Source organism: Diabrotica virgifera, chromosome 3, assembly GCF_917563875.1.
Source record: "Diabrotica virgifera virgifera chromosome 3, PGI_DIABVI_V3a".
Lineage (NCBI taxonomy): Eukaryota > Metazoa > Arthropoda > Insecta > Coleoptera > Chrysomelidae > Diabrotica > Diabrotica virgifera.
The window spans coordinates 89554-297993 of record NC_065445.1 but is presented as its reverse complement, the minus strand read 5'-3'; the positions used below and the strand labels follow the sequence as shown (position 1 = coordinate 297993).

Sequence of the window (208440 nt, the reverse complement as noted above, 5' to 3'; positions counted from 1 at the left end):
CTATCTCTCTTATTGTCAGTTTTTCTTTAAGCGCCTTCTCCCAATTGAAGGTTGGATATCATCATCACTATCTTTACTCTATCTATCGCTACTCTAAAGACTTTCTATGGAACTGCATTAAAATCAGTTTCTTAAAATCAACCTCTTCCCACACTTCTTCGCTGTATTATCATTATCACTCTGTATTTCATATCGCTGTTCCCTTAATACGTATCCCAGATAGTGTATCTTATTTTTATTGTATTTATTATTTATTATTGGCTATTCTTTGCCAATTTCTCTCAATCTGTGTTTATTTTCTTCTGTGTCCGCCCTATTCTAACACCACATTTTAAATAACTAGCTTATTTTTATTTATGTCTTGCTTCAGTCTTACTACTTATTCGGGCTCGTCTGTGCTGGGTGGCCGGGAGCCTTGCGTGACTTAGGGCTAAAATATTCTCGTTTAGTTTGTGTTCGTTTCTCATAACACGGCCAAGATATAAATTTGCACCCTTTGATTGTGTTAAATATAGTAGGTACCTATGTCGCATTCCATGACCTTTTTATCTCCAAGAAGTTGTGGTTAGGATGATATCGCTAGTGATTTACCTAATGAAATTATATCTGCACTATGAATATAAGAATGTTCCTTTATGGTCCATATAACATTTTTTTATACATAACTATTTGTGTATTAAGATTAAGGTAGCTAATAATAAATATATTGTAACAATTTTTACTTTTTTAAATCATACTTTTTGAGACATTAATAATACCCCACTAAACAGGAATAAGAACTCACAGGTCAGAACAAAATACATATATACAAATAGCATCGTTGATAGACACGTGTTGAGATAAAATTGAGCTGAGTCTTATTTTTAATCACATAGAATGTAAAGAAATGAAAAAATTTAATTCTGGGACTGAGGCCATTTGCCTATCTTAACCCTTAACTACCGAGATCCGGTATTTTTTACCGGCGGGCATTTCCAAAATGTGGATTTCATGGTAACCTAATTAACGACTTACAAGTTCATGTGTCTCTGTACCTCTCGGGTAGTTTGTATAACAATGCTAGTCAAAGCGTGTAGTGTGTATTGTCAATATTTTCTTTTCTAGTACACATCAAAAATCTTAACCGGTAAAAATTACCGGATGTCTGTGTTAAGTAAGTATTTTTATATGAGTACTATATTTGTAAATCTGAAATGTTTATATTATTTTTTTATGTATTTAGAAAAAAAGTAAAGAAATGGACTGCGGAAGTCATCCTGGACCTTCAATGAAGGTTAAATTTGACGATAAAAATTTTGAGGCCACTTTGCAAAAATGGAATTGCCATTTAATTCTGTGATAATTTTACCCCTTGCAGATTTTTTCTCATGGATGTAAAAATTTTTTTAAATACTATTTTATGTTTCCTTTGTGATTCTATGTTACGTTTATTTGTTAAAAAAAGTCTAAATTTTTGTTCAAAGCATTTATGGCCGTTTGTTTCAATAGACCAAAAATGTTACCAAAATTCTGGTTTAATAGATTATTCTTCAAAAATCTTGTATTATATTATTAAAATCACTCATTTTACCATTTTTTCCCATATCTAGAGACTCCAGAAAATCTCATAATGCAATTTTTTTGTTTTTTATTATTAACTTTATATTTTGACTCTATTTTATAATGACCGGTAAAAAATAGCGGGGATCTGTAATTACGTGCTAATATTGGGATGTCTGTAGTTAAGGGTTAACTGGTACCCTTTGTATAATCTTGTATGAAAGGGCGTCATATTTTGTTTTCCCGGGCGCTCAAAACCCTAGAGCCTAGAACCGGCCCTGGATCGATGGGAAACAAAACAAAAACCTAACCTCACACTTTGTTTTTGTTTTTAGTGATGTCACAGCATAGAAAACGTTTCGTTTATTATTATGCTGTGGTGATGTGATGGGCGAATATACCAACGGAATATACACGTATAGTTTGAGTAGTATATAATATATTCTTTATCTATGCATATAGTATAGTAGACTATACACTACAAGACTTAGGGTGAGGGCAGGGTGACTCAGGCCTCAGTTGAACAGTCCAACTCCAAGAAATTTGAGTGCAATTTGAGTTTTACAGCAGAAGCGTCATGTCTTTAAATACACTTAAAAAGTGCACCCAGAAGGAAGGAATGCAAAGAATGAATTATTTGTATCAGGTAAATTACTATTACTTTAAATTAGGGGAACCAAACGTGCTGTAAAAACCGGATTGTCCCGTTTTTAAGCTTCAAAATTGTTTTATTTATTATACGCCCCACGTTTTAAATTAAACTACATACATATTCATAGGTAAATTGAAAAAGGTTTATGTCTCAAATCAGCTAAAAAGAGAATGTTTCAATGATTATGTCTCGATGGAGGCCCCTGAAGAGTATCGCCCCCAAACCGTCTTTGGATGTGTCCCGTTTTTTCAAGTTTATGATTTGGTCACCCTACTTTAAATGCATTGTTGCTACTACTTCACATAACCTTACAAGTAAGTATCATAAAGATTTAACATTCTTTTATTACATTCACATTCCTTTAAAGTTACCCTACCTTAGCTTGTTTATGTTTGTGGCTTAGCCTGTTGCAGGTGTAAGGCTACGGCCAGACAAGCAACAATTTACGGCGCCGTAAGAGCAGTAAAATGAAGCGCAAAACTGGGTCCCACTGTGAGTGTAGTGGATGGCCAGACTGAGCTGTAAAATATGGCACAGCAACATCGAATGAGCCCATCTTTGGCATTATGATGATCCAAGGGGACCAACACAGTTTTTTTAAATTGGTTTCATAAATAAACATCCATTTGTACATTGTACATAACTGAAAAATGTTCTTATTATACGGGATAACCCCATTAACAGTTAAAAATTACAATATAAGTTAGGATTTAAAACATAAATGATTACTAAGGAACGGATTTATATGCGATCATTTTTATTTTTTTTTTTTTTTTTTTTTTTTTTTTTTTTTTTTTTTTTTTATTTATTATTCATTTACGGACCGAAGTCCATTAGTACATGATACAATTAAAATTTTTTACAATTAAAATGTCACACAAATTAGAAAAATAAGATCTAGTAGATACAAAATTGGTAAATACATAACAAACAATAATAAAGAATAAACTTACTTGCTCTCATTCAACAATTGAGAGCTAGAACATTTTGAAATTGACAAATACAACTTATCCTAGAACAAAGACAATAACAGTAGTTGACAAATCAGTCTTGAAATTAGAACATTAAGTTAAGTATAAATATAATTGTGTGGAAAACGCAGTAAAGTCGTTCACAAAGAAATCAATTTGCGGAGATAATGTGTTTGCTAATTTAAGAGTTTTAGAGAGATAGGAACTTGAACTATAATTTGTGCGGTTAATGACCTCGTGGAAGGTGGTCACAGAACGGGTGGTTCTTGAAGGTACATGTAGACCAATTTTATTTAAAAGTGGGATACAGAATTTATGACCATGAATTAAGTTATATAAGAAGCAAAGATCTTTATGTTGACGACGACTCTGTAATGAGTCAAGTCGAATAATTTGCAGTAAAGACTCATAACTTTGACCAGTGAGATGCATCTTATAAGCATAATAACGTAAGAATTTACGCTGAACTTGTTCGATTTTATTAATATGACAGTTATATTGAGGTGACCAAACACATGATGCATAATCTAAATGTGGTCTAACCAAAGAACAATAAAGAAATTTTAAAGAACGACCAGTCGTAAAGTCATAGCTGCATCTTTTAACAAAGCCAAGCATCTTTAATGACTTAGAAACCATGCTATTAATGTGTAGGTTGAAATTTAAGTTAGTATCAAGAATAACACCCAGATCTATAACTGAGTCAACTAATTGTAACCTAGTGTCCCGTATAAAGTAAGAATTATTCTCAAAGTGTCTTAGTCGAGTAAAAGTTATAGCATGGCATTTGTTTGCATTTAAGTCCATACCATTAAGTGAGCACCATTCCACAAGACCATTAAGATCTGATTGCAAATTGTAGTGATCCAAATCAGAGGTAATTATGTGAAATAATTTAAGGTCATCAGCAAATAGAAGAAATTGAGCAAAATTGAAGCTTTTATTTATGTCATTTATAAATAAATTAAAAAGGATAGGTCCTAAGTGGGAGCCTTGAGGTACACCCGATGTAACTATAATTTCATTAGAGAAATAATTCTTAATACGAACTATCTGCCTTCTATCTAATAGATAATTTCGAATCCAACTAAGCAGAGGATCAGAGAAACCCAACTGTTCGATCTTATGTAACAATAACGTATGGTTGACTCTATCGAATGCCTTGGAAAAATCTGTATAAATCGCATCTACCTGTTGTTTACTTTCCAATGCTTCATTTAAGAAGGAGGTATAATTTAACAAGTTCATTTCAGTTGATCTCCCCATAACAAAACCATACTGTTGTTCAATGATTACATTTTGTATAGTAGGCTTAATTTTGTCACATATTAAACTCTCGAATAGTTTAGGTATAGTATTAAGGATACTAATAGGTCTGTAGCTCTGTACCCCGCTTCTATCTCCATTCTTGAATATCGGTGATATAAAACTAACTTTCCAAACGGGAGGGAATTCACTCGTTTGTAATGATTTTTGAAAAATAAAGAATAAGGGACGAGCAAGATTAAAACTACAGTATTTCAGTAACTTGGGTGGGATTCCATCAGGCCCTGGACCCTTATGTATGTTTAGCTGGGATAATTTGGTATATACCTCTGAAATAGATAAGTCACAACCAGTAATGTTGAAACTAGTGTTAGCCCTTGCACTATTTGGAATAGGACATTCGTCCTCACTATATACTGCAGCAAAGTACTGAGCAAACATCTTGGCTATGGTAGGACCATCGGAACTGGTTTGGCCATTATGGTTTAAAGTGTTCGGAATGCTATTATTGTTCCTTTTAGAATTTACGAACCTCCAGAAGCTTTTAATGTTACTAGGAAGTGTATGTTCAACGTTTGCTACAAACTGATTGTATGCTTGACCTGATAAGGACTTGCATATCGACCTCAATCTAGAAAATTCATTATAGTCTTGAGGTAACCTGGTCACTTTAAATTTCTTATGAGCTTTCTTTTTAGCAATGATGCAGTTTCTTAACTCTCGGGTATACCATTTAGGAAAATTGCCGGTATAAAACTTTTTCATTGGTACATAAACATCGATAGCGCCATATAAGACATCATAAAGTATATTGACCATATCATCTAAACTTTTGTCTCTGAAAATTTCATCCCAGTATATTGTGTCTAAGTAATCAGAAATACCTTGAAAATTTGCTGATTTAAAGTCGTAGAAAAAGCCTTCAGCTTTCATTTCATCAGTTAAAACATCTCCGCGGTTTAAATTAAAGCATAAAGGAGGGTGGAAACTATCGGGGTCAACTAATCCCTCATCAGCTTCTGCGACAATGCAATTTTCATCATGAACCAAAACTAGATCAAGTAATGAGTTTACATTATTATAAATGTTATTGCGTTGGAAAAGATTTTGATAGGAACATATATGATTCATAATATTTATAGCATCTTCTTCGATTAAAGGAATGTCTGGAGCAGAAATTGCCGTAGAACAAAAATTATCATGAGACCAAGTACAGTGTAGGTTGAAGTCCCCTGCAATACAGAAATGAGAGGTGGGAAATGTATTTGAAAGATTATCGATGCTGTTATTGAAAGAGATATATTTTTCTAAAGCAGACTTAGGAGGAAAATAAAGCGCTCCCACAATAAGCGGACAATTAGTACTGCCAACAGCCACATATATTTGTTCTATACCTGGAAAAGATTCCAGCAGTCTACTAGGGATAGATGAGCGCACTGCAATTAGAACTCCCCCCCCTCTGCTCGCAGTACTAGTGAGGTGAGAACGGTCCTTTCTATATATTACATAATCAGTAAGATCAAGTTCTGAGTCAAATATTTGGTCATTTAACCAAGTTTCAGTAAATATAATTATATCATAACAAACTCCCTGCGAATTGTTTCTAATAACACGAAGTTTAGTGCGCAATCCACGACAATTTTGATAAAAGATAGAAAAAGGAGACTTATGAAGATGGTTAAAACTTAGTTTTTTGTAACAATTTGAGGTACACCACGAATATACTTAATTATTAAATTTTGTTCGCCCTTGGAAGTCCGGTCTTGTAGTTGCGTCTTCATATTTTTCTCATAAGCTTGCTGTTTTGGAGTTAGATCAGGAGTTATGAATACATGCGAACCTTTTAATGCTGAACGGCCTTTTAATATAGTTTGGACATCATAATTACTGGGTAAGACAACTTTAAGGCTTCTGTTACCAGACTTATTCTTCTTTCCTACTCTAACAGCCTTTTGAATAGGTATGGGCTCATTGGTAATTTTCATAAAAACTGACTTTACTGCTTCCATATCGTTGTTGGATTCAGGCATATTAAAGATCATCAAATTATTTGAGCGTTGTTGACGTTCATAAATTTCTGCAAGAGTATTTTCATCCGACGAACTATTCCCTTTTAAATTGCTTTTTAATATTTCAAGTTCATTTTTTAGTTCCTTGGTTTCCTTATCTTTTTCTTTCCTCAACTGCTTAATATCATTTTTGATGGTATTCACTTCTATGTTTAGTTTGTCAATCTGTTGCAATAAAACAGGTATTTTCTTAAATGCCGATCGACATTCAAGACAAAAATATACTAGAGTCTTTTTCTGGATAACTACAGCTCTCAATTCTGATGCACATAGACCAGTGCAATTATCGGTGGCATGCATTGTTAAATGACAGCTATCGCAAGTAGCGGTTTTGTCTTCATCCTCCAAAGAATTTTTACAAGTTGAACATTTACTGACCATAAATTATGTTATTAAAGTTATTAAACATGTTAAAGTTGGTACATTTAAATACAAGCGGTACAATATTAGTAATTTATTAATTTTCTTCTGTCACCTTGGTAACACTGTTTTGACACATGATCCAATATGTCTGACTTGACTGATCTTTTTAATATAATAATGGTTGTCATTTTTGTTAAGCTTTGTTTAATTTAATGTATAATAAATATCTTTCATACTAATAAAGTTGTACGCTAAAATATACTGTGTATAAGAAGAATATTTGGAATCCTCTGATTTAACATGGTAGAAGAGTGTAGGTTGTAAAGTGATAAACCTAATTTTTGTCATTCAGTTCCTACAAGCACACAGATATTTTTTATTAACTTGTTTTTGTTAATCAATATGACAACTCCAAGTAATTCAAATAATTCCACAACAATGGTAACTTCAGTTTCTTCAAACGTACCAAACATTGATAAACTTGAAGGACAGGTAAACTATGGTAGCTGGAAATTTGCCATGAGAATGAGTTTAATCTTGGAAGATATTTATGGGTATGCTGATGGTTCATTACCAATTGTATCAGATATTGACAAAGCAAGAGATCAAAGAGCATTAGCAAAAATATGTCTTTGCATCCAACCAAGTTGTTATGTTCATGTTCACAATGCTAAATGTAGCAAAGAAGCATGGGATAATCTTAAAAAAGCCTTTGAAGGTAATAGTATGGCGACGAAATATGAACTCACACGAAAATTCTTCAATATGCGCCAAAATTCATGTTCCTCAATGGAAGAATATTTAAACAATATTTTAGTAACAGTACAAAAGTTGGCAGACATAGGTGAGGCCATAGAAGATAAATGGATATCTTTTGTTATGAGGAACGGAGTGTCTGAGGAGTTCGAAAGTTTTATTGCTGCACTAAATCAGCAATTAAGTGACAAATCAACATCTGAAGATGTGAAAAATGCTTTACTTGGTGAAAGTGAGAGACGAAGAGTTAAGGAAGAATTACCACAAACGACAGCTCTTCTATTGCAAAATAAAACTTTTAAGAAGAAATATAATAAGCATAAAGTAACCAAGAAATTTGCATGTTATGAGTGTGGTGACCCTAATCATATAAAATCTGATTGCCCAAAATTGTGTCAAGGTTCTACTTCAAATTTTTACCAAAAGAAGAAGGAAGAAAATAAAGACAGTTCAAACAAAAGTGTAAAGACTACTACTCTTTTAACTAGAGCAATGATGACATCAGTTTCCCCTTCATCTTGGATAATTGACAGTGGTGCTACTTCCCATATGGCCTGTGATGAGACTGTTTTCCATAATTTGAATTCCAGTACAACTACTTCTATTTGTGTTGCTGATAATTCTGAAGTCAAGTCAAAAGGTATTGGTGAGGCTGTCATTCAGTTTGAACAAGGTAACAATTTAATTAAAACCGCTACTAATGTTTTATATGTACCTAACTTGTCAGCTAACTTGTTGTCTGTTGGAAGAATGACAGAAAAAGGTTATGCTGTTGTTTTTGATAAAGATGCATGCACAGTATATGCTAGTTCTGATTTTTCAGTTAGGGGTGAAGTAGAATTTTCATGTAATAAAAAAGACGGTTTGTATGGTATTCATAATTTGAAACAAGAATCAATGATGGTAGTAAAAGAGGGATTTTTATCAGACCAAGAATTATGGCATAAAAGACTTGGTCACTTGAATCGTAAAGGGTTAAGATTGCTAAAAAATACAGCAGGTGGGATTAATTTTGTTGACGAACCAAACCAGGTATGTGTTACTTGTCTTGAAGGCAAGCAAACTGTGAAACCTTTTCCGAAAAGGGGTAAACGGGCAAAGGATCTTTTAGGTATCGTTCACAGTGACCTGCAAGGACCTTTTGAAGTGTTATCATGGGGAGGTGCTGCATATTGTCTTATATTTGTTGATGATTATTCTAGGAAGGTTTTTGGGTACATGCTAAAATATAAGAGTGAAGTTTTTTCAACATTTCGCTTATTTAAAAGTATGGTGGAAAATCAAACCGGGAAAACTATAAAATATCTTAGGACAGATGGTGGTGGTGAGTATACTTCTAGGGAAATGGAAAATTTTCTTAAGGAAAATGGCATTATTCACCAGTTAACAGTATCCTATACACCTCAACAAAATGGGGTGGCAGAAAGGACTAATAGAACTATAACTGAAAAGACACGTTGTCTATTATTTGATTCTAATTTAGATAAGCGCTTTTGGGCGGAAGCTATGAATACAGCGATTTATCTCAAAAATCATTCACCAACAGCAGCTTTGCAGGGAGGTATTCCTGAAGAAGTATGGCGGAAAGAAAAAATAGATCTGTCGCATTTACGTATTTTTGGTTGCAAAGCACAGATACATGTTCCTGATGTAAAAAGACATAAACTTGATAAAAAATCCTCTACAATGATTTTTGTAGGCTATAGTGAAGAAACAAAAGGGTATAGGTTTGTATCTGAAAGCAATCCAAAACATGTAACTATTGCACGCAATGTAGTATTTCTTGAAAATGAAATTAAAAGTAACTTTTCTCCAAAATTATTAAATATTGATAGTAAAAATATTAATATTCATGAAAGTTGTAAAGATAATCCACATCGATCTGAAACTTTGGACCATTCAGATGGCCAAGGTTGTATATTATCTGAAATAAGTGGTCAAAAAGAGGAAAACGAAATATTTCCTGATTATACGAATGGTGATGTTAGTGAGGGTGAAGATTTAATCTCAGTCCATGATGTCAGTGAGGGTGAAGATTTAATCTCAGTCCATGATGTCAGTGAGGGTGAAGATTCAGTCACAGTCCATGATGTCAGTGAGGGTGAACAGATAGCTCCCACATTTGGTGGTCGGTATCCTAATAGGATTAGAACAGCTAGAAGGGATGAAGATTTTGAGTATTCATTTCTTTCTGTTGGGCCTAATGACCCAAAGACCTATGCTGAAATCTGTGAAAGGTCAGATAAATCCTTATGGGAAAATGCTATGGCTGAGGAAATAGAATCTTTAAGTGAAAATAATACATGGGAACTTGTCGATAGACCAATAAATAGAAACGTTGTCAAGTGCAAGTGGGTATATAAATTGAAAAATGCAATAGATGGGTCTAAACGTTATAAGGCAAGGCTTGTAGCCAAAGGTTTTTCACAAATCCCTGGAAAAGACTATGATCAAACATTCGCACCAGTAGTGAGATTGTCCTCATTAAGAATGTTGTTTGCGTTGAGTGCGATAAATGATTACGAAATAGATCATGTAGATATAACTACTGCATTTTTGAATGGGGAATTAACAGAAACTATTTACATGGAGCAACCCGAAGGGTTCATAAAGGAAAATGAAAAAGTATGCAAATTGAAGAGGGCGTTGTATGGTCTTAAGCAATCTGCTAAGTCATGGAATGACAAAATTCATACATTTTTATTAGAAATAGGATTTGTAAGATCAAAAATGGATCCTTGTGTATATATAAAAGAGGATAATGGTATTTTCATAGTTATAGGTTTGCATGTTGATGATTTTTACATTTTTTCAAACTCTAAACATGAAATTAAAATTCTAAAAGGGAAATTATCAAGCTCTTTTAAAATTAAAGATTTAGGGGCAGTTAAGGAATGTCTTGGAATGAAAATTACTAGGGATAGAAAAAATAATTTTTTAAAAATGGATCAAGAGAACTATGCTTTAGACATAATAAAAAGATTTGGATTGGAGAATTGTAACTCAGTTTCAACTCCATTAGAATCAGGTATTAAACTTCAAAAACCTGAAAATAATGAAATGAACCCAGATTATCAAAAGCTCATAGGAGCATTAATGTATTTGGCAGTTGGGACTAGACCTGATATATGTTTCGCTGTTAGTTATCTCAGCCAATTTAACAATTCGAATAGCAAGGAGCATTTCAGTGCAGCTAAACGGGTTGTTAGGTACCTTAAAGGTACAGCCAGTTTAGGTATCACATATTCAAAGAAAGACAAAAATTTGGTTGGTTATGCCGATGCAGATTATGGTAGTTGTGTTGTAGATAGGCGATCATTTACTGGTTATGTTTTCATGCTAGGTGGAGGAGCCATTAGTTGGAAAGCTAGAAAGCAAACATCTGTAACAATAGCAGATAGTACTACGTTTGCAGAGTATGTGGCAATAAGCGAATGTGGAAAGGAATGCATGTTTCTTAAACAGCTGATGAAAGAACTGAAGTCACCTACAGGAACTGTCACTATTTATAATGACAATAGTAGTGCAAATCAACTTTGCAACAGTCATACGTCACATGCCAGGAGTAAACACATAGATGTTAAATATCACCAGATAAAGGAGTGGGTTAAAAGGGGTGAGATCGAAGTTAGTTACTTACCAGGTGAAGAAATGATAGCTGATTTCTTGACTAAAGTGCTGTCAAAGAAGAAACATTGGGCATGCGCAGTAGGATTGGGTTTAAAAAATTAATGAATTAAGTGAGGGTGTTAAAGTTGGTACATTTAAATACAAGCGGTACAATATTAGTAATTTATTAATTTTCTTCTGTCACCTTGGTAACACTGTTTTGACACATGATCCAATATGTCTGACTTGACTGATCTTTTTAATGTAATAATGGTTGTCATTTTTGTTAAGCTTTGTTTAATTTAATGTATAATAAATATCTTTCATACTAATAAAGTTGTACGCTAAAATATACTGTGTATAAGAAGAATATTTGGAATCCTCTGATTTAACAATTGTTACTGTTTAATTATATTCAACTACTGGCCTATGGAACTTGAATAAATCGAGTTTTTGTCTGCTAATGAGGTTTTACAGTTTTTGTTATATGTTTATAAATTCTGCAGGAAGTAATTACATCAAATTGATGCACAGAAGACACAATTTGGAAAATTCAACAATGGATCTTGTACAGAATTTCATACAGTTTCCTTTGATATAAAAATCAATATTTATTTTAAAGTATTTACCAACAGAAGACAGGATTTTGAGGAGCACTTTTTACACATCAACTCACTTCGACTGTGACAATGACTTGATGAAATATGCGCATATATATGCAGTAAAAAATTACGAAATATGCGCAAGATATGCACAAAAATTAAAAAAATGCGCATTTCGAGAAACCACAAATTTTCTGTTCTATTCTATTCTAGGGGGTTCTTCTACAGGGAGGGGGCGGCAATCTTATTTATTATCTTTCAAATAAAATCATTATTTTTTATATATGCAATTTATTCACATTTTTTACAAAAACTGATACCAGTAGTTACCTATTTAAAATAAAACAACAATATCACTATATATATATATATATATATATATATATATATATATATATATATATATATATATATATCTTCATATATGTCTTCATATCAAGGCGAGATCCGACTAAATCGAGGACAACCCGAGATCCACCAATAGGAAATTAATTATTGGAGTATATTGTTCATAAGTATCTTTATAATTAACATATTAATCATGGCACACTTAGAGGGGAAAAGATTTTTGTACTTAAATTTTTCTGATAAATTTACAGCGAAACGAGATCCGTCGCTGAAAAGTAAAGGGGAGGACTTATATACGAAATTTTAGATATTTACCGTTCAACGCGAGATCACACACTGATGCCAGCTCTAAAGAGTATTAGTCGAGCGGTTGGAGCTCGTGTTGTATTGTATATTTCCCACGATATAAAGATATATAATGGGCGTAACTTTTAAGTATCGCTTCTTTTGTGTCTTTAAAGTCTACGATTGACCTTTCAGAAAGTCCCTTAGTTTTATTACATACATAAGGGTGTGAAAAAAGAAAAAGAATACTTGACAAATAATAACCATTTAATAATGATAATTATTTGCAATACAATATTTTAAAACTATACATTAATATTCTTAAAAAAACACTTACTACGAAACCAAAATGTAATTATTATATTCTTAAATAATAAAAATTGTTACAAAATAATTATTTAAATGATTGCTTGTTTTAAAGATACATTACAAGAAAGTAAAATTTTTTATAAATATTATTAAAGTTTAAAAAATAAAATAACTCAATATGTAATTATTATTTGATAGTTAAAAAATGATTTTAAGTAAAATGATTTAAAAGATAAAAAGAAACACACATAATTTTCAGGGTCAACTCCTAACTGCATGAAAATTTGGATTTAGATTCTACCCATCCCCCACTTCAAAGTTGAATTTGTGCCGTTGATTGCTTTTACTTGTAGGGTGAAAAAATATACGTTTAAAATAAGTCCGGAAACAGATCTGACTAAGTTTAAGCAACTTTTGTTCTATAGAGTTTTTTTTAACTTAGGTACTAGGTTAATTTAGTAGTAGGTACTAGAGTCACTTGCGACTAAAAATATTTACTTTTCAACAAAAAAAAACACAAATACTCAAAAAGTAAGTATTATATCGAAAAAATATTCTTGGAAAAAATGTAGCATATAAAAAAAACGAAAAAATGGTATATTCTTAGTCTATAGAACCAGTAAAAGTAAATTTGTAGCTCATAAAAAAGACGATCTTATCCTTCAAATTCCAAATCAAATATTTTAACGCGATACATAGTACCAAAAAATTAAGCTCTTTTCGGGGAAAACCCATTAAAATTTTTTTAAAGTGTTAACAAAAAGCTTTATTTTATTTTATAAAAGTTATATACGGGTAGGAGAGACAACGGAACGAATTTTCGAACGTTTAAACAGACGACATCCCAGATTTACCAATTTCTGGACAATTGATCCAAAGGCTGGATTCTAACAACGAAACAGTTGTGGATTTTCAAGTTTTCAATGAGAGTTAGAATGAAAAAACATTAGTGACCTCGAGTATGATGGTTTGGAGAATTTGGCTGGTTATATCTGCCATAAATTGAAGGACTCCAGTATTCAATCCGAAGATGTTTCAACGTACACGTGGGTTGATCATTTGAGTAAGTGTGGTTTATGTAAACCATCAGACACTCTCTTGTCATATATTAAGTAACTGGAGACAATTTTTCCTTCCACATGAATGGTGATTCCATTTTGGTAACTAAAAATTATTTAGAAAACCTTATGTCCAAAAGTGTAACTGTAGACTGTTCTAACAAAGCGAACAAGTTATTTTTTAGGTCTCGGATGTACTTCCGAATTAAAGAATTAAACAAGTCTCTTAACAACCTGACATTGCGTAAAAGAAAAATTATGAAAACTGCTACATAGTTGCTGTATGTACGTCTATTTCACATGCACAAAATTTAAATAAAGTGCATGGCATGAAAACTGTAAAACTTATTTTTGTCTTTTCCAAGCCTCTTACTTAAATCTGATGAAATACATTATTTAAAAAGTAAAAAATTTTGTTTTTTTATCAATCCATTAAATTTATGGTTTTATTTTGGGGCTTTTCTTCCCCTTGGTAAAAATTATATTTACTAATATGTAGGCCACTAATCAATTTTTGCCAACTAACGAAATATAATAATTTTAGTAGATATCGATTATATGAATATTTTTATTTTCCGGATACCAATATAATCAAGAAACTGGGAACTTTACAAATAACTGAAAATCAATTTAAATAAAAGTAAATAGTTTAATAATTTTCTAATTATCTAAACTATAAAAATCACTTAGTTTCTTTTAGTCATAATTCATTCATTTGTATTATTCTCAAATTTCATTCGCGTTCGTATTACGAACGCATAGACGGGACTATGCTTTACTTTATAGACCGGAAGTTCAGGGTCCGGATAGGACCAGTTCTATCAGAACACGGAATGCCGGAAGCTGGAGTACCACAGGGGGCAGTTTTATCACCCCTTCTGTATACCATATATACAGCAGATGTTCCAAGAACACCCGGAACATTGATCAGCCTTTATGCAGACGACACTGCAATTGCTGCAAAACACATGAACCTAGATATAGCTGTAAGAAATCTACAGACGGCATTGGATACAATAGAAGAATGGAGTATCCAATGGAAAATAGCAATAAATCCAGATAAGACCCAAGCGGTTATCTTCAAAAAGAGAAGAGATAACCCAGAAGAACAGCTAACATTGCAAGACAGACCCATCGAATGGCAAAACGAAGTTAAATATTTAGGAGTCACAATGGACCAAGGTCTTACATTCACATCACACGTCAACGCAACAGTCCAGAAAACAGCAGCGGCCAGATCAGCAATAAGAGGACTCACAGGAAGAAGAAGCAAATTAGCTATGAAAACAAAATTAAGACTGATAAATAGCATTATACTGCCAATAATTACATACGCATCTCTTGCATGGGGTCACATAAGTCAAAGTAACAAAAAGAAGATACAAGCGGCACACAACAACTGCCTCAGAGAAGCTGCAAACGTGCCCAGATACGTCGCCGAACGGTTCTTATTTAGAGACCTAAAACAAATAAGAGTACTGGATATTATGGAGGAAAAAGCCAGAACAAAATTTGCTGAGCTAGAAGACCACCCAAACCGGATCTTGCAAGAGATATTAAGGTATGATGTGTACCATAGATGGAAACATAGGAGACCCAAACAACAAATATTAGTAAATATATAATAAAGGCTAGATAATCGTAGCTCTATCAAAAGAAGACAACTTGCTCACCTTTGGCATCTCATTATATTTATTAATGTTGATTTTTATAATTTTCAGACATCCCTCAAAAAAATATACAAAAAACTTCAAATCGGCTTCAGCCACTAAAAAAATCAATAAAATATTAACAATAGGCGAAAGCCACAAAAAAAAATATTAGTAACAAAACCCAAAAAAGGGCATGAGGGGCCCACATCCTCGAGCGCCGAGTCGCCGAACTGGACAGAGCCCAGAGCGGGGACTCGGCGCCCGAGCAAGCAAAACAGATCGAAGATAAGTCACTAGAGATAGCGGGAATAGAGCGCCTCACGCTGGCCTGCATTGATCGGGGTAGGATTTCATATGGGAGTCCGTGTACCCAAGACTCCCATATGATAAGCACTTTGCTGATTGAGAGCCTCTATAGCGCATCAGAGTGCTATAGGGGGGTAAGTGGATGGTCTGGAGCATTGAAGCGGGGTGGAGTGATTCCTGCTTACGGGAGTTAATCCTCCTCGCCCCAATGAATTGTATCACCCGAATGTCATTCTCTAGGGGTGAGCAAGTCTCTCAGGCTGGGTTAAATCACTATGCTTGCTTGCTTGCTTGATTATATGAATATTTTTATTTTCCGGATACCAATATAATCAAGAAACTGGGAACTTTACAAATAACTGAAAATCAATTTAAATAAAAGTAAATAGTTTAATAATTTTCTAATTATCTAAACTATAAAAATCACTTAGTTTCTTTTAGTCATAATTCATTCATTTGTATTATTCTCAAATTTCATTCGCGTTCGTATTACGAACGCATAGACGGGACTATGCTTTACTCTGTTGTTAATGTCATGCGCCAATCGGACGAGCTTACGTAACTAGAATATCAGGGTGTGCATATTTCCGGGTCCCGGTGAATTCGTATCTATTTTAATCCCCATCCTAATTACAGACCAACTGGCAACTCTGGTGCGCAGGTAATTTTTAAATAACGCATTAACTACCGGTGAATTGGTAACTTTCATTTTTTAAGTATTGTTGATAATCTAATATCGGTATTCCAGGTATTTAGCGCTGCACTCATAGAAAATGGAAAAAATGGAAAAAATGTCACAGGAAGTGAAACCGATGATGAAACGAAACGCAAAAGAGAAAACTTGGATGATTGTTTTAACAGAAGTAAAATTAAAAAACGGTCACCAAGCAAAGCAGGCAACGAAAACAAGGAAGACATGGAAAATGTTATGATTACAATAATGAAAGAGCTAATGAATAAAAACGATGAAATGCTTCAGGAAATAAAACAAATAAGGAAAGAATAACAACAAACCAATAAAGAGTTAATGGGTGTAAAAGCAGAGAAACAAAAACTAAAAAAAGAAGTAAAAAAGCTACATGAATGAATGGAGCAACTGGAGAAATTTAGCAAAAAGAAAAGCTTGATCGTAACTGGGTTGAAAGTAGAAACAAATGATTATAAGAAATTAAAAGAAGAAATGGAAAATTTCAGAGCCCAAGAGTTGCAAATACAAATAAAACTAAGAAGTGAAAAAAAAAATAGGAGAAACAGTATGCGCAATAGAAATAGAAGCCCTCACGGATAAAATGGAAATCCTAAACAAGAAACGTAAACTAAAACAGCATAAAGATCGTATCTATATAATGGTAGGGGAGCCCAAGCGGGAATTTTTGCAGTTACTCGAGCGCGTCAGATTATCATATGGGGAGAAACGTGGTACCCTGCAGATGTACCTCTGCCATATATTGGCTCTTAACACAGGGAAATTGTCAGATTAAGATAAGGTAAGTTAAGTACATGCAAAACAGTATATATTTAAAAAATCTGACGATTTGAGCAGGGCGTAAGGGAATTGGTGAGTCACAAAGTTTCACAAGAAAAAGGCGAATATTTCGCGAAATAAACGTCAGATCGAAAAACTAAAAACTACACGTTCAATATTTTTCAAAAATCTATCGATAGATACCAAACACGACCCCTCGCAGAGAGGGGTGGGGGGTAAATTTTAAATACAAATCCCGCGATATTTAGCAAAATAAACATCAGATCGAAAAACTGCAAAATACACTTATTTAATATTTTTGAAAAATATATCGAATGGTACCAAACGCGACCCCCACGGAGGTGGGGTGGGGGGTTACTTTAAAATCTTAAATGGGAGCCCCCATTTTTTATTGCAGATTTGAATTCTCTGCATAAAAATAAGCAACTTTTATTCGAACTATTTTTTCGAATTATGGATAGATGGCGCTATATTAAAAAAAAACGATTAATGGAAATGGAAAATTAAATTAAAAAATGGCAAGCGCCCGCTAAAATGGAAAATTTTACTTAACTTTTTTTGGTTTTAGGACCTAATAATCACAACCCAATAGGTCCCCAAAGCGCTCGAGTGACTGCACATTTAGCATACTTTGCTCCCCTACCATAAACAACGATTGGACATCGAAAGAAAAAGAAATACAAAAGGAAATAACTAAAATAGCAAAGGACGAAAGAAGCAAAGGTAAGCAAACGAAAATCGGCTACAAGAAATTAATAGTGAATGGCAAAATCTAGATATGGGACGAAGAGAGAGAACAGCTGATAGAAAATTCAAAAAACTAATAAACGAAGAACAGCGGCTGAAATATGATATTGACATGGCAAAAAAAGACTCGGAAATGCAAACGGTTAACGAAAACAAAATAACGCACACAAAATAAAGAAAGAATCTCAATAAGAAGAAAAGAACAAAACCCATTAGAATGGGCTCTTGGATATTAGAATCATGCTGGCATCAGGTAAGATGCAAGAAATAGCTCTTGAAATGAAAAAATACCAACTAGAAATCCTAGCCGTACAGGAAATACGATGGAAGAAAGAAGGAAAAATTGAGAAGAAAAACTTTAGCATGTATTATTCGGGAGAAAACAAACAGGGAACGAATGGTACGGCATTTATGGTGAACAAAAAAATGAGGGAAAAACTGATACAATTCAAAGCAGTTAATGAAAGGATATCTTACATAAGAAAATAAACAAGCCCACATCTCGATAGTCAATTGCTATGCACCCACCGAAGAAGCAAACCAAGAAGATAAAACAGAATTCTAAGACATCCTGGAAGAAACCTGTGAAAATATTCCGAGGAATGACATATTAATAATATTGGGTGATTTCAATGCAAAGATCGGAAAGGAGGACTATAATCGTAATGTAGCTGGCAAAGAAACCATTCATGAAACTACGAATGATAATGGAGGAGAAATCTGCAACCTAGCAGCAGCAACAAATACACATATAGTTAGTACTGGGCATAAACATAAAAAAGAAAACAAAATAACATGGATGATACCAGGAAGAATGGATGGAAACCAAATAAATCATACTCTAATTTCGAAAAAGTGGACACAAATAGTACAAGACGTAAGGTCATATAGAGGGGCAAATGGAGGCACTGACCACATATTGTTGATAGCAAAACTTAAGATGAAAATAATCAAAGCAAATAATCATAAGAAAGGAAAAAGGAGGAAATGGAATATAGCCAATCTGAAAACGCAAGAAACAAAGCAACAATATACAGAACAACTGGAACAGAAATTGGGTCAGTACGAGCACAAAGAAATAGAAGGAGAATGGAAAAACATAAAGAACAGCATAATAGAGACAGCAGAACAAATAATAGGATTCCAAAAAACAAAGAATCGAAAGAATGGTTTGATGAGGAATATCACCAAAAAAGTCAACCGAAGCACCTCGCAAGAAACAAATGGCTACAAAGTGCCGAACAGGAACAACTGGATCAATATAGAAAAGAAAAACAAGAAGCATTGAAACTCTATAGAAGAAAGAAGAACACATGGATCTCTGAACAAATGCAAGAATTAGAAACGAATAATAAAGACAACAAGAAATTGTTCGAATAGATAAAACAACAACACAGTACCAAAAAATCTGTCACAAAAATAAACAAAAAAGATTGGGAAAAACATTTTACGGACCTATACAAAAACGACAATAAGGCATATTCAGAGGATGAGGATATAAGAGATAACAGAGATGAAGAGGAAGTTGCACCTACTTATTAGGAATTCATGGAGGTATTAAAACAACTAAAAGTAAACAAAACGCCAGGGCCAGATGAAATCAACAACGAACTGATCATCAACGGCGGAGAGGAGCTCACGAAGCGAATGCACAAGTTAATGGTTACAATTTGGAAGGACGAAAGCATGCCCATAGAATGGAAAAACGGACACATCGCACCAATCTTTAAGAAAGGAGATCCAACTAAGTGCTGCAACTACAGACCAATTATGCTACTAAATACAACGTATAAGATATTGACCACAATTATAAGAAACCGACTAAATCAATACACAGAAAAAATTATAGGACCATATCAACAGGGTTTTAGAACAATAGATCAAAGGAAGATCAACAATAGATGCAATACAGCAAAAGTTAAAACAAATGAGGGCGATACAAATGACATCAAAATAGAACTTGAAGTAAGACAAGGAGACAGTCTGTTAACGACAAACGACACTATTTAATATCGCTCTAGAAGGAGTAATTAGGGACACAGGGCTGAAAAAGACAATTATTCAAAGCTCAACACAGATCATAGGATATGCAGATGAACTGGGACTGGTAGCACGAGATAAAAAAAGACTAGAAGAGGCACTTTTAACCCTGGTAAGAGAAGCAAAGACGAGAGGACTAATAATCAATCAGAATAAAACAAAATATCTTATAAGCACACGAGACAATGTAAACAGAATAGCAGAAATAAAGATAGGTGAAAATACATTCCAGAGAGTAGATTGCTTCAAATACCTGGGGGTGATGGTGGACGGCAAAAACGGAAGGAGTATAGAGATAAACGACAGAATTAAAGCAGGTAATAGAGTATATTGGAAATATCACCAACTACTCAAGGACAAAACCTGAGCAAAAAAAACAAAATCAAAAATATACACAGCAGCAATCAGATCAGTGATAGCCTATGGAGCAGAAGTAATGTGCCTTACGAAAAAAGACGAAGAAAAGTTAAAAATAATTGAGAGAAAAATTATAAGGATACATGGCCCAGTAAAGACAGAAACAGGGGAATATTGAAAGCTGATGAACCATGAAATAATAAATATAAATAAAGGAGAAGATATAGTAAAATTCATTAAAGCACAAAGCCTCAGATGGTTTGGGCACACACAAAGAAGAGGGGTAAAAGAACTGATCAGGAAGATAATGAACTGGAAACCAGTAAAAAATAGACCAAGAGGAAGACCAAAAATTAGATGGGAAGATCAACTGCTAGACGATATATCAAAGATGGAAATTGCAAACTGGAGAGAAAAGATTCAGGACCGGAGAGAGTGGAAGAAGATAGTAGAGAGGGCAAAAAAACATCACAACCTATGAACTAAGACCTAAAGGAAAAGCGGACTAATTTACCGCGTGAAATGGATTAAAAGAGCTCATATTTGAGCGAGAAAAAAACATCACAACCTATGAACTAAGACCTAAAGGAAAAGCGGACTAATTTACCGCGTGAAATGGATTAAAAGAGCTCATATTTGAGCGAACTATACTCTAACAAGAGTGAACGGTCCATATAATAATTCCAGGTATGTACCTGTATAAATTACCCTCCTTGAAGTTGGTGTAAAAGGTATTCACCATTTATGTATTGTCTTTTGGAAGGATTACTAGAGAAAATCCAAATAAATTTTGAAAAAATGGCTGAAATCGCTGAAATTCTTGTAACAGATTCCGTAATGAGTGTACATGGGTGGTAAATGATTTTAAATTTCACTTAAAGAAAGTGCTAAAAAGTCTAAAACATTTATGGTACTGTTCTGCATCTGGTTTCCAGGCAACCTGTTATACCGACGGTTAGTTTTTTTAATATTTTGAGTAGTAACTATGTTGGTTATCAACAATTTGATGTCAAAAATGCACATTTTGCCATTTTTTGTCTACCAGTAAGAAGAAAAACATTCAAAACAAAATTTAAGATAACCGCATTATAGAGCATGTAAAACAATTTAAACAAGGTTTTATAAATTTCGCTATACTTAATTGTTGCTTATAAAACTATAAATTAAGTCAGTTTAACGTTAATATAACTTATGTAAAAAATACAACTTATATCTCGATATTACGTGAAATAGCTCAAAGAAATGAGTAAAAATACACGGTTTTTATGACACTCAGTGTAACTACGTAACAATTGTTTTAGTTTCTCTATGGACGGAATAACAAAATTTATGTAAATCTGACCAATCTTTTCTCAATTTAACTATTTATTGACAATTTAAATGAAAAATAGCCGATTTTAAGAATTTTCGTCTATAAGTTACAATATTTTACCAAAAAACTGAAAAAAGAACCGATTAGTTTATTGAAATAGCCTTAAAATGAGTTGAAGTAAAATAGAATTGGAGCTTTGTTTATCAATAAACATTAACTATTCAAATTTATTTCTTACGTTTTAAGCTAACTACCTGAGGTACCCCTAAACCCTAAAAATGTCATCAAAACGACGATTTTGAAGCTCTTTCGACTGGATTAAAGAAGCTATTATCGATTCAAACAAAAGTTGTGTATTTTTAATTCTAAATTTCAACTATTTAATTAAAAATAAAGTGTTTCAGTTGAAAATTCAAAGTTGCTACACCCACCGCTTTCGCAGGCAGAATAAGAACCCTGCTATTGCATAAGTATATAGATTTTGAAAAACCATTCAAAAAGCATTCCAAAGTTTTTTCGATATGCCGTCTAGTTCTCGAGATATTTGACAATCGCCTTTCTGGACAGAGCCCTTAAATAATGTAAACATTCTTATTCAAGCTAGACATAAGCCGAGTGAGAGAGCTGACCGTGAAATTCATTTGCGATGTTTCCAAATTTACCGGATCTCGGATTGTCTGCAAAATATATATTTACCATATACACAACGGATCGCGCGCGCTGCCCTCTACAGCGGATTTAGTGGAACCACTGCAATATAAAATTCACCAAAAGGGGTGCAAAATGAGGTCCAGACAAAAATCGATTTCCTTGTACTCTAACCATTGTTACATCGAGATGTCACTATATACACGTGAATACAAGGTGAGATCCAAAATCGGATCTCGCCTTGCAAAACGGATCTCATCTTGTATAGCTTATGATACAAACGGATCTCGCCTTGATATGAAGACATATATATATATATATATATATATATATATATATATATATATATATATATATATATATATATATATATATATATATATATATGTTCGGAAAGATTTCCGCGGTCAGGTAAATGAAAATTACTAAGTTCTCGGGAAGAACCGCGTTGAGAATTTATAACTCGACGTTTCGGCACCCTTTTTGGAGCCATTATCAAGAGGGGTATGGTTCCGTTCGAGTTCGGGGTCTCAATCTGCCTACTCCCCTCACTCGTGACGTACCAGTAGTGTCTTGTTCTCTAGGAGAACGGTCAAGCGGCACTGAGGTCTCAATCTGCCTACTCCTCAGTGTCGAGTGACGACCTGTCTTCGCCTGTGTAGCTCCTTTTATACTCTCAGTGCGCGCGGGAACTGTATGCGCGGGAGAGGCCTGAGTGGGATCGACTGACGTGGGGATTCGCCGAAGCAGCGGTCGCCATGTTGTCGGCAGTCTTTTGGCGTCATCGCGTGTGTTTAGGCTGTGAGGGCGTTTTTCAATTTCGATGGCTTCACGGATGATTCTCGATTTTAAGGAGCGGACAGGGGCGATGGTTTTTGCTTTCTCGAAATCTATTTGGTGACCTGTCTGAATATGATGTTGGGCAAGGGCTGAAGTAGTGTCGGAATGTTTTACAGATATGGAATGTTCGTAGATACGGTTTTGGATTCGTCGGTTTGTCTGTCCTATGTATGTCCGTGGGCAACTGGAACAAGGTATCTCGTAGATACCATGGTCTTCATTGGGGATTTGGTCTTTTACGGATCTGACAAGATTGCACAACTTGGAGTGAGTAGTGAAGACGGTTTTGATATTTAGAGGGGTAAGAATTCTACTAATCTTGTCAGTGACACCTTTGATAAAAGGTAGAAAGATTTTGGGTTGATCGGGCGGCAACCCAAAATCTTTCTACCTTTTATCAAAGGTGTCACTGACAAGATTAGTAGAATTCTTACCCCTCTAAATATCAAAACCGTCTTCACTACTCACTCCAAGTTGTGCAATCTTGTCAGATCCGTAAAAGACCAAATCCCCAATGAAGACCATGGTATCTACGAGATACCTTGTTCCAGTTGCCCACGGACATACATAGGACAGACAAACCGACGAATCCAAAACCGTATCTACGAACATTCCATATCTGTAAAACATTCCGACACTACTTCAGCCCTTGCCCAACATCATATTCAGACAGGTCACCAAATAGATTTCGAGAAAGCAAAAACCATCGCCCCTGTCCGCTCCTTAAAATCGAGAATCATCCGTGAAGCCATCGAAATTGAAAAACGCCCTCACAGCCTAAACACACGCGATGACGCCAAAAGACTGCCGACAACATGGCGACCGCTGCTTCGGCGAATCCCCACGTCAGTCGATCCCACTCAGGCCTCTCCCGCGCATACAGTTCCCGCGCGCACTGAGAGTATAAAAGGAGCTACACAGGCGAAGACAGGTCGTCACTCGACACTGAGGAGTAGGCAGATTGAGACCTCAGTGCCGCTTGACCGTTCTCCTAGAGAACAAGACACTACTGGTACGTCACGAGTGAGGGGAGTAGGCAGATTGAGACCCCGAACTCGAACGGAACCATACCCCTCTTGATAATGGCTCCAAAAAGGGTGCCGAAACGTCGAGTTATAAATTCTCAACGCGGTTCTTCCCGAGAACTTAGTAATTTTCATATATATATATATATATATATATATATCTTCGATTGTAATTCACTACAATGGGTTTTTCCAAATTTTTTACTAGGAAACATTTTCTTTGATCAGATAAAATATTTTTATAACTTGAAAAACTCCTTTTAACATCAACAGAAGTAATTGGGGCGTATTTAAAATAACTTGTTAAAGCCGAAAATTCTGCACAAATCAATTTCAAAATTTCCATTAAAAATTTCGCATATAATGTCCTCCAAAGTTTTAAAGCCGTTTAAAGACGGGATCTGACCTAAAGCATGAATATTTCAATTTCCGTTATAAAATCGTAAAGCTATGGTTAAATGTGTAAATTCCCTTAACAATAGGGGATTTAAAAGAATCCCAGAATTATAGGTACCTACTAAATTGGGATACAAATTGTACTAAATATAATAAAAGTAAATAAAATTCGGATTTCCCGGTAAACCATCCTTCATCATTTTAACATCCTACAACCATTTTATAACGGCGTACTATAAGCACTATAAGTACTTTGTGTAAAGATCAGGTATTTTCTAAGAAATGAGCCGTCTCTCTTCAGGTAGTTCTCGAATTAATAGATACGACAGCCTGTGAGAGGAAATATTGTGTGTCGAATTAAAAAAATTATTTTTTTTTTAACTTAAATGTTTTTAGATAGGCACAAAATATGCATGTTTTTTTAAAAATATGCAAAATTAAGTAAAGTTCTCAAATATGCGAAATATGCATGCAATATGCATTTAGCATAAAATCCGCTCCCTAATGATTACCTATAGTATAAAATCACTAACAAAACTTACATTCAAAAAGTTCACTACATACCTACTGAAACATACAAAATACAACAAAAATCAACTGTACCAATATACATAATATCACAAAGCAAGAGATCTTTTTAACCGAGTTAAAGTTATTTTGAATATATCACAATCGAACTGATTTAATAGCCCCATGTATCTCTCCAATACTCTGTGAGCTACGTAGAGGGGATATTTATAAATTGGCGAGAGCCAGTAGTGACAAGTCTGTAAACGTTTACTGGAAATTTGACATAAATGTCAAAGTGATTAATTTAAAATTAAAAACATTAATTATAAAAAATATTAGTTGGTCAAAGCTGTGGTATATATTTTTACCTTAAATATACTTACGTTTTAAATACTGAATTTACGTTTTTTTAATGATCCGTAGTATATAATTATAAATTAATCTATTAATCTTAGCGCTAATTGGGAAAGTATCCGAAGTAAGAAATTAATATTTCATCAATATAACGTCAAAATGATTAGCAAAATCTTAAAAAAATCTATTACAATTTAATTACTTTTTAGCGTTGTAAATATTAAGCGATAACAATTAAATAATAAATTTAAAAATTACCGGTAAAAGTTGAATTAGTAATCCGCTAGGAGCGACACCAGCGAAGCTCAGAGCGTATAGGGCTTTTCATTCACAGTCATTTGTTTTGAGCTTCTGTCATGTGTCAAATAATATTAATATATCTACGTCATACATTATTGGCATATACCAATGATAGAAATCAAAGACGTATGTCATAGATATATTAATATTATGTGACACATGACAGAAGCTCGAAACAAATGACAATCGATGAAAAGCCCTATGGGTTGTGAATACCATAGTTTGTTCTGCGGAAAGGAATGTTGAAAACATTGTGGTAACATAGAGCTTGGTTTGGAACATTAAAGTTAATCTGATTTAACAGGTTAGGTCAATCAATCAAGCCATCTATGATCTTATATGTAAATATAGCACCTGACATATTACGATGGTTCTTGAGTGGGGGTAAAGATAACTGTTGTTCGATAAGGGAATAATCATGATTTCTAATAGTACTGCGAACATGGTAAGCACAATATCTCAAAAATTTATGCTGGACTGTTTCTAACGTATCAATATTATTCTGAAAGTAGAGTGGCCAAACAACTGAGCAGTATTCTAAAATAGTTCTAACTAAGGAACAATACACTAATCTTGTTGAAGTAATGGAGAAACTTGCAATTCCTATTAGTAACAAAACCGAGAAGTTTAGATGCCTTTATTGAGATAGTATTTATTTTCTACTAGTTCTGCTAGTATATTAATGTGGTTCTCTGTTAGTAGTCTTAAGATTTCTGTAGGTATTTCATCCAGTCCCATCTGGCCTTTAATAATTATTATTTATCCTTTGTTTCAGATATGTAATCTGATGATCACTGAGAATAGGACAAATAATGCAGCTGCTGCAGCTTATTCAAACCTTCTTAATAATATTTCCAGGAAAACGGTTCAAAGACTGTAAGTTATAGTGTACATACTAAATATATTATATTATTTTATCAACTAGTCAACTAGTACCTATTTTTAGTCAAACTAGGACTTGACTGATATTGATCACTTACAAAGAATTTTGTAAAAATGGCAAGTCCATAAATAAACATTACATTACATTACAGTTGAGATCAGTATTGTGTTATCAAATATTCTGTAAAAACCAATGATGTAATATACCTACTCATTTACAGAAAAACACTAATTTTACAAAATACTTATTCTGCAGTTAGTTGCAGGTATTTTATACCCTTATTGATATTGCTAACGGTAATCACAAAAGTAAAGAAGTAAGAAGAATACTAATTGACGATTTTCAAGAACTTCAAAAACCAGACTTCGAAAGGGGATAGTCTATTGTGCCTTCTATTCAACATTGCCATAGAGAAAGCTATTAGATAATCTGGAATAACTACAGGAGGGACCATTATTAATAGGAGTGTACAAATACTAGCGGATGACACTATTTATACAGATGCACATGACATTGATATCATAGCAAGAAGAAAGACGGACCTGGTTCAATCGTTCACGACATTGGAAGCAGCATCAAAAAGAATCGGGTTACAAGTTAACACTAATAAAACTAAGTATATGAAGGTCATAAAGTCATAAATAATAATCAAGTATCAGAACCTGAAGATCTAACGGTCAGTACATATACTTTTGAAGGAGTAAAAGAGTTCATAAATCTAGGCTCATAAATCAACCAAAGTAATACAGTAACTGCAGAAATTAACATACGTATATATACAGGGTGGTCCTTAAGTAATTGTACAAAAAGAAACAGTACATTCTACACTCTAAAATATTATGATTTAACCCAACTTACTTTAATAAAATGTTGATATTAAGAAGTTACAGGGTGGTAAAGTTAAACTTTTTTTTATTTATTATTGAATATTTCCTGACAGGTATGAGATAATAACATGAAATTTGGTATGTGGGGTTTTTTTGGGTCGAGAAAACTAAATTCCCTACCAAAAATTATGTATTGCCCAGAGGGCGCCTTTCAGCACTCATTTATTACGTTCAATTTTTTTTATCCCACACTGTATAATTTTGACATTAAAATTTTATTCTCCTATTAGTTTTACTTAAAAAAGGTATACTTCTTTCATCTCCCTAAACTCAACCGTTTTCGAGATAAACGCATTTTAAATCTGCGATACACCATCATTTTTAGCATAATATCATTGTAGTTACACCCGAAAAATAACTTAAAACCATAAAATTATCCAAAAATGTATCGCAAATTTCTTTAAATGGAATTTGCGATGCAATGACATACATTTGAGAACTGGCACAATTATTATGGTTTTAAGTTATTTTTCGGGTGTAACTACAATGATATTATGCTAAAAATGATGGTGTATCGCAGATTTAAAATGCGTTTACCTCGAAAACGGTCTAGTTTAGGGAGATGAAAGAAGTATACCTTTTTTAAGTAAAACTAATAGAATAAAAATTTTAATGTCAAAATTATACAGAGTGAGGGATAAAAAAAATTGAACATAATAAATGAGTGCTGAAAGGCGTATGTGGCGCCCTCTGGACAATACATAATTTTTGGTAGAGAATTTAGTTTTCTCGACCCAAAAAACCCTCACATACCAAATTTCATGTTGTTATCTCGTACCTGTCAGGAAATATTCAATAATAAATAAAAAGTTTAAATTTACCACCCTGTATCTTTCTTAATATTAACATTTTATTAAAGTAAGTTGGGTTAAATCGTAGAATCTACTGTTTCTTTTTACACAATTACTTAAGGACCACCCTGTATATATATATATATATAGCAAATAGAGCATATATATGTACTAGGGATTAAAGAAACTTTTAACATCAAACAGTCACAAAAAGAACAAAAATATTGATATACACACCTCTAATCAAGTCTGTCCTCACTTACGCGTCAGAAACGTGGACAATAATAAAAAGTGATGGAGAACGATTGAACGTAAAATCCTCAGACGTATCTAAAAAAGGTGTGCATGAGAACGGATTATGGGGTAGCCGCTACAATTTTGAGCTTTACCATCTTTATAGTGAGCCTAGTATTGGTCTAGATCTGTCAATGTAAACAGGCTGCGGTGGCTAGGCCACTTAGAGAGAATGAATGAGGAGGAGCCGTCGAAACACATTTATAACCAGAGACCGGATGGAGTGAAGAGGCAGGCCAGAGCACGATTTAAGGACCAGGTGGAAGCGAAATTGGAAAACCAAGGCGAAGAATAGGAAGGAATGGTAGCTGATTCTGGAACAGGCCAAGACCCACCATGGGTTGTAGAGCCAATAATGATGATGAATATTGACGATTTGGAACTGAAAGGTGTGGACACCTTCACATAATTAGGTAACAACATCAGTGAAGAAATTTTAAGGAGAAGAGTGCTTGGTGATAAGTGTTTTATTTATTTATTTATTTATTTACGGGTTTCCCCAATTAAAAAAATATATACATATATAAACAATAAGTAGAAGTAAAAGTAGTATTAGTAAAGTCCAGTAAAACAGTAAAAAACTAAAAATAAAATTAAATGAATTAAATGAAAGTGTGACAGCATAAAACTGTAGTAAGTACATTACAATAAAACTAAATTTAACATACACACAATCCACGTTATGCAGTGACAATACATAATAATATAATATAAACTGACATTAATCAACTAACTACAGACAATAAAAAATTAACACATTACATAATACAAAAGCATTATCCATGGTAAAAATTAACAAATCCACTGAAAATATAATATTAAATATTAAACATAAGTGCTGACCGGAAAAATTGATTTTAGTCGGTTTTTAAATACTCGACTGGAAGAAGAGAATAAATCGATGTCCAAATCATTCAGGCGACTTAAAGTTCTATCTATTGGTGAGTTAAGACCATAGTTTGTTGAATGATGAGGTACATGGAACAAGTTATTATTTCTCAGATTATGGTTTGGAATATTAAAGTTTCTTAATTTTAATAAATCAGGACAATTGATTTCACTATTTAATAGTTTATAAATAAAAGCTAGATCATTTATAATTCTACGGTCTTTTAAGGAGTGCAAATTGAGATCACTACGGATGATGGTATAGTTGTGGTTTAGTTCAGTAACATTATATCCCAATCTGTATGCTGCAAATCTTAAAAACTTATTTTGAACTCTCTCGAGACAAACAACATGAACATTATAAAATGGTGACCAGACAGTAGAGGAGAATTCTAATATAGATATAACCAATGATGAGTAAACAGCCTTTATTATATTAAGGGAAAGATCAGCACAACTGCGAAGTATATAAACCAGTACTTTTGAATCCTTTGCTGTCACATAGTTAATGTGATCCACAAACGTTAAGTTTTCATCGAATATTACTCCTAAATCCTTTACTGTTTTAACATAAGAGAGCGCTTTACTGTCGATGACATATGATGATTGATATTTTTTTGCAACTTTGTGGAAGCTAATGAAATGACATTTATTAATGTTTAAAAAGAGTCTATTTTTGTTACACCACTCAACTAAATTATTGAGATCGTTTTGAAGGAGACTACAATCTTCATGATCTTTGATAGATCTGTAAATCTTCAAATCATCAGCAAATAGCAAGTACTTAGAGTGATTAAAACATTCACCTATGTCGTTAATAAATAGATTGAACAGAAGGGGCGAGCAATGAGCACCTTGTGGAACTCCAGATTTTATTTGTATTGCATCTGACATAAATGAACCCAGTTTGACTTTTTGTGTGCGACCTATTAAATAGCTATCAAACCACTTTAAAAGCTGATCGCTGAAACCATATGCCTTAAGTTTATATAGCAGTAAGTAAGTGTTACTAGGGCTTGAGAAAAGGGACAAAATAACCTCATAACTATCCAGAAACATTAATGTGACTGATTATAAAACACTAATTTTTCAATGATTCATCACACATTATTCCAATCATTTGTCTCTTTTGCCATTAGTTGCACAATAATGTACAGACGTGACAGTACAATAAGTTGTTGGTTTCAGTATAAGCCAATCATTCTTTTTTAAGTTTTCTCCGTTACTAATTATTCTGAATGAGATAATAATTAATTTTCTTCTGATTTGTTATGAACTTCATTGTATCAAATAGATTACCTACTCCAAAGATCGATTTATCGATTCTGGTGGATTTTTTATATAATACTCTCGCATGGCATTTAGTGTACAGTACATCGTCCGTTTTGGAAGATGATTAAAAAGTCTTAAAAATGGTCTTAACTGCTTCGTTAGAGCGAGTCTACCACTTTCTGAAAACTGCAGGTTGGACGCGTTTCCGCGTCATTAACATATCTACGTTGTCGGACTAACGAAACGTGGCTGTAAATTTGTCGGACAGGAGTTCGACAATTTTTATTAATTAAATATAAGTACTTTAATTGAACATTAAGAGTTTTGTAATAACAAAATTACAGCGCCAGAGTGACATCTTGCGAGTGTCGGACTCTACGATTTTATTATTACAAAACTCTTAATTTTCAGTTTAGGGTAGGTACATACATACTTATATTTAATTAATAAAGATTATCTATCTCTAGTCTGACAAATTTACAGCCGCGTTTCGTTATTCCGACAACGTAAATATGTTAATGACCTGCACTCTGAAATTTTTCAGAAAATGGTAGACTCGCTCAAACGAAGCAGTTAAGAGCGTTTTTAAGCCTTTTGTAATCATCTTCCAAAAAAGGACGATGTACTGTGGACTATAAGTATTCTGGTCATAATACAATATCGTTTACAAAACTCTTTAGTTTCATCATTATTATGAGATGAGTTTATATATGTATAAAATCTATATTTTCTTCTTTTGTTTCACCTTAATTACAAACGTTTTTTCGCCTTTTATAAATTTAATATACCAAACATTAACACAAACTGGTATACAAATATAAGATTAAAATATGTTTTTCTTGATAAACTTGAAAATTCGAATTTCTATTATTTTTTCTTATTTTAAGTTAATTTTTTGTTTTAGGGAAATAGACATGAAGCGAACTATATGTAAGGCTTGCGTATGTCTTCTTATTGTTGGAGTTACTGCAAAAATAGCAATTAAAAAGAAAAAACGCATTTTGACATGTCTTAGATGCAACCATTCGAAAATATATATTATCAATAAATAAATACTATTGTTATATTATGTACATATATATGTTGTATTTATTATCTGTTTGAAAGTGGGACCAGGCAAAGTAGCCTTAACCCATTAGCGCCCACGAGATCTGATTTTAAGAATTAATATTCCAGCACTTAATGAGAATTAGGATTAATAGGCCACCTATTAATATCATCTGTATAATTTTGTTTCTCACCAGACAAATTGATAGCGTTTTCTAACTCTTCCTCTGTCCGAAGATCCTTTTTTTTTATCGAATCTGTCAGTGTACTTGTGTTAAGTATTTAGACTAGGTGATAAAATTTTATAGATTTTACTTATTAAGTGTTATAATGTATTTCAATGATGCATTTTAACAGACTTTGACTTATGTAAATACTTTGTATATTGACATCAATAAACTGAATTGAACAGTACAGTACATATCGACGTTTGACTGAGTCTGTCAGTTGCTTCTAGGATTGCCTAGGCAAAGCCTAAAACAGATTATTTTTATTTTCAACTCTGAATCAAATAAAAACAAAAACTGCCTTTTCTCTTTTTCATCTTTACTTAGATTTTTGAGTCCTTTTCCTAGACGAAAAGAAAATAGATGCGTGACCGTGTCCTTTCTGCTTTCTTCTATATTCGTCGTCTCCATGCTTATAAATTGTAAAACCCGAAGATACGGGATGCAGCCAGAAAGCAGTTTCTTAACGAAAATTCTTGGATTTAAAATATTGTTTATTATTTTATTTGAGTTATTTTAATTGTGTAATTGTAGTAAACTTTGTATCTGAGACTCTTCTTCGTTTTACGAGAGATGTTGCTAGTTTGGGTCTCAAAAGTGGAATTATTGCATTCGCGGTAATTTCCCTTAAATAAGGCTGTTAGTGTTTGATTCTGAGTTTATTTATTTTTTATTTATTTATTTCAACGGTAGAACCATTTACAAAAGAATACAAAACAAAATAGTAAAAGTAAAGATCATGTACAAAAAACATCAAAAATCAACGAATAAAAGACAATTTAAACAATAAAATCTGTAAAATAACACAGTATATCCAATCACGGAAGATGAAAAATATCAAATATTTAAATTATTAATCTCCCAAGCTGCCTTTTGAAGATATTAATGCTTGGACAGTATGGATCAAGTAACATGTCATTACAAAGGGAAAATGACGAGCATACTCAGTCCTATGAAAAGGAATATAAAAGAGTGCAGTGTGTCGAGTTCTATGTATTGTGTTTAAGTACACATTATTCAATAACTAGGGACAATTAATAGCATTGTTTAGAATTTTAAATAGAAACAACATATCCGCTCTCAACTTGCGGTTCTTCAGTGTAGCAACGTTAAACTGAGACATTATTCCAGAATAATCTATGACGAAATTTTCGGTATTTCTTATATGCTTTTTCTCATGAGGATCTTTCAGTGCGTCACAGTTTTTCGATTTCTGTATAACGCATTAAATTGTATGTGACAGAAAAGAACGCACGTCGGTGAATACATTTCGTCGGTGACATTTATAACATTTATTCTAGTTGTCAGTAGATAGCGCTATAATCGAAAAAAGAATGTGTGTGTACTTTGTACGCACGTAAGAAGTTATACTTCTATTATATGATTATAAACGAAATTAATATACTTTTTATTTATATTTTATTTAAATATTAAACTAATTTATACTTACTACTTCTCAAACATTTTTATTAAAACAGTGCCAAAAATTAAAATAATAAAACACACACAAACACATTAAAAATGCCACAAATGATTTCTGAACATTAATTGTCGGAAATTTTTTTAACTAAATACGTATTTTCTGAAAATAAAATTATATAATAAATATACTTACAATCATAAAATGCATAAAAAAATAAAAGTTTCTATTGGGATTCGAACCAACTTATCAGCGCGGTTGGTAGTGGCGTTGTATTAGGGTTCATTCGCATTAAACGCTTCGCCACGGAGACAACGTGTCATTATGTGCGAAGATCAACTAACTAAACGGATTAAACTTTTGACATTTTTGAATTACATAAATCAAATTATTTTGATTTTGAATTGAAATGATTCAGAATTGAAAAAATACAACAAAACATAGAGTAAGAAAACAATATATTAGGTGAATATTGATAGAAATTTTGATGGTAATCAAATTATGTAAATAAAAGTATTACATACTATGTATTTTGGTAGGTTCAAATAGGTAGGTACCTATGATACATTTACAATTATTACGTACCTGCTGCTTTAAAAACTATTTAAAAGTCACTACAATTTTTAGTCACTACAATTTAGTCACTACTAAACTTTTTTGTTTCTGTCCTCACAACAATAAAACTAATATATTATACATTTGTTTACCTTCATATTGAACAATTATTTATTATTGACAGATCATTTCAACACCCAGAGTCCGTATAACGACTAATACCAAACTGTCGGTGTGCGCATGCGCGCAGATCAATATAAATTCAATCTCAATCGCGCCTAAAGAAGTATAACTTCAAAAAAAAATTACTAATTGTATAATATATCTACGAATATAATCTGTACAGTTTATAAGACTATACAAATCAAATAAAATACCATTTTATAAATGCAATAAACAGAATTGATTTGTTTTTATTCCAAATTGAAAATAAAATGTGACAATTGTCAGATTTAACTAAAATGTCATGTTAGAAGAAATGTCATAAATGTGTATTATCACGGACTTACCTTTTTTCTATCATTTGTGACGCACTGAAAAATGCTGATGAAAAGAACCATATTAGTATGTGCTTTATAAGCTTAAGATCTTAGAAACTTCCGCTGAACGCTGTCTAATCCATCAATGTAAACTTGATGAAATAGAGACCAAACAACAGAGCAGTATTCAAGTCCTGAGCGCACTAGAGAGCAGTACATTAATTTGAATACAGTAGGTGAGAGATCATGACTGTTACAAATAAAACCAAGATTGCGAAATCCTGTTTCCTTAATTTTAAGATAATGGCTTTTAAATGTCAATGCACAATCCAATAATACACCCATATCTTTAATCTCAGTAACTGAACCCAAGAGTACATCATTAAGAACATATCTATTAGCTGTTAGATTATTTATACGACCAAATGAAATACAAGAACATTTAGTCGGATTTAGGCTTAAATCATTTTGTTTCGACCATAAACATATATTATTAACATCATCTTGCAGAAGATCTCTATCTGATATATCATGTATGTAACGAAATAACTTAGATCATCAGCAAATAGTAGAAAGTGTGAGTTTTTGATAGCTTTACCAATATCGTTAATGAACAAGTTAAAGAGCAAGGGACCACAATGAGACCCTTGTGGGACACCAGAACAACAATGGAATTCTTTAGAAACATAATTGTTGATACGAACATGTTGTGTACGTCCCATCAAAAAGCTTTTAATCCAGTTAACAATGGGTTCACAAAAGTTGTGACTACATAGCTCCATTGATAACGCCTGAGAGACATAAATAGCTATCTGGAGTTGGTGGTCCAACTCTGAATCAAATAAAAACAAAAACTGCCTTTTCTCTTTCTCTCGATTATTTTTCTTTCAACGTTTGACTAAGACAGTTTGTCAGGCCTGAGGATTGACTAGTCTCACCTAGTGAGTACCAGAACTTTAGTGTTTGACCTTAACATATACACACTTCGTTATTGTCGGTCCCAAAGTGGTGATATTGGAAAAGAAGCATGTGTTTCCTCGATTATGTAGATGATCACTTTATTTACGTAACTTCCACATTTTACTTCCCAATATACAATAGAGAGTACGTTTAATATACACACAACTAAACTTATAATATGGAATCATCATGTATTTCAAAGCAATAATTATTTCTTTTGAAAAAACTTGTTAGGTAGGGTTCCGAAGAATAAAGGTTTTTATTGAAAACAAACAAATCGATAAGACAATCAGATAGAACAGCTCGGCACGGTGTGGGTTATTTGCTTGAGTTGCAAATTGGATGAAAATAAATCAAGTCATGTGGGGTTATAGAACTTATAACGGGGAAAGATTATTGGTCTTGTGGAGCAAGTGATGTTCTCAGAGGGACATAGCTGCAGAGCTAGGCGTAACACAGGGCGTTCTGTCCAAAACCTATGCTAGGTAGAAGGAACCAGGAAAGCTCAAAAATAAAGCAAGGGAAAGTCGCTAAAAAGTAATAATGGCTCGCCACGATGCACAGTGGTTCCAAATGCCGAAAACGTGGTCATGAACCTTTAAAAGCGTATATTGTTTATACATTTTGGAATTACTTTCGTTCTTAAGGGTTTTTGGCATCGCCGATTACGAATCTGGCATTATTATTTCTGAAAAACAAAATGGCGGATCCAACATGGTGTAAAGAAATTGAAAATATCAATCAAAAAGGAAAAATGTTTGTCAAATTTGGTAGCACAAGGTAGCTGATTACAAATCTAACATTACTTTTTTTTAGACAAAATGGCGGATCCAATATGGACGAAAGAAGTTCGAAAATTTTATTTAAAACGCATATTTGTTTAAAATTTTATATTATAAGGGATTTTTTTGAAATTGCTGATTACCAATTAATTTTCTTTATGAAGTACAATATTCAGAACCTATTACTTATGTACAACTGCCCATACATACTCAACAATCGCCAGAATCATGTATTATACGGCATTTCCCACTTTTGTATTCAAACAACTGCCAGCAATGCATAGGCAGTTAAACCAAAGTGATTCTGCATCTCCTTACTATATATTTTAAGATTAATAAACATTAGTCGCAGAATTATGCAGAATTTTGTACTTTTGGAATGCATCTTTACAAATTTTTAATTATTTCAAGTATATTTTCACTATTTATGCATTAACAAATTTAAGGCATTTATTGTTAATGAATGTTGATTTAAGTTAAATCTTACATTACTACATACTTAAAAAAGAAGAATCTGCTTTACAGCGATAAAATTGATAAACTACAACACGTTTTACAGCGTTTTCAATATACGAGTTCTTTTTCACTTTCTGTGCCGGCCAAAATAACCCCGGACGTGGCCTACTTGTTCCCGAGTTGTGAACCAGAATACATCCAGTCTGATCCTCATACCTGCCTATTAGGACTCTACGATAGTATGAGAAAATAACTGTAAACATGAAAATCCTTAAATAGGGACTCCTTTTTTCGCCTCCTGGCCACGTTTTCAGCTTTTGGAACCACTGTGCGATGGTTTAAATGACCAATCAGCTGGATGACACCCAACCATTTCTCATCTGCAGCTTTTGGAAGCTAAAGGTGTAACTGTTTCAGTTGAAACGATAAGAAGAGTTCGTACCAAGTAGTATACAGCAGTTAAAGGTTCCCGAGTTATCCAGGCAGCATAAGATTGATCGCCTAAATTGGTGTCTTCACCACCAAAACTGGAACATTGGGAATTGACAAATTGTGCTATTTTCAAGAAAAGTCAGGATTGCAAGAAAGCAAGAACGAAAACTGTCAGATCTGTTCACAAATATAAAAGGGAAAGTGTAATATTCTGGAGAGGAATTGTGATTCGTAAAAAAACTCCTTTAGCTTTCATCCAATCAACTTTAACTACTCACAGATATGTTGATAACCTGTAGTTAGGCTCTGGAGAGGTGCAACAGGAGAAAATTTAATTTTTATGGATGATAATGGATCTCCACATACCATTAGAGTGACTAGAGACATCATTGAAGCAGAAGGTATCCCTTGTTTGGAGTGGCCTGCTTGCTCACCTGAGCTTAACGACGTGCTACACCTTCGGCAAAGAATTAAGGATTTGCATGAAATTTTAGTATGTTATAGTTTACTTCAAAAAACTAAGACATGATTTTTTAAAAATTGTTTTACCGTGCCGTTTAATTACTATTAAGGTTCAAAGTTAAGTTTTAACATGGGCTCTTATGGGAATTCTTAAAAAGTTAATAACTTTTGACCCAAATTTACGATTTTTAATTATTTGTGCTTAAATTAAAGGTTTTTTTGTAAGGAATAACATATTAAAAAATGAGGATTGTTTACCGTACCACTATTAAATAAAAGTGAAAATACTGTTTCGCTTTTAAAAAGTTAATAACTTTTGACCAAAATGTACGATTTTTAATTATTTGTGCTTAAATTAAAGGTTTTTTTTGTAAGGAATAAAATATTAAAAAATAAGGATTGTTTACCGTACCATTATTAAATAAAAGTGAAAATACTGTTTCGAAAGCATGTTTCGCTCTTAAAAAGTTAATAACTTTTGACCCAAATTTACGATTTTTAATTATTTGTGCTTAAATTAAAGGTTTTTTTGTAAGGAATAACATATTAAAAAATGAGGATTGTTTACCGTACCACTATGAAATAAAAGTGAAAATACTGTTTCGAAAATACTGTTTCGCTTTTAAAAAGTTAATAACTTTTGACCAACATTTACGATTTTTAATTATTTGTGCTTAAATTAAAGGTTTTTTTGTAAGGAATAACATATTAAAAAATGAGGATTGTTTACCGTACCACTATGAAATAAAAGTGAAAATACTGTTTCGAAAATACTGTTTCGCTTTTAAAAAGTTAATAACTTTTGACCAACATTTACGATTTTTAATTATTTGTGCTTAAATTAAAGGTTTTTTTTGTAAGGAATAAAATATTAAAAAATAAGGATTGTTTACCGTATTATTATTAAATGAAAGTGAAAATACTGTTTCGAAATCATGTTTCGCTCTTAAAAAGTTAATAACTTCTGACCCAAATTTACGATTTTTAATTATTTGTGCTTAAATTAAAGGTTTTTTTGTAAGGAATAACATATTAAAAAATGAGGATTGTTTACCGTACCATTATTAAATAAAAGTGAAAATACTGTTTCGAAAATACTGTTTCGCTTGCATATAAGTTCCCCCCCTTTCCTCTCAGAGGCATACCCCGCAACGAAAGTGTAGAACGTCGTTAACCCTATAGACTACAGAGTATTTGTGGGATATGCTTAAAAGAAAAATTAGAACTCGCCGGGATAATTACAAAACACTGCACGGCTAGTACAAGTTGCTCTTGAAGAGTGGGGCAACCGATCACAACAAAATGTTGATAATTTGATTAGGAGCGTGCCCACGCAAACTGAAGCTTGCTAAGGACTAGAGGTGATAACACTAACTATAAAAAAAAAAAATAAAAACAATTCAAACGTTATTCGTTTTGCATTGAAATTTTTTATGTTATTTTTTTATTATTTTTATTTGTTATTAAATTGCTTTAAAATAAATATTGTTTAAATTCGCACGAAATAATAAGAAAGATGATTCCGTATAAGTTTGGTTGTGTGTATAATATAAAAGACGCGGAGACAAATAAAGTTTTTAAAAGTATATTTTCTACTTATTCAATAGTTGAGAAAAAATTTTTAATTACAAAACATGTAATAACAACATACAATAAAAAACTATTACATATCACAAAGAAAATAAAGTAAAACCTTATTACTGAAATATAAACATAGTGGAATATTGTTCTATGGAAAAGTGGATAAACCTAACTCCACGTCGGATCATAGCCCTTCCAATTATTTGACGGTGTAAAGTGTACCATTATCCCGTTGTAGTGAAAGGTAACAATTCCTTTATAAGAAGTTCTTGGAATGCCACTCTGAAATAAATATAAAATCTTTATATACAAAAATGTGATTATTCCAATTAAATTTTTTGAAAGTGTATTGTTTGGTACATTTTGTCCCAAAATGTATGGGACAAAATCGAATCGCATGTTTATGGTCAGTAAAAAACTAGGAAACTTCTCCCGTTCTGTTTTTTATTTTTGTTCTGTTTTTCATTCTCGTCGCCAAAATTTTACCTTTCCAACGAATGTCTAATTTTGAAAATCGATTATACCATTCAAAAGTTACCAATCTCAGAAAGGACACCGCACACATCTTATGGAAAATATAATGTCACTCAAATTCAATAAAATTTATACGAATAGAATCGTTTTAAATTAACGGTCAATTCTTATCATTGCACCATCTCTTAATTATGATTAATTACGGCGCAAATTGTAATTAAGCTTTATCGAAATCACATTTTTGGAGTTAATAAAAGTGTCACTTACAATCACTATTGCTCTGGGTGCTATTCAAAACAGCTTAAACCCCGCTGGGCCTAAGCGGATTAGTGAAACTATTATAATAAGATGCTTAATAGCCGAGAAGATTTATGAAGTACCGATAATTTGGGTATTTTAGAATATTTTTTCTCTCTCTAACGTATGTAGGTACCTACCCATTTGATTTCAGATTAATTTATATCAATTTCTGCTCTTATTATTGAAAATTAAGAGTTGGCGCAATGATAAGAATTGACCGTTAATTTGAAAAGAATCTATTCATAAACATTTTATTGAATTTGAGTGACATATTTTCCATAAGATGCGTGCGGTGTCCTTTGACTCGATTTCTATTTAAAAAGGGGAAATGTTTGTATGTGTGTAGAAAAATTACACCGATCTGAATTTTTTTCTGTTTCAAAAGGGGGCCAGGGCCGATTCAGTACTGATGTGGTTTGTGGATTTTGACCACTCATAACCCAGCTCTAGCACTGGGTAGGTACAATAGGGCATATTTTTTGGGTGAATGTATCACAGGTTCAAAGAGAGATAGGAAAACTGTAAATACACCAAATCGGTAGCCCTTGACTTCAGCTTTCCAATGCCGCCTAAGTGGTCAGGATCGGACATACGCACGGCTCACTATAGTCGAAAAACTGAAAAATTGAACTTATAAAATTTTGGATTTTCGACAATTCCTCAAAATTTCCAGCTACGAATTACGCCAATAACTGAACGTTTGTAGGATGACTCCAGACGCGCCTAACAATGTATACCTCATATCTGGAACAATTCGAATTTATAAGTTATAGGCCCCATAAGTATGATCAAATCCAGTTCCGATTGGAAAAACGGCTTTTTAAGTTCACTAAATCCTATAACACCTTCAGATATCATATTTGCCCTTGGGTGCATCAGACACTACTTGTAAATACCTGTCAAACTCATGTTTAGTGATCAAAATCGGTTAAACTGTTTAGAAGTTATCGAGCTCCATTTAACCATTATCACTGAAATGGTCTATAAGGCTATAGTGATTACGACGCTAAACTTGATCGGGCAATCCGAGTTCATTTTCCATCCCAATATTTTTTTATCTATTCCGAATAGAAAAAAATCTAATCTACACAAAGAATTATTTGAAAAATAAATATTGGGATGGATGTGATATGAATTTGCATTGTCACAAGTTTAGTGTCGTAACCACTAGCCCATTTGGGCGATAATGCGACAAAGGCGACCATTTATAAAGCTTAACGTGTAATCTAGAAACACTCCATTCCAGTTTATACATTTAATTTATAAAAAACTTTGAAAACTCCTGATACAAGAATAAAAAACCGCTAAACGCCGTAAAATGAGTGGCGCACAGTGCACACTATATTCCAGATACAAAAGAGCTGATATGAATATTAAGTGGCGCAAAAATGTATTTTCATTTTGATGGAAAATAAAATTATAGTTTTATATTTTGAAAAATTTTTCCACAGTATTTGCTATTTGAAGTAAAACGCGCCACAAAAGAGTACCTTTGCTGCAGTTTGAGACTCTTTTGGGGCGCTTTTGATTTCAAATATAGCATTTACTAAGAAAAATCTAAATATAAATATACTATTTAATTTAAATTGGTATATAATATAACATTGAATACCTACTTTAAAGTCATCCATAAGTCCTAATTTTTTAGTAATAGTTTTATATTCTTCTTTAGTTCTATAGATAATTCGAACAGGCGTATTAAATTTAACCTGCTTCAGTTCTTCAAAACTTATAACTGGGCTCTGGTAAACTTTTTTAACAAAATCAACGTCATAATTTTCCTAAAATGAAAGAGTAAGGCAAATATAAAAATATGGAAGATAAATGTTAATTTCATAAAAGCGATATATTAAGGGCCGGTTGTTCGAACGCTAATCAAAAATGAAATTAACTGATCATTATCAAATATTTAATTACTGTCACCAACTGTCAATGTCAACTTTGTTTGGGTTGCTGAAAACATAATTGATTACAATTATGAGATTTATTAATCAATTGTGTTAATAATTGTTATGTTAATTCATAATTAATTAATCAATCAATTATGTTAATTATCATAATGATAATTAACAATTGATTACAATCAACTGATTGACGTACGAATGAAGGGTGTTGTTATTTAATGGTTGTTAAGGGGACTTAATTATAATCCATTTCTTGATTAGCGTCCGAACAACCGGATTACGCTAATCAAAAATGAAATCAACTAATCAATATCAAGTATTTAATTATTGTCACCAACTGTCAATGTCAACTTTGTTTGGGTTGCTGAAAACATAATTGATTACAATTATGAGATTAATTGATCAATTAATCAATTATGTTAATAGTTCTTATGTTAATTAATAATTAATCAATCAATTATGTTAATTATCATAATGATAATTAACATAATTGATTACAATCAACTGATTGACGTACAAACAACGGATTTTGTTATTTGATATTTGTTAAGGGGACTTAATTATAATCAACTTCGTGATTAGAGTTCGAACAAGCGGCCCTAAATGTGTTAAATATATTATCACCGAGTTTCCAGAACATACATCTAGAGTTAATGTGTTAAATACATCAAGTTAATTGATGTAGTAAGATAGAATTCGGAGCCAAATACCAGTGACTGCACTATATACTTTATATTCGGTAATAATCAATATTCATCATCATCAATGGTGCTACAGCCCTATGAAAGAGCATCGACCTTCCCAAGTCTATTACGCCAGTCAGTTCTATCCATTGTCAACCGTTGCCAATTTGTTGCGCCTATTTTTTTCCCATCCTATCCACACCATCCTTCCATCTGAGTTTTGGCCTACCCCTATTTCTACTTTCCACAGGTTGTGACATAAGGATTCTTCTAGGAGGGTTGTTCTACTGTGATCTTGCAAGATGTCCTGCCCATTTTAGTCTTCCTATTCTTATAAGAGATACTACGTCTTTACCGCCAAATTTTTGTTTATATTTGTGGTATACCTCGTAGTTGTACCTCCTCCAAACATCATTTTCACAGATGCCACCGAATATTCCTCTCAAGATCCGTCGTTCAAATATAAGCAGAAGGTTTTCATCTGTCTTGGAGATGGTCCATGTCTCCGATCTATATGTCAACACTGGTTGTATAAGGGTTTTGTATATGGTTATTTTTGTTTTTTGGCTTCTGTTCTCATATGCCTACTTAGTCCAAAATAGCATTTGTTTGCTAGGATTATCCTTCGCTTGATTTCTTCCGTCATGACGTTCTCCTTGGCGATCAGGGAGCCTAAGTATGTGAATTCGTCCACCACTTCAAAGGTAGAGTTATCAACCGTGAATTGATGACCGATGTTTCTGGCTCTATTGTTGGATGTTGATGCCATCATCTTAGTTTTCTCCTCGTTTACTTGCAGGCCCATATTGTTTGAGGCATTTGAGAAGGAGGCATTACACTGAATAATCAATATTAAGTGTAATTCTATAATAATGACTCAAATAAATTAATAAATATAAATAGTAAATACTACTTACTTTTAGTAAATATGTCAAATTTTGCTTTGTGAAAGATACAAATTCTTCGTTTAGTTTAATATATTTTAAATGCTTTTCGAAAAACATTCCGCTAAAAAATAAACAAATGTCAAGAATAAAACACTACCTTGGCTAATGAGTTTGGCACATACAGGGTTATGAAAATGTACCTAACGAGATTTAAAAAACGCAGGAAAAATGGCAAAACGGTACTTAACCGTTTAAAACGGTTTTCAAAAGGTCATATTAGACATAGAGAGGATATTGGGATGCAAGAAACGGGAAGTAAAGGAGAAGAAACAGAAGTCGGAGAAACGGAGACAATTCGTGGCAACAAAATAAGAAATATGATATGTCAAAACTGACAGACCCTGGTTATGACAACGGACATGAATAAATTAAATCAAAGAATGAAAAGCATAAAACACATAGACACACAAAATATAAAATAGTAAAAAAAGATCATATCATTTAAAAAATGGAGTGTGGAACATAAAGGGCATAAATGATTAAGAAATAGAACTAGTAGAGGAGTTTGAAGCAGCAGAATTATATATACTAGCAATATCAGAGACCAACAAAAAAGGACAAGGAATGGTAAGTATATATGTATACACCGTTCTTAGGCGTCAACGCCCTTCGGTAGGGATCTATAGGGGAGTTTCACCGAGCCGCAAGCCCTTATCCCTTGCCGTACTGCTCCCTCGTAGGCCGATCAGATGCCCGCATATTCCAGTCTAAGCGCCAGATTCATATTTAAAATTTTATACTGATGCGTTAGCCTTTTTGTTTTTCCGATGGCCTGGGCTGGGCTTGAACGCACATACCTCACGGCGAAGTGAAGTGTGGGTCAGCCGCAAGTCGCACTGAGCTATCCGATCGACGGAATGGTAAGTAAAAAAAGGGTTTTTTTTTTGGAATGGTAAGTAAAAATGTAAAATAATCATACCTTAATATACAGTGGAATATCATAAGACAAAACAGCGGGTGTAGGTTGTATAATACAAAAATGACTGGAAAACAGATTCTGATATACTTATGGAAAGCATGGTAACTAAGAATATTACTAATAGAAATGAATGATAACGAGTGTATCCTTAATAAAAATATTATAGTAGTATATGGACCAAACGAAAATGATAAGGCACAAAGCAAAGATGAAATATGGGGAGAGTTAACGTTAGCAATACCAGATGCAATATAAGAAATATACCTTGCAGGATTTCAACAGTAGGGTCGGACTAAAAGAAGAAACCTGCACTAGACATACAGGACCATATGGAGAAATGACCAGAAATAACAATAGAATAGAAGATTACTAGAACTTTGCACTTTAAACAATATGACAATAACTAATACATTTTTTAAACACAAAAAAAATGTAGTAAATCTGTATTAATTGCTAATGTTACTTATACTTACTTTGAAACACCAATTTTTCCGAATGTTCTTGTTCTGGAGATTTCAGGTCGAATACATGATCTACCCTTTCTTTGAAGAGGGTCCCTGATCCAGTCGTCCCAATAACTAAAAAAAAAACGTATTGCATGGTAGAACTTTGATTACAACATGGATGAAATGAAGAGCGGAAAATCTTCATATCGAATCATATTAATCAATCTATTGAGTGCTTTTAACTACGATATATTTGTATATCAATTGATTGTTGTTTTATTTATTTTAAACAGTGCGTTCAATTAAAAAGCCAAAATGGTACCTAAAGTAAATTAAAAATTTATCCAACAATCATGTATTCCAATATGACTGACTGCAAAATTTTTGATAAAATAAGGTTGCAAATAAAAATAACTTTGCAATCGTCATAATAACAAATGCATAATAATTTAAAAAATCCTAAAAAATCCCAATGGATTGAATAAAATATGTTTAGATCGAACGTTTTCGGACCTATCATTCCATCATCAGTGAACTCATATACTTGCTAACTAGCCCCAGAACCAAACAATGGTTGTAATTATAATTTAATATACATTCTAAGGTTGTAAAATTGAAAAGGCTTAACGCCGATGTTAGTAGATAACCTCTGGGAACATGGTGAAACACTAATCGAGAACTTTAACCAACCAATTAATTTAAGGTTATCTACTAACATCGGCGTTAAGCCTTTTCAATTTTACAACCTTAGAATGCAGATTGAATTATAATACCTAATTACAACCATTGTTTAGTTCTGGGACTAGTTAGCAAGTATATGAGTTCACTGATGATGGACTGATAGGTCCGAAAACGTTTGTTCTGAACATATTTTATTCAATCCATTGGAATTTTTAGGATTTTTTAAATTATACCTATTACATAGAAGTTGTTTTACTTCAATGTTATAGTTTGTTTAACTATATAGTATATAACCAACCCAGGTAACATTCCCTTTTTAGTTTAAAATAAAAATATACTCACGCTCGTGGCCATTTCTGATAAAGTTCCAGCCAGATATTTTTGGTAAGCATCCAACCTAAACCAGGAAAAAAATCTGTCCGATATAGCAAATCAGGTCGCTTAAGATTTATGAGACTTTCTTTTCCATTATCATTCCACCCCGAAATACACCAAAGCGACGAATCCTTTAATAATATAGGATACAAACCCAAAAAATATTCAAAAAAATCTGGAGAAACCTCAAGATCATCTACAACAAAAGTTTTATTAATTAGGAAATAACTGGGCAAAATATGTCATTATAATTTTAGTAGGTATAATGTATTCTATAACATCTGCTAATGTGGTAATCTCTGTACACTGTCCTTTTTTGAAAATGATTACAAGTCTTAAAAATGGTCTTAACGGCTTGGTTTGAGTGAGTCTACCACTTTCTGGAAATCTTTAGCTCTAGCGCAGTTATGTTTTGTTGCAAAACTATAATTTTTCATTTTATTCAACAGATTATACGTTAAAAAAAATATTTTTGTCGGACAAAAAAGAGGGAGCGACCGTCGAATCCAACACCCGCAAGATGTCACTGTAGCGCGAAACAATTTTGTTATTACAAAACTCTTAATTTTCAATTGAAAGTATGTACTTATAATTAATTACAAAAGATTGTCGACCTCTTCTCTTGTCCGACAAATTTACAGCCTCATTTCTTTAGTTCGACAACGTAAATATGTTAATTATGGCAGGTTATGTTTTGCGATTACAAAATTTCGGATACGAATCACAAATATTCGCTCTGAGCTTCGCTGGTGTCGCTAACTAGCGGATTATTAATGCGACTTTCGTCGGAAATTTTTAAATTTATTATTTAATTTTTAACGCGTAATATTTACAACGCAAAAAAATAATTAAATTGTAATCGATTTTTTTAAGACTTTGCTAATCATTTTGACTTTCTATTGATGAAATATTAGTTTCTTACTTCGGATACTTTCACAATTATCGTGTAGATGGTGCTTAGATGAAGAGATTAATTTATAATTACATATTACGAAATATTGAAAAAATTTAAATTCAGTATTGAAAACGTAAGTATATTTAAGGTAAAAATATATATCATAGCTTTGACCAAATAATATATTTTTTCCTATTAATGTTTTTAATTTCAATGTTATAAATAAATCACTTTGACATTCATGTCAAATTTCCAGAAAAAGTCCACTAATTTGTCACTACTGGCACTGACGAACTTTTAAATATCCGCTCTACCTACGAGTTCACAGCGTATAGCACTATCGGAAAAAAATTGGATATCAGATAGCCAGTCCGATAAATGCATTTCAATTAATTAAGATTGAAACGTTAGCCTATGGATATTTGTCAAAAAAGTTAACGTTTTTCAATTCTCTATTAGTTGTTTTTACGTCAACGTCGACTTTTTTGACAAATAACCATAGGCGGACGTTTGAATCATTATTAATTTAATATCAAACTACAATTTTAATTTATTCATCAAAATAACTTGAACTCAAACAACATTAGTATTAATTGAATAGGTATTTTAATATCTTTCAAACAAGATATCATTTACCATAAGGTCCCATTTAAAATTATCGGTCAAAGTGGCCCATGTCATCTGACTATTACGTTACCTGTTTGCCTCTGTCCGTTTGTCCCCCCCCCCCTCCAAATTTCACTATTATAAGTATAACCGTTCAAAAGATATGTGCAATATGTTACGCATAAATAATTACTAATAAATTGAATAATACAAATCACATCCTGTAGTGAATACACTTACCTGGGAGTAATCTTCGATAGAACGGAAAAAGACGATGAGGAAATAAAGAAAAGGGTAACACAAGCTAGAAGAACAATTGGCTGTCTAAATAGAATACTTTGGAGCTCCGAAATAGGAATACAGCGAAAATACAATATCTATGAAACACTTATTAAAAGCAGCCTACTTTACGGAGCAGAAACTTGGACAATAACCGAGAACAACAGGAAAAAATTAGAAGCTGTAGAAATGGATGTGTTTAGAAGATCGTTAGGTATATCCCGTAGGGATGGAGTTCGAAATGAAGAAGTAAGACGACAAATTGGAATAGATGGTTACTTAACAACAGACATTGAGAGGAAACAGTTGATTTGGTATGGTCATGTTCAAAGAATGGAAGACACAAGATTGCCCAAAAAGATCATGCAGTGGATACCACCAAACCGCAAAAAACGAGGAAGACCCAAAAAGACATGGAAAGAAGGGGTAACCAAAGCAATGAGTACGAGGGATCTTAGAGATGGCCAATGGGATGATAGAAGGACGTGGAAGTTAGGCATCGGACAACGTCGAAAGACGTTCTAAAACCGATACATAGATAGATAAATTGAATAATAATTATTTAATAAAAATGTATACCATTTTTATTCAGTTGCAATGCGAAGGCAAAACAATCTTACTTTCAATTAGAATACGGAGTGCAATCCAGCTCTCTGAATCGCGATTTTCGATTCTTATTGGAATCTCATCGGAGAGAGCGCAGGCTTGTTCTCCATATCCTAACTGACCAGCACCGAGAGCTTTTCCCACACATTGCAACTGAAACAAATAGGGTAGGTGACTAGCGTCATCTGGCAATTGAAAGATGAAGTTTTTCAATCCTCATAGCAACATTAATAATATTGAAAATATTAAAAATATTACTAATAGATTTTTAAATTGAAAAACTTATTGGTACATTTTCCTGGTGACACCTCCAAGGCTTCTACAATTTGCAAGCCAAATGGATGCTGCAGTGAAGACAAAGGGAAGGAATTCTACACTATGCTCACATCCCCGTCTGCAGCTTGGTAAAGTTCCAACGGAAAATGCACCTAGTTACTCTACGGAGTAATACGAATATAAAATAAGCAATACGAAGGCAAAACAATCTTACTTTTCAATTAGAATACGGAGTGCAATTCAGCTCTCTGGATCTTCCTAATAATTATTTAATTAAAAATAAGTCACTTTGCGGAGGTTTATTAATGATAGTTATCTATCCTCTTTCTTTCCAAGCACTTCTTCGGCTCGTTTTGTTGCGCGCGCTATGGTACCAAATTCACAAATAAAGAAAAAGAAAAAATTTGTTTTTTTATAATTTTGCGTCATTTTTTTGTGTCGGTCACTTATTTTTTTAATAAACATGTTTTATTTGAAACTTAAAAAAATATAAATTATGACTTTTGTAATCGCATAACATAGCCTGCTACAATTAACATATTTACGTTGTCGGATTAAAGCAACGAGTCTGTAAATTTGTACCGTAACAAAACTGTACCGCGCTAGAGTGACATCTTGCGGGTGTCGAACTCAACGATCGTGCCCTCTTTTTTGTCCGACAAAAATAATTTATTTTATTGTAACGTATGTTTTGATCCAAATTAAAATTATAGTTTAGCAATACCAAAACCTATCCTAACAGTTAAAACCATTTTTAAGACTTTTGTAATCACAAAAATTGGAAAAATCCTTTGTAAAAGGTATAAAATTTTATCAAAATCCCTTTAAGGGTTACGTCACAGACCGTTTTCGATTTTATTAAAAAATCATCATCGGTGTTTTATTAGACCTAAAAGTAAATAGGTACAGTAGAACTCCGCAAATCCGATCCCCGCTAATCCGAACGTTCGGCAAATCCGAACCAACAGAAAGTGAAAAAAAATTAAAAATTCAAGACAAAAATTTAAAAAACATGATTATTATACAGAGTAAAACCAAAAAATTTAACAATCTAGCAGCGATGGTAAACCGTTTACGCATAAACATTACATTGACCAGTAACGCAGCAGATTTCTGCTCCACGTAACGTAGAGCCACACCCAGAGCTTTAGTGGCATCTGCGTGTGACACTCAATATGACAGGGAAACTTCTTCCTAGTTTTCTTCATCTTCATTGCGAAAGGTTGCCTTGAGGTTAAACCATGTTTACAATGTGTTCATCCGTAAATTCTTGGTGCCCATTGTCGTCAGCCTCAATCCATTCTATAATTACACTTTCTTCTTCGTTTTCTCATCCTGTTGTACGACTTCTAGGTCATCTTGTAATGGAGCGTGGAAAAATGGAGCTTCTTAAAATTGTAAATCATTCTCTGCATCAGTGACATCCCAGATAGCACAAGTACGTTTTATGGACATCCAATGGACGTACATCTGTGTACATTGGAACGTCCAATGGACGTCCCGCTAAGGTACAATCGACATCCGATGGACGTCCAACGAATGTCCAGAGTTCACAAAATTGGACGTCCATAGAACGTCCGCTACAAACGTACATTGTACGTTGTATTGAAGCTTTCAGTGTACACCTTATGTACATTCAATGTACGTCTTATGGACATTTGTAGGGCACTTTTCAGAAAGAAATCTAGTATCCATAATTTTGTGAATACATAGCAAAATGCCTTTATAGGAAATAGTTCCTTATAATACTAAACTTATACTTAAAAATATTACACAAAAGACCTTTTTGTTTCTCTTTACTATAACTTCATTATAATATATACTTTATTATAGGAACTAGGAACTTCATTAATGCACGACTGCACTTGCACGATAAACAGAAAACATAAATATATCACAGGATGTATTTTCATAAAGACGAGATTCAGATAATGACGCCCTAGGAAGCATGCACATTAAAAGAGGTTTAATCTCTGTTCTGTTTCTGTTCCAAACTATTTTTAGAGTCAGTACCGTTGTTGTATATTACAAGCGCGTTTGCCATTCTGTGAATTATCATAAATAAACCATCCTTCAGTATTCCACAACAATTAACAGCGATAATCCCCTAAAAGTACCTGCCTAATAATACTACCTTTCACGACCGATAGCGCGAAGAGCGACAACGTTGTCAAGAAGAATCTCATTTAGTTTGTATTGGGACTTAATATAATAGTCGCGTTTTGTGTAAAATATCCATAATCCATGGACCACAAATGGATGTCCAATGTACGTTGAAATCAAACGTCCAATGGACGTCCCGTAATGTACGTACATAGTACGTCCAGTTTTGGTCCATGAACGTTTGGACTTTAAATGTACGTTATATGGACGTAGGATGGAGTAGAGAGAGAGAGAGAGAGAGAGAGAGAGAGAGAGAGAGAGAGAGAGAGAGAGAGAGAGAGAGAGAGTGAGACAGGTGCAGCGACTCAAAATCAATTATTCAAAGTGACGAAAGCTCTGAATTATTAGTTAGGCTAACTTTCGGATAATCCGAACTTTTCAGAATCCGAACAGACTGTCCCCCCAATTAGATCGGATTTGCGGGGTTCTACTGTATAGTCGTTTAAATGGAAACAAAGTTAATATTTAAATCTTGACTAAAGTTAAAGCAAGTTGGTAAGTATAACCAACTTGCTTTAACATTAGTTAAAATTTAAATATCAACTTTGCATTCAATAAAACGGTTATACATATAGTTACTTTTAAACATTCTGTGATGTAGCCCTTAAAGGGATTTTAATAAAATTGTATACCTTTTACAAAGGATTTTTTCCAATTTTTGTGATTGATGGTATACAGCCAACTAAGGGAAAACTTTTTCTTTACTTTGTGGACTTTTGTAATCATTTTCAAAAAAGGACGGTGTACTAGTGACTGTGGTAATAAAATCTAATATTAAGTTTTTTAATCTAAACCAACAAAAGTATTTTTATATATAAAAACTATGTGAAATAATTACCTTCAACGATAATTACGGCACTATAGTTAAAATTAAAAAAAATTTGGTTGAGAGCCCAGCCGTAATGTCTAGCAATTTTGAAGTAACCTTTTAACTTCTTTTCCTTTGGAGGAACTTGGATTTCAGATTGATCTGGCTGTTGGATTAGAGAGACTTCATTTCTGTATTTGAGAATCGCTTTTTTCGTTTCTGTGTGATTACAATCCTAAAAAATTATAAATTTAAATGTTATGGCTCACGAAAATATTTCTATTTTATAATTTGTCAAAAGGTAAACTTGATAAAGAAAGAGAAGGATTTTTTACTGTAACTCGAAAAGTAGAAAATGACTCTTACCCCCTTTCAACAATAATAGAATAGAAATATGCTTTATTGTCATGGAAAATTTAACAATTTTATAGACAAAGCTTACAAGAGTCATAAATAAAAACAATAACAAATAAAATTTACTAAAATTATATAAATCGTCAATATAAATAAAATATATTGAAGTGAAACAAAAAACAATAACAATCTATTGCAAAATTTAAAAAGAAAATGCAAAATGCATAATCTATTTTAAGAAATTTAAGCTGCTGGATATGACACTCAAATATAGATTAAAATTCTACTAAGAATAAATTTTACTAATAATACATAAGAATACTGTAATTTCTTAGTTATTGGTTAAAAAACTCTGCGTTTGAATAATATGGTCTTTCAGATAGATAGGCTTTTGTCATTTTATGGAACTTGGGGAAAGATGTTTCAGATTTAAGTTGTAGAGGGAGATGGTTGTATAGTTTTTTTGCAGAATATAATATAGATTTCTTTACTAAATCACTGGACGGGATTGGTAAATAGATGTCAAAGGTAGAATTTCTGGTGGAATAGTCATGACTAGGTCTTGTTGCAAAGACATGTAGATGTGTACGAATTAAGCAAACAGTTTCTAAAATATATAAAGAAGGTAGTGTTAGAATCCTGAGATCTTTGTAGTAGCTTCTGCAATGTGTTGTTCTTCTGATTTCAAACAGATATTTGATTGCTCTTTTTTGTAATTTAAAAATAACATCGGATTGGGTAGCTCTACCAGAACCTTCAAAAGGAAGACAATATCGAAGATGCGACTCGAACAAAGAAAAATATGTTATTTTGGAATGGCTAAATTAATTTCCTTCGAAACAGATCTTATTGCATAGCAAGCTGAGGATAGTTTCTTGCTTAACACATCGATATGAAGGGACCATTTAAGATTGCTATCTAAAAAAGTACCAAGAAACTTTACAGAAGCAATGATACTGATCTGGATGTTATGAAGAGGTAAGGGTTGAAGAGCTCCTTTATAGGATAATGTTACTGTTTTATCTACATTAAAAGGGAGTAAATTAGAATCGGACCAGGATTTTATTGTGAGTAGATCAGAAGTTATAGTAGCATGAAGAGTTGCGATATTTGAGTTGCTCCAAGTGATACTGGTATCATCAGTAAAAAGAAAAACTTTTCTATCGATTTTTAAACTAGTAATGTCATTAATAAAGATAAGGAAAAGTAGAGGACCCAATACTAAACCTTGTGGTACCCCACATACGATATTTTTGAGACTAGAGTCTATATCATTTGTTCTAACCAGTTGTTTCCTATTATTCAAGTAATCGAAGTAAGTACAAATCATATAATAGAAGTATAACTTCTTATGTGAGTACAAAGTACACACACATTCATTTTTTATTAGTATATTACCAATCAATACGCTTACCTGACTAACAATTATTGGAAATTGATCCATCCTAGGCCTATACTGAATTAGACTATCTAAACATTTAGTAACAGTTATTCTATTGCAGGCAAAAACCAAGACTGGAATCTTAACATCACGGAATTCATTTAAATTCATACTATGTTGGTAATTTTCATTTTCTTTCTTGATTTCTAATATTTTTTGAGCATCTTTTATCATAACATTATTTTTTATAAATTCTCTTGATATGCCTTGTTCTAAGATCACAATCTGCTGGCTCAATTTACTAGGTATTTCACTATATATGTGAACAGGATGGTAATAATATGTTAAATAAAATATTGATGACCATATTATTATCAATAATCCTAATATTAGTGTCGTGCGTTTAATTCGCATCATTTAAGAATGATACAATGTAGAATCCTAGAACAAAATAATCATCTGGATTAAGATTTATGACAAATCTCTAGGTAAAAAGAAGGCTATATATTTTATTAGCTACTCTGAAGTTACACTATTGTCCACTAATTTCATGATTATTAAGGTTGTATCAAATATGACACATAGAGTTTTTTGCAGGGTAATTATGGCTACCCGTAGACTTCAGACTGACAGGGAATTAGAAGAAACATAGCAGCCAAGTTTGGGAACAGTGCTGATGATTTAGACATTAGTTAATCTGAAGATTACAGATATTAAAAGAAGAAATTAAATTGGCATTAAAAAACAGCAAAAATGGTAAAGCAGTAGGTCCAGACCAAATCCCAGTAGAAAGCTTAAAATGCATTAATGATGAAACCTTAGACATTATCGTAGACTTGTTTAACACAGTGTACAAAACAGGAAACATACCAAAATAATGGTTACTCTCCACCTTTTGTACTATCCCTAAAAATACAAAAGCTAAAGATTGCAGTGAATACAGAACAATATCATTAATAAGTCACATTCTCAAATTATTCTTAAAAATAATACATTGTTGTATAAATAAAACACTGGAAGAAGGAATAGATGATAGTCAGTTTGGGTTCAGAAACGGACTAGGAACCAGAGAGGTGTTATTTGCTTTTAATGTGTTAGCTCAAAGATGCATGGACATGAATGTGGATGTGCATGTTTGTTACGTTGATTTTGAGAAAGCATTTGACAAAGTACACATGAAAAATTATTCCAAATTCCAAAGACAAAAAACATAGACAAAAGGGACTTACTAATAATAACAAACCTTTACTGTGGAATCAAAGAGCACAAATTGTAATAGATAACGAACCCAGTCCAGAAATTGAAATCAGGAGAGGAGTTAGGCAGGGATGTATTATGTCTCCATTACTCTTTAATGCATAATATAGTGAAGCCATTTTTGAAGAAGCATTACTATCTCAAAGTGAAGGAATAATAATTAACGGAAGATCTATTAACAACATAAAACATGCAAATGACACTGTGCTCTGCACCAAGCTCTGCTGAACAACTTCAATTACTACTAAACCAAACAAACAGTTTTTGTGAACATTATGGACCAAAAATGAATATAAAAAGACCAAATATATGATAATAACTAAGAAAACAAGCATACATTTGGGAAATGTACCAATAGAAAGGGTTGATAAATACAAATACCTACCTAGGAACCTGGATTTCAGAAAAAAATGATCAAACAACGGAAATAGAGACCAGGATAGAAATAGCAAGAAATGCGTTTGTAAAAATGAAAACAATTCTCTGCAACAAAGACATTAGATTAGAACTGAGAGTAAGAGCTTTGAGATACTATGTGTTCTCGATACTACAATATAGACTTGAAAGCTGGACATTGAAGCAAGAACACATAAATAAGATACAGACATTTGAACTGTAATGTTACAGAAGGATGCTTAGAATAGCATGGACACAGAAGAAAACGAACACGTAAGTATTGAGAGAAATGGGCAAAGAATGCGAAATAATAAATAAGTAGGTACAATAAAAATAAGAAAGTTACATTATCTTGGACAGCAATATGAAATGTTGAGACTAATAATACAGGGAAAGATAAGAGGCGGAAGGAGTATAGGAAGAAGGAGGGTATGATGGTTGAAGAATGTAAGGCACTAGTTTAGAACTATTCTGAGCAGCAGTAGATAGAGTAAAGATAGTGATGATGATAATAAGAAGAATAATAACTAAAAAATTCAGATACCTGGATTTGCTACAGTTTACAGTTCCCAGAGAAATTTTAATAATTCCCAGAGCTATTAATCAGTATTGATTTGTAAAGGTATAATCTAGTAGAAGAGTATAAAAAAATTTCTAAATACAGTTTGATTGGATCAAGTGGCTATGGATACCTTTGACTGCAAGGGGGCAATACATTTGTACCACAATCTTTTTAAACCTTACTGTTTCACTTTTTAAAACAATATTTGCTACTTTAAATTTGTGCTAAGTCAATTGAAAATGATCTACTCTCAGGTAGTTATCTGACTAATTACACTCTCGAGAGTGGTTCTCTTAAAAGGACACGTACTTTTATAGATAAAGAATACGAGGTAAAACTGTGGAAATATATTTATCTATAAACCACAAGTTTTACATTAAATTATTACAGAAACATAAAGACTTTGTTTCGCTTCCAAAACATTAGCAAAAATTGTACATACCTTCATACTGCACGTGCATACAAATCATGTAAGAATAATATTTTGGTATTAGGATTATGCTTTAACTTTTGCTAAATCTTGTCAAAATTTGCCTGAACCTGAAATAGATGCCAAGAGATCAAATATAAAAATTAAATAAATTTTGAATAAGTTTTCACGTTTATCACTATAATTAATCCTAATAACTATGTACTGTGTTTTATTTTATTGAAAACGATATTTTGAGCTATCTATATTATGTGAAAATAATATAGATTTTAAATAAGTTAGCTGAATAGCCATACATACAGCAATACTTTTTAGAAACATATGTTTATGACAATTGACTGGTCTTTGGCAGCTGACACTGCTGACAGTAAGTATATAGTCTAAGAGCCAGGGCATTTTCGTGGCCGATCAAAGTCAACGAAGTATATTACAGGGTGTAACAAAAATGTAGGTCATAAACTAAATCACATAATCTGAACCAAAAAATCTAACGAAAAATAGTACGATTGAACCTAACTTACCTTAGTACAAATGTGGACATAAAAAAAGTTATAGCCCTTTAAAGTTACAAAATAAAAATCGATTTTTTTCAATACCCTACCTAATATCGAAAACTGTTATAAATTTTTATTGAGAATGGACCTGTGGCATTCTTATGGCACGTAACATCTTCACGTGTCATGAGCGAAACAGAGTATTTTTATCTCTCTATCGCGCATTTTGTTTAACAGTAGAGGGCTTAATGAGTATTCCTGTGTTTGCTTCTATGGGTTCTGTTATTATTCATATTAATATTATTCTAAATCATTCATAAATAAATTCATGATTATTCTAAATCCTTGTTGTTTATCAGATATATTACGCCATTACTTTCTCCATCAATATTTTTGTTGTGAGTTTCAGTATAGTGCTCAGTAAATGTATCCCTCTATAATTACTGGAGTCTACCCTATCACCTTTCTTAAATAACGCTATCATTTGAGTGATTCTCCATTCTTCTGGAATTCTTCCTGTATTTATTATTTTACTTATCAGGATATTCAGTTATTTGTGAAGTCTTTCTCCTCCGTATTTTAAAAGTTCGTTAGCTATTCCATCTTTCTCAGGTGCTTTTTGATTTTTCATTTTTTTTAAGTCATTCGTTATATCTTCCTCTTTAATTTCTGTTTGCTCATCCGATTCTAATCCTGGTGTTTCCAGTTTTTAATGATTAGCTGTTTGAGAAAGGTTTTTTAGGTAAGTTGTCCGTGTATTTGTATCAATATTTTTACTCGACTGAGAAACTTTGAGAATAATTCTTATTATATACGGGACACTACGTTACAATTCCTAAGTTGACTCAGTTACAGATTTGGGTGTTATTCTTGACACTAACTTGAATTTCAACCTACACATTAATAGCATGGTTTCTAAGTCATTAAAGATGCTTGGCTTTGTTAAAAGATGTAGCTATGACTTTACACGACTGGTCGTTCTTTAAAACTCATTTATTGTTCTTTGGTTAGACCACATTTAGATTATGCATCATTTGTTTGGTCACCTCAATATAATTGCCACATTAATAAAATCGAACAAGTTCAGCGTAAATTCTTACGTTATTATGCTTATAAGATGCATCTCACTGGTCAAAGTTATGAGTCTTTACTGCAAACTATTCGACTTGGCTCATTACAGAGTCGTCGTCAACATAAAGATCTTTGCTTCTTATATAACTTAATTCATGGTCATAAATTCTGTATCTCACTCTTAAATAAAATTGGTCTACATGTACCTTCAAGGACCACCCGTTCTGTGACCACCTTCCACGAGGTCATTAACCGTACAAACTATGGTTCAAGTTCCTATCTCTGTAAAACTATTAAATTAGCAAATACATTATCTCCGCATATTGATTTCTTTGTGAACGACTTTACTGCGTTTTCCACACAATTACATTTATATTTAACTTAATGTTCTAATTTCAAGACTGATTTGTCAATTGCAAAATGTTTTATATATTTAGATTTTTGAAGTTATAATTCTTTACCGGCGATAGAGGGTGAATTTTTATATTATGGTAAAACCTAGCGACCGGGCGCATGCGCATTATAACTTTGTTCTGATTGGATGTTCAAATGACATGTCAAAAATTATTCAATATGGCGGCTGTGGCACAGCTCTAGTTAGATTATTCATGGTTGTTGCGTTTTAAAATTTGTGTGAAAAGAAACAACAAACAAAAGTTAGTTAATAGTTATACTGCCTTTTTAAATAGTTTTCATATACCTATATTTTTGGACTTTTGGACTATTTTGGACAAGGAAAACTCATTCTAATTTGGTAAGTAGTTTTTATTATAATCATATTGTAATTATACATTTGGATTAGGTTGAAATACATACATTTATTTTCTCAAGAATGCGGATTTTAGAGAGAAATCCCAAATTAGGTTCGATTTTTATTTTTAAATTATGATTTTTTGGCGTAGATTTATTTATCTAGTAGGTATGTAATGCTTTGATTTATATACTTAATTTGATTACCAACAAAAGTTCTACCAATCTTCATCTAATATATTGTTTTCTTACTGTTTTGTTATATTTTTATATTTTCTTCCACAAAATTTAAACTACATAATTTAATTTTCAAAACAACTGTCAAACAGTAAAACGTTCAGTTACCGTATTTTTCCACATGATAAATAATGTGGTATTGGACGAGTGAGTCTACGGTTCGATTACGAATCAAAGCGCCACGAAATTCACGGGTTCAATTCCCGATGCAAGTTTTATTTTTTTTATTTTTTTATGCATGTTATGGTTGTAAGTATATTTGTTATATAATTTTTTTTCAGAAAATGCGTATTTAAAATTTTTGCCAACAATTATTATCGTTCAGAAATCATTTTTTCTTTGTGGCATTTTTCAATGTGTTTGTGTGCGTTTTATTCTTTTATTTTTTTAAATTTTTGGTATTGTCTTAAAAATCAGATAATATGTAGTAGAAGTATAACTTCTTACGTGCGTACAAAGTACACACACATTCTTTTTTACTTTAGACCCGTTTGCCATTATACTAATTTCAGTACTGATTTCAGTACTAAAAATATTGGTTAGTTGCGCGAGTCGATTTAGTATGAAAAATGTCAGTTTGTGTCAAGTTTGTGTTTGCAACTATCCGAATTATAATCAGCATGTAGGCATGCGCTCTACTAATTTTATATTGATAATATTGATGTTGAAGAAGTATTTTAAACCTTTCTAATCCTATTTTTGAGTAAACAAAATAAAGAGCTAAAGAGGCAAATAATGAATGCGAACAATAACAGGAAGCGAAAGCTGAAATTATGTGCAGCAGCTGTAATTACAATGATGCTAGCAATTAAGAAAAAAAAACGATACACTTCTATTATGTTAACAAAACAAAAGTAATATATAACATATCCTCACTGTTTAATATTGTGTCAATTTTAGTACAAGAAATTAGAACATGTTTTAATTTTTAGTACTAAATCGGCGCGCGCATCTAATTTGTAGATACAATATTTTTAGTACTAATTTCAGTACTAAATTTAGCATAGTGGCAAGCGGACCTTACTTTATATTATAGGACTGGCTCTCAATTGTTAAATGAGAGCAAGTAATTTATTTTTTTGTTGTTGTTTATTATGTATTTACCAATTTTATACCTACTATAGCACTAGTTCTTATTTTGAATTCTTTTTATAATTTGTGTGACATTTTAATTGTATCATGTACTAATGGACTTCGGTCCGTCAATAAATAATAAATAAAAAAAAATATTTTTAACTTCTTTCAATCCCTTCATCTCTGCTCTTTGAGCTCTTATCATTTTCCACATTTACTTTTGCATCCCCTAGAAGTCGTGCTCCATTTCTTTTGAAAATGCTTCCCAATGTTCTGTTTTCTTCCTTCTTACTATTGAGTTTAATTCATTTCGTACTCTTTATATTCTCCATATGTTTTTCTCGTTCTTTTGGATTTGTATTATAGGTAGATTTTCTTTTTTCTTGGCATTTTAAAGTAGGTTTGAAATTCAACACTGTGAAACTCCGTGATAGGCCACGAAACAGCCGGCTCCTAGACTAATATCCAAATGTACAAAATAGGTTGGCACGTTGGCAATACTCAATACACTGTGTATGTGTTGTAGTTGTCTACTTACTACATGTGTATAAAGTGAAAGTACATTTTTAGCATATTTTTAGTACATTACATACAACATAAATAACTTTCATAATTTCATTTGTTGTGGTATTTTGTATTTTTTCCATTTCCAATCTAAAATCTAAGGTAATTGAGCTGAATGTGCATTGGAAGTAAATAAATAAATTGTTGAAATTAGGTTCATAATATGGATTTTGATTGGGCCAAACCATACCCTGAAATGTATAAAATGTGCACAGCTTTTCAAATGTTTGAGTTATTAAATCCCATTAAATTTAAATATAAGCAGTTACAGCAGTTTTTACAAAGTGGACCTGAGTGTGGTCTAGTAGCACTTGCTATGTGTATGGGAAATCCTACCAGAGATACTATTGAAAAGTTGTATAAAACAGCAAAAATGAAAAATTATACTCATAATGGTGAAATGTTTAGCATTAGTGATATGACTGCTTTGGCAAGGGAATATTTGCATGGTAATAATATTAAGATTCATATTTTCAATGGATTTTTGGACAGTGATGTTATAAGGAATTTCTTACTGGATGGTGGTGTTATGCTTGTACCGTATCCTTTGTTAATCAATTTAATTAGCATGGTGTTAGAGAATCACCAGGTCTTCTAACTGAACCAGGAGAAATCAAAGTGTCAATCTTGATCATTTCTATGCATATGTCATTGCTCCCAGAATTCTGTAATTCAGCTATCTCATCTTTTCCAACTGCTTAGTGCTCCACCGCATCATTCAATAACTCCTTAAAGTACACTCTGTCATTATTTCTACCCTGGTCATTAATTAAATTTCTGTATTTGCCTTTCATATAACTACAGTGGCTTTGGTAACCTTTTCCCATTTGCTTAACCCATTCAGTGCCAATGACGTTAATTAATGTCATACTTTCCCATTGTCTAGTTCTGGCAACATTTTTGTACTTCATAAGTAAACTTACGCTCTGCACCTCAGTAAGCAATTGGCATGCAGTGAAAAACCCCAGGTTATGGCACAGCATCCATTGTGTTAACTTCTTGATAGAACGAACTCACCTTTTTGTTTTGGAACTTTTCTTCTATATCTTTTAGAGATACTCATGATGAAGAGATACTCTTTTTCTTTCTACACAGTGCTTTCAATTACCCTCTGATTATTTTATATTCTTTTTGACTATTTTATGCTGAGTATTTTCAAGGAATAAAAAGTTGTATTACAGAACTAACAGATTTGACTTCAGCAGCTCCGGGGGAATGTAAACACCTTGTTCAATTACCTAGTTTACCTCAGAATCTAGTATACATAAGTTTAAGTTTCTGGTTGAGGACAAAAATTTGAAAAACAAAATGTGACTCTTTGTGAATCAGTTGATATGATTAATCATGATAAAAAAATATTTTCGTATGGTTAAAGAATACATAGGTATATTAAGTAATAAAATAAAATATAAACCTTAACCGAAAGTCAGATATGATACAGCAAAAGATAATTCACCTGGTTTCCATAAAGGTCATAAAGCTCATTGGGCTGCAATTTCTGGATGTATTTTAACCGAAGATGATTTTTATGTAATCGCACGCCATGGTAAAGTTAGAAACATCGCAATCTGGAAACTAAAAGTTTTAGCTGATAGTAACAGACAGTTATTGGAAGTTTCCCCAGATAGAATAAATCACGATATAAAATACAAATTGCCAGAAGGTGGTATAGCAGGTCCTCTTGGTTTGAATGAAAGAAGTATTCTAATAAAATACTTATGAATTATGGAACATTGATATAAGTAATAGGTAATTATAACAATATTTCCTTTTTTTATTTATTATATATTTTTTACTTTATTTATTTACTTTGTGTGTATTGTAATAATTACTTATGCAAATAGAAACATGAAATATGCGCATAAATATGCAGTATTTTACACAAAAATATGCATGTTTATCTAGAAAATATGCATGTAATAATAAAAAAAGATAAACAACTCAGAAAATGTTTTATTTACAAAAATAATTAGGTACAGTATCTTCATATTTTATAGTATAGTGGTACCTCGATAAGTTGGATTAATCGGGACTGCAGCCGATCCAGGTTATCGAAAATTCAGTTTAGCCGGAGAATATGGTAAAAATCAAATACATAAAAATAATAAACAAATAAGTACACATTATAATTGCAAAAACATTAAATACATATGCACAGTACAACTAAATTATGTTTGTATACGTACAGTTGTATACAGTAGTATTTATTTCTTAGTAAAAAACTCATTCAAAGTAAAAAAATATTTGTGTTGTCTGAGGAAAATGGATTCTGGGTTAGCTGAACTTCTGGGTTAGAGGAGACCAACTTATTGGAGTTCCACTGTACCTAATTAACATTTTTATTTATTTTACAAACTAAATTAGGTAATCAAAAATTAGGTAGTTTAACAAATAAATGATATTATTACTTCAAATTATGCTAATAATAAACTAGAAATGCTGTTCAAAATTTTTTAATAAAAACTTATGGCTTCTGAGTACCTATATTATGTATTTGTAAATGCAAAACCTTCTTTCTACATCAACTGATGTAACTGGAGCATTTTTCAAATTTATATTTTGTTTTAAATTAAATGGTTCGTAAAATGTCCCACCTAGTATTTGAACTACTTTAAAAAAACCTGATAACTATTTGAATAATAATAAATATTTAATTTAAACATATTGTAGCGTGACTATTGTAATTACTTATAATTACAATAAAACTAGCGGTTCGTAATTTATATACGACTTTATTTATATAAGTTACAGACGAATTTATCTTATACACTAAACTTATTCACAAAATATGCCCGTATTTATACCCAGTTGTTATTCTGGAACAATCGACTCCCATCTCGAGCTATCGGCTTGTTCCGCCTACGTGACGTACCTTCCAGAATTCTCCGGCGAGGCCTAGCACATCCGATTACGTCATTCTCGAGGTGTTTACTGTTATACGGGGATCGGCCAAGATTTCTCTTCCGCTACACTGCTCCCCTCTTAAGATCTGAGCGTCTCGATCAGCAACTCTAAATGAAGGCCCAGAATGGCGGAATCTACACGACTCTCCAGCTCTGCATACACCCTTCAAGAAGAAATAACAGTCTACTGTCTTTGAAGGGTACGACATCTTCGGGTTCATGCAACACACAGTGATTTGTACACCAGTTCCTCTGAAGACCACTTCAAGCATGCTTCTCACAATCTTCCAATCCAGATTTTCTACTGCATGGCCTATTTTTGGTAAAGCCAAATTTTTGATGTCATAATTACACACGATTTTCTTCAAATTAGTTAGAACACGCCATATGTTCTCGTAGCTTGGCGTGTCCGTATAAGACTTTCTGGTCACCATATACAGCAAAGATCGAGGACCATCTTCCAATCGCAGTACTCTTCCAATTTTAGGCTGCTGATTTCTTAACTCGTCCAGGCGGCCGAACTTTCTATTGAATACGGACGATATTCCTTTAGTCATCTCGAGGTCTTGGGCAACACAGTGGGCCAGAGAGACGTTTTCTGGAACACCAAACAGATCTTGCTGAACTTCTATGGTCACGCCGAATCTAGCACTCTTTCTCGCTGCGTAATTTGACATAAATTGATTAAAACTTGGCTGTGCGACATCTTTCATCTCCTGTTGGAGGACTCGTGCTTCTTCTGTTTCATTTGAGCCAGCATATGGTGCAAGACGATTTATGTGAATAACTTTTGGTTTACCGTTTGGCAACTTCTTAATTCTATATATTACGTCATTTATTTTCTTCTTAACTTCATATGGACCTTCCCATTGTCTTTGCAGTTTAGGACATAAGCCTCGACGACGTTGCGGATTATAAAGCCAGACAAGATCACCTACTTCGAAGCTTTCATTCTTGCATCGAGAATCATATTGATCTTTCATTCTGTCACTGGCTATCTGGATGTGTTGTCGGGCAAGTTCATGAATGTTGTTCATTCGTAATTTCAGGCGGTCAACGTAGTCTTCGCCTGCAACATGTTCCTCGGAAGGTCCGCAGCCAAACTCTAGGTCGCAGGGCAACCGAACTTCACGACCCAACATCAGGCAGGTTGGTGTTTGACCTGTAGTTTCATTTACGGCCGAGCGGTAGGCCATCAGGAATAAATGAATGTGTTGGTCCCAATCTCGCTGATGTTCAGATACAACTTTGGACAAGTGTTTACCCATCGTTCGGTTCATCCTCTCGACCATCCCATCTGATTGAGGATGCAGGGGTGTTGTTCTGGTCTTATTGGCACCAATCAATTTACAAACGTTTTGGAAAAGAGCTGACTCAAAGTTTCGCCCTTGGTCGGAGTGGATCTCCAAGGGAACACCAAATCGGCTAAAGAATTCTTTAACAAGTACCTCTGCAACGGTAGCAGCTTCTTGATTCGGTAATGCATAGGCCTCGGTCCATTTCGTAAAATAGTCCATGGCTACCAGAATGTATTTATTTCCAGCATCGGTTTCTGGAAATGGACCTGCAATGTCGATTGCTACTCTTTCCATAGGACTTCCAACATTGTACTGTCTCATGGGTGCTCTCTTTTTACCAACTGGACCATTACCGGATGCACACAGTTCACATTTCTGGCACCATCTTCTTACATCATCTTTACAGTTCACCCAATAGAACCGTTCTCGAACCTTTTGCAGAGTCTTCGTAATACCAAAGTGTCCACCTGATGTACCGTCATGCAACTGACGCAATACTTCTGACACTTTACTTTTAGGTACAATCAACTGAAGCTTAGATTCTGTACCATCATCGTTCTCAAAGGTTCTGTACAGAAGATCATCTTTTAGTATCAGGCAATTCCATTGGCTCCAGTAGGCCTTGACTTCCGGACTACATGCACTAATGTTTTGCCAACTAGGTCTCTCACCTCGACGCATCCAATCCAATACTCTTTTTATACATGGATCGTCTTCTTGGGCTTCTTGTAACTGTTGTGGCTGCCATTGCTCATTAACGACGGTAGTTCGTCTCACATGGCAAAGCTGTTCATCTAGTTTAAGCCGGTGATTACAACTTTCACTGCATGGCCGTATCGAGGAAGCATCTGTATTTGAACCAACTCTTCCAGCCCTCTTCATGCGTCTCTTCGGCATCGTGTCACGAATCACCCTCCGTACCATTTCCACCAAACGTTCATCTTTTCTCTTATCGCCTTTTTCCACGGTTATTACTCGATTGTTTCGTGAAGCTTGGCTAGCTGCTTCGTGTTCCAAGGCAATAGCAAGTGCTTCATCTAAAACTTTCGGTCTTGCTAGTCGTAAAGCTTTCTGTAGTTCATTATCTTTCAGCCCATTGACGAAGGTATCTACTGCAATTTCTTCTAAAACGCTGTCTGGCACCTCTGGATAAGCCAACCGCACCACACGAGCCACATCTGCTTCAAATTCTTGCAGATTCTCACTTGCTCGTTGACTTCTACTTCGCAGTTGTGCTTTGTATACTTGTTGTAGATGGGCATCTCCATAGCGTTTTTCTAGACGAGTGAACAAGGTCTGGTAACAATTTTCTTGACCCTTAGGAATTGATCTTAATATATCTGCAGCATCACCTCGCAAAGCAGCAGTCAAGGAAACAGCCTTTTCTTGTTCGGTCCAATGGTTGGCGGTCGCAATAGCTTCAAATTGTCTAAGATATATGGACCAAGAGGACTTTCCATCGAATGGTGGTAATTTGAATCTCATATTATGCGACGTTTCGTCTCTCGGTAGTTCATCTTTCACTAAAGGATCTAACGTTGCTGCATTAACTGATGGTTGTACTTTTGTATCGGTTATCCTGCTCTCTAGCTGTTTGATCTTTTCTTCTACGGTCTCTACACTTTTCTGCATCTTATCGAATGTTCTAGAAACTTCTTCAAATTTCTCATTGTTCTGTTTACAAACTTCTTCTAGTTTTTCGTTGTTTTGCCTACAGACCTCTTTAATTATTTGAGAAGTCTCATCGAATCTTTTAGCAACATTTTCGAATTTCTCGTCGCTTTTTCTACTAACTTCTTCAAGTTTCTCGTCGCTTCTTCTAGAAGTTTCATCGATCGTTTCAGAAACAGTTTTTAATTTCGATAAGATTACTTGTTCTGCTGACTGGAAGTGGAACGTCTTTGGGTCTTCTCCGTTCTTCGTGAGGACATCCTCGAGTCGTGCTTGTAGGACTATCTTGAGCCCACTGCTGTCCAGATCCCGTTCCTCGAGCTGTTCACGGAGCTGTTTTACTGTAAGTTCTTGTAGCAACATCTTTGGTCGGCACACACGTACTTTCCAAAATGTCTTTTAACAGTCTTTCCGAATACCGAACAATCAACGCACTTTAACTATTCCCGACGAATAAAGTACAAAAGTCTTTTAAAGTCTCTCTGTAATTCACTTATTTATATCGCACTAAGTTAACCGAACACCGACACCAACTGTAGCGTGACTATTGTAATTACTTATAATTACAATAAAACTAGCGGTTCGTAATTTATATACGACTTTATTTATATAAGTTACAGACGAATTTATCTTATACACTAAACTTATTCACAAAATATGCCCGTATTTATACCCAGTTGTTATTCTGGAACAATCGACTCCCATCTCGAGCTATCGGTTTGTTCCGCCTACGTGACGTACCTTCCAGAATTCTCCGGCGAGGCCTAGCACATCCGATTACGTCATTCTCGAGGTGTTTACTGTTATACGGGGATCGGCCAAGATTTCTCTTCCGCTACAATATCAATAAAATATGACTGTGAAAGAAGGAATATCCCCAAATATTTACTCTATGGTTTTTTCCGTTTGCCTAAGAAAAATACTATGAGCATAAATTAAAGGCACCATTAATTAAGTGCAATATATATCTAGGTTTGAGTCAAATAAAGGAAAACTAACGATATTCTATGAGAGAAAAATGTAACATAAATGTTTAACATTCTATTTTTCATCACTAGAATTTAAAAAAATGCAGAAGCAAAGAAAAAATACATCGATTTATTGCAAATTAGCACATATCTAATATAGAATAATATAATGCATAATATGTAGTACTTCCGGTTTTACCACAAATTGAGCAGTAACGTTTAGTTCTCTTTGTAAGGTTTTATCCAAGTTAAAGCACTATTTATGTTCGGCAGTTTCAAATCATAATTCATAATTTCAAAGACACTTGGTACTGGTTTCTTTTACAACAAAAGTGATTTCTAAAATATACCATTCCAATAAAAATAAAAAAAAAACCTGAGTAATGTACCTCTCACTATTTAAAGAGCCTCCATGTAGACACCATATCCGTACTTACTCTCAAGAAAATTCCACCCAAAACATCACAGAGCCTCCATTAAACAGTCTCTTCATTCATCAAAAGAAGAGCCAGTCATACTGACCCCTCCCAAAACATAAGGAATATTTATATGCAAAACTACTAAAATACAAAAAAAAATCAAATCATAACATAACATTTATTAAAAAACATATTATTATTTACTTCTAAAACAAATTTAAGCTTATGGTGAATCCCAACCAGTTAACCATTTTTGTCTTGAATGTCGTCTTAGAGTATCACCATCCAAGCGTTGTCGATCATTTCTGAATTTGTCGGATGCACCTAGTTGCTCTTTGTGAATTGCACCCTTTTTAATAATGTTTAATTCGCCATTTTCTTGAAGATAAGTTACATCATTGACATGTGGAAAACCATTAGGAAATGTAATAGGTGTTATATTAATCATGTATTTTATTTTCCATAGCCTTTGATTATTTTCAGGGATGTTTTTTACTATAGTATATGAATTTACCTGAAAATAATAGATATTATTTAATAATGCATAAAAATTGTATCCACAGTAGGTACACATGACATTAAGACGACCAGGTACGATATTGCTGCATGTCACTATCAGCTGATCGCCTTCTATCGACATCACAATGAGAGAACCCGCTGTTGGAATACACATGTTGGGAGTTTTATCGATTTTTTAGGTTTTGGTGATATTTTTGTGAGATTTTTAGTTGATTAATAGGCTACTTAGTGTGAAAGAATTATTATTATTAACCCCTTAATGTATTGACTCCAAAATTAGTTTATTTAAAAAACAACTGAAGGGTATCTTAAAATAAGTTTGTTATAGTTTATTATTCTGAGATGTTTGATAGTTTAAACATTTATTGTTTGTAAAGTGTAGCTTTCTTAAAACTTTTGTAAATGTACGCCATTAATAAATAAATAAATAAACAATGTACAAATTAGTTTTGAAGTCTCATTCGGTCAACCAATTATTGAATTTTACAGAAATGATTGAAATATAAAGATGGATAACTATATACAGAGTGTAACAAAAATACAGGTCATAAATTAAATCACATATTCTGGGATAAAAAATAGTTCGAATGAACCTAACTTACCTTAGTAGAAATATGTATGCACATAAAAAAAATTACAGCCCATTGAAGTTACAAATTGAAAATCAATTTTTTCGAATATATTGAAAACTATTAGAGATTTTTTATTGAAAATGGGCATGTGGCATTATTATGGCAGGAACATCTTAAAGAAAAATTATAGTGAAATTTGTGCACCCCATAAAAATTGTATGGGGGGTTGGTTCCCTTAAACCCCCCAAACTTTTTTGTATGTCTCAATTAAATTATTATCGTGGTACCATAAGTTAAACTGAATATTCTTCAAACTTTTTTGCCTCTTAGTAATTTTGCGATAAGGTAGTTTTTATCGAGTTGGGGCTTATTTTTTAATATGTTTACGAATAAAAATTTTTTGGGGGTTTTGTTCTTTTAAACCCCCCAAATGTTTATGTAAGTTCCAATTAAAATATTACTGCGGTACCAATAGTTAAACAGTGTATTTAAAACTTTTTTGCCTCTTTGTATTTTTTCGAGAAGGCACCTTTTATCGAGATGTGGCCTCTTTTTTAATATGGTTCAAAATATACCTAAAAATGTAAATCATACCTAACTTTTCATATTATTACCAAGTCTCATAATCGTTGTCCAATATCAAACATTCATTATTCATATCCGATATTGAACAGTATATTTTTATCACCCCGTATATCACATGAGCCAATTTGTTATGGTATAATACATGTACGGGTTTCTAATTTAGTTCACGAATTGTAAATTATAAACAATAATTCGGGCAATTGCATTATTTAATTTGATTGATCAAATATATTTCTTTGTTCTCAATATTTGTAAATATACTAAGCGCGTGGCTTGACACCAATACTAAGTGCCACCGCTGAGAAAGTATACACATTTAGAATCATTCTCTAGAATCACTTCAAGCTGTCAAGATGTAACTTCAAATGGAGTCTTCAGCAGTCTTCAACTAAACGCATACCAGTAACAAGTCAGTGTTCAAAAGTTCTCCCGGAGTAAAAATACCCTAGTGTCGGTTCTATAAATAAATACCTTTATCGCTATTGGTGTTTCCATCTGAACAATGTTCTCCACTGAGCCCCAGAGGGATTATACATTATACAATCGTACTTAACCATATACAAATATGTGGTAGATTTGACAAATATTCAAAATATCTCGATAAAAACTGACTTTTTGAAAAAGTACTAAGAGCCAAAAAAGTTTTAAAAACATTGTATTTAACTAATGGTACTACAATAATAATTTAATTGGAACATACACAAAAGTTTTGGGGGTTTAAAAGAACAAAACCCCCATAAAATTTTTATGGGGTGTCCAAATTTCACTATAATTTTTTCTTAAGATGCTACTGCCATAAGAATGCCACATGTCCATTTTCAATAAAAAATCTCTAATAGTTTTCAATATATTGGAAAAAATCGATTTTCATTTTGTAACTTCAAAGGGTTGTAACTTTTTTTATATGCACATTTGTATTTTTGGTCCCAGAATATGTGATTAAATTTATGACCTGTATTTTTGTTACACCCTGTATACATATACAATACCAAACTTATATGGAATCATTATGTATTTCAAACCAATATTTATTTCTTTTGAAAAAACTTGTTATTGTTGCCAAGAATAAAGGTTTCCATTGAAAATAAAGAAACCCATAAAACGATCAGATAACACAGCTGTGTACATTAGAGATTATTTGCTCTAGTTGTAAATTCAAATAGTTCAAATTTCAAAATTACTGTGGCATAATAAGTATTGTTATAGTTTATATTGAAGATCAAAGTAATTATTCATAAAATTTAAAAATTTTTACTATCGCAAAACAAAATTCTGACATCACTTCGTATCAGTTATGAATAGTTCTGACTGGATGTCATTCTATTCTACTTCGATAAAAAATAAATATCTTACAGTGACTCAACACCGGCTGGGCAATAAAAAAAGGTACTTAGGTATTACTGCTACATGTATATTATACTTCCATTTATTTAGGTATTTATATTATACATTTCTACACCTTTGCAAGTGCTTGAAAATTTTTTGGATTAAGAATATTTATTTAAGTTACTTTAATTTAATTTAAAGTTAGACTATTTTGAACTCGGTGTGTTTTTATAAGTGATAGTGATTAGTGTCAATATTTTGGTGTTTTGTAAGTTATATAAGGTATGTTCAATTATTATTGAATCAGAACTTAATAATTAACCATACACATACCCTGTATTTAAATGATTTATTTATATTAATTATATTATATACATGTTTATAATTCAGAATATTTATTTCTTATTTTAATTATTTTTATGGTCAATTTAAAACTAATAATTGTGTTCCGAGTGCTAATGTTTTAAATGGGGAATATTTAGAATCACTTTCACTGTGATGTATTGCGTGAACTCTTCCCAATTTCAGACTCGGGTCCATCGTACCTGGTCGTCTTTATACCATGGTAGGTACATGTCAAAAACTTGGTGAAAAACACTTAGATTAGGTATTGAATATAATTTGTGACACAAAAAATGGAAAATTTTGATGACATTCATTGGTTGTACAAATTAAGATGTGGGGTTCTATATTTAAATGATCCACCTGGCAGAAATGATGAAAGATTTTGCCCAATGTGTAACACTTGGAAAAGGGAAGATGCGATGTCCTAGAAATCCTATATTTTTCTTTTAGTGAATTTAATTAAATGGTTGAACAGTAAAACCTCTGTTAACTGAAATAATTGGGGGAAGTCCATTTTGGATAACAAGAATTTCAGTTAAAAATAACATTTTTTTTTTGTATTCTTGTATCAAATTACATAGTATTGGAGATGTATACTTAGCTGCAAAACATCATTGTCAAAGGAAAACACAAAAGAAAATAGAAAATTACGTTAAAAAAACACTGTATGTTCATTTTTCTTAATTTTATTGCTTTTTTTTAAATTTATGTTTTGTTGTCGAAAATTATTGAAACTGTCAGCCATTTCAGTTAATGGAGGTTTTACTGTATTTATATGGTTAAAAGATCACAAAATTTGGAATAAACTATTCAATCTAGTTCAAGCTATACTTACTTTATCGAGTTTAAATTCTTTCATGATGTGTTTTTCCCAATAAGGTGCTCCCTTAAATGGTTTTTTTAATTCCACTCTAAATAACTTTGCAGGGTTCATGGAAGGGTCAGTACGCACAGCATTTCTAAAAGTTAGTAAGTTTGAAAATAGTATGGTTAATGTATCGCCGCCTCAAAGCAACAGTAGGATATGTACATATCCTACTGTTGCACAAGTGCACTGTATATGCGTATATACATACACATTGCATCGGTCCAATATGACTTCAACTGGTTGATCGGTGCACTTGCAACAGTAGGATATGTACATTATCCTACTGTTGAGGCGACGGTATGTATCAATAAAACTCCCTAAATAGTAATTTTGAAGAATATCTGTGCCAAGTCAAGAACACGAAAACTAGAGAAAGAAATAGTTTTCAAGTACTGACGTAATTTTTTTTACCCTACTTATTAAATTTTATGTGTTAAATAAATAATAAGATCCACTTACTTTGGATAATATTTAAAGCCATGATGTTGTAATCCCTCTTCATACCAATTGAAAGCGCGTTTACTGATACTTCTATATATTAATTTAAAATTGACAGCAGTATTTAATAAAACCATTTTACTTTCCAGTTTATATAGTTAATAGGCAAAGGCAATCTATTTGTATTTTAACTTAACACTGTTTTTCTTTATTTTATAACCTAACCTAACTAACACACAGACAGTGACAAGTGACAGTGACATTAGGAGGAATTCTCTTCTTTTCTGGTAAGAGTTTTAGGTAAGACGCCTGTGGCGTCTGGGATATGAAACTAAACATTTGGCAGCAAATTCAAAATGCGTGTTTTATGTTTTGTCTCCTAAAAATTGATTTAAAAGAAATGGAAAATAAATAAATATAACTGTAAAATCAATAAAACCTACTAAAAAATATATTCTTGAATGCAAAATTAATAGGGCCGGTTGTTCGAACGCTAATCAACATTGATCACTATCAAATATTTAATTACTGTCACAACTGTCAATGTCAACTTTGGTTAGGTTGCTGAAAACATAGTTAATTATAATTATGAGATTAGTTAGTCAATTAACATAACAATTATTAACATAATTGACTAACTAATTTCATAGTTGTCATCAATAATTATGTTTTCGGCAACCCAACCAAAGTTGACATTGACAGTTGTGACAGTAATTAAGTATTTGATAGTGATCAATGTTGATTAGCGTTCGAACAACCGGCCCATAGACTATTACAATTTACGACAAACACAAGTGTATTTTCCAATTAGTATATAATATCTACTAAGTTGTCATGAAATGGAAATAATTAAATTACTCAAATTATTATACTACTTGAAAGAAACAAATATAATTTAAATGAAATAGGTATAAATATAACAAAACTAATACATTAGGGTAAAAATAAAATAAAAATTTGTAGCTAACGGACCTGCACCCAAGCCATCTTTTCGCATATACACAGTAATAATACTTTTTTTTTAAAGAAAATGTTTATTTATTTGCAGTAATTACAAGTTTGTCGATATTACATACAGAGATATAACCGTTATAAATGACACATTCGTTGAAATTATTTATTGCATTATTTAAGCTAGAATAATTTTAATTTCAATTACAGGAGTCAATATAGAACGAAAACATGCGTTGTTTCGGAAAAATTCAAACAAGCTTATATTTTTCTAAAACTTTTATAGTTAGTTTATATACATGTTATTACCTCCTAATAAAAAAAAATGCAAATTTTTCTCAAATTACCGATACCCAACATCATTTTATTACAATTATGATAAATATTTTATTATCAATTTTACAAAAAAAGGCATTCTTCCTAAACTGCTCTACCTGGTCTAAAATCTAAGATGCAACCATCAGATATCAAACAACTTTAATATGAATTTCGCTTAACAGTTAAGTATTTACCTTTATAGCTCACAATATTTCAGTTAGAAGGATGTAATTGAATATTGAAACATAGTTTTTAATTCCAAACAACTTTTCATAATCACAATCTTCGATATTATGAATTATAAAGGCACTTTACTCTTTAGCGAAATTCATATTTATTGACATACCCATACCTAAAATTAATAACATTTGATATCGATGGTTGCATCTTAGATTCTATACGAGTCAGAGCATTTTATGAAGAATAACTTTTTTTTCGTAAAATTGATAATAAAGAAGTTTTCAATAGGTTCCAAGTTACGTAGACATACTGCATAAGAGCTCAAAATTTTTTTTGACAATTATTGTTGTTTAAGCTTGTTATTAAATGTATTTTAGGTAGGTTGTACAGAAATAAGTTTTGATGACTTTGTATAAACATTTTTTTAACTGATAATTTGCGGTTTTTGTTTATATTTTTTATTATTCTTAATTTCCTCAAAAAGAAGTTGTTTAATTCATTTTTAAAGTAAAATAAGGTAGTGCATTTTAAAGACTACATCTTAAGCTTTAAAAACCACCTATTAAATTGTAATATATATGTCTAAACTTAAGGTAATATCCTCTTAAAGTGGTAGTAATTCTGTAAAACTACGAAGTTTTCAAAAATTACATGTTTTGAGACGTCGTATCATTTAAATTACATGTCTGAGATTTTTTTGAATAAAACGTCTTTTAGTAAGATATTTAAAAAGTAATTTATGCAAATTTTAGAGTTTTATAGACCAAATTGCATTAGTTACACATTTTTAAATCATTTTTAAACAAAATTCATGCAAGTCTCATTTTCTGCCCACACCGTACTTATGCCCATATATTTAATTTCTTTTTATTATAACTATAACATAGCTCTATTGTTCTTCTTTCATTTCCAATTTGTAGAATTTAATTTGATCAATTATTGTTGTTCTAAAGCTATTTCCTTGTGACATTTTTATAATTAACTATTTAGATAACAAATAAGCAACAATTAAATAATTTTATTAACGTTTCGACGCCCAAATCGGGTGTCGTCAAAATAAAAAATACTACATTTTTATACGACACCCGATTTGGGCGTCGAAACGTTAATAAAATTATTTTTTTTTCAATTTAATTGTGGCTTATTTCCCATCTAAATAGTTAATTGATCAATTATTTAAATAATTATATTAAAATAACTCAACCGTGCGCTTCGCCTAACGCTACTATACAGTGCGTCAATGTTTGTGAGAAGGGTGACTTTATTGTTATAAATAAAAAATTGTAGAAGCTATAGATTTAATTTTAGAAAAATATTTATATAAGGTTTATTGTGAAGAATATTCTGAATTTTTCAATGGTCAAGTTAGTTTTTCCCAAGATTTATATTTTGGTAGGTGTCTAAAAAAACAATTTCAAAACAACTGCTAATTTTGCAGTTCATTTGTCAAATAAAAAGTGAAGCACCCACTTCTGGAGTAGAACTTTTTGATATGTTGTTATTAAACATTTCTTAATGAAATTACAAAAAGTTCTATCTTGTTTAAGTTTTTCCGTAAGCAAAAACTCTATTGACTCCTCGATTAACGCTTTCAGGACAACACCGTACATAAAAGGAAATTTATTTTGATATAAACTTGCATCGATTTATTTTCAGTCGAGCATTGCCTGACACAGTTTTCAATATTACACTCGCTTCTTCTTCAGTACAATTTGCGAGATCTTTCTCATCCACTGCAGTAATTAAATCACCCTTGATGAGTCCACCATCCAAATCTGCAGAACCACCGTTTATCTAAAACAATATTTTAAAAGAACGTTTATCTAAAAACAAAGTTTAAATCACCAAATTAATTATCAAATCTTATTACTATCATAACTGTATTATTACTATGATAACAGAAAAGATCTGGATGCAAACATCCAATGGAAGAACTTAAAATACACTACGTTACAAATAAGCAAAGATGAGCGCAATAAAAAGTTCCAGAAAAAGAAAAAGACTGGATGACCCACGAAATACTAAAACAGAAAAAAATTACAATATTAATAAATACGTAAACATTCTAAGCTCTCTACTATGGTCTAGTAGTCTAGTCTAAAGTATTAGACAAAAAACGAAATTGACAATCTATCGGACCTTGGTAGAGCCTATTATGACTTATTGAGCAGAGGTTTGGCAGATCACGAAAAAAGAGAAAATGAATAGAAGTAGTAGAAATGGATTATCTAAGGAGAGCGTGTGGTATATCCAAAAAAGATCACATCAGGAATGAAGATATTATAAAGAGGACAAATACCGTATATTCCAGTGTAGATAGAATTGAAACGAGACAACTAGTGTCGTATGGTCACGTGAAACGAATGAATGAAGATATATGGCCGAAGAAAGCTTTAAATTACATATCACAACAAGGAAGAAGAAAGGGAAGGCCTTTAGTTGCCTTGGAAGAAAATGTACGGCACATCATGAGAGATAGAGCCATCAAAGAAGACGAATGGATGAACTGAAAACATTTTCGGTCGAAATGTGAGAAGAAGCAAAGGCTGTAGAAACCTCGGTTATAGATAAATATATATTGTAAATACTTACTATATCTGCTACGTATATGCCTTTAAGATATTTTCTACTTATTACACTTAATCCCAAACCCCTTCCTGGCTTCTTGACTAAATTTATTTCAAACGAAGTGTAATCAGATTGACTTGGTCTGTAGACAATTAGTCTCACCTATGAATTAAAAATTAAAATTACCTATGAATTAAAATTTACGTGGGGAGGCGCAAGATTTGCTTGTAATGTTTTTTAATTGCATTCTTTTTTTCGTTATCCTGAGAAAACTAATTAGTATTTTTGACAAATTTAAACGCAGAATGAAAGATAACATTATTACCGAGGGCCAAAAATCCCTGAAAACCTCTATAATTGTTTATTTGAATCAATTACAGGGGTGAAAAAAGAGAAAATTGAGTATAATTTTTAATAATTTCAAATATCTTATTCAAAAGAAATCTTTTGTTTATTTTAAGGGACTTTCGGCCCTCGGTAATAATGTAATCTTTCAATCTGCGTTTAAATTTTTCAAAAATATTTATTAGTTTTTTCAGGATTCGAAAAAAAAATTAATCCATTTAAAAAGTATTGCAAGCAAATTTTGCGCCTACGCTCTTAACAGTCGATAACGATTTACTTTAGGTCCTGTTTCACGTAAAGCTTGTGATGCTGTTGTAAAAGGTACCTCGCGTAAAGATATACCATTTACTTCCATTATCATATCTCCTGGTTGCAATCTTTGGTCTTTATCGGCCAAACCTTTTTGGTATATTTCAATTAGGATCACTCCATACTGAAACATCACAAAATCACCATAAAAAGTAGAGCACTTAAATGAAATTGGTACGCGAAGTGATCGGGTGGTTAAAGCGAAAAACACACCGAAGCGATGGCGTTCACGATGGCGATAGCGATTCAACTCATCTGAAGCAAACAAGCGAATCAGCACATACTTGTCGCAATCTGCTGGCGATCAAAGGAATTTGTGCAGCGCAGCGTTCTGACTGCGATCCCGGCGATATAATTAGTTCAGCTTTCAGAACGCAGCAGGTTTCATTTATCGCTGGTCGCGATGATGCAAATAAAAATGGATATGTAAAAATTAATTGAAATTGTAAAAAAATTTGATATATTCTTCGGCCTGCCCACCCAGATTATAAAAACTTACGTACTAAAAATAAATGGTTCACAAAAACTTTCTAAATTCATTCTAAAACATGTATAGAAACGGTATATATGTTACAGTTCAAGTTGATTCTCAGTTAGAGTTGACTCCAACTAGTTGGAGTCAACTACAACTGAAACGAGCAGTAAAAGTTGATTTTAAAAATTTAAATCAACTTTTACTAGTTGGAGTTGACTCTTCCTGGATCGATTCAGTAAATGTTGATTATACGAGAATCTCAAGTGCATTTTTGATGAGTGTGCGTTTCTTTGTTTTGACCGTTTCAACTACTTATTAGTATAGTCTGTAACGTCGCCCGCGTTAGGTAAATTATTCTGATTCGATTTTTTGCACAAACTTACTCAAAGAAATACATCCGTTTAACAATCCTTATAACAAATACACAGGGTGTCACGCGGTACCGCGGTCGAAAAATTGTTTAACCAATTTTTGTTAACCAAATTCACAAAAATAATTTTTAGCTACTTTATCTCATATTATGTAAAGCAGCGGTTCTCAATCTGTGGTACATGTACCGCTGGTGGTACATATCATTATTTGCGCTGGTACACAAAACACACAAAAACTTAAAATAGTAGTACATAGTAAGTCTTGATTATACAATCTAAAAATATAGAAATATAATAAAAGAAACTTTAGATGGTACATAACTCAAAAAGATTGAGAACCGCTGATGTAAAGGATTTATTGTGTAAAAATTGTAAATATAGATAGCAGTACATGAAGAGTTTAAATAAGTGTGTCTGAAGTAACAATGTATTTTAAATGGGTTTTACTTTTTCGCAGTGTTTTTTAGCACACTTTCATATAATTAAACATCCTTAACTTTCGCCTTCGGGAGGAAATCAGACATGCCCTTGCAACGGCAACTGAAATACTCACAAAACAGCGACCACGGAAGCAAAGATGGATGACAGAGGAAATATTGGATTTAATGGATGAAAGAAGAAAATGCAAACATCACAAAGCGATGTACAAAGCATTAAATAGAACCATTAAACAAAAAATAAAAATTGCAAAAGAAAAATGGATAACAGAACAATGTAAAGAAATCGAAAACTTATATAAAAAACATGATGACTTCCATCTGTATAAGAAACTCAAGGAATTCACAGGCCCGACAACTCACAAGGACCAAATAATCTAATCAACGCAGAAGGCAAACTGATTTCAAGCCCTGAAGAACAAATAAACATGTGGGAAGACTATATAAAGGAACTCTTCTATGACATCAGAGAACCTCCTACATTAAATACCGAAAACGACGAAGGTCTTCCAATACTGAAGTCCGAACTGGAATATGCTCTACGTCAACTAAAAAACAACAAATCTGTAGGAAAAGATGAAATACCAGCTGAGCTATTGAAATTAATCATCGAGGAAACCTTAGACCTTCTTCTTGGACTATTTAATAATATTTACAATACAGGGACTATCCCTAAAATATGGCTTGGATCAGTCTTTATACCACTGCCTAAAAAGAAGAACGCCAAATTATGCCAGGACTTCCGCCTTATAAGTCTATTAAATAACATTCTAAAGCTTTTCTTGCGTATCATACAGAACAGAATATATTATAGAAAATGTGATGAGGTCACCGGTCAAGAACAATTTGGCTTCAGGAAAGGTATGGGGACACGAGAAGCAATATTCTGTCTTCAAACTCTGGCACAAAGATACAAAGATCAGCAAGCAGACCTTTTTATCTGTTTCATAGATTTTGAGAAAGCTTTCGGTAGGGTGAAGCACAAGACCTCGATAGAAAGATTGAACGACATCGGAGTCGACAAAAGAGATTCTAGAATTATAGAGGCTATTTATTGGAATCAGACAGCAATCATAAAGACCAATGGTAATACGTGAAGGCCAATTGAAATACAACGAGGTGTTAGACAGGGTTGTGTGCTATCACCCATACTTTTAACGTCTACTCTGAGGTAATATTTGCGAACTCTTTATCGGACCCTTCAGAAGGAATCAGGATAAACGGTCAGAGAGTAAATAACATCCGCTATGCAGATGACACAGTATTAATGACTGATTCGGACCATATTCTGCAGATACTGTTGGATAGGGTTACTGAGAGTTGTGAAAAAATGGGGATGAAGAACAATACTGCGAAAACCAAAGTTATAAGAATATCAAGGAACAAAAATTTACCTCTTCCAATAAATATGTGAAACACCAACAGCTTGAATACGTAAGCCAGTACAAATATCTTGGTTGCTGGTTCAACAATCAACTTGATTATAAACAAGAAGTCAAGAGCGAGAATAGAGGTAGCCCGACAGGTTTATCAAAATGAAAAGCTTATTTTGTAACAGTAGCATTAATATCAGCCTTAGATGTCGTTTTCTGCATTACTATGTGTGGTCAATACTTTTGTATGGAACGGAGACCTGGACAAAACAGAACACTGATGAACAAGTTGGACGCCTTTGAACTCTGGCTTTATAGAAGAGACTTAAAAATACCTTGGACAACCCACACCACCAACGAATATGTTCTGAGGAGAGTAGGTACAGATAGGGAACTGCTAAAAATCATTAAAGTCAGAAAAGTTAGCTACCTGGGACACATAATGAGAAACGAAAAGTACCGCCTCACGCAACTGATCATCCAGGGTAGGATTGAAGGAAAACGGGGTCCCGGTAGGCGCCAGATTTCATGGATTAAAAATATCAGAGACTGGACCGGCCTTGATCTTTGTTTAGAGCCGCATTGGATAGGGACACATTTGCCAGTGTAGTCGCTAACCTCCACTAAAGGAGAAAGCACCACAAGAAGAAGAACTTTCGCCTTGTCATGGTGATGACATGTGCGAGCAATAAATTACAAAAAAAGTTTTGACAGTTTTGTGGTTTGACAGAAGTTTGAATTTTTAAATGTCAAAATGGTGCAATGATGCATCTCACTCGCAATCACATTTATAGCTACGTCAATACGCTCCTAGCGCTCATTGTTAATAATTAAAAATACATAACCGCTTAGTAATAAAATAATAACAAAAATTTCTTCAGTATCTTTTAGGGGGGTCGTTAAAATTTTATTTGGTGACTTTCGCACTTTCGGACTTTCATAATAAAACTTTTTAACTGAGTTATTAAGCCTTGAAAATGGTCATTTTCGTATTTTGCAAATTTTAAATCGAGTATAACTCGAGAACAATAAATTTTACAGAAAAATCACAAAAGACCTCTTTTGCTCCGAATGACCCAAATGATGTAAAGAAAATTGTCGTAAATGAATTTTTTTGTGAGTTTGTTTAAAAAAATTGTTTAAACAATTTTTCGACCACAGTACCATCTGACACCCTGTGGATTCGTTATAAGGACCTCTTTTTGAGTAAGTTTGTGCAAAAAAATCGAACTGGAATAATTTACCTAACGGGGGCGACGATACAGCCTAGACTAATTTGAACATATTCAGTAACATTTAATTTCTAGAATCGGCTGTTTGTGTGAATCAGAATCAACTTTTACTAAATGGCATTGGGAAGAGTATACTTTTCCTAGTTGGAGTCTACTTTTACTAGTAAATGTTGAATATAAATCTTCATTTTATATTTATAATCAACTTTTACTGAAACCAGCCGTTAGAGTTGACTCCAACTAGTTGGAGTCAACTCCAACTGGATAATCAACTTGAACTGTAACATATACATCTCTGCGAAGTGCTGGTAACAATCTATGAAATTCTCCTTATTGCTTGTACCTCAGGTTAATGTTATGTACCTTGCCAAACATTTCTTCTTTTTCTGCAAAATAAACTGTATAAATGTCTTTATTTGTAAATGGAAAAAAATTGTATTGTAAATTGTTGTGCCCACGCATACCTTTTATTAAATTTCTTTTTTTATTCAAATTAATTTTGAATAATGACGGTTAGATGCCTTCAAATTAGATTGAATTGTCTTATTTCGTCCAACAATACTGCAACAAGCAGTGCTTCTTCTTCTTGTAAATCGGACATTTTATCGACCATCGCGTCGTTATCGCTTCGGCGTGTTTTCCGCTTTCAGCGTCAAGAGACATTTTCTTGAATTGTAATTTTTGGTGACTTAGGTATATTTTGTTTGAGAAATTGTGTCACATTTCTCAAAGTGGGAGAATATCGAGTCATCATTCATCATCATCATCATGCAACATCCTCCGTCCACTGCTGGACATAGGTCTCTCCCATTTTTCGCCACTCTCCACGATTCTGTGCGTCTTGTTGCCATTTCTTGGACATTCGTTTAATGTCGTCCATCTAGCGTGTTGATGGTCGTCCTCTGCTGCGTTTGTCTTCTCTTGGGCGCCAGTTAATTAGTTTTCTGGTCCATCTTGAGACTTTTAGTCTCGCTACAGTAATAATTGTCGTATAACTATTCGTGTAACTTTGCGTCGATTGATATAGAATTTCACTAAAACACAAAACAGTACTTCCAGTATATATTTGTTCTCGTATTGCTAAGGCTCGTCGAATAATATATTGCTTGTTCTATTTTGGCAATTTTAAAATAGACTTTCGGTTGTAACTCTGAAACCGGAAACCCGAGGTCAAATTTCTCACGTTTAATATCATCCTTGGGTTATAAGCTTCCATTCGATGTCTCAGTCGAAAGGGTCGGCCTAACCTGAAAAGAAGTCAGAGAAAAAGCACAAGTTCGGCAAAAATGGAGAGTGACAGTAGATGCTTTATGTTCCAGTGGAAACGAAGAGGATAAGTAAGTAAGTAGGTCCCGATTCCCGAGATTTATGTGGGGTGTCTCTACGTACTAATGTTACTTACTGCACTAGTAGAATTATCTCCTTTTCCGACAAAGAAAATTCCTAACAGTTGATTTTCTGTCACAATTTCTATAGTAACTTCTTTACCTTCACATATGGTACAAACTAAAGGATCTGCAGCTGGATCTACAATATTTAAACGAAAACTCTTGGTACTATATTTTTCATTACACACCACTACTAAACAAACTACTAATGTAAAAGTTTACATCTTCAAGCCAAAGCTTACTATCGCTTTGACGTATTAAAGCTAGTCTATGGCGTAGGAGCACAATAATTTGCCAATCTCTCGTGCTTGAATTGGTAATGTAGACCGCGTTATGACGTCATTTCGAGCTCCCATGCTCTCATCAGACGCTGGGGCTAAATCCAAAATCAAAAAAGCAGGCCAACGATTGTCTCCCTAACTGTTTCCCACTTAAGTGGTTAGCGTAAAAAGGTGTCATCTACTTTGATGGACATAGACGGAATCGATTTTATAATATCGTTTTCTGTCAGTTCTGTGAAATATGTAAAAGTTTACATCTTCTACAGAAGGTATATAGAAGATACATAAGATTTTTATGAAAGTGCGAATTACAAAGCAAATTAAAATTGTGATTTCTTACCTTTTGTTGGGGTTGGTGATCGAGAAGCGGGTAGAGGTGACTTTGGCGATGCAATTTTATTTTTATTCTCATCAACTGCAGATGAAGGAGAAAGTAACTTATCCTCCTTCTTTTCAGGATTTGATACAATTAGTGTGACAACACCATTTACATTTTTAAGTAAACTTGCTGCCTAAAATAAAAATACACGCACAGGAACATGAATAATTTGAACCAAATAAAAAAATATTTAATAGGTATTTTATGACAGGGCGGATCTGTGAAAAAACATTTGGATATGAGAAGTGACATTCTGATTTTGCAGATAAAATTTCTAATTTCCCAATTAAAAATATTTTTTCTATGGATGCTATAAAATGTGCAACTTCTCTCACTACTTACATATATTCAAAACGAAAAATGTCTCACGCACTGAAAAAAGTCGACCACTGGAGTGAGAAATAATTTCTCACTGGTTCTCCGCCGGTTTTCCATACCGTATCCGCTGGTTCCATGGTAACATGCACAGTACAAACACAATTATTGTGGTCAAACAAAATGTGTTGAAGCAAAATTTATCAGGAATTAACTTTCAAAACTGTTCAAGTATTCAAAATAACTTAATTATAATTTTAAATAAATAAAGTATATAAATACTAAGAAAATTAAATATCTACCTACATATATGTATTTTACTTCAATTTAGGCATATAATATACCTAAAAGCACATAAATTATTTAATTTTGAAGTTTGAACTCTTTACAACAACGCATCCATAGAAAAAGTACAGTGTACAACACGTGAAAAAATGACATATTTCTCTATCGCTTGATTTGCGGCACTCCCTCGTGCCTCAGCTCGTGCCAACAAACTTCTGCACTCGTGAGAAATTGATTTAAAAATAATGTTATTAAGTGCACTTGTTATAAGAAAACTACGCTAATAAGTATAATTTAAATAATTTTAACTTACAACTTCATATGTTACGCCTATAAGAGAATCCTTATTCACTGCTAATATCATTTCACCAATTTCGAGACCAGCCTAAAAAAGTAATGACTACAATTTTTTTATGTCACATTATTTAGCAATCAAAAAAACACATATTATAAGGTTTTATAAACTAATCTGCTAGCTGCGGAGCAAACGGCTCCTATTGGGTTGGTGAGGTCTTCTCCAGTGACAAAACCACTTTAACAGTTTCTCAGGTCAGAGGGCCAGTTTCTTTTGAGTCTCCTATGGCGTGATGTTCTCTTAAAGGTTGAAGTAGGGGGTTAGTGTCTGGGACTTCAGTCTTTCATGGTGCTTGGTGCTATATTTAGTGATCACATCCTGCATGAACGGGATTCTTAGGTCTTCAAGAAGTGTTAGGTTTGACACATACTAGGGCGCATCAATTTACAGTATTTTCGATTGGTTTCTTTGAATTATGGTTACATTTGACTTGTTCGCACCTCCCTAGATATTCCGTATCTATACATCCAGATAGATTATATGACAGCTTTGTAGACAAGGATTTTTCTAGGTTCGGTTTCAATTTCCTACTGACTAGCCAGTTTAGATCTTTCATTCTTAGGTCAATTCGTTTAGTAGGATTTAGTATGTCCAAGGATGAATTAGTAATTAATAAATATATCATAAACAAATAATAGAGTAAAATCAATTAAGTTTACAATATGTATTACCTTTTCAGCGGTACCACCTTCTTGAATGTCAGAAATGAATATCCCCTTGCCAACTCCAGCATGTTTTCCTTCTATTATCATTATTCCCAGACTATGGGTGGGTTCCTTTAAATTAAAGACAATTAATATTTGATTAAAACGCTTAAAACACTGTAATATTAATATTGTTCTGAAGCTATTTATTTGTGCCATTTATGTAATTTATTATTCTGACTGGGAAATAAGCCACAATTTAACTTAAAAAATGATTTTATTAGCTTTCGACTTTCACCTCGGACGCCGTTATCAAAATACAAAATATAATTAAATTAAAAAATGTCGTTGCTTAGTAAAAAAAATCTTCTGATAATTTAATTTAGTCAATATTTATGAGTTGCGTTCCTGGGACGACCTTATTGAAAGATAGCTCATTCGATTGCATGATATAAACTTTAACTCAAGAATACCTGTCACACAAAAATCACAGCATGTGATTTGTCTTTAAAAAGACAACCACATGCAATGGTGACAGTAAAATTCTCGTGTTAGTGATTCCATAGTAAATCACGAGGAAAAATCTCAGAGTTTTTCTTGCTTCGTAACTTTTTACTTAAGTTTCATTTTATTTGAATTTTTAAAAAAGTAACTAATTTTCTTCGAGCATAATAGTAATAAATGATATAATATTTGCCTACCTTTCTTAGAGCAACTGTACGAACGTTGGGAAATTTATCTTTAAAAGATTCCTCGGATACCTACAATAAGATACCTAGTCGTGAAATATTTATAATAATATAATTGAGGGGGCTAGAAGTAAAATGGTTTAAGTGCAGTTTTCTAAAAAATATGCTCGAAGCACAGATTCGCATACTTAAATGGTATTATAACTTGGTGGTAAAAGGATTCAAGCATATCTCGGCCTACAGTCACTATCTATCGCCATTATATTTAATTTAATGAAAAAAATTGCAGTTTGCATTAGTAGTAAACGGGTTTATGAGCGCTTGAATCGTTTTACCACAAAACTATTTTTAGTATTCTGTAAAAACACATGTTAATACAGGATTAATTTCAAGTAAATAAATATTAAATTTGTGACGAATTTTGAAGACTAATTAAGATTTATGCAACGCAGTTGTAGTTACACTTTAGAGCTGGGATAAAAATGATTAGTAATAGTTAACATCTGCACTTGAACCGTTTTACCAGTAACATTTATCAACATCATGTACCGATTCAAGTACATTTTTTTAATAATTTGAAAAAAAGGAAGGATGTACCCTTATATTTTTATCGTATCGAGAGAGCTGAGGGAGACCTATGTCCATCAGCGGACGCGTGCAGCTTGATAATGATGATGATTGTATATGTATATGCATAAAAATAATTGTTACTTGTAAAACACTAAAATCAACTTACAGCATCGATATCTGCAATAGGAAATTGTGTAATAGGCTTAACAGCTATATCGTCTATACCAGTTTTTTTTCTGAAACAAGTAAAATTATTGACAAAACTTTTTTTGTTTTATACTTGTTCAAAAGAAAACGGCTACTTAAATTATGAGTTAATTAATTTGTGATTTTTTTGGAATAACACTAATTTAAAAAATACCTAAGAGTCGGTTCACACACACCCGTGACGTGACTATAACGGGACAGTGTCGGATCAGTGCTTCGCCTGCCCGTGATTACGACTTCCGCTAGAATTATGTCCCGTTCAAATTCATGGTACGGTAACGGGTGTGTGTGAATCGACCTTAAGCATACACTCTGCAACAGTTTGATAGGCCACAAATTAGCCCTGGCTCCTAGATTAACCCGTTTTATATGCTAAATTAAATCATAACTTACCTTAATAAAATTATTTTAAGTATTGGTCCTGGTAGTCCTTTTATTATAGTGGAGACATTAAGATGGCAGCGGCCTTGTAGTACGACACCATTTATCTAAAAAAAAAATAGTTAGGTACCAATGTACAGCGGAAATCGTTTATTACGTTCTGGAAGGGTCAGTCACTTGATCACCTTTATTAACAATAGTATTTGTATCCGATTTTCAAAAATTAAAAAATCATGCCACAAAATGTATGCCACACTACCATATTTAATAAAAACATATTACATATACCGAAATGATTTCTCTAAGTATTTAATTATTAGCCTTTATTTTTAATTTATTTACACGCACGTGATTTATCGCAAACTAAAGTGCATATAAAAGGAATATTGTAATGTAAACTAATGGGTATTGACTATTGACTAAAAAAAACCGAATACCGGTTTTTGGACTGACTAACCGATTTTGGTGACCGGTTAAATCGTAATTAAAAAAAAACGGTATAACCGAAAACCTGTATTTTGACAATAACCGCCATTCCTATAATATGGAACATGATTAATTATTTATTTTAAAAAAGCATATTCTAATGAAAATTCTAACATTACCTCAAGAATTTCATCACCAACTTTAATGTCCCCTGATTTGTAGGCAGATCCCTGCGGATTAAGACCGGCAACAAAAACGGCCATACAATTTCTATCTTTATGGCCAGCTAAGCTGAGGCCTATTTCTTGAGAGAACCGTTCCAATTGAGCAGTGACTATGTGATGGCTTACATTTAAATATTTCTTTTTTATTTTACCTAAAAATTGAGTTTTTTTTTCAAAATATATGTTGCTAAATTAAATAGATTGTACAATCCAATTTAATAAACAATTTATTTAAAGACTATTTAAGTAGTAAAAAATGAGAAATGGACCAACAACCAAAAGATAAGAACACGCATCGAAAAAGCTAGATCCACATTTAACCTGGTGGGGGTGGGGACTTCTTTAAGAGTCACAAACTCTCTCTTGACATACAAGTAAGAATGCTGCGATGCTACGCCATCTCTGTCCTATTTTTATGGTGCTGAATCGTAAACCTTGAATCGTAGATATGTGCAGAAGATTGGAAGCATTTGAGATGTAAAATCCCATCGACTGACCGGATCACAAATGAAGAGGTCCTCAGAAGAATGAATTTCTTGGTTAAAGGACCTCAAAACCTGGTTCAACAAAACTTCTGTGCAATTTTTTCGCGCTGCTGTAGATAAAATATTGCCATGATGATCGCCAACATTCGTCACCGATAGGGACATCAAGAAGAAGAAAGCAGTAACATTATATCAGAAGAGAGCTAAGGAGCTACTAACGCATTAAGATTCGTAATGAAATGTCATTAAACAATAATCAGCTGTAAGAATGGCCAGTAAAGAAGAATCTCCGCTATGAAACTAAAACAATACAGTTCTGGTAACGAAGGTCTTAGGTCTTAGGAATGTCAAAACAAACCTTAATTTTCTTATAAGATCGCACATACCAAGGATGTAAATCATCGATGTAATGTAAACCTCGACCGCGATCGCGACCTACACCGCGCTCATCCATGTAGGTATCTTAGGCATGTTCGTACCCTTAACTTGAAAATCTGTGCTGGTTCTTCCTATTTGACGGTATTATACAAGCCGAGCAGACAGTATATAGTACGATATCAATAATCAGCATATAAGAGAAGAAGATAAAATTTATTTTACAATTATTTGTGAAAATGCATATTCTGTCGACTTACTCATTGTATATCCAAACAAATCTTCTTCTTCCGAATCATTAAGGATCTCATCCTTAGTTCTTGTAACGTTTCCAGCGCTGGCCCTATCGATCTAAAAAAGTATATAGGTTAGGTATAGGTATATAGTATTTTTACTACAAAAGCGATGTTACGTAGGTCAAAATTTTTGACTTAAGAGAACTGTCAAAACATTAGAATGTGACTTTTCATTATTGCCAGTATTTTCATATAATGAAAAGTCACATTCTAATGTTTTGACAGTTCTCTTACGTCAAAAATTTTAACCTACGTAATAACGCTTTTGTAGTAAAAATACTATATATACATAAATCAGTTACTATTCGTACCAATAACTTAAAATATGATCATCATCTTGGTAGCAACAATATTATACTCGTAAAATGAGCACGCTATGTATAAATTTATTATCGAATTATCTTATAAGATTACTTTAATTCATTAAATAGAGTGCAGGTAAATGGAAAATATGATTAGCGTGTTTAATTTACTGTTTATAATTTTAATAAATCTATTGAATTACTTTTTTCGTAAGAAAAGTATTTTTAACGATTAATGTTGAAGCATGAAACTCATCTAGGGCCGGTATTTTCTGTCCCGATTAAACCCCGGTTAGAGTAATTTTGTCAAAATTCCAAATATTTTTCTAAATACGTTTTTAAAATTTTGTAAATTACTTAGATTTGGTGAATGTAACTAAAATCTGTAGCCTGTAGTCTTATGTTATCTAATATAACTTATTTACCATGTATCCCTTAGCGGTCATAGTTCTACCCTCCAAGTCTCGAACGTCCTCCTCATCATCATCATCTTCACTTTCTGATTCGGATAATGGTTGACTCTTATTATGTTTTTCATGATGTTCTGTTTCAGTTGTCTGTGTTATCTCTCTATTTATTTCTACAGATTGTATCGGTGTAATTGATTGCACATCATTAAACATCTATAATAAAATAAAACAATCTACAATTAGACTGAAGATAATTATACAGGGTGTAACAAAAATACAGGTCATAAATTGTACCACATATTCTGGGACCAAAAATAGTGTGATTGTACCTAACTTATCTTAGTACAAATGTGCACATAAAAAAAGTACTAAGTACGTATTTTTAGTAAGTATTTATAAATAATTTTAACTAATATTTTATTGATATCTTCGTCTGGAATATTTGCTAAACTGTGCTGCTCACGTTGACAAGTTAAAAATGTGTGTCACATCAATGGGGATAAATGTCACTGAATGTTTTTATACAAAGACTTGAATTTTATACGTAAGTATTAAAAAATAATCTGTCGAATGTCACACGATAGTAAGAATAAATAAGAAAATAATTCTCCGATTTTTTCTTAAACTTGTTTCCAATCGGCAATACTCACTCGAGCCCTCCGGGCTCTCGTGTCTACTGATGGCAACGATGTATCGATACATTAAACATATCGATATATTTTAAAATTTTATCGATATTTTTATATCGATATTCAACTTTCATAAACTTTGATAAATTTATTATGGAGTAAATGGAAACGTTTCGGGACTTCAAATTTATATTAATATTCCCATAATAGCTTTTAGTATAGAATATTCTTTACGTTATAACTTTGTATTTTATACTTACCAAAGGTGGTAAAAGTGACTGTATAACAAATGAAATGGGACTTTCCGAATTTCCAATTAGCTGTAAAACTTGCTCGGTACTAGCTTCTTTTAAGTCAACTCCATTTATTTCCAAAATTCGGTCACCTGTCTAACAAAACAATATATTATAAAATCCACGAGGAAAATAAAATTCCTGTAGCTAGCTGTATAGCATAAATAACAAAAAATGAGATTTTTGTAAAAGGTATATTTAAAATTCCCTAAATAAGGGTTACATTACATCACAGAACGTTTTCAGATTAAGAAATCCATCATCAGTGTTACTAAAAGCCAAAAAATAGCATTCCTGAGCCACCAAAATGTTTTGGGTAAAAACCCTTTAAATGTTTACAGTTGTGTTATATTACATATTAATAAATTTGCTCACAGATAGACAAATTCAACCCAACAGTTTAGCAAAAGCCATTTTCTAGATAGTAAAATTAAGGGAACTTAATGCATATTATCCAGAAACCTGGAAGCATTATTTTCAGACACTACTTGGAACTCAAGTAGACATGGAAGATGAAATGGGCATGGTCTACGTAGAAGAGAATGGAGTAGAAGCTCCAACCATAGAGGAAGTTCTCGAAGTCATTAAGGCCCAGAAAAACAATAAAGCTCCGGGAGTTGACGAAATACCAGCAGAACTATATAAGGTAGGTGGCGACCACCTAGCAAGTCACATCCACGCGCTCATCAAAGACGTATGGCAAGAAGAGAAAATACCTGACGACTGGAAGAAAAGTATAGTATGCCCGATCTATAAAAAAGGAGACAAACTCCAGTGCAAAAACTCCCGTGGAATCTCTCTACTATGTACAGCATATAAAGTCATCACGTATATTATAAACCAGCGGCTCCAACCACTAGCAGAAAATATTATTGGAGAGTATTAGACGGGCTTCCGACGGGGAAGATCGACACTGGATCAAATATTTACAGCCAAACAGATCTTGAGCAAAGCATGGGAACACGATGTTGATGTTCACAACGAGTTTGTAGATTTCAAACAGACATACGACTCAGTCAAAAGGAACAAACTATACTATATATTGGCTGAATTGGCAATACCACACAAGCTAATAAGACTCATTAAAGCCACAATGGATGAAACTCAGGCATGTGTACGAATACCACCAGACAGACTTTTTCAACATTTCGCAGGGACTAAAGCAGGGGGACTAAAGCAGGGACTGTTGGCCCCAACATTGTTTAACCTGGCAGTGGAGTATGCGGTTAGGCAAATGCAAACTGGACGAGGAAATCTACTGACCAACCGAACGGTTCAACTGGCCGCTTATGCTGATGATATTAATATTATGAGTAGAACATCAACAGGAGCACAGGAAACATATGCAGAGTTAAAAACACAAACAAAAATGCTAGGTCTGGAAAATAACACAGAAAAAAAAACAAAAATAATGACTCAGACAAGAAGAAATATAGTCCCAAAAAACATTATACATGAAGATGACATTGTATTGAAACGGTTGAAAAATTTACATACCTGGGAGTTGAAATATATGCCGACGGATCAGAAGATCGAGAAATACGGAAGAGAATAACGCAGGCAAACAGAGCTTATTTTACCCTCTCCCATATATTTCGGTCTAAAAGTGTCCACCGAAATACAAAGATGAGAATCTATAAAACCTTAATTTGACCAATAACATGATATGGCAGTGAAGCCTGGTCCTGAAAGAAACATCCAAAAACAAACTCGACACATTCGAAAGGAAAGTACTTAGGGAGAATACTAGGACCTGTGAGGGAAAACGGAATCTTCAGAAGTCGATACAACAACGAGCTTTATCAACTTTATAAGGAAACACCCCTGTCAGACTTCAGTAGAACACAAAGATTGTAATGGGCCGGACATGTGATAAGAATGGGAGAGAATAGGCTACCAAAACGAGCACTGAATGCTAGAATGCAAGGAAAGAGACCGGTTGGGAAGCCACGAAAGCGCTGGGAAGATATAGTAAACAGCGACGCACAAGCCCTTTTAGGAGTCCGTGTATGGAGAAGAGCAGTCACAGACAAGCAATAGTCGAGGAAATGAAGCATTTTGGCTCGCAATTTTTTCGTCCAGCATGGATTTACTTGAAATTTTCAGAGAAGGTGAGGAATAGTCCAAGGATCATTTTCTATATCATGCCGCTGTACGCTAAAACCTTGGGGGTGGTTGCCAGCCCATCTCGGGGGCGGGAATTTTTTATTACATTTTAACTATGTGAATCGATGTAAAAAGTAATTCTAAGAAAAAAATGTTTTTTACATTTTCTTCGTAAAACTAATATTTTTCGAGTTATTCGCTCTTGAAAGTAACAGTTTTTCGATGAAAAAATCGACTTTTTTAGAGGGTTTTTTGAGAATAGCTCGAAAAATATGCATTTAATCAAAAAAACTGTAGATATCAAATTTGTACCTTTTAGTAACATAAACCAAATTGCTTTTCTGTAATATCTTTAAGACTAATACAAACCGAGATACGGCATGTTAAAAGTTAGCTTTTTTCGTCAAATGCATAATTTGAAATATTCAAAGTAAAATAACGGAAAAACTTTGCATTTTCCAAGGAAAACTTAAATAATCTTTTTTTTAAGTATACAGTTAGACCTCTCAAAAAATAATAATAAAAAGTTTCTAGCCTGAAAATTAGGCGACTTATGATCAAAAAAATTTGGTACCTGCTTTTCTCTATGAAAAAATCAGTGAAAACAATCCCCTAACTACCCTCCTAATTAAAAATTGGTCTTCACCTTTCTGTAATTCCTTTTATATTTGTATTATCAATATACCCAAGATTTTTGACCTATTTAAAAGGCCTAATTTTAGAAAAATTAGAGTTTAAAGAAAAATAATGTTTTTGGAATTTCCCATTTTTCACCTTTTACTTCAAAATATCTCCGAAAATACTGGAGATCTGAAAAAAATTATAGACTACTAAATTGTAGCTTTTTTAATAACTAAAATTCCATTGTGCATATATTTTCATTACAGTGAACAGTTAGCGAGATATAGCTGTTTAAAACCTCTATTTACGAGCAAACACCCCCTTATTCGAGCCCTTTAAACCCACCCTAATTAAAAACTAAGAGATCTTACGAAATTTAGTTTACACAGACTTACAACTCTTCAAAAATCCTATAAAGTCATTTTTGAATAAACTTTTTATCGCCAAAAATGAAGGAGCTATGTTTATAAAACGAATTTTTTTTTCGAAAAATTCGGATAGTCCGCTTATGGATAATATTCAATGTATGTATAATACCACAGAACCGGTTCGTATACTGGAAGATGACTAAAAAACTATTTGTATTTGTATTTGTACATATTTGTAAATTCGTATTTTTCTGTAAATAAATGTTTTTGTAATTCTTTAATTCTACTTTTTTCTGTATAGATCTATTAAAATATCTACTTATAAAAACTGTAATGTTATTAAGGGTGGTTTTTCAGGGTAAAAATATTATGATATTATATCCTAAAGTATAAAACAATCATTATTTAACCAATCAAAACCAAATTTTACCCATATTAAAGTTTACAATGTTTTTATATAATTTTTGACAATAAGGGGTAGTTTACACCCCTAAAAATAATCAACGCCCTTAAGCATGATATAGAATATGAAGTACAGGGTGAGATGATCCTAGTCCCAAATTTTTATGTAAATCGATGCAAGCCGAAATTATTCTTTTAGGATAAGTAAATTTTTTTATATAGCTCCAACAAGGGTGGTTTTAAGGGTTGAAATATTATGATATTATATCTTAAAGCATAAAACAATCATTATGTAACTAATAAGAACCAAATGTTGACAATATTAAAGTTTAAAATTTATAATTTATTTTATAATTTTTTACAATTAAGGGTAGTTTTCACCCTTAAAAAACTAAAAGCGTACAACGGCTCAATATAGAAAATGAACTAGAGGGTGAAATGAGCCTAATCCCAAATTTTTGTACAAATCGATGCTGGACGAAAAAATTGCGAGGTTTTGCCATTTTTTCAGCTTCATTTCCTCGACTACAAGGGTGGAGGCAAAAAATAAAGGAGGCCAAGGCTCAATTTGGGCTGTAGTGCCGTAGAAGAAGAATGCATATTATAAGTTATTATTTATGTCTTGTATGTAGTTTGGGTCTATCTTTTTTATGTATTTTGGTAGGTGTTTCATTGGAATTTCCCCCCTAATGCAAATTTACCCTCCCAAGGCAAATGTCTATATCCGCCATTGCCGACAATGATTCTGTCAAAATATTCCAAAGCTGAGTGAACGAGTAGTATATAGAGCTTAACTTACTTTAAATTTTCCCGTTTTTTCTGCGCAGCTGTTTGATAAAACGGCTTTTATAAATATGCCCAAAATATCTTCAGAGTATATACCGTACGATGTTTCTAATTTAACCTGTAATAAAATAGATTATTTCATTTATGTAGATGATTTTACAGAAAAGTAAAATTAAGGACTGTAAATTATACAAAAAGACACATAATAAAAAAAAGAAGAAAATCTAATTAATCTAGGCGTCAGCTAGGTTATCGTGGCCTTTTTAATTTTTATGGGTCCACCCAAAGTTCTTTTAAAGTATTTTTGCTACCTGATTACTAATTTCGAGGGTGGATTTCGATCCGAGTGGTCAAACAATGTAAGACAAAGTAGTTTAACAAATTTTGTTTGGAAGTCTATAAATTAAGCTGTAAGATGAGACTTTGTAAAGGTCATTTGCATGCGTCAAAGCCGAGTTACCATTGAAAAAGCTTCGAAATATTCTTATTTTGCAACCATTTTGCACTAATTTTACATATCTCGAGTTAGAATTATTGGATTAAAGTTTGGTAAAAGCCGTTTTGTTTGTTTTTTATTAAGGAACAAATTTTATTTGAAAAAATTTTGTTTCTCCTAGTTTTCGAGCTAGAGCCTTACAAACAATGTATAAACAATTAAATTATTTATAACAATTGTTTAACCACTCGGATCGAAATCCACCCTCAAAATTTGCAATCAGCTGCCAAAATACATAAAAAAAAATTGGGTGGACTCGACACAACTGAAAAGGCCACGGTGATCTAGCTGGCACCTAGCTAGACTATGATGAGTTTCCTAAAACTCATTATTTTCAAAACCTATGTTATCTCAGACCACCTTCTCCTACTACCTAGATATTTACCTTTCCTTCTACTGCAGTAATGCCCAAGTTTTCTTTACATTTCCTGTACAATTGTACAGTTTGTATAGTACCCCAATGATTTTGTAATTTTTTTCGTAGTTTATTAACATCGGAGTTATAGCTGGTTTGCCGAATCACCGCCATTTTGTCTGAAAGAAATGAATACTGAATTATAATAGAATATTGTAATTACATATATATTGCATATTTTTAGTATGATAATTGATCCAAAAGATGGAAAAACCCATACATCCAAAGTGAAAGTTATCCTCCAACACCAAATTGTTCTATATGGTCCACATAATGTTCAGAGTCACACCATTTTCAGCGTCGGGTTTGGGAGGGGGGGGGGGGAAGGGGAGAAATCGGCAAATTCGTAGTTTTTTACGTTTTTCGTCAGTATTTCTAAAAGTATGCGGTTTAGCATGAACAACCTTCTATAAAAAAATGTTCTACATTAAATTTGAAATAAAAAAGGCCCTATGCATAATTCTTCTAAAATGAACGGTTCCAAAGTTATAGGAACGGAGATAGTATATTATAATTGGTCCAAAAAAAGGCCTAACCCAGACATCCAATAAAAGTTTTCCTCCAACACCAAATTGTTCTATATTGTCCACATATTGTTCAGTAAAAAGTTACACCATTTTGTGCGTCCGGTTTGGGAGGGAGATGGGGGAGAAGTCGGTAAATTAGTAGTTTTTTTAACGTTTTTCGTCAATATTTCTAAAACTATGCTTTAGCGTAAACAATGGTCTATACAAAAATATTCTACAAACAATTTAAAACAAAAAAGGTCCGACACATAATTGTTATAAAATCAACGGTTCCAGAGTTACGGAAGGTGAAAAGTGGAGGTTTTGGATACTTTTTATATTTTTGGGGCAATTGATGATGATTTTGGGTGGTGAGGTTGACGTTTCTTCAAGGGCTTATCACTAACATACCATCGGCCACTGAAATAGCAAATTTTATTTACAAAACACAATCCTGTTAAAGAAAATTTCTTTCATCAGTAATAATATAAAATTGCCCAAAAAATATAAAAATTATCGAAAACCTCCACTTTTCGCCCTCCGTAACTCTGGAACCGTTGATTTTATAACAATCATAAACCTTTTTTGTTCTAAATTTTATGTAGAACAGTTTTGTATAGAACATTGTTTACGCTAAAGCATAGTTTTTGAAATATTCACGAAAAACGTAAAAATACTACTAATTTACCGACTTCTTGTTAACATTATCAACGTATAACTTTTTGTTAACATTATCAATAAAGTTGGGTGCGCAAGTATTTTCCTACCTTGACAGTCCAAAATAACTTTTTATTATTTTAAGGTTACAAATACGTACCTACCTACTAAAACACATGTAAAAATTTGTTAGCCTATATGGAGTATTTAAAGAAGAGTTTAGAGTTTATTAGAGTTTTTATTTATAATAAGGTAAATTGTCTTTAAAAGTCTCTCTTTAAGAAACCTTTTTAGATTTGCTATAAAACTGCGTGTACTTAGTGTCTTTTAGAATGGTTTTAAAAGTACCTCCACGGCAGCTTTAAAAACAGCTGCTTAAGAAAACAAAGTTTTAAGAAAGTTTTCATTTTTGGTTCTATTGACCTCCTTCAGTGTGGGCCCTTTTATGCTCAAAGTAAGTTTATTGCAACCTTACTTAGTTTTATTCTACAGTTTTAAAGCATCCTTAAAATACTTACTAAACCCGTTAGGTGCTACTTGGGTTGTCAGACATAGTCGTGAGAGATTGGAGAAAAAAGCAAGGGATCGAAAAAATGGAGAGAATAAAGTTTTAAAATTTACTTACAGGTGGTAGGCTATGACGGAGAAACGAAAATATTTCACTAAGTTATTTTGCGTGTCGTTGCCATTATCCAATATTGGTTAGTTAGGTAAGAGTATACTGATATATTATGTACTTTTAATTTAATTAGTTAGAAATACGATATTCTTAATCTTATTACTTATTTGGTCGAAAAGTTCCTTGAAAACTTAAAGCAGGTATGTTAGTCTAGGGAAATAAAATGTTTCTCGTGCCACTGACTCGTTTAGACAAATGAAATTGAGTTGTATTATGGACCTTAATAACAAGAATCTATTATGTTTAATGCAGTCGATTTTTTGTACTTACTTTTAACAAATTAAGGTCAAAACCCGGTAAATTTTCGCTTTTTTATTTTATTTGTTTATCCCAAATTAAATTTTTTTTGCAACAACATAGGTCCGAAAATATTAGTTACAGTAATTCTACGGGTAGCATATAGCATATGATATGAAAGAAATAGTTAAGGGAGCCAATGGACTTTTTGCTAACGGAAAAAATCAAACAAGATGGAACTTCTCGTAATTTCATTAAGAAATGTTTAATAATCAACATATCATAAAGTTCTACTCCAAAAGTGGATGCTTCACTTTTTATTAAACAAATGAACTGCAAAATTGGTTGTTTTTTAAATACACAATACATACCTACAAAAATATAAATTTTAGAAAAAAACCGACTTGACAGTTGAATAATTCAGAAAATTTTACAAAAAAAAACCTTATACAGGGTGAGTCACCACTAACGGGACGGAAGATTACAGCGAAATGGTAAAATATTTGTAAAAAATTTTAAATGAATAGTTTGTAAGTTGATAAAAGCTACATTCTAAAATTATTTTGAAATATACAGGGTGTCCCAATAAATGGCGACGTATCAAAGTTATATTTTTTCTTATGGAACACCCTGTATTTTATTGCATTTTTTAATTGTCCGCAAAAAATAAGGTATAGTTTCATAAGGCTTCCCTATACCTATGTACAGAGTGTTCGGAGTTATGTTGACTTTTCTTAAAATTTAAAGTTTTAATAGAAGGCTAATTCTCAAGTTATTTAAGAAATTATAAAATAATTATTTTTAAATTTAAATAGTTGGATACTGGTCGAATGTATTCCATTATTGATTATTACGCATTTATTTAGAGTGTTCAAAATTTACACTTTCATTATTGGATTATTCAATATGTCATATTATCCTTATTTTAAATGGAACACCATGTATATTAATAAATAATTATACTAAAGAGATTTACCTCTTTCGAATGGTGTATGGATGTCCTATACCTAGGTCTCATAGTTTTTGCGTAATTTGCAATTATTTAAATTCTTAATCGGTAAATCGATTTTAAAACAAAAGATGTAGTTAATTAATGTCATTGTATGACATTGTCATTTTATTACAGTACGGTCTGTGGTAGGGGAGCCCAAGCGGGGATTTTTGCAGTTACTCGAGCGCGTCAGGTTATCATATGGGTGAAACCTGGTACCCTGCAGATGTACCTCTACCATATATTGGCTCTTAACACAGGGGAGTTCGTTAAGGGGGGCCCGAAAAAAAAATCCAGCCTTAAAAAAAATCGAAATTGTCAGATTAAGATAAGGTAAGTTAAGTACATGCAAAAGAGTGTATATTTCAAAAATCTGACGATTTGAGCCGGTCGTAAGGAAACGGGTGAGTACCAAAGTTTCAGAAGAAAAAAGCGAATATTTCGCGAAATAAATGACAGATCGAAAAACTAAAAAATATGTGCTCAATATTTTTTAAAAATCTATCGAATGATACTAAACAGGACTTCCCACGGAAAGGGGTGGGGGGGGGGGTAAATTTAATATTTTAATTACGAATCCCGCGATATTTCGCGAAATGAACATCAGATCGAAAAACTGTAAAATACACTTATTCAATATTTTTGAAAAATCTATCGAATGGCACCAAACACGACCTCCATGGAGGTGGGGTGGGTGGTTACTATAAAATGTTAAATAGGAGCCCTTATTTTTTATTGCAGATTTGGATTGCTTACGTAAAAATAAGTATCTTTTATTCGAAACATTTTTTCGAATTATGGATAGACGGCGTTATAATCGGAAAAAACGGTTGTTGAAAATGGAAAATTAAATTAAAAAATGGCAAGCGCCCACTAAAATGGAAAACTTTACTTAACTCTTTACTCTTCACAACCCAATAGGTCCCCAAAGCGCTCGAGTGACTGCACATTTAGCATACTTTGCTCCCCTACCACTGGTAATTATCAAAAATATAGACATTCGTGTATGATATTCAAATTTAATTGTTCCTAAAAATGAACAATCACGCTATCTCCGAAAGCCACCTAGGTCACCAAGATCCAGGATTGACAAAGATGGATTTTTTAAACGGTTTTTTTTAATATTGTATTTATGCTACACTTCCTACTACTCCAGATGATATGCAATTCAGAATTTCGAAGGCTTTTGCGTCTATAACACCCTCTATGTTAAATTATATGTAAGCAAATCATTTAAAGATAAAATCGCTTGTTGTATTGCACAAGAAAGTAAACATTTTTAACATTTATTGCATAACTGATAATTTTTTACTTACAGTAATTTATGGTTCATTTTGTATTATTTATGTATTTGTTTTATAAAATTCTTTGTTTCGTTATGTATTTAATTATTTTCAATAATGAACAAATTTATTTTACAAATCAGCAACTAAAAGTATACCTTCATTTTTATTTACAACTACACTCGTTTATACCAACTATGCCAAGATAATGTGTTTAAACATCGAGAGTGACTCTAAAACAAATATTTAATCGATTTACCGTTTAAGAAAATTGTAAATTACGCAAAAACTATGACTCATAGTTATAGAACACCCTATACCATTCGAAAGAGGAACCTTTGTTTAGTATGATAATTTATTAATATACGGTGTTCTATTTAAATTAAGCACCATATGACACATTGAATAATCCAATAATGAAACTGTAAATTTTGAGCACCCTGTAAATAAATGGGTAATAATCAATCATGGAATACATTAATTATAAGATAATTACCAGACCGTACTGTCATGAAATGACAATGCAATACAATGACATTAATTAACTACATCTTTTGTTTTAAAATGGATTTACTGATTAAGAATTAAAGAATTGTAAATTACGCAAAAACTATGAGACCTATATATAGGACATCCATATACCAATCGAAAGAGGTAAATTTGTTTAGTATAATTATTTACTAATATACATGGTGTTCCATTTAAAATAAGCATCATATGACACATTGAATGATACAATAATGAAACTGTAAATTGTGAACACCCTGTAAATAAATGTGTAATAATCAATCATGGAATACATTCAACCAATATTCAACTATTTAGATGTAAAAGCAATTTTTTTATAATTTCTTAAATAACTTCAGAATAAGCCTTTTTTTTAAACTCTACATTTTAAGAAAAGTCAACATATCTCAGAACACTCTGTACATAGGTATATGGAAGCCTTATGAAACTATACCTTATTTTTTACGGACAATTAAAAATGCAATAAAATATAGGGTGTTCCATAAGAAAAAATATAACTTTGATACGCCGCCATTTATTGGGACACCCTGTATATTTCAAAATAATCTTAAAATGTAGCTTTGATCAACTTACACACTATTAATTTAAAAAAAATTCAAATCTTTTACCATTTCGCTGTAATCTTCCGTCCCGTTAGTGGTGACTCACCCTGTATAAAGATTTTTCTAAAGTTACAATCTACATCTTCTACAAACTTGAAATGAAAGAAGAACATTAAAGCTATCTTAAAGTTGTAATAAAAAGAAAAAAAGTGATAGGCATAAGTACGGTGTGGGCTGAAAATGAGACTTACATGAATTTTGTTTAAACATGATTTAAAAATGTGTAACAAACAATTTTACCTATAAATCTCTAAAATTTGCAAAACTTACTTTACATAATAAAAGATTACGTTATTACCGAGGGCCAAAAGTCCCGTAGAATAAATAAAAAGTTTCTTTTGAATGAAAGTTTTGCAAATTAAAAATCGCACTAAATTTTCTTTTTTATTTTTACCCCTGTAACTTATTTAACTAAACATTATAAAAGTTTTCAGGGACTTTCGGCGCTCAGTAATAATGCATTCTTTCATGCTGCGTTTAAATTTTTCAAAAATATTCATTAGTTTTTTCAGGATTCGAAAAAAATGAATACATTTAAAACACAATGAACATTTTGACAGGCGACATTTTGCGCCTATGCCCTTAAACAATGGCCCAAAGTTTCGTAAAAATGACAAAATTGGTAAAATTGTGTATCAATCGACGCAAAGTTACACGAAGAGTTCAAAAATCGACTTCCAGTTCTACTTTTGATTACTTTGGGTGAAAACCTAGGACTTACGAAGTCCAATTAGGTACTTGTTTTGAGAACGATTTCCGAAGTGGAAATCGAAACGTCAAATATACTGAATTTTAAAGTAAAATTGTGGCTTTAAACTAGTAAATTGAATAAACGCATATATTGAATTTTATTTAGTCGACTATCCTATCGGTTACACAGTTATAAATTCTTATATGACAAACAATGACCATTTAATGGCCCCAACCATTTGGTACTTTCCCGGATACTAAACAAAAGCATATCCGGTTTACACTATTATCAAGGCCTTTCATTACACATATTCATACCAATACACAGCGAACTTTCAGCGGTAGTTAATGTATATACATGAGAGTGATTATAATATTGGAATAAACCGTAAGTTTCAATTTAACATATTTACAGAATAATGACCCTTTTGGCAAAAAAATATTTTTTTTCTATACTAGGTGTTTTTTTGGGAAAGTAACATAATACGTTAACTGTAAAAAGGGGTCACTCAGGGGATCCCAAAAACCTCATACTTAATGAGTCTCACTTGATCAATAACAAAGATACTGGGTGTTTTATCTATTTTGTCAAATTCTTATTTGGCTCATAACTTTTTAACCACACTGTATATTTTCTTTATATTTGACGCTCGAATATTCTTCAAGGTGTCCAATCGAGTAATTTATTTGTAATTAAAAGAAATCCAGGCCCGGATTAAAAAATATTGACAAAATATTCCGACTCAAAAACAACACCCTAAGTGTCCCCTTTTTTTCAGTTAAATAAAAAAATCAAAAATCAAAAAAATATATTCTATAGGCAATTCTGACTAAAGTTGCGAAGGAATTATGGGTGTAAAATCAATTTCGAGTCCGCGAAAATTCGCAAAAGGGACATCCAGTCAATGACCTTTTTCCCGCATATTTTTCTGAGTGTGCACCGACTGGCAGTAAAATTGGGCTATAATATGTTCTAATTACCCTCAATTTCAAAGTTTGTGCCCTGACCCTGTGCCGTTTTATCCTGGAGGGATGCTAACCCTTCTCGGGGCTAATTTTTTTTATTAAAAATAACACTGCGGATAAAATATTTTAACCAATTTTAAGCAACTTCGGTCTTTTACATTTTTTTCTGAAGATTACCTAATACTTTTCCACTTCTTTCCAAATGAAAATGTCAACTTAAAAAAATACTTTTTTCAAACAGTTTTTTGTGGATTACTCAAAAAAACATTATCAGAAATTTAGCTTAAAAAAAAACAAAAAGAGTGGCGCACTGTAGGTGATCATTTGTACCGTAGTTAGGGCAAAAACCAGCCTGTTCTCTTGGCTGATACAGTCAAATTTTGTTTCCAATCGATCGGTTATTATTCTGGTGTACAGTTTGTATAAATGACTGAGTAGAGAAATTGGCCTGTAATTCTCTAGGTTCATGTTGTCACCCTTTTTATGCAGAAGAATTGTATTGGAGTTATTTCAAGCTATAGGAATTTTTTGACTATACAATCAGAGAGTGAAGAGGTGTCGTATTTTTTTCAGAAGAGAAATTCCGCCAAGTTTTATAGCTTCCGTATGCCAAGTTTTATAGCTTCCGTATTTATTCCATCCTCTCTTGGAGCCTTGTTGTTTTTCATTTTTTAAGTGCATAATTACATATTCAGAATTTGAATACTTAGTAGTAACCATACCGAACACGGGAAAAGAAGGAAAAGAGATAGACAAAAAATTAATGAAGAGTAGGAGAGCGATTGGGTCACTAAATTCAATACTAAAAAAAAGTGTGCCAAGAAGAGCTAAACTGCGAGAATACAGACGGCAGAGAATATTTGGGAGAAGACTAGCCCAAAGAGTTAGATGGCTTTGTCATATTATACGAAGGCCAGACAACCGAAATGTTACCATCAGATCAACTTCTAGATCTAGATAGACCATACTATAATAGTGTACATTAATAAAGTGAATTGTAAAGGGGTAACTAACAATAATTTTGAATTAAGATTCTAATTAGGAAGCGACTTTCTCGTTTTCGTTTATAAATAAAATACTACCTAACATATTTTTATCATAACTCCATCAGGATTGGTGCTAGAGACTTTAAAAAAAATGAGATTTTTTCAAGCACTACAAAAAAGGTATTCCGCAAAAAATGCATTGGTTTATTAATATTCCACGTTGAAACTTTCAATTTTTTATTGTTAGAAGTTAACACTTTCACGTGCAAATAAGTCGAAAAGTATTGACTTTGAGAAAAAAATGTGTAGGATGAAAGTTACTTAAATAATTATTGATAATATATTCATTCCTGGTGTTATTTTTTATAAAAAAAAATACATACTCTCGGTAGTCCCCAGAGTCAAAGAACCCTACGGCACAGAGCCAACTTTGAAATTGAGAGTAAAGTAGAACCCATAGCCAAATTTTTGGGGCAAATCGGTACAGGCTTAGAAAATTATGCGGGAAAATGGTCATTGACTGGATTGACCTTGACCATTGACTTTTTTTTAATTTCGGCGAACTCGTAATTGCTCTGGGCAAATTAGCAAAATACAAGGAAACGTTATTACCAGCAATTTTATTTCTGGAATCGAATCTTATGGTTCTATATAATATAATAGGTATGCAAAGTCCGCAAATAGTGTGCTATTTCTTTTTATAAAGAAAATGGCGCTCCGAAATCGTGTTCTTTTTCAATTATTGCTCTATAACTCCAAAGATTTTAACTTTACATTAAAAATACGTACATAATAATTCACTGCAATTATTCAAGAGAAAATAGTTTCGAGATTGCTCTCGAGCCTATTTTGTCTAAAATGGACACTTTGCTTTAAGGTAACTGTCCACTTGAGATAAAATCTCGAGATTAGTCTCAAGGTGTTGTCCATTTAAGATCACTTGCGGTCTCGAGATCGGCATGGGAGACTCACTGGTGCCTTTAGTCTCCAGGAAATGAAAAAAATTGTATAACATCCTTTGTATTTCGTGTCCATTATAATTATTAAAATTTGTTGAAAACTTATCATACAAACTCATTTTTTTCGCGGTTCCTGTATAACTTGTGAATAACATTTCATTCGTAAAGAGAAATTCATTGCAAAATTTTCTCATGTCATGGCAAAACGTCACGCACTCATTTTTGAGCAAGTCAGTATTTACTTTTTCACTAAACACCAACCTGAGACTAGTCTCAGCTCTTCTGGCATAGACAGAAGACTGGAGGTTAGATCTTGAGATCATAAAAAAGCGTGTCCACTTGTGACAAGCGCAGCAGTGTCGACGACAAGTCACAGCTTGTTTCGTAGAGTTCTCTCAGACCTTAAGGCTGTATGACACTATGCATTTTCTTGAATCATTTCTAATATCGTTTCTGATATCGTTTCTTGTATACATTTTCTTGTATCATTTCTTATACGTACATTTGTGCCCTGTATGACACTATGCAAGTTCTTGTATCGAAAATTGTATGAAATTCGGCACGTGATTGGTCGAAATTTTGTTTGTCACCCTGCGTCACGTTACATTGGTATGGTAGTTAGTGATGTTGAAAAAGTAACTATTCGTTACAAAGTACTCGTTACTTACGAATACCGAAAGTAACGATTACTATACAGAGAGGCAAATCGTTACTTTGATTACTCTGATTACTTCGTACCAATCGTATCAGAGCTAGTAACGAACCTACTTTGATTACTTTGATTACTCTGATTACTTCGTACTTCGTGAAGGTGGTTATTATATCGGAATACCTATACAAAATACCTACCTACTGAGAAATACGATTCTCGATATGATTACCGGTACTCAAATACAAAAAGTGATCATAGTAATCAAACCATTTTTATCCCTTAAATAGATCGGTGAAGGTCGTTGTTATACCGGAATACCTATACAAAATACCTACCTACTGAGAAATACGATTCTCGATATGATTACCGGTACTCCAATACAAAAGTAATCTAAGTAACAAATACTCTAAATGATTACTTTATACAAAATACCTACCTACTGAGAAATACGATTTTCGATATGATTACCGGTACTCAAATACAAAAGTAACAAAAGTAATCATAGTAATCAAAGTAACGAATACTGTAAATGATTACTTTATACAAAAGTAACGATTTGTAACGAATACTCGAAAATAACTATAATCAACATCACTAATGGTAGTACTGCGTCTACAGCTGATTTTAAGGATTTTATAAAATTTATAAACTTTTAAAAACACAAATTTAACATTTTAATGTTAACCAGAATTTTTACGTTGACTGTTGATTATTTGTTTTTTATTTTGTTTTGATATTTGTGCTAAAATATTTGCATCCGAATTATCTTCAGTTTGATCCAAATTAGGAACTATCGTATTTTCCTCTATTAAAAAATTATGCAACACGAAACCCAAAGTTATACATAGTTTGAACTTTACTAGGAGCTAAATATATGGTTATTAGTAGAACATTAGTCCATACCAAACGGTATATTAAGTATCAATAAAAGATTTATAAATAATACCTACAAAAACACAAATAAATTCATCAAGACATAAATCATATGATCTCATTTTCAGCCGCCATTATGACATTTAGATATTTTACCAGCAGGTTTTACGTTTTTGCTCTTTGCGCAGAAATTGGCGCAGTTCTTGTACAAGAATCTGTGCCTCACTCAAATTCTTGTATCATTTCTGATATCGTTTCTTGTATCTGTGTATGACACTATGCATTTTTTTGACATATCAGAAACGATATCAGAAACGATACAAGAAAATGTATAGTGTCATACAGCCTTTAGACCCATGTCCATTTGTGAGTGCAGTCTCGAGATTGCTCTCGAGACTATTTTGTCTCAAATGGACACTTAGCTTTAGTTTAAAATTCCTTTGGAATTTTACTCAGAATTACCTATTGATTATTTTTTTTCATACAACTATACACCTTTCTCCAAGAAATTAACGCACCACTTTAAAAATTGGTCATTTTTAATGTCTCGAATTTCCTAAACCTGTTGTCCAATTTAAGTGATTTTTTAATATGTTATAGCCTTATTCTTTAACAATATCGCTGTAATAATATTGTTGTTAGACAAGTAAATTTTCATTGTATACTGGGTGTACCAATCAAACTGAAATTTTTTCTCAAAGTTCGCGTCATACTGTGGAATAATCTAGCATTTATAAAATACTGAACTTAAAACCCAACTATACGCTGTGAGCTCGTACGTAGAGGGGATATTTACAAATTCGCGAACGCCAGTAGTGACAAGTTTGTAAACGTTTACCGGAAATTTGACATAAATGTCAAAGTGATTAATTTAAAATTAAAATTAAAAACATTAATTATAAACAATATTAGTTGGTCAAAGCTGTGGTATATATTTTTACCTTAAATATACTTACGTTTTAAATACTGAATTTAAGTTTTTTTAATATTCCGTAATATCTAATTATAAATAATCTATTATAATCTTAGCGCCATCTACACGATTATTGTCAAAGTATCCGAAGTAAGAAATTGATATTTTATCAATAGAACGTCAAAATGATTAGAAAAATCTTAAAAAAATCGATTACAATTTAATTACTTTTTTGCGTTGTAAATATTAAGCGATAACAATTAAATAATAAATTTAAAAATTACCAGTAAAAGTTTAATTAGTAACCGCTAGGAGCGACACCAGCGAAGCTCACAGCGTATAGCCTCATGTTTTCTTAACATTCTGTTTTTTTTATTCATTCACTTATGTTGGATAATAAAAATGTTAGGTACTTACTTTAACAACTAGCCTTGATTTTCATCAATACAGGGTGTTTTTAAATAAGTATGGCAAACTTTAAGTGGTAATTCTGCATGAAAAAATAATGACAGTTTGTTTTATAAACGTATCTACACAATTGCTTCGTTTCCGATATAGGGGATGTTAAAATCTTTCTGACAAACTGATGATTTATTTATTGCTCTAAAACCGGTTGAGATATGCAAATCAAATTTGGTGGGTCTTAAGAGGTAGTTAATATGCGTTTTTTTACATACAATTAAGAATTTAATGTTCACCATTGGCTCACATACGGGTAATATGACCCTTATCAACACCTCCTATCTCAGAAACAAAGCATTTGCGGACCTACGTTTATAAAGCAAACTGTCATTATTTTTTCATGCTGAATTATCCCCTAAAAGTTTGCCTTACTTATTTAAGAACACCCTGTATTGACGAAAAATAAGGCTAGTTGATAAAGTACTTAACTTTTTTATTATCCAACATAAGCGAATGAATCAAAAAACAGAAGGTTAAGAAAATATGAGGCGAAAGTTGGGTTTTAATTTTACTATTTTATAAATGCTAGAATATTCCACAGGGTAATGTGAACGTTGAGAAAAAATCACTGTTTAGTTGGTACACCCGGTATACCATGACAATTTACCGGTCTATCGACAATATTATTACAGCGGTATTGTTAAAGAATAAGGCTAGGACAGGTTTAGGAAATTCGTGACGTCAAAAATGACCCATTTTTAAGGTGGTGATATACATATTCATATTTGTTTTTTCAGAAATCAAATTATGTCCGGATAGGATAAAATTAAAAAAACTTCGAAAAGTTCAAAATGAATAGGTACCCTATAATTAGAAGCATGGTGCAAGCTATCACTGTTCTTACGGTTTTAAAAATGATGACAAAAGGTAAATAGGTATAAAAAGTTATAAAACAACAATAATAAAAGTAATAGTAATATTAGTGTAATATTAGTGGAAAATAGACATGTTTGTTTTATTATGAGGTGAAATTATATAGGATTGTCCACTCAAATGAGTACTCCCTAATATTCTGCAATATTCATTTAATTTGGTGAAAATATATTCCATCTTCATCTTTGGCGCATCATGGACATCTCATTTTTAAAGGAATTGTTTTGAATTTTTTTTGTCAAAACTTGAACTTTTAATCTTTCAAATGGTGTGTTTTTTTAAATCTTGTAACGCTTATAATGTCTACAGAAATTTTAAAAATAGAAACACAGAATAAATGTCAAGAGATTATAAATCTACCAATAACAGAGGCTAAAGAAGAATGGACTGAAGTGAAAAGAAATAAACAAAGAAGAAAAAAGATAAATAGACCCCAAATTGTTGGTACTAGCACCGAGGGAGCTGCTGCCGGAATATAGGGTGTCCCTAAATTCACCGACTTGCATGTACCTATACAGAGTTGACCCAGCTACCGATGTGGCTACGATAGAAAAATTACTAAAATCGCACTTCCCAGAGGTTTTATGTGAATCTATAACATCCAAACATCCAACCGTTTATGCATCCTTCAAAGTAAGAATATATCAAGAGAATTTTAAGAAAGCCATGGACCCATCGATCTGGCCTAAAAATGCATGTGTTAATAGTTTTTTATACCTTCGGAACAATTACAAACTCCAATCCCAGAGGTAATGTTTAACCCTGAGTTGATGCTACTTAATGTCCAAAGTATTAGTGTTGAAAAAGCTTGTGAAATTTCTTTAGATATTAATAACTTTAAGGATATAAACGTAATTTGTTTAACAGAATTATGGGAGACAATTGATTCTGTAGACTACGTTTATCTTGAAGGTTATAATCTAGTAAGTAACTACACCCGTGACAACTTCTGCAGAGGTGGAGGCATAGGAATATGGGTTAGAAATGGTATAAAATCAAACAAAATCGATGTTCACGAGTTTTGTGTTAATAAACATTCAGAATTTTGTTGCATTTCATATAAAGACAGATTAAATAACATAGTTATAATATTAAACTGTTATAGGTCCCCCTCTGGCAATATTAATACTTTTTTAGAAAATCTTGAGTCGGTTTTAAATTTCGTTTTTAAATCTAATACCTATATTATTGTATGCGGTGATTTTAATATTGATACAAGATATTTAAATTATGATGTTATCAAACTACAAAATGTCCTTTCTTCTTTTAATGTAAATTTTAATCTCGTAAAATGGCCCACTAGGGTCACGGATACCAGCATTACGACGATTGATAACGTCTTTGTTAATTTTTCAAACTCTTCTGTTACTTGTGTAAACGACAATACTGTGTCCGACCATCGAACTGTACTTATTGAGTTTGATTTTGGGGCGGGTGAGTCGAGTGTTCTCTATCAAAAAAGAAATTTTAATGACATTACTATAAATAAATTTATAAATGACATCTCAAGTGAGGACTGGAATCAAATATATGGTATCCTAGAAACAAATATTGCTTTTAATACCTTTTTTAATATTTTTATGTATCATTTTAACATTAATTTTCCTATTATAAATAAAAAGTCCAAATTAAATAGTAATAAATGGGTTAATAATGAGGTGAGACAATCAAGTTGCCAATTAAAAAATTTGCATGCATTATCTAGGGCATTTCCAGAGTTGCGTGATTATTATAGACATAAAAAAAGAGAGCATCAAAAGCTTCTAAATTTAACCAAAAAATGCCATTACCAAAATATAATAAGCACCTCAGATAATCCTTCTAAAAGTGCTTGGAAAATTATATCTGATTTTTCAAAAGGTAAAAAAAATGAGAGTAACATAACACTTTCAAACGGGGATAACCTAATTACAGATTCATTAGAAATAGCCAATAAATTTAATCTATTTTTTAAAAATGCTCCATTGGATGCAATTGGGACAATTCCAAACAAACCTGATAATACATATCCTTGTAACAACACTGTTTTGGATGTCCACTTTCTTCTACATCCGTACACTACAATAGAATTAAACAAATTATTAAACCAAAAACTAAAAAACAAAAAATCTCAGGGCTTTGATGAAATCCCTGTGTTTTTAATAAAAAAGGTTGTTTCGTGTATAATATCGCCATTAACATATTTAGTTAATTTATCATTTTCAAATGGCAATTTTCCAGATTGTATAAAAACGGGAAAGGTGTTACCAATTCATAAAAAAGGTGACCCAAAACAAGTAAATAATTACCGCCCAATAACAATTTCTTCGGTATTTTCAAAAATTTTTGAGTACAGTTATTTACAAAGACTTAACTCATTTTTACAGACGAATAAAGTGATTGTTAGTAACCAACATGGTTTCCAGTCCAAAAAATCTACCCATACAGCAATGCATTCCTTTTATGATACTCTCGCATCTTTAATAGATACTGGAGAGAGTCCTGTTGGGATATTTTGTGATCTTAGCAAGGCTTTCGACTGTGTCAATCACGAAATTTTATTTTATAAATTAAAAAATATCGGCATTCAAGGACGTGCGTTAAATTGGTTAACATCATATTTAACTGCACGTCGTCAATACGTCAGTTTAACAGAAAAAGGAAAATTATCAAATGCGACGCATAAATCCAACTATCTCGATATTGACATAGGTGTACCGCAAGGCTCAATTTTAGGACCTGTTCTCTTTCTTATTTATGTAAACGATGTTCTCTCGGTTAACTCGGATGGACATTTCACGATATTTGCAGACGACATAAATGTAATAGTCAATGGACCTGATACTTCTTTGAAGTCCAAATGTAACAGCTTACTGTCAGATCTTTACAACTGGTTCAGTAATAATTATTTATTGTTGAACACCCAAAAAACTCTTTTCATGCAGTTTTATAATAGGCAACGATGTATTAACCCAATTAACTTAAATATAAATAATAATGATATTGAACTTGTTTCATCATTAAAGTTCTTAGGACTTCATTTAGATGAATGTCTTAATTGGAGGAAACATTGTGATACGCTGACCGCAAAGTTAAACTCAGTAACTTTTTTGTTTCGAAATTTAAAACAAGTGTTAACGGAGAAACAATTAATAATGCTTTATTGTGCCCAAGCCGAATCTCGTTTGAGATACGGGATTTGTTTTTGGGGATCAAGTTGCCATATCAATGAAGTCTTTTTTGCACAAAAAAGAATAATACGGACTATTGCTGGTATCCCTCATAAAACAAGTTGTAGGCAGTACTTTCAAAATTTCAAAATATTGCCATTGGCCTGTATTTATATTCTGGAGACTTGTATATATATATATTTAATAACCTCGAAAATTTTAAAACCAATGGGCAAATACATAACATGAATACTAGATATAAAGATACCTTGCGTGCCCCAAGGTGTAGGGGAAATATATATTGCAGGTCCCCGGATATAATGGGACAAAGACTCTATAATAGATTACCAGCGCATATAAAATCGTGTAGGAGCCTGACAAGCTTTAAACTAAATTTAAAGGAATTTCTGATGACACACACTTTTTATACGGTTGAAGAATTTCTTCAATTTTAAATGTATTTTCATTGTTAGTTTGTGTAGTGAAATTGTTTAATTGTTTGTTATATTTACTTAATGTATTACTTTTGACTAATTCTATACAGACTCTGTCTGTCTAAAAGAAAATAAAGTATTTATTTATTTATAAGCAAAGATTCGATGAATTTTTGAAAAAAATGGCTAACTCGTGTTTCAAAGGTCATCGAAAATTATATATTTTTTAAATTCGTGTAAATAGGCCAACATATCGAATAAAAAAATTCCTAGATGTTAATGAGTTATTTTAAATGTTTATAAGCTTAAAGCATATAAAAGCTTTCTGAGATAAACAATTTCAATTTTTCAATAACTATTCAGTGAAACTTTCTTAAAATTTTTATAGCTGAATATTTGTGATATTGTCCTCCTTCTCACGTGAAAGTTACATACTTGCGCATTAGAAAAGTTATTAATAATTTTCAAAAATCGACTTTTGAAGCTATTTTTTTAATATTTAACTAAGCAACAAATTAACAAAAATAACTTTACTAATTATCATAGGATTTTCTGTATTTTTTCAGTAAAATTGTGTCACTTCCATATTATTATAATTTATCGGTATTCATCTTTTCATTTAAAATGATATTCATTTAAAATCAAATAGCGATCGTACATTGTTTATATATTGTTTTAAAGTAAAAAAAAATTCTTACATATTTCTATCACCAAATATATCACAGACGGTTTTTAGGTGCCTGTTTCAAAGAGTGTCGCGAAAAAGGCTTTCCTTGTTTGTGACGTGTTCTGTCCACGATATTTTCGGAATCCTTCTGTACACCTACAGCTCGAATGATTCTAGTTTTTTCATTGTTGCGGTATTCAAGGTCCAAGCTTCCATTCCATAAAACAAAGTCGAGAAAACGTAGCACCTAGTCAACCTAACTCTTTGCTCCAACTTCAAATCTCTTAATCAGAGCACTTTTCTCATTATGTTAAAATTTGCTCTAGCCTTTTCTATTCTGATTTTGAGTTCCTGGAAGTAATCATCTGCGGAGTTGATCTTTGTTCCAAGATATGCATATTGGTCGACTCGTTTGACATTAGATCCGTTTATGAAGATATTATCGTTATTTCTTTCAGTTTTTGATATTCTCATAAACTTTGTCTTTTTGACGTTCATTGGTAGACCGTATTCTTATCCAAACTCCGCTATTATTCGGGTCATACCAGCCTCTGAAGATCCCTAATATTTTCGGCTAAGATGACAGTGTCATCCGCATATCTACTGTTGGTAATGGGAACTCCATTTACCTTTATTCCAGCTGTTTCACCCTAAAGAGCTTTTTCAAGATATCTTCCGAGTGGGCATTAAAAAGAATTGGTGACAACACGCATCCCTATCTCACCCCACGTCTGATTTCAATTTCCTCTGAGAGCTGATCGTTAACACGTACTTTTGCTCGTTGCCTATAGTATAAATTCCCTGCAATCCTGAGGCCATTGTAGCATATCTTCTTTGATTTCATGACATGCATTAATTGTTCATGTCGTACTTTGTCGAATGCTTTATTATAGTCAAAAACATGCATATATATATATATATATTTATATATATATCTTGATTGACGTCTAGGCACCTTTGTATTAGTATGTTAAGTGAAAAAAGAGCTTCACGAGTTCTTAGGTCTTTCCGAAACCCAAACTGCTTATCATTAATGTCTATGTCCAGTTTGTGATATACTCGGTTATGGATGACTTTTAGTAGCAACTTTAACACGTGGGACATCAAGCTAATGATGCGGTAGTCGCCGCATTTTCTTGCGTTTTTCTTTTTAGGGAGACAAATAAAGTGAAATAAAATTAGTGGATACGTGCTTTTAAAACGTGTTTTTCAGTTCTTCGCTCGATGTAAATTAGTAAATCTCTCGAAATAATCGACCTTCGCGCTTCTTTTAACACACCCTGGATAATAGTCATGATTTGTTTATTTTATAGCACAAACATCATGTGGATCGGGATCTTTAAACGGCAAATTGTTATATGAAAGACTACCAAACATTCAACTTCAAGGTTTTGATGATGACATTGTTAGAGACACTTCTCCGCCTTTTATGGTCCTCGAAAAGTGTCAGGATTTATGTTTACGAGATAGAACACCAAATAATATAGTTCGAACTTGCACATCATTTGACTTTCAACCAGGTAGCCGAATTGCTGTTTACACCGGTGGTACAGATTACGAGGAAAGCACGTGTTATCTTACTTCCGAATCAGCGAGACCTGAAGGTATAGGAATTTTAATGATGGTGCCAAATAGCGTTCATTTTACTGAAGTTTGCATAACGTGTAAGTATATCGTTATAGTGACCTAAATGGTCAATGATCAATAGTAGGGTAATGAACATATCCTATCGACGAAACAAATATACTACTACTACTATTATTATTATCGGTTTACAGCGTTCTCCGACGCTTTCCGACTTCTAACCGCTATTCTTATCTGTTTAGCCACAGACCTAGAGGGATTTCTCTTTCCTCTAATTCTTTTTCAATTCCCTCTCTCCAGTTTCTTCTTGGCCTTCCTCTTTTCCTTCTCCCTTGTGGTGTCCACGCGTCAAAATATGTTTAGGGATCTTGTCATTTGGCATTCTTTGTACATGGCTGTACCACATGAGTTGTTTTGTTTTTATGTCATCAATTATTGTATGTGTAACTTCCATCATTTCTCGTATTTTCTCATTTGGTATCCGATCTCTTCTTGATTTGCCTGCTGCTCTTCTCCAGAAGTCCATTTCTGTTACTAGTAACATTTTTCTCTGTTCTTTGTTTCAGTGGCCAACCTTCACTGCCATAAGTGATTATACTTTTAAGTATAGTATTGTATATGGGCTGTTTGTTCGCTTTAGATATATAGTTTGGTCCCATAGAATGTCGTTCATCTTGGATATGGCTTTTCTACCCTGTAAGTTTCTGTCTTTTATAGCAGCATCGAGTGTTCCATCTTGATTTATCTTCATGCCCTGGTACTTGTATTCATCACAGTGTCTAATTTCTATCCCCATCGTCTAATGTAATGAATTGCTTTGTCCCTAAAATACACATATGGCTTCAGTTTTCTTAATGTTGACTTCGAGACCCCAATTGTTATATTCTTCTATTAGCTTCCGTGTCATGTAACTCAAGTCGTCATGATCCTGAGCAATCAGAATTTGGTCATCAGCGAAACGTAAAGTGTATAGTGTTGTCTTGTCATTGAGAAGGATTCCCATATTCTCATGCCATTACGTTTTCTTTTCCACAGCTTGAGTGCTTGTTCCAGCCAGACGAATTTTGAAAAGGGTAGGCGAAATACAGCAACCCTGCTTCAATCCTTTCGTGACCTTAAATCCCTCAGACATCCTTGATTCAGTTTTAATTTTTGCAGTTCTTCCATTATACAGACTTTGGAATGCTTTGATAAGTCCATGTTTAATGTTGGTTTGCTGTAGGGTTGACCATTTGTAAGTCTTAGTAGGTACACCAGGTGAACTTCTTTAGTGACGGCTAAACAAATATAACTTTGAATTAATGGTGCCACTATAATAGTATACGCAATATACAGTCTACCGTCGCGTTTCTGTTATAGCTTGCGGTCTACCTGTGAGGCTATTATGTGTACACCATAGTATTTTCTCAGAAGAGTTTCCACAAAATAATGAAACGCAGCAAACCGTTTGTAGGCAAAATGTTTATTGCTAAGTGGTCATGTAATATACAATAAACTTACTTTTTTTAAGATAGAATCATTGACTGCCTTTCTCTCTTAAAATTATGGTGGATGAATTTTTTCTTTATCCCTTTAATTTTTTTTTCTTTAGGCTGTATCATTTTGTAAATAAATAAGTTACATATAAAATTTGTTTTGTAAATATTTGAAGTGCATTTTATTGTAAATTATTAGTCACATTTCATTTTATATTACTTATATTCCTCCAAATGTTTATTACTTGTGAATAATTTTTTTCTACAAGAGTTTTCTTACATATTATTTTGCGCAAATCCTTCAGTAATTACACCGCACACTATAATAAAGCTATATGCACCGAGAGACCACATCCTCGGGGTAGACCGCATACTATGGTAGCACCGAATCAATTTAATTTAATATCAATTTAATTTGAACTGTGTTACTAATAAAATTTTGTTACATTTCTAGCGAGTAGACCTGAAAGAGAATGCCCAAATAGAAGATATGTGTTTGAACGACATCCTCGCAAAAAACTAAAACTACCTGCTCCTGATACTAAAGAGATCATAGTGTCAAATAGAACGGAGTGTGAAAATAAATGTTTAAATGAATTTAGCTTCGTTTGCCGGTCCGCAACTTTTGATTCCACTGCACGAACTTGCAGTCTCAGTAGATACACTCGAAGAACTCATCCCGAATTACTAGTGGACGATGCAGCTTCCGATTATCTAGAAAATACCTGCTTAAGTGGTAAGTTAAATATATAAGTAATCATATCGTCGCCTTTGTACTACAAATTGATAACTCCAAAATTGGCGTTTTTGAGATTAACTATTTCACGACTTTTCCCCCACCTCCCCCAAACCCGACTCTCAAAATGGTGTAACTTTTTACTGAATAATATGTGGACCATATGGAAACAATTTGGTGTTGAAGAATAACTTTTACTTTGTATGTCTGGGTTTGGGCCTAGTTATACCATGCTATTATTTTTTCATGTAGTACTACCCCCTCAAGTTTGTCGCATTTATTTACTGTAGGTATAATATATCTATTATGTTCTTTGCAAGTAGCTAAAATTTGAAACCACATGAGTTTTTATTAAACTACTTCAAATTGATTTTTTCCAACGACAAAATGTTGGTAGATAGGTACTATAAAAGTAAACAATTAGTACCTAGGTACATATTTAAAAAATTCCAATAAAATCTTCTAATATCTGTATTTTTTATAAATTTTAGCCGAAAGGAGGTGTGACGGATTAGCAGTTTTCATTAAAGAGGAGAACAAGAGGCTTGGAGGTCCATTTGAAGTAGATATGTTTACAAATATAACTTTGGATGATTGCCAAACCTTATGCATTAAAGCTGAAAAATATTTGTGTCGATCAATCGAATATGACGAAATGACTAGACAATGCACGCTTTCAGAAGAAGACTCAATATCCCAAAAAGATGATATTGGGGTAGCTAATAGCGAGTCTCATAATTTTTATGATTTTGCTTGTTTAGACAGCCGTAAGTATAAACTAAGTTTAAGTTTATTACGGTATCAGATTTATTATAATTATTTTCCTCCATTCCCCCTGTCCGCAATAGTAAGTAGAGCTCTTATAGTAGTTCCATTTTATCTTCTCCCATGCATCACGATTCATTTTCAAACAAATTAAGTCAAAACATAAAGTGAAACATACGTCGATGTGTATACACATTGTGTATACTGTATACTATATAAGGTTTGTTCCAACACGACCGAGAACCGTCACGAAACGGTAATGCTCCTGCGCAGTAAACAAAATCCGTTCGTCATCGGATCGTCCTTCCCACTGTTCCAACAAAAATTGTGATCTTTCGGTGACAGTTTCGTGATGATCATTTCAGTAATCGGGCAAATGCATAATGTGCTGGTTGGACTGACTTACGCACTAGGACTTAATTCTTTAAAGTTTTTTAGCCTTTGATCGACTAAAAGCACACAAGCTGTCACCAATAAAAATGAGAAATATATGATTACCGTCATGGGACGATAACTGGGCGATACAATTACGAACATGCGCACAACAAACGGTACAAGTAGTTTCGTGACGGTTTCTGGACCGTCCAAAAGTTCATGTTGGAACAAACCTATAGTATACACATCGACATATGTTTCACTTTATGTTTTGATTTAATTTGTTTGAAAATGAATCATGACGCATGGGCAAAGATAAAATGGAACAACTATACCTCTCCCTCCCATGTTACATAAACATTGTTATATCTATGCATTTTTGTTTTAATGTATTCGGATGTATTTTTTATTGATTCTTAAGCAGCAGCTTTAATTCTAGAAATAAAAATATAGATTTAGAATATTCCAGAAGATTTGAATTTGGCGTGCATAAGCTGTATCCACAAAAAAGGAGACAAAAAAGAAATGTAAAAATTACAGGGGTATAAGGGTTATTAGCTCACTGGGGAGGTTGTACGGTCGGTTGATAAAAGAACGAATCGAAAACCAATATGAGGAAATAGAAGATCAGAGTGGATTCCGTGCTGGCCGATCATGTGTACCGTTGTGGCCGATAATATATTTGTACTTCAACAAATTATAGAGAAACTAACAGCCAGAAATTTACCTACTCATTTAGTGTTCGTTGTCTTAAAACAAGGTCTATGATAGAGTACCCTTAAAAATATTATTTGAAATATTGAAGAAGGCAGGCCTAAGTAATGCATACATCAACGCTATTGCGAACATGTACATAAATGCAAAAAGTGCCGTTAAAATGGAAAATAAAATTTCAAACGCGTTTCCTGTAACAAAAGGTTAAGACAAGGATGTTTTTTGTCCCCAACTCTATTCAAAATCTATATTCAGGAAGCATTAAACAACTGGAGGAGAAAATGCACAGGAATGGGAATATAACTTGAAAACAAGTACATAACAAAATCTTTTCTTCGCAGACGATCAAGTAATTATGGCAAATGATGAAGAAGACATGGATTATATGATTCGAAAGTTAACCGAAGAATACGAAAATTGGGGACTCACAATCAATATAAACAAAACAGAATATCTTAGAATAAAGGACGAAGAAAGAGACCCACAACTTTCGATTAGAGATACCTATTAGATTAGAGAATTTAAATACCTAGGGACAGTCATAGCGAAGAAAGAAACATCGAAACGGGACATCCAGCAGAAAATACAACAGGGCCAAAATGTGGTACAAACACTAAACTAGTTACTTTGGCCTCCTAAAATTAGTTTACAAACCAAAATGACAATCTACAAATCTGTTGTAGAACCAATTTTGACATACGGATCTGAATGTTGGCAAATGACAATGAGTGAGAAGAGAAAACTGGAAGTAGTAGAAATGGACTATCTAAGAAGAGCGTGTCGGATATCTAGACTTGATCGCATCCCAAATGAAGAAATAAGAAGAAGAACAGGAAGGATCTACAATACCGTAGATACAATAGAATCCAAACACCTTTAATGGACGGGCATGTAATGCGAATGAATGATAAACGATGTGCAAAACAGGACTTAAACTATGTTACATGGTATAGAAGAAGGAGAGGAAGATCAGCACTGGAATGGAGAGAAGGGATCAGACGAATAATGAGAGATAGAGGAAGAATGGACCGACCGAAAAAGATGGAAATCGAAATGCGGGATGCGGCAGAGGCTGTATTACCCCCTTAGAGAGATCTAGAACAGAGGATTTAACGCACTTTCGTAATCAAGTAAACAAACTTTATTAAATTTCTGGTATTATTCTGGTATAAAGCAGAAAGTCACAACTACACAAAGCAGCAAAATTAACGCACCACCTTAAAAATGGGACGTTTTTGATGTCTCGAATGTCCTACACCTGTTGGCCGATTTTAGTGATTTTTCAATATGTTATAGCCTTATTTGTTAAGAATATCGATGTAATACTATAGTCGCTAGACAAGTAAATGTCATTGTATACCGAGTGTAACAATCATACTGTGTTTCTTTCTCAAAGTTCGGAACATCCTGTGGAATATTCTAGCATATATAAAATATTGAAATTAAAACTCAATGAATAATAAAAAAGTTAGGTACGTTAACAACTAGCCATGTTTTTTCATAAATTGCCATTTTCTGCTTAGTTTAATCAACAAGCCTAAATAAGCTAGAAATTAATAATTTGATAGATGTCAAATTGTTAACAGTCAAAAACTATCTAAGTCCTTCGTAGGTACGTAGTACGTACTCCGTAGCTAAGTCCTTTGCTGTAAGGGTTCCTTAATAATTAGTGTTTACATATACATAGTATTACCACATATACCTACCTAGTTTATATATAATATATTATATACTATCATTTTAGCTCGAGGCTCAGAATATCCAGATAATTCAGTTACTTCTCATTTGTTTAGTGGTAAAAAGCCTGACACAGCATTTCAGAGATATCGCAATAGTCGACTAGGTGGCGAACATCATTCAGAGATTTCCGGAAGGACTTTGAGTGAATGTTTAGACGAATGCTTGCGTCAACCGAGTTTTCAGTGTAGATCTGCAGAGTATAGTGACCGATACCGAACATGTCGTTTAACTAGGTATAACCAAAGAGATGGGATGAGAATTATATACGATGCTGATTATGATTACTATGAAAATTTAATGCGTAAGTCCAATTTTTTTTTAATTTTTAAATCTTATGCTTTTTTATCGGAGAAAATATCAACGTCAAAAATATCAAACAAAATTTATATTTTGTCACTGGTTCATGTTTGTTTTTATTTATAATTTTGAGGTTCGATTATATAGAAATATGTTATTCTTTAGTATCACATAAGCACCTGCAAATAGGCAATTTATTCGTAGCATGCATAGCGGGTACGTGTTAAAACGGTCAAACATTTGTTTAAAGCTTTGTTTAACAAAAAACAAATTCATTTTTACCAATGCACATAATCAAAACCGGTATAATTTGACTTTCAAAAAATGCTGCAAGCAGAATTGCTATTTTATTTTTTAATCAAAAGTTCCAAAACCGATATAGGTGCAGGGGCTGGAATATATGGCATGACATAAAACCAAGGACGGAAGTCCGGGTATGTCTAGGAACATATGCGACCGTATTTCAAGCCGAAGTAGCTGCTATACAAAGGTGCGCTATGGAACTAATCAGCCGAAATCTAGATAACGACTCCATCGTTATCTATTTAGATAGTCAAGCGGCTCTAAAGGCTCTCAGTTCGGTGCAGGTCGATTAATGGCTGGTATGGAATTGTTTGAATGTCCTCTCTCAGGTGGGAAGTCGAAACAGGTTGACACTTGCCTGGGTGCCTGGATATAAGGGTCATCGTGGCAACGAGCAGGCCGATGAATTGGCCGAGAAAGCGCATCTACGCCATTGGTTGGTCTGGAACCCTTCTTTGGAATCGCAAATACGATAAAAAGACCAGCTATACACAAATGGGTGCAACAGAAGTCTTTTGAATGGTGGAACAACTCCCCAGGACAGAGGCAGGCCAAACAGTTCAGCAAAGGACATTCAGCAGCAGTGTCAGAATGATAGTGGCTCTGCTGGCTGGACACTGTAGACTCAATAGACACTTAAGTCTCATAGGCCTGACAGAAGAGGACACCTGTCGGTTATTTCTGGAAGAAGAGGAAACCGCTCTACACGTTCTGTGTCATTGCGAAGGTCTCGCAAGAGTGCGGTTTCTAGAACTCGGGGAGGAAAAACCGCAAGCACCAGGCTACATGAAAAGGCCACTATTAAGGCTGTTGAGTCTCGTTAAGAGGACCAAGCTGGATGAAGTGCTTTAAAAGAAGGGTAAACACAATAGATCTATAAAGATCGCAGTGTATCAGGCTCTATTGGCCGCCCCATTTTCTACATTCTACATTCATTCTACATGCATAGCGGGTACGTGTGAAAACGGTCAAACAGTTGTTTATAGCCTTGTTTAACAATAAAAAAATTAATTTTGACCAATGCAAATAATAATCAAAACCGGTATAATTTGACTTGAACTTTCAAAAAATGCTGCAAGCATAATTGCTATTTTATTTTTTAATCAAAAGTTATTCGGGTTTAAAAATTACAATTTTTCTTAATCAAATTACAAAAAGTTCTATCTTGTTTGATTTTTTCCGAAATTGACTCCCCTACATAATATGTAACAGTTCACTAGTAACTTTATTTCGCAGATTTACCCACTTCGCGGATCTCCCTGTTCTCTCCTACTACATATTACTGCATTTTTAGTAGATTTATTTTTTTTCAGTTGGAGATAATGATAGTAGTCAAAGACCCATTGATGTCAATAGACCTTATGAAAATACACCACCTGAACCAGGTCATTATGGTAACAAACATCCTGAATATCCTGACCAAGATGGATATCGTCCATTACCACCACCCAACAGATTTTTTCCACCTGGAAATACCTATGACGACCCCTACCACAAAAAAAGACCAACGTATCATTCTCAAGATAATGGCGAAGGAAATTATTTCAATTATCCATATAATTTCAATCCACAACGAGGAGGTCCTGGTTTGCCATATAAACCAGATAAATATCCTAACTACTTACCAGAAAACAATAGGTACTATTATTTATTTATTTATTTATTTAGCGTATGGCTTACATACCAGTTAACCTTACAATTAAATATTATACAATACATTACAGATGAACACTTTTTTTTTGTATATTCTATTGACTCTTCGGTTTTCATTACGAAGTAATGAAACGGTTTCAGTTGGTTAGCTCGCAGTTGGATCCAATTTTTTAAAGGCTGATTTTTTAAAGTCAAGGTTTTCGACAGTCTCTATTAATTTGTGGCGTCACGATGTTGTGTAAGAGTGCGTCGGTCACCACTTTCGGGAAATTGTGCGTATAAGTCTTCACATATTTCAGTTTATACGGGCACATATATTCTGTGTGATACTCCTTAGGGATGGCTTCCTTTGCAGCGCTTATTACTGCAATTACACATTTTTCGTGATTTTTACTGGTTGGTGGGATCCAGGTCAAGGTAGTTGTTCAGAGAACTTCTTCCAGTTCACTTTTTTACGATTCCACCTAGGTTGATGATATGATCTACTTATTGGGATTGATATGACCATGGTGATAAACACAGGACAATGTTTAGTATGTGGGAAGTCTGTAAGGACACTTTTCGCAGTTGTTAGTGGTCTATCATTGGTATCTTTTGAGAGAAAGCATCACCAATCAGCCTATCGCGTCCACTGCTGGACATAGGTCTCACTCAGTTCGTTATTTCCAGTGTTCTCTACACTGGGCCGCTTGTAGCCTGTTTCCTGCTACTCTTTTGATATCATAGGTCGTCCTTGGCTTCTTTTATAGTTTCTGGGCCTCGTTTCCATGATTCATCTTGTCCACCTCCCATGTCGTGTTCTAGCTAAGTGCCCTGCCCAGTTCCACTTAAGCGTCTTGATTCTTTAGATGACGTCTTGAACTCCTGATCTTTGTCTGATTTGTTGGTTTGTTATGTGGTCCCGAAGGCTCACGTTCAACATTCCACGTTCCATGGCTCGTTGTGTAACTCTGAGTTTATTTGCGGATTTTTGTGTCAATGTTAAAGTCTCTGCATAAGTTTGTAACGGGCAAAACCCATTGGTATAAATCTGTCACTTGAGACACATGGGAATTGAACTTTTTAGAATATGGCTTAGCCTTGCCAAATGCTGCCCATGTCAAGCCTATTCGCCTCTGTAATTCATGTGTTTGATTGTCTCTGCTTATTTTGATCGAGTGTCTCAGATATTTGTAAGTGTCTGTTTGTTGTTTGGTATTATTGTTAATAGTTATATTTCCACTCATTACGCATAATTTTAGTTTTCTCATAGCTTATTTTTAATCCTGCTCTTTCAGACAGGGTTTTAACCGAATGTATCATAGAAATTATACCTTGCATGTTGTATGCGATTAATACAATATCATCTGCAAACTTCAAATGATTTAATCTTTCTCCATGTATATTAATGCCCATATCTTGCCATTGAGTATTCTTAAATATTGACTCTAGAGCTGCCGTGAACAATTTTGATGAAATAGTATCTCTTTGTCTTACTCCGCGGCCTAATCTGAATTTTTCTGTGTCTTTGTGTGGTCGTATATTTGATGTAGCGTTCTCATATATAATTGATGGATTCGACCGTTCTCATATATGTTTTTAATTAATGATATATGTACCTGTAATCTATTCGGCTTTGCTTTAGGGTTTCCAATACTGTTTCAAACTCTACAGAATCAAAAGCTTTCTCATAATCGAAAAATGCAAGAACCAGTGGTATGTTGCACTCGGTTATATTGAACCAGTGCTATATATGAGAAAGCATAGATGTGGGTTATATTCTTTTCTCCATCTAATTAACTTCATCTATCGATTTAATTTGTGTTTTTTAGGTACTATCCACCACAATATCACAATAATAAATATTATCCACCACATTCTTATAAACACCGTTATCCATATGAAGACAAATATGGTGATATATATCCATATAGACGAGGGAACATGAACGGAGACAGATATGGTGACAATGATGGTTTATCCAAAAATTATTTTCCATATGACGGCTATAGAAATCAATTTAATAAGAACCGATACGAAAATGGCAATGTCATTCGTAGCCGATACGGCTCTCCTAACCATAATTTATACGCAGATAGATACTATCCATATAACGATGAAGGACGCAGATATGGACCTGATAATCAGTTTGATGATCAATTCAAAAATTTTGGAGGAAAAAGATGGCCATATATACCCGATAAACGACCCCGTCCTGAGAATCCATACATCCAACCTTTTGTAGATCGAAGAAGACCTGTGTCACCAGGACCGGACGGACCAATATATGATAATAGACCTTACAGCCTTAAATGCGATAACGAAAAAGATCTCTTTAAACAAATGGGTTATCGTCAACGAATGAAGAAGGATTTCGTACGAAAGGTGTCTTTTGCACGATCTTTAAGAGATTGTGAATTGGAATGTATTAATACAAGAGAATTTGGGTGTTTATCGTTTAATTACAGGTAAAATATCTTATATTATTATTTATAGTTTCTTCCTTCTGCTCTTCCACTATCACTCCTATTTGAAATTTATTAGAAAATTAAATACAATTCCTATTTTAATTAATTCGAATAGAATTAAAAACAAACAAAAAATATAGAAAAACAAGGAAGACGAAAACACCCAGGTAATTACACAGTTTACTGTAATAAAACAATTCAAAATGATTGAACAAAATAATAAACAATATTTTAAATCTAAGATTTTTCGTCAAAAGAAACTGTTTTCTGGTTAAATCCTGAATCTCTCGCTTTAACAATTAATAAACACGGAGACGGCGACTATAGAAGAAAGCAGAAAGGACAACGGTCACGTATCTACTTTCTTTTCGTCTAGGAAAAATGCCGAAAGACAGTTTCGAGTACTCAAATATCTGAGTAAAGACTTCTGAGTAAAATCTGAGTAAATTCTTCTTTACTCAGATTTTTGAGTACTCGAAACTGTCGGCATTTTTCCTAGACGAAGAGAGAGTAGATACGTGACCGTTGTCCTTTCTGCTTTCTTCTATATTCGTAGTCTCCGTGATAATAAATTTTCAAAGCCGAAGATTCAACATGTAACCAAAAAGCAGTTTCTTTTAACGAAAAATCTTAGATTTAAAATATTGTTTATTATTTTATTTCAATTATTTTTAATTATTTTATTACAGTAAACTTTGTATCTGGGCCTTTTCTTCTTCCTCGTTTTACGAGAGATGTCGCTGTTTTGCGTCTCAAATGTGGAATTTCTGCATCGCAGTGATTTCCTTTAAAAGGCAGGCGTGTTGCTTTTTGATTCAGAGTTGTGACTGCATAGCTCCACCGATGAAGCGTGAGATGCAGTAATAGCTATCTGGAGATGGTGGTCCAACTCTGAGTCAAATAGAAACAAAAAATATAGAATTTTATTTTTAAGAGGCTACAGTAGCGCGTCATCAAAACGGAAAAACAGCTTTGATTTTCAATATTTTGTTGAGATATTTGGCAGAAATATTCGTAATATAGTAAAGAATGGCGGTATAGAGCCCAATTTCATAAATATGTTAGTATGTATGTGGAAATTACTCTATAATTAAATAAAATATTACAAAAACGAGCCTGTACCGCCATTAAGAAGAACACAAAAATACACTTTCTTCAAATAAACTTTTTTATCCCATGTCTAGATTTTGTCTCACATTGGAACAACTTAAATTGTTTATCTATAATAAGAAATAGAAAATATTATAACTAATAACTGATTAGGTAACATAAAGAAATAGTACCTCATTTGGAAAAACCTGCGTCGTTTTTTTAAGTGTAATAGCACAAATCTCTTATGTGTTCTGCAATCTATATCGATATCTGTTCAGTGTTGCAGTAGTGTATTATTTTCTAAGATATTAAAATTGATTAGTGATGATCCATAGGGAACTAGTGGTTTTTTTATATTTAATTAATTATAGTTTTGTGTAATAGAACTAAGTTGTCAGACTATTTGAAAACATAGATTATTATTAATTATTGTGAGTTTAGTAGGTAAGTATATTTTACCTAAAACTATTTCGAATTCTAATGAGAATAGGTATATATAAAGTATATGTAAAATACACGCTCTTATTAAAATTTTCACATATTTTGGTTTATTCTTATAAATATTTTTTACTTATAATAAAATTGTTTTCTATTACTTCCATTTAGCGCGCCCATGAGCATATTGTCACAATATTGAGCCTTCATCTTAGTGTCAAATATATGTCAAATACTGCCGATGCCCTATTGCCAAAGTTTCGCAGAACTTTCGAAAAAGTGTGTGCTACTGTCTCCCGAAGTAATATTGATGACGCGCTTATGCGGCCTCTTAAGATATCTGTATAATTTTGATTACATATATGTCAAAATATTAATTAGATTTTTATTATCACTCAGGATTTTTATTTCAGTTCAGGAATATTTTTGACTTTATCTAGTGTTCCATAACTAACGTTAAAACGAAATAAATAAAATTCAAATTTGTTTAATATAATTTGTTCAATATATTGATCAAATACCTTCGAAAATTATTACACGTATAAAAAAATCGATTAAATCAATTAAAACAAAACCTAACAAAGTTTCCCTAGCTTTAACAAATACTTCTTATCTACATGGGCTGCCAAAATATCCTTGGCTGTGGTTCTACCGATGAATGATAAACTTATTTGTAAGTACTTACAAATACTACAAAACTCAAATACTGCAAACTTCCAATCAATAAATATTCAATAAATATCCTATATCAAAATCATCATCATCATCATCACACAGCCAAATTTGTCCACTATCGGACATAGGCCTCCTCAAGATGTCTCCACCCTTCTCTGTCTTGCGCAGCTGCAATCCAGTTTGTCGCTATTCTTTTAATGTCGTCGGTCCATCTGGTGGGTGCTCTTCCACGATTTCGCTTGTCTACCCTTGAACACCACTCTAAAATCTTCTTTCTTTGTCCATCTGTTGTCTCTCTTTGCGACGTGTCCTGACCATTTCCACTTCAACTTCGTAATGCGTTTTATGATGTCTTCCACTCTAGTTCTTCGTCGTAACTCATCATTTCTTATTCTGTCTCTCAAAGTTAGGCCAAGCATGGATCTTTTCATTTTTCGTTGGACTACTTGTAATTTTTTATTGATGATTTAGTCAATGTCAGTGTTTCAGCTCCATAAGTGAGCACCGGAAGTGCGCATTAGTTAAATGCTTTTCTTTTTAGCTTTATTGCGATGTTTTCCTTAAACACGTCTCTTAGTTTGCCATACGCTGCCCATCCTAAAGATATTTTTATAGATAATTCGCTTGTTTGGTTGTCTCTACTTATTTGTATTTCGTGGCCCAGATAGATATATGTATTTGTTAACTGTTTCGATATATCGATTTTCTAGATCAAAATATTAATCCTTAAATATTTAATAGTACTCAATTAAAGATATTTTTGTTAATATGTTAACTTGATTTACTAATTCACACTAACCTTTAAGAGATATTCTACCCGAAGAGAGGCATGAAGGCTATAGCATAAAGAGGAGTAACTGTGAGTTAAGTGATCGAGATAGCAGAGATATGGAGCTTGATAATGTACCATATCTCGACAAAAAGGATAATTACAATTACTTCGAAAGAACAGTTAAGGCAGAAGATGATTGTTTGGACGGTAAGTAAAATAACGTTCTTCTTCTTCTTACGATGCTTTATTTAAGGACATTGGCCATTACATTTGCCCATTTAATCTTATTTGCAGCTGCCCTGAATAGTTCTATGAAGGTCATATTCGTCCATTGTCGTAGGTTTTTAAGCCAAGAGTTGCGTCTTCCTTTTGGTCTCCTTTTACTATTGATTTTGCCTTCGATTATAAGTTGGAGCAGTTTATACTTTTCGTTTCTTACGATGCGACCAAAATATTGTGTTTTCCATTCTTTTATTATAAGTATAAGCTCTCTTACCTTATTCATCCTCCGCAAGACTTCCGCATTTGTCGTATGGCTCATGTAGGATATTCTGAGAATTTTACGGCAGCACCAGAGTTCGAATGCATGGATTGTTTTTTGTGTGGCTTCTGTCATTGTCTAGGCTTCAACACCATAGAGCAAGGTGGAGAAAACATTGCACTTAAGTATTCTAGTTCTCAATGAGATACCCGGCTGGCGGTTGCATAGAACTTTTTGAATTTTCTAAAACACTGTATGTGCCTTTTCCAGACTCTGTATGTTCTTATCTCTAGTGACTCACTATTTACTACTCACTCACTAGTAGTGAGTGGTCCCAAAGTTCATCAAGGTTACTTCCAAGGTACGTTATTCTTGTTACTCTTTCCAGATCTGTTCCGTCGACAGTAACTTTCACCCTTCTGTTTTGGTGCTTGCTGATGACCATCGTTTTTGTCTTGTTTGTATTCAATTTCATTTCAAATTCTCTACAGGCTGTCGTTACTCGGTCTATTAGGCGTTGCAGTGCTTCAGCATTATCTGCCAGAATGACCGTGTCATCAGCGTATCGCAGGTTATTTATACATTGCCCGTTTATAATTATACCATCCGAGGTGCCTTCCAAAGCTTTCTTAAATATCTTCTCAGAGTAAACCTTGAACAGCAAAGGTGACAGGACACATCCCTGTCTTGCTCCCTTCTCGATATTGATTTTTCCAGATGTTTCGCTTTTTATTCTGATTTTAGCCTTTTGTTCTTGGTAGAGGTTTGAAATGATCCTTAAGTCTTTGTCGATATTACATGACCTTAAAATATCTATCAGTTTATCATGTTTCACCAGGTCAAAAGCTTTCTGAAAGTATAAAACACAAGTATACATCAGAATCGACATCTCTACATCTTTCAACTAGCACACGTATTTAAAAAAGTGCTTCTCTTGTTCCGAAGCCATTCTTAAAACCAAATTGAGTTTGACCAGTGTGTTCGCCTAGTTTATTGTATACTCTATTGTGTATTATTCTTAGAAAAAGCTTCAGCGTATGATTCATCAGGCTTATGATGAATAAAATAACGGTAATAGGCCAGAATTCCTAAATGTAGGGTGCGGCATTAGTCCAATGCGTAGGACGTCCAATTATTCGAGATACGAATAAAATGTATCTAGGTAAAAGTTGGGGCCTAAATAGGATCATAATTTAAAGATATTTACAAATATACCCGGCCACCCGTATTGACAGGGTGAAATAAACTTATCTTTTTTATATTGGAATATGATATCTTGTATATTTTTACATTTTTTTATTTTTCTTATTGTTTTCTTTCTTGAAATATAAGGTTTTGCAATGTTATAGGAGGTTAACGTATGGTCCTATCCTATGTACCAACTTTTACTTAAATACATTTTTCGCAGCTCTTACGACAAACGATGTGTACCTAATTGGACTTAATGCCGCGACGCACATATCCGCACCGCGCCCTCACCGAGAAGAGACAGCGACATGGATGTGATGTGGTGACAGAGCATTTCTACGGTGCTGACGCGGTGCGGTACTATGTATCCCCACACATATATAATACTGTGGTACTACTACTTACTTTTTACATTAACAATGTATAAAACCATTTTCAATTTCGTTGCCACCCGAAAATTCCGCAGCAGCATTATATTCTAGTTCAATCAGAGAGTGCTGGAAGAGTCCATACCGGTTCCAGGGCTTTTTTGACCTTCATCAGTAGACACATATTTTCTTCTCTCTGATGATTGAACTAGGATACTTCGGCGCGTGCCGTCCCAGATTGCAACGAACGAAATGGCTGGGGTGTCGTAACGACATCTGCTAAGAAACAAACTAAATTATCAGTCTAATAATACATAAACCGACAATAAAAATCGTTCTACATACCACCAGATTGAAAACAGTGGAAAACTTCTCTGGTAACAACCTCCCAGGCTTTTAAAAATTATAAGCCATGCGGGTGCCAAGACGATTAGAAGATGAGGAAATTTTAAAATTTATAATTCACGTCCCATCTGCGCAGCGTAGTAAAGCTCCAACGAGAAGGTTTCCTACGTACTCCCAAAAAAATATACCTATATAATGCGAACCGAAAATGCTGCAGCATTATAGTTTTCCACTGTTTTCAATCTGGTGGTATGTAGAACGATATTTATTATTGTCGTGTCACAAATAAGTGTGTTGTTAATGCCTTTCTGGTCCAAATCAATTAAAACTCAGTTGTTCAGCTAAAATTATATTAAAATCAAACAAACGGTGATTCAACCATCATAAGTTGTTTACAATAACATCATATTACCTATACCAATACATTTCTACAACTCAAGTATCTAACAATAACCAAATACTAAATTCACCTACACTACATTTATACCCGACATAATATTGGTTGCGTTCGGACGACCACATGCAGCGGCTGACTGTCAGCAGAAATCGGCTGAGTGGTTGTATCCAGCGCTGATAGGGAAAGCTTAGTAAATCTCTCAGCGGCTGACTTCCAGCGGTGTCGTCTAAACGCTACCGCTGGCTCAGCTGTCCAGCCGCTGTGGTCGTCCGAACGCACCCACTGGGTGTCAGTCATGTTTCCAATTCAGGGTCAAATGTCAGTGTCTTCGTCTCGGGTTAATACCATTATTATATTTTGATACAGTTATTTAAAACTTAAAACATATTTTATATAGAGTGTCCTAATTATATTACAGTAGGTTTATGTGTATTATTAGATTGAGAACTTAGTTTGTATCTTACTTTTTCTATCTCGCCATAGCACGTCCCATAGCACTATGCCGTGTGTCGGCTCGGGATCGGTGCGGATGTGTGCGTCCCGGCCTTTACTCGCACTAATGGCGCACCCTGTATCTGTTCCTGTTTACCTATTAGCTATTTATCAAGTTTAATTTTTATAGTGAGTCAGATCTGTAATGAAGATGGAATGGAATTTACATTAAAGACGCCTGGAGGTTTTTATGGCAAAATCTATACATACGGAAATTACGATCGGTGTTTTTTTCGTGGAAATGGAGGAACGTTAAATGTACTACGCATAAGTGCGGCTCAAGGATTTCCGGAATGCGGAACCCAAAGATATGGAGACATCATGACTAACATTGTAGTGGTTCAATTTAGCGATTTTGTTCAGACTAGAAAGGATAAGAGATTTAATTTAACCTGTTTATTTAAAGGTCCTGGAGAAGCAATTGTATCTTCTGGTTTTATCGGTGCTGGGTAGGTATACATCTTTTACATATTTGTTTTAGTTTAGTCGTTTTTAACGATATAATAATACAGGCCCGAGTCATTTTTGAGGTCGTTATTTTTATAGATGATCTTTATATTTCATGATCCATTCAAAAATGCAACCCATTTTTCTCAATCATGTTAGGTTTATTCACTACATATTTTAAATTTTCGGAAAGTCAATTAAATAAATAAATGATAGAGCACAAGAATAATTAATATTACAGTTATTATTTGAAAACAGATTTACATTTTAATAATACCTTAAATACATTTAGCTAAATATTAATTTCAATCTTTTTTACAACAGCTACATGCCATAAATAAATATGTTGCTGGTTAGGTGCAGTTCCTTTTATCCTTAATTAAATATTTGGTATAATAAATACTACTCATCTGACTATGTTATACTTTATTTATCCGGTCTTCGAACTATTAATATATAGAACAACAATGTATCAACCTGCTCCAAGGCATGTTGCAATACTACTTACAATACATATAATAAATACGTATACATATAATACAATACAATACGCAATACATATAATAAACGATAAAACGAAGAAAACTCGAGTATTTGGGTCACCTGATGAGAGGTCATAAATACGCATTACTTCAAAATATAATGCAAGGAAAACGGAATCCAGGCCGTAGAAGAATGTCATGGTTGCGGAATTTGAGAGAGTAGTTTGTGTGTGTGTTTGAGCATTATTGGCTTCGGAGTCAATGTCCATTCGCCAGAGAGAGTGGTTTGGCTGCACCACTAATGAACTTTTTAAGTCAGCTGTAAACAAAGTCAGGGTAGCCTTGATGATTTCCAATCTCCGATAGGAGTGTCACAAGAAGAAGAAGAAGAAGACATATAATAATAAACTATATCAAAGGAGGTTCCTTTTACTGCATTGTTCCGGTCAATATTTACTTGATTATTGACATTGTGTACGTGAGGATTAAATATATGATATACTGAGTTTTATAATATTGTACTACATACACTACTTTATTTACCAGCATGTTCTGGGGTGTTTTTCACCTGTAACGTCCCTCTTAAGACAGGCAGCATTAGCTTGCAAACGCATTTATATCCCATTGGTTCTGGTATCTATCTTCCATTACTCGAATCTCCTACCTGATAGAAGCCATTCTCTTATTCTTCACTATAATCCCCCTAGTTTTCAGGGAAGTAGTCCAAATGTGAGCTAGGAAAGTAAATCTTTATAGACATACATGCGAGAAGATCATTGAAGTTCTGAAGGAGTTCCTCTATAGGACAAACTCATAATCCTTGCTTCTATACTTGTCCAGAAAGTTTGTAATAATAGACTTCAATGAAAACCAAGAATTTCTCTTTTGTCTACATACTTTCATTGAATGCTCGAGTCTTGCTCGAGCTCCCAAATCTGAGGGCCATCAAAAGCTTATTAGCTTGGCTTCACTAATAATACGTGGGAATTTTTCTCTCAGAAATGCAAAAGGTCTAGTTTCTTTGTAAATTGCTTTGACAAACTTTTTCATGAGGCCAAGTTTTATATGGCAGAAGTAGAATTTTTTGAGGATCCACTAGAGCTTTTGAGAAAACGTTGTGTGAATCAGGTTCGAGATTAGGTCTTACTTTCCAGGCGCGTTTCACGTAATGCTGTTCGTCTGCTCTGCTATCTTAAAGATACAGGAATAAGATACTTGGTATAGCCACCTTGTAGACCCAACATAATGAACACTGAAATCAAAATAGCGTCAATTAGCATTGCAGGCTTCCAACATATGTTTTGCAACATATGTGAGGTGCAAGATGCTTTTGGTCACCAAGCTTAAGATCAAAGGGTATTTTTGATGTCCGATCTAATTTGTAACTTTACCACAAATGCACCAAAACCAAACGGGGTGATTCTTGCATTTTCTATTTTCATTTTGTAGGAGACACTCAAGTACTGTGTACAAACAACTTGTGAAACTTATGTTCTATGCACAATGCTATTTGTATCAAATATATCTGCCGCTCTTCTGCCAACTAAAATATCTGCCAACTAAAAATATCTGCCGCTCTTCGCCAACTTGCTCTCATTCGTACAACGTCATGCATATCCAATATTCATGACGTATACGGTATAAATGTAATCTCCTTCTCACATGCATCTTTCAGTGCGTCACAGTTTTTCGATTTCTTTCTAACGCATTGAGTTGCAAGTGACAGAAAAAAAGGTACGTCCGTGATTAAAATCATTTATAACATTTATTCTAGTTGTTGATAGATGGCGCTATAATCGAACAAAAAATTATTTATATAATATATAGATATAGTCTATACAACTATAATCTGTACAATTTATAAGACTATACAAATCAAAGAACATACCCTTTTATAAACGAAATAAATACAATTGATTTGTTTTTATACCAATTTACGATTACGATTCTGACAAGTGTCAGATTTAACTAAAATGTCATGCTATGATATTCTATTCATTCTTAAAATCATAATTACGACAGTAATGGCACACTGAAAAGCTGAGAAGAACTTTGAATTATAGTCGTATACAGTCCGTCTAATTTACTTACCGTTGCACGTCATTATCTACGTTAGAGATCTAAGTTGACATTGTTGCCCAATTACAAAAAATTCTTGAATTCATTTTAAATCAAATACATCACACAATTTTTGCGGAAGTGGATTATACAGCAAAACAAATGAATATTCAATGTAAATAAATAAAAACTTTAGAAATAGAAAACAAGAATTAAGTTATAATCTTACGTTAAAGTACATAATAAAAACAGTAAATATAATGAAACAAATACTTATAGTAAAGAATATAAACAAATATGAAGTGTCATCACCGCAACTGTCAAATAAATGTTACCAATGTATGCCAAAATATCACCTTTGTTCGATTATAGTTACAGTGTATTCCGAACAAATGTGCTTCGTAAAAACGCTTTATAATCCATTTATACAAATTAAATGAAACATATTATTGTGTAGGTATTTCTTTAAGTTAAGAATAATAGAAATCTTTAAATATTATTTCTACGCGTATATAATAAAATATGTCTAGTGGCTGTAATGCCAGTGTACTCGGCAAAGTGATTCTAAAAGAAACACACCTACCGCCTAAATATTTCGTGTTGGTATCATGTAACGTCACGGGCTATGACGCGGATGACGTGCAACGGTAAGTAAATTAGATGGAGTATAGATATGTAATAGGTAAATACCTAAATAATTTCTTTTCCGATTATAGCGCCATCTATCAACAACTGGAATAAATGTCATAAATGTGTATGTATCACGGACGTGCCTTTTTTCTGTCACTTGTGTCGCACTGAAAAATACCTCTGAGAAGAACCATATAACATTTTCAACAATAGTATACAAAATAAATGTATTGCTAATGTATATAACTAGAGGTATACCTTTGAATGAAAACTTTGTTTATTACATATTTGTATATTTATATTAAATTACACTAAGTGTTATTAAAGAATGGTTTTACAAAATGTTAAAATTTCCCTTTTAGCTCTGGTAGTCCGATACCAATAGAATACCTGCCTGCTGAAAATACTCTCGGTTCAAAAGTTCGTTTAATGATTTTGTACCAAGGTCGGCCTACAACAACAATAGCTGTGGGTGATCCCCTTACTTTCAGATTAGAAGCTCAAGACAACTATGGTTTGGTCCCAGATATTTTTGCTACGAATGTCATAGCCAGAGATCCATATACCGGAAGATCAGTTCAACTTATTGATCGATTTGGGTAAGTATTTTATTATAATTATATCGAATAAAAAAAATTTAAACTCGAAGTATTCGAGAAGAACTGTTAGACAGATTAAATATACAAAATTCTCGCACATTCGTTAAAAAATTGAAAAAATCTAACACACACATTCGTTAAAGAAAATCGTGGGGCACGTCTTCATCGAATAAACGGTTTAAGGATAGGTAGATACTTTTTTACTTTTCGCGCCTCACGCTTTTCGTTAAACAATGTGTTAGATTTTTTCAATTTTTTAACGAATGTGTGAGATTTTTATATATTTAATCTGTCTAACAGTTTTTTTTCGAATAATCCTTCGAGTTTGAATTTTTTTTATTTTTTGCTTTTTAGTTGATTTTTTATAATATTTTTAATTTTAGTCACTCGTAACTAAAGAAAAGCATTTCTTAATTTTTTTATCTTTTGCTTTTTAGTCTTACACTTTTCAAACATTAAAATATATCGTCATGTTTAAAAAAAGGATGTATATGATAGACACATTTTTTGCATTTATTTCAACATTTGATACATACATTGTACATTTTCTGTAATTTCTTCATACATTTCTTAAATTAAAATCATTTTTTACACGTATTACATTTTTCGCAGTCTTTCCATCTCTTCTAATGCTTTACGGTGTAGACCCTGTTAATTTCTCGCGAATTACAAATTCTATAGTTAATTGTAGCACGAAACATTTCTACCGGTAGTTTTTCTAAGACTACGTTAAAAACACGAATTTTTTTAATTCGAGTTTTGGTTGAAGTTTTGATTCGTATCGTATTGAAATTTGACACGAATATAAGCGCCGATGTTTACATAAACAAAGGTATGAGCATTCAAAATTGTCGCCGCTTAGGATGTTTATAAACATGATGTACAAAACATGAAAAGTAGTGATTTTAAAATTTTATGAAGCGTAACGTAAACAACGTAAAAAGTGAAGTTATGTATAGTTCATATAATTAGCTACAATCTGTAAAAGTTGCAAGTTTCTACATTGTAAAAAACAAGAGAGCTTAAGCATTTTCCATTAAAATAGTTTTTTTTTATTTAAACAATTATTAATAAACATAAAGTTTTTTTTATTGACTATTCGTGCACTGTTCCCGCGAATGCATGTGTCTGCAAATTTTCATTCATTTGCATTGAAGAAAAGGCATAGCCCGATCAAGGAACACAAAATTTTACGAAAACCTCCAAAAAAATAAAGGAAGGATGAAAATTTGGGAATAGGTAGTTGAAATTGTGTATTATTAAATAAGAAAAAGTTTACAATTCTATATCCCCTCCATTTTACAAAAATTGGGAAATACAGGGTGAAATATTTTTTCTCGGGAGTGAATAGGCCCGGAATAGTTTAAAGTAGAGTGAATAGTTTAAAATAGGCCCGGAATTGGATAAAATAACTAATTCTAAGCAATATAGCGTTTTTTCACTAAGTCAATACTTTTCGAGTTATTTGCGAGTGAATATGTTCATTTTTAACAACAAAAAAAACATGTATTTGGACGATTTTTCGCAGATAACTCAACAAGTAAGTATTCTAGCGAAGAAAATATTCTTAGTAAAAATATAGCTTATAAAAAATTGAAAAAGATGGTGTACGCGTAAGGTCTGCAAACCCAGTAGAAGCATACTTGTAGCTAATGAAAAGTAGGTTCTTCGTCAAATTCCAAATCGAATATTTCAATATGAAATAACTAAAAAACAGAGCAATTTTCGGGGAAAATTCATTACAGCTTTTTTAAAGTGTTTAAAAAAGGTTTATTTTTGTTAAAAAAAACTTCTAACATTAAAAATAAGTGAGTTACGCTCAAAATATTGTTGGTCCCTTTTATTTTTTGGTACAAAAATCGCGAAAATCACCTCCTAATTAGCGCACCAAATAAAATGAATCGTTACCGCTTCGCAAGTTACTTTACTTATGCATTATTTATATTATCCATGTTTCATTGGTTCAAAGTGCTCATTTAAAAAAAATGGGGTTTAAAATAAAACATTTTTTTTATTTTGAAAAAAAAAATGGAATTGTTCATGGAATTACCATAACAATTATTAGTAATACCAAAAATCTTAAACAGTAATAAAATGTACGTTTTGCTTTTCTGAATATTTTTGCTTTTTTGTTTTCTTGTTAGACAAAAATTGGTTATGCTATGGCTGTTCAAAATTTGCCTAAACTCGTGATTAGTTACTCGTTCAAGCCATTTTAACTACAGCTTTTTCAAAAATAATCACTTTGAACCGATGAAACTTACAGATCATATAAATAATACATAAGCAAAGTAACTTGTGAAGTGGTAATGATAAAATTTATTTGTGATGCTAATTAGGGGGTGATTTTCGCGATTTTTTTACCAAAAAATAAAAGGGACCAACAATATTTTGAGCGTAACTCACTTACTTTTAATGTTACAAGTGTTTAAAAAACAAAAATAAACCTTTTTTTAAACACTTTAAAAAAATTAAAATGAATTTTCCCCGAAAAGTGCTCCATTTTTGGGTTATTTCACATTGAAATATTCGATTTGGAATTTGAAGAAGAAAAACCTACTTTTCATTAGATACAACTCTGCTTCTACTGGGTCTACAGACCTCAAGAATACACCATTTTTTTTCCGTTTTTTATAAGCTATATTTTTGTTAAAAATATTTTCTTCGCTGAAATATTTACTTTTTGAGTTATCTCCGAAAATCTGTCCAAAAACATGTTTTTTTTCTGTTAAAAATGAACATATTCACTTGCAAATAACTCGAAAAGTATTGACTTATGGAAAAAACTCCATAGAACAAAAGTTACTTAGAATAAGTCATGTTATCCAATTTTGAACTTATTTTGAATGTATATTTTTCACCTTCGAGAGGGGGTATTCCCCTCCATTTTTGTAAAATGGAGGGGATGTAGAATTGTAAACTTTTTCTTATATAATAATAGACAATTTCAACTACCTATTCCCAAATTTTCATCATTCCTTTATTTTTTTTGGGGTCAGATTGTTCTTTGATCGGGCTAGCAGTAAAATTAACGTCTAAAGATTTGACCCAAACGATTGAACTAAAGAAAAGCGTTTACAAAATGAAATCCAAAGATCCGGGGATCCGAAGATTTCTTGCGTTTCAAATAAATTCTTGTCACAGCCTAAATCCGTGCTTTTTATAATTTTAAAAGAAAATAGAGATTAAATGGATAAACGTGAGGAATTTAAAACTTTTATTCCACTCGTCAATTTATCTACGAGTAGGCAAGACTCACAACGAATTTGATTCCTAGTACTCAATTTTCTGAGTAAACGAAAGTAAATAAACACAGTTTAAGATTTAATTTCATTACAGAGACCACCACCATTTGCTTATTCACATTTTTCTTACAAACTGACGATTTATTTATTGCTCTTAAACCGGTTGAGATATGCAAATGAAATTTGGTAGGTTTTAAGAGAAGTTATTGCGCATTTTTTGATATGCAATTAGGAATTTAATATTCACTATTGGCGCGCATACGGCTAATATGACTCTTATGTGCGCCAATGGTGAACATAAAATTCTTAATTGTAGGTATGTCAAAAAATGCAAATGAAAATGAAAATGTTTTCTTTTTTACAGATGTCCCGTAGATAGTTATGTTTTTCCTGAACTGGACAAAGGTAGAAACAGTGACAGCCTTGAAGCTAGATTTAATGCTTTTAAAATACCTGAGTCAAACTTTTTGGTATTCGAAGCTACCGTACGTACTTGTAGAGAAGAATGCCAACCAGCCTACTGTCAAGTTGGAATAGGACGGACAGAACCTTCATTCGGCAGAAAAAGACGAGATGTTAGTGCTGTCATGGGGGAAAACATCACTAATCAAATCAATGAAAGTTTGGCATCTAACCTAAATATATCAACAGAACTTACGAAGCAAATAAATAATGGTGATAAACAGAAACCAACAGATTATATTTTACAAGACACCTTGGATGATAATAATAACAACTTAAGAAAAACCAACGAAGATGGAGAATTTGTACGTGAAATGATTGAGGTATGTATAAATGTGTTAATAGCTATAATAATGAGCTAATAAATATATTATTCTTTGGTTAAATATTTGGGTATTGTTTTAGACAAATAATAATAGGCGAGCGACAGCAACCCCTAAAATTACGTTATATCGACCACGAAAACCAACTTTAAGGTGAATAACCAATTTTGGTGATTCTTTATGTTTTAGAGGTCGCTGAATATATCAAGTTTATTTTTATCTACAATTGGTGGAACGTGTTTAAAAATCAAATTTTATGCAAAAATGCGAAAAATCAATTTTGATGATTTTTCAAATTTACCTCGCTGTATCTTTGGTTGCTGTAAATATTTCCTTTTGAAAATTTTACTGTGCTATCTTTGAAGTATGTAGTAAATAAAAATCTTTGTCCAAAATGTTAAAACATATTAAAAGAGGAGTTGTTAATTTTTAAACATTTTATCGTCAGATTTCGTTATTTTCATGTTTACTTAAAAAAGTTGAGTGACAAACTTTTTAGTTTATAATTTTAACCAACACAGTAATAAAATATAATTCATGGAGAAGTTTTCTGGAAAATTTTAGGCAAATTTTTGCAAAATATGCAATAGGAAAAAACTTATGACTTTATAGACGAGCGGCACATCCCAAAAATGCTTATTTCTCGAGATACTGTGTGGTGTGATGACCACGGTGTGGTAAATGGTTAATTTTGATCATACTGTATGTTTTTGATGGTGGTGAAAATTAGGTTTATTTTGAATTTTACGTGGGGGAACATTGGCAAAATGGCAATTTTACCCTAAAAATAAGAAAAAAATGAAATCACATTTTTTTGCGCTACAACTCGCTACAACTCTGTTCCGTTTTAATACATTTTTTCTTGAAATTTTTATAGTATATATTTTTTACCCTTCTGAAGACAGTGAAACATGGTTCAATCTTTCTGCCTTATTATAATAAAAGTCATGAATTGTGTAAAGTAAAAGATGAAGATTCCCGAATTGCAAAGTTTAATCGCATAAGTTGAGTGACACAATTTGAAATTTGGCTTTTTAATTTAGTTTTTGTTGAAGTATAGGGTACAAAGAATAAAATGTTTTATAGAAAAAAAATGGTGCAAGTTTTAATTTTCAGAAAAACGTTATTTCATTTTTTTTATTTTTAGGGTAAAATTACGATTTTGACAATGTTCCTCCATCTAAAATTCAAAATAAACCTCATTTTCGTTTTCAGCAACATCAAAAATATAAAGTAAGACCAAAATTAGCCATTCACCACACCGTGGTCAGTATCTAGAGAAATAAGCGTTTTTATGGGAGTGCCACTCGTCTACAAAGTCATAACTTTTTTCCTATTGCATATTTTGACTTGAAATTTTCCAGAAAACTTCTTCATGAATTATGTTTTATTACTCAACTTTTTTAAGTAAACATGAAACTAACAAAATTTGACGACCAAATGTTTAAAAAAGAACAACTACTCTTTTAATTATTTGTTTTAACATTTTGGACAAAGCTCGTTGTTATCTAAATACTTCAAAGATGACACAGTAAACTTTTAAAAGGAAATATTTACAGCGACCAAAGATACAGCGAGGTAGATTTGAAAAATCAAAATTGATTTTTCGCATTTTTACATAAAATTTGATTTTTGAACATGTTCTACCAATTCTACATAAAAATAAACATCATATTCGGATTCAGCGACCTCGAAAACATAAAGCATGACCAACATTTTCCATTCACCTATCATGGTCGCTTTTTCGATTTCTAAGTCTCAAATTAGGGGTGTGCCGCTCGCCTATAATTATTATAGTCTAACTACAAGCAAGATGTGAGAAAGGGGTGAAAGCTTACATTCACTCTGTAATAGATTATGAGGGTACATTATAATACAGGGTGTTTCATTGGGAAAGTAACATACGTTAACTGCAGAAAGAGGACACTTAGGCGGTCTCAAAAATACCATACTTAATGGATCTTACTCCATTAATAACAAAGATACCGAGTGTTTTATCTATTTTGCCATTTTCTTAATTGGTTAATAACTTTTAAACCACACTGTATATTTACTTTATATTTGGCACGCAAATATCGATTAAGGTGTACAATAAATTAATTTATTTACAATTGTAAAAAATCCAGGTCCGGATTAAAAAAAATTGGAAAAATATTCCAACCCAAAAACAACACCCTGTACATTAAATTTTTTTAAAATGGATTTTTCATTTGAAAAGAGGATGAAAAACTAAATTTAGTGGTATACTTTGAATTTTTGGCAAAATGATTTTTCTGGTCAAATTTTGAATTTAAATTCTGAAATTATGTGAATTTCGAGAGTAGAAAAAAATTGAAACACAACTTACAACTTGTCAACCGCACTATATATTCATTTTATATTTAACACGCGAATATTCTTTTAGGTGTCCAATCAATTAATTTATTTACAAATAAAAAAATCCAGGTCTGGGTTAAAAAATATTATATAAATGTTCCGACCCAAAAAAAAACACCCTGTATATTAATTTTTTTTTAAATGGATTTTGCCTTTGAAAAGAGGATGAAAAACTAAATTTAATGGTATACTTTGAATTTTCGGCAAAATAATTTTTCTGGTAAAATTTTGAATTTGAATTCTGAAATTATGTGAATTGCGAAGCTCAAAGTAAAAAAAATTAAAATATGATTTAATTTTAATCAATACCATTATTTAATCTAAATTGGTAAAATAATAACATTTTGACACATAACAATAATTTTTGATGTTGGTAATTTTGAATAGTACTTTAGTTTTGAATAGTTATGCTGCATATTTTCTCTGTTTTGTTGTGATGTATTCTTTATTGACTCTTTATTATTTATTCATTATTTAAAGATGAATATTCGCCATAAACTATTTGTCACAGATAATAAAAAACACTGAAATGTTTTAAAATTTTACCAATTTAGATTAAATAATGGTATTAATTAAAATTAAGTCGCATTTTAATTATTTCTACTTAGAGCTCTCGCAATTGACAATTTCAGAATTCAAATTCAAAATTTTATCAGAAAAATCATTTTGTCGAAAATTCAAAGTATACCACTAAATTTAGTTTTTCATCATCTTTTCAAATGCAAAATCTATTTTAAAAAAATTTAATATACAGTTTTTTTGGGTCGGAACATTTTTACAATATTTTTTAATCCAGACCTGGATTTTTTATAATTGTAAATAAAATAATTGATTGGACACCTAAAAGAATATTCGCGTGTTAAATATAAAATAAATATACAGTGCGGTTAACAAGTTGTAAGTTGTATTTCATTTTTTTTTCTACTCAGAGCTCTCGCAATTCACATAATTTCAGAATCAAATTCAAAATTTGACTAGAAAAATCATTTTGCCGAAAATTCAAAGTATACAACTAGATTTAGTTTTTCATCCTCTTTTGAACTAAAAAATCCATTTTAAAAAAATTTAATATACAAGGTGTTTTTTGGGGTCGGAACATTTTTACAATATTTTTTAATCCAGACCTGGACTTTTTATAATTGTAAATAAAATAATTGATTGGACACCTAAAGGAATATTCGCGTGTTAAATATAAAATAAATATACAGTGCGGTTAACAAGTTGTAAGTTGTATTTAATTTTTTCTACTTAGAGCTCTCGTAATTCACAAAATTTCATAATTCAAATTCAAAATTTGACCAGAAAAATCATTTTGCCAAAAATTCAAAGTATACCAGTAAATTTAGTTTTTCATCCTCTTTTCAACTAAAAAATCCATTTTAAAAAAATTTTATGTACGGGGTGTTGTTTTTGGGTCGGAACATTTTTCTAATATTTTTTAATCCGGGCCTGGATTTTTTACATTTGTAAATAAATTAATTTATGGTACACCTTAAAGGATATTTGCGTGCCAAATATAAAATAAATATACGGTGTGGTTAAAAAGTTATGAACCAAATAAGAAAATGGCAAAATAGATTAAACACCCAGTATCTCTGTTATTAATGGAGTAAGACCCATTAAGTAGGTATTTTTGAGACCGCCTAAGTGTCCTCTTTCTACAGTTAACGTATGTTACTTTCCCAATGAAACACCCTGTATAGTTTCTCCTTAAATACTAACTTATGTCAAAATCGTCACAAAATCATGCAAATTTGGCCGCAGTACAAGAACTTCATTCTTGTGTATGAAGATCATTTTTTAACAAATAAATCGTTAATAAAATACAGGACATATAGGGAAAAGACGGGCAAAATGGGGTACTTATGGTTTCAATTGGGATTTAAAAAATCTGTAACTTTTAAGGTCTTGAAATAAGACAAATGTAATTGTTACAGTTATAGTAGTAACTATTTATTAACATAACTTTAACAGTAACGCAGTTAAAAGTAGTATAAGTTAACAAAAGCAAAAGTTTTTCACGTTACATGAAAAAATAGAAAATAATGTAAATTACCCCATTATGCCCGTCGTATAGGGTAAAATGGATGGAAAGATCAATGCTCGGGGTGGGGCTTATAGACAAAAAAAAAAAACAAATAAATGGATTAAAAGCAAAACCAAAGTAAAAGACGCAGGAGAACATGCTGCCAAATTAAAATGGAGCTTTGCAGGACACAATGTCCGACTGAAGGATAAAAGATGGAATCACGAAAAACAACAATAGAGACCATAGTTAGGAAGGAGAAGCAGAGGAAGGCCACAAATGAGATGGGCTGATGACATTAAGAAGATTGGAGGACACAACTGGAAGCAAGTGGCGCAAAATAGAAAACACTGGATTGAATTGGAGGTGGCCCATGTCAAAAGTTGGATTACTTAACGCTGAAGAAGAAGAAGAACTTGTATCAACTAATGTACCCATAGACATATATGTAGTAATTAAACAGCGCGCTACAATCTAAAATTGTCGACCCAGTGCGACAGAGAAAAGTGTTTGTATTTACGGTAGGCATCTCTCTTTAATCGGCGAGGTTTATCAAATCGGCGGCAGTATGAAAGTCACGTGGTCGATAAATCCAACATTATTGGATAAGGGTAAACCCCGTCAATTAGAAAGAGATGCCTATCTTAAATACAAATCCTTTTCTCTGTCTCACTGGTGGAACAGTTTTAGATTGCAGCGCGCAGTCTAGGTATAAATGTCTATGAATCTCTCTCTCTCTCTCTCTCTCTCTATCTCTCTCTCTCTATCTCTCTCTCTCTCTTGTCGTTTCCCCATTACTGAGGATCGTGATTTCTTCCAATATTCCTAACAATGTTTCTCCATTGGTCTCTATCTTCAGCTGCTCTTAAGAGCTTCGCAGAATGAGTTTCCTGCTGAATTCTTAATTTGGTCGGATCGTCTAGTTGGTGATCGTCCTCTTGATCCTCTCCCCGGAACGTTTCCAGAAACTAATAATCTCTCATAATCTCTCCAAACTATCGTCACCTCTGCGAACCACGTGACGTAAAAATTGCAGAATTCGTTACAGACATATTGTGGACAGCCTTTTTTTTAATTTCGAGTTAGTTTAGAATACAAACGTTTGTCCTATGAGCTATCCAAGGTATGCTTAGCATTTTTCTCCAGCTCCACATCTCAAAGGCATCAATTTTTTTTTGAGTCTAAGTCTCTGCCCCGTATAGAAATATTGAGAATACAAGGATATATTTGTCTTTCCAAACTTTAGTTAGGCGACTCATCACATTTTTTGCCAAACCAATACGTTTTCGAACTTCTGCTTCATAGTTACCATCGTCAGTTATACTAAACCCGAGATAGACAAAGGTGTTTACTATCTGGTATTCCTGTAACATGTTAGTCAGTTGAATAGTGTCGAATCTGTCGACCACCATTATTTTTGTTTTAGCTTTATTGATTTTCAGACTAACTTTATTGCTTTCGTACTCAACTTGTCATAGGAGATCAAACATTTCTTGCTCATTTGCTGTTATAAGTGTAGTGTCATCAGCAAATCTTAAATTGGAGATTTTCCTACCAGCTACTGCTACTCCACCGGTTCATCCTTCTAAAGCCATCCTCATGACATGCTCACCATAAATGTTAAATAGGTCAGGTGACAACACGCACCCTTGTCTAACACCTCTCTCGGCCTTGAATTGGTTTGAGAACTTCAGATCTAGTCGTACTGTTGCTATATTGGACTGGTAGAGAAGTTTAATAAGTGTCTCCAGGTGCATTGGTGTGCCCATTTCTATTAAAATGAACCACAGAATTTGACTACATTTTGGTATTCAACGAAGCATATAATCATAGGTACTTGAAATTCTTTAGACTTTTCAATGAGTTGTCTCAGATTCAGGATTTGTTCACGTGTACCTTTACCCTTTACAAACCCTGCTTGTTCCTGGGGTATTGGGTAATGTAGATAGATTTTTAATCTGTTTTTGTGTTTTGATGATATGCAACATTATTTTACTAGGTGTGTTATTAGTGACAGTGTGCGGTAGTTTTCAAATCTGGTAGTAGTTTTAATCATATGGCCATTTTCCTGAATTCCAATGATTGAGTCTATGAGTATACCTAAACTAACCTATATCAACTAAGTAGTATAATATTTTTAATTGGATGTAATCGATTTTTAGGTATTCGACTCTAGAGAAGAACTTCAACAAGAAGCGCAACGTACTGATAATCTAGAAGAAAAGGTTTGTCTCACCGCTGCTAGTTACCACGGTATGATAGGCACCGTAATATTTCTATCAGCTGTTCTTTTAACTATTTGCTTATGTTGTGGAATATTCTATCGACGTTATTGGGCAAATATAGAACATCATCATCATACTATGTTAGATAGACGTAAATCTATTTCTTCTTTTAACGAGAATATTCGAGAACACGGTTTGGCAAATATTTCAATGATACCATCAAAATTGCGAAATCCATTTTTAAATTCCATCACAAATTTTCGTACAACTAATAACTCAGATGAATATAATCATGGATTTGTAGATACATCAAAAGGATTATTCGAAGACCCTAGTGAGCCAATTTACACCGACCCGTCACTATTTGAAAGATCAAGAAGTTTAAGAAGTATTGCAATTTCCTCTAAGAAAAAGAATAAGATGGAAAAATAAAATAATTTAAACAAATTATGAAAATTTTATAAATACATGTTTGAAAGGGTGTCTGCATATTTTTTTTAAACCTTTTATAATAATTAATTTTTCATAAAGATGACTTTAAAATTTGGTATAGGTACTACCCACATAACAATGATGTTCGTATCATGTTCTAAGCATATACTACCAACATTCGTCGGAGTATATTCTTTTTAGTACAAGCATAGCGTGTACCTTAAAAAACATTCTAAATTTCATGTTCTTTGCATATACTTTAAAGTATATTCTCGTACCGAATATACTGAGTACATTCGTGTACGAAGTAACTCGGAATATTCGTAAAAGTTTATTCTTAGAATATACCTTTATCGAATATTCTTAGCACATACTTTTAAGTACATTCTTAACACATACTTATAAGTATAGATACTTTTAAAATATCTTAAAAATAATATGTATGTATAGGAAGTATAATATTAGCCTTATAGATTATCAACTTCGTTATATTTTAGAATAATTAATAAAATTTATGTATGTAGGTAGTATTGGACGAATTTCATTTCAAAATTGTTGTATGGTAAAAAAGTTTAAACATTAATTGTATTAACGTTTATTATTAAAAATTCGTTTTCATAATTGAAATAACTTTACCATTTCGAGTTTATCACGAGTATTTTTACATCGTTGGAATTTGAAATTAGGTACATTCAATTCAATAAGGGAGGCTGTGATACGGGCCATTCCAGAACCAAAGCATGCGCCCAAAACCCACAACCAATAAAGGCTTTGGTGTTGCCAACCATCGAGTAAGCTTTTTCCGTCAACCTTAAAAATTTCCACACTTATATAAAAAATTCCCTCCTGTTTACAAAATCTGAGAAGATATGTTTAATTATTTTCAAATATTTTGATTTTTTTTAATATTTAATAATTTGGACTGGAACAAAAATTCCCTTTTGAGTTAACTTTTCCCTTTATCACCTTTTATGTTAAAAATTCCCGCAAAAAGTGAAATTTCCCTCCGTTTTGGCAACACTCACCGGTGCACCGTTGTTATTCCACTTCCACAATACATATCCCCCTAACCCCGTCTTGTCTTATTCTGACCATTTCTTACCTGAATGGATCAGGGTAGGAAACAACGGTAAAATATATTAAATCGAAAATATGTGTCTATGCAGTGTGGAGTGTGGCAGTGTTAAGGATTAAGACGAATAATAATAAAGTACTAGTAATAATCTATTTTGGTAACTCAATATTATTTAATAAATACATATAAGTAAGTACATATAAGTATATAGATTTTAGTTACTCATACATAGTTTAGTTTAGCTAAATATTATAATATAATGGTTTATATAGATAACTAAAATTTATAAATATGTACTTACTTTTTAAGTAATATTGCAGAATGTAGGTACTAACTACATTCACATTTGCCATTAAAATATGTAAATATAATAGGTATTTGGTAGAGCCAGTAGAACCTAAGATGAGATTAGGTGATGCTGAAAACATACTTCTGAGCAATATAGCACTTGATAGCACTTTCTTAGAATATCCTCAGTAGTACGTTCTAAGTATATAAATAGAAGGTTTATAGCACTTCCTTGGAATATTCTAAAAAGTACGTTCTTAGTATAAACTAAAAAGATGTGCGGTACGTTCTAAGTATATAAATAGAAGGTTTATAGCACGTCCTTGGAATGTTCTAAAAAGTATGTTCTTAGTATATACTGAAAAGAAGTGCGGTAGTACATTCTAAGTATATGAATAGAACGTTTAAGTACTGTAATGTAGTATATATACTCAGTATGTGCTCTGCACATTCGCAATGGTCTGACTTTCGGACTACCGCTTTCGAAACTACGATTTTAAAGTACAAATTCTGGTAAAATTTATAGTATTTTTTGAGTCGAACAAGAAAATATTATTAATTAGAAGTTTGTACAAAATAATATTAAAAGTAATTCCTTGTAAGTAACGTTTATTATACAAAAAAAACCAATAACAAGAATATAAACGGGATTCATTTTTTTCGAATCCTGAGAAAACTATATAAGTGTTTTTCAAAAATTTAAACACAGAGTGAAAGATTACGTTAGGACCGAGGGCCCAAAGTCCCTGAAAACTTCTATGTTTATTTTAATAACTTACAGGGGTGAAAAACTAAGAAAATTTAGTGTGATTTTTAGTTTCAAATATGTCATTAAAAAAACTTTTTATTCATTCTAAGGGACTTTCGGCCCTCGGTAATAAAGTAATCTTTTATTTTGTGTTTAAATTTTTCAAAAATACTTATTAGTCTTCTCAGAATTCGAAAAAAATGATTACATTTAAAATACAGGCGTCAAAATTTTGCATTATGTTCCTTTCCCCTTAAAATTTGTCGGACTTATTTAGAAACGCCCTGAATTGATAAATAACAAATCTAGTTGTTAAATATAAACGAATTAATCAAAAAAACAGAATGTTAAGAAAACCGGAGTCTATAGTTGGGTTTTAATTTCAGTATTTTATAAACGCCCTGTACACCATAAAAATTTAACTGGTTAGCAACAATATTATTACAGGGGTATTGTTAAAGAATTAGGCTATAACATATTAAAAAAATCACTTAAATCTGCCAACAGGTTTAGGAAATATGAGACATTAAAAATGACAAATTTTTTAAGTTGACGGATTTCTATATGCACGCAAGTTTATATAAAAATATATTATATTGAACTAAAATCATCTTAATAACATACCTTTTAATGTTCTTTATAATTTGGAGCACGAAATATTGTAAAATATTTCAGTTTCTCTGTAAATACAGTGAAAATTATTTAAAAACAAATGAGAACTGTCTGAATTAATCGGTCTACCAATAGATGTTGCCAAGTTTCAACTTCATGGCTTGTTAAGTAAAGGTGGCTATGCGCTGATATATTAGGTGACACATGACAGAACCTCGAAACAAATGACAATCAATAATTATTAGGTCTGTTCCTTTGTTTTAAGTGTAACACTAGTTCTTGAAAAGTGTAAGAAAAGTGTAAAAGTGTTACACTTTCTTGTTTCTTTGTTTTTCTAGTGTTTACACTTTTTTTCACGATACACTCAACTTCTGTCGTAGAACGCGTACAACTCGTTTCTTTGAAATGCTGTAAGAAAAAAAGTGTAACACTTTTCTACACCTACCTCCGAGACGGTGGTGGATATTACACTCGTCCTGCGCAGTATCATCCAACCGGAGCCAGCTGTTTAGCCGTTAAATGTGTTTGTTTACAAAAAAGATATATTTCTTTTTAGTTTAATTTAAACTAGATTTATAAATTGAAAAAACTAAAGTAGCTACAAGTTTTAATTTAATTTTGCTTAACCTCCGAGTGGCACTTTCCTGTAATTTTAAAATTATCACTTTTCAGTGATTTTTTTAATATGCTTTTATGTCCTTAAGTTCAACAAAGCATTTCCTTTAATTACAATTAAGCCAAAACATCGCAAATCCTGGGCCCTGGACTACTAAAGGTATCCGGTATCCGCATATCAGCCATGAATATGCGTTCACTACTCTACATCAAGAAATTTACTTTCCAATGGCTCTGTCACTGAATATATCAGCAAGTATAGGAAAACCTATTTAAAACTTATAAAATCAGCTAAAACATCGTACTATCAAAATTGTCTGAGAAGCTCTAAAAGTGTTGCAAAAGAAACTTAGTCCATAATAAACGATCTTCGAAATAAAATTCACCCAGCTTAAACATTTTTCCTTTCAGACCCTGGAAATCTAAATGAATACTTTGTTAATGGGAGTAAAAATATAACATCAACAGCTTCGTGCAATTGTACTTGAGACACTGTGTCAGGTGAGGTGTTTGAAAATTTGAGTAACTTGATTCTGGGGTGTGAATTTCTAAAACTTTTAAGTGTGGTTTTTAACCGTTGAGAAAAATTATTTATTTAGTGTTGTGTTTATAATTTAATGTATGTTTTAAAATGAGTTTTGTTTTATTTTTTGAGAAAAAATTAAAAATACAGCATACTTACAGTACTTTTTTTGAAATGCTATTTTCCAAAGTTTATAAAATTTCTTACGCTCGATTTTATATTAATAAAGTTAAAGTGGACTTTAAATTTAAAGTTTTCTTTAACTGTAACAATTGCTTTTTTTAAGGTAACACACACTTTAACTTTATTATGAAATCGAGCGTTAGTCAAAATTCTAAATGCTCAGTAAATAATAACAACAATTAGGTACTTGTATTGAAAACAACATATTTTGTAATTTGAAAAAAAAACAACATATTTGCAACATAGATAACAAAACAACATGCTTTGTTACGTATTTTAAAAAACTCTCCATCATGCATGCTCCATGAGAAAAGAAAATATAAAACTAATTTCATCCTTATTGTGTCTCAGATGGCGTAGCTACTTTTGCTATAACTACTCAATGCTTTGCTACTCTACCTACCTACATACAGTTTGTATTGTTTTATCAAAAAACAAGCATTTACATACTCTGCAAATTGTATATTTTTTCTTTGCATTTTCATATGAAAAAACCGTGGTATTTATCTTGAACTTTTTTTGAACAAGGTGCAATACTTAGGTAATATTATTATTAATAAAACAAAGTATATTAAAATACAATGTTAAAAACTTTAATAATATTAGCAATATTTAAAAACTTCAATATATTATAGTATACATATTATGAATCAGTAGAAACGATTATATTTAAATTTGGTAAATTATAACTCCAATCGACCAGAGCACGACCACACAACCCAAAACACAAGTACGCAAATATGGTTGTGTGAAGCGTGGCTCGAAGCCGTGCAATTTACGAGACTCGCTCGATCTGTAGATCCTTGTGTCCTCATCTCGCCAATTAATGATTCTTTTGAGAAAGGTAAATTTCCAGAGTACCTAAAGACAGCTATCATTATTCCTCTTCATAAGGGTGGTGAAAAATCTAATTCCTGCAAGTATATACCTATTGCATTACTACTGGTACTCCAAAATTATTGAGAGACTCATAAAAGCATGACTTATGTCCTTTCTTGTTAAAAACAACATTTTATTACAAAAGTTCGGCTTTTTAAATAATAAATGTACTGCTGATGCCATGTTTTCTGTACTACATGAGGTTTATCAAGCACTGAGCAATAATCTTCACACTGCCACTGTTTTTTGTGACTATGCCAAAGCTTTTGATTGTGTAAATCATGAAATTTTGATAAAAATAACTAAATTTCTATGGAATTCGAAGAATTTCTTTGAATTGGTTTCAATCTTACTTGGATAGTTGGAAACAACTGGTTAGAGCAAATAATACAGACTCTAGTCTCCAAAATATTGTATGTGGGGTCCTCTACAAACCACAAGGTTCAGTATCAGGTCCTCTACTTTTCCTTACGTTTATTAATGACATCCCTAGTTTAAAAATTAATGGAAAAAATTTTCTTTTTGCTGATGATACCAGTATTACTTGGAGCAACTCAAATATTGCTACTATACCTTCTGATCTACTCACGATAAAAACCTGGTCCGATTCTAATTTACCTTTTTTTAACATAAAACAGTAGCATTATCCTATACAGGAGCTCGTCAATCTTTACCTCTTAACACATTCACAGACACAACTGCATATGAAGCCACTTACTCCATAAGATGTGTCTACATCTAAAGTGTGTCTGTGAATGTGTTAATAACAGCCAGATCAGTATCGTTGATTCTGTAAAGTTTCTTGGTATTTTTTTTAGATAGCAATCTTAAGGGTTAAAAGGGTCTAAAGGGATAAACATTCACTGAAAGCGATATTATCTTTAATACCCGTGGTGCCTTCAACATTTAATGTCTGACTAAATTATTCTTTATAGGCAAAAAAATTTAAGGAATTTTGAATTAATTAGTTTTTAAATAAGTACATTTACCAGCAACAGTTGTAACGTAATTGTGTCAACTCGACAGTATTTAACTAGTTATTTGAATTTAATACCCTAGCTAGGGCATTATTTTTCAAAATAAATATTGAAAAATAACGCCCTAGGGCATTATAATATAACTTACTTCGAAATCATGTACAGTGGAACCTCGATTATCCGTCTCTCCATTAACCATCACCTCTGTTAACCGTCAGGGTACATACAGAAGTTGTATTGAGTTATACATTAGCAATCATTTAAATGCAAAAAAATAAAAAAAAAAGGTAATTTGATTTGTGATGAGGACACAAACGGCTATCCATTGCTGACAGATAAAGAACTCATTGAAATGGCAACAAAAGCGGACCAAACCTATTCGGAAGCTGACACAGTAGCTATATTGATGCTTGGACACAAGGAAGCTTGACTGTAGCTATATTGATGAACCTATTGTAACTGACAAAGATTTGCGTAAATAATCTAGAGAAGCTGCATCGCATATGCAATAATTCATCGAGTGGTATTCTCAACAAGAAGAAGCCAATAAAGTAGATTGCATGATCTTATGCCTTATGCCGATTAAGAAATTCAGCCGTCGCAAAATATGAAGCAGCAGTAAAACAAACACAAATTTCAGAATATTTTAAATTGATTCGATTGTATGAACACAAATCCCTCTTATATTGTCAAACAAACCATACAAATGAAATTTGAGAGTTGTACTATGAATTTTTATTTTTTTTTAATGTTCTGTTAACCGTCTTTTCGATTATCCGTCATACCCTTGGTCCGGTGCCCTGACAGATAATCGAGGTTCTACTGTAATAATATTAATGTCCGACTGGTATATTATTTGACAAATAATGACATGATTTTGAAGTCAGTTTGATAAATAATGACATGATTTCGAAGTCAGTTAAGTATGATATAATGCCCTAAGCTCTAGGGCATTATTTTGAAAAATTACGCCCTAGGGTATTAAATTTAAATAACTAGTTAAATACTGTCAAGTTGACAAATAACAACCCAAGTAAAACTATGGTTACCACAATTACGTTACGACTATTGCTGGTAAATGTACTTATTTGAAAACTAATTAATTCAAAATTCCTTCAATTTTTTGCCTATAAAAAATAATTTAGTCGGACATTAAATGTTGAAGGCACCACGGGTATTAACGATAATATCGCTTTCAGTCAACTTATATCCCTCAGGCCAAAGGCCCTCGGTATATACACCATTGACCTCAAGTGTTATTATCCTTATAATACCCTTGGTACCTTAACTATAATCTCACAATCAGCCCATAGAAGGTGTCAAATAAATAAAATATTTGGGAATCATACTTGATAATTTATTAACAATTAAACGATTACTTTATTGATTACAGTTAATTTATTTAATGGAAATTAAGGTAATAATAATAATAATGTTTATTCAAAAATAATCAAATATAAAATCTTCCTGAGACTAAAAACATATTTAAGTGTATAATTAATAAGAATTAACATAGGAAGCCACAAGGAAATAAATCTGCACTTAGCTATAGCCCAAAGTAACTCCTGTTATTTATCCAAATCTTTACTAGTCAAACACATTTGTTTTGAAATTCCAGCAGTTTCTTCTTTTTATACCTTTTAAATATCTGGTGGTTGTTCCTAAAACAAAGACATAAATAAAAATTCTACATTGTGTACCATAAAAAAATCATAAAAATGTGGAAAGTATCACAAGAATAAAGAAAAGTCCCAGATATAAAATTCACTATTAAAATAAAAATAGTAAATAATTATTTATATCTGACACTTTTCTTATTGGAACTTCTTTCTGGTAACATCCTTAATCTCTGACTTTTACAATTTATAAGACAAGAGATGATGAATAAAGAAAGGGAAAAGGACTCTGCAGTATACAGTTACATTCTGCTTTCATTAATCTAGAAAAAAGATCAGAAAGATAATTCAAAGTCCGAAATTGTAAAAGTCAAAAAGAGATTAAGGATGTACCAGAAAGGGGTTCTAATAAGAAAAGTTTCAGATTTAAATAATTATTTACTATTTTAATAGTGAATTTTGTATCTGGGACTTTTCTCTTTTCTTTAAGAGATATCGCTGAAGCATCCTAATAGTAGATAACTATTTTTGAAATTCCACTTAAATAGACAATTTGATTTCGTTTTGATTCAGAGGTGTGCAGGCAGCTCCACTGGGGACGCCGTAAGGCAGAAACAACTGTCTGGAGATTGTGTATCGCCTCTGGATCGAAAGGAAATATAAACTGTCTCTTCACTATCACAAGAGTATTTTAATATTTTTATTGAATAAAAGTAGTCAAAAAAAAAGGACTAGTTGGTGGAGCGAAGAGATAAAAATAGCTGTGAAAGAAAAGAAAGTACCATGGAGAGCTTATCTAGAAAATAACAGTTAATAAGCAAGGAAGCTTGTGAAAGAAAAAGTTAAAAAAGCTAAATTGGAACAGTGGGAGAGATTTGGAGAAAAGATGGAGCAAGACAGTAGTAGGACAAACCAAAAATTGTTCTATTAAGGTCTGAAAAAATGAGAGGTAAATCAGGTAGTACTGTCGTGCAAATAAAAAAAAATAAAATGGAGAAACACTTACCCAACCACAAGATATAGTTAATAGATGGAGTAAATATTCCAAAGAGTTGAGTAATGAAATAACAATGGAAGAATTAACGGAAGCCATTGCAAAAATGAAAAATGGTAAAGTGGCAGGAATAGATAATATCAAAACACGATTGTTGAAATATATGGGGGAATCTGCATTACACTACTTACACAAATTACTGATAACAATTTGGAAACAGAAACGCATCCCAGAAGATTGGGCAACAGCAGTAATGGCTCTTCTGGTAAAGAAGGGAGGTAAAAAAGTAATGTTCAAATTATCGAGGTATTTTCATGCTAAGTATACTGGCTAAGATTTATGAATGAACACTGGAGATGAGACTGAGAAAGAAAGTGGAACATCAACTAGACGATGCACAAAAAGGTTTCTGACCGGGCACAGTGTCCAAGATCATATCTTTACTATAAGACAATGGAAAAAGCCTTTGACAAGGTACCCGGACATCACATTTGGAAAGGGCTTGAACTGTTCGATGTTGGAGGAGAACTAATTGATGCAAGTAAAATTTATGTACTGGAACATTGTGCGAGCATTAAACTGTGAATCAAACAAATTTGCTAATACACAAGGAGTAAGGCAAGGTGGAGTTTTAAGCTCACTGCTATTCATTATATTATATATATGAATGAACCAATAAAAAAATGCAGTAGAGTCCCGAAAATTAGATTTAGGTTACCATTGATTAAAAAGTATAACTCTGAGTAAATGTGTATCTGCAGATGACATTGCATTGATACCAAGTTCAGAGAAATCTTTACAAAGCAACCTAAATTTATAGACGAGAGAACTTGCAGACAAAGGAATGAAAATAAAATTAGCAAAGACTAAAACTTTACTTATTTCCAAGACACTGAGAGAAATCCATATAAACCTAGACGGAAATTTAGTAGAACATATGAATGATTTTGAATATTTATAAACTATAATAGACAAAAAATGCAAAAAAAAATGAACAACAGAATTGCTAAAACATCACGATTATATCACTCCCTCACTACAGGTTTCATTAGCAAAAGAGAAATTAGTGAGAAGACAAAAGGGACAGTATATTATATACCTCCCTTCTTTGCTTCATGGAAGTGAAACATGGCTGGCTTTCCTAATAATTAAGCTTGAATTATCACATCTTTATTATTATTGTAGACATTTAAAATCCTTATTAATCGAATTACATTAAACTTACCACTTATAAAATGTTTACTTTTCATATTTTAATTTTAGTTCCCTTATATCTGTTCTTCTTGTGGCTTTTATCCATTGTCCCCAGCTTTGTTTGGATAATTCATTTAAATGTATTGCATGGGGAGCCTTGGGAACAGTACAAAATAAGACTTTTCCCTGTCTGCCCTACTCCCACAATTTACAACAATACAAGTTACATGTATAAGCTTCCCAAGAAAGAAAAACTGATAACTGCTATGGATTAATTCAGTTCTGTAGGCGATAAACTACTTTATATTTGATTTGCTGCACACAATTTCGCTGAACAATCGACAATAAAAACAAACAGGATATTCTTTACAAATGTAAATATTAGGATTAGGTTATGTTATGTTATGTGCCCCCAGTTAGGCCATATTCGGAAGTTCCCCCCCCACTCTTCTATGGAAGTTCCTTATCCCTTTGCTTGGATTGGCACACCGATAATTTTCGTTTAATACTGTCCGCTGTCATGAGCCGCTGTCACATCCGCTGTCATTTTACACTCAAATGTCCATAGAATTTCGTACACACACTCAAAAGTGTAACACTAAAAAACAAAGGAACAGACCTAATATATGACTTGAATATATGACTTGAAAAACATGATATATTATATTTTATTTCAAGTATTTGTAATTGTATCTGTAAATGCTTGGGATACAGAGCAATTGGAAGTGTTTGATGCAATAGAAGAAGTAAAACAAAACTTCTACGAAATTCTAAATGTTTCAAAGGTAATGTAGATCAATCATTTTAATTTTTTTAATACCACAACTCTTATTTTAGGAAGCTGAAAATAATGAAATTAAATCGGCATTTAGAATGCTTTCTCTTAAACTACATCCTGACAAAAATAAGGAAACGGATACCTCTGAACAATTTCGTAACTTAGTGACTGTTTATGAAGTCCTAAAGAGTTCTAGCAAGAGAAAATATTATAACGATGTTCTTGTGAATGGCTTGCCAAATTGGAAATCTGGTATTTTTTACTATAGATATGTTCGCAAAATGGGAATACTGGAAGTTATCATCATCATATTTGTCATTACCACAATTGGTCAATACCTTTGTAATTGGGGAGTCTATTTTGAGAAAAAAATGGCAATTGTATGTTTCTATGTATTTCATATTTTATTAAAAGTTAATATATAGTGAGCATGTAAAGGTTAGAATAAATTCATTTTCTCAAGATTGGATGATTTTGGAAAAAAATCCCGAAACAGGTCAATTTTTACTTTTAAATTACGACTCTTTGGCATATATAGGGTGAGACAGATAACTGGCCTATTAGAAATATCTCGAGAACTAAAGGCAACAGAATCACGAAAATTGGATAAAGGGGTTTTGAAGGATGATCTATTAAATGAAAATACATATTTTCATCTTTGCAACTTCCGGTTATACCGGAAGTTGCTTATAACTTCGTTATTTTAAATGGGACATTGTATATTTTTACATTTTTGGATTCTCCTCAATATATTCTTTCTTAAAATATGAGGTTTTTTTTTATTATTATACAGGGTATTTTAAGAGATATTTACGTTTTTTTATTAATTTCATAGCAACATTCACACCCTGTAGAATTTCAATAGTTTGACATTAAAAACTCTGCTTACGTTCAAGTGATTTTTAATACAGTCTATTATTGTTAAGAATCATTAGTATAGCTAATTTTGAAATTTTAGTATACAGGGTTTGTCAAAACTCAGAATGAATATTTTCTGAGTTTTCTTAAATGGAACACCCTGTATTTTAGTATTGTAATGAAATCATATTTCATAGTACTTTTTTATTTTATAAGTATTCCCCATACCTAACTGCTTTAATTTGTGAGTTATTGGTGATTCAAGCTAAACATTAATTGCAACAAAAAATATGTAAAATTTTATTGGTTGGCCGTTAAAATATACAATCAGAAATAATTTTTGAGAAATAAATACATATTAATCCAGACTGATCCTTAAAATTACCAATAATGGTTTAGCTATCAAAATACCTACGTAGTTAAGATTGTTGGTGCGATTAACAATTAAGCACAAATTAAAGCAGTTAGGTATAGGGAATGCTTAAGAAATAAAAAAGTACCATAAAATATCATTTCATTACAATACTAAAATACAGGGTGTTCCATTTAAGAAAACTCAGAAAATACTCATTCCGAGTTTCGACCAACCCTGTATACTAAAATTAAAAATTTAGCTATACTAATGATTCTTAACAATAGTAGACTATATTAAAAATCATTTGAACGTAAGTAGAGTTTTAGATGTCAAATTACTACAATTCTACAGGATATGAATACAGCTACGAAATTAATAAAAAAACGTAATTATCTTTAAAATACACTGTATAAAATACACTGTATAATATTACAAAATCTTATATTTTAAAAAAGAAGACATCGAAGAGAATCCAAAAATGTAAAAATATACAGGATGTCCCATTTAAAAAATCGAAGTTATAAGCAACTTCCGGTATAACCGGAAGTAGCAAATAGATGAAAATATTTTCATTAAACAGATGACTCTTCAAAGCCCCTTAATTCAAATTTTCATGATTCTGTTGCCCTTAGTTCTCGAGATATTTCTAATAGGCCCTTTATTTGCCTCAACCTGTATATCATACTAGTGACGTCACCCATCTGGGCGTGATGACATCATCGATGATTTTTTTTGATGACAATAGGGGTCGTGTGCTAGCTCATTTGAAAGGTAATTCAATTCTCTATTTAGTAATATAAACATTGACATAGTTATTTATACAAGGTGTCCAAAAAAATTTTTTTGAATTAAATTTATTGACATAAAAAGAAGAATGTATGTAATTTATTTAATTCAAAATACATTTTACTGCTCTCAGAAAATTGAAAAAAATGTTTATTTTCAAAAATAATCATTGCTTTTCGCTTAAATTAAATGTTCAAGCTGTCACGAGGCTGGTGGGTGGCGACTTTCATATTGAATTTAAGCAAAAAAAAATATTTATTTGCCAAATAAACATTTTTTCCTGTTTTCTGATAGCAGTATAATACATTTTGAATTAAATAAATTACACACATTCTTCTTTTTGTCAATAAATTTAATTAAAAAAATTTTTTTTGGGCACCCTGTATAAATAATTATGTAAATGTTTATATTACTGAATAGAAAATTAAATTACCTTTCAAATGAGCTATTACACGACCCCTATTCTTATTTAAAAAAATCATCGATGACGTCATCACACCCAGATGGGTGACGTCACTAGTATGATATATATGCCAATAAGTCATAATTTAAAAATAAAAATTGACCTGTTTTGGGATTTTTTTCCAAAATCGTCCATTCTCGAGAAAATGGATTTATTCCAACCTTTACGTGCTCACTGTATATGGTAGAACCCTGATTATCCGTGCTCTAGGAGAACAGACTTGGCATGAATAGTTGAAAAACACAGATAATTCGAACATATGTTACAAATGTATAACGTAACATATATGTGCCTATAAATAAAAACAAAAAGGTAACAATTAAAAACAGATTTCTGCAAAAATTTTTACACTAAATAAGAAAACTAAATAATTTGCATTTACATAAAGTAGTTTATATATCTTTTTATAACTATGCATTTTAAAACGTCAGTCACTTTGGTCTGTATTAAAAGTTTGACTATCGATAGCTTCTTCAGTCTCTTGATTAGTTAGTCTGAATTCATACTGTCCCATCATTTTCTTTGTTTCGTTTTCTCATTTTCAGATGAATCAATTTGAGCTTTACCTGGCCGATTCAAAACTAGTTCAAATATCGTAAGCTTACAAATCAAGTGATATTTTTTTAATTGATGTAGCCAACCACTGCACAAAATTCTCTTGCTTAGCACATATTGCTCTGAGATTGTTACACTTTCTGATCTTTTCTACACAAACTACTTAGTTGGAAAGTGCTTCATCAAGTTTTTGAAAATTCCATCCTTTTAATGAATCTTGATTAGATGCTACACTTTCAATTTTCACTTCGTTTAAAATCCCTAATTTGTGTTAAGTTGTTAAAACATTTCTCTTGCATTTAAGTCAAGTTAATTGCCATTACAAAAAAATATTAAGAATAGGTATACATAGTGTGACCAACTAGCCCGAAAAATCCGGGACATGGCCCGAATTACAAAGTCGTGTCCCGGCGTCCCGGAAAAGGCTTCCGGGCCATCCGAATTTTCAACTTTTTGGTAAAATTCTATTTTTTAGTTATTCTGTTAAGAATTCACGTCAAATTAAATTGTTGGGACGAAAAAAAATCGACAATAATAATTATGATTTTAAAAAATAAGCAATGTAAAGAATTACATTGCAAGAATACATCATATTTTGTTTGTTGAGGTCAATTTAAAATATGAATGGATTGATTTTTAAATGTTTTGAAGCTGTTTTCTTGTGACCTGTTTGGCAATTATATTTTTGATGGGATTAAGCCACAATTGGTTGTAATGATAATTACATTTTTATATTTGGACATCGTTCTGTAAAGGTGGAGCTCTCAAGACCCCAGGATGTATTTGATGTGTTAAAAAATAAATATAATGTAAGCCGTGATAGACATATTTTCATAAGTGCTGACCTCACGCGTCTTCAACAAAACATCTTAAATAAGTTAAAAACTGAATTGGCAGAAAGGAAATCTAAAGGTGAGAAAGATCTAGTTATAAGGTATATTAATGGTGAGCCTAAAATAACCAAATATAATCAGCAAAAAAACTCGAAATGATCATTCCACAAGTTTCCAATACACTGAAAATCTACTGTCATAATGTAGGAGGTTTAAGGACAAAATTATCTGATTTCTCTGCAGCAGTTAATTGTTCTTGCTTTGATATATTTGTCATTATTGAAAGTTGGTTGAACGATGATTTCCTAGATAAGGAACTTTATTTGGTTAATTATCAGATATTCAGATGTGATAGATCTAATCTTTCAAGTACTAAAAGTAGAGGTGGAGGGATTTTGATACTTATTCATAGAAAAATAAAAGCTTTTAGAATGAGCCTCATAAACAATTCAGTGGAACAGTTATTTATATCTTGTTCTGTTTCAAATTTTAATTTTATCATTGGTGGCGTGTATATTCCTCCTAACAGTCCAAATAATTGTTATCTATCACATGTTGAAACGATTGAAGATTTGAGAATTCAGTATAATAAATGCAACTTTTATATTTTTGGTGATTTTAACTTGCCTAATATAACTTCCGATTTAAATAATATATCACCATCTCAGATGAATGAAAACATTTCTAGTGTAGCACAATGTTATGATTTTCTTGATTTTAAACAGCATATTACTATTCCTAACTCTAATAATAAGTTTTTAGATCTACTATTTTCGAATGTGGATAGTATTCTAGTTTCATCTGCAATAGATCCTATTTTTTCTGAATCTACCCATCACAAACCATACTCCTTTGATTTATCTATATCGGGCATTACAAATAATTTACTGTGCCAAGAATTTTACTATGATTTCAGAAACGCTGATTATATTAGCTTACAGAATTATTTGGGACCTATCAATTGGCACAAGTATTTAAATTTAAATGACATAAATACTGCAGTACACAATTTCTATCATATTATGAGTATGGCATTAAATCTTTTTGTGCCCAAAAAGAAAAGTAAGGTATCAACTTTCCCAAAGTGGTTCAATGCTGAGTTGAGAAATTTAATCATCCAAAAGAAAATAGCTCACAAAAATTACAAGAATACTGGCAATCGCTGTTATTACATAGAATTTTCAAAGTTACGTAGTCAATGTAATATTTTATCTAAAGAATGTTTTGTGAATTACAAAAAAGACCTTGAAAATAATTTTAATACCGATCCCAGGTCATTTTGGAGATTTTTTAGCCGAAAAAATAATCTATATGATGTTCCTAATAATATGTATCTAGCTGATAAAAAAGCTGTGAATGGTGATCAGATAAGTGAACTTTTTGCTGTTTACTTCTCTGAAGTTTATGTTTCTTCCCTGGATGTAAGTTATCATGACACATTTAATAATTATTCATCTATAAAGTGTGATTCTTTGACAGCGGAAGTTATTTTCGATGGTTTGTCAAAACTTTCTAATAATGTAACAGCTGGACCGGATGGTCTTCCCGATTTTTTCTTGAAAAACTGTGCTTACAGTCTAACTCAACCATTGTTTGTTCTATATAACTTATCATTGAAATTAGGCATTCTTCCTGATAAATGGAAAACTAGCCATTTAATTCCAATTTTTAAATCTGGCGAAAGAGAAAATATAGAAAATTACAGAGGTATATCTAAACAATCGACCATTCCTAAACTACTTGATAAGTTGATTTATAACCATATTAGTTTTACTTGTCAACAATTAATAAATAATTATCAACATGGCTTTATGCACAAGAAATCCACAACTACAAACTTACTATCTTATGAAACATCTATTATCAGAGATCTGGAAAGAAAATGTCAGGTAGATTGTGTATACACAGACTTTTCAAAAGCCTTTGATAGGATTGACCACTACTTACTGCTACATAAACTTAAGGCATATGGTTTCAGCGATCAGCTTTTAAAGTGGTTTGATAGCTATTTAATAGGTCGCACACAAAAAGTCAAACTGGGTTCATTTATGTCAGATACAATACAAATAAAATCTGGAGTTCCACAAGGTGCTCATTGCTCGCCCCTTCTGTTCAATCTGTTTATTAACGACATAGGTGAATGTTTTAATCACTCTAAGTACTTGCTATTTGCTGATGATTTGAAGATTTACAGATCTATCAAAGATCATGAAGATTGTAGTCTCCTTCAAAACGATCTCAATAATTTAGTTGAGTGGTGTAACAAAAACAGACTCTTTTTAAACATTAATAAATGTCATTTCATTAGCTTCCACAAAGTTGCAAAAAAATATCAATCATCATATGTCATCGACAGTAAAGCGCTCTCTTATGTTAGAGCAGTAAAGGATTTAGGAGTAATATTCGTTGAAAACTTAACGTTTGTGGATCACATTAACTATGTGACAGCAAAGGCTTCAAAAGTACTGGGTTATATACTTCGCAGTTGTGCTGATCTTTCCCTTAATACAATAAAGGCTGTTTACTCATCATTGGTTATATCTATATTAGAATTCTCCTCTATTGTCTGGTCACCATTTTATAATGTTCATGTTGTTTGTCTCGAGAGAGTTCAAAATAAGTTTTTAAGATTTGCAGCATACAGATTGGGATATAATGTTATTGAACTAAACCACAACTATACCATCATCCGTAGTGATCTCAATTTGCACTCCTTAAAAGACCGTAGAATTATAAATGATCTAGCTTTTATTTATAAACTATTAAATAGTGAAATCAATTGTCCTGATTTATTAAAATTAATAAACTTTAATATTCCAAACCATAATCTGAGAAATAATAACTTGTTCCATGTACCTCATCATTCAACTAACTATGGTCTTAACTCACCAATAGATAGAACTTTAAGTCGCCTGAATGATTTGGACATCGATTTATTCTCTTCTTCCAGTCGAGTATTTAAAAACCAACTAAAATCAGTTTTTCCGGTCAGCACTTATGTTTAATATTTAATATTATATTTTCAGTGGATTTGTTAATTTTTGCCATGGATAATGCTTTTGTATTATGTAATTTGTTAATTTTTTTATTGTCTGTAGTTAGTTGATTAATGTCAGTTTATATTATATTATTATGTATTGTCACTGCATAACGTGGATTGTGTGTATGTTAAATTTAGTTTTATTGTAATGTACTTACTACAGTTTTATGCTGTCACACTTTCATTTAATTCATTTTATTTTATTTTTAGTTTTTTTACTGTTTTACTGGACTTTACCAATACTACTTTTACTTCTACTTATTGTTTATATATGTATATTTTTTTTTTAAATTGGGGAGACCCGTAAATAAATAAATAAATAAATAAATAAATAAATTTATATTAACCTAAGGTTATATTTACATGGAAATCCAACATCACTTTATTTTCTAATTTTAGTAATTTTTTCTTTTTTGAGAATGATTGGAAGTCGAAACGTCAAAAACTAACAAAAATATAATTATCATTATAACTATAACCAATTGTGGCTTAATCCCATTAAAGATATCATTGTCAACATAAAAATGTTAAATAATCAATAAAATGATGATATTAAAGTCCTATATTTGAAAAATAAAAAATGGCCCGATTTTCATTGAAAAGTCCCGGATTTCAAGTATTTTTTTCAGTCTTGTCCTGAATTCAACTGAATTGGAGTTGGTCACACTAGGTATACAGTATACTTTCTCTAACACCTCTATAACAAGGCTTATTTGGCTATAATGAGGGAAAATGAGATTGAAGAACATGTTGCTTTACCTATTTTTGGCTTTTTCTATAAATAAATACCCCAGCTGCCTGTATCCAGATATGCCTAAAATATGTGTGCTTATAGAGGCCAGTGATGTAATAAACTCCATCGCCTGTCAACTTCTTTCTGTTTATCCAGAGACTCTTTTTTAAAATGGCCATTCAAACAATATTTAGCATCTTGTATTGCTCGGAATGGATTCACTATAGAAAGTTAATATTTCAGAAAACTACATATTCATTTGTATGCACAATATTATTTTTGTTTCAGTTCTAGTTATAGAGAGAGTCTACTGTAGTAAACTAGTGCCTTTTCGCTAGCACACAACTAATCTTATAGTGAATGATTTTGATCGGTTCTTCAATATCAGTAGCTATCAATATAGTATACTGTTGAATGATTTATGGTGACACTATTTCTATAAAACCACAAAAATGAGTAATGGAAAATATGGCACAGACAATCTGTGGCCCAGATATTCCCTGCACAGATAATAAGGGTTCTACTGTAAAACTGCCTATATTAAGTAAAATTTTCTTAAATTTGAATAGGTAAATCATATAACCATACCATTTTAATTTATACAGGGTGTCCAGAAACTCTACCGACAAACCAAGACAGGAGATTCCTCAGATAATTTTAAGACAATTTAACCCAATTCACCTAGTCCGAAAATGGTTCCTAAGGGAGCTAGAGCTCTTTGAAGGTGGCGCCATGTAATTAGTTTTTCTTAAATACCTCTAAAACGCTTCTATTTGGAAAAACGAAAATTTCTAGTACCGGTCATAGGCATCCGTTTTGGGTAGGATCCTACCGACTTAAAGTAAGAGTACCTTTTAGTACTAGAATACCTCACAATTTAATAATCCAGTATCAAAAATGCTTAAAAGTTGAAGACAAAGAAGGTATGCGATAAAATAACCGTTGCCCTACCGAAAATCGCGAAATTGCGAAAAGTAAATACGCATACCAATTTTCGTTTTTCTAAATAGAAGTGTTCTGAAGGTATTTAGGAAAAACTAATTACATGACGCCATCTTCAAAGAGCTCTAGCTCCCTTAGGAAGCATTTTTGGACTAGGTGAATTGGGTTAAATTGTCTTAAAATTATCTGAGGAATCTCCTGTCTTTGTTTGTCGGTAGAGTTTCTGGACACCCTGTATATCTCTATAATTTATTAACTGATTTGATTTGCTGTATCAAGTGTATCGTTTACCTGTTTTAGGAGGATCAAATAAATAGAAATAGGAAATTAAAATCAAAATTTAAAATGGATGAAGAAAAATATATTATTGAGAAACCGTCAGTATTTGATACTTTGCCTATTCAGATTCCAAAACTAATTTGGCTTATAATTACATCAATTCCTGCCATATTAAGACTACTTTCACATTTATTTAAAACTAAGATTGAAAGTTTTCATAAAAGTAATGAACCTGAAACTGAGCCAGTATCCAACCCAATATTAAAAGCAAAAACAGCTAGAAAAAGAAATAAATTTGTTGTACCAGAAGGCCCAAATTTTGAAGTATATCATGAGGGCTCGACTATTAATGACACATCTACCCCTTTAATTTCCGGAGGTTTATGGACAGATGAAGACTTATTGGATTTAATAAAATTGGTTAACAAATATTCTCAAGGTACTCCAGAACGTTGGGAAAAGATAGCACAATCTCTAAATAGGTCTGTCTCAGAAGTGACATACATGGCAAATAAAATGAAGGAGAATGGATACAGATTAGTAGAGGAAAAGGAAAACACTGCTCCAGAAAAAATAAAACAGAAAACAAGAAAGTTGATAGAAATAGATTCAGATACAAATAATTGGAACCAGATCCAGCAAAAAAGATTGGAAGAAGCTCTAATACTTTTTCCTAAAGGGTGTGTTGATAGATGGGATAGAATTTCAGATCATGTTCCCAACAAGACAAAAGTAAGTATGCTTTTGCAGGTATTGTGTACTGTATCCATAAAATTATGTGAATATTTAGTTATACCCCTATACCCTTAGTATCTCTTTAGCTTCGGTTCTCACTGCATATATCCATCTCTTCTTTGGTCTTGCTACTGGCCAATGTTCCACTAAGTATTCTTCTGTTATTATCCATTCTTATAAGGTGACCTGCCCGGCACAATATTTGAATTTTTGCATAATTCACTGTAAAGGGTTTTTGTAATATTGATACAACTCGTGGTTGAACCTTATTCTCCACATACCATTCTCGCAGATGGGTCCCAATATCATTCTATCAAAAGTTTTGATAAAGTTTATGGTTTTTTCTGTCATGGTCCATGTTTCTATGCCATATGTTGTGCTATTGGTCATGTGATGGTTTTATATACTTTGAAATTTATTTCCCAATAGATCCAAAGACCTGAGACAGAGAGACGTTATGATGAACTATTTTAAATGGGAAATAAGCCACAATTTTACAAAAAAAAATGAATTTATTAACGGTTCGACGCCCAAGTCGGGTGTCGTTGTCAAAATACAAAATAATACTAAATAAACAAAAATGTTGTTGCTTAGTAAAAAATTCTTCTAATAATGTATTTAATCTGACTCACTTATATCGGCAATTCAGGCATGTATTATACATTTTAAAGTAGAAGACTTTAAAATGATATTGCCAATATTGATGAGTTGCGTTCCTGGGACGACTTTACTAAAAGATAGTTCATTCGATTACATGAAATCAACCCCAACTCAAGAATATCCGCCACAAAAAATCTTAGCATTTGATCTGTCTTTAAAAAGACAACAAATGCAACGATGGCAGTAAAATTCTCGCGCTAAAGATTCCATAGTAAATCACGAGGGAAAACCAGGAAAAAACCTCGTGATACTATCTCGACATCATAAGTATTTGGGCTTGCATTTAGTTTACTCTCAAAACTAATACCAAATTCTGACTTTAATGTATGTATGCTATTTTAAATTATAAATAATATTAATAATACATAGATATTATATAAATAAAACTAAAATATAAAATATGTACTAACTCGATATGTTAATTGCTTACTAATCGTGGTATTTTCTTTTTATTGACTTCCTCTTTTAGTATGGGTAACCACATCCTACTGCATTCTACCGAGGAATTTGCGACACAATTGTTTTAATTTAGCATAATTAGAGCCGCTTCTTTGATTTTTCTCTTTTTACTATCTGTTTTTTTCAGGACTATACTTGAATCTCTCCACTGAACTCTATGTTCATTATCCCACGCGTGTTGACGTATTTGAGATCTATCAAATTCTCTATTTTTAAAATAAGACTGATGTTCACTTATTCTAACGTCTACTGGTCTTGATGTTTCACCTAAATAAAATTGTTCGCATTCACAAGTTATTTTATAAATACAATTATTTCTTCTTTCTTGTTCATTGTTAGGTTTAGTTTTAGATAGAATAGATCTCAATGTGTTTGTTGTTTTGAATGTTGTTGAAATGTTGAATTTATTTCCTATTGTTTTAAGTTTCTCGGATAGTTCTTTTATATATGGTATTGATATTTTCCTCGTATTATTTCTTGTGGATGTTATAGGATCCCGTTCTACGTTGTTCTGTTCCATTCGATCCAATCTTGACAATTACTTATTTATAAACGATAAAAGATAATCATTTTTTAATAAAACAGATGTTAACAAACGTTTTTCTTCTAAAAATGAATTTTCCTTAGAACAAGTAATTTTGGCTCTATCATATAAGGATTTAATGATTCCCTTTTTAACGTTGATGTTGTGATTTGATTTGTAATTGAGATATCTGTTAGTGTGTGTTGGTTTCCTATACACTTATGCCCGATTTCACCAACGATACCTAAATATTTACGAATTACCTAAATGGGTTTAGGTACTTCCTAACTCTAAAACGGATTTCACCATTCGATAAGAATTGCCTAAACCGCTTAAGCATTACCTTAAGTTAGGCTACGGATTTCGATCTCCCTAAACTTTAGGTATTACTTCTATCGTTGACAGTCAGGTTATGTTTTTACAATTTTGACTAATGTACTTGTGACGTTTGTCAATAATTTGCTTCTTACCTTAATTTTTCTGTTATTCTGTAATGTTAGGTATATTAGTTGTAATTTTGTATTTTCTTTTATATTATTAATATAATATGTGTTGGAAAATATAGAAAATCCTTTGGAGTTTTTTACAGGTCTGTTGACAAAATTATGTAGTCTACCTACTATCTAACAAACTAGTGTTGTGTTTCAAAAACCCATTCACGATATAACTAAAAGTGTGCCATTAAAAAATTAATAATAAAAAGCAATTTTCAACATATTATTTATTTTAAAATTATTTCATTAATGACAATTCAACTAACTTCAACTTTTCGTCATATGTGAAATTTACAACTCTTTTCTTTTCCCCCATTTCACTGTACATATACAAATAACACACAAAACTATATTTATTATATACATACTTAATGCACAAATAACTAACTACTAAATAAAAGAACTATAACAGTAGAAAACTCAATAAAACCAAATTGGCAAACAAACAATAATGACAAATAATGGAAAAAGTAAGAAAATGTCATCTTATTCTTCTTTTTATTTATCAAAAATAGTTCAAACGTACCCTAGGTAATACCTAGGAAAGCATTTCCCAGATAAGCAGTTCTTTTAGTTGTAAAATGCGATTGTTCCTAAGTATTGACTTAAGAAGTTCCTATCGATAAGAATTACTTAATAAGGCAACTGTTTAGGTATCGTTGGTGAAATCGGGCATTAGTCTCATATCCAGTATCGTTCTTTGAGACTAAAACATGGAGGAAAGGTAGAGTGTTATTACATTCCTTTTCCATTGTAAATTTTATTTTCTCTTCTTGATCGTTTATATTTAGGAATGTATCTAACAATTCTGATCTATGAGGCCATATTGAAAACACATGATCTACATATCTCCACCATACTGCGGGTTTTAAATTTTGTTTAGAAATGATATAAGTTTCGAAATCCTCCATAAATATATTAGCCAATAATGGAGATAAAGAAGAGCCCATTGCTAGACCAAAATTTTGTTTATAGAATTCATTATTTAGTTGTAAATAAGTATTATTAGTACATAATGTCAATAACTCCATTATAGCTGATACATTTAGTCTTGTCCTAGTTGTCAGTGTATTATCATTCTCCAATTTCGTTTTGATTATGTTTAAAGTTTTATCTAATGGCACATTTGTAAATAAACTGTTTATGTCAAAACTTACTAAAACATTATTTGGATTAAATTCAATATTTGATAATTTGTTTAAAAAATGTTGTGTATTTTTTATAAATGTGTCATTATTTGCAAATGGTTTTATAATATTTAATAAAAATTTTGAAAGTTCACTACAAGGAGAATTGATGGGTTCACTACAAGGAGAATTGATGGTACTACAAATGGGTATAAGTGGAATATTCGCTTTATGAATTTTCACTACTCCATAAAAATGTGGTAAACAGATATCTCAATTACAAATCAAATCACAACATCAACGTTAAAAAGTGAATCATTAAATCCTTATATGATAGAGCCAAAATTACTTGTTCTAACGAAAATTCATTTTTAGAAGAAAAACATTTATTAACATCTGTTTTATTAAAAAATGATTATCCTTTATCGTCTATAAATAAGGAATTGTCAAGATTAGATCGAATGGAATAGAACAACGTAGAACGGGATCCTATAACATCCACAAGAAATAATACGAGGAAAATATCAATACCATATATAAAAGGACTATCCGAGAAAATTAAAACAATAGGAAATAAATTCATCATTTCAACAACATTCAAAACAACAAACACATTGAGATCTATTCTATCTAAAACTAAACCTAACAATGAACAAGAAAGAAGAAAGAATTGTATTTATAAAATACCTTGTGAATGCGAACAATTTTATTTAGGTAAAACATCAAGACCAGTAGACGTTAGAATAAGTGAACATCAGTCTTATATTAAAAATAGAGAATTTGATAGATCTCAAATATGTCAACACGCGTGGGATAATGAACATAGAGTTCAGTGGAGAGATTCAAGTATAGTCCTGAAAGAAACAGATAGTAAAAAGAGAAAAATCAAAGAAGCGGCTCTAATTATGCTAAATGAAAACAATTGTGTCGCAAATTCCTCGGTAGAATGCAGTAGGATGTGGTTACCCATACTAAAAGAGGAAGTCAATAAAAAGAAAATACCACGATTAATAAGTCATTGACATATCGAGTTAGTACATATTTTATATTTTAGTTTTATTTATATAATATCTATGTATTATTAATATTATTTAAAATTTAAAATAGCATACATACATTAAAGTCAGAATTTGGTATTAGTTTTGAGAGTAAACTAAATGCAAGCCCAAATACTTATGATGTCGGGATAGTATCACGAGATTTTTTCCTGGTTTTCCCTCGTGATTTACTATGGAATCTCTAGCGCGAGAATTTTACTGCCATCGTTGCATTTGTTGTCTTTTTAAAGACAGATCACATGCTATGCTTTTTTGTGGCGGATATTCTTGAGTTGGGGTTGATTTCATGTAATCGAATGAACTATCTTTTAGTAAAGTCGTCCCAGGAGACGCAACTCATCAATATTGGCAATATCATTTTAAAGTCTTCTACTTTAAAATGTATAATACATGCCTGAATTGCCGATATACGTGAGTCAGATTAAATAAATTATTAGAAGAATTTTTTACTAAGCAACAACATTTTTGTTTATTTAGTATTCTTTTGTATTTTGACAACTACACCCGACTTGGGCGTCGAAACGTTAATAAATTCATTTTTTTGTAAAATTGTGGCTTATTTCCCATTTAAAATAGTTCATTATAAAAATGCCACAAGGAAATAGCTTCAGAACAACATTAAGAAGTTATGATGTTAGAAACATTATCCTTTTCCATATTTCCTCCGCTTTGCTGCTGTGCTCTGTTGTCTGTACACCCAGGTATGTGAGCTGTTTTACTACTTCAATATAATATTTGCACTGTGTATTGTCAGTCCTATTTCTTGCAGTTTATTGCTATTCGTCTGATCAAGTTTACATCGTCTGCTTAGACTTACTAAACAATAATTTTTGTCACAAACTGAAAAGTCTCAGATGCAGAGTTCACCAATATAATAAAAATTAAAATGGTAATTAGTTATTTAAATCTGAAACTTTTCTTGTTGAAAGTTCTTTCTGGTACATCCTTGTTATAAATTGAGTTAGGTGTGCTAACTAAATGACCAACAACGATTATGTTTCACTGAATTACAGGACAATAGGAAAACATTTTACTTGAATATAACATATATAACTGACATTATATTTTATTTCTTGACATTTCATTTTCCACTTCTAAACTGTCAACACATAGAGTATGTACAACTATAGAGCAACATCTACTTTTAACGTTGTATATTGTAACACATCCTTAATCTGCGCCTTTTACAAATTATAAGGCAGTAGACGACGAATATAGAAAACAAAAAGGACTCTACTATATGCAGTCACATTCTAGGAAAAGGACAGAACGAATGAAAACGGAATGTGATTGCATATAGTAGAGTCCTTTTTGTTTTCTATATTCGTCGTCTGCTGTCTTCTAAATAGGGAATTAAAATTCTCGCGTTAGAGATCTCATAGTAAATCACGAGGGAAAACCAGGAAAAACCTCGTGATACTATCCCGACATCGTAAGTATTTGGTCTTACATTTAATTTACTCTCAAAAATTAATACCAAATTCTGACTTTACTATAATTTTGTTTAAATTATAAATAATATCAATAATACATGGATATATAAGTAATAATAAAATATGTACTAACTCGACTATTGACTTACTAATTGTGGTATTTTCTTTCTATTGACTTCCTCCTTCAGTATGGGTATCCACATCCTACTGCATTCCACCGATATGGCTCTAATTATGCTAAACGAAACCAATTGTGTCGCAAATTCCTCGGTGGAATGCAGTAGGATGTGGATACCCATACTGAAGGAGGAAGTCAATAGAAAGAAAATACCACAATTAGTAAGTCAATAGTCGAGTAAGTACATATTTTATATTTTATTATTACTTATATATCCATGTATTATTGATATTATTTATAATTTAAACAAAATTATAGTAAAGTCAGAATTTGGTATTAATTTTGAGAGTAAATTAAATGTAAGACCAAATACTTACGATGTCGGGATAGTATCACGAGGTTTTTTCTGGTTTTCCCTCGTGATTTACTAAATAGGGAACTTACATAAAATTTTAAATTCGAAAAAAATGGTATAAATCACAACAGAACATAATTTAGAATCTGTATCAAAGATAAAAACGTTTTGTTTGTCTTTCGTTTGGCCCCTAAAAACGACTAAAAATTCAACTTATACCAGCCACTTCAAAACGCGTCGTGACGTCACAGGGTTGTATGTTTACATTCTACACCAATTGTATATATAATTTTAAATTAGACATTATAAACGTCAGTAAAAAATACAGTTATGTGACGTTAAAAGTGTGTTTGATCGTTTGAACTATTCATAGAAAATTTGTACTTTTACAAAATGGTTTTATTTTCAATAGTAAACCTACTTTCTTTTCCTTCAAAAACTGTATCAAACTGTAATCTCAACAAACTGGTATATATTATTACGATGACGTACGAAAAATGTCATTAGAATATAAATATTTTTCCTTTATTCCCCGACGACGAGCTGGCCAAATACCCAAGTAGGTGGAGGCCAATACACTAAAGAAGAAGAAGAATATACTTAAATATACCCATAAACAGAACCACATAGTCAAACTCTGTGACGTCACGGGTCGTTTTAACTATTTTAAGATAAGGAAGACTTTAAATTTGTACTTATTATGAGTTTTTCAAGCGTGAAATTTTGTAAATCTAATTTTTATACAATACTGAACATTATTATGTATTAAAAAAAATGTGCAAATTCCCTATTGTAAAAGCCGCAGATTAAGGATGTACCAGAAAGAACTTTCAACAAGAAAAGTTTCAGATTTAAATAACTACACACACCGGCAAAATTAGCCGAACACCTTAAAAATGGGACATGTTTGATGTCGCGAATTTACTAAACCTGTTGTCGGATTTGAGTGATTATTTCAGTATGTTATAGCCTTATTAGTTAAGAATATCGGTGTAATAATATTGTTGCTAGACAGGTAAATGTCATTTTATACCGGGTGTTACAATCATACTGTGTTTTTTTTCTTAAAGTTCGGAACACCCTGTGGAATATTCTAGCATGTATAAAATATTAAAATTAAAACTTGATTGTAGACTTAGGCTTTTTTAATATTTTCTTTTTTGATTCATTTCCTTATGTTGAAAAATAAAAAAGTTATGTGCTTTAACAACTAGCCATGCTTTTTATCAATACATCCTCATAGGGGAGGAAAGTATGCTAAATTTGCAGTTACTCGAGCGTTATGGGGACCTATTGGATTGTGAAGAGTGGGTGCTAAAACCAAAAAAAGTTAAGTTTTCCATAAAGTGTGGGACTCTCCACTTTTTAATTTAATTTTCCATTTCCACCAATCGTTTTTTCCGATTATAGCGCCATCTATCCATAATTGGAAAAAATGTTGCGAATAAAAGTTGCTTATTTTTACGGCAAGGATCCAAATCTGCAATAAAAATTGGGGGCTTCTATTTAAGATTTTAAAGTAACCCCCCACCACACCTCCATGGGGGATCGTGTTTGGTGCCATTCGGTGGATTTTTGAAAAATATTGAATTTTTGCAGTTTTACGATCTAATGTTCATTTCGCGAAATATCGCAGGGTTCGTATTTAAAATTTTTAATTTACCCCCCACCCCTCTCCGTGGGGTGTCACGAGCCCCCACGGAGGTAGGGTGGGGGATTTAATTTAAAATTTTAAATAGGAGCCCCCAATTTTTATTGCAGATTTGGATTTTTTACGTAAAAATAAGCAACTTTTATTTGACACATTTTTTCGAATTATGGATAGATAGCGCTATAATCGGAGAAAAATGATTTCTTTCAAATGGAAAATTAAATTAAAAAAATGAAAAGTCCCCTACTATGTAGAAAACTTAACTTAACCTTTTTCTGATTTTAGCACATACTCTTCACAAGCCAATAGGTTCCCATAACGCTCGAGTAACTGCAAAATTTAGTATATTTTCCTCCCCTACTATGAGGATTTATTGATGAAAAACACGGATACTTGTTAACGCACATAACTTTTTTATTTTCTCACATAAGTAAATAAATCAAAAAGGAGAATGTTAAGAAAGCCCAAGTCTACAATCGAGTATTAATTTTAATATTTTATATATGCTAGAATATTCCACAGGGTGTTCCAAACTTTAAGAAAAAAACACAGTATGATTGGTACACCCGGTATAAAATGATATTTACCTGTCTAGCAACAATATTATTACAACGATATTTTTAAATAATAAGGCTATAACATACTAAAAGAATCACTCAAATCGGACCTGTGGTTTAGGAAATGCAAGACATCAAACATGTCCCATTTTTAAGGTGTTCGGCTAATTTTGCCGGTCTGTGTATTTACCATTTTAATTTTTATTATAATGGTGAATTCTGCATCTGAGACTTTTCAGTTTGTTTAAGAGATGTCGCTGGATTGTGTCCCAATGAGGATTTCAATGGTGTTTGAAATTTCTCTTAAATAGATGGGCTAGCTGGTTTTCGCTTCAGAAGTATGCACGCCAGCTCTGTTGAGGAAGCCTGCAATGGCAGAAACAGCTGTCAAGGGATTGTGCATCCCTCTGAATCGATATCAAGCAAAACCATATTTTACTTTACTAATAATTTTTGTATTTAGAGACATTATTTTTATAGTCTTGTCGAAAATCTACAAAGATTTGATAGATATCTGTCACACTCCCAGGCTTTAGCTAATATTTGTTTTACATTGAATAGCTGGTCAATAGTAGACCGTCCTGGTATTCCCCTATGATTTGCTCTGTAAAGTGACAATCTCCTGTTTATGATCCATGTAAAAACCTATAACTCACACAGACTAAGGATATTATTATGCTTCTACAGTTTTTGTAGCTGAGTTTGTCTCCATTCTTGTGGATTGGATCGTGTTCCACTCGTATGCTACTCTCGTTTCACTTTTACTTGTCTAGTGTATCACTGATATTTAATTTTATTTTTAAGGATGAATGCATGCAAAGGTTTAAATACATAGCCGAAGATCTCAAAAAAAGGAAACAAACAGGAGCTAACGACAGTTGATTCAAGCAAGATCTCTTTTTCAATTATGTATATTAATAAATAGAGTAATTCATAAAAGGATTTTCATTCATCCTCATTCGGACCGATTTGAGCGCAGCATACACCCATACAACATTTCTTTGTATGAACCTTAATTTAGAGAAATATATTTCAAAAACAATATACAGGTAAAAAGTTTTATACACACAAAACGAACTAAACAATATTAGAAGTTATGTTTCGAATTTTAACTATTTAGAATGGGAAATAAGCCACAATATTATTAAAAAATGATTTTTATTAACGTTTCGACGCCCAAATCGGGTGCCGTTGTCAAAATACAAAATACTATTAATATAAACAAAAATGTTGTTGCTTAGTAAAAAAATTCTTCTAATAATTTATTTAATTTGACTCATTTATATCGGCAATTCAGATACATATGATACATTTTAAGGGTCTAGTACTATTCGGCGCGGCCGGTTCGGCGCCGCCGATTCGGCTTCGGCCGGTTCGGCGCCGGCCGATTCGGCGTCGGCTGTTTTGGCGCCAGATTATACCTACGTTACTTTTTTAGAAATTTAAGAGGCTCTTGATTTATATCTATACCACACTAAAAAAATATATTAAATGTTATTTTTTCCAACTTTTGTAAATGTAAGCTATTTAATTGCACATAATTAATTAAAAAATTAATATATTATATATTATACAGTACAATTTTCAAAGGAGGAAGACCTAACCCTTCGGTCCAAACCTAACTTTCGGGTATTATTTTACATCTTCTAAAATTAAAATGTCGAAAATTGTTCTCCTGACTCTACATTTTTTGTTAAAGAAAATTTCAGACTATCATACATTAACAACTATTTTTTTTCTCTCTCACTTTGCCAAAGTATCTGTCGCCGAATCGGCGGGCGCCGAACCGGCAGGCGCCGAAACGCCGACGCCGAATCGCTGGCGCCGAATCGCCGGCGCCGAAACGGGCCATCCCCACATTTTAAAGTAGATGACTTTAAAATGATATTGCCAATATTTATGAGTTGCATTCCTGGGACGACTTTACTGAAAGATAGTTCATTCGATTACATGAAATCAACCCCAACTCAAGAATATCCGTCACAAAAAAATCATAGCATGTGATCTGTCTTTAAAAAGACAACCACATGCAACGGTGACATTAAAATTCTCGCGTTAGAGATCTATCTATTATAGATCTATCTATCTATCCATGTATTATTGATATTATTTATAATTTAAACAAAATTATAGTAAAGTCAGAATTTGGTATTAATTTTGAGAGTAAATTAAATGTAAGACCAAATACTTACGATGTCGGGATAGTATCACGAGGTTTTTCCTGGTTTTCCCTCGTGATTTACTATGAGATCTCTAACGCGAGAATTTTAATGTCACCGTTGCATGTGGTTGTCTTTTTAAAGACAGATCACATGCTATGATTTTTTTGTGACGGATATTTGGCTCCAAATTCGATCCTACTGCATGGATTTTAATGAAATTTTGGGAATAGCCTCTACCTATCTCCTAATTCAAAGTCTACCCTATGCAGATGTGCGCTTTTATCTTGGGGGTGGTTTCCACCCCTTCTCGGCGGCGGAAAATTTTTTGGTCAAAACACCGTCAAAATAACTACGGAAGTGGCTAGAGCACCTGATTCTAAGCAAAAACGGTACTATTTTTTTTTAAACTTAATACTTTTTGAATTATTCGTAGTTGGAAATTTGCCATTTTTATTGAAAAATGTCAACCGGACGGTTTTTTGCGAATACCTTAAAAATATGCATCTAACGAAAAAAACTATATAAAACATTTTTATAGCTTATGAAAAATCAAACAGATTCGTTTCTTCAAAAATCTTCTAGTTAGAATACAATAAGAGATATTATGATAGCTGAAAAGAGATTTTTTTTGTACATGCTCAAGTCAGTTTGTTCAACGTAAAATAACAGAGAAATGGTCGATTTTAGAGGCATAATGCTACAAAAACCTTTTGTGGTGGTTGAAAAGACCTTTAAAATGAGCACTGTTAAATGTCGATTACATTGAAACTAAGCGAGATATGCAAAAAAAAATTGATGACTAATGTATTTTAAGGAAAAATGAGAAGTATATTTAACCCCTCATCTACCAGAATTTACATGTATCGTTTTCCTTTTACAATAGTGTTATTTTTATCATCAGAAAGAATGGTTTTTGAAAAAAAATAAGATCAAATTATAGAGCACATTTTTAAATTTTTTTTAAACCTTCCTTTTTCTCCATGTAACTCGAACATGATAGGAGATACGAATAAAAGATGCAGTACAAAAATGAAGGGTTTTTTCAGATAATAATTTTGTTTTTTCTACTGTATCTCTTTCATCATTTTCGAGTTGAGAAAAACAAAGATTTTTAAGAAAAGCTAAAAATGCGCTCTATAATTTAATAATCTTATTTTTTTCAAAAACCATTTAATTTTAAACCCGTCCAACTTTTTGAACATAGAAATAATACTATTGTAAAAGAAAAACGATGCATTTAAATTCTGGTGTACTCATTTTTCCTTACAATACATTAGTCATTAGTTTTTTTTACACCATATCTCGCTTAGTTTGAATGTAATCGACATTTTACAGTGCTCATTTTAGAGGTCTTTTCAACCACCACAAAAGGTATTTCTAGCATTATACTTCTAAAATCGATCATTTCTCTGTTATTTTAAGTTTAACATACTAATTTCAGCATGCACCAAAAAAAAAATCTCTTCATAAGCTATAAAAATGTTTTATATAGTTTTTTTCGTTAGATGCATAATTTTTAAGGTATTCGCAAGAAACTGTCCAAAAAGGTGACATTTTTCAATGAAAATGGCAAATTTTCAACCACGAATAACTCAAAAAGTGTTAGGTTTTCAAAAAAAAAATTATGGAACAGTTTTTGCTTAGAATTAGGAGATAAGTAGAGGCTATTCCCAAAATTTTATGAAAATCCATGCAGTAGGATAGAATTTGGAGGTAATATCCTGTTTTTCCTCTCATTAACTGACGTATTGATCATCTTTATATACTCGTAGATCCAGGCAATATAATCCCATGTCTCCAGTATGTGTTAGGTAGGAATTAAAACAAACACAATTTTTTAAATTTGTACCAATAGTATATTTTTATAAATACCTAATATGCTAATAATACCTTATTTAAATATATCTAAAACTTTCACCTAGTTTATATCAATCTAAGAATCTTTTATGACCTTTCGACCCATAGATAATGGGGTGAAACTACTTTTACTCGGAGGTGGCATCAATTTGCTAGTGATGTAGACAAAAGGCTCATACAGGCTTGCCCTCTTTAGAGCCGATGCTGTGAAATGTTTCACTTTTTCCCTCATGCACCACTGACTTGCTTTACTGACTATAAGATTCATTTCTTCATTTGCTTCTTCTTTAAAATGATTACCAATAACAACTATGGATACCTTAAAAATTAGACGATGTTATTAAATTTTTTGAAGTGTTCGTAATTCTGTAAAAAAATATGATTTTATTCCATTTTTTAAAATCTATTAACAATAATTACTGCTATAGTAACATATTATAGAGTAGAACCCCGACTATCCTTGCTATGATTTTTTATTACTCATTTTGAATTTTTGATATTTTTTTAAATAGCGTCACCGTAAATCGTTTGACAGAGACTCTATAAGCTACAATATAAATGCATAATGCAATACCGCTAGCAACAGTGCTCGGGGAATCACTGTAAATCATTCACTAGCCATCTGCTGCTGCGTGTTACGCCGAATGTGTGAGATTTATTTGAACGCTAGAGAAGAGTCACTACTCTGTCACACTACTCTGTGTCGACATTTTTTCTTTGATAAACAAAACCCATACACAGCACGCCTATAGGTGTGTTAGGCATCCTAGCGGGAAACCAAAGCATACCTATAGGAGTGTTAGGCAACCAACAATTTTTTTAATATAAATCATTGGTACCAACATTTTTGTTGTAAACAAAACCCACACACAGCACGCCTATAGGTGTGTTTGGCATCCTAGCGGGAATCCAAAGCACACATATAGGTGTGTTCGACAATCAACCTGTTAACACGTGTCTGTTTTCAAAATTTTAATAACTATGTACATAGTTGTAAACACAAGAGAAATGTTTTAACGATTGAACAAGCAGAGCTTTTATACAGAAGTGGAAAGGTGAAAGTTTCGCATTATTATCACGAATCTATGAAGTTGGCAAGCAAAAAATACAAAATTCTTCTCCTTATCGTGAAAGGTAAAATCAGAGGCTGAAGTGGAATTGAAAGGAATCAGATGTCATGCTTCAAGAACATTCGCGATTGGATAGAAATACGCTGTGCCAAACAACTATTCCGATTAACTAAAGACAGTGAATAACTCGCTACAATGGTATTGCCAACGTTAGGGGGACCTAATATGGCACCGGTAGAAGAAGTATGCACATGTGTATGTGTGTACAGGGTTATTCACTATATTCTGACCCCCCTCTAAACTGCTTTATTTACAGAATTAGAAAAAAAATGTAAAATACAAAAGTTATTCGATTTTTAAATTATGATTTTAGACATAATATATCGTACTAGTGACGTCATCAAAAGTAGTAGCAGCAGTAAAAGTCCTGTTAAAAGTCGTACATAATCGTATCTATAGAAAATGCGAAACAATCATCGGAGACGATCAGTTTGGATTCAGAGCCGGCATGGGAACGAGAGAAGCCCTCTTCAATTTACTAGTTCTCGCGCAAAAATGCTACGACCAACAAAAAGATATATTTATATGCTTTATAGACTTCGAAAAAGCATTTGATAGAGTAAGACACGGCCTACTATTAGAACGTTTGCAAGAAGTCGGTTTAGATGGAAAATACATCAATTTGCTAAAGAACTTGTACTGGAACCAAAACGCCAGAGTTAGGATCGAGGGTTCCACATCCGCAGAACTAGAAATTAGGAGGGGAGTTAGACAGGGATGTGTTCTGTCGCCTCTGCTGTTTAATCTTTACTCCGAGTTTCTATTTAAAGAGGCACTAGAGGACCCCAAGGATGGAGTCAAGGTGAATGGCGTAAATATCAGATACGGTGTTGATTGCGGATTCCGACTTGGGTCTACAACGACTCATCGACAAGACCAACTCGACCTGTGAGCAGTTTGGTATGAAAATAAACATTAAAAAAACCAAAGTGATGTCAGTCCGAAAAAACCAAAACGTACCTCAACCTTGCACAATAAATGGGCACATTTTAGAACAAGTCAATAGATTTAAGTACTTGGGATGTTGGATCGATAGCAGCCTAAATCCTGATGTAGAAATAAGATCGAGAATAGAACAGGTCAGAAAATCTTTCGAAAAAATCAAAAAACTGCTTTGTGATTCTCGAATAAATCTCGAAATTCGATTACATTTATCCAAATGCTACGTCTGGTCGACTCTTCTCTATGCGGTTGAGACATGGACCCTTAAAACATCAACCATAAATAAGTTGGAGGCCTTTGAAATGTGGATCTACCAGAGAATTCTCAAAATTTCGTGGACATCGCATACCTCAAACGAAGAAGTGCTGCATAGAATAGGCAAGGCAAGAGAACTTTTCAACGCAGTGAAAGTTAGAAAAACATCATACCTGGGCCACATACTGAGAAATAATAAGTACCAATATGCTCAACTTATAGTGAAAGGAAAGGAGAGGACTAGGAAGGAAAAATACTATCGTGGCTCAGAAATATTCGACAATGGACAGGGCTAAATTTTGAACAGCTGAAGACAGAAGAGTTTGCAATTGTAGTAGCCAATCTCCATTGAGGAGACGGCACTTTAAGAAGAAGTGACGTCATCCATTTGGGCGTGATGACGTAATCGACTATTTTTGAAGTCAAACTTCTTTAGGCACGAGGGTAAATTTTTAAATTCCCTGGCGCATGCGCACACCGACATTAGTCGCTCAAACGTTATACGGGATCTGATTGGGTGTTAAGATCATCTGTCAATAATTGTTCAATATGGAGATTATAGATAAACAAAAATGTTGTGTATATTAGTTTTTATTGTTGTGATGGCAGAGAAAAAAGCAAGTTTATAATTGAAGAGTACAGGGGAAAAACAAGGAATGTCACTTTTTCATGAATTTTGGCTTTTTTCGGCATGTGGTAGCAAAAACTAAGTCCTATCGATTCAGAAAAATTTGCAGATAGATCAGTCTATAATTATAAATTTTCTAAGAATTTGTATCCAGGGGAAGGACCAGGATTGTTCGCACGCCACTGAACAAAAATAAGGAATGTAGCAGTTTTTTCGTGCGTTATTAAATTAACAAATTAATATAGATTAATATTATATTAAGATTATAGAATAAGAATTGCTAGAATTCTACTAAGAATCTCCTAAGTAGTTTTTAGATATCATAAGAATTAAACCTTTATTGGTGTTTATCTCAATATGTATAAAATGTGACATTTCTTGTTTTTCCCCTGTACTCTTCAATAGGGCTTTTCATTCACAGTCATTTGTTTCGAGCTTCTGTCATGTGTCACATATCTACGTCATATGTTATTGGCATATACCAATGATACAAACCAAAGACGTATGACGTAGATATATTAATATTATGTGACACATGACAGAAGCTCGAAACAAATGACAATCGATGAAAAGCCCTATTGTAGTGACTTTTTAAATAGTTTTTAAAAGCGACAGGTACGTAATAAGTATTGTAAATGTTTCAGTATCCTAATAAAAAATTACATAGGTACCTACCTATTTGGAAAATTTAAAATAAACCTACCAAAATAGTATATTGTAATGCTTTGATTTTACATACTTTGATTACCATCAAAATTTCTACCAAGATTCACCTAATATATTGTTATTCCACAAAAATCAAACAATTTGATTAAATTCATATAAGTAAAAAACAACTGTCAAAAAGTTTATGGTGTAAACGTTCAGTTGGTGTATATTCCTACATGACAGATACGCGAATTTGGCGCAGTGGGAAAGCGCTTTGATTTTCGATCGAAGAGAAGTGGGTTCGATCCCAATGCAAGTTACTATTTTTTTATAAATTTTATGATTGTAAGTATATTATTATATCATTTTTTTTTCAGAAAATACGTATTTTATGGAAGTACACACATTCGTTTTTTTTTTAATGGGAATAGGGGGTCGAGTGCTAGCTCATTTGAAACGTTATTCAATTCCCTATTCAGTAATATAAACATTAACATGATTAATTATACAGGGTGTCCAAACATTTTTTTTTATTAAATTAATTGACACAAAGAGAAGAATGTATGTAATTTATTTAATTCAAAATACATTCTACTGTTGTCAGAAAACAGAAATAAATGTTTATTAAACAAATAAACATTACTTTTCACTTAAATTCAATGTTCAATAAGCTGCCACCCATCTACCTCTTGGCAGTTTGAACATTAAATTTAAGCAAAAATCAATGTTTATTTGTGCAATAAACTTTTATTTGTTTTCTAACAGTAAAATGTATTTTAAATTAAATAAATTACATACATTCTTCTTTTTGTGTCATTTAATTACATTAAATTTTTTTTTGGACACCATGTATAATTAATCATGCTACTGTTTCTATTACTGAATAGGGAATTGAATAACTTTTCAAATGAGCTAGCACTCGGCCCCTATTCCCTTTTAAAAAAATAGTTGATTATGTCATCACGCCCAAATGAATGACGTCACTAGTACGATATTTATATATATATATTGTTGTGATCTTGATTATTGATATGAGATAATATTTTTATATGTCATTTAATTTAATCAATGCATTAATAATAATCTAATTAATTTACCAGATCACATATCAATATCTTTTCAATCTCAGGGCTTTTTATAAATTAATTACTTACATACGTGGCTTCTAAGTATTTCTTAATGGTTCCTAATCGGGATAGGAAAGAAAAGAGTAAAATAATAACACATATGGGTTACAATTGTAATCAAAATATTGTTTATTTTATTTAAATGGCAATCACTGCTTAATATTTGCTATATCTTATTATTCTTAAAAATAACATTTATACATGGGAATCTTATTTCCTTTTGATTTCCAATTGAAAGTTTTTATTAACATTTAACTATTATGATTTATCAGCAACAATTCTATTTAAGTTTGATGAAACTTTTCTGATATTATTGATTATGTTTTTTCAATTTTAAATGTGGTATTTACTACGAAAAACCCATACATTCATGTCCAAACAAATGAGACTGACCTTTTTCTGGTGCACTGAGAATGTCTTCACACAAGACCCGTTTCCTGCTATCCTTGGCTGCAATCAATACCTCGTCCTGGCTTCCAGTAATGTTCTCCTCTGAAACTAGCTCGTATAGCTCTCGTTTCCTGCTTCTGTCGTGATGCTGTGTTCTACCTTTTTCGAAACTGCAATCAGCTACCGGGAACTCTTGGCTCAAGGAGGTTCTTTTACTCTCAACCTGGCCTACCTCTCGTTCTACGATAGATACTCCACACTCACGGAACTACCGGCTTTCTCACTCTCCGTACACTACCGTCTACTACTCGACTTCACTTCTCGACAGCTCAAAACATTCTGATCTCTATTTGTCATTCATTCCCCTACTTTCTAAATATCCCTTCCAGATTCACAAACCAAAATTCCACCACCAACTCTCATTCGCAGTATTCCTCAAAACCAATTTTTAAACTTTCTAAATATGCTTAATGGATTTCAAAGAAAATAGTTAATTCCCATTCTAAAATTACTTTCTACTATATACAAATTTTAATGACCTTTTAACGATTTCACTTGAGTCTTATTTAATCACTTCTTAAAATTAAATATAACAATTTGTTGTATACAGGTTGTTCTAAATTTATATGCCCGTGGTTGAGAAAATTGAAAATATTTTATATTAAATTGAATTCTGTTTATAATTATCAAATTTTAATTTTCATATCACATAGAAATATAACAAATCCCCGCCTTGTATTCGATAAAATTTATCTGCATTTTTAAATAAATTTTCTCGAGGCAAAACCAACTCCCTGTATATTTCCTTACTTTAATCTACGTCTTATACCCCTTCTTCTTGTATTACTCTAATTAGTCCCACCTGTAGAGTAATTGTTTCCTTATTTTCAGTGTCCTCATCCTGTGTTAGAGTGTCGGCTATTATGTTGTCTTTCCCTTTTTCCCCATATCAATCTTCTGTCTTTTTCCTCAGATTTTTCACATACTTTTACCGTGCATTCTGCATCCTCGTTTTCATATGCCTCCTCTTCAAATGCCACTGTTTCGATTATATCTTTTTCGCTTTCATTTGTTAGCTTTATTTCTCCTTCTCCTGAGCTCATCTCTTCTTTTGAGGAATCCCAGTTTTCTTTTGCTTTTGATACTCTCAATTTTTCTTCTTCTGGGCTCAACTCTTCTTTTGAGGAGCCACAGGTTTCATTTTCTTTTGTCTTTTTCTGACTTTTTCTCCCTTTTCTTCTTTGTCCTTGCTTCGTTGCCAAATTCATTTCCACTGTTTGGTCTTTACCTGATTCGTCCGTATTTTGTTTCTCCTGTTCCTTGTCCTGTTCTTCTTCTTTTTCTTCTGTTAGATTCATCGTATTATTTTTAAAATCTATCACTACATGTTTTTCTGCCAATTCGTCAACTCCTACTATCATGTCATGTGACATGTTTGGCATTATTACACATTGTAGTGCATACATCTTCTTACCCAGTCGTACCATTACTCGTATGCCTTCATTTATAGTTGCCAATGTCCGTTTGTTTGCGCCCACTAAATTTACCCTAGGTATTTTGTAAATTAAATTTGTTAAGTTAACTTCTTCTATTAGTTTTCTGTTGACCAATGTTATTTCAGATCCAGTGTCTATCATAATTTTAATTGGTTTCTCGTTGATAAATCCATCCACAAATTTTAAATTAACTCCATTTTTCTTTTCGTTGTTCCTTGCCAATTTAATAAACTCCTTGGGGTTACAAAAGATTCCTGTTTGATTTTTGGTTTTTAGTGAGCGCCGTCGTGAAAAAACGCCGGTTGCTCATCGTAGTTTATATTTTCGTCATAATGTCTCTCTCCGTCATATTCATCTGTCTGGGTATTATTTACTTCTCTTCTATTTTCTCTTGGTCTGTCGGATCTGTTTCGGTTTTCTCGATATCCCTGTTCATTTTGTCTACCATTATTTCTGTTTTCTTGATTTGCGAGTGTGGTGTTTCTATTCTGGTATTCTCGATTTCTGTCCTCATTCCATTGCCTATTTCTTTGTTCATAATTTCCTCTTCCGTTGTCTCTATTTTCGTTTTCCCTTCTGGGATTAAATTCTCGTCTTGTATAGTCCCTCCTATTTTGATTTCTATCTCTGTAATCCTGTGTTTCTCGGAGCCTGTAATCTTCTCGCGACCTTCTTGATTTTCTTTCTCTTAAACGTGATTCTCTTATTTGTAGGAATTGGCATAAACTATCTATGTCTTTGTAGTTTTGCAATGTGATATGGTCTTCCAGCGTTTCTTCGAAATGTCTTGCAATCAGTTCGACTAATTGTTCCGATGAGTAATTATATTGTAGATGTTTTGCGTTATAGTAAATTTGTAATGCATATGTCCTTTCTGATATACCCATCCTATCATTGTATTTCCCATTTTGCAATTCCTTGTTAATTTCCAATTGTTGGACTTTTCCCCAGAAATAATTCAAAAATTTTTGTTCAAATTGTTGCCAACTGTCAAATTCTTCTTCTTTGCAATCGAACCATAGGCTTGCTTCATATTTTAGATGGTTTCTGATAGTTTCTTTTGCTGTTTCGAAATTTCCGATGTGCTGTATTTTCTTTTTCAGGCTATTTATGAACGGCACTGGGTGTAATCTTCTTACATTCCCGTCAAACCTTATCTTCACGTCATCTGTGCTATGTATAACCATTTCTCTTCTTTCTCCGACATTCTGTTGCGTCCTGTTTTCGGTGACTTGTTTTTCTATTTCTGTGATTCTTTTTTCCATTTCTTCTCTGTCTACTTGAATAGCATTTTCCAACTTATTTTCCAAATTTTCTAGTTCCTTTTTCTGGCCATTCGTTAACTCCTTTATTTTATCTTGAATTTTCATTTCATACTTTTCTATGCGTTCCTCCATTTTCTTGTTGTTCTCTTCTATGGCTTGTTTTGTTTCCTTCTGATTTTCTTGCATTATTCTTTTTGTTTCATCCATTTTTTGATCCAATTTTTGTTGTGTTTCATCCATTTTTTGCTGTGTTTCCTTCATTGCTAGTTTTGTTTCCTCCTGATTTTTATCCATTGTTCGTTTTGCTTCATCCATTTTTTGTGACTGGAGTTGCATAAGTTGTAATAGTTTATCTATTCCTGATAATTCTTGCTGTTCTGATGCCATGATTGTCGTGTCTAAAATATCTTCTTGGTCTGAATGTTCTTTTTGTTTTTTGTTGTCCTTGCTTTGGCTTCTTGTCACTGACATTTGTTTTCAAGAAGTACTGTCCCCGCCAAATATGAAATTTTACTAGTATGTTACCAAGACGACTTTTTCTCACCCAAATATTATAAATTGTCAATAAATATATCAAATGTAAATATCGTAAAAATAAAATATTAAATCAGTTATGTAAAATTTGTACCTAAAGAGATCTAAAATTTTATGTTATCAAATGTAAGTATCTCACTTTTTACCACAGGCATATAAATTTTCAAATACCGGCTTTACTCTTTCTATCCTTCAAATTTGCCACTAGAAATACTTTACAATGCCCTCCACGTTGGACGACAGTTGTTGTGATCTTGATTATTGATATGAGATAATATTTTTATATGTCATTTAATTTAATCAATGCATTAATAATAATCTAATTAATTTACCAGATCACATATCAATATGTTTTCAATCTCAGGGCTTTTTATAAATTAATTACTTACATACGTGGCTTCTAAGTATTTCTTAATGGTTCCTAATCGGGATAGGAAAGAAAAGAGTAAAATAATAACACATATGGGTTACAATTGTAATCAAAATATTGTTTATTTTATTTAAATGGCAATCACTGCTTAATATTTGCTATATCTTATTATTCTTAAAAATAACATTTATACATGGGAATCTTATTTCCTTTTGATTTCCAATTGAAAGTTTTTATTAACATTTAACTATTATGATTTATCAGCAACAATTCTATTTAAGTTTGATGAAACTTTTCTGATATTATTGATTATGTTTTTTCAATTTTAAATGTGGTATTTACTACGAAAAACCCATACATTCATGTCCAAACAAATGAGACTGACCTTTTTCTGGTGCACTGAGAATGTCTTCACACAAGACCCGTTTCCTGCTATCCTTGGCTGCAATCAATACCTCGTCCTGGCTTCCAGTAATGTTCTCCTCTGAAACTAGCTCGTATAGCTCTCGTTTCCTGCTTCTGTCGTGATGCTGTGTTCTACCTTTTTCGAAACTGCAATCAGCTACCGGGAACTCTTGGCTCAAGGAGGTTCTTTTACTCTCAACCTGGCCTACCTCTCGTTCTACGATAGATACTCCACACTCACGGAACTACCGGCTTTCTCACTCTCCGTACACTACCGTCTACTACTCGACTTCACTTCTCGACAGCTCAAAACATTCTGATCTCTATTTGTCATTCATTCCCCTACTTTCTAAATATCCCTTCCAGATTCACAAACCAAAATTCCACCACCAACTCTCATTCGCAGTATTCCTCAAAACCAATTTTTAAACTTTCTAAATATGCTTAATGGATTTCAAAGAAAATAGTTAATTCCCATTCTAAAATTACTTTCTACTATATACAAATTTTAATGACCTTTTAACGATTTCACTTGAGTATTATTTAATCACTTCTTAAAATTAAATATAACAATTTGTTGTATACAGGTTGTTCTAAATTTATATGCCCGTGGTTGAGAAAATTGAAAATATTTTATATTAAATTGAATTCTGTTTATAATTATCAAATTTTAATTTTCATATCACATAGAAATATAACAATATATATATATATATATATATATATATATATATATATATATATATATATATATATATGTCAAAAAATCATAATTTAAAAATCGAATAACTTTGGTATTTTACATTTTTGTCTAATTCTGTAAATAAAGCAGTACAGGGGGGTCGTCAAAATATAGTGAATATCCCTGTACATATGCATCATATGAGAAATAAATGTTCGAATTATCCGTGCCATGTCCGGTCCCATGTAGCACTGATAATCAGGGTTCTACTGTACATTCTAATAATATATTTATCTACATGTACAGCTTTTAAAGTGGGAGATTTTGTAATCCTCAGTTACCAAAACAAGAAGTATCCAGGTTTGATAAAAATATTTGGAGATGATACATGTAATTTTTTGTGTTTTCTTGTAGTGTTTTATAAAGAAAGGGAAACGTAAATTGTGACTTTTCTGATGATTTTTATTTGACAACTTCAAAAACCAGGGCCGCCGCTTAAGTATTGGCCGCCCATGTGCAACTTAATATTTGCCGCCCCCCTTTTAACACTTTAGTTGTTTCAACATAGGTACTAGTATTTAAAGAAATGTGCAGGAGATACATTGTAACCGTAACGCGTATATGAATAAATCTCTGATCTCGACGTTACTTTTAGACCTGGATCCCGCGTACCAAAAAAAAGTAGATTAATAGCAAGCTGAAAATTTGTTAATAGCTTAACTGTGTCTAGTCTGACAAACTTTGATATATGGGAACACTGAAACAGGGAAGTTTTAATTGTGGAACAGGTTAAAAATTTGGAACGTCAGACTACGAAAACGTTCCATGTATTTTGTCAGACATAACTTCCAATTGATTTGTTATCATTTCATTAAACTGTCATGCAAAAATCAGACTGGTGTTTACCACCAACTGGGCATTTTAATGAGTGGAACACCAAGAACATCAAATGACAGGAATCATGTTGGCTAGTAATAGCAGTCTGATTTTTGCATGAGAGTTTAATGAAAGGATAACAAATCAATTGGATGTTCTGTCCGACAAAATACATGGGACGTTTTCCTAATCTAACGTTCCAAATTTTTAAACTGTTCCAAAATTAAAACTTCCTCTGTTCCAGTGTTACCGTACATCAAAGTTTGTCCGACTAGTTACCGTTAAGCTATTAACAAATTTTCAGCTTGCTATTAATCAACTTTTTTTGGTACGCGGAATCCAGGCCTGTTTGAAATAAAGTAGTGTGCAAAAGAAACGGGCACACTACTATATTATATTACAAACAAAATCGTTTATCAAAAGCGTGTCTAAAATCATCAAATTCTCACTTGACTGAACTATAACCCATCTATAACCATACGCATGAGCATAAAGGAACAATATTATAACAGAGCAACCATCGAGTAATAAAAAAGATTTTTTTAAACCATCGAATAATAAAAAAGACTTTTGTATTACTCAATGAGAGCAACTTAACAAGCACTTATCTAAATTCTCGGAAAGTATCCTATTGTCGTATCGTACTCTCTTAACAAAAATCATAAATGTTCAGAATTTGAAAAAATCGCATATGGACCCGTAGGACATACAGGCAATAATTTACGGCGCCGTAAGAGCAGTAAACCCATTGGTTGACTAACTCCTCCACCAATTGTAGATGAAATAGGAGTTAGTCAACCAATGTCTCGTTAGGTTTACTGCTCTTACGGGGCCGTAAATTATCGCCCGTGTGGCCTGAGCCTTAGCCACAGTAAGTTCGAAAGCCGCCAGCCACTTTGAATTAAAAAGCATTCCTGGAACTACTTTATGACTACAACTGCAAAAGGGCAAAATAACATTTTCTGTCTTTTTTGGTTAAATTGTTTGAAATATTATGAGTTTATAGATATATCTGAATCATTACTATGTATTTAATTTTTTGAATTTATTTTCGTTTTAAAAAAATATCATCAGTGGCCTGCTTTTGGCAGCCCCTATAATCGGCCGCCCGTGTGCCATGCACACTTTGCACACATGGTAGCGGCGGCCCTGTCAAAAACAATGTAATAATCGTACAACCAAACTATACATGGCGTACCAACAACAACGTAGTATATCCAGTGTCCCAACAGTCCAAAAGCTGAGATTAAGATTTTATATATTTTTTAAGATTTTAGATATTTTGTTTTAAAGATTAAAAGGGCCGGTTGTTCGAACGCTAATCAAAAATGATCGTTATCAAATATTTAATTAGTGTCACAACTGTCAATGTCAACTTTGATTTAGTTGCTGAAAACATAATTATTGATTACAATTATGAAATTAGTTAATCAATTATGTTAATAATTGTTATGTTAATTGATTAACTAATCTCATAATTATAATCAATTATGTTTTCAGCAACCCAACCAAAGTTGACATTGACAGTTGTAACAGTAATTAAATATTTGATAGTGATCATTGTTGATTAGCGTTCGAACAACCGGCCCTTAGATAATGGAAAGAATATAATATGTTGATTAAAGGATGTAATGAAAGATCGTGTATATATATTATATACTCCATTACTAGGCATCAAAGCAATCCAGTAGGGATCTATGGAGCAAAGCTTATCCCTTGCTGTACCACTCCTCCAAAGGCCGATCAGACACCAGTTTATTCCAGACCAAGTCATAGATTCTATATAGAATTTTATACTACGATGTTGGCCTTTTTATTATTCAATGTCCGGGCCAGTTCTCGAACCTCAATTGTAAATCACACTAAATTTGACGACCTAGCGCGCCTCAGCCCAATGAGCCATCTGACCGACTGTAGTCGTGTACAAATGTAATATTTGTCACTAAGCAAATTACTGAGAAATCGCTAGAGTATAATAGACCATCATTTCTTTGTCTGATTGACGTGAAGAAAGCATTTGACAGAGTAAAACTAAAATATGTACCTAATCCATTTTCTGTATAATAGAGAAATAAATCACTGTAAGATCATAAAAATAAAAAGTATTGAAACTATTTACCAAAATAACAAAATGGAATCAGAATTGATGGACAACTTACATAATCAACATATATAGGCTGTGGAATAAGACAGGGGGACTCATTGAGCCCTATGCTCTTTAATTTAATCAAGGATGAAATCATCAAAGGAAGAGAGTATATAATGGGAAACAAAGAGGTAAAAATACTCTGTCGTCTGTTACACAGATGACACAATACTGGTAGTCCATGATGAAGATAGTCTGCAAAGATTAGTCCACAGTTTTAACGTAAGAGCAAAAGAATTAAAAATATGACGATTTCATCTCAGAAAATTAAGACAATAGTAATCAGTAAAGAAACAAACAGATGTAAAGTAGAAATTCATGGCATCAGTATTGAACAAGTAATGGAAATAAAATACTTTAGAATTACCCTGTCCAGTTACAAAAGACCTTAACAAAACAGTAAGAAAACAAGTACAAAAAGCAAACAGACTGACTGGATGCCTTAACACCTTGACTGCATTTCAAGACAAATAGACCTCGTATTACACTAATATAACGTAAATTTATAAATGAAGACACAAGTACATGAAGGGTCTATGTGACATTTGCAAGATATTGAGAAAAATGAAGTAAAAGTTTTTATACTAGAACTTTTTTACTATAATATCTAAATAGACTAAATTTATAGAATAGGTAGTCCTAAAACTAATAACTATATTTATTAACACTATTAAAAAAAACATATCCTTTATACACTTACATTTTAAAATTTACTGTGTACATAGATCCTTTACACTCTATTGTGCGTCCCAGTTTGACTTTACAGTACAGGTTCTTATGAATAACAGTGATGCCAAATTTTATCAGAAACAGGTTTTAAGCAAACATACTTTTTTCTATAGGATAACTATTAATAACTTAGGAATTAATATTACTGACATTTTGTGGCTGTCAGGGGTTCTAAAACATTTTTTTTTTCGAAAAATACCTTTATGTGAACTAAGTAAAAATAATTTTGTATTAAACATTTATATAATAATGTATTTAAGCTCATAAATACGTTAAACCTTAATAAATACATAGGTACCTACAGAAATAATTAAAATACATTTAACTATATATTTTTGCTTCTTTCTATAATCCCGTCTTCCTCACTTCTACTGCCACTGTCGTAAGGTGTAAACACATTAAAATGACATTAATTTCATCTTGGAAATCAGTCATTAAGAATAACAATAAACTAAATTAGGATCCAAATTTTCCAAATAAGCAATGAGTTACTCAATACAATGTTATCAGTAATAATTTTAAGCTTATTTAATATTCTTTGTTATAATTTAATTTAGGTGAACTGATCATCAACAATTATATTTTATTTATTCTCAACTGTAGGACCTGGTAGGACAATACAGTTGAGTCCGCGAGTCTTTACCCGTGCGTCATTAATACCTGGCGAGATAAAATACATACTTTTTATTTAGCATCATTCTCTTCCACGCATGAAATTAATGACAAACCAGCTGCCGCCTGTTATAATGTTACAACACATCTTATTTTTATGAACGATTTAGACTCAGTGCATTGAAAAGAGATAGATACAAAGAAAGACGATTGGGGATGTCTTCACATATTTTAAGTACAATTTCTGACGTTTTGGTTTGTTTACTTTTGTGGCTGTCAGTTTGTTGAATTTTTTGCTGTTATTTTGTCGAATTTTTGCATTTTGAAGTTCTTTATAGTATACAAACAGTTGTTTTCACAACTAATTTTATATTGGAGTTAGAAATTTTGTAATAAGTTTATGTTATTTTACGATAAATTTTGACAACGTACAAAGCTAACCTCATTGTTGACACAGTTGAATGCTTGTGTTTAAGGTTCCGCCAAAGTGAATAAAATAACAAAAAGAAAATATGTTATTGAACTCTTTTATAAATTGTTTATTTATTTATTAATCAATGATAATAAAATAATTTATTAAGCTACTTCAAATGTAGCTGTAATTATGCAGCAAAATGTTAAAGCAAAACTTAAATTTGACATTCTATTTATTTGACATCAAATTTTATACTATAACCCGTGATCGGAATAATATCCACTTGCCGTTGCGTTTAGTAAATTTCCGACTTATTTCGTATGCTTTAAATGATGACGCACGGGTACAGACTCGCGGACTCAACTGTATAAAAAATAAAACTTTACTTAAACTTGACGGACAATATATTTTATATTTTTCTTGACACTTCAGAACTGTCTATACTGTCAATACATAAATTAACAACCATAGAACAACATCCACTTTTAATGTTGAATATTCTAACATTCTTAACCAAAAAAAGTTGCTGATTACTTTTCAAAAATGATTACCACTCACAAAAAACAATGAAAAATTTTGTTTTACTTGACTGTAACGGATTAGTTTTAATTTAACATTTTTAGGGACCTACATTTTTAGGACCTTGGTAATGTCCGATTGAAAATTATTTTGAAGAAAATCGGCATCGCCACGCTAAAAACTCCCATAAGGATTTTTTTTATTAATGGCTTTGACATAGCCAATTAGCCAGACTATTTGTTTTTTTTTGTATGGTATTACAATAACAATTTTAAATTAATATCTAAGAATACTTATTATCTAAATTTACAGGGTGTTATAATATATTAATGGATACATTTTTCAATTTTAATTGTATTGCCTTATGTTCGTGTAACTTGGAGGAACTGTTTGTTGAAGTTTGCACTCTGAATGAATGTTACTTATATATTGGTACAGTTTATCTTCCTCCTAATTCAGCCTTAATATCCTATGAGAATCATTGTATTAGTATAGAATCTGTCTGTAACAATTTTCCTGAACACAAGTTCATTCTAACAGGAGACTACAATCTGCCAAATAGCGAATGGTACCATGATAAAAGAGGTGTCTTTAGTAATAATAGTAACACTGCTACTGATACTTTAGTTGATACTTTTGCATTTTACAACCTATTTCAGCTTAATCACATCACAAATTGTAACGGAGTTTTACTTGACCTGGTTTTTGCTAATGATAATGAAAATGTAACAGTTGAAATTGCTAATGATTATTTATTGCCTTGTGATCGTTATCATCCTGCGTTATCTATCTTTAGCTATTAAAGATAATATGCCTGAGCTTCAATATGATAGTTTTGCCTTCAATTTTAGGAGAGGAGACTATGTTGCTCTTAATATGTATCTTGCTAGTATCTCCTGGGAGAATGTTTTAAGTATTTGCAGTGATATTAACGAAGCCACGGAACTGTTCTACTCCATATTGCAGTTTGGTATCCATTGTTCAATACCACGTGTAAGATTAAAAAATCCCAAATTTCCTCGTTGGATGACTAATGACCTAAAATCATTAATATTTAGGAAAAAAATTGCTCATAAGATATATAAACAAACAAATTCTTGGGACGATTATCTACTTTTCTCTTTCTTGAGAACCAAATGCAAAGAATTAAGCAGGTCATGTCATGATATTTTTATATAAGTCAAACTGAATCTAGAATTAGTTCAAACGTAAAGCACTTTTGGAATTTTGTTAACAGCAAACGCAAAAATAATGGTCTACCAAACACTATGTTTCTTGGAAACACAGTGCTTAATAATGGTGCGGATATTGTTAATAATTTTGCGCAATGCTTTCAAAATATTTACAGAGTAAATGATGATTTAATACAGCCCACCTTAGAATATGAAAAAACAGTGAGTCTAAATTCTTGTAATGTATCTATTGAAATCATATTTGAAAAATTAGCCAATTTAGACATTTTTAAAGGCTCTGGACCAGATGGAATTCCACCCATACTATTAAAAAATTGTAGATGTACTTTAACCCGTCCCTTATATTTTCTGTTTTCTCATTCACTTGATTCAGGTATTTGTCCAAGTTTGTGGAAATCTAGTTTTATTGTTCCTATTCATAAATCAGGTGACAGGAGTAATATAGCTAACTACAGACCAATAAGCATTCTTTCTTCTATTCCTAAAATTCTAGAGAGTATAATATGCGACTCTATTAAAACACCTTTATGCAATGTACTAATTGAAGAGCAACATGGTTTTCTTTCAGGTAGATCAACTTCTACAAATCTTTTACTTTTCACGCAATACATATCTGATGCTTTGGAAAGGAGACTACAGGTGGATGCTATTTATACAGATTTCTCCAAAGCTTTTGACAATGTGAATCACAAATTGTTGTGTAACAAGCTTAAAGCTATTGGATTTACGGGCAATCTGTATAACTGGTTATGTAGTTACCTAACTAGCAGAATACAACTTGTTAAAATTAAACACTTTCAATCTAGTGAAATTTCCGTAACATCTGGTGTTCCACAAGGAAGCCACTTAGGGCCTTCCCTTTTTAATACATTTGTTAATGACATTAAATCTCAAATTAACTCTAAATTTCTGCTATTTGCTGATGATTTAAAAATCTATAGAATTATTGAATCCGTCTCAGATTGTGAAAAACTTCAAGATGATATTAACAAAATTATGGCATGGTGCAATTGGAACCAAATGAGCATTAATGTTGGAAAATTTCACTTTATTAGTTTCTGTAGAAGAATTAACAACCTCTTTTATAATTACAAATTAGCTGAAGAACCACTGAAGGCTGTATCAACTGTAAGAGATCTAGGTGTTCAATTAGATTCCAAACTAAATTTTTGCGCTCATTTTGATTATGTGAATAACCAGGCATTTAAAATGTTAGGCTTCATTATTAGACCTTCCAGATGTTTGCATAACATTAATTCCATTAGACTGATTTACATTTCCCTAGTTAGATCTGTTCTTGAGTATTGCTCAGTTGTTTGGTCACCCACTTATGAAGTCCATATAGCCAAGCTTGAAAAATTCCAAAATAAATTCATTAGGTACTTAAGTTTTAAATTACACAAACCCTTAGTGACCATTCCTACTCAGAAATTAGAAATAAATTAAACCTTCCTAGGCTATCTTCCAGACGGATGTATGCTGATGTTTTGTTTCTTCATGAAATACTGAATTAAAAAATTAATTGCAATGATTTACTGTCTCTAATTGACTTTAATGTTCCCTCTAGAGTTACTAGAACATCCCAAAATTTTGCAATTAAATTTCATCGCTGCAACTTTGGTAGGCATTCTCCGCTGAGTAGAATTATTCTAAATGGAAATAGAATAGACCTGGATTTGTTGCTGTGCGCTTCGGAAAATGTTTGTAGACAGTGTTTAAAAAAAAATTTGTAATCTTATGTGATTTATATTTGTTATTTACTTTGTATTATTTTAATATTTGTTTTTTCTATATAGCTGCATCGCCAATTTTTGTCATACATATTTACTATATCTTTATATTTATTGTATCACTAGATAATTATAATATTTTGTGTATATATTAAATTGGGTGGTATCCCGTTAATAACTAAATAAATAAAAATAATTACACTTTTATAAAAAAGAACTTTTTTATAATAAAACCTTTTTATTATTTATAGGAAAGAATATAAAATAATTTAACCTTTTTATTATTTATAGGAAAGAATATAAAATAATTTAACGATAAACGATTTAACTATAAAGTGCTTAAAATTCCAAAAATTACACTCTAATAAAAAAGTACTTTTTATAATATCACGGTTTTGCTATTGTACATATTATATAGGAAAGAATAATTAACTTATAAAATATGAATTTTTAGTAGGTGTATTAACTGTTATTTATAATTATTATGATTCCAAAAATTACACTAGTATAAAATAGTATTTTTTTATAATACCACGGTTGTTTAAAATGGTATATACAGGGTGTCCAGAAACTCTACCGACAAACGAAGACAGGAGATTCCTCAGATAATTTTAAGACAATTTAACCCAATTCACCTAGTCCGAAAATGCTTCCTAAGGGAGCTAGAGCTCTTTGAAGATGGCGCCATGTAATTAGTTTTTCTTAAATACCTCCAAAACGCTTCCATTTAGAAAAACTAAAATTTGTATACATATTCACTTTCCAGAAATGAGTCGATTCCATTCATTGCGAATTTCTAGTACCGGTCATAGGCGCCCGTTTTGGGTAGGGAAACGGTTATTTTATCGCATAACTTTTTTGTCTTTAACTTTTAAGCATTTTTGATACTGGATTATTAAATTATGAGGTATTCTAGTACTAAAAGGTGCTCTTACTTTAAGTCGGTAGGACACACCGTTTTCTAGAAAAATCGATTTGAAAGTTTTTGGTTTTGGGAATTTGAAAAAAAAAGTTGAAAAAAATTAAAAAAAAACGATGTATTTTACCAACTTAAAGCAAGAGTAACTTTTAGTACTCGAATATCTCATAATTGAATAATCTAGTGTCAAAAATACTTAAAAATTAAAGATAATAAAGTTATGCTATAAAATGACTGTTGACCTACCCAAAACGGACGCCTATGACAGGAACTAGAAATTCGTCATTAATGAAATCGATTAATCTCTGGAATATAAATAAATGTACCAGTTTTCATCTTTCTAAATAATTTTTTTTAATCTTCTTTTTGAAATTCAAAGAACGAAAAATTTTCAAATCGATTTTTCTAGAAAACGGTGTATCCTATCGAGTTAAAGTAAGGGTACCTTTTAGTACTAGAATACCTCACAATTTAATAATTCAGAGTCAAAAATGCTTAAAAATTAAAGACAAAAAAGTTAGGCGATAAAATAACCGTTGCCCTACCCAAAAAGGACGCCTATGACCGGTACTTGAAATTCGTAATGGATGTAACGATTCATTTCTGGAAAGTAAATATGTACACCAATTTTCATTTTTCTAAATAGAAGCGTTCTGGAGGTATTTAAGAAAAACTAATTACATGACGCCATCTTCAAAGAGCTCTAGCTTCCTTAGGAAGCATTTTCGGACTAGGTGAATTGGGTTAAATTGTCCTAAAATTATCTGAGGAATCTCCTGTCTTCGTTTGTCGGTAGAGTTTCTGGGCACCCTGTATAATTTTAAGTACATATATAAACTTTTAATTATTTATTAAAACAATTAAAAAAAGGTACGCAACAGCTGGGTTCCAACTGGGGACCATCTGCAGTTTAATGCCACTGAGGCACCATCAATTTGTAGATATTGATTTATTAACGAACTTTAAAATATCATTGCATTAGTCACATTTTTAAAATAGTTAATTGATATTTAAAAAAATCGATTCATCCATACAGTGTGATTGGTCAGTGTGGTAAAGCTTTGTATATCCGTTATAAGTAATAGATAGTAATAAAAGTTAACAACAAAAATTGTAGCCAACTTTGATTACAGATTGATAATCAGTAATCGCAAATTGTAAGTTTTAGACAATTATTCAATCATGGCTTACTTAAAATTTGGAAAGATTTAGACCCGTAATTATTAATAATTTTGCTCTGAAAAATTAAAATATTTCGAAAACTAATAAATTTACACATAGGGAATGTTATACAAAAATTATAGTATGGTAATGGTACTTTTCGATAATGATATAAAATACAGGGTGTTCTATTTAAAATTACTGAGAAAATAATGTACTTGCGTTTTGACTCACCCTGTATTCAATATAAAGAAAATTAGCAAAACAACCATTTACGAAAATTTTGACAATAAATAAAAAAATATAACCTTAATAAACCATTGACCTTGTGCTTGCTTTTATTTATACAGGTAGTTAAACTTGTTACGATTTTCATATAAAATTGGTTATAACTTTGTAAATACCCCGTGTAACATACCAAACCTTTATATTTTTGTAATCGAAAAGTTACGAAGATTTCGAATATAAAATAAAATATAGGGTGTTCTATTTAAAAAAAAACATAAGTTTGGTCTGCCCTATATGTTATCGAACACCCTGTAACATTCTAACTAATTTTGTAATGTGAAGCTCATAGTTCGCTACAATTTTTGTAATTAAGTTTTATCGCTATACATTACTATAACGGATCTACGGAGCTTCACCCCACTAATTAATCACCCTGTATAAGAGCAGTTAAATATTGCATTGTTAGCTAGTTCTAAGCTATCCTGAAAATTTCAGGTGTCTAGGTAGCCTAGAACTATTTTTAAAATGGATTACAAAATTTGCGAGTCCGTGACACCAACCAAGCCAAGTACCTATATAAAAAGGTTTTAATAAATAAAGTAATGTAAAGTCAAGGTAGGACAGACATTAGTAACTTATAAATATTAATTTTAAAACGTGTTTGGCTTGTTTGAAACATTTTTAGGTCCAAACAACTTACTTTTAACATAAAAAACATGACATTCAAAACATTGTTTTGAAAAATTTGTCACATAGACCCTTCGTGCACTTGTGTCTTCAATTATCTCTAAACACAGCTAAGGTGTAGGTGTTGTAAACACTGTATGGTGAAACCAACATAATATAAACACTGAGATGAAGTCAAGAATTTATAAAGCCAGTGTAAGACAATAATGACATATTATGCATCAGAAACAAGACGTAATACAGCAACAAAACGAAGATTACTAGAAACAGCAGAAATGAGAGTACTGATTAGAATTACAGCGAATATGCTGTGAATGAATTCGCCAATGAACAAGCAGAATTGCTTATAAAGGGTAAGAAGAAAGTAGGTAATACCTACCTCTTTTTTATCTTTATTCTTATCAATGTCCTTCTTTAAAGCTACAAGTATATCCAGTGAAGTACTTTTTGAAGTATCATAGACTAAGATATACCCATCTGCTATCTGTAAATAATGCCTGGGTAATTGTTGACTTGTCATTCCATTTGAAGTAGATATTTGTGAAAACTCTATTCCAGCTGTGTCATAAAATCGTAGTTTTTCTCTAGTACCTTTATCAGATTCTATATTTGCGACATAAATATCTTCTATTGTAGGATGCAAATCCTAAAACATGAACTAAAGTAAAAAGCGAAATACAAATATGTAATTACAAACAAATTATATGTAATTACCAATTTTGTATTAGCATGTCCATATATGACTTGTTCTAAAATTGAACTTTTACCTATACCCTTCATTCCACACACAACTACTTTCGAAATCTTCACCATTATTGTACTTGTATTTTATAATATAGATATAATTAATAAATATAATCCTATTGTTCTCAGGGTTGCCAGATGAAGTGAAGCAAAAATCGTGAAACTCGACTACTGAAAATCGTGTAAAGTCGGAAAATGCTATATAAACCGTCCTTGAATGGTTGAGTCTGCGCAGTAACGAAAACTGTGTTACTGCGCATAATTATTCGCTATCGCGCATGCGCCTAACCATTCAAGAACGGTTGGTGACAGGCTAATATTTATACCTTCCTAATATTTTCAGGGGATTCCACTATATTTTACTTTAGTGTAAATGAGTACTTAACTTGAGACTCTTCCAATGATGTTTATGTTATCATTATGGTATGTTATGATTAGGTATGAAAGTATAGATTACAAATATCCGAGGATTTCTCTTTCTTTGCAAAGTAATTTTTAAACAATACAGTGAGTATTAAGTGAATTTTGAATAAAAATGTATTAAAAATACTACTGAAAATTTTTAATGGTAAAAATCGTAAGATTTCGTACTTGATTCGTGTAATCGTGTAAAATAGGAACAAATCGTGTAATTACACGATAAATCGTGTAATATGGCAACCCTGATTGTTCTTTTCATGATCATTTTTCAGTGCCTCACAAATGATAGGAAAAAGAGTACGTCCGTGATAATACACATTTATGACATTTATTCTAACATGATATTTTCGTTAAATCTGACAGTTGTCACATTTTATTTTCAATTTGGAATAAAATCAAATCAAATGTGTTTCTTGCATTTATAAAATGGTATTTTCTTTGATTTGTATAGTCTTATAAATTATACAGATTATATTTGTAATATTATTATCTAATTAAAAAAAATTATTTTTTTATTATGGCGCCATCTATCGACAACTAGAATAACTAGAAGAAATGTTATAAAAATGTCACCGACGAAATATAATCACCGACGTGCCTTTTTTTCTGTCACATACAATTTAATGCGTTAGAACAACGTTTCCCAACCGGTGGGTCGCGACCCACTAGTGGGTCGCGGGCAGATTTCAGGTGGGTCGCGGCGTGGCTTTTACAGTAGCTGAGTGACGTACGGAGTACAGAATAGCGTATCTTCATGGGTGAGGGATGGGTCGCAAATATGAAAAAACATCAGAAGGTGGGTCGCCCGACATAAAAGGTTGGGAACCACTGCGTTAGAAAGAAATCGAAAAACTGTGACGCACTGAAAGATGATCATGAGAAATACTGTACTTTATACCTTATCTATGAAATGAGCTGACTGAAGTCTGAAAGTGAAAGTATGTATGTAGTATTTTGACGGTGATTTTGACATTTGACATGTTATTGTTTTGTCATTTATAATAAAAATTTTTGGAAAGTAGTAGAGAAACTGTTTAAAGTATATTGATTTCGTTGAAATCATAAATATAATAGAAGTATTTATAACTTCTTACGTGCGTACAAAGTGCACACAATTCATTTTTTTTGTAATTACAGCTTCAATTTACCGTACACGTACACTTGTCCTTCTCATAGACTCTGCCGTCCCGTCTGCCGATAAGGTAGAGTCGTATTGGGGATGGCGATGGGGAAAGCTCGCCGCTCGCGTGCCCCAGTGCCCCAGTGACAACTGACATTTTGGTGAAATGTGAAATCGGTGGTACCTTTTAAGGGGCGTTTAAACACAGCGATAAGTCACAGCAACTAGTTGTGATGACAAGTTGCTGTGATTTGTTGAGATTGAAACGCTGTTTAGACGCTGCGATAAGTTGACCACAACAAGTTGAAGAGGGGACCATTGTGTACATTAGACCCTTTTAGACCCTTCAATGAATTATAACTAGTTTTCATCCTAAACAAATAGATCCTGTTACTTTCAAAATATAAAGGTTGGGTATGTTATACAGGGTATTTACAAAGTTTTAACCAATTTTATATGAAAATCGTAACAAGTTCAACTCACTGTATAAATAAAAATAAGCACAACGGCAATGGTTTATTGATGCCATATTTTTTTATTTATTGTCAAAATTTTTAAAAATGATTGATATTGCTAATTTACTTTATATCTAATAAAGGGCGAGTTAAAACTCAAGTACATTATTTTTTCAGTAAAATTTAAATGGGATACCCTGTATTTTATATCACTATTAAAAAGTACCATTACCATACTTTCATTTGTATACAACATTCCCTATGCGTACGTTCAGAGTGGAGCGAAGAAAGAGTGCGAGCAAAGAGCACGAGCAAAGAGCACGAGCAAAGAGCAAAGAAGTGCACAGAATGGAGCGAAGAAAGAGTACGAGCAAAGAGCAAAGAAGTGCTAAACCAGAGTGGAAGCTGGTAGTTACGCGAGACGAGAGTTTAGTTCTTTCCCACGCGGCAGGCATAGATAGTTAATTTCTTTTTTTTTTTTAGATAACTCCTCATTGAAAACGTGGTACTTCCTAACTCGCAGAAAATGTTAGAGAATTCATCGTAAAGGGAGGTATACATATGCGCTCTGCTCGGTGTGCGAGCCGCTCGCGCGCAGCATATTCGTCAGATTAGTACGTGTTTTCAAGTGGCGCACAAACGGCACGCACACGGCGCACCACAATCTAACTTCTGTCGGTTTTTCAACAAAAGCTTTGATGGTTCGCAATACGTATTTGGACGGGTTTCCGAGTGGTTTGTTGGTTTTGGCGCGCCTGAGTTGAATATATAAAAAAAAACATTCATAAATTAAAAATTAAACTTTGTTTCTGGTGAAGCAACACAGTTGGAAAAAGCAGATATAATATTATAATTGTCACCGGAAATCGAAAAAGGTAACGCACAACTTGAAAGAACCTATAGATTTCTAGCTTCGTTTCTGGTGAAGCAACGCAGTTGGAACAAACAGATATATTATAATTGTGTCACCGGAAAGCGAAAAAGGTACCTCACAACTTGGAAGAGCCTATAGTTTTCTAACTTCGCTTCTGGTGAAGAAACGGAGTGGGAACAAGCAGATATATTATAATTGTGTCACCGGGAAGCAAAAAACCTAACGCACAACTTGGATGAATCTATAGTTTTCTAACTTCGTTTCTGGTGAAGCAATGGAGTTGGAACAAGCAGATGTATTATAACTGTGTCACGAGAAAGCGAAAAAGGTAACGCACAACTTGGAAGAACCTATAGTTTTCTAACTTTGCTTCTGGTGAAGCAACAGGGTTGGAACAACCAGATATATTATAATTGTGTCACCGGGAAGTGAAAAAGGTAACTCACAACTTGGAAGAGCCTATAGTTTTCTAACTTCGCTTCTGGTGAAGCAACGGAGTTGGAACAAGCAGATGTATTATAGTTGTGTCACCAGAAAGCGAAAAAGGTAACGCACAACTTGGAAGAACCTATAGTTTTCTAACTTTGCTTCTGGTGAAGCAACAGGGTTGGAACAACCAGATATATTATAATTGTGTCACCGGGAAGTGAAAAAGGTAACTCACAACTTGGAAGAGCCTATAGTTTTCTAACTTCGCTTCTGGTGAAGCAACGGAGTTGGAACAAGCAGATGTATTATAGTTGTGTCACCAGAAAGCGAAAAAGGTAACGCACAACTTGGAAGAATCTATAGTTTTCTAACTTCGCTTCTGGTGAAGCAACAGGGTTGGAACAACCAGATATATTATAATTGTGTCACCGGAAAGTGAAAAGGTAACTCACAACTTGGAAGACCCTATAGTTTTCTAACTTCGCTTCTGGTGAAGCAACAGGGTTGGAACAAGCAGATATATTATAATTGTGTCACCGGTAAGCGAAAAAGGTAACTCACAACTTGGAAGACCCTATAGTTTTCTAACTTCGCTTCTGGTGAAGCAACAGGGTTGGAACAAGCAGATATATTATAATTGTGTCACCGGTAAGCGAAAAAGGTAACTCACAACTTGGAAGAACCTATAGTTTTCTAACTTCGCTTCTGGTGAAGCAACAGGGTTGGAACAAGCAGATATATTATAATTGTGTCACCGGTAAGCGAAAAAGGTAACTCACAACTTGGAAGACCCTATAGTTTTCTAACTTCGCTTCTGGTGAAGCAACAGGGTTGGAACAAGCAGATATATTATAATTGTGTCACCGGTAAGCGAAAAAGGTAACTCACAACTTGGAAGAACCTATAGTTTTCAGGGACTACCTTTTTCGCTTTCCGCTGACACAGCTATAATATTATCTGCTTGTTCCAACTGCGTTGCTTCACCAGAAACGAAGTTAGAAAACTATAGGTTCTTCCAAGTTGTGCGTTACCATATTCGCTTTCCGGTGACACAATTATAATATATCTGCTTGTTCCAACTGCGTTGCTTCACCAGAAACGAAGTTAGAAATATATAAGTTCTTTCAATTTGTGCGTTACCTTTTTCGCTTTCCGGTGACAATTATAATATTCTGCTTGTTCCAACTTCGTTGCTTCACCAGAAACAAAGTTAAATTTTTAATTTATGAATGTTTTTTATATTGATAACGATTTCCGAAGTGAAAGTTGAAACGTCAAGTAAACTTGATTTGAAACTCGAATTGTGGCTTATGTCCAAATAAAATAGTAAATCTTATTTTGTATTTCTCACGCCGGTAAGAAGACAACAATGAAATGACCTTTTTTACATTGGTCCGCATGTATATTTTTTATTTTAGCTTCGAGATGGATAACGTCACTAGTATGTAAATGCCAAAAAATCATAATTTAAATATAAAAATCGACCTGTTTCCGGATTTTTTAGTCGTCGGTTTACGAAATAATGAATCTATTCCATTTGGTTTTGCCACACTGTAGAATGTAGAACTATGGAATCCTGAGAAAACTAATAGTATTTTTGAGAAATTTAAACGCATAATGAAAGATTTGCCTGAATTCAGGTTGCCTGGGTGACACAATATGGAGAAATAAAAATATTGGAAAAGATATGAAAGGCAGAATTTACAAAACAGTCATCAGAACAATAATGACATACGCGGCAGAAACACGACCCGACACAGAGAGGACAAAAAGATTGCTCGAAACAGCGGAGATGAAAACCCTTCGAAAAATCGATGGTGAGACTCTATGGTACAGAGCTAAAAGTGCAGATATACGACAGAAGACAGGGTAAGAAACAGAACAATAGAATGGAATGACCACATAAGCCGAATGACAACAAATAGGGTAGTAAGGACAGCGAGAGACGGTTTCCTAATAGGCAGACGATCAGTGGTAAGACCACGAAAACGATGGAACGACAACTTACTAGAGGCACATTGAAAAAACAGACAGCCATGTCTATACAAAAAGAAGAAGAATAATAATTTATGAAAATTTTGAAAATAAATAAAAAAATGGCATCAATAATCCATTGCTTTTGTGCTTATTTTTATTTATACAATGAGTTAACTTGTTACAATTTTCATATAAAATTGGTTATAACTGTAAAATACCCTGTATAACATAACAATCCTTTATACATTTGTAATGGCGAAGTTAAGAAGATTTTGAATATAAAATAAAATACAGGTTGTTCCAATAAAAAAAAAATAAGTTTGGTCTGCCACTATGTTATCGAACACCCTATGTAACATTCTAATTAATTTTATAAATGTGAATCTCAAAGTTGGCTACAATTTTTGTTATTAACTTTTATTGCTATTTATTACTATAACGGATCTACGTAGCTTTACCCCACTAATCAATCACCCTGTACATTATTTAATTGGATATGTAAATAAATTCTAATTCTGTAAGATTTTCCTAAATTGATGCAACCCAAGTCCAATGATAAATCGCTGTACCGTTTAGACACGACGATAAATTAAAACAACTCGATCCTTGTGATAAGTTGATACCAACCTCAACCCAACTCCAACTTTGATAAGTCGTGCGATGCACCGTTTACACACAATGATAAGTTGCAACAACTCGATTGACCTTGATAAGTTGTTTGATATATCGCTGTGTTTAAACGATCCTTTAAGGATCGTTTAAACACAGCGATATATCAAACAACTTATCAAGGTCAACCTTTAAGGATCGTTTAAACACAGCGATATATCAAACAACTTATCAAGGTCAATCGAGTTGTTGCAACTTATCATTGTGTGTAAACGGTGCATCGCACGACTTATCAAAGTTGGAGTTGGGTTGAGGTTGGTATCAACTTATCACAAGGATCGAGTTGTTTTAATTTATCGTCGTGTCTAAACGGTACAGCGATTGATCATTGGACTTGGGTCGTATCAATTTAGGAGAATCTTACCGTATTAGAATTTATTTACATATATAATTAAATAATGTACAGGGTGATTGATTAGTGGGGTAAAGCTACGTAGATCCGTTATAGTAATAGATAGCAATAAAAGTTAATAACAAAAATTGTAGCCAACTTTTAGATTCACATTTATAAAATTAATTAGAATGTTACATAGGGTGTTCGATAACATAGTGGCAGAAATCATAGAGCAAAACAGCGAAACCAAACAAGTTTGATTTCTCCGCTCGCACTCTTTGTTATTTTTCCGAAAAATGAATCTCGATGTCCTGATATCTGAAGTGTTTCAAAGAAAGCTGTTTTTGAATCAGTAAGATTCCCTATTCAGATGACGACGATGGCTTTTTAAATTTATAACTTTATGCAATTTTATAATTAAATAAATATTATGTAACTTAATAATTATTATTAGTTCTACGTTCTACAGTGTGGCAAAACCAAATGGAATAAATTCATTATTTCGTAAACCGACGACTAAAAAATCCGGACATATTTTTAAATTATGATTTTTTGGCATTTACATACTAGTGACGTCATCCATCTCGAAGCTGAAATAAAAAATATACATGCGGACCAATGTAAAAAAGGTCATTTCATTGTTGTCTTCTTACCGGCGTGAGAAATACAAAATAAGATTTACTATTTTATTTGGACATAAGTCACAATTCGAGTTTGAAATCAAGTTTACTTGACGTTTCGAGTTTCACTTCGGAAATCGTTATCAGTATATAAAAAAACATTCATAAATTAAAAATTTAACTTTTGTTTCTGGTGAAGCAACGCAGTTGGAACAAGCAGATATATTATAATTGTGTCACCGGAAAGCGAAAAAGGTAACGAATAACTTGGAAGAGCCTATAGTTTTCTAACTTCGTTTCTGGTGAAGCAACGCAGTTGGAACAATCAGATATATTATAATTGTGTCACCGGAAAGCGAAAAAGATAGTCCCTGAAAACTATAGGTTTTTCCAAGTTGTGCGTTACCTTTTTCGCTTACCGGTGACACAATTATAATATATCTGCTTGTTCCAACTCGTTGCTTCACCAGAAGCGAAGTTAGAAAACTATAGGGTCTTCCAAGTTGTGAGTTACCTTTTTCACTTTCCGGTGACACAATTATAATATATCTGGTTGTTCCAACCCTGTTGCTTCACCAGAAGCGAAGTTAGAAAACTATAGATTCTTCCAAGTTGTGCGTTACCTTTTTCGCTTTCTGGAGACACAATTATAATATATCTGCTTGTTCCAACTCCATTGCTTCACCAGAAACGAAGTTAGAAAAGTATAGGTTCTTCCAAGTTGTGCGTTACCTTTTTTGCTTCCCGGTGACACAATTATAATATATCTGCTTGTTCCAACTCCGTTGCTTCACCAGAAGCGAAGTTAGAAAAGTATAGGCTCTTCCAAGTTGTGAGTTACCTTTTTGACTTTCCGGTGACACAATTATAATATATCTGGTTGTTCCAACCCTGTTGCTTCACCAGAAGTGAAGTTAGAAAACTATAGGTTCTTCCAGGTTGTGCGTTACCTTTTTCGCTTTCCGGTGACACAATTATAATATATCTGCTTGTTCCAACCCTGTTGCTTCACCAGAAGCGAAGTTAGAAAACTATAGATTCTTCCAAGTTGTGCGTTACCTTTTTCGCTTTCTGGAGACACAATTATAATATATCTGCTTGTTCCAACCCTGTTGCTTCACCAGAAGCGAAGTTAGAAAACTATAGGCTCTTCCAAGTTGTGAGTTACCTTTTTCACTTTCCGGTGACACAATTATAATATATCTGGTTGTTCCAACCCTGTTGCTTCACCAGAAGCGAAGTTAGAAAACTATAGATTCTTCCAAGTTGTGCGTTACCTTTTTCGCTTTCTGGAGACACAATTATAATATATCTGCTTGTTCCAACTCCATTGCTTCACCAGAAACGAAGTTAGAAAAGTATAGGTTCTTCCAAGTTGTGCGTTACCTTTTTTGCTTCCCGGTGACACAATTATAATATATCTGCTTGTTCCAACTCCGTTGCTTCACCAGAAGCGAAGTTAGAAAAGTATAGGCTCTTCCAAGTTGTGAGTTACCTTTTTGACTTTCCGGTGACACAATTATAATATATCTGGTTGTTCCAACCCTGTTGCTTCACCAGAAGTGAAGTTAGAAAACTATAGGTTCTTCCAGGTTGTGCGTTACCTTTTTCGCTTCCCGGTGACACAATTATAATATATCTGCTTGTTCCAACTCCGTTGCTTCACCAGAAGCGAAGTTAGAAAACTATAGGCTCTTCCAAGT

General features: G+C 32.5%; 8 protein-coding genes and 1 long non-coding RNA gene across 16 annotated transcripts; 4 read left to right on the top strand and 5 right to left on the bottom strand.

The window, feature by feature from the left end:
- Positions 1-1832: 1832 nt before the first annotated feature.
- LOC114324412 (uncharacterized) lies at positions 1833-31892 on the top strand. Its single transcript, XM_028272250.2, has 3 exons — positions 1833-2185; positions 26576-26676; positions 31720-31892. The coding sequence occupies exons 1-3, from the start codon at positions 2117-2119 to the stop codon at positions 31865-31867; spliced, it is 318 nt and encodes a 105-aa protein (XP_028128051.2). The 5' UTR covers positions 1833-2116; the 3' UTR covers positions 31868-31892.
- Positions 31893-39204: 7312 nt separating this feature from the next.
- Positions 39205-56287, bottom strand: LOC114324411 (alpha-1,3-mannosyl-glycoprotein 2-beta-N-acetylglucosaminyltransferase). 3 transcript variants are annotated; one of them, XM_028272247.2, is made up of 8 exons: positions 55971-56287; positions 53347-53754; positions 51609-51813; positions 45913-46141; positions 44917-45021; positions 43495-43585; positions 41607-41771; positions 39205-39498 (listed from the first exon to the last, which is right to left on the bottom strand). In XM_028272247.2, exons 2-8 carry the CDS (start codon positions 53728-53730, stop codon positions 39385-39387), a joined length of 1293 nt encoding a protein of 430 aa, XP_028128048.1. In that variant the 5' UTR covers positions 53731-53754; positions 55971-56287; the 3' UTR covers positions 39205-39384. The 3 variants fall into 3 exon arrangements, with proteins under 3 accessions (XP_028128048.1, XP_028128050.1, XP_028128049.1); XM_028272249.2 differs by lacking the exon at positions 55971-56287 and adding an exon at positions 55659-55800; XM_028272248.2 differs by lacking the exon at positions 55971-56287 and adding an exon at positions 55511-55790.
- Positions 56288-60134: 3847 nt separating this feature from the next.
- LOC114324409 (UPF0692 protein CG33108) lies at positions 60135-68372 on the top strand. The gene is made up of 3 exons (XM_028272244.2): positions 60135-60688; positions 61579-61897; positions 67971-68372. Exons 1-2 carry the CDS (start codon positions 60312-60314, stop codon positions 61868-61870), a joined length of 669 nt encoding a protein of 222 aa, XP_028128045.1. The 5' UTR covers positions 60135-60311; the 3' UTR covers positions 61871-61897; positions 67971-68372.
- On the bottom strand, positions 67531-72323 carry LOC114324410 (uncharacterized). 2 transcript variants are annotated; one of them, XM_050647759.1, is made up of 4 exons: positions 72082-72323; positions 71590-71713; positions 67612-67921; positions 67531-67548 (listed from the first exon to the last, which is right to left on the bottom strand). In XM_050647759.1, the coding sequence occupies exons 1-3, from the start codon at positions 72195-72197 to the stop codon at positions 67631-67633; spliced, it is 531 nt and encodes a 176-aa protein (XP_050503716.1). In that variant the 5' UTR covers positions 72198-72323; the 3' UTR covers positions 67531-67548; positions 67612-67630. The 2 variants fall into 2 exon arrangements, with proteins under 2 accessions (XP_050503716.1, XP_028128046.1); XM_028272245.2 differs by lacking the exon at positions 67531-67548 and having other exon boundaries at positions 67567-67921.
- On the top strand, positions 70362-145542 carry LOC114324406 (uncharacterized). Of its 3 annotated transcripts, none has more exons than XM_050647755.1 (13): positions 70362-70469; positions 107469-107598; positions 113168-113518; positions 115368-115649; positions 116141-116416; positions 119248-119544; positions 121157-121481; positions 123308-123943; positions 126952-127124; positions 130319-130637; positions 134168-134404; positions 138014-138434; positions 144999-145542. In XM_050647755.1, exons 2-13 carry the CDS (start codon positions 107523-107525, stop codon positions 145491-145493), a joined length of 3888 nt encoding a protein of 1295 aa, XP_050503712.1. In that variant the 5' UTR covers positions 70362-70469; positions 107469-107522; the 3' UTR covers positions 145494-145542. The 3 variants fall into 3 exon arrangements, with proteins under 3 accessions (XP_050503712.1, XP_050503713.1, XP_028128040.1); XM_028272239.2 differs by lacking the exon at positions 70362-70469 and adding an exon at positions 101158-101308; XM_050647756.1 differs by lacking the exon at positions 107469-107598 and having other exon boundaries at positions 70370-70469.
- On the bottom strand, positions 74615-149098 carry LOC114324407 (inactivation-no-after-potential D protein). 3 transcript variants are annotated; one of them, XM_050647757.1, is made up of 17 exons: positions 148229-149098; positions 94718-94866; positions 93850-93954; positions 89521-89649; positions 88647-88844; positions 87884-87974; positions 86719-86915; positions 86126-86220; positions 85692-85761; positions 84968-85027; positions 84294-84398; positions 83581-83652; positions 82629-82800; positions 82022-82146; positions 76700-76855; positions 76102-76239; positions 74615-75303 (listed from the first exon to the last, which is right to left on the bottom strand). In XM_050647757.1, exons 2-17 carry the CDS (start codon positions 94859-94861, stop codon positions 75130-75132), a joined length of 2031 nt encoding a protein of 676 aa, XP_050503714.1. In that variant the 5' UTR covers positions 94862-94866; positions 148229-149098; the 3' UTR covers positions 74615-75129. The 3 variants fall into 3 exon arrangements, with proteins under 3 accessions (XP_050503714.1, XP_050503715.1, XP_028128042.1); XM_028272241.2 differs by lacking the exon at positions 148229-149098 and adding an exon at positions 96536-96632 and having other exon boundaries at positions 74616-75303; XM_050647758.1 differs by lacking the exon at positions 76700-76855.
- Positions 149099-152736: 3638 nt separating this feature from the next.
- Positions 152737-155617, bottom strand: LOC126882765 (uncharacterized). Its single transcript, XR_007697371.1, has 2 exons — positions 155229-155617; positions 152737-153054 (listed from the first exon to the last, which is right to left on the bottom strand). It is a non-coding gene; the product is annotated as an uncharacterized LOC126882765 (long non-coding RNA).
- A 125-nt stretch (positions 155618-155742) lies between these two features.
- Positions 155743-174928, top strand: LOC114324408 (dnaJ homolog subfamily C member 1). Its single transcript, XM_028272243.2, has 4 exons — positions 155743-155982; positions 156035-156355; positions 164841-165551; positions 174794-174928. The coding sequence occupies exons 1-4, from the start codon at positions 155851-155853 to the stop codon at positions 174869-174871; spliced, it is 1242 nt and encodes a 413-aa protein (XP_028128044.1). The 5' UTR covers positions 155743-155850; the 3' UTR covers positions 174872-174928.
- A 3061-nt stretch (positions 174929-177989) lies between these two features.
- Positions 177990-200027, bottom strand: LOC114324405 (NF-kappa-B inhibitor-interacting Ras-like protein). Its single transcript, XM_028272238.2, has 3 exons — positions 199810-200027; positions 199475-199741; positions 177990-178327 (listed from the first exon to the last, which is right to left on the bottom strand). Exons 1-3 carry the CDS (start codon positions 199906-199908, stop codon positions 178085-178087), a joined length of 609 nt encoding a protein of 202 aa, XP_028128039.1. The 5' UTR covers positions 199909-200027; the 3' UTR covers positions 177990-178084.
- Between the last annotated feature and the right edge of the window lie 8413 nt (positions 200028-208440).

Bases quoted from the DNA above. Each gene is read 5' to 3' on its own strand.
- LOC114324412 (XM_028272250.2), top strand. From the start codon at position 2,117: ATGTCTTTAAATACACTTAAAAAGTGCACCCAGAAGGAAGGAATGCAA. The intron at 2,186-26,575 runs GTAAATTACTAT...CCTTTGTTTCAG, and splicing joins GAATGAATTATTTGTATCAG to ATATGTAATCTGATGATCAC. The intron at 26,677-31,719 runs GTAAGTTATAGT...TTTTTGTTTTAG, and splicing joins AGGAAAACGGTTCAAAGACT to GGAAATAGACATGAAGCGAA.
- LOC114324411 (XM_028272247.2), bottom strand. From the start codon at position 53,730: ATGATGCGAATTAAACGCACGACACTAATATTAGGATTATTGATAATA. The intron at 46,142-51,608 runs GTAATTATTTCA...CTTTTGTTGTAG, and splicing joins TGCCGTAATTATCGTTGAAG to ATGATCTTGAGGTTTCTCCA. The intron at 43,586-44,916 runs GTAAGTATAAGT...TTTATTTTTTAG, and splicing joins GGAAAAATTGGTGTTTCAAA to CGGAATGTTTTTCGAAAAGC.
- LOC114324409 (XM_028272244.2), top strand. From the start codon at position 60,312: ATGGATTTTGATTGGGCCAAACCATACCCTGAAATGTATAAAATGTGC. The intron at 60,689-61,578 runs GTATCCTTTGTT...ACCGAAAGTCAG, and splicing joins GGTGGTGTTATGCTTGTACC to ATATGATACAGCAAAAGATA.
- LOC114324410 (XM_050647759.1), bottom strand. From the start codon at position 72,197: ATGGTTTTATTAAATACTGCTGTCAATTTTAAATTAATATATAGAAGT. The intron at 71,714-72,081 runs GTAAGTGGATCT...ACTAACTTTTAG, and splicing joins GGCTTTAAATATTATCCAAA to AAATGCTGTGCGTACTGACC. The intron at 67,922-71,589 runs GTAAGTATAGCT...TATTATTTTCAG, and splicing joins AAGAATTTAAACTCGATAAA to GTAAATTCATATACTATAGT.
- LOC114324407 (XM_050647757.1), bottom strand. From the start codon at position 94,861: ATGGCGGTGATTCGGCAAACCAGCTATAACTCCGATGTTAATAAACTA. The intron at 88,845-89,520 runs GTAAGTATAAAA...ATTTTATTATAG, and splicing joins AGTCACTTTTACCACCTTTG to ATGTTTAATGATGTGCAATC. The intron at 86,221-86,718 runs GTAATGTTAGAA...TTTTTTTTTTAG, and splicing joins TTGGTGATGAAATTCTTGAG to ATAAATGGTGTCGTACTACA.
- LOC114324406 (XM_050647755.1), top strand. From the start codon at position 107,523: ATGAATAGGTACCCTATAATTAGAAGCATGGTGCAAGCTATCACTGTT. The intron at 115,650-116,140 runs GTAAGTTAAATA...TATAAATTTTAG, and splicing joins AGAAAATACCTGCTTAAGTG to CCGAAAGGAGGTGTGACGGA. The intron at 121,482-123,307 runs GTACTATTATTT...TGTGTTTTTTAG, and splicing joins TACTTACCAGAAAACAATAG to GTACTATCCACCACAATATC.
- LOC114324408 (XM_028272243.2), top strand. From the start codon at position 155,851: ATGATATATTATATTTTATTTCAAGTATTTGTAATTGTATCTGTAAAT. The intron at 155,983-156,034 runs GTAATGTAGATC...CTCTTATTTTAG, and splicing joins AAATTCTAAATGTTTCAAAG to GAAGCTGAAAATAATGAAAT. The intron at 156,356-164,840 runs GTATGTTTCTAT...TACCTGTTTTAG, and splicing joins TTGAGAAAAAAATGGCAATT to GAGGATCAAATAAATAGAAA.
- LOC114324405 (XM_028272238.2), bottom strand. From the start codon at position 199,908: ATGGTGAAGATTTCGAAAGTAGTTGTGTGTGGAATGAAGGGTATAGGT. The intron at 199,742-199,809 runs GTAATTACATAT...TTCATGTTTTAG, and splicing joins GACATGCTAATACAAAATTG to GATTTGCATCCTACAATAGA. The intron at 178,328-199,474 runs GTAGGTATTACC...CTAATTTTTAAG, and splicing joins AGAATAAAGATAAAAAAGAG to GTATCCATAGTTGTTATTGG.